At 53.5% G+C, this 280,923-nt stretch overlaps 6 protein-coding genes and 2 long non-coding RNA genes across 14 annotated transcripts in view; 5 read left to right on the top strand and 3 right to left on the bottom strand.

The window, feature by feature from the left end:
* Positions 1-35,433: 35,433 nt before the first annotated feature.
* On the top strand, positions 35,434-134,217 carry GSE1 (Gse1 coiled-coil protein). Of its 5 annotated transcripts, none has more exons than XM_065661491.1 (17): positions 35,434-37,407; positions 69,215-69,380; positions 117,353-117,571; positions 120,930-121,129; positions 122,817-122,998; positions 123,141-123,338; positions 123,528-123,719; positions 123,833-124,155; positions 124,575-124,899; positions 126,356-126,936; positions 127,529-127,641; positions 128,540-128,810; positions 128,957-129,079; positions 129,194-129,565; positions 130,348-130,623; positions 130,990-131,093; positions 131,802-134,217. In XM_065661491.1, exons 1-17 carry the CDS (start codon positions 35,485-35,487, stop codon positions 131,934-131,936), a joined length of 5,703 nt encoding a protein of 1,900 aa, XP_065517563.1. In that variant the 5' UTR covers positions 35,434-35,484; the 3' UTR covers positions 131,937-134,217. The 5 variants fall into 5 exon arrangements, with proteins under 5 accessions (XP_065517563.1, XP_065517564.1, XP_065517567.1 ...); XM_065661492.1 differs by having other exon boundaries at positions 36,348-37,407; positions 128,972-129,079; XM_065661495.1 differs by lacking the exon at positions 35,434-37,407 and adding an exon at positions 59,339-59,358.
* A 360-nt stretch (positions 134,218-134,577) lies between these two features.
* On the bottom strand, positions 134,578-139,471 carry GINS2 (GINS complex subunit 2). 2 transcript variants are annotated; one of them, XM_065661500.1, is made up of 6 exons: positions 138,759-139,471; positions 138,109-138,223; positions 136,962-137,061; positions 135,765-135,891; positions 135,243-135,380; positions 134,578-135,082 (listed from the first exon to the last, which is right to left on the bottom strand). In XM_065661500.1, exons 1-5 carry the CDS (start codon positions 138,846-138,848, stop codon positions 135,255-135,257), a joined length of 558 nt encoding a protein of 185 aa, XP_065517572.1. In that variant the 5' UTR covers positions 138,849-139,471; the 3' UTR covers positions 134,578-135,082; positions 135,243-135,254. The 2 variants fall into 2 exon arrangements, with proteins under 2 accessions (XP_065517572.1, XP_065517571.1); XM_065661499.1 differs by having other exon boundaries at positions 134,578-135,380; positions 138,759-139,470.
* A 794-nt stretch (positions 139,472-140,265) lies between these two features.
* LOC136004945 (uncharacterized) lies at positions 140,266-142,892 on the bottom strand. The gene is made up of 2 exons (XR_010608624.1): positions 142,243-142,892; positions 140,266-140,890 (listed from the first exon to the last, which is right to left on the bottom strand). It is a non-coding gene; the product is annotated as an uncharacterized LOC136004945 (long non-coding RNA).
* A 6,588-nt stretch (positions 142,893-149,480) lies between these two features.
* On the bottom strand, positions 149,481-160,278 carry EMC8 (ER membrane protein complex subunit 8). The gene is made up of 5 exons (XM_065661550.1): positions 159,966-160,278; positions 153,942-154,018; positions 152,490-152,559; positions 151,872-151,966; positions 149,481-151,594 (listed from the first exon to the last, which is right to left on the bottom strand). The coding sequence occupies exons 1-5, from the start codon at positions 160,173-160,175 to the stop codon at positions 151,435-151,437; spliced, it is 612 nt and encodes a 203-aa protein (XP_065517622.1). The 5' UTR covers positions 160,176-160,278; the 3' UTR covers positions 149,481-151,434.
* A 21-nt stretch (positions 160,279-160,299) lies between these two features.
* Positions 160,300-165,080, top strand: LOC136004744 (cytochrome c oxidase subunit 4 isoform 1, mitochondrial). Its single transcript, XM_065661551.1, has 5 exons — positions 160,300-160,403; positions 161,158-161,237; positions 162,687-162,854; positions 163,917-164,048; positions 164,816-165,080. The coding sequence occupies exons 2-5, from the start codon at positions 161,159-161,161 to the stop codon at positions 164,950-164,952; spliced, it is 516 nt and encodes a 171-aa protein (XP_065517623.1). The 5' UTR covers positions 160,300-160,403; position 161,158; the 3' UTR covers positions 164,953-165,080.
* A 1,686-nt stretch (positions 165,081-166,766) lies between these two features.
* LOC136004741 (dual specificity protein phosphatase 22-A-like) lies at positions 166,767-183,149 on the top strand. Its single transcript, XM_065661549.1, has 7 exons — positions 166,767-166,838; positions 168,706-168,739; positions 169,332-169,414; positions 173,687-173,736; positions 176,529-176,603; positions 177,550-177,721; positions 181,779-183,149. The coding sequence occupies exons 1-7, from the start codon at positions 166,818-166,820 to the stop codon at positions 181,983-181,985; spliced, it is 642 nt and encodes a 213-aa protein (XP_065517621.1). The 5' UTR covers positions 166,767-166,817; the 3' UTR covers positions 181,986-183,149.
* Positions 183,150-185,895: 2,746 nt separating this feature from the next.
* IRF8 (interferon regulatory factor 8) lies at positions 185,896-194,819 on the top strand. 2 transcript variants are annotated; one of them, XM_065662790.1, is made up of 9 exons: positions 185,896-185,979; positions 187,711-187,885; positions 188,871-189,054; positions 190,082-190,170; positions 190,627-190,738; positions 191,060-191,107; positions 191,788-192,174; positions 192,493-192,608; positions 193,689-194,819. In XM_065662790.1, the coding sequence occupies exons 2-9, from the start codon at positions 187,712-187,714 to the stop codon at positions 193,863-193,865; spliced, it is 1,287 nt and encodes a 428-aa protein (XP_065518862.1). In that variant the 5' UTR covers positions 185,896-185,979; position 187,711; the 3' UTR covers positions 193,866-194,819. The 2 variants fall into 2 exon arrangements, with proteins under 2 accessions (XP_065518862.1, XP_065518863.1); XM_065662791.1 differs by lacking the exon at positions 185,896-185,979 and adding an exon at positions 187,480-187,554.
* Positions 194,820-273,768: 78,949 nt separating this feature from the next.
* Positions 273,769-280,923, top strand: part of LOC136005558 (uncharacterized) — a 25,529-nt gene continuing 18,374 nt past the window's right edge. The window contains exon 1 of the long non-coding RNA XR_010608802.1: positions 273,769-273,806. This is a non-coding gene — a long non-coding RNA (uncharacterized LOC136005558). The remainder of the gene's footprint in view (positions 273,807-280,923) is intronic.

The following is a 280,923-nucleotide window of genomic DNA, read 5'->3' on the forward strand; positions in this document are numbered from 1 at the left end:
TCTGAGCGCTCCTCGTTTTAGTTGTTGTTATTATTTGAGGTTTAAAATCCATACACCTGCCTCGGTCTGGGTGTGCTTCATAATTGAAAACTCTCAGTTGCGCGCTTCTCCCATGCAAAGCGAAGGCTTCGAAGCAGCGGGGGGAAATTGAGCCGATGCCTCTGCAGCCGAAGTGAAAATTTGAATGGAAATTCAGTCTTCCCTCCTCAAAGCAGGGGAACAGGTTCCCAGGGCCCTGGATGAAAGCCCATCGTGACCTTGCCTTGCTGCGGCTGCGAGGCTATGGGAGATAGGGGCGACGCAGTGAAGGAAAAGGGCTTTCTGGAGCACATCTTGGCCATGGAGATTCAGATGCTGTAAAAGGGAAATGGGATTTCCCAGTGGGTTTATGGGTTGAAGAGAAGGGACTGGGCATCACCCAGGCTTTGAGCATCACCAGGGAGGCCCTGTCCTTTACTGTAATGGGGCTCAGCAGTCTCGGGACAAGGCATCAACACCACTGATGGTGTTGAGGTGTGCCGTATGCTCAGTGAGGTTTTGTTCTTCCTGATGTCCAGGTGTACTTTAGCCATGGATTTTCTGTGTCACCGAGTTGTCTTTGATCCTCTTTGGCACTCACTTCTTCACCACCATCAACCAGGACTTCATGCTGGCCATCACCGTCACCACCAGAAGATAATCATAGAATCATAGAATAGTTAGGGTTGGAGAGAACCTTAAGATCATCCAGTTCCAGCCCCACTGCCATGGGCAGGGACACCTCACACTAGACCATGTCACCCCAAAATGGTGATAACCCTTGTCACCCAATAATGTTGATTCTGGCATTGTGCAGAAGGTAGGACATTGCCGTGAGCGTCTACTCCTGGGCCAGGGTCTTTTGGGCACCCAAAGGCTCCCAGGGGGCTGCAAAGGGCTGGCTCCACAATTGAGGGTGCAGGGCGAGAGCTCCCCATCCCCTGCCCTCCCTTGGGGAGCACTTGGGGAGGCAGCCCGGAGGAACAGCAAGCGTGGAGAGAAGACAAGTGAGACCGCTGGTGGAGAGATGCCATCTAGAGCTGCGCGAAGGAGGAGCATCCCCTCGGGGGGGGGACCAGGGGCTTCGAGGGGGCGCAGGTCCCCCCGGGAGCCTGCTCTCGCATCCCATGTGGGTTTGATTTCTCATCCCGCAGATTCCTTTCGGCTGAGGGAAGCCCGCGGAGCCGCCGAGCGGCCGCAGCAGGCGGGTTCCTCCCGGGTATTGTCTTGTGTTTGGTTTTAATTGGAAGACAAAGGGCCGCGTGCTGGGGGGAGCCTCGCCTTTCCCAGCGCGGCTTTGTCTGCGCGTCTTCACGGGAAGAAGAGAAAGAAGCGAAGGGAGCGGGGCGATCCTCAGGCCAGCGAGCACCGCCCGGCCCTGGGGCCACCGTCCCCCTATTCCCATGGGAGAACCAGACCCTCCCGAGCGCCAGCTGCCCCTTTCCTAGGGAAACGGCTTGAGATAAGGGTGAAGGGGAGCAGCTGCGGGGCTGAGGTTATGCTGTAGGCAGGTGTGCCTATCGCTTGCGCTCTCCTGAGCTTTATTTCTCTCTTTTCTTTCCCTTTCTCCTTTTAATCCCCTCCAAACAAAGCACAAGGGCAGCTGCACCCCGCAGAGCATCGCTGCGGCCACTCAGGACCTCACTTATGGATCCCGGCTTTGCAGGTGATTCCTGCCGCATCCCTTTTGCCAAAGCAAACCCTCTCACTGGCTGATGGGGGGCTGTTTCCAGGCAGGTCGGGGTGTTTGCTGGAGCGGGGATGTTTGTGGGAGCAGTTTCCAAGGTGAGGGAAGCAGCCCACCCCGCAGCGCATGGGGCCGCTCAGCAAAGGGATGGCTATTTATGGGCTGAAAAAAGGGAAATTGTCCAACTGCTGAAATTGGCAGTGAATCCCATGACTATAATAAACAGCTTCCCGGCCAATGTCCCTGGCTATTTTCTGTTTTGGCTCTGAGAGGAAGATTTATTTTGTTTGCAACTTGGAAATCTTTTTCCCCTCAATCTTCCCTGGGGTTGTTCAAAGCCAACAAACCCAACCCCCCCACACCAAGACCAGGCTGGGGTTGCTGCTTTCCTGTATGTCTTTGTGTCCATGGGACTGTCAGTGCCTCCAGCTCCCATACATGAAGAAGAGACCTTTTGGGGTGAGTTAAAGCCCATCCCTTACAGATCTGCAGGGCATTTGTGCCCTCAGATAAGCCTTGATATGAAAAATACACAAAAATCAAGCAGACCCCTCCCCACCCCAGGTATCCAGGAAGAGCTTTCCTGGCTGTGGGACTGATCATTGGGGCAGGAAGGTGTATTCCATGTGCAGCCCTTTCCTTCCCCAGTCTCCCAAGGAAGATGTGCACCGCCAAAACCCAGTTTGAGAGCCCCTACGTTGCTGCGCTGTCACTGGGTGCCCCCTTCCTCATCCAACATAAACCCCCCAAGCCGCTGCATCTCATTCCCATGGGATGCTGAGGGCATCAAGCCAGAGAAGTCAGGCATAAGTGATGGGGGTGTGTGCAGCATCTTCGTGAGGTAATGGCTCCAGTGTTGCAGGGGACCAGCAGCATCCCAATCCCTGCACAGGGCTCTGCACACAGCCGGGGTGGGAGGACGCAGTTCACAGCTTGTCACGGAGGGGATTTGGCAGAGGCTGCTTCCCTCTGTTTATTGATTTAAAAGCTAGGTTTACTCTCTTGGAACGACTTTTCCCCCCCAGCTGATGGTTCCCGGCAGTTTTCCTGCAGCACTGCTCAGTTTGCTCTCCATCCCAGGGTGCAGGATAAGATCCAGATGTGGTTTACCTTGTACCAAGCCCTTGAGGTGCTGCCAGGGACAGATTCTCACTGGGGGAGCATGAGGGTGGTCACAGCCAAAGCAGGGACAGGCAAAAGCCAGCTCCAGTCCCACAAAGCCACCAATTGCAGCAAAGGGGACTGCCAAAAGAGGGATCCCATAGGATTTGCATGGGATATCTCTCTTTTCCCACAGGAGCCAAGGTGGCTGTTGTCACACCAAATGTGGGCATCTCCATGGCCTCTTCCTGATGGCATTTGCTCATTGATTCCACTGCTCTGGAGTTGTGCTGAATGGCAGGGATGTCTGAGCTGGTGCATCCTTGAATTACTAAGGATCAGTCCAGGTTGGAGGTGAAGGACAGGGCAGGATGGGGCAGTCGGGGTTGGCAGCAGGGACAGCAGCTCCCTGCAGAGAGCCCCATGGGGCATGAGGTTCTGTACACAGAGGGATGCACCAGCACAACCCTCATCTGGCCGGCATTCCTATGAGTGCTGGGAACCAGCTGGGACACAGGGAATGCTGCCGTCCTTAGCAAGCAGCTGTGTTCCCCATGCTGGGAATGGGGCCGGGATGAAGCTGTGTAGAGCATGTGCAATGAGGAGGCCAGGTCTCAGCACAGCAACGGGAAAGGCTCGCTGGAGCTGGTGTTGTGCTGAGCTGGCTGCGCTGGGAGCTCTGTTCCTGTCTCTGCTGCAAGCGGATGCGGTGCGTTTAACATGGGCAGCTCATCCCTCAGCACCCCAAAGGAGCATCTGCAGCCTCTGTAGCTGATGGCATTGAGAAGCGGATGGGATTTTGGAGTGATGGCAAACCAGGACCTCTTCCATGAAGGCAGGAGGATGAGAGATGGGGCTTGGATAAGCGCTCGCTGTATTTCCCTGACGAAAGGTGGGTGCAGCCCTTATTCTACAGCCCCAGGATCCATTGGACACAGGGAGCCGCAAGAGGAGCTGGAAGCTCTCACACAGCACATGCTGCACCCCAACCTTCACTGCACGATCAGCCCTTCCGTGGGGCTCCCCATCCCACAGCCATTCCCATCCCATGGGCTCTGCAGGGAGCCGGCACTGACAGGAGCCAGCTTTGGGAGCACGGCGCAGGAGGCTGGCAAGGGCTGGCCTTGGCAGAGCAGCAAGGGGAACAGCTTGCAGCAGCATCTCTCCTCCTCCGAACGCCTGCTGGGGTGCGTTCCCTAACCTTTCCTGCCTTCGTTCCACTCCTGTCTTTCCCTCTCTCTCCAGTTTTTCCCTTTCTTTTTTTTTTTTTTTCCTTTCCCCTAACTGTAAATGTGCCATAAAAATGGATCAAATTGCTTAAATCACTGTCATTAAATCAGTGTGAGTCCCCCCTCCGCCCCTGTGCTCGAAGCCTGGCAGAGAACATTTGTTCCAAAGGCTGAACAGCCGTCTTATTGCTCTGAAAGCATATTTGCTGCTTGATGGAAGGAGGAGAGGGGGAGAGAAACAGCCTGCAAGGGAAGGAGGAGGGGGGCGAAACCACCGGGGGCTGTTTCTCCATGGACACACTGGCTGTATCCTGCAGGCTGGGTCCTCCCTGCTCAGTGTCTATCACTGGCAGGTGATGGGATGGCAGGGACACCCTCAGGGCTTGGCTTTGATGATGGAGATGGGGGGTTCATGCTATAGGGGGTGCTGGAGTGGGTCATAGGGGCCAGCATAGACCCAACAGCCCCATCTGATGGGGAGCAGCCTGCAATCCTGCAAACACCAATGAAGCCATTCTGCATTCCCACTGGATTGAAACCCAACAGCAAGCCCCTTGGTTTTGGGGGGTATGTGTGGGGATATTCCAGGTCTGGATGTGCCGTTGTACAGTCTGGTGTTCCTGGTAAATGTGTTCCTGGTCAATGTATTCCTGGCAAACAAGGCAGGTGAGGCTGGTGAACCTTCCTGAACCACTGTGTTGATTAAGCCCTGCCAGCCCCTGCTAAAGAGCAGCTTTAGACCTGCTGATGTTCGCACATCGGGATAAAAAGCTTTTGCAATCCCTGCCCGTGGGCCCCGCTGGAGCCGGCAGCTTGGAAGAGCTGGGGAAAAGGGATTGCTCTGGAAACCCAGCTGATTTTAAGGGCCTGGTTTGGCATCGGACAGCAAGGCAGTGACGGAGGCAGAGACAAGGCTGGCTGCAGGAGCGGCTGCGGGTTCCCACGCCAGCACAGGGCTGCATGAGGGAATGCAGGAATGCTTCCACTCAGGTGGTCTGGAAAATCCCGACAGAGAAACCGGGGCAGGGAATGCCGCAGAGAGCCGGGAGCTGGAGGTGGATCAAAGGCTGGGGCTGGGGAAGGGGCTGCTACAGGTGGCAGGAGCCAGCAAGAAAAGCACATCCCAAAGGCACCATTACACCAAACCCTCCTGCTTTTACAGAGCCACAAACCAGCATCTTCCAGCACCTAGTGACCTTCTGGACCCATGCTTTGTCCCCAAAAGGGTCTCCTAGAGGATACATATTCCCTCGTGATCCTTTGTCCTCCACCCCACTGAACTGGGATGCTCTGGGTACTTCCTCCTGAGCAATAAGGATGGGACTGGGATTTTCCTCCAAGACTAAAATACTGCCCCGGGAAGGCTGAGGAATGGGGGGGGCTGCCCACAGACAATGGTGGGTTGTGGCCTCCTGATGATCTTTGCTCAGGAGCCCTAAGGGAAGCAAGGAGATGTGCTGGCAATGGGGCAGAGCCGGTGGGGACAGCAGCCGCGCTCCTGCCTCTGCCCTGGATGCAGTAGCTAAAAGCCAGCCGAGCCGAAATGCAAAACAGCTCAGAGGGCTGGAGAGGTGCCCAAGTATCTCCAGCACCAGATTACAAACACACCAGCTTGCAAAGGCTGGGGGGGGGACTCAGCCTTCCCAGGGCATGGCACGCTCTGGCTGCCCACCGAGGCACCAGCATGTGCTCAGCTTGCTCCGGGTGCTGCTTCTGCAGGGACACAGTGGTCCTCACCATGCCCTTGGAGACCAAGCAGGGACCCCCCTGCCGCTGGACAGGGATTTGCTTTCAAGGGTCCACATTGGAAGTGGGAGCGTGGAGAGGGCATCACAGCCGTTCCCTCCTCGAGGGCTTTGCAGATTAATTATTCCCAGGGTAAGGAGCTGCTTAATGGCTCTCCCCCTTCTCCCCCCCCCTTCCCATAGGAAACTGCAGAGACAGCTTCTCCTTGTCCCTCAGGGGTGATGCATGTCAGTCTTAATCCCTGAGCATCCTGCTGCTTGCTAGCGATGCTCAGAGCTGATGCTTGGCGCTGGTGTAGACCAGAAATAACTCCCTTAAAGGCAGTGGCAGGGAGTCAGCATCTCCCGGCACTGAGACACATGGATGCTCCATGTGGGAAAGCAGGGCTGATCGGAATAATCAGGTTTTGTTAAACTGCACAGAACTTTGGGGAGAGGGGCAACCCCCCTGTTCCCAGCTTTTGGGATCTGAATCCCTGCAGGCAGCAGCTCTGCCAAAAGTCCTAACAGAAAAACATGGATATTCATCCAGGGGAAGAGTTTTCAGGCAGGGACTCATCTCTGTAACCACCATTAAGGTACAGGAGCCATTCAGATCACCTCCTGGCTGCATCCTGGACCACAAGGGTGCTGAAGGATAAAGCCTATTTTAGGCCTGTCCCCCCTGACATGGTCTCATCCATGCTCTTCCCAGACCAGCTTTCCACCACATGGAGCTGGGTCTTAGCCAGGGCTGGGCAGAGCAGCCTTCTTGGGGCATACCTGGGTCTTCAGATGCGTGCCATGGCGCTTCAGGGGCCCAACGACCTTCACATCCAGCCTCTCCATGTACAAGGAAAGGGGATGTTGGTCTGCCAGGTAGACAGACACAGCAAACATGAACTGGAGCAGGCCAACAGCCAGCATGGTTGGACCAGATCCAGACCTGGAGGTCTCCCAGCTGGTGATGCCAACCAGAGCATCTGAAAGACCCGCTTCCCTCCAGGTACCACTTCCTGTAGGAAGGCAGCACAGAGGAGAAGATGTCATTTCCCCCTTTTCCACGCCAAAATGCTCTGAGGAGCAGAGCTGGGTCATGGTCCAACCCTTGGCAGATGGTGAGGGCAGGAGGGAGCACATCCCTCCTCAGCAAAGCCAGTGGCTATCACGCTGCGGAGTACTCACAGCTCACTTTATTGCAGGTGTGTGTTTATTGCTTCCTGATGGGGAGGCCCACATCTGGGACCTATTTGCTTAGGACCTTGTTAGGGGGTTGTGGTCTCAACCACCACTCTTTACCTCGGGCTGCCTGTAATCCTGCACTCTGACTAACTCCATAGCAAGCCCCTTTGCAGCACAAGGCTCTCGGTGTGGCATGGTCTGCAGGCTGCCTTTCCCAGAAGATCCATCTCATTGTGGAGACTGGCCACCTTCTGCGTGTAGGAAGCTGCTGGGATGCAGAACTGGCCAAGGACCGCTCTGTGTTGGCCACTATTCTCTCCATGAGCTGATCCTGGGGGATACGCATGGGTGCTGGATGGAATCGCTACTGACACTGGTCAGGGCTGGGAATTCGAGCCAGTTTTAAACTGATACAGGGGAAGTTTAGGTTAGATACAAGGAAAAAGTTCTTTACTGTGAGGGGGGTGAGGCACTGGAATGGGTTGTCCAAAGGAAGTTGTGAATGGTTTTATGAGGGGGAAGTCATGTATGACCAACCTTATAGCCTTCTATGAGGAAGTGACTAGGTGGAGGGATGATGGTAGAGCGGTAGATGTAGTTTTTCTTGATTTCAGTAAGGCATTTGATACTGTCTCCCACAGCATCCTCATAGATAAGCTAAGGAAGTGTGGGCTTGACGATCAAGTAGTGAGGTGGATCGAGAACTGGTTGAAAGGAAGAAGGCAGAGAGTTGTGGTCAATGGCGCAGAATCTAGCTGGAGGTCTGTGACTAGTGGAGTTCCTCAGGGGTCGGTGCTGGGACCGGTGCTGTTTAATATTTTCATCAATGACCTGGATGAGGGAACTGAGTGCACCCTCAGCAAGTTCGCTGATGACACAAAACTGGGAGGAGTGGCTGACACACCAGAGGACTGTGCTGCCATTCAGCGAGACCTGGACAGGCTGGAGAGTTGGGCGGGGAGAAACTTGATGAAATTTAACAAGGGCAAGTGTAGAGTCTTGCATCTGGGGAAGAACAACCCCATGTACCAGTACAGGTTGGGGGTTGACCTGCTGGAAAGTAGTGAAGGGGAAAGGGACCTGGGGGTCCTGGTGGATAGGAGGATGACCATGAGCCAGCAATGTGCTCTTGTGGCCAAGAAGGCAAATGGCATCTTAGGGTGCATTAGAAAGGGAGTGGTTAGTAGGTCAAGAGAGGTTCTCCTCCCCCTCTACTCAGCCTTGGTGAGGCCGCATCTGGAATATTGCGTCCAGTTCTGGGCCCCTCTGTTCAAGAAGGACAGGGAATTGCTTGAAGGAGTCCAGCGCAGAGCCACAAAGATGATTAAGGGAGTGGAACATCTCCCTTATGAGGAGAGGCTGAGGGAGCTGGGTCTCTTTAGCTTGCAAAAGAGGAGACTGAGGGGTGACCTCATCAATGTTTACAAATATGTGAAGGGTAGGTGTCAGGATGATGGAGCTAGGCTTTTTTCAGTGATATCCAGTGATAGGACAAGGGGCAATGGGTGTAAACTGGAACATAGGAAGTTCCACGTTAACATCAGGAAGAACTTCTTTACTGTAAGAGTGACAGAGCACTGGAACAGGTTGCCCAGGGGGGTTGTGGAGTCTCCTACACTGGAGATATTCAAGGCCCGCCTGGACAAGTTCCTGTGTGATGTACTGTAGGTTACCCTGCTCTTGCAGGAGGGTTGGACTAGATGATCTTTTGAGGTCCCTTCCAACCCTTGGGATTCTGTGAGTCTGTGATTCTGTGAATGCTCCATCCTTGGCAGTGTTCAAGGCCAGGTTGGACAGAGCCTTGGGTGACATGGTTTAGTGTGAGGTGTCCCTGCCCATGGCAGGGGGGCTGGAACTGGATGATCTTGAGGTCCTTTCCAACCCAAACCATTCTGTGATGTTCGTCAATGCAGGCAAAGAACCCTCTTTTCCACACCCCAATGGCAAAGCTGCATTCTCCTTGACCACTTGCTTCCCCAGCAGCAATGTCCATCCATCAGACGATGCTGAAGCTGCAAAGCCATGAGTTCAACCAATCCATGCCTGTCCATCTCACTCCTCCAGCCTCCCCATTGCCCTTCCCTAGTGCATGGTGCTGATGGGCTGTGGGTTGATAACTAGCAGGACCTGACATATCTCAGGTTCTGGAGTTCCATCAGTACCCAAGCCACTCAGTATCTTAATGCTACAACAAGAACGTCCCTCATCTCTGGAGACAAGAGCATCTCCCACATCTGCCCTCAGCTCTCCCAGCTTTCCCTCAGCTTTCACTTGCATTTCAGCTCTTCCTACCTCTCCCTTATTGTTCCCAGTTCTTTCTTCTCTCTGATCCCCAGCTCATCCAGGCGAACGGGCATGATCCCATATATCTTAGGGAACCACAGCCAGACCTAGCATCTCCCCACCATGCCACATAGCATGGTGGTGGGGCTGAAAAGAGCCTCTCTGCCAGGAGGAGGACCTGGGGAATGAAGGGGTCTGCATCCTGGTTGTAGCTGCCTGGGAATCTCTCAGGCTCTGGTGCTTTTTCCTGATGAGGCCTCGCAACTCCCACAGAGAGATCCTTGGCTCCAGTTGCACGGCACAGCGTATGGATCCAATATAGCACAAGCCACGTTTGTCAGAGCAGCCTCCGGGCTCCAGCAGATGCAAAGTTTCTAGGAAACTGTGGTTTCTGCATGTGTCTTGAAATGCCAAACCCAAAGAGGGTCTTTCTATTCCACCTCTCGCTCTTGCTGGGAGGTAGCAGGACAGCAGGCTGCGTTCCTCTCTGCTTTCCTCCCTTGGAAAGGGATGCAGGAGGGGTTTGTACATCCATATGCACGGTTTCCGTATGGGTGTGCTATCACTGACACTGGTGGGAGAAGAGAAAAGCTCTGTGTATGGGGAGTGAAGCTGTAGGCAGCCAGCTCACAACATCATCACCAGGTAGCCACGGATGGGTGTGATTGCTGTGCTCCTTTCCAATTAAAAGTTGATTTGCTAAAGACCTCTGCTGACCTTCAGCTCGGCAGGCTGCTGTTTTGCAGGGAGAAACAGCCCTGCTCTCCACCTCCCTCCTTTCCAGCCCTTGTTTCCTTTCACTGTGCCTAAGATAACACCCTGCCTCGCTCTGTCATCATGTCTTTATCTGAACCCTACAGATTTTGTCCCTCTCTAGTGAGCTGGATGCTTTCTTAATGCTTATTGACAGGGTTTTGCAAGCGTGATAGAGGAGCCAGGTGTAGGACATGCAGGAAGCTGTATGGTGGTCCTTGTTCCCATCTCAGGGAAGGTTATTTGGAGCATCTCCCTACAGGGTTGGCCCTGGGAGGGGGTGCTTCCCGGGGCTCAGCACAGCCCCATGCCCAGGGGACCGATGTCAGAAGGTACCAGACACACACAAGACCCTCACCTCATCCATGGATGTGCCCATCCCCAGCACCTACATCTGATGCTGCTGCCACATAACCAAGCTCCCGAGGGATTCCCTTTCCCTGTGGATCATGAGACCCTTCTCCTTCCCACCGCTCCCAAAGCATCCCTCTTCTCTGTGTGCTTTGGGCATTTCCAGGCCACGATTTGCAGGGCAGGGGTTGGCTCAGCATCCATGGTGCCAAGTGGGGACCTGCAGGCAGGGCAGCTTCAGCCAGGGCCTCCTCCAGTGCTGGGACTGCAGATACAGCTTTGAATTTAGCAAGCTGTGGACTTTGCCTTCTGGTCACCGGCCTCCAAGAGCCTCCTATTGATTAGTTCAAGAGAGGGAAAAATACTGAGCTTGGAGCAAGGGGAGAGAATTACCTGTTGGGATGGAGACCCGCTGCCTGGGGATGGATAGAGATGGGGTGGGAGGGAGGAGATACTGCAGTTCCCTGGGGATGGAGATTTGATCGATTTCATAGAGTCACATACTGGTTTGGGTTGGAAAGGACCTAGAGACCATCCAGTTTCACCCCCCTGCCATGGGCAGGGACACGTTCCACTAGAGCATGTTGCTCCAAGCCCTCTCCAGCCTGGCCTTGAACACTGCCAGGGATGGAGCATTTACCACTTCTTCGGATAACCTGTGTCAATGCCTCAGCACCCTCACAGTAAAGAACTTCTTTTATATCTGACCTGAACTTCCCCTGTTTAAAACACCCATTCCCCCTTGTCCTTTAGCTGATGAAGAGCCCCTCTTTGATTTATTTCCCACAAGGGACCTGTGCCCCAGCTCATCTGAATATCTCTGCAGGCTCAGTCCATAGTGGTGACTGCAAGAAAAAGCCTTAATGAAGAAACAGAACGGACTTTGGACTGGAAGGACCGGAAGATGAGGGGGATCGAACAGCGCGCACGCTGCCGATGTGATGGCAGCCGGGCTGAGCACGGGCGCATTCAGCGCACATATGGCAGCAAGGCACAGCAGGGATCTGGGGTGTAAGCCGGGCTGTCCCCGCTGTCCCTGGACCAGCAGAGGGCAACAGTGACCTTTGCAACCGGCGGTCCCCAAAACAACCACCCTCCCCGCACTGGGGCTGCGAGGCCAGCGCATCCCAGCTGCGGGGGATAGCGGGGTCCCATGGCCTGGGTGGGTGCACTGGTCCTTCCGCATGAAACACAGGCTTTGCACATCATCTGCTGTGGAACCTGGTGGGGGTCACGCTTGACGTGCCATGGTAACCCCATCTGTTGATGGGCTCCAAGGTGGGAGTCCTCACCCCATCAATGGACTCCAAGGTGGGAGTCTTACCCTGTTGATATGCTCCTAGGTGGGCTACAAAGCAGGGGGAGCTCATCTCTGCCTAAACACTGGTCCTAAGCAGGGCTGGTTCTGCTCCTGGCACTGCCTTGGGGGGGTGATGGTGTTGCTGTTAGCAGAGACACTGGGCTTCATGCATCACACATGGTCCAAATGGACATGATTTCAAGTAAATACCACTACAATACACATGAAAGAAGGTTGGGTGCTGCCTCGAAGCCCAGGTTGCCATCATGATGCTTTGGGAGGGCACGGCTTGTGGGTGTCCACATGTGCAGGGATGTGGTGAGCGGTGGAACAGTCCTAGCATGGGTGCTGGAGGATGGCTGGAATGTGAGAGGTGGTCATAGCCAGACCCACCTCAGCGGTATGCTGGATGCTGGAGCAGGATGAGTGCTGAGGAACCTGAAACCCAGACTGGATGTGAACCAGCATCTTCAGCTCTTAGTTGGCAGCCCCTCTGCAATTAGCCTCCTGAACCAGCCAGCAGGCTGAAACCTCGGTTTTCCTATGAAATAGCTCAGTACCTTCGTCCCCCTCGAATGTCAAACCAGGAATGGTCATTAGCCATGGAATCGACTTCCCATTAACACCCTTGAGCTGCTGGGAGAGGGAGTGTGTCAGCCGCAGCCCTGCCACCCTGACCAAGGGATGGTGGGCAGGGGGGGCCCTTCGATCTTCCCACACACGTGGGAGTCAATCCATTTGCTGAAATGAATGGGAAATGGTTGAAAGGCTAAACCTCAAATTAGGTATTGACTATCTGCCGAGCTGGGCAGCGCTACCTGCTGTAAGCAGCCATGCTCCCCATCACCGTGTGTGCGTGCAAGGGGTGGCTGGACCACACTGGTTGTGGCAAGGGGCTGCTGGCATCTCATCTCGTGGCACAGAGGGATGCTGGAGCAGGTATCAGTTTTTCCGTTGCCTTCTGGACCTGCTCGCTGGGGAGCCGGAGCTCTGTGTGAGACAGTTGGGCTGAGATCCTGCGGTCATGCTTCGGTTAATATTAAACCATTAAATGTGTTCAGCTCTTAATAGAGGGACCAGTTGGAGCTTTAACCCTGTGCTTGCTGGCAGTTGCTGATCATCTGCGTCTCCTCTCATAGGGATGGCAGTGCTGGCCCTGGACTGAGCATCCTTGCTGCTCAGTTGCATTCGCTCTGCAGGCAATTTTCACCTCCTGCCTCCTTCCCCAGCCACAAATCCAAGGCCACCCCTGCAAAATATGTTTTTAAAAGTCTATTCATTCAAAATCCTGTGACACTCTGCAAAAAAAAAAAAAAAAAAAAAATAGAAAACAGTGTTTGAACAAACTCTAAATTGTACTTTAAAGAAAACACAGCTGTTTAATTACAGCCTGGATGCAGAGCAGCCTCCATCATGTGAGTGGTAGGAGCTGGGTGCTGACTGTGTGTTTGGCCTCTGATCCCCTTTAATCTCTGCAGTCAAAGGATTTTGGTTTGATTTCCTTTTATTTCCCCACCCAGCTTGGAATCTGCAACCAATTTGTTGTTGTTGTTTGGGAAACAAACCCCAGGGACAAAGTCTGGATCCGGCGCAGCCGGGCTCGCACTGGCTCTTGCTGTGCCGCCTCCTGGTTACCCCAGCGCCAGGAATCTGTTTTCCCTTTGCCCATCCTGCTCTGCTTTTCTTGGCCTGTCTCTCCCGCACCCCAAAGGAGACGATGACTTTTGCATCTGCTGCCGCATCTGGTTTACCCATCGGGTCCGAGTGTGATGATAACTTCAGCAGGGAATGGGAGCCCACAGGCAACACAGGGCTGAGGCGGGGGGGTGGAACTTCCTCTGAGTGTGAGTTACTCTGTAAGGAATTAAGAGCAAAGAAATGTGGGGGTATGTGAGAGGCTGAGTGTCCCATTGGGGCTTGGAACCCTTTGGAGGTGATAAATCCATCCTGGGATTTTAGGCAGAGAGAGGAGGGGATATGACATGGTGTAGTGTGAGGCATCCCGGCCCATGGCAGGGGGTTGGAATTAAATGATCTTAAAGGTCCTTTCCAACCCTAGCTATTCTATGATTCTATAATATAGGGATGCTGATCACGCAGAGCCATGATCCCTCCAGAGCACCGCTTTGATTTGGATGTGGAGCACTTGGGAATGCTGCTGGGCTGTTTGGCTCAGGAGGATGCGGTGATGTTATCGCAGACTGCAGCCCCAGGTTCATCCCTGGTACAAATCCATCGCTTCCAGGCTCTGCCTCTGTGTGGATCTTTCCCGAGGGGGATGTATAACAGCTAGCAAAAAGGCAAATAAATCCCTGGGCCTGGATTAAAGCACAAAGCTCCCAGGCAAGTCCTGGATTCCTGTGGCTGGGGGCTGTTCTTGAGCTGCAGGGCTGGGAGCTGGTATCCCGAGGGATTGCTGGCTGTGGACCAGGACCTCGAGGCAGCAGGATAAGATCCCTTGTCTCCAATAGCTGGTTGATCAAGGCATGGTCAAGGGGGTAATGTCCCTTCTGGCTCTTTTGGCTCCCACATTAAGCCAGTGGTGGCCTTGGCCAGGCCCTCCTGTGGCTGCGATGCTCCAAGCAATACAAACCTTTCCCCATGCCTCTCCTTGTCCTGCTGAGCTTCACCTCGTGCCTCCAGCCTGGTCTGACACAACCTGTTCCTGCCTGGACCCCGCACCCTTCCATGGGCTCCAAGCCCTGCTCAGCTCCAGTCACCACCTTTGATTTCCCCTTGGAGGCTGTACCAGCCTTTCATTTCACTCCCCTTGGACTTGCAGTGGTTGTGCCATAAGCCTTTTCAGGCGAACATTAAAGCCTTTGTCTGGTTGGGAGCTCGGAGCAGACCATTTAGGAGGAATTAGTGGTTACATTGAAAGGGGAAAATAAGGGCTCCTGGGTTAAATGCACTTTAAATGTCTTAATAATTGCAATTGGCCGACTCGTTCCTCCCCGGAGCCAAAAGCCTGTAATATGGGAAGCTTTTCTCTAATCAAGAGCAGCACTGATACCTTATGTAGGAAGCCACATAGGATGGAGAGAATTATTTCTGGGAGCTCAGCAAGCAGAGCTGCCTGTCTGTCATTCCCTAGCTGCCATCCGGCCCCTCTGAACCCACTGGGTACCACTGAAGCTGGGACGCGGCTTGGGATGTCAGCGTGCCACCCTGCATCCCAAGTGATGTGTCCCTGATCAAACGAGGGTGGTCCTTCCCTCCTTGGTTCCTTGGGAAGTGAGACCCCAGGTTGATGTGTCCCCAAGGACACATCATGGACACACAGATCCGGGTTGTCCCCGTGCCTGGGAAGCACCATGGAGCCCCAGCAGCCACCACGCTGTTGGCGGGCAGCCTGTCAGTGCCATCCAGGTGGCTGGCTGAGCCCCTGCGTAGACACATCCCGGCTCCCTGGCTCCAGCCGCACGCAGCCACGTCATCCATCAGTGATGACAAGCTCCTTTTGCAAGGAGCCTTTGTTGGCACCCTGTGTCGAGCCAGGAAAGAAGGAGGGAGTGGGGGAAAACTAGGCTTGCTGGCTTGAGGCAGACCTCCAAAGCGAGAGCATTGGCCCCAGCGAAGGAGCAGCCCCCTTCTTGCCAGGAGCTGAAGGAGGGAGGTTAAAAGGTGCAGCTTGGAGGAGGTTAAAAGCGAAGCAGCTTTTAATTTATAACGTGGCCGAAAGAGGAATTATAGCCAAAAAAGATAAAGATGTTGGAATAGCTGGAATTCTCCAGCTGCCGCAAATCCAAAGGGTAAAGCCACTGGAATGTGTGTGTGTGTTGAGGCGGGGGCTCTGCTCTGTCCCCCTCTGAGGTCCTCCTGCAAGAGGAGGGGGCTGCTGGGGGAGCAGCAAGAGGCAGGAGGGATGGAGAGGTGATGCCTGAGGGTGCCTGTACACCTATGGCAGGGATGGAAGAGCTGGGGTGCAATCCTGCCCCTCTCTTCATCCGCTTGGCTGCTTGTGGTGCTGAAATGGAACCTGATGCCAGGGCAAGTGCAAGCTCAGAGGTGCTTCAGGGGAGGAACAGGGGCCAAAGTGCCTCTGTATTTGGGGTCAGAGCTTGGCTTTTTGCACAGGCAAAACTGAACCAAGGAGGATGTTCAGGGCTGCTCTTGCCCTTGAACGCATTGAGAGCAGGAGCTGCTGCCCTGCCTGCTCCCCACCAGCTCCTGGGACATGGCAGAAGTGGGTGGCAGAGGAGGATTGCAAAGCTCCTTTAGCAGAGGCGAGGGCTGGATCTGCCCTTTTGCAAGGTCCTTTGTATCTCAGGTTTCTCCGATGGAGGTAAGCTTCAAGCCAGGCTGGCCTTCAGCACCTTCAGCACCTTCAGCTCAGGGATGCTACTGGAGCAACCAGGACAAGGAGGCGCTGGCTCCCTATCTGCTCCCTTCCCTCTGCCCAGTCCAGTTACAATAGCCCATTCACAAAACCACCCCAGGTTGTGGATGACGGGAGGAAGGAGCCACCAAACCCCCTATAAATGGGGAAAACACCCATAAAAGAGGGCTGCAGCACTCCATGCCCTCACTGCCGCGCTTGCAGCGGTAGGCAAAGTGTATTCCCTGCTCCGGGGTTGAAATGCGTCCAGCTTGGGATGGAGCTGGTGCTGCTTGTGCTGCCTCTCTGTGCCATGCCATCTGCTCCATGATAGGAACGGCCTGCTGGAGCCTCTCCAGGGATTTAGGGGCCAAAAGAGGACAGATGCCCCCAGCACACTGTGTGCCTGCCAGTGTGCCCACAGCAGCGCTGCCCCAAGGATGCTTGGTGGCAACTGTTGTGTCTTGGCTCCATGCTGAAGTATCTGGGTCTTCCTGGTCCCAGCATCAAGAGCAGATGAGGGCCAGGAGAAGGAGATGGAGCTGTGCAAAGTGCAGGGCCTCTGTGGCGATGAATCAGAGACCCTTTTTCTGTGAGTGGCTCTGATTTGCTGTCCCAAAACCATGCCCAGGCTGGTGAACAAGGGCCTGAGCAGGTCCTCCTTCCCCAGCCTCCCCAGCTCTGCCTGCACGGATGGATGCTCTGACCCAGTTATTAGAGCTCTTTGCTATTCCAAATTCCATCCAGGCATGAAATCCAGAGCTGGGGCACATTGACAGAGACATGGGAGCTTTTGGGCTTTGTTTTCCATACAGACTGGAGCCAGGTCAGTCCTGGAGGCACAGCCAGTTCTCCCCAGCCTGTTCCACTCCTGATAGGGTACACAAGCACCCAGAGCATCACGGGTGGTGCCGACCTGCCCAGAGAAAGTCTGGGTTGCTGCCATTCATTTCAGCTCCCATGTTTCTCCTTTCCATGGTTCATTTCCCTTCCCTTCATCTGAGAGATAGGACTCGGAGCTTCCTTGATCTTTTTCCATGGCGTTTGTAACAGCAGATCTTGCACCTGCAGCCATGTAATGGGGATAGCGTTAAAACAATGGGGTTTGTTTGTTGTTGCACCTCCAGGCTGCCCAGTGGGGCTGGAGAACAAATCCAAGGTCAGCAGGCAAATTATCCATGCTACCCATTATCCCCTGGATACAGGGAGCAGCACTGGCAAAATAAGGCAGCCCCTTCCTTCTGTAGGTGCTTAGGGAGTCGAGATGCTGCTTAGAGCTTCTGGGTCCAGTGGCAGCCCCAAAAGGTACTTTTCCCCACTGGCTGCTCCAGTGGCTTGGATGGGGACCATGGTGGGCCTTGTGGTAGGGTCTGAGTGAGGTTTCACAACATGACAGAGCTCCTGGGGTGGAGGAACTGCGCTGCTGCATTCAGGGTGAAGGGACTGAGATTATATGCACATCTAGGGAGAACAGACACCTACTTTTCCAGTGCCTACAGGGGAATGTGAAAGAGGGAATATGCATTCCTCCCCTTCCCCACTGCACTAGCACAGATGCAGCTTACAGCATCATTCCAGCCTCTTCCCCTGCCTCTCCTCCACATCAAAGCTGAGGTCTGCCTGGGCTGTGCTCATCACAGGCCAGGCATTAAGACAAATAAGATCACTACCAGCAGCTAATGGGGCATGTGTGCCACAACTTCCCTGCTCCATTGTTGCATGCTCCTTATTTGCTTTGAGATGTTTAAGGTGAAAAAAAAGAAACAAATCAAGGGCTGAGCCCTCCACCCCTTGCCACTGCTGCATAATCAGTGTTACAGCAAAACCACTAATATCATCCCTGGAACAGGAACTCCTCCAGCCGCTGGCCTCGGAAACAAAAGGGATTCTTTTTCCCCCCATGGCTTTATTGTTGTGGGAATACCGAGTGCGCCGGCTCAAAGCCCTGTCAGGCAGATGTTGTCAGCCTGCTTAGGTTCCAGCTCCTGAAGTCCCCATCTCCCTTGCTCCCAGGCTTCCCTTCCTCTCTCCACGATGGAGGTTTGCCCCTGGTTGTCAGGATGAGGATGTGGCTTTTCCCCTTATATCCATCCCTGGTGCTGCTGGTCCTCAAAAGCTTGAATCAGAGCAGAAATCCCAGTGGATAAGGCAGGGAAGTGGTAACAGGGAAGGTTGCTTTCCCTGCTGGGGGCTTGTTTTGCTGCTGCTGAAAAAGCTGCATTATTCTACCCAAGGTAATACCTGAGAGCTTACCCACAGCAAGAACTCCGGCTATACCAAACCCAGCAGCTCCATCCCTGAGAGGGGGCCATGGCCCAGCGCTGGAAGTTATTTCATGACAAAATTAAAGCTAATTTCTGCTGTTTTCACCCCAAGACAGCTCGCAGACACCACTGAGCTTTCCCCAGCTCTTTAAGCTCAAGTCTAAGCTTTGAAATGACAGTGCTGTCCCTGTGCTGGGACACCGGGTAAAGATAATGCTGGGAGGATGAAAGAGGATTTGCCATTTTCAGTGTAACTGCTGGAAGTTCTGTTCTCTGGCATCTTGTCAGGGCACTGCAATGGGGGCAAGTCCCATTATTCCCCTTGGTGCAGGGTGTTTGCTTTGGCTTGGGGTGTGGGCATCATGCGCATGGAGCTGCCTTAGCAAAAGAGAGCGGTTCTGGCAGATGGGAAACGTGTCGTTTTGCAGCCCATGTTAAATAATTCCTAACTATAATCTGTTAACAAATAAGAGCTCTGTGGTACAGGGTAAGTCGATGCTCCAGGTGCCGCATCTGGAGCCGCATGGGCGCTGCTCTGCTGAGCACCGCTTGTGCATTGCAGTGTACCCGCAGGCTGCACAAACGTGCTTGAGCCTCCTCTTTTCTTATCAGATTGAGCAAACCTGCTGTTTTTCCAGTGGCTGGGCACCAGGATGGCAGCAGGGAAATTTAGCTTCAGATCTGACTGGGTTATGGCTCTACAGCCTGAGATTTCCTCTTATGTCCATGTTTTTTGTCACAATAAATGCACCCACAGATACCCTTACTGTCCATGTAACTGCCTAATGGATATCTATTTGTCGAAAAGGACTTAATCCATTACTTTAATCCCATTGAGCTTCTAGCTTTGCCATAGAGCTATAGGAGTTCCCCAGGTTAGCGCTGAGCTCTATTTAGGGGGCAAAAGGGAAGTAATTTTCTTTCCATAGGCTGCCTCCTCCTGCTTAATTGTTTCCTCTGCAGCTCTCCTGGTCCCTCCTCATCCCATTGCCCAGGGGTTTTTCCTCCTTTCCCTCTCTTCTGCTTGGTTTCACCGCAGGAAGGAGCAGCCCGCAGCACTGGGTGGAAGGGCTGCTCCAGCTCCGCCTCCTCCATCGCCTTTGCTTCCTTTCTGGTTGTGCCTCTCCCCGCTGGCACGCAGCGAGCCTAGCGGTTAGCATTGATCCGTCTGCCACCACGCTTGCATCTCCTTCCCAAGGGATTCCGGCCCGTTTCGAGCATGCAGGAATTGCTCGCTCCATCTTTCATGTCCCTTCCTCGCTGCCAAAACTCATCTCGCCCAAAGCCCTTCCCCAAACCCCCCCCCAAAACATGCTCGGCGCCGGCCCCATGGCCCCCTCCGGCATGCTGGATCAGGCCTCAATTCCTTCTCTCTGGAGCTGCTTGCATCCCTCCTGATGTTGCTGACCTCCGCGGAGGCTGTGGCAGCATCTGGCAGCGCTCTGCATCCTTCCGCCCGCTTCCCATGCAGTCTCCCACCCCCTGTGCCCCCCGCCATGCACCGGCTGTGGCGTCTCCCTCCATGCACGCATCCCGCTCGGCTCCTGGCGAGCTCCCGTGCCAGGAGCCGTTAGTGGGAACATCTTGGCTTGGCCAACATCCCTAACTCGGAGGTTCGCATCCAACGCGCCCGTGTTGGCGCCCAGCGCTGCGTCTGGGCTGCTCTGTGGGTGGTGGGGAGCAGGTTCAGATGGTTTCCCTTTATGGCAGAGGGGGAAAACAGGCTTTCCTGGGGATTTTTCAGCTATAAAGCTGCTATTTCTTTCACACTGATGCGCCACACAGAGCCTGGGACATCCCTGGGATAAGGCAGAATGGGGTACCCAGAGCATCTCCCTTTCTGCATCCACCCAAGCACCCTCTCCTAGCTGACAAGGGTGACTTGAGATGCCTAAACTGAGAGGCTGCTTTTATCCAGATGCTTCCGAGCCATGGAGGGGCTGCCTATGCACACCCTGGGTGTGCTGCTGCCTTTTCTTCCTTCTCTGGGACTCCCAGGCCTTGTGGGGATGCTGCATGCTCCCAGTGGAAGAGGTCTGGGTGTCCCAGTCGGGATGAATGAGGGTGGCTGGTGGGCGTCTAGGCTGATATTGATGGGAACTGGCTGTCTCAGCACTGGTTTGAAAAGCCCCACGTAGCTCCAGTCTGGATCCGTGTTCTCCGGGACTTTCCCTCCTGCATTTGTCAGTGTCAGCAGGAGTAATTCCATAAATATGCTGGGAGCAGGGGTGGGGACTTCACCCAGACTTTACGTCAATGTAAACAGCCCTAATTGGTGCTGGAGCCTCATAATTCCAGGATTTCCCCCCCCCCCTCCTTGCTTGTGTGCATCGAGGAAATCTGCAGTGCCAAAGTGAAGCGTGTTCTCATTCATAAATCCGGGGCGGGGGGGACGGACGGACGGGGAGACAACAGGAGGGATTAGGGGATTGCTGGCATTTCTTCCCTGGGGATGCTCTTATATCCATCACCCCCCGCTTCCAATCTGACTTATCACTTCAAGTGGCAGCAGGAACACATGCGTGTTTAATGGTGTGAGTGCTGGGAAGAGAATATAGCTATTTACTGCTCAAAGGCCACACTGGGGGCTGCCTTATGGCCCCTGGGATTCTTCCTGCCTGCTTGCAGTTAGTCATTTGATGGTGTAGGAGCCGGTTGTATGCCTGTAACCAGATGGTTGTTGTTGGGAGGATTGACTGTACCCAGCCTGGGGGCTGCAGGGCTTGGATTGCTGCAGGTTGGCCCTTGGGAGTGGGCAATGAGACCTGTTTACTGCCGTGCATCACTTGGGGCTTGCTTGTATTTGCAGTGAGGGGGCTTAATGCATCCTGTGCTGGGAAGCAGCTGGGATGGGGGAAGTTGAAGGCTGTGTCTAGCACGGGGTTGCAGAGCCAGCAGCATCTGCCTCTCACCCACATCCAAAACTCCCTGCCCTTGTATGAAGATGAAGCACCCAGGTCATATCCACCCATGCACAGGCTTGGAAAGTCAAGGCATGGCTCTGCATGGGCGTTTGCCTTGCAGGGCTCTGGCTGATGCTGCGTGGGAAGGTGCTGGGCTTACCGGTAAGGGCAGAGCCAAGGGCGATGCTGCTGTTCCCCTCCAAGCACCTTACAGTGTGTTGGAGCATCCAAGCACCAAAGCAGTCAAGAAGGGCAGGTCTTGGCACAAGCTCAAGCAGACATTGACTGCCCACTCCTCCTCTGTGTCTGGGAGGCCCTGGGTATGCGATTTGCCTGCATCCCTGTGGGATCCGGCTCTTTCCATGTGTGTGGGTTGTTGGGTTTCTTTTTTCCAGGGGGGTTGGAGAAGGAGCTGTTTGCCTGGGCGATCTCCCCACTTGCATTTCTCAGCCTCTGCCATGCAGGCTTTGCAACCTGGCTGAGCCTGCGGTGGCCAGATGGGGAGCTGAAGCAGAGAAAGGGGCTAGGGGATGCCAAGGAGGAGCATCCCCAACACAGGGGTACCCAGGAGCCAGCTGCCTGTCACCCACTTGCATTAAAAGCTCTTTCCCTCCTATGAAATTAGGCTCATAAAAGCAAGAAGACCCAAAACTTGGCAGCAGCCAGGGCAGAGCTATGCTTTGGTGCAATGGTGCCTCACTGCTCTGCTGACCTGAGGTGGGTGTGAAAACCTGTGTGGGTTTTGGGGGTCTCATGACTGGCAGCATCAATCCCCCTTCTCCTTTTGAGGCTGGGAGAATGGCTTGATGGGTGCAGTGCGGCTTGTGGGAGGATTGCGGTCCATTTTCTATGCTGCTGTTTCACTTCTGGTACCCAGAAATAGACTTAAACCCATCCTCCTGCTGCCCCACAAGGAGCTGAAGTGAAATCTAGAGGAAATCAGCCATGGCAGCCACATCTGTGGCCCAGAACTGGGGCTGCTGCCAAGACCCTCTGTGACCTGAGTCTGTTTCCACCATGACTGCCCTGCTGGCATGGGGGAAAGCAACAGGGATGCAGGGTGGGGTGCTGGAGCAGGGGAATACACCCCAGAAACCCCAATGGGGAGTTTGCTATGGATGCACACCCAGCTTTCAGCATCTTGTAAGATGGCAGAGACGGGATTTGCTCCCCATCCTTCCTTCATCCCAGGGAGAAGGAGCTGCCTGCTCATGGAGCAGGTGTGAGTGGGAGCAGATTGCCCTCTCCAGGGTCTCTTTTGGCTCATATAGCCATGCTCACATGTGCTGGGAGAGCTCTGGATCTTCTGCAGAACACCATAGGGTCACCTTTGCCCTGGGTGCCAAGATGCTGGCTCTACCAAGGAGTCACAGGATGAAGCTGAAGATGTCACCTCCAAGCAGAGTCACGGTGATGCTGCAGGGAGATCCCTCCTAACCTGGCAAGCTGCTGCTGTGGAGGCAGTTGGGTCCAAGCCATTTTGTTGAGGATGTGGAGGAGGGATGAAGCTCACTGCCTGGGATCAAGTGGGCATGATGGGAGCTGGCTGGTCTGTACTGTAGATCCCCCGGTTTCCTGGGCCCACATTTGTCCTTAGCCCTGCCCGCAGTGTGATGGGTCATGGGTGAGTGCGTGCTTGGGCTATAGCCATTTGTACAAGGTGTTTGCATGCACTGTTAACAATGGACAAACTGGGGTGTTTGCACAGCTGGCATTTGAGACCAAGACGTTGTCCCCAGCCTGGGACACAGGTGCCTTTGTTCTGGTACACTGCTTCTGGTGCTTTTCTGTTCTGCTTGAACAGAGAATTCCACTTCCATGGTGTGATTTGCTGTTTGCTCCCCAGAGTGGTTGCTGCCCTGGAGACACGGTTCTGTCCATTCCACAGCTCCATCGCTGGTGTGCAGCGATCCCATGTGTCTCCTGCATCCCACTCCCTGTGGACCACGATGGATGGAAAGCCATGCCACCAAGGGGCACCAGACCTCTCCATGAGCAGTACCTACCCAGTACCAACACCAAGAGGGTGTGGGTATAGCCAAGATGCTTCCAACCTGCTCTCAACATTTGGGCCACTGCTGTAGGTATGGCATTTGGCTGGGGCAGGAGGGCTCAGTGGAGCTGTAGCTATGAGACAGGCGCTCTAGGTACGCTCCCATCCATGCTCCAGCCTTGCCAGGGTAAATCCAGCATTAACCAGAGCTGTGCCACATCCTCCCTAGTGAGCTGTGGTGCAAATGGAAGCCTGCATCTTTAAAGCATGGTTTGGTATCTCTGGGCTGGAGGGGAAAGCGCTGCGATGGCAGCAGGCAGGATCTGGGCGTCCTCCCATGGGACGTGCTAGGACTCGTGTCGCCCTGCCCTGCAGCCTGTTTACGCCCTCATCCCTCTTTGGGATGACTTTGACGTATCGCAGATGTTTGCTGCTCAGGCCGGTCAGTGGAAGAGGAATGGCTTCGTATACATCGGAAGCGCTGTAAATCACTGCGATGGGCTTCTCAGAAGGGCTTCCAGCCAAGGCCATAAACATACTGCCTTGGGCCAATGTGACATCCGCGGAGCTCCCCGGCCGTCCACCCGGCCGGCATGGAGCTCAAAGCTGCTCTCGCATCCAGCTAGCACTCAACAGCTGATAACTTTTCCCTCCCCTCCCCTTTCCTTCCAAGAGTTGAGCTGTTCTTCGAGCTACAAAGCTCTCAAGGGCCTCCAGCCAACAGCTTAAAGCCCAAGATGTAGGTTTAGTGAGCTGGGTGGTTTAGCGGTTGCAAACCATATGAGCTGGTATCCAGGTTGCTCTGGGACCCCCAAGCAGAAGCATGGTCCCTCCCCCAGTGAGTGAAGGGTCTGCTAACTCTGGATGAGGTGATTTATTTCTACTGGCTGCAACACCTCCAACTTCTCTGGGGGAAAAAAGGTAAAAAACAATAAAAATCCTTGAGTGCAATTAGATTTTTTTAAGCCGTAGTCATCCCCCTCTGCTCTCCAGTGTTTTCCTACCAGCAATCATGTTTTACATCACTTTGGCTGATGATCCTTGTGAGGGATGCTGGATTTCAGACAAAAGAGCTGGAAAGGCTCTTCTGATCTCACCTCAGCACAGGGCAGGAGGAGTAGCTTCATAAAGAGGTTTAGTTAAGCAGCTTGATCTAAAGAAAATGGCATGGAAACCATTCCTGGGTGACGGATGCCCTCGTTGCTTTGTGGAATCTGAAGTGTTCTGCTGGGGAGAATCCATCCCTGTGGTGGCTGCTGTTCTGTGTTTCAGGGCCACTGGGTCCTTCAGGATCCTCAGGGAAGGGTCGCCCCTCCAAAAAGTTCACAATGTGGAAAAGAGCAAATAGGGGATTTTAAATCGAACTTGCCAATATTTAATCACTGCAAACCCATTGTTTTTGTCTACAGGTCACAGCAGCCTCAGCAGGATGGGGCTGGGACATTGTGGGATGGTTTTCCAGCCCCTTTATCTGCTTGTTTGAGCATTGATGGTTATTTGCAGCAGGGTCTGCCTGGGATTTTTCCTGCCTTTCCAGTGGGTCTTTCCGTATGTGTGTTTGCTTGGCATAAACCCCTGCACAGAGTGGAGTTGCCTGCCCTCTGGATGCTTCCAAGAGCTGTAGCTTGGCTCCTAGACAGGTATTTGCTGCCTTTTACTGGCAGGGTACTGCTTTGATGCTCTGTCCTCATTGCCTGCAGCTTCTCCATGCGTGTTTACCCTATAGGGTTTGGGGACCACTCTATGCCCCGGGGGGGTTTCCTGGTGGGTATCACACTCAGCATCCTCACTGCTGCTGGACCACCGCTGACGCAGGTGAGCTGCTGGCAACAGAGCAAGCCGGGAGCAGCTCCCCCCCCCCCCCCCCCTCTTCCATGCTCTCCCTCCCTCCTCCTCCTCTTCCCTGCGGAGAGCATTTGGACAAATAAAGTTCGGAAAAAATCCGAGCTGGAGCTGCTGACTCCTTGTGCAAGCGGTTTAAAATAGGCCACGCTGTTCCAGGCCGGCGGCAGCCAGCTGGCCCCGCGGCCTCCCCGCTGGAAAACAACCGGGAACAATAACACGGGAGCCCCACGCCGAGCCTGTCACCGCGGCGCAGGCAGCGCTGAGACGTGACCCGCTGCCACCCTGCACCACCTCCTGCCCAGACAAGGGGCTGGAGGGGGCAGAAGGGGTGCTTGTGGCACAAGGAGGGGTAACTCGGGGGCAATAAGGAGGTGTCTCCCTTTGCGGTGCAGGTGGGGTGTTGCGCTGTGGAGGCATCACTGTGAGGGCTTGGGAGGTAAGAGGCGATGGATGCTAACTCTGCTGGTATTGCCACCCAACAACCTAATGGGGTTGTCTGGATGATAGGAATTCACCTCTGAATACAGCAAGATCAATCTGATGTAGGGTCATTATAACATCAAAATAAACAAGTTAATGGCCAACTGAACAGAAGCAGGACTCCCCAGAGGACTGGCCATGTGGGAAAATCACATCTCAGTATCGCAAACTTTTGATGAGTCTATTTATGCCAGGAGGGGAAACAGAGGCACCAGCGCTGTGGGGCTGAGGCATGCAGAGGAGCATCCCCAGCACTACCATCTCCCTGCCCTGCACTGGCTGTGCCCATGTCTCTGCCTGGAGGAGGATGGAAGGGCTCCACAGCCAAAGAGATACCTGTGGAGCTGGGGAGGGGACTCTGGGGGCTGGTGATGCTCTTGATAGGCACAGTGGGAGAAGGGCTTGGTACAGGGGAGGGATGAGCTGGTTGTTATAGGAATGAGCAGTGAACCCTCAACTCCAGTTGTGTTTGTGTGGTTTTAATCCAAAGCAGCGCTGCTGGCCAGGAGCCCAGGGGGAAGCGGGCCCCAGGTGGGCTGGACAGCGAGGTGCCGTGGGGTAGGACCACATTCCCCCCGGGGCCAGCTGGTGCCGTCAGCCCGCGGTGCCTTTTCCGTGCTCGGCGGTCCTTCGGGGACAGGAAGGGCTGCATTGTAAGGCGGCCTTCCAGGATTTCCTCCGGCAACCCTTGGAGCAGGATGCGGCCGCGCATCGGCTGACAGGGGAACCTGCAGCCTGCAGGGATGCTGCGGTGGTGTGGGGACCCTCCGCTGCTCCTGTTCAAGCCAGACACAGGGTAATCCCAACGGGGCTTTGCAAAGCATGGGCCAGTCCCTATGGCAAAAGGGAGGGTTGAGAGCTGGCAAAGAGGTGGGAGCCCCATCAGCCTTGGCCTGATCCAGCACAGCCATCAGGCTCATTCACAACCCTGGCGCAAAACTGCTGCGTAAAGGGGGCAATGAGGTCCTCAGTGCAGACAGTTCACCTCTTATCTGCCCCTGAAGGTGATCCTTGGCAGTCCTATGGACCAGTGTGCCAGCAAGAGCTTGGCCGGACATGGGGCAGGAGGAGCATGGTCCCCCGAGATGATAGATCCTGAATCGCAGGCACTGCAATGAGGATGTGAGCTATGCACCGGGGCTCCCATGGGACCAGGACATCACCGCAGTCTGAGCCTGTGTGCAAACACGGGGAGTGCGCTATTGCTGTCCCTGGCTGGTTTCCTTGTCCCTGGCCACCACTGCTGGCATCTGCTTTGCTTCCCTTCATCACTGTCCTTGGATCATTTCTCATGTTCCTTCCAGTGCAGTCTGGGAAAGCAGGAGAGCAAAAGCATCCATCCAGTGGGACACAGCAGCCAGAGCCTTCTGCTCCAGCAGCATCACATCAGTCCAGAGCTGGGGCATCAACTGGAACCAGTCTGAGGGCTGCAGCATCCTCCCCTGTCACTCACTGATGCTGTCCATGCACGACATTGGTGCTTCTCCTTTGCGCCTGCTCCCTCTGTACTGGCTGCACCAAGAAGGGTGATTCCCTGTTGAGAGGATTAGTGGTTGTGTGCAACTTGCCTTGAAGAGCTCTGCACCTTGGCTGAGGAAAGGAGGAGGAGGATTTGGCAGCCAGGAGCAGGAAGATTAGCAGAGATTTGTTGGATCTCAAGGACAGAAGTGCCAAGTTTCATTTGCTGGAGTAGAAGTCCTGCAGCAGGGGACCCCGAAGGATGCTGTGTGCCTGTATCAGCTCGCTCCAGTGCCCAGGGCCTGCTGAGGGGGACCAGGGCTTTCTGCCTGGGTCAGTGCCACGGAGAGATGCCATGGAGGCAGCTATTGCCTTGCATGGTTTCGAATAGGTACCACAGGCTCCCTGCTGGCACAGCCAGGGCCATGGGGGTGTCCGTGTCCCTGCAGCCCTGGAGGATGGAGCTCTGTGGAGCAGTGTGAGATAGAACAAACGTGATGCTCCTTGAGATACACAGGAGAGCACAGCTTGGCTTTAAACCAAGCCCATATGATGCTGATGCTAAAATGCCCTTGGGAGCACAGCCCCTCACCACTGGGGAGCAGCAAAGGGGGTGAGCTGGTACCCAGGGCACTTCACCAGGCGGCAGGGTGAGCCTGGAACCTCTTGTGTAACAAGGAGCGAGAGCATCAAAGGGAAATGCCTGAGCGAAGCAATAGCCCACGCTAACAACAACAAAAAAAACCCCTCTCCCCTTTCATTTCCCTCCCTCCCCTCTTGACCTTGAGGAATGCTGGAAGGTGTCATGTCATCAGCATTTCCCAGCCGCTGGGAGCTGGGGGGGGGGGGGGGGGGGGGGATTTTTTTCTTCCTTCAGGGCTCCTTGCCAAGAATAACAGCCGACTCCAGCAGGTCGGCACAGGAAGGGAACGGCTGGAACCTGATTTGCAGTCAGACGCTCCGAGAGCCAGAATGCGTTTTATTGAAGAGGTCTCCAAGGAGGCATAAACCTTCCCCCCGAAAAAAAGAGAAAAGAAAAGCAGAAAAAATAAAAAAGCCTTTCCGATGGAGCTGTGATTTTTTTTTTATATATACATATTTTTTTTTTTTTTTTAAAAAAAGCCTTTAAGATAAACTTGCTTTTGGTTCATGCTGCTGGTGTTGATTTACAGCAGGGGCAAGGGTGGGGAGGAATGGGGAGAGGCCACGGATGGGGAATCCCTGGTGCACCCAGATTTGAGGCTGGGAGTGCAAAGAGTCCCCTCGGATGAAGGCACATTTGCCCAGTGGGATCAGGGTTCATCTCTGCTGATCGCAGTGAGTGCATCACTTGGGATGGATGCATTTAGCAGAAGTCACAGGGAGACATGCAGGAGCAATTCCTCATGGGAAGGGGACATTGCTTGACTGGGAGACAACCTGGACACAGGTCAAGAGGTTCAGTGGCACCATCGTAGCTGGTGCTCCTCACTCTGACCATGCTGCCCCCGTGGCTGGAGGCATGCGAAGGTTCCAGGGAGCACTGTGTCCTGACAGCATCCGCATGGCCGGAGGGGGCAAATCCCTCTGGAAACCCACGTTTGGTTGGGAAAGACATTAGGAGGACACAAGGACACAGTTTAACAGGGCAAACCAGACAGGAGCTAGCAGAGGAGGAAATGCCTGGCCCACATGGAAGCTGGAGCAGGATGAAGGGGTTCACGGCCACAGAGGTACCTGCAAAGCTGAGGACAGGGCTCTGGGGGCTTGTGATGCCTCTTTACAGGCACAGCAGGAGAGGGGCTTGGTACAGGGAAGGGATGAGCTGGTGGTTATAGGAATTCGGGAGGTCTAGGCTCACACTACCGCAGATTGGCCCCTTTGCCTCAGTAACCCCAGGCATGACATCCAAAGGGATGTGTCTGTCGCGGATGATGGGATCCAGTGCCATGCAGGGAAGCTGAGCCTGCAGCAGCGGGGATGAGTGCCTGCTTCTCCTGTATGGCCGGGACCTTCCTCATATATCAGTGCTTGCCAGAGTGGGGCTAGACCTTGCACGGCTGTAGGCTTCTGCCCTGTTATTGCCCACAAAAATCATTCCAATACAGAAGTTTCTCACCCTTTGGCTGCAGACGGGACAATTGATTCCTGATCCACTCCATCTTGCATTTTACCTTCGAAAAAGAGAGGAAACAAACCCTGTCCATCACTTGGCTACCTGAAAGCACAGGAGAGCCTCCCAAACAAGCATTTACACCAGTCCTTAGAGCAAAGACACTGATGGCAGCCCTTCATTTCCAGTTCTTGTGGTGAACCTGCTGAGCTCCCAGTCCTTGGTCTCCTAATCTCCTCCCACAGCTCACTAAGTCCTGCCAGACGATCCCAATAACAAGCATGGGCCTGGATCAGTTTGTTTGCAGAGCTTCATCCTTGGGGACATCTGGCACCCTTGGTTCACATAAGCTTCAGATACGCAGCAGTTGGCTTCAGGGTAGCAGAGACTGTGTGTGTTCGCACCCCATTGAGACATCACAGGGTTAGGGCAATGATGGGTTTGAGTCACAGCCACCATTGCCAGGACCCCAGGGTGCTGCTGGCTGGGTGCTGTGCTGACAGCTTGGATCCTCACGGCTGATCCGCATCCTGCTATTGGGAAGCACCAAGGAGGAGCATGGTCCTTGCTACCGGCTCACAGCCGGGGTTGTGGGATGTGGTGAAGCCGTGCAGCTCTCCAGCTCCCTTTTAATTCCTTTCCCAGCTGCGTTGCCTCATCGCCATGACCAGGCTGTAACCGGAGCGGGTCAGCGTTTTGCTGATGGAATGTTTTTCCATCGGGAAATACCAATTTCTGTGGGAACATCTCAATTTTGACCAAATTTTCGGGGGCGAGAATACTTAAAAAGCAGGCCTTTCAGGGAGGTTTGCCTTCCTCCTAACACTGGTTTGGAGATGAGCAGGAGGGCGTGGGTTGTGGAGCACACAGGGGTAGAAGTAAAATCAGGGCTAAGGAAAGACTGATGTGCGCTTCAAGTATAGTAAGCTAGAATAGCTTTGTGAAAGTCAAAATGGAATAAACTGGCATATCAACCTCAGGACAGATTTCAGTCTGGATTCCAGAGAAAGATTCAGCCTTTGGTTGTCTTTCCCTCTGTATTTATACAGCTAACTTTGCCTTTTCCCATGCCGTGCTACTTGAGCATTGCAGGCACTGCTGCATCCCGGGCTTGACATCCCGGGTACCAGGTATCGGCAGGGGCAATGCGATGCTGAGGGGGAGTTTTGCCTGAGCAGGAGCTCTTTGTGCCCAGGGGGATGATGGCACCTAACTCCCTTGGGCTCTATTGGAGCTCCACCAACTGCAGATCCAGCCCTGGCTCCCGTGGCTGCCTGGTGGGGCAGATGGCATCTTCCACTGGTGAATAACGGGCTTGGAATAGAACGCTGAAACCAGAGACCGTATCTTCCCGTTGCATCTTCAGCGTCATGTGAGAGGCTCCTTCCCTCCCATCCCACTCAGCAGCGGCCAGGCTTTGCCTAGAAATAGCTCCTGGCGCTCACAGGGCAGGACCTCAACCTGCCTCACCGCGTGCCATGGAGCCGATGCCACGCATAACCCTGCACAGGGGCTCGGTGGCCAAGCAGGAGCTGAGCGGGATGGGAAAACACTTTGAGCTTGGAAATCACTTTGTGCTGCCTCCGGGGGGGATGCCAAGGCCCTGGAATAGGTTTGTGCCCCAGGACCCCAGGAGGACACAGGGTGCAGAGTCCCTGCGTGGTGTGAGACCCTGAGGGCACTGCATGGTGCCCCTGAATACTTCCTTCTGTGCGAACTATCTGCACTGACAAACCTCTTCCTCCTTTCTTTCTCCCCACCTCCTTCTTGCTCTCCTCTCCACCCTTTTTTAATAGCAGCCTCTAACAGCCACTCTCATTCTTCTTTGTTGACACGGCCCTTTGGCACCAGCACTTGGCATTTGCAGAGCAGCTCGTTCTGGAAAGGAAAAGCAAAAAAAATAAAACCTCTTAAAAACACCCCAGCAACTCGGCCCTTGTGCCTCGCAGGGGATGTGGCTCCCTCCTGCCTCGCAGGGCACGGTGCCATAGGGTGAATCAGTGCCTGGGCCCGGCCAGAGTGAGACGGGAGGTACAGGATGGGGTTAACACCACCCGACGGCCAAGCAGGGACTCGGTGCTTGGTGTTCTATTCCATGTGTACTCATGCTCGTGTGCACCTCTGGGCTGGCCCTAAGGCTCTTGGTTGGACCCGGCCGCGGGGTCCAGGCACTGAGCACATCCCTGTAATGGCTTTATCCTCTGGCTGTCGCAGGAGCAGCAGTTTTGTTTGCTGCAGCATCTCCAAAAGCACTTGGTGGAGCAGAGCAGCTCAGGCTGCAGTGGCCATCAGTGACGCTCTCCTCTCCCCAGAATCACCTTTCTCCATGGGGACCGTCCCAGCAGCATCCCTCCCTCCCAGCCATGGACCACCCTCACTGCAGACCCTGTGCCCCAGTTGATGGCTATGCTTTTGGGGCAGGTTTTGGGGCTGTGTCCCCTTCCCATCCACTCCCCCCACAGCTCCTTGTCCCTGCGTGCAGCTTAATTTGGGTCTTTTTTGTTATTTCAGGCTCCAGCCCACACAGGGGCAGATGTTCCTGCTCACACCAGCGTGATCTTGGCTGACAGCATCCCTGACTCACCTGCATGGCCACGCAAAGGACGGGGGGAAATAAGAGCTTACAAGCAGGAGAAAACCTGGCTGGGCTTTTCCAAGCAGAAATGAATGGGAAAATAACAATCAATTAAGAAAGCTCCTAAGTTCAAAGGAAGGTTAAAGCAGTGGATAAAGGATGCATCCCAGCTATTTCCACGAGCCAGCCCTATCTTTTCCGTCTGAAAAATCAGCGCTGAGTGCAGAGATCAGCCTTTTAAAACGAAACAAAGACTAAAGTAAACTGGCAGAGAAAAATACAGCTGTGCAGTGCAGAGTTCAGGTTCCTGAACCCCAGGCCAATGCCCCAGTGTCCCGCAGGGACCACACAGTGGTCACAGTGTCATCCTCACCAGGTGACACTGTGACCCTCAGGCTGGCTGCCCTGTGCCTCAGTTTCCCCATGTGGCACAAAGGGCATCGTCACCCACGCCTGTATGTGGTGGCATTTATGTGTCCGCGCTGGGTTTAGAACAGGGATGGTGGTGAGTCACGGTGCCAGGGTTTGCTCTGCAGGATGCTGGGAGCCCATGGGCAGAGGTGGGAGCCTGGTCAGGCGCCATGGCGAGGCAGCGGCTGTTCTTCCTCCCTGTCCACGCACGGCTGGGAATTGCTTCCTTGGAGAAATATTCCCTTTTCAAACAGCAGACCTTGTGGAGGATTATCCGGAGGGGGCGGCGGGGGGAACAGTCACGCTGTCTCGAAGGCACTGTGTTGTTTGAAATGCTCTTTAAGGCACTTGATGACTCACAGCAACAGCTGGAAGGAATAAGCAGTTGGTAATTTCCATATTAACCTCCCGGTCCTGGGGATGGGGGGGGGGGGGGGGGGATCTGCAGCACGTGCCTGCTCCGGAGGGCGCAGTGGCACCTTGCTTGTGTGCTGTGAATGGGTGCTGCTGGGCACCGTCCTGCAGTGCTGGGGATCGAGGCTGGAGTGGGGATGGGGATGGGGAGAGTGGAGTAGAGATGACCACAGCACTGTGCAAGTTGCTTGTCAATCCATCCCTGCTCGATGCAAGCCAATGGAGCTCCGCACCATGAGGCCGCTCAGGGCTGTTTGTACAGCACCTTGCACAACCAGCACCATGTCCTGATGCAACACAATCACGCAGCTGCCGTCCAACCCCTGCCTTTAAGGGACGTCTGTCCCTGGGGCTTGACTTTGTGCAAGGGGACAATTGTGCGTGCCAAGCCAGCAAGGAGGTCTAGGATGGGCGCAGGGAGGATGTTTGCCTCCTGACCCTGGCCCGCAGCTTGAGAGCGCACCCATCCTGCACCGCATCCCGCTCCGTCTGCATCGCATCTCGCTGTCCCCACGGTGCTGGGCTTGGAAGAGGAGCCCGAGCTGTCACCATCCACAGCCCCGGGGTTGCTTTAAAACGGCGTCTCCGGCAGGAGGGCTGCGAGCCGGCGGGAGCCGCGGTGGAAAATCCTGTGCTAGGCTCGCCTGGATCCCCGCGAGCCCCAGGGGATGCGTTTGCCGCCAGGGCATATGTTTTCAGTTCTTGCCGAGGCTGACTTGAGAAATCTTCTCTCCCTCCCAGCTCCTCTGTTGCAAACAGCAACCGCAGGGCAGGGGCGGCAGAGGATGATAAATGAGCCGCTCTGTCCCTGCGCAGCCAAGGCCCGAGAAGCTGCTGCATCCCCCAGGGAGGGGGGAGCCGGGGGGCTCACGGCGCCTCCGGAGAGTGGCACGGAGGGTTGGTGTTGTGGGGAAGGGTAGGGAAAGGAGGGGTCTGGCCCTGCTGAGCTCCGGTCCTTGAATGCAGCGCGTTGTTTCCTCGCCCATCTGTGGAGCAGGCGGGAGAGCATCTGTCGGCTGCGCTTGAAGGGTGGGCTGAGCCGGTGGCCGCGTCTCCCCTGGGGAGCTCCGGATGGGCAGCCGAGCCCCCGTGCTCCAGGAAAACCCAAAGGAAACACAAGCATTCCCTGATCCGGTGGTGGTGCTGCTGCCTGGGGTCCAGGACCCCATCCCACCCGGATTGCCCCTTCCCATCCGGTCAAAGGGCGGGGGGGTGACACTGAGAGACCACGTGCACCTCTACAGAACATCTGAGTCATGGCCACCCCGCCACATGCCGCGCTCCCCGTGCCCTCGGTGCATAGAGCAGCCACCACATCAGGCCTATAAATAAAGGGAAAATAAACGAGGCCTTGCTGTCTTCTGGAAACCCCTGGAAAAAAGAACCCAGCCCCATCGAGTCCGTTCTCCCCAAGGTATCGTGTTCCCCGCTTTGTGTGTCGCCTCCCACCCCCCCCTTGCTTCTTTACTGCCGGAGCCATCTGCGTGGAAACTGGATCCGGGTCCCCGAAGAGCCCTCCTGGCCCCTGCCCGCGCTCCAGCTGATGTCACACAATCTGCTTGATCTCATGGCCAGTTGCCGGGGAGCGCCGGACGCCGTCACCCGTGGTCCGGGTGGGAGATGACATGAAGGGCTGGTCAACCCAAGACGGGGGTAGCTGGGGTGCCCCAAGGGTGAGAGTTGTGCTCACACTGGGGCTGATGAGGAAGAGGAATGGGGATGATGCTGCTTTTCTGCACCAGGATGTGCTGATGCGTGGCTTAGGCTCTCAGTCCCCTGTCCCTATGTCCCTGTGTCCTATTGCAACGACCAACCTTGCCTCCTTGGGTTTAACCCTGCACAGCACCTTCAGCAGGACAGGCTGTTGTGATTTAAGGTAACTCAGGAGGCAGGACACAGGCTCAGGGCTTTGCAAGGACAGGACAAGGGATGTTGCAGTGACTTTCCATGAACTCAGACTCAACAGTACTGCCGTGTGCAGGCTTCCTCCTAAAACGTCTGCTTAAATATATCCTTACAGCTACTAATATATTGTTTTTATTGGGAGAGCTGTGCCGAGACGGTGGGCATGCTGACTTAGATGCTCGGGTGGTTAATAAGTCAGGTTTAATTGTGGCTGGACCTCAGTACAGTTTGCACTTCCGTGGTGCCTATTGTCCAAGGACAGCAAAGTGCTTTACAAGCATTAAATCTTATCACAGGCTGCAAGGCAGGTAAGGATATACCGGGATTATTGCATGCGTCGCTGAAACGCAGCCAACTCCGGCTGGGAACACATCAGCTATTTACCAGTGAGTGGCAAAGCGATGCAGCATTTTAGGACCGAGCGGGAAATAGAATCTGGTATTGAACTGGAACAGCAGCAGGGCTTTTTAAACGCGAAATAAATCACCGGGCGGCTGGGACGCTGAGTTCAGGGCTGGTGGGCAGCGCTGTGAAGGGCAGAGTACTGCGGGCTCCGTCCTGCCCGTGCGGACGCGGTGCCGGAACACGCCGCCCAGGGGAGGGGGAGCCGCACAAAAGGCCGCGCAGTGCCGAAGGGACGGCGCTGATGGGGTGGGAGGGAGCAACGCGTGCGGGCCGCCCCCGATAAGCCCCCTCGGTGGGGTGGGCTGCTCAATGCCCCCCACCCCCTTTATCCCATTCCCCCCCATTGGGGTCCCTCCGCGCTGTCGGTGAGGGGGGTGTTGCTGCGGCTCGTTCCTCCCCCGGCGCCCCCCCCCCCCCCCCTTTTTGCAGGCAGGTCGCAGCGGGGGGGCCGGGGAGGAGCCGGGCCGGGGGCGCCGGGGCCGGGAGGCGGCCAGCAGCCGCCCTTCCTCCGCGCCGCCAGCGGCACCCAAACTTTCGCACCGAACTTTTTGTTGTTGTTGTTTGGGGGGAAGAGGTTTTGCGTTTCCCGTCGCTTTTTGGATCTTTTATTTGTGGTTTTTTTTTCTTTTTTTCCCTTTAATTTCTTTTTATTATTGCATTTTCTCCTTTCCCGTTGCCTTCCCTGCGGCGGGAGGAGGCGGGCGGTTGGTGGTGTCGGGGGGGGAGCGCTCCGGCAAACCCGCCCCCCGAGCCTGCGTGTCCGGCGGAGCCGCGGGATGAGCCGGGGGCGGCGATGAGCGCGGCGGGGCCGGGGGCGCCGGCGCCGCTCTCCCGCAAGCAGCGGCTGATGGCCGCGTTAACGAACGGCGAGGCGGCGGCGGGCGGCCCCGGGGCTCCGCAGCCCCCGGCGCCTCCGCTCTGCTGCTTCATCTGCGGCGGCGGCATCAGCCGCGGCAAAGAGCTGAAGCTTCAAGTGCGACCCCCCCGCGACCACCGACCCTTCTTTCCCTTCCTCCAGCACCAGGAACCGGCGCCCGGCGCCCGCGCCGTCTCGGCGGAGGGCTGCGCCTTGGTCTGCGCCGTCTGCCGCTGTTTCCTGGGCGAGCAGTGGGACTCCTTCGAGCGCAGCCGCACGCCGGTGGAGAAGCGCATGTACTGGCTCAAGCGGCCCCATCAGTGCGAGGCGGCGGCGGCGGCGGCAGCGGGGGGAGCCGGGCTGCGGCGGGGGGCGGCGGGCTGGGACCCCACCGCGCCGCCGCGCCGCCCCTCCGGCCAGGAGGAGGAGGAGGAGGAGGAAGAAGAAGAGGAGGAGGAGGGGGAGGAAGGGCCGGCAGCCGGCTCCGACCTCTCGGAGCTCTCCGACGCCGAGCCCCTCTCGGAGCCCGAAGGGGCGGGCGGCGCTGCGCGGACCCCCCCGGCGGCGGCTGCGGGCAAGAGGGGGCCGCCCTGCTGCTCCTCGGAGGACAGCGAGATCAACATCACCAGCGAGGAGGAGGAGGAGGAGGAGGAAGGCAGCGAGCGGCCCACTTGGGCATCGGGCACCGCCTGCTATATCTGCGGCAGCCCCTTGTCACCCACCACCCAGCACCGCGTCCACGTGCAGAAGCAGGAGAAGACTTCCCCAGCGCCCTTCTTCCCCTTCCTTTGGCTTCACAGCCCCCCGCCGGGCGCCCAGCCCCTCTCGCCTGCCGGCAGCACCCTCGTGTGTCCCTGCTGCTTCGCCTCCCTCATGCAGCAGTGGCAAAGCTTCGAGCTGGCCAACGTGCCCGTGCTGCAGCGGCTCTACGTGGTGCCCCTCAACGCCGGGGCCATGCCTGCCAAGGGCCGCCGAGTGCTGAAGGAGGATGGGGCAGGCGTCCCGCTGGTACCCGAGGCTTGCTACCTGTGCGGGGAGGAGTGCAGCAAGGAGGCAAGGCTGGTGGCGGCCAAGGTCATCAACGGCAATGCGAAGAACACCATGCATTTCCCCTTCATCAGCCTCCTGCCTTGCCCACCCAGTGCCAAGGGACTGAACAAGCACTGGGAGGTGAGCAGCTGCCGCAAGTGCTTCATCGTCTTGCAGGACCTCTGGGCCATGTACAGGGCCTGCCACAACGAGGAGCTCATCACCTCGGTGCAGAGCTTCCTGGGGAGGTACCACCAGGTCTTCTCCGCCGGTGACCCCAGTGGCTTAGCCGGCCACCCTGCCATCAAGCCTGGTCCCACCTCTGTCTGCTACATCTGCGGTGCCGAGCTGGGAGCCGGCAAAGAGTTCCAGCTCAATGTCAACCCACCGGGGCGATTTGGGGAGAAAGAGCCCTTTTTCCCCTTCCTGACAGTCTACCCACCCGCCCCAAGGGCCAGACCGGCCGACTCGACTGGACTGGTGTCCACTTGCATCCTGTGCTACCATGACCTGCTGGGGCAGTGGCTGCAGCACGAGGGCAGGAACTCGCACCACCCCAGCAGCGCCTGGTCCCGGCAGTACAAAGTGGAGACTTTCGTCTGCTTCTTCTGCCGGCAGGAGAAGAAGCGATGCCTTGGATTAAAAGCGGTTCAAGTGGCCAGGCTGCCGGTCTTCCTCTACACCCTCCGTGTGCCCAACAGCTTGCTGGTGGATGACGGGAAGCAGCTGACCATCGGTGCTTGTACCGAATGCGGTGCCGTGGTCCTGGCTGGCAAGAGCATGACCCCAGCGGAGCCACTGGTGGTGGTACCCCCGGCTCTCATCCCCAAGGTAAGGCGGTTGGCACAGACCCCATCCCTCCATCCCTCCCCAGCCAGCATTTCCCATCTCTGGCATGGAGGAGGAGGTGGAGCGCTGACATAGATGGATGCTCTCCTTTTGGGTCTTGTCCCTAGGGGCGAACGCTAATGGATGGCGTGCCTTTAGCAATGAACTTTTGGAGCTGTCAAGCTGTGAAAGAGCAGATAAAAATCCTTCCAGGAGGTGGGGAGAGCCAAGACCTGTCTTGTTGCAGAAGTATCTGTGTTACTGGCGCCTGCTCGCTTGCAGCCCTGCACGAGGGAGGAAATCCTGATCCCATAACACTGGCCATCAAGGGCGGTCAGAGGTGCCAGAGGTGTTGCCCTCCACAGCAGCATCCTTAGGAAGCTCAAAAGGAGCGCACGGCCTCCAGTGCTGTAGGAAACTTCCCAAGTTATCTCCAGTTTTATGGGCTTTAATCTAAGGGTTTCCCCTTGGAGAAACCCCAGCCCTTCTTGCAGCCCGGGAGCCGATGTGCAGGCTCAGGGCTGGGGTACCCCAACCTGTGCTGCTCTGGTTGTCCTCCAGCAAGGGACTCCCATGCAGCATCCCTGAGCCACCACGATGGAGCCCTGTGGCTCTGAAGGGTGTCCTGTGTTTCATCCGTAGCCCGGGTGCTGCCAGGTCCCCATGTTGCTCTTCCGGTGGGCATACACAGGGTGTTTTGGGGGTCATCAGCAGAGCAGAGGTTTACTACTCACAAGCTTGCCTTTCTCATGGGATGGGGAAACAACTACTTCTTCCCCCCACCCTCCAATTTCCATCTTGCACGAATGTGCTGGAGAGCCGCTGCTCTGTATCTGCAAACCAGGCCCCAGGCCAGGTTCTGTAAAATGCCAGCATCCTAAATCCCTGAGTTCATTTTCAAAGCCTTTCGGCTCCGTTTGTAGCCAGAACCCTGCGGCTCTCCGGAGCGCTGGCATTTTCTTTAGAAATGTAAACCAGCCCTTCCAAGACAGGCTCCTTTTCTCCCTGTTCACTCTCCCTTGGCTGCTTACAAATAGAGTTTTCCGTTCAGCCAGCTCTGGAGCTTGGGAAGCCACCGGGCAGGACCTGCACGCACCGGAGCAGTGCCGGTGTGGACAGTGCCAGCATGGCACGGGAGGATGGGTTGGCATCGGCGATGGGAATCCTCTGGATGCTGTTGCTTACGGGTGGTTTCCCCCAGTCTGTTGTCATCCCGGTCCGGACAGCCTCGGCATCATTGTAGGTCATTCCTGGATGCACGACTTGCTCTGAAGTGGTGGAGACTTTTATGGCTGTTGGAGATGGTGTGGGGCTGCATGGGTTGTGATGCCCATGTGGGTCATGCTGTCTGTCTGTCTGTCCCTTGGTCTTCGGGTACTTGAGAGGTGCTGGAACCCTTCATGGGTGGCTGCAGAAAGTTTGGGAGCCAGGTGAGCATCTTGTGGTGCTAACCCTGGGGGTGATGCTTTGGCAGAGCATGTCCACAGCTGGCATTTCACACCTCTGCCCTGTTGGTGTCCCTAGTCCATGTCACAGGGACATGCTGAACAGTACTTCTGTCCCAGCTTGGATGTCGGTGTTGGGTGCTTGGGGGGTTCTTCCCATGCTATTCCTTAGTGACCCCCCCTGGAACCTGCACTTCTCATCACACCAGTCCTCCTCCCATGCTCCCATTGGGACACAGAGGGTGTCCTGGGGAAGGGATGCTATTTAGTTCCTCCCTCTTGTTCTGGGCTTGGGAATGAGCAAACGAAGGGGCTGCTACAATGGGCAGAGCAAAGGAGGCAAGGCAGAGCTGCCTGGGGAGGGCACGGCTGATCCAGGGACCGTTTCCCTTTGATGGGCTCCTTTGTGTCCTGGTGGTGACTCTTCGGCTGGCCAGAAGGTCCTCTTACTTTTTCCCCTCCCTGTCTGCACATGCTTCCCATCGCAGATGTCAAGGTTATTTAAAACATGGCTTAATGCTTGGGTAGGGTGCCTGGCTAATTTAACTGTACCCTCTTTCAGCCACGCCTGCTGCTGAAAGTCACCCTGGGCAGGCCTTTCACTCTTGTGTGACACCCAGGACCCCTTTCAGATGGGACCAGGGGTTAAAGCCATCTCCTTGTTCCTCCTTGTGTCTCTGCAGCTTCGTTTATTGAACACAAGTGCTTTTTCCCATGCCCAGGGTTGACATCCCCCTGCACATAGGACTGGTGTTTTGCTACTGTCCTGAGGCAGCTCAAGTTTGAGGCACCTGATAAATGCACTGAATGCCACCAGGCAGTCCCATACCCCCTCTCGTAGCAGGGTGGCAAGAGCAGGATGGGGCTCAGGTCCTGCCTATAACAGCTTGGAGGTGCTAACAAGGGAACCTCACATCTGAGGGTCATCAGAGTGGAGATTTGGGCATTTTGGGTGGGATGGTGCCTCTGCTGCTGGCTTAGTGCTGGGGAACAGTGGGGCAGGAGATGCTCTGTGGTGTCTGTGATCCTACCTGCTGCAGGAGGGTCAGCCTGGCAGAGGGGCTGCTACAGAAACCCTGCTGTTGCTGGCTTGTGTGGGGTGGGACTGGGTTTTCCCATTGGTAGATAATGGTAACGCTGAGCTTTGGTAAGGGTACCTCACCAAATGGCTTGTCACCCTTGGTACCCTCCAAGGCATGCAGATGTGCACTGTGACAATGCATCTTTCCAGCTGTGCCCCTTGCAAGGGGGGCCTGTGCTGATCTATGAGTGCCAGGCTCCTGGCTTTGGGTTGGCTGCTGCCACCACTATGATGCCTCATCCTCCTGATCCGGACAAACTGCCTGGTGGTGGAACCCCCTTTGCCAGGTGGGAATTGCTTTTCCCGTGGTGCTGCAGGACAGGCAGTGGTTGTGAGCAGGGCAGGTGTTGAGGCTGGTTGCATTGAATAGGCCATAAAACAGCCAGGGTTGGCTGGTGCCCAGAGGTGATGCTGACCCATGCTCCTGGCCAGCGGTACCTGCTGAAGAGTTTCAGTCACCCATTAAGCTCTGCTGCCCTCTCGATAGGGGCACAGGTCTGTGTCACTGCTGTTCCAAGGTCAAGTGCTGATTGTGCTTGACCTGGCTCGTGTTTGTGCTTGCTCAATCCTTTTTCTCTCTGCCAGCACTTGGAAAAGCTTCCCTGCTTTTCTGACTCATCCCATCTTTGCCTGTCACTGCTCTTGCTGCAGTTACCTACCTGTAAAAGTGAGCTCCGTTGGTTTGTGGGGGTTTTGTTGGTATTTTTTCCCTCCATGCAACTTTCTGCAAATATATTCAGGTTGGAAAGCTCTCAAATCCCACCATAACTCGAGCAAAGCTGTTCGAGTTTGCTTTGGATGCATTTGCCATCCCACTTCTTGGGAGCACCCAGAGCTTGCTGCCATCTCTCCTGCTCCATCCTCAGGCTGGTGTCTGAGCATCCTCTGGTTTATCCCATGCCCCTTTCCTGCTTTATGGGGAATACCTGGGTCTTGTTGTGTGGGGCTGTGCCTGACCAAGGGAACAGACTCATGGGGTTTGGGCCAACATCGAAGAGTTCTTGTGTTCTTAACTAGACCTTGTCCCACCGATGCTGAGCAGCAGCTGAAACTCCTGGGCGCTGCGTAAAGCAAACCCAGGAGGTGGGAGGTGACATCTGACCCTCCTCCCGCATTGCACCAGGCTAAATTCCCAGTGGGAATATGGATACTGGGATGTGTCACAGCATGAGAGATCGTAAACCTGTGCAGGAAGGGTCCTGGGTTGTGGCTGGGCGGGCAGGACCTCTGGCTTGTTCTCATCTTCTGTTCATTTTGGAGCAAACCAAGACCCTTCTGGTGACTGGCAGTGTTTTGGGTGGTTGCTGATGGCCCCTCTGCATGTCCCCAGCCCAGGCTTCATGTATAGGCTCCAGAGGGATGGAATGGGCTGCACTGGGCTTCCGCTTATACCTTAAACCTAAGGGAGAAGCAGAACTGGTCTCGCTCATCCCAGTTTTTTTGGCTTCCAGCTTGGGTTGGCTTCTGTGGTTCTGTCTGTGCTCGTGCCCGTTTTTGCCATCGCTAATTCTAGCAGATACAGAGCAAAATCAGGCCAAGGTATTTTGAGCCAACTTTATTGGGATAAACCTGTTTTGGTTTGTAGCATATGTCTATGTAAAGATGTTTTTAGCGAGGCTTCCATTGCCTTTCAGCAAAGCAAGCTTCCTCCGCAGGCTAACACTGGCTGGGTCTGGCATTTTCGGATGAGATCTCAATCCCAGCACGGAGGTGGCAATATAATCATGATATGACTTCATGTCTCGGGGCACGGCCTCCTGCGGGATCGTGTTCCCAGATGGCAAACAAAGCAACAACACGAGGAAAATGTGCCGCTTGCTTTTTCCTGCCGATGAGGTCAGGGAGCGTTTGGTCTGTCCCCAACCGCGCTGCCTTCCTCCTCATCCTCACCCTTTGTTTCAGTGTCTCTCGTGGGGGGCTTTTCCCCTTTGGGGTCTCCAACCAGGGGTGTCCGTCCTTCAATCCCAGTGTGGGGGAACAGCAAAGGGGCCTTGTGCTTTGGCTGGGCTGACCTTGCTGTACCAGCTGTCTGAAATACCAGGGCTCCCTCGCTGCTGCCAGCCGCCGCGTTCTCCAGACCTTGTGCTGACTCCACAGCTCACCAGCTGGCTGCTATATATTTATTCTTCACCCACCCCTTGCCTTCTCCCTGCCTATCCCAAAGGCAGCCGCTCCGGCGCTGCTTCCCTTCTGCAGGCACCTGCCCAAGGATGCTGGCCTGAGACTGATGCTGCCCAGGAATCCCTGCTTTCACTCACCCCCCCCCGCCCCCAGAGTATCCACCCGCAACTCCTTGGGGAGAGGAACTGGCTCCGCTCTGGTCCCCTGCAGTGAGGATGCTTTCGCAACCACAGGAGCATCTTGGAGCAGGCTCCATGTCTGCGGAGCCAAGTTGGGAGATGGGGCAGAGGGACGGCCGGCTCTGGCTGTTGCGGATGGACAGATGTTCTATCCAGACACTTGGCCTTTCTCAGCCGTCCGGGACAGAGGGCAGCATGATGGGATGCTCTTCAGCTGCTTCCCGGCGAGGAGGAACCTCACCGCCATAGCACTGTGGATGCCTGGTGCTGCAGCTGCCCTGGTAATAGGAAGAGCTGCCTTTCACCACTCTGATGCCAGCTTGGTGCTGTGCCAGCATCCCCACTGTTGTCATCCCTGGGGCCTGAGCTGGAGCCAGGGAGTTGTCTCCTTCTATCCAAGCAGGTTCCGGGGACTTGTGAAGTTTCTGGGCACAACTGGTTTGCCAGGAGCCTGTTTGCACCTCACTCACTGCAATGGGCGCCTGCTGTGCCCTGGATCTGTTCCGGTGCTGGGTTTGGTGGCAGGGACTCAGTTAGCTCCCGGCATGTGCTGCTCGCAGCAGGATGCTCCCTGGCTCCCCAGGAAGGACTGTCAGCCAAAGAGCTCCTGCTGGTTCCATCCTGCTGGGCAGCTTCTGGCCAGATGCTGCCATCCCTCCCTGCAGCAAAAGGCAGTCTGGGCTTGAAGGGATGATGTGGGCATGTCCCTCTAGTGTGTGCTGGGGAGGTCACTGCCCTCTTTGGGGACTTGGGGCACATCTGGAATGATGGTGGGGCAGGAGCATCCCAGTGCATGAGGAGCAGGGTGGGAGCTGGAGGAGCAGCCACTGGAGCTCGGCAGTGGTAGGCTCCCAGCCATACCAGGCTGTGAGCAGCTGGTGATGGGAGCCCTTCCAGCGGCACAATCTTCCCTTGGGCCCCAGCCCAAGGGCTCCGGCAGCTCCCGGTGCCCCTGCTGCCAAGGTGGGCAGCAGCGGTGCCCCGAGCGTGCCTTGGCTCCTTGCAGAACCAGCGCCACGCGTCTGCAGGTGACAGGCGGCCTTTGGGATGCAGAACTGCTCCCTGCACGCACCCCTCTTTGCCAAAGGCATCGCTCCCGGCTGTCAGAGCCTGGTTCCCATCCCTGTGCCGCAGTGAGGATGCTGGAGCCCTGGTCAGGTTGTGGTTTGCTCCCCATCCACCCCGGCACGCGTGAGCCTTGCTGGATAAACAGCCTCATCCAGCTGGTCTGGCTGTAGCGTGACTCTTTCCCCTCCTTGGATCTTCAGTATCAGAGCGGGGAGGAATGGGTTTGATCCAGGAGGGAGTTTGGGTTGGGAGGAGGAGAAGGACATTACCTGTGTGCACTTTGCAGCTTGGTGTGAATATGCTGCTGCTTCTCTCTCTATTTTCCTCTGTTAGTGCAAGTGCTGCCGGGCTTTAGTAGCTCTCGGGAGACTGAAGTCATCTGTTTACCCATGCTCGAGCAGCAGCTGCCCTGGCTTTCCTTCTCTAACCTGCTGGTTGTGGTGAGGAGCCGGTGCCGAGCGTGCCGTGACCCACAGTGGGGCACCATGAACACTGCGCCTACACCAGGCTGGCTTGGATGCTGTCAGCACATGCAAAATGGGACTAAGGGTATCCATGCAGGAGCTTCTTCCAGCTAGAGAAGTGCTGAGATGCTGCACTTCGGTCCCTGTTTCGCACTTGCGATGGATGGGCCACTCCCGTTGCAATGAGGACCCATAGCAGGATTTATTGAGGGATGCCCATCCTGGTACCCAGGGAGAGGCCAGAGGTGCTGTGGCTGGCAGGGGTTGAGCAGCGGGGTGATGGGTCTTGGGGTTGCCTTCAACTGGGGTTGCATGGGGATGGTCCTGGTACCCCCATGAGGGATGCAGAGGGAACAGGAGGGTTCACAGGGACTGGTTTGCCCCCCGTGTTCTCTCCCTGCTCCTCCTGGTGATATTTTGGCTTCTGCTTTAGAGCTAAAACAAGGCTGAGACCCAGCTGGAATACCAGGGAAGGACATTAGGGGAGACAGGTGGTGGTGATCCTGCAGCCAGGAGCATCCTCCCCTTTGCCATAGGAAAGGGCAGCTGCCTGCTGAGCCTGGAGGGCAGGAGCTGTGGTAGTTTCCAGCCAGGGACGCTTAGCACAGAGCCCAGGCTGTTTCCAGGGATGAGGAATGCTGGAATCCACAGTGTCCCTGGCACCTGCTGCTTGTGGGACTGGGGACTCCATTGTGGGTGCATCCTGCCCATCCAGGGCTCGGTCCTGTCCCTGCAGGACCCACCGCAGCCCTGTGCAGGGTGGTTTCCCATGGGTTTTGATTATCCCCCAATTCCTTTGCCCTCCTTGGAATTGTGGAGGGCTCCATGGCCAATGGCTCCATGGGGCCATTGGAAGCCACCTTGGTCCCCAGGGAGCTGGACACGAAGGTGCTGCATCACTGGCAGGATCACATCCAGGGCGTCAGCTTTGGTCCTTTGCATCTACAGCAGGATGGACAGACCTAGGGAGGGATGGATGGACAGACAGCTATCCAAGGCATCTCAGGGCCCGAGTGTGGGGTGAGCAGCAAATTGCCACCACCACCTCCCATCTGCTTCCAGCATGTTTCTGGAAGCGGGCTGACTTTTGTTGGCTGTGAAGCTTTTCATCGAGTGGGGATCAAGTGCTAGTGATTCCAGTCATTACCCTGGCTGGGAATATATATATATATGTGTGTGTGTATGTGTGTCTCCTGCCCTCCCTCCTTGTCTTCACTGCTAAACCAGCTGCATTCCCTTCTCTCCATCTCTCCCCTGACACTCAGAGCAGGCAGCATGAGTTATCCCGAAGTGAAAACATGGCAAAGACAAGGCCCTTCAGTTTCCCCGTGAGGAAACCGTGCCAAGGTCAACCCAGCACGGGGATAGAGCCCTGGCTGCCGCTGCTGCCCCAGGGTGGGCACCTCAAGGGGCTCCCCATGCTCTGGTGCTCAGGGCTCCATGGTGAGCCAGGGGGGGGAAGCCGCTTCTCCTGCCTGCAGACAGAGTCCAGATGCCCTGGCTGCGGCGTCTCTGGAGGGGGAGATGGATTCGCTTCTGCCGTCTTCTGTTTTCAGTCCAGAACATCTGCACAGTAACTGGGAAATCTGGGCTTTCTCCTGCGTCTCCGCCAGGTCCTGTCAGTCCTTTCCTCTTCCAAAAAGGAGTTCTGGTGGTTGGGCTTTTGGTCCCTTTTTTTCCTCCTTTTTCCCTTGTAACCTGCTCCCTGCTGTGTATCCTGCTGGGGCTGTGCCAGGATTTTACTCCATGCAGCCACTGTGAAGCAGGGATTGCTTTTGGGCCCCCCCCCGTCTCAGCCACCCTCTGTAATATGGTTGGGAATGTGGATTCCCCTGGGAGCAGATTATCCCATGGGACTGTCCCCAGAGTGGGTGGCCGATGGCACGGGGATGCACTGGAGTCTCACAAGCTGCTACGTCCCTTACTTATTCCACCCAGTTTTCCCTTGCTGATTCCTGCCTCCTCATGCTTTTGGGTCTGATCCTGAATTCCAGAGCCTGGGCACTTCTTGGAGTGTTCAACCCCTTTGCTGCCCATGGCTCCCTCCCAAGAGCTTGCATTGGGAAGCATGTGGGGCTGCGGCAGGCTGGGGGCCACCCTTATCCCAATCCCTCCCTCTTCGGATCCCCATTATTTCCAGCAGGGAACGGCTTGGCGGGCCTGTTTCTGGGCTGGCCAGGACAGCTCTTGGCTTGGCAGCATCCCGTGTGGGTGAGGTTTGTTCTGCATCCTGCGGCTGGCTCCGGCTCCTGGCAGGGCTGTGCCTGGGTGCTGGGTGTCCCAGCACCTCCTGTTCCTCACTGCTGCTTCCACAGTGCCATGGGCACCCTCCGCAGTGTGTGTCTGCAGAGCTTGAGGGGTAAATCCTGCTGTGTCTCGTGTCCTCCTCATCCTATGCGTTGGCAACCCTTGCTCTCAGCAGCCTGACCATCCTGCACCCGAGCTGCTGGGGTCCGGTGAGCCCTAACCCCGCTCCATCCTTCATCACACCCCTTTCTGCTTCATGTACAATATTCTCCTCCCTCTTTTGCTCTTTGTGCCTTTGCTGTGCTGCCCTGTTTCTGTCTGCACTGGCCCCATGCCCGGTGCCCTCTTCTCAGGGCGGAAGGAAGGGCTCCAAGGGAAGGAGGGCACAGCCTGGGTGATGCCAGCAGAGACTGGAGGCAGGACCAACCGATCAGAGCGCGTTCAGGGCCATGGATGTGCTGGGTGCTGTCTCCCTCATGGATCCCCAGGTGTGGAGCTGGTGTCTGGGTTGCAGCCAGGAGTTAGCTGGGGTCTTGCAGCACCCAAGAGATAATGGAAGAGGGAGATGCCACCCCTCTTTTGGCACTTCAGGGACCTTGGGGTGCTGCACTGCCTCCCATTGCGTTTCCTGCTCCTGTTGGATGTGGGGAACCCTCAGGATGGGGTGATTTTGGGTGGGCTCAAGGGCCAGAGTGGTGTCTGGAAGAGCTGGGCACCTGAAGGTGACGTGCTCCCGATGTCCTGCTCCTTTAGACAGCCACATGATGCTATTCACAGCTGCTATTTCTGGCCTCTGTGCTGCGGTCACCAGTGCAGGGTCTGGGATTGCTGCCCTCTTGGACCCATGCGATGGATGAGGACGGGATGAGGAATCCCCCCCAGTGTGGGCAGCAGTGGGGAATCTCAGAACCTTTGGAATCTCCCCCGTTACGCAGCACTGTTTCCCTCCCGTTTAAACCCGTCCTGTTTGGTGGGTGGCTGTAAAAGTAGCTCTTGGTTTGAATGCGGAGGGTGGCGAAGGGCCGGGGTGCAGGGAAGGGGGGGTGATGGTGATGCTGGTGGTGTTGGGTGTGTGGGGGGGGAGGTCCGGTTTCTCCCTTTCCTGGAGGAATTAAGGGGAGGCCACATGCTGCCAGGAGTGTTTGGCTGGTAGAGGCAAGCGGAGGCTCCGAGGAGGCGAGCAGGCGTCCGCACAGATGGAAACTTGATCACCCACGGCTCAACAGATTGTTTGATTTATTTTAAAATCAAGCAGATGGCTGCAACAGGAGTTTGTTTAAGTTCAGCTCCGAGCTGGGCCAACGGCCAGGATACTGGGAAAGGGGGGGGGGGGGGGGGGGAAGGGGAGGCGTGCCAAAAAATGCTCAATGACTTTGGTCATCACCCACCTCTCCTCCTCCTCCTCCTCCTCCTCTTTCCCTCGCTCCAGCACACACACACACACACACACACACACAGAGCCCGGCTCCCCCTCTTATCGCATCCTCGCCTTCATCTCTTGGCTCCAGCATCTCGCTTTGTCTCTCCCAGGCGGGTGTGCAGGCTTGCCCTCCGCTTTTCCTCCTCATCCACTCGCTGGGGTTTAACTCTTCCACATCCACCCTCTTTCCCCCCTGTATTGCAGGGATGAAGGCAGGGCTCCCCCTGAATGGAGCAGCCCCTTCCATGGGCTCCATCCTCTTGTCGGTGTGGTGTTTGGGCTATGGGTATGGAGGGGTTGAGGTCCTAGCTGGGGATGCCCTGACCTCCTTGAACATCCTTCCATAGTATGGATGAGTCCTGGCACAGAGAAGCTGTGGCTACCCCATCCCTGGCAGTGTTGGACAGGGCTTCGAGCAAGCTGCTCTAGTGGAAGGTGCCCCTGCTCATGGCAGGGGGGTTGGAACTGGATGAGCTTTAAGGTCCCTTCCAACCCAAACCAGTCTGGTGACCCCCCACCATGCCCTGAATTGGTGGTGTCCTGAATAGAGATGTGGTCCCAGCAGCATGTGATGCCAGATGGGGATGACATTAAGTGCTCAGCCTGAGGTGCGAAGGGTGATTTGAGGATGAAGAAGAGACCCTGATGCAGCATGTGTTGGCTCTGGATGTGTTTCTGGTCTTGTCAACATATGGCCAGCAGGGAAGGAGCTGGAGGAGCCAGTGGGAAGCAGCCTGGGATGTTGTAAACGGGATGGGGAGCCTGTGCTCAGGGCTTTCAATAGCTCCGTGCCACCAGGCTGCCTCTGTGGGGGGGTCTGGCCACACTGGGGTGATGTGGGGCTCGCAGCACACACAGCCATGTCCCTTTGCCCTACCAAGGGGCATCCTGGTTGCTCTCTGTATCAGGGGCAAAGACCTCTCTGCATCTCCTGGGGTGAGCAAGCAGGATGCTCCAGGAGCACTGGGTACCCTGTAGCTCTATGGTGGCCTTGGGATGTCCCTTTGCCCCATGCTGGGAGGGTCGGCACAGGTCAGTGCACCTTCTTCCTGCAGGCTTTCAATATGGGGAATTGCCCCTGATCCCATTTCCAGGAGCAGGGCAGCCGGGCGATGGGATGAGGCTTTATCCCAGCACCCAACCACTCTCCATAGCGGAAGCTGCGGGTCTCATTGGGAAAAGGGGCTGGGGCTGGAAGGGGTTAAAGCAGGCGAAGGAAAACAAGAGTGCTGCAGGGCCTGGGTGGCTGACAAGCCAAACAACTGTTTTTGACTCACTGTTGCTGCCTTGCCAAGTGCAATTGCTTCCACATTCCCATCCCCTGGCTGGAGGGGTGCGGGGAGATGTTGGCTTTCTGCGGTCAGGAGGGGAAGGGGGATGCCGGGGGGAGCGGCAGCAGGAAGGGCTGGCTCCAAAGAGCTTTTTCTCGGCTCTTCTTTCTTTTATTCCCTTCCCTGTCGAGCAGCAGGAAGGGGCAGGGGGTGATGCTGCAGGGGGAGGATGCTGCTGGTGAGGGTCGCTTGTGCCAGCTCCTGGTGGTGCATCCCTTCAGTGGGACCTAAAGGTGGGATAGGGAATATGGGGGGGGGGGGGGGGGGGGCTGAAATGCACCCCTATGGTTGGATTGCCCTGCCTTCTGTTGCTGTCTGTCCCCAGGGGGGACCATGAAGGGCAGCTCCTTCCCTGCCAATGGATGCTGATGGGTGCCCCGGGCAGCAGCATCTCTTTGCCCCCTCTCCAGCTCCTGTATCGCCTCCTGCAGCATCCTCCAGGTTGCAGCACCCCATAGGGATGGAGAGTGACCCTATTGCAACCCCACTCAGAGATGCAGAATCTCATGTGGGGCTGGGCCCCCCACGGTGCCTGGCAGTGAACTGAGCCTGTGGGGCGGGGGGGACGACGACACAAATCTGTCAGCAGGGTTCTGGGGGGGGCTCCTGCTAATAAAATCCCCAGGCCTCCAAGTGCTGGTGCCGTGGTGTTGCAGACAGCAAGAAATAAGCCCTTGGAGAAGAGGCTTGGTAGTTACAGCAGAGGTTTAAGCTGCTTTGTGGAGTTAATTATCTTCTGAGTCTGGGTTTTTGGTGGTGGGGGTTTTTTGGGGCTTTTTTCCTTGTTCCTTGGGATTATTTCTTGGCAAACGAGGCATCGTTTCAAAGCACGGAGCTCTGCTCCCTCTGAACTCCTGGCTGCTGTGTGGTACGTAGGGGATCCTGGCCTTGAGGAACAAACAACCACCAGTAACAAAACCAGCACCCTGAGAAACACACAGTCCAAAAAGCCCCGCTGCCTTTGCAGGGCAATTATGGGGAGCTCAGGGAGATTCTGTGTGTGCTCTGGGAGCTGTTTGCTTTGGGGAGCCAGAGCAGCAGCCTCCCGTCAGGGGCCCGGCTCACTGCACCCATCCTGCAGTGCAGGGTTGGAGCGTGGTGCTTCCCTGGCTGGGAATGACCACACTGCTAGGGGGGATGTTGGGGTCCCCTGGGACAGATGACTTGGTCCCCCCACCACGCTCCAGCCTGGATTGGGGTGCCTGGAGGGAAACCGCATCCTTTGGGAAGGTGTCTGTGAGGCAGCCCTTGGGTGAGGGGGTGGTTTATGGGCATCTTGGCCTCACTATTTCCTATGTTGGGATGCTGCAGAATAGGGCCGTTGCTCTGGTGTTACATCCCCTTTGCCCTCCAGCTCCTAGGGCTTTGGAACCACCTCTCCCTGCTTTGCAGAGCTCAATTCCCCCCCTTCCCAACTGTGGTGATGGTCCATGTGTGCCTGGGAGCTGGCCTGGATGCTGTCAGCCTCATGGGACAAACGTGGTCCCCTGGTGGGAGGGAAGGCGATGGGACGCGATATTCGGAGTGGCTCCTCTCGCTGCTGGTGCCTGTTTAATCTCAGCCTTGCGTGCTGGAACCCAGGGGAAAGGATGCAGCGGATCCTGGAGAGCAGGAGCTGGCAGAGATGGAGGCTGGGATGAAAATCCTTTCCCCTGTTAGCGCTGCAGGGAGGACTCACAGAGCTTTGCCCGAAGCATCTTGTGTCTGCCAGGGATGTGGGAGAGCCAGCCTGTGCTCTGGTCTAGTGTTATCCACTGGGATAGACACCGTCCATCATCATTGCACCGGGGAGGATGCTCGGCCCATAACCCCATGTGCATCCACACTGGGTTCATCCCTGCTGCGCCCATCACCCTGGCATCACACCACCCGCAGCAAAGCCTCCAAACCCCACGCTATGGGCTTTGCAAAGGAAGCAAAAGGCCCTGCCCAGCATCCTCCAACCACAGGGGATGCCCTTGTCCCCCCTTGTCCTACACCTTGTCAGCTCCTCATGTGGACACGAGGAGGCAATTAGGGGCTGGGGGATCCCCTTTCGGAGGCAGCAGCTGGGGCATGGGGCTGGGGAGCAGCTCTGCCTCCTGATGTGTTTGCAAATCCTCACCAGCTGAGGGGATTAAAGCCGGCATCTGGGTCGCTTTATAACGTTAAAACAAAGGGAGTCGTAGGCGCCATGATCGGGGGCAGCCGAGGGAGGGAGGGAGCAGAGGAGGGGGGGGGGTTCTGCTCTGCTTGCTATGCTGGGAAAGTCTGCAGGAACACCCCCCCCACACACACTCCCAAAGCCCTTTTCCATGAGGTTTTCCCTAGGGAATAAACCAACCCGCTTGCAGGAGGCGGCATCCCGGGGTGCAGGGGAGCACTGGAGGGGTCGGTTATATGGGGAGGGGGGCGGTTTGGGTGTTTATATCTGCTTTTTTCCACCCCGTTGTGCTGTTCTGGAAGCGGCAAGAATTCAGGAAGCCGGCGTGCGGCGAGTGCCAAGTCAGGCTGTACCGCAGCCAAGCCCCTGCTTGTTTTCTCGTCTTGCTGGAGCCAGTAAGTGACCTTATTAGCTTAGGGGGCAGCTGCCTTATTAACACACATCTGGCGGCGAGGAGGCCGCATAGGCACTATATTGTCTCCCTGCCTGCTCCTAAGCAGGCGGTGCGTTGCTGGGGGGGTTGGGGGGGGGGTCCCCCCATGGATGATCTCACCCCCTCCTCTGTCTCCCTGCTCCCCCCATCCAGGGTTTAAACACTGGAGGGGGTTATGATGGGGGGGGTCAGGATTAAGCAGATGGGGTTTGGATGTGTTCAAGATTGTAATTTAAGATTATGCTCTTGCAAAGTTATAACACGTGATGGGGGTGTGCCTTCCCCCCCCCAGTATTGGGGCTGTGCTGCTGGCATTCCCATGGATGCTACCCCATCTCCCTTTCTTCTTCTTTCCCATGGGGCACAGTCTGGTTTTTGGGGTGCAGCATCACCCCTTGGCACAGGGGGCTGCTCTGAGGGGCTGGACCACCCATGCAGCATCCTCGCATCCCTGCCAGCTGCCGGGGTGGGCACTGGGATTTCCCTCCGGCATGTGGCAGGGATCAGTGTTGGAGCATCCCACAGCAAGGAGAGCCTCCAGTGTGCTGCCTCTTGGGCTTTTCCAGCAGATTTGGCCCTGGAAGGGGGCAGATTCAAGAGCTGGAGGCTCCTGCTCTGCCAGGATGGAGAGCAGGGGGGAGCTTTGCCACGTGCTGCATCGCTCTGCTCCAGGCTTTCCCAATGGTTCACATCCCAAACTCAGCCACCCATGGTCCCAGTGCACGATCCGCCCTCACCCAGCACCATTGCACTTCCTCCTGGCTATATTTAGGGCTGAGCTGATGGGGGTACCCGCACCGCATGCCCCATTACTGCGTATCTCAGGGTACCTTGTTGGGAGATGGGATGCGATGGGATGCAATGGGATGTGGGGGAGCCAGGATGCTGGGTGCCTGCCCATCCCTCCACCACGCAGGGATGCCCTTTGTCCTTCTTGGCATGTGGAGGAACTCGGCAGCTCTTGGCTTCTCCCTCCTGTTTTGGAAACTGCAAACATTTACAGGGCGGCCCACTCGCGCCCTGCCTGCCACGGAGCGAGGCACTTGGCTGACTCCTCTGCTTTCCTTGGCTGCTTCTCCATCGCCTTCATGCTTGGGGGGAAGGGGCTTTTCTTTACCTTTTCCCCCTCTTTTTTCTTTATTCCTGATTTTTTTTCCTATGGTATAAGCTTGGAAAAACAGCACCATCCTGCAGAAAAGACCGAGGGGGACAGGAGGCAGATCCCAGATCAAGCGTGGTGATGCCAATGCCTGACAGCCCCTCATGTTGACCTTGCTCTCCGCCGGGAAGGGCGAGGAGCCGGAGCAGCCCTGTGTGCTGCACCAGTGCTAATGAGCTGTGCCTGATCAGAAGGATTAATTAGCTGCTAGGAGGAGGAGGAGGGCATCCTTCTGCGGTGATGCTGGGTGCAGCGGACGAGCTTGGCACGGCACGGTGCTGTGGTACCTGCGGTGCTTTGGCTCGGGGCTGAGGGACGAAGGGAGAGGATGCTCCAAAAGGAGCTGCAGTTCTTCCTGAAGCAAACACTGCCGTGGGGAGAGGAAATCCCTAAGCAAGCCAGCACCACGCTGGGAAGCTGTGAGAAAAAGCCTTGTGGGAGGTTTCTTGCTGCGCGGTTGTTCCTGTGCTGTTGTCCTCTTGGGAATGGGAGCTGAGGGTGTGACCTGGATGTGGTAGGAATGCTTAAATATATCCTGTGGGGTCTAAAATGACCCTAAAGGGGACAAGGTGGCAGCTGGCCTGGAGCTGTGCCCGGGCCAGATTCTGCTGTGGCCGGAATAAAATCCATAGGGTTCAAGGATGCGCAAGAGTGTTGTGCTGGGGACTGTCACTTTCCCATCCCTGCAGTTGGGAACTCAGACTGGCTTGGGGCTTTTGGCATCCCATTTATCTGGGGGGATTTGATGGGGAATGTGGGGATGCTTTGTGCCTTATATGTGGTACCCCTTTCCCTTCGTGCACGCAGGAGAGCAAGGCATGGGGTGTATGTGAAGGGACACTGGGGGGCTCCCTGGTGAGATGAGCAGGGACATGGTGTCAGGGCTGGGAAGGTCATGAGGACACGGAGCTTGAACTTGAATTAGATGGTAATTGCAATGTGCCTAATTACAGGGAAAGAGCAAATCACTCCGGTGCTTTATAAAGTGTCTGACACGGAATAACGAGGATAATTAGCAATCAGATGGGAAGCTGCTGCTCCCCACTCGTGCGCCATTCCCCGAAGCCCTGGGGGGGCTCTGTTCCCCCTCTGCCTCGCAGGACCCAGTCTCCAAGCATCTCCTCCTCAATGAGGTGGATGCATTGCTTTTATCCTCCCAGCATGGGATATCTGCCCCCCCACCCCTTCCCACTATGGGACATCAACCCTACAAAGCCACCCTTGTAGGGGTTATGCGCAGCTTGCGGCCGTGTCCCCCCTCCTCCGAGGGGTTCCCGGTGTCAGTGCCGAGTGTCTGTGTGCGTGTCCATCCGTGCTGCTGCGCGGCGCCGGCAATGCATTAATGCTGGCTGACGCTAGAGCGCACCACAAGCATGCTGTGGCATCCTCCTGGGGACACAGCAGCCATCGGGGCCACCTGCCCCGGCCACATGCCCACCGGCATCCCGGGGTGCCCCCGCCGGGGACCCCATCTGCCCTCGGTGGCCGCAGGGGACATCGTTAGTGGATGTCAGGGCTGTGATTGATGATGCTTAATTGTACTTGGGGGTTCGCCCTATGGAGGAGGCGGAGGGAGGGTGTGTGTGTGGAGGGATGCAGCATCCCAAGAAACATCCCTGCGCCTCTTTCCCACCAGCACCACCCGTGGGGGACCGGGAGAGGGGCGAGGAGCATCCGGCTCCCAATTAGCTGCATCTTTTAATGATGCTGTTGTTGGCTTAGGGGGGGCATCCCACCCTCAGGGTGACTGTGGTGTGCTGGGGGCCTCATCCCAAACCTTGTGTCCCCCTGTTACAGCACTGAACATGCACTGGACAGCATTGCCCCAGGCAGGGGCTGATCCCCCTCCTCAACATCCCCTGCTTAACCCCCATATGAGACCTATCCATTCCTGCCGCATGGGGAGGACTTGCTGTCCTTGGGTAGGTGACAAACACATGAAGGCTGAGGAATAACCTTCCTCGTAGGCACGAAGGAACCTTCCACCCCCAGTATGACCCCGGTCGGGGGGTGCCACGCTGCTTTGTTGGTTCTGCTCCATCTCCTGCTTATCCTGGAAGTCTGGGGTACCCCCAGGGACCATCCCTTTGCCCCTTTCCCTCCAGGCAAGTGGATCCCAGCATGGTTTTGGGACTGCAGAGAGGACCGGTCAGCCCTGTGGGGATGTGTGTGGGTGTCCTGGGTGCTGGGGCAGAGTGTAGGTCACGCTTCCCCTCCTACATGCCCGTCTCCTTGCCGTCTCTCCTCCTGTTGGTTTCTTTTTGTTCCCCCCTTCTTTTGAGCAGCTGTTCTCTAATAAGCTGTTAATGATGATACAGTAAGTAGAAGCGGAGAGTCCTGCGGGAGCTGCCACGATTTGTGTAATTGGCCTCGGAGGAGACAAAAGTATCTAATATTTACATGCCGGTATTAGTCCCCTGGGAGCGCTGTCTGGGCTGGCACAGGGAAGGCAGCTCCCAGCCTCAACCTGTCTGCTCCCAGCTGATGGATCATCAGATCCATAATGTATGGAAATTGCTGTGCTGCAGCACGGAGGGCAGCAGGGGGGGTCCCTGTGTTGTGCTGCCTGGACAAGCACGGAAAGGGACCCCTCCTTGAGAGCCTGGGGATGGCCGAGCATCCAGGATGGTTTGTGGGAGCAGCTGGGTTGAGGATGCTCTGGCGTGGGGAGCCCTGTGACAATGTGGGATGGAGGCAGGAGCTCCGCAGGGTGGGTTTCCAAAGGCTTTGGGAGGGTTCTTGAGGCACAAACAGGCCGGTTGGTGCCTGGAGCAAGGAGAGGGATGCCTGCATTCCAGTCACTGGGTGCCCTCTCCCCTGTGCCAGCGGATGGGGTGGGTTGCAGGAGCTGTGCCGGAGCTCCCGGATGGGCAGGTTTGGAAGCAGCACTGGCGTCTTGCTCCCGGCCAGGTGAGCCGTGGGGCTGGGTGTCTGCCAGGAAAACTGCCTGCAGCGTTCCTGCCTGCAGCCAGTAAAGCCTTCACGTCAGGGGAAACTGAGGCAGGATGGGGCGGGGAAGCAGCCTACCCTCCATCCTGCGCGGGGTCTTGCCCTGGGCCCCATCCTGCGCTATAACATGGATAGGGTGCCCAGTGAGGCTTCCCCTGGTGCCCCTAAACACAGCGTGTCCCCAAGGCTTTGGGGCTGTCCCCTCTTGTTGGGGTCAAACACTTGCCTTGGTGTCAGTGAGACCACACAAGCCATGTCAGGGTGGTGGGGTTATGCTTGTTCTGTTCCCATGTTCCTGCACCCCCAAACTTGCCAGCGACTCCTCAATGGGGGGGATGCCAGTGAGAGGAGGGTGACATAGAGGCACCCAGGTAATGGGGCCAGGCTGGGCACAGGGGTGGCTGCAACCTCATTCCCTGCAGAAGATGGGGGGTTGCTGCTACCCTGCATCCCATCTCCCATCTCACACCGGGGCTCTGGAGGGGGTGCCCCCGGCACTGTGCAATGCCCCTGCACCCTGCAGGGATCGCATTCCCCCCCCCTTTTCCACCCAGATTCCTGCTTTCCCATTGCCGTGGCAACCTCGGGCATGGCAACTCGGCGCCTTCTCAAGGGGATGTCTCGCATATGCCCTCCCCATCCTTGGGGTCCGTCCCCCCCCAAGGGGGAAGGAGGGGGCTGCGTGGGGCTGGTGCGGGTGGCCGGGGGGTGTTGTTTCGGCACTGCTGTTAGCCCCGAGCCGCCCGCAGAATCAAAGGCGCAGTGTTTTCCTGCAGCTTGAAAGGAGAGCGGGCAGGTTTGGCTTGGATGCTGCTGGCCTCATCCTGCCCGCTGGGCGCCGCCGGGATCCGGCGGCTGCGGCTGGGGTTATCCCGGGGCTCCAGGGGGCGGAGTGGGGAGGGGGGGTGGGATAGAGGGGGCCGCGGTGGGAAATGGGAATGTCGCTGAGCCCTGCCCAACTCGTGGCAGGGACGGAGGGTGAAGTCGTGAGGGTATGCGGTGGTTTTGCAGTGACGGGGAACTGTTTGCTCCATGCATCCATCCCTCCCTCCCTCCCTCCATCCCTTTTCGGTTGTCCTATGCTCCCGCCTCTCCATCCCTGGCCTCCTGCCAGTCTTTTCCCAACCTCCTTAATCCCAGGCTCCAGCCCCGGCTGTTGATGCCGCCTCCCAAGTGTTGGGAGCAGCTGCTTAAATATCTCGAGCCAGGGAAGCGGGACCTGGCCCCTGACCTCCCCAAGAAACCCGGGGGGGCAGTGGGTTTGGCAGCGGGACAGCATACCGCCTGGGTGTCCCCAAGCCCCTCGCCTTGTCTGCCACCCCATGTCCGTGGACATGGTATTTGCACATTGACCACATCCAGGATGCTCCGCACCCTTTGGCATTGCGGGTGTGCTGTGCACCCCCGGGTGCTCACAGGCTCAGTGCTGGGTGTTTATCGCCTCCCCTGTGCCCCTGCTGTGTGTGTTTTTGGGCGGAGGATCCCCCGCCTCCTTTCCTCCCTCCCTCCTTATCTGTTAAATCTGCTAAGCAGGGGAATCGGTGCAGTCGCCATCTGTGAGCCTGCCAATAATGGGATTAACTCCTTCCCCTGGCCGGGGACGAGCCTCGCGGCGTTTCTGGCACCCCCTTCCCAGGGTACCCCCTCCTCCTGCCTGCCCGGGGGTGGGGGGCCCAGCCCACCGGGACATGCCGAGGGTGATGGACTCCCTGCCTCAGTTTCCCCTCTTGCCAAACAGGGTGGGTTTCGGCATTGAGGATCTGGCAGCGCAGGACCCGCTTTGCCTACATCGCGGTGGGGGGGGACACACACACACACAGAGGGTTGTGGCGGTGGGGGAGCACGCTGATCCATGCCTCCATGCACCGCATCCCTGTGTGGCCGTGGGCTCTGGTCCTCGAGGTGATGGGGAGCAGGGATGCTTGCCCACCCCCCCGGGGACCACGGGAGTGGGGAGGGGGACACACAAGGGACACCACCCTCTGGTGATGCTGGGGCAGAGGAGGCACCACAGAGGGGGGGATAAAGAACACCCCCCCCCAGCCCTTCAGCTCCAGGCCTGTGTCCAGGGGGGTTGGGGGGGGTGCCCCCGCTAATCCTCTTAGGCGCTGGGGTCCGGCTGCAGCAGCTGGCGAGCCCGGCCCCTGCCCATCCTCCCCTCCCAACAGGTGCCCCCCCCAGTACCCCCCTCCCTTCCCAAGTGCCGGGGGGCCCTTCTTGTCGTCCGTCCGTCCGTCCCCCCCCCCCCCCGCTCTGCCCGCGGTGGCGATGCGCGCAGTGCGAAGGGCTCCCCGCAGCAGGCAGCCCCCTCCCCTTGAGGCCGGCCCGGGAGCGCTCATTAATTATCTAATCTTCCCTTTATGTTTAATTTACAGCCCCGCGCGGCTCTGGCCATATGCTGCTTTTGTTGTGTCTGGCTCTTTGTTGTGGCAGGCAGCGGGGGCTGGCGAGGACCCCCCCAGCCAACCTCCCTCCCCTTCCCCAATCCTCCGCCAGCCTTTGATCCCCCCCCCCCCCCCCCCAATCCTCCCCAGCGCCACCCTCCAGCCTCCCCCGCGGCACGGCGAGGGGGTAAGTGCCTTTTTCTCGGTTATTAATTTCCCTGACCCCCCCCCTCCTTTCCCTCCATCCTCTTCTCTGACCCCCCCCCCCCCCCCCCATATCGCTGCCTCTCGCTGTCGGCTCCGGGATTTGATGGTGCGTGAGCGCGGTGCTGCTCCTCCCGCCCGCGGGGTCACCGCTCCCGCCCGCACCCCGGCTCCGGTGCTGCCGCAAAGGTAGGTGCGGGGCAGCAGCATCATATCCCCCCCCCCCCCCCCCCCAACACCGCAACCATAGCGCTGCCAGGGGTATGGGGGGGGGGGCACCGCGGTGGCCCGATGGGGAGCGGGGTGCTGTATGGGGATGCGTGTGTCCCCTTGTTGCACGCACCCCATAAAGTGTGTGTGTGTGGGGGGGGTATGGCGTGGGGGAGGATGGAGATTGTAAGTGTTGTGGTGGGTGTGAGTGTATGGGGGGGGGGTATGGTGGGACTCCTGCGCACCCCGGTGTGTGGTGGGTACACGTTGGGGGGGCTCTGTGTAACTTGCTGCAAACTTCGGTGGTGGGGCCGGGCTCTTCCCCCACCCCCACCCCCCCCGGCTGAAGGAGTTTATTGGATTTGCCAAAAACCCCACAAAAAGAGTGGTAAAATTGGTTTGTGCACCCCCCCCCCCCAGCGGGCCTGTGCACTGCAATCCTGGGGTGCACACAGTGGGGTACCCCAACCTGAGGGGCTGCAGCGCATGCACTCATCCTTGGGGGGGTTTGGGTCTGGCTTTGTGGAGTGGGAAGGAGGGTGATGCTTGGGATTGGGGTGAAGGGGTTTGCTCCATGTGGCCGCTGTAGTGTGAGGCTCTGTTTGTGGATGAGCTCCCCTTGGGTGCTCAGCTTTGTGGGTGAGGACCCCTTGGGTGCTCAGCTGAGGTTGGAGCTGTTTTCCCAAAGGATGCTTGGGCTGGGCGGCCCGGGGAGCGCGCAGCATCCCTGTGGGTCTGCCCTGTTCTTCTGCAGCCTCCTTATCCCAGGCTTTGCCAGGTCCTGATGTGGGCAGGGGCTGCCCAAACCTGCACCCCGGGGCTTGGGGCAGCGGTCACAGGGGTCTGTGTCCTTGCTCTCATGTCTGTCTATCTGCACCTCCTCAGCCCCGTGCCAGCGCGGGGCAGAGGGGTGGGATGCGCAGTGGGCAGGCAGGATGGGTGCCAAGCCACAGGGGCAGTGCGCCCGGCCAAGCGCTGTGCTGGCAGCAGCACACAGGCTCTGCCCGCAGCAACACGTAAGGTCACCGCGACCGCCGGGGACGTGACATTGCCAAGGGCTGTGCTGGCTCCGGCGTGCCGGGAGCTGGCCATGGGGGCCACCACGGCGCTCACCAGGTGAACAGGCCCCCTTTCATTGCCTGGCTCTGCGTGGGTCCTTGGCATGGACGAGAGTTCCATCATCCCCAGGGGCTGTGGGGGGATGCAGTGGCTGGTGGGACACGGCATTGGGGTGCAGTGGCACAGGGACTGTGCTGGGTGACCCACACACGTGCGCTGGCAGTGATGCAATGTCCCTGTTGCAGACAGCATGGACACTGCCAGCACCCAGTGTCCTTGCATGTGGGGCTGGCTGTCCCCTGTGCCGTGGTGACCAGCGTGTCCCATTTGGGGTTGTTTTCCACCCGCCAGCTATGGGGAGCAGAGGAGGGGCCCCATGGCCGCAGTGGCTCGCTGCAGGTGGCCTCTGCCACTGTCTCGCTGGGGCCTGTCCCCATACAAAGCCCTGTTCCTGTCCCTCCCTCTGGGCCCCATGCCGCGGGGCTGCTTGCCAAGCTCTGTGTGTCACAAGAAGCAGCCAGAACATGGGGCTGGGCTCCCCGCTATGGCTGTACCCCCATGTCCCTGCCAGCTCTGGGGTGCTAGGGAAACTGAGGCAGGAGGCGGCTTTCCCAGGGGAATCAGCGCTAGGGATGGGGAGAGAAAACAGGATTCTTGGCATCGCCTGTAGGCAAGGGTTGTTGTTAGAGGCTGGCTCTGCTTCACCCCTGTTTCTGCACAGGGATAGGGGACCGTGGCTCTGTCCCCATAGGTGGCACCCCCAGCTCGGCGCTGGTGAAAGGGGCGATTGTTCCCCCCGGCGCTGTGTGTGGCGGGGCTGGCGCAGGCAGCGCGTTGGCCTTGGCCCCCTGCCCGTTGCCGTGCCCTTTTCCACAGGCAGCTGCCTGTGGGCACGGCTTGGCACCCAGCACTGCCTGCGGGCTCAGCCAGGGCCAGGACCCACGCTCCACTGGGCTGCCGGGTCACCCCTGCATGGGTTATAGCAGCCGGGGTCGGTGCCACCGCTGTCATGAGTTGGCAGTTCTCAGCCCAGCGGGTGGCTTTTCCTGCTGGGTTTCTTTGCCAGCTCCATCCCTAAGGCAGATCTCTGGCTCAGAGGGAGCTGCTTCTCCCTTGCCCTGCTGTAAAGTCCCTCTGGAGAGGTGCCCGGAGCCTTCACCCCTATGGAAGTGATGTGTCAGCTCCAAAAGCCCCTGTTTTTCCACCCTGGTGCTAAGTGCTGGAGGGAGCTGTTCTTCCCCCCCACCATTCCCGAGTGCACTGGAGCCCCCAGGGGACCAGAGCTTCTCTCCTAGGGGATTTTGGGCCTGCCGGTGATGGGATCCCCCAACCCATGCTTGGTTCCCCCCCCCGCCACCGCTGAGCATCCCTCCCCTCCCAGCTTGCTTGTCAGCTAATGGCGCGGCTTATTCCTATGGCTTTTTAAGTGCTTAATGGCGCGCGGGGCTAATGATGCGGTTCCCTCTGTTCCTGCCGCCTGGATAGATGGATGGTGTCAGGGCTTGGCGCTGCATGAACCTGTGGGGATGAGGACAGGGATGAGAAGGGGCCCAGGCGGTGCCCTAAGGAGCTGGGGGCTGCAAGTGGGTGTCTGCCTGCTCTCCTTTCCTCCCTCCTCTGCACGGCTGCTCAAAGCAGGAATGTCACCGTAAACGATATTTATCACGAGGTGATAAAAATCTATTTCCAGCGACCTCTTGGAAATGGCCCTCATAAAACCAGGCAGCAGACGGAGGCAGGAGGCAGACAGCAGGGAGGGGGAACAGGCAGGGAAATGGCTGTAATCAGCTGCAGAGCAGGGGCCGGTTCTTCAGGGCAGCCAGCCTTGCCATTCCCAACCCCAGGAAATTGATGGGCAGCCATGAAGGCCAGAGGGTTGCCTGGGTATGGCTGGGCAGATGTTCAGGCATCCCGTGGATTGAGCATCTTGGGATGCATCTTGGGATGGCCAGCATCCAGGCCATGAGGGGAGGACCAGAGCGATGTTCCTGGTTAAGCGAGCAGAATGGGGGGCTCTTGTGTGCCAGTGCTGCATCCTGGGGTGTTCCCAAAGTGAGTCCTCAAGAGACCAACTCCAAGATTCTCATCCCAGCACAGCATGTCAGGGATGGGATGCCTGGCTTTCCCCAGTGCTCACAGCCATAGGGATGACCCCTACTGGCACACACTACTGAGTTGCCCATTGCACCCTGTATCACAGGGGCGTGCTGTGGCTCCCACAGCCATTCCAGCTCCATCTCTTCAGCACCGATTGCTGGGTTCTAATTCAGCCATCTCCCTCCCGGCACTAATTACTCAGCCCGTCGTGGAGTCCTGGCTGTAAATTCTCCATTGGGAGCAAGCTGGGAAGCAGAAAGCTTCCTTGGCTCCTTTCCCTGCTGACCTGAGCAGGGACCTCTAACCCAGTGTAATTCATCGGGGTGCTGAGTCGGCAGAAGAATGCCTCGTCCTCCCCTATGTGCTTTGGGGTGCACTGTCCCCTGGCAGCATCCCTCCTCCCTGCCTAGTGGTACCTGGCATCCCTCCTGCCTCTGCATGACCCTCATCCTACCTCTGTCCCCACCTCATTAGAAACAGCCTGGATGATGCTGCTGGCCTGCGTGTCACTGGGGCTTTGTTGAGCTGGGGAGACCCTGGCCACCTTTGTGGGGTTGGAGAGATGGGATTTGCTCCTAAAAACGGAGACAAGGCAGAGCCCCTTGGGGAAAGAAGGATGTGGGGGAATTAGACCCGGCTGCAGGGTTTAATCCATCCTGATGAAGAGCTGTAATCACTTAATCAACCAGGAGGGGTGATGGCTGTTCTGCCCCAAGTGCCTGGGTGTCCCCTGCCTGGGGGTGCCAGACATGGGTCTTTGTGGGTACGTGCTAGGAAGGGACAGCAGGAGCGATGGGGACATCCAGTGTGGGTATGCAAAGCCCTCGGAATCCCTGCTGGAAGTCCTGGTGCCACGCAGGGGCTCGGTGACACCACGGGGCTTTGTCTTTGCCCGGGGTGCATGGTGACACGGCAGAGCGTGTGCTGCAGGTATCACCCTGCATTAAAGTTTCCCCTTGCAGATGGTGTGTGTTTAATCTGCGGCTTAACGAAGCGCTGGACTTGGCGGTAAGTCCGTCTTTAGATGGCAGGAGGGAGCTGAGAACCGGCGCTAAGCTGCCCGCTGGATGAGGAAAGGGGGGGGGACACACGGTGAGGATTGAGGCTTTAATGCCTCAGCACTAGCTGATTGCCTGGATGGTGTGTGGCCCTCGCCAAGGCAGGCATGTGATTGCTGTGATGTGCACCCCTTGAGTTGGATGGGGTCCTGCATCCCCATCCGGCTGCTTCTCCCTGCCTCAGTTTGCCTTCAGGAGTGCTGTTGGGTTTTGCGCGTGTGGGAATGCCCCGAAAACACGAGCTGCTTTGGGGAGGCTGGGATTTTCCAGAGGGAAAAGCCCCCTGGGGCAGCCGCCTCTCCCCATGGCAGGTATTTAGGGTAATGGGGAGGAGGGGGCAGTGGCCACTGACTACCTGGCAGCACCGGAGCTGGAGGCAGGTGAGCTGGGTGCTGTGGAGTACCTGGGACGGGGAGTGCAGGGGGACAGGGAGCAGGGTCCCAGGGCTGAGAAGCAGTGTGTCCCATGGGGTGTCTGCACCCCACAGCGAGCTGTACTCCTCCCTTCCCATCCTAGCACGCCATGGTCCCAGCAGGACACAGGTAGTGCTGGTGCGGAGCTGGGGCTGTGGTGTGGTGGGAGCTGCAGGGACGATAGAGGCCAGGAGGGTCTCCGGTCTGGCCAGGATAGTCTGTCTCGGTGCAGATGGCACCATTTCAGCTGTTCTCTCTGGAGTCCAGTGATGACAGTGAAGGCTCTGTGCTGCACAGCCTTGGGGGTATCCTGGTGGATTTGAGAGGGCTGGTTGTTCCCTGCAGAGCTTTTCAGTGCCAGGAGCTGTCTGTGCACGGATGGGATGCTCGCATCCTCCCCTGCCTCAGTTTCCCTGCCTTCAAAGCAGGGGGGGACACACCATTTCCCAGCCTGGCAGGGGTCAGCAGTCATAAGAAAGGGCTGTGTGTCCCCACAATAGGACAGAAGCTGCTTTGGCACCGAGCGGAGCGTGGGTTCCATCCTGACCATCCAGCCTGCGGTGATGGTGTGGCAAGCATGGGGGGCTCTCGGTGTGGAATTGGGGTGATGTGGGACCCCGCACAGCGCAGGCAGTGGCGTGTAGAGGTGCTGGCATCCCCCAGAGCTTCATGCACGGCTCACCCCACCGCACGGGTAGAGCAGTGCATGCGATCAATCGCCGGTCCCCTGCGCTCCGAGCCCCCGAGGAGCCGCAGGGAAGCCGGGATCGAGCGCCTGCGTTGCCCCCCGCCTCCCCCTCCATCACCTCCCTGTTCGCCGGCGAACAAATGTCTGTTCTTGCAAAAAAAAGAAGTGACAGGGGTCGGCGCAGCGCTTTCCACATGACCTGCCCGGGAACAGAGGACGTCTTTGTTAATCCAGCGAGCTGTCAGTTCAGCCTCTTCACAAAAGGCATAAACCACTTATTGCTGCTCTCACCCCTGACCCCAGATCCGCCTGCGCGCCCTCCATTGTGCCGTCTCGAGGAAGCTGGCAAACAATTCGGGCTCCGGCTCCCCTCCCCGACGGCGGGGGGGACGCCTCTCGCCCTGCCGCGGCGTGGGGAGCCGCTGCGGGGGACCCCCCCCCCCGGAAAACACCATCACACGACGCATACACAGGCACACACACACACGCACCACGGCTGCATCTGCGCGCCCGTCGCCTCGCCTGGCAGCTGCTGCGAGGGGACGGCGCTGCCACAAAGGGCTGGGGGCCGGTGGCAGGACCAACCCATCCCTCCTTCCATCCAGCCCTTTCTCCCGGGGATGCCGGAGCAGCTGGTTGGAGCCTGCGGGATGTGGAAAGGGGTGCTGGGTGCTGCACCCGCTCCCCCCCCCCCCCCCGGGACAAAACCTATTAATGAGAGGGGACAAAAGCTCCTTAGGGTCCCTGGCTGGGACGGGTTGGGACGGCGGCTTTAGGCAAAGCCGCTTATGGTGCGGCACAAAGCTGTTGAGAGCAGCGCTGCTGCTTGGGGCTGGCATGGGATGGAGCGGTGCTCGCACCGCAACAGCTCCTGGGGAGTCACAGGGGGTGTGCGGGAGGGGTGAGCCTGTACCACCCGCCCCGGCCCCCTGTGCCCATCACCCGGACCCCGCGGCGTGGCCGGTGTGTGCTGGAGCAATTAGATGCAGTCACTTTGGGGCTATATATAACCCAAATTGCTGCCTGCAGCTCGTTAGCTGGCTGTCAGAGCCACTGCGGCCGCGGTGGGTGAGATGATGTCGCCGAGGGGGGGTGGGTTGTGCAGCGGGAAGGCAACGCAGAACCCGCTGCTCTCCAGGGATAGGGGCACAAGGAAAGGGAATATGGATCAGGCCCTTGCTGGGGACGGGCTCCAGGGGGCTGCCACACTCCATCCCTAAAGCAGCGTTGAGCGGCGCGGTGTAGGGTGGGCTGCGGTGATATGGGGGTCCCCTGCCTTGTGTTCCCCAGGCTCGGGAATGGGGGTGAGTGGGAGCAACCAGCTCATCCCACCCCAGTGCCGGCGGTGGCCTCCCCATGTGGCACCGGGTCTGACCACAGTCTCCGCTGCCTGTTCAGCCCCCTCCGCCGCTGCCGGTGCCCGCCTGCTTGCCTGGGCTCGCCGCGGCAATGCCGGCACAGCGCGGCCCCCGCGCCGGGGAGGAGCGCAGCACCTCGGGCTGTCTGGGGGCAGCTGCGAGATGAGTGCGAACATATTGTGTGGGCTCCTGCAGCAGGCGTCACGGTGTCGCTGCTGGAGAGCCAGCAGCAACCGCAGCCCCGCCGTGACAAACGGCCCCGGCACCGCCGCAGCCGTGCCCACGCGGGCGCCGACGGCACCAGGACCCGGGGCATGGAGCCGGACGGGCAGTGATTCCCCGTGGGCTGACATGGATGGGCGCATGGGGTCACCGCCATCCCCGCTGCGAAGCATCCTTGGTGCCGTTACCAGTTTTGCATGGGGCCACCTGCGTTGGGCACATCCCCAGTTTAGGAAGGGTTAACGGCACCGTGTGCGTGTGTGTCTCCGGAGGCTTTTGTTTCTTTCCCATTTTTGCTCTCCCCCCCCCCCCTCCTGTTTTTAATGAGGGGTTAGCACAGCTGTAATTGCAGGTTCCAACTTTCCGCCTGCAAACACGGCTGAGAAACTTTTAAACACGGTGGCAGCGGTGGGGATGCGCAGATCCAGCCACCACCCCTCCTGTGGGCTCACATTGCGGTGCCAGAGACCCCCGCTGTGCCAGGTCTCTGGGAACAGCCTGCTTTTTGGGGGAAAACCCTCTGGATTCAGGCCACCTGGAGGAGGAGGAGGAGGAAAGCAAAGGATTCCTGAAGGGAAGAGCAGCTGAAAGCACTTGGGTGAACACACAGCAGGCGCTGTGCCTGCGGTGGTGGTGATAAAGCCCCAGCGGGAGCCAGGGGGCTCGGTGGCCTCAGCAACAAAGGGAGCCGGGGGGAGCCTGCTCCCTGCAGCCCAAAGCACTCCAAAACCACCTTTTATTTCAAGTGCTGCCTCAGAGGCCTGGGGAATGCTGGGGTTGGAAGGCAGGGATGGTTCATCCCCGCACAAGCCTTGCAGCTGGGTGCTGGAGTGTGCTTCTGCCCTCGTACTGAGGCTCTCTGCATGCCCCTGAGGTGCAGGATGCGGCCCCTCTGTGCTGAACACCCTCCCCACCTCATCCCTTGCTTGTGTATGGGAGGTGTGGCTGTGCCAAAACCCATCGCTTGGTGCAGCTGTGCCGGTGCTTGCTGGGGTGATGCCAGCCAAGAGGTGAAGAACCATGACCGCATCCATTTCAGTGCCTGGCTGCCGGCAGCTTGGGGGTTTTCCAGGGTGCTGCCGCCTGGAAGGGTGGAGGTTTGGGCTGCACGCGCATGATGCTGCTGGAGCAGAGGGGGCTTTGTCACTGGCAACATCCCTGTGGGCAGCATCCCTGTGGGCAGCATCCCCATGGGCAGCACCTCTGCTGCGCACGCTGCAGCCTGCCCCAGCGTCAGGCGAAGCGCAGGGGAGGTGGAATGGGGAAGCGTGTTTTCTGGTGTCCCGAAGGCACAGGAAACATGCTGGTGTGGCTGCCTGCGTGCCGGATCCCTCACCAGAGAGCTGCCACAGCCCTTTGCTTTCCTGCTCCGTCACCACCGTCCCAAAGCCAGGGCCAGGGGGGAGAGCCAAGCTGAGTTCCACAGCAGGTATTCTCCCAGTGATGGGAGCAGAAGGAATGTGCCCTTGGCAGGAAAGGACACACCTGGGGACACCGTTCCCTGCCCTTGCTGCCATCGTGTCCCCTGACTGCAAGCTGCTGCCCTGGGCACCGAGCCGAGGGCACATGGGGCGCCGTGGTGTTGCTGTGCCAGTGACAGGGGGCACGGGTGACACACGGTCTGGCAGCGCCTCTATGCCTGTCCCTTAAGGCCGCCATCTGTGTCCTGACCCAGCTCGAGCTTTACATCCTTCATACTAAGGGCCTGATGGGGTAGACAGAGGCAGATGCCACACAGTGGGGTTGGAGGGAACGCCATGCTGTGGGGCAGCTCTGGTTGGATCCTTTTCTCCCTTGTTTTTGTCACCTCTGGAGCTGCCCTGCCCTCCCTGCTCATCTCCCCTGTGTTGCCATCCTGACCTGCATGCCAGCTCATTTTCCCCTGTTAATAACAGCACAGAGCGATGTCACATTGATGTCACCTTGCTGCACCCTGGATGCTGCCCGGGGCTGTGCCCTGTGGCCCTGGTCCCTGCCAAGGCTGTGCATGCCGATGTGTGCTGTGAGCTGTTGTAGGCTTGTCCTTCTGCCTACAGTGCTTCTGCCTGTGTGCAGGCTCCCTGTGTGTGTCTCTGCAGGCAGGCAGCCACCATGCAATGAGCAGGATGGCCTCAGCTCAGTGCCATTCCCAGGCACATTTCCTTGTCCCCTCTCTCCATCCATGGGGATGCATCAGCCCGGGATGGGCTGAGCATCACCACAGTGGGACACTGGGGTGCTGCTGTCCCTCCCATTCAATTCCAGTGCTTGGTGGCAGAGCACCCTTCCCTCCTGGCCTCTGCCCGAGCCCTTCGGGTTGCTGCTTAGCAAATTAGCACCCAAATCAACCCACTCACCTCTAATTGGGGGTGAGTCTTTGAGGACGAGGTTGGGGAAGAAGACACCCCCCCCCGGCTCTGAGAGGCTGCTGCGATGCTTTATCTGGGTGGACAGATCCCTCTTAATTGAGCAGATATTCCGTGTTCGCAAACAGATGGCTCCTTTGCATCAATTATTCCTTATCTGTGTAACCGGGGATGATTTGCTGACAGATAGCGCGGGATGAAGTTAAAGCAAGGAGGTGGCCGGTGCTCAGTGCTGGCTCCGGCTGCTGCCTGGGGGGTTCCTGGTGGATACAAACACGGAGGGGGGATGGATCCTGGCTGCTCCTTGGGCCGGTAGGACCCATCTCAGCATCCCCCAGAAGGAAAACAGGGGGCCACCGCCATGGGGCTGACGGGTGGGTTGGGGCCTGGGGCGCTGTGGGTCTCCATGGGGAGCCAAAATCCACCTTCCCCACCACAACCCCATTGCTTGCTGACTTGCCCAATGCTGCCGTGGTGCATGACGGGGGATGATTAGCGCTAATTAATGATTAGCTGCTCTGGGTATCAAAGTGTGCCCCAGCCCTTTCCCATGCCCACAGGTAGGGGATTGCTGCCTGCTGCTGCAGGTGGCATCACTCTTGGAGGAGGAGCGCTGGCATGGCATTCCCACTGGGACCCTGCCATCTCCAAGGATGCCACGCTAAGCATTTGGGGATGGGGACTGGTCCCTTTGCTCGTCCCCTGCTTGCTGTCCCCTTGTGTTAATCACTGAGGAAGAGAAGAGCATCCTGCCATGTCCGGGGCAGCTGGTGGCACCTCGCCAGTTGGAGCTGGGACCTGGTGGCACTCGAGGACTCGCGGGATGTGCTGAGCGCTCGCGGTTGTGCGGCGCTGCCATATGGACTCCATAAATTAAACCTTTCCAGGAAGCAAATGGCAAATTTATACGTCCGCTCTTGTGCGTGGCTCATTGAGTCTAAAGGGCTTCCCAGCACAAAACGCACCTACCATCCATCTCGCCTCGGCTCTCCGCATTTAGAGGACTAATCCCAAAGGAAAACGGGATCAACATAAAATCCTTACCGTGCTGCAGCCCTGGTGCTAATGCCCTGCAATCAGGAGCGTGGCATATCCTATCGATGTCCCCTGTGGTAGGAGGGGAGGTCACCCTCTTCCTGCTATGCCTGGGGCAGGCTTCTCCCTGTGCCTGTCCCAGAGCAGCACCGTGATGCTGGGATGCTGATTGTTGGTTTATTAAAGGTGACAGCCCACGCTGTGTACCTGTGCGGTGACAGCTACAGCTAAACACAAAACCACAGCAGCACCCGGGGGGTCAGGGCGCTGGGGACCGTCCCTAACCCGACCTCAAAGCGGTGCCAACATCATCCCCATCCCTGCGGCACGTTTTTCCTCCCCTCTCCCAGCAGGGAAGGCAATGGAAGGGGGGGTGGTGTTGATCTGGAGTATAAACACTGCCCAGTTGAGTAATCAGGAGCTGCCTAACCGGCCAGCTGCTGCCGGCGAGCGAGGGGACGCCGCTTTGATTCATGTCCTCTCCCTTCCCTGCTCCAGCCTTTCTTGTCTGGGAGCCACCGGCCGGATCCAGCTGTAGCCCTGCGGCGCGGGCTGGCGTGCGGCTCCCTGCGCTGGCCACGTGCACCGGCCGGCAGCAAAACAAAAGCATCTTGTGTCTGTGCTCCACGGTCCCCCCGTCCCCGTGCCCCCCAAGGGAAGGGAAAGGCGCTCAGTCTCTGTCTTGCTTCTGTTCCAGGCATCCTCATCGTCCCTTGAGACAGTCACCATCAAACCTGTGTCTGGTGAGCCCCGGCACCGGGTGAGCAGCGCTGGGGAGAGCCCAGGGACCGGTGGTGGCACTGCCCTGGACATCGGCCAGCGGACGGCTTTGGATGCGGAGGGCATCGACGTCGGAACCACAAGTAGGTGATGCTGGGGGTTGCGGGGATGTCATTCCTGAGGGCTGTCCCTTGGTGCACATCATTCCCGCTGTGCAGTGCCATGGTTCGGGGCTCCAAAACCCCTATGAGGGAGGTGACCCTGACAGCACCTCCGTCCTTGCCCATCACCCCCGGGGCTGTGAGTCAGGCCATGGGTACTGGGGACAGCCGCGGTGCTGGGCTGGCCACAGTGGGGAGCTGGGGGGGTGGCCCCAAGGCTGGGCTGTGCCGCGGCTCCCGGGACTCGGCCGCCCCGTCCGTCAGGAGCGGCAGCATTTTTTGGGAGAGGTATCATGCGTGCTTCCCGCCTGCTGCCTCCCCGGACCGGCTTGTTTGCCAGCCCTTCCCGGCGGGCGCGCCGTGCCGTGCCGTGCCACGCCAGGCTGCTTTGATCCGGCACCAACCGCCGCGGCCAGATCTGGCGTTGGGCTGGGGAGAGCCGGAACCGCAAGGTGCAGCGGGCAGGGAGCTGGGGCGTGCAGGGAACCAGGGCGTGCAAGGAACTGGGGCGTGCATGAGTGGGGTGATCTGTGACTCCCTGTGTCCATAAGGAAGGGCGCTACTTGGGGACACGGTGCCTTGTGATGACCATGGATCAGCCCCACAGGGTTTGGGACCCCGCTGTGTGTCCCGTACCCCCCTCCTGCAGGGGAGATGGGGGTCAGGGGGCCGGGATGCATTTGCAAGCTGCTCACAGAGTCGCGGAGGCAAGCTGGGAGCCGTGGCCTGGAACGGGCCTGCCGGAGTCAGCTCGGGATTTATTACCCTGCCAGTGGCTGCCGGGCAAAGGTGACAGTGACTAATGGCTTGTTACACGCCTGCCACATCTCATCTGCGCACCGCGGCCGGCTGCCGGCGCTCCCAGCCCTGGTGTGCAAGCAGCCTGTGCCTGCCCTTCCTTCCCTGGGAGGGGGGACGGGGGTGAAACCCTCCTTGTCCCCCATAGGGACCTCATCGGAGCGGGTGATGGTGATGGTTTGGGCGCAGGAATCCATCCCCATGCTGAGGATGGAGACCCGCTCTTGCATCGCCCCTTCCTCACTTCCTGCCTGTGCTATGGCCAGGCAGAGCAGGGCAGTCATCCCTTGGGTACCACTCTATATTGGGTGCACATCCCAGGGTGTCCCTGCGAGCCTTGCGTGACACACAAGGATGAACCGGCCCACAAACGCCTTCGTGGTTGCAAAAACCATGAGCCACGCTTACCATGCACGGCGGCGGTCCCATGCCGGGGTCAGCGGGCTGGGATGCGGAGGGGAAGCGTGCGTGCGGATGCTGACAAAGCCACAAATGCATTCACTAGGAAAATTAAAAAATTAACAGGCATTGGCTCGCTCTAGATTAGTAAAGGCAGGGAGATAAAAGCGTCTCTTTATACCTTGTGAGAATTGCTGATAAGGGCATTTGTTCCTCCGTATTCCTTAAAAAGAATGCAATAAAAATTTAAAATAGAACGGGAAAAGGGAGATGGAGTGGGGGGGAGAAAACACGCTGACGGCAGGGAGGGCTGCGGGAGGCTGTTGGAGGAAGAGGAGGAGGAAGATGGAGAGGTGAGGGTGAGCTGGGAAGGGGCTGGGACGGGTGGGTTTGTGTGTTGATGTGAGTGGCAGCTTGCTTGGGAATGCCTGGGTGTCCCTGTTGTGGCTGCATCTCCTCCCACGGAGATGCAAGTTCATGGCCAGCAGCGCCAGGATCACATTCCTCCCCTCTGCCTGGGGATGGTTGGGGTCCAGCGTGTTGGAGCCTGTCCGGCACATGGGATGGATTCTTATGGCCACCTTATGGCCTTATGGTTGGCAACCTCCTCTGCTTGCAGCTGGGCTGAGCCCTACCCTGCTTGTTTCACTGGTGGATCCAAACCCGGAGCCCATTGGGTGATGGTGGGGTGACACAGGGGTGACCACCACATTCCACACCGGATGGGACATTCCTGACCATTCCCCGTGCAGGGGGTGCGTGGGGCATTGAGGTGCATGGAGAGGACTGTCCCCCCTTAATCTCCTCAGGGTCTGGACTAAGGATTGGGGTTCAGACACCAGGACCCTGTGTCCCAAACCCTATTTGGAGTGTCAAGGATGTTTGGGGTGGGCATCAAAGGGCCAGATGCCACCATAGTCTCTTAACCCCCCACGGCGGGGGGCGCCTGACACAGACACCCCCACCTCTTCACTGTGAAGGGATTCCTGTGTGTTGTGGTCAGCGCTGTCACCCCATCGCCCCAGTTCTTGGCAACACTTTCCCTTGCTCCATTGCTTCACCCCCACCCCGTAGGGAGGGGTTCCCCCACTCTCGGTGCACCACAACCCCCACTCTGGTGGGGTCCTCCCTTTCCTTCCCCATCATCCCTTATAGGTCCCGTCCCCCCCCTTGCTCCCTCCCATTATGGGGACGGTACCAACCGCCCGTCCCCCCCACTCCCGCCCCGTCGGGGCCCTGCCCTGCCCGGCCCGGCCCCCGGTGAGTCACGCTCCAGCCGTGCGGCTCCCGGGGCGGCGGGCGGGCGCCGAGGGAAGCAGGAAGCGGCGGGGTTAGGCTCGGCTCGGCTCGGCTCCGCGCCCTGCACCGCTCTGCCCATGGACGAGCGCAGCCCCCGCTGGACGGCGCGGCCCGCGGGTGAGTGCTGACCCCCCCCCCCCCATCACCGGTACCCCCATCCCGGGAGAGGAGGAGAAGGGGGGGGGGGGGCAGCGGGGGTCGCCCCCCGGTTGCGGGGGCTGCGGTGGTGGGGCTGTGCTTGGGGGGTGCGATGGGGCTGATGGGCTGCCCGCAGGCTCCAGCTCAGCGCCTTTGCTTCTGTTGCTGGTTGGGAGGGTTTTATATGGGGGGCAGAGGTCACCCCCCCGGGGCTTGGGGACTCCGTGGTGGAGGGATGGAGGTGACCCTGGAGGTGAGGGCCCCCATGGTGTAGTGGATGGAGGTCGTGCTGGGTTTGGGAGACCCCATGGTGTGGGGATGGAGGTCACCCTGGAATTGGGGTGTCCTGTTGTGTGTGGGGCAGAGATCACCCTGGGCACGGAGCTGGGGGGGGGAGGCTATGGTGTAAGGGACAAGGTCACCCTGGGCCTGGGGATCTCATTGTCTGGGGGACTGAGGTCACCCTGAAGTTGGGGCTCCCCTTGGCTTAGGGGGCTGAGGTCACCCCGGGCTTGAGCAACGCTGTTGTTTAGGAGATGGAGGTCACCCTGAGCTTGGGGGACCCTGCAGTGTGTGCTATGGGGGTAGCCTTTGGTTTGGGGGACCCATTGTGGGAAGGGTGAAGGTCGCCCTGGGGTTGGGGGACACGGTTGTGTGGGGATAGAGGTCACCTTAGGATGGGGTTCCTCATTGTGTGGTGGTTGTGGGGCCCCACGGTGTGAGGATGGTGGTTCCTCTGGAGCTGGGATCCAGCAGTGGGAGATGAGACCCACTGGGTACTGCAGACTTAGGGTCTGGTGTTGAGCTGCTTGATCCCTGTGTTCCACACTGCCACCAGCACCCTCTGGGTTGTGATATGGAGGGGAGCCCATCCCATGGGCTGGCAGGGCACTGGGGCACGGGGGGCTCAGCAGTGCCCTTGGCATGGTACACATCCCAAGCCAAGCCCCGCCGGGCTGTGCCTCAGTTTACCCACACACCGCTCCCCCTGAGCAGGCAGCTTTTGTATTAACCCATGCTCCTGGATACCCAGAAGGGTCCGTGTTGCTCCCCAAGCCCAGAGATGCATCCCCCTGGCACCGCATCAGGGTGATGCCGCAGCCTCGGCGTCTCTCCCGGCCCATCGTCTGCCGCCGTGTTTATTGCTGTGCCCCATCCCGGCTCTTCCACCCCTGCCTGCACTGCCTGCCTTGCCCTTCGCCCTGGGGCCTGCTGGTTCACCTTGTCCAACGCACTACTTTGCATGGTGGAGCCTTTGGCAGCGCCCTGCTGCTGTCCCCAAACCCTTGGGGACAACCCATCGCCAGCCCTTGGAGCAGCGAGGGCGAGTGCCCTGCTCTCTTCCTCCTCCTCCAACCACTGATCCAGGGCGAAGGGGCGCAGGGGTGGGTGCCGGGGTGCCACGTGCGTGCCCGTTGGGATCCACGGAGGGAGTTAATGGAGGGAAAAGGCAGCGGGAAGCCCATGTCTCTTCCTGCGAGCGCGCGCGTGCGCACCGGGGCGAGCCCGTGTGGTTTGCGGGTGTGCGAGCGTGCGCCGGGCTGCGTGTGCGCTTGGCACCGGTGAGGAGGTGCTGGGTGTGACGGCGGCACCGGGGTGTGTGCGTGTGTGTATGGGGGGGGCCCCATCCGCCTGTGTTGCACAACCCAAGCGGGCGCTGACCATGCTCATCCCCCTTGCAGGGTGCACATGCGTGTGCACGTCCCCGTGGGCCCTGTGCACGTGTGTGCGTGCACGAGCGTGCATGCCCGGGGCATGTGTGCAGGGGGGAGCCGGGTGCGAGCGCACGCGTGTGTGTGTCTGTGTGTTGGCTGCAGGGCAAGGGAGCATTACAGTGGAGACAGTGGCTTTGGAAGGGGGCCAGGCTGCCGGGGGGGGGGGTGTGTGGGGGGGGTGTTGCTGTGGGGCGCAGGGTGGTTGATGGCTTCCTGACAGAGCAGGGCTGCAGGTTGGGGGCAGCTGGAGGGAAGGGGGAAGCGTTAGGTTTAATCTGCGCTCTGCTGTTCCTTCCTCTGGCTCCCCTCTGGGGTGCTGCCCCTCACCCTGGCGTCTGGTCGCAGCCAGGAGGTTGGGAAGGTGATGCTCTATTGGGGTGCAAGGTGCTGGTGCTCCCACCCCACTCTATAGGGTACGGTGCCATAGGTCACACCTCCGTCCCCAAGCCCTGGCACTGATGCCAGTCCTGGGTGCAAGGTTTGTGGTCACAGTGTGGGCAGGGGAAAACAGCCATTGCCTGCCCTTCCCTTCACATCCTTGTGGGAATACCCATCCTAGACCCCCATACACCAGCATTACTCAAGCGCATCATGATGGGGTGCCCCGGGGGGGTCCTATCCTTAGCTCCCATCCAGGAAGGGGCCGCCGGGACAGTGTTTGGCGCTGCGCAGCCACCCGGGCAGGCTGCCAGTGGGATTGCCCTTGAAATAGCCCTTGCCGTGCCTCGTGCTTTGGCTGCTGGGCCCCGGGGCCGCCCCATGTGTGTGTGTCTCCGTGTCCCCCATGGTGTCCCCATGTCCCCCCAGCCCGGTGCCGCTGGCGGTTACCGCGCTGTGCAGGAGGAAGCGCGCCCCAGCCCTGTGATAACAGCAACCGCCTTATCACAGGGCCTTCTGCAGGGGAGGGCAGGCAGCACGGCCCCCATCGCCCTTATCTGCATTAGCCGTTGGGCTCACAGCCCCCCCCCAGAACCCGGGGTCGGCCCCTGGAGGGGGGGGGGGGGCAGCCGCTTGGCAGCCTGCCCCCTCTGTGCTTTTTGAAGTTTGAAATCCATTTAAGTCAAGAGGAGGGAAAGTTATTGCCTCCAAAGCCCCTTGTGCTGAGCAGTAAATCCTCTTTGCTGTGCCGGCGCTGCCTCTTAGTGCCTGCAGGGCCAACGGGTGACTCCTGGGGTGGTGGGGCCAGGCTGCATGGATGTGTGTGTGCCCCCCATCCCAGCATCCTCCTGCGGGTGCTTTTGTGGCTGGGAGAGATTGGAGACCCCCCCAAAAGCATGGGGTCAGGGTCCCTTTGAAGCCCCCCCCCATCCGCACTGAGCTGAAAGCATCGTTGCTTGCTTACCACTTGTTTGCTGCTTGCTCACCACTGATGTGGCCCAGAAGAAGGGGTTCTCCTCATCGCATCGATACCCCAGTGTCCCAAATGGTGCGTGCACAGCACACGACCCCCCTTCTGCAGCGAGGTTTGAGGCTGCTGGAGCAGGACCTTAACACCGGCACACCGGCGTTTCTGTTTGATTTCCCTTCTCCAGAGCCAGCAATCCTTAAATATTAATGCCTGCCTCTAATTGCTGTGTCAGAGGGAGTGGGTCAGCACGGGAGCGGGCGCTAGTTCTGTTGTCCCTGGACTGTTTGTGCACGCACATGTGTGTGTTTGTACTCCGTCGGGATTCGCTCATCGCACCGCGATGCCGCCGGGGATGGGGCGTCCTTGAACCCCTCACCCTGTCCCACGTTCCATCCCGGGGTCCCCCTCCTGCGCTGCGTTGAGGGTTAATGTCAAGCGCGTGTGTTTCTGGAGGCGCAGCGGCGTCAGATGCTTGCGTGCTCGCTTCCTGTAATAACGCGACCGCCGGCGCGCTTGTCACCTGCTCTCTGTTGTGCTGCCAAGCTGCAGACATGCCGCTTCTTGCTGCGGGCCCTGGCGTGCTCCCCGCTGCCGCCGCCGCTCCTCCTGCTCGCCGCGGGCGCTCGCACGGTGCCAGCGCGGCGTTAGCAGGTGTTTCGGGCAGGGAGCGATGCTGCCTGTTGCTGCATGTTGAATCCATCCCCTCTGTGCCTCCCCCTGGGGTGTAGCGGTGATGCCAGGGCTTGGCGCTGCCCTAGGACACGCAGCCGGGGTGCTGCGTCCTCCCCCGTGCGGGGTTTGGGGTGCACAGCCAGCGCAGTGCGGTGCCTGTGGTTGTCCCATGGTTGTGGGTGCGCTGTTGGCGAGCCATGCACTGTGTGCCGTGCGTGGAGTGATGAATGCTCCATCCCTGCCGGTGTTCAAGGCCAGGTTGGACAGAGCCTTGGCTGACATGGTTTAGGGCGAAGCGTCCTTACCCATGGCAGGGGGTTGGATCTGGGTGATGCGAAGGTCTTTTCCAACCCAAACCATGCTGTGATTCTATGGGCTGTGCAAGCTGCTCGTCACTGCTGCCTGTGCTGTGCGGCTCCTTTGGATGCACATGGCATTTCCTGCTGTTCTATGCAGCCCTCTCGGATGCATATGGTGTTTCCCACTGTGCCATGCAGCCCTCTTGTAGGCACATGGTGTTTCCCTCTCTGCCATCCAACCCCCTTGGATGCACAGCCTGTTCCCAGGTTTTCCAGCGCTGTTAGGGGGGTTTTCCACATCGAGGGTTATCTCTGCTCACCCTCTTGGCTCCTGCAGACATTGCTCCCTGCCTGCTCCCGCCCTGGCTGTGCAATCTCCTTCCTCCTGCGCTGCTCGGCACAGCCATCTCCATTAACCCAGTGTTGCGGTGGCATTTAGTGGGGTCCTGCTCCCGTTAACCCTGGCTACAGGAATCCTGCACCACTGTAACCTGGCAGGGAGGCTCTTTGGAAGGGGCTAACACGGGTCTGCTCCCAAAGGACAGCCAGGGCCTCTTCCTATCAGGCTGTAGCATGGTAGATGCGGGGTGCAGGGAGGGCTGAATCGCACCCGAATATCCCTCCTGGACAAGGCAGGATGGGTTTTCCTCCTTCCCACCCGCATCCTGCCCCTTCCAGCCCTGGCTCCCGGCACTGGCTTTGTTTCCGCCGTATAACAAGATGATGGGTTAGGGTCAAGCTGCGGGTTCATAACTTGTTGGAAGCCTTTGCCGAACAATAAAGGTGTCTGGCTTTATATCTGCTCGTATTTTATCCGCTCCACGGCCTTTCCCCAGCGCCGGCCGGGATTTATGGTGGGGGATATTTGAACGTGTCGAGGCGAGCTGGGGAAGACGAGGCCGACCCCCCCCCTCCCCACGCCTTTGCATTCAGTGCCTGTGCACTGAAATATTTACCTTCCAGCTCCTCTGACAGTTCAAGCCGTCTCGTGAAGCAAAGGTTATTGAACTGCGAATGTTATGACATTACATTTTTGTGTCTGCACTTTCTGGATGCGTGATGCAGCCTGAATGATAACTGATCTCGGGGTTAAGGGTGGGGGTTTTGTCTTCTTTCTCTTCCTTTCCCTCCCTCCTGCTCACCGCGCAGGCTGCCGGCTCTGCTGGGGCTTGATAACGCTCCCTTTTATTGCCCTGCCTTTGCATTCCTGCTGCCGGCCTCCCTGCAGTCAGTGTGGGTGCTGGGGAGGTGGGAGAGGGGTATTCCCAGCATGGAATCTGGCCGTAGTGGTGTGTGCCTCAGTTTCCCTAACCCTGGGCTCACCTGTGGTGGCACCCAGGCCAGCAGTCCCTCTTGAAGGATGCTGATTCCGACCTGCATCCCAGTGTGGATGGAAACGTGGCATCCCATATCCCACCAGGGCCGTGCTGCAGGGCAGGAGGTGATGTGTGGTGCTCACTGATGCCGGTCTGTGTCCTGGTGCTGATCCTGCAGCCCCATTGTCAGGGTTTTAGGGATCTGGTCGAGCTCCAGGCAGGGGTGATGCTCTCTGGTACCCTGGTTGTCTTAGCTCTGAGCTCTTAGCAGCCATCCCCACTTGAGACAGAGCATCCTCCGTGGCCGAGTAGCCTATGGGACACGAGCGGGTGACAAGTGACAGAGGGGTCTGGCTTGTCCCATACACACTAGAGGGCAGCAGCAAACTGGAGCCTCGGAGCTGCATTTGGTACTTTGAGGGGTCTCACCCCCAAATCTGCCCCGGCGCATTGGGTTTGCAGCAGGGGCTGTGCAATGGAGCATCATAGTGAGAACCCTCAAACCAGCCCGACCCATGGTGTCACATCGGAAGCCCGTTAATTAAGTCATTCCATAGCTTTGGCCGCTGGTGAATTGCATCTGCCCCCGCTTCTCCTGCGGGCTCCCCGCTCCATCTCTAGAGTCAACATCTCATCTCTGGAGATTTCCATCGGCTCGGGGCCGTCCGAGCATCCTGAGCATCCCGGGTCGGGGCCGGCTGCCAGCGCTAACAGAAACCAGCTGTGCGGGCAGGGGGGCCGCAGGGAAAAGAGGGGGGGAAAAAAGAGGTCAGGGCCCGGGAAATTAAATGTTCATAAATGTAGGCCCGAGCGCTTAAAAAGTAGGGCAGTGCCATTAAATCTCATTAAAGTTTAATACCTATCAGTGCCACTTCAGGCAGCCCTTGGACATTGCTTTAATTTGATGGGTGTTAAGGGAGAATTATCAAATAATTGTGCTGGCTGGGGACTTGCTTTTATCATGTTACATGGAAAGCTCTCCCGGCTTTGTGCCGCACATCAAAACAGCGGTGGATAGGTATTGTTCTGGGGAGGTGATGGGGGGGAATGCTGCAGGGGGGTCCCCGCCATCTCCATCACCCTCAGCGTGGCAGGAGGGATGAGAGACACCGGATCAGGTTGTTACAGGGATTAGCTGCTCCAGTGATCTGGGTTTTCTGCCTAAATTTAACCCATCTGCCCTTTGATGGCCCAAGACGGCGGCGCAGGGGTGGCATGGGGACAGCGAGCATCCTGCCTGTATCCCTGGTGGGTCCTGCCTGCATCCCTATGGGTCCTGCCTGCTTCCCTGTAGATCTCATTGATGCCCCCAGGTCCCAGCAGGGTTGTGCCACCCCTGGAGCAGCCAGGATGCCAGCACAGAGCTGCAGGCAATGCTAATGAATACCAATTTTTGGAGGGCTGTAGGGAATTACTAGTGGGAGTTGCCAAACGCGCCGGGGATCACCGGCTCCGTGCGGAGGCGCGCACATGGGCCCATGCATCTTTTATAGGGTGCACCCAGGGTTATTTTTATTCCTTTCTATTTCCCTCCCTCCTCCCCTCGCTGTGGAAGCGCTGGTTGATAAAGAATTAGTGCCAGGTCGTTAGTCCTGGGGTTTATGAGATAAACCCGGGCGCAAGGTGCTGTCGTGTAAACGCCAGGGCCAGGGGAGCGCAGGGGACGGGGAGAGCGGAGCTGCTGCCATGAATTATTCAGCAGCGCCTGATTTCGCATTATTCTCACTGATACTTTTACAACCTGTCAGTAAATAAAAAGATTCTACATTATTTATAGAAATGGACCCGAATTGGTTAGGAGAATTTACTGTTGCTATTATTAGGGGCTGCTCAGCACCACGTTAATGAGAGATGGGTGATGGCAGACGCTGCTTCCCGTGGGCTCGGTATCCCTGCGCCCTCCCTGGCTGCCACCTCGCTCCCCATGGGTGGCTGTGTCTTTTGGCTGGGGTCCCTTCATGAACATGGAGGGGTGAGGATCCCGCTGGCTTTGCGCTGCTTGGAAGAGGGATACCTCCTTCCCGGGAACATCTTCGTCCCTGGGATACCTCCCTGTGGATGACACCTTCGCAGGGACATCTCCTTCATGGGGATGACATCCTCCCAGGGATCTCTTCTTCCCGGGAGCATCTCCTTCCCAAAGATATCTGCTTGCTGGGACATCTTCCTGGAGGCATCTCCTTCCCAGGGCAACATCTTCCCAGGGACATAATCCTGGGTGTCAGCTCTGGGACACACATCTCTGCCAGAGGGGGATGCTTTCCATAGTGCATTTAGTCTTTCCCCACCCAGCAGTGATGCATCCCCTCCATGTACCCACTTGGTTCCTGATCCCAGCACAGCAGTGGATCAGAGGGAGCTAGCTCTGCTTCCAGCCTGTCCTCCATCCTCCCACCGTTTGCCTGTCACCCGAGCAGGAGCCATCCCACCTACATGCCCGCCAGCCCCCCGGATCCCATCTGGGCTTCCCGCATCCCTGATGTGACAGCTCCGGGGAGGTGGAAGAGCATCACACGGGGTTGGCTGCGTGTAAACCAAGGCACGGTGGCGATGTGCCGCATGGACCGAGGGATGGAGAAACCAAGAGGAAACCCAGGAGCGTAATGGTTTGTCTGCGGTGTCCTAAGGTGGCTGCTCCCAAGCTGCCGGTGACAGGTTTATTGGCAGGCAGGCCGGGCTGGAAGGATTGTCGGCTATTTACAGTGCTGGGGCCGTGACTTTGCGAGCAGACAGTTAACATAAATTCACATGATGGATCAGTTATCACTTCATTGAACTTGTGGCGGATCCATTGAAGGCTGTGCAGTAACATACTGTTTCCTGGCTCTGCGCAGCGCTGGGATACATTAAATACACTTTATTTATAGCTTACCATTGCTGCACTGTGGGCAGGAGAATGCAGCTTTTGCAACTATCATCTAATTTTATGATGAGCATTAAAGCAAGGCCTATAATTTGCACCTTTTTATTCATTAGACACTGGTGCAGCCATAAGTCAAGAATGCCCAGGGATTTAGATGCAGATCCAGAAGATAAACTATTGACAAGCCAGATGTATTTTTACATTAGTGTGCCTTTACAATAGTTTATGTTGAGAGTGGAATATAAATTGCATTATTAAATACAAACCACTCTTGTAACCGCTGCTCTGCCTGTTTCTGTGTAGGCAGGGCGGGATTCAGAGCCGCAGAGCAAGGAGGCTTTGCCTAATGGCTCGAGGCTGGGGGTCGGGGATTGCTATTTTGACTGTGTTTGAGCCCTGGATGTGCCAACGCAGTGGGGATTGTCCTGAAGCTGGTCCATGGACAAGGTGGTGGCCCTATGGGATGTCCCCATTTGGAGCAGAGTCATCCCAGCCACGTGCCCCCTTTGGAGACCTATGCTCGGCCGCTGCCACCCGGCCATCAGCGAGTTAAATCCTTTTGTTTCCGAGGCAATACAGTTTATATTATGAGCATGAATAAAAGATGGTTGTGCTAGGGGTAGCTGTCAGGATCTTCGCCGCCTATAAAGGCTTCTACTGTAGCTTGACAGTAAAAGACTGTGTTTGGGGACTGATGCGGTTTCTCAAAGGAGCTAAATAAATAAGGGACGCTTATTTTTACACCAGTAAAGGCTGCTGGAAATTTAAAGCATTGTTTATCTCGCTGAAATCACGGTGTTTATTGTTATCTCATGTAGGGGCAATTTGCATGTTCGCTAATAATTAACCGAACCCGGAGCTTCTCCCTCCTGTACGTGCCGTGGCCCCACTGGTACCTGCGGGGAGGAAACGCTTGCAAATCAAATGCAAATATTGACCATGCCTGGGCTGGGCTCTGCGATGGCCCCGTGCTCCCCAGCACGCTGTCCCATGGCTGCTTTGGGGGCAGGATGAGGGCTGGGTGCTTGTATGCTCACGAGAGGCATGATGGGAGCTGTCCCCATGGCCACCCTGTCTCCATTGCCACCCCATCCTTATTTCTACCCCGTCCCCATTGCCACCCCATCCTTACTTCTACACTGTCTCCATTGCCACTCCATCTCCATGGCCACCCTCTACCCATTACCATCCCATCCTTATTTCCTGATAGTATGGCAATAAGGATGGGGTGGCCCCATGGTCACCCTATCACTATTTTCACCCCATTCCTATGGCCACCCTATTCCCATTGCCATCCTGTCCCTGTTGCCACCCTATCCTTACTTCCATCCTGGCCCTATTGCCACCCCATCTTTATTTCCACCCTGTCCCCATGGCCATCTTGTCCCCATTGCCACCCCATCATTATTTCCACCGCATCCCCATGGCCACCCCATTCACATTGCCATCCTGCCTCTATTGCCACCCCATTCCCATTGCCATCTTGTTCCTATTGCCACCCCATCCTTATTACCACCCCATTCCTATTGCCATCCTGTCCCTATTGCCACCCCATCCCCTTTTCCACCCCATCCCCATGGCCACCCCTTTGTGCCCGTTGCTAACAGGCATCCCGTCCCGGTTGTGGGTCCCTGCGCCACCAGCTGCCGCCGCTCTGTGTCACACCATCATGTCGCTATCGGAGTGTAACGGGGGAGAGCAGTCGGTGCCTTTGTTTCTTGTGCTCTCCGCACAGCTGTCACTTCCAGTGATCAGTAGAAAAATCATCACCCCACCGGATCATACATATGGAACGGTGTCTGTGCGGAATATTTATTGTAACATGTGTTGGGGCCGCGCCGGTCACAAGCCCCGGGCTTGGCTCGCACCGTGTCAGCCCCGCAAGGATGCTCTGGTCCCCTGGGCTCTGCCTTTTGGGATGGTGTCACGTCCCCAACAGCGGTGTCCCCATCCTGGCTGGACGCAGGGCTAATTGCGCTTGGTGGCCTCGGGCTGTGCAGCATCCCTGGGGACTGGGAAAGCCTTCCCTTTCCTATCCTGTCCTCAATGGTGTTCCCAAAGGATGTCCCCCTTGGTGGGGTCACCCATGGGGTGGCCTTTGGGGTCTCCAAGGGGCAGGAGGTGGAGGCGCTCAGATGGCCTCGGCCTCATCAGTGTCTCTGGGAGCTCTCTCCCGTCTCCGGAGCTGTCAGCGCGGCACCTTTCATGTGTGATGGGTAAACAGCGTGGCGCGCCTGCCGGGAAAGGCTGTTGGATCCCTGCTGGTGCTAAAGCGGCGTCTGGCAGGGATGGGGAACGTGCCGTCGCCTGCGCGAGGCACGGCGGACGTGACGCCCCGCTGGGGCTCCTTGTGGCATTCCCGATGGATCAGAGAGACCTAGCCACCCTGGTGCCCGGCACGGGGTGAAGCCATACCTATGGCGTCCATGGTGATGCCCTGCAGGCATGGGTAGCGGTGTGGCATCCCCAGCACAGCCGCCTCCATCACCTCCTGTCACCAAAACCTGGTACCCGTGTCCCCATCCCATCCCCTGGGCGACGCAGAGCTCCTGTATCCCTTCACTGTGTGTTTTCCCTTGCTGGGGTGGACAGATGCCATGCGGGGAGCACAGGGTCACCGTGTCCCCCCCCAGCACATGGCTGGGGGAAGGTGTTGCCAGCGCCTTTTGGCACCCGCCGCCACACGAGCGCGCTCCTCTGACAGCTTTATCAAGCCTCCAGACTTCCCAATTCCATTGTTCCTGACATCTGTTTCGGTAAGTGATTAATTGCAATTAGTGAACGGTTTGAAAGCCTGTGGAAGAATATTCAGCAGAAAACTCGTCAAGATTAATGAGTGGTGGCAGTTGTCAGAAGGGCTGCTGCCTCGGCGGGATGCGGTGGCGGTGGGGAGGTGCAGGAGGCTGGGTGAGCGGGGTACCCCCCTTGCCATGCCTGTGAGCCCCCCCCCAACACCGTGTTCCCCCCTGCTAGAGAGTAACACAGGCTGATTTTTCATCCGAATGCATGAATTATCCACTAATGCGCTATTAATAAAGCGCTGTGGAGTTTCACCGAGATTAGGTCCTAAATCATGCAGAATGAATTCTAATCAGTCCGAAAGACACCGGTGATAGCCATTCCCAGAGACCTGCAGGAAGCCAGCCTGGATCCAACCGGGATCTACAGCCGGAGAGGCAGCTCCAGCACCTTTCCTCCTGTGTTATGCTATGTGCATGTGGCAGCGGAGCCAGGCTGCCTTTGTGCAGTGCTCCATAGGCTGGGAATTGGGTGCAGGCAGTTATCCCAGATCCCAGCAGCACCCAGGGATGGCAGCAGGCTCAAGTGGCTGCGGTGCCCAGAATGCCGGGAAGGACTAGGGAGCCTCTCCATCCCTGAATCCCCAAAGGAGCCCCATCCTTTTTGGGTGCCACTCCTGCAGTGAGTTTTCCAGGTCTTTGCAACGCACCACTGCTCTCATCCAGGTTTTGTCCCCAGCTCGGAGTTAGGGACTCAGGGACTTGCAGTGGTGCTGAGCCTGGGATAGGGAGGGATGGACGCACACGGGTGGCCCTGGGGGGAGGAAGGGTGCGACATCTGCTCCTGCAAACTGTTTGCCATGTTGAGGTCAGGGCAGCTCGACAGCTCCCGGTCCTGCGAGCAGATGGCTCCGGCACGCTCCCGGCCAGGCTCCGCCATTCCGCACCCATGAAATTCCTCATTAACAGGCTGTGACCGCAGGGAGAAGCATCCTTCACCCCCCCCCCCCCCCCCGCCCTGCTTGCGAGCAAGCACAGGCTGCGTGCCTATCCCTAAGGGCATCAGGGGAGCGGGATGCACCCCTTATGCTTTGCTATCCAAGTAGGGGGGGGTCAATGCCTGGGTGCAGGGCCACATGCTGGTGGCAAAGGGAGTCCCCATCCCCGCCTGTCCCCATCCATCCCTTTGATTTATTGCTCTTTTGGTGGAGGGGCTGGCGGAGGGCAGGGGTCAGCAGGGGCTGGCAGGGGTCAGGAGGTCCCGCCGGCGGCTGCCCTTTGTTGGTGTCCCTCACAATGACCCGGCGCAGGCTGTTTGCTCGGTGCAGTGGGTAATTACCGTGCCCGGGGAAGGAGGTGGTGGTGTGGGGGGGTCAGGGGCGATGGAACCGGTGTGACCCACCGCCGTCAAGGCCCTGCGTGGCAGCGGCTTGTCCTTCCCCTGTCACCATCTGCTCGGAGGCGGCGGCGCTCAGACGGACGGGCAGATGGTGGTGGGTTTGAAGAGGTAGAGTGTGTACTTTGTTCTGGAGAGCGTCGAGAGAAGGGGGAAAAACAGGAGAGAAAGGCAGGGAGAGAAGAGGGGAAGGGAGGGGATGTCCTCTGGTACACACCCCCCCCCCCCCGTGCATCCCCCCCCCACCTGCAGCCGTGGTGCTGCTTTGTAGTGGAGAGCTGAGATTGTCGCAGTGCAAAGGATGGGGATGTGGATACTGGAATGTGGAGCATGTCGGGGAGGTTGGATGGGTGCTGGTAGCTGCGCCTGTGGGGTCACTGGATGCTCTGAGCATCTCCTGTGCCACCATTCCTGGGGGATGTGGTGCCAGGGGTGCCTTTATCCCCGCAGCATCGCTCCTAGTGTCATAGAATCACAGAATCACAGACTGGTTTGGGTTGGAAAAGACCTTAAAATCATATAGTTCCAAGTCCCCTGTCATGGGCAGGAACGCTTCACCCTACACCATGTTGCCTGTGGCTCTGTCCAACCTGGCCTTGAACAGTGCCAGGGATGGAGCATTTACCACTTCCTTTGGACAACCCATTCCAGCACCTCACCACCCTCACAGTAAAGAACTTCCTTATATCTAACCTGAACTTCCCCTGTTTAAGTCTGAACCCATCTCCCCTTGTCCTGTCACTACAGCCCCTAATGAAGAGTCCCTCCCCAGCATCCCTATAGCCCCCTTTCAGGTACTGGAAGCTGCTATGAGGTCTCCACGCAGCCTTCTCTTCTCCAGGCTGAACAGCCCCAACTTCCTCAGCCTGTCTTCATACGGGAGGTGCTCCAGTCCCCTGATCATCCTCGTGGCCTCTGGCCTTGCCCAACAGCTCCGTGTCCTTCTCCTGTTGAGGACACCAGCACTGCACCCAGCGAGGTCTGACCCCGGCGTGCCTGCCGGCGCTGCACGTACCTGCCTGCGAGCGGTGCCAGCTGGGATGGAGCTGATGCAAGCGGCGTTCCTGGGCAAGCCCGGCCGCTTCCCAACCGGCTGGAGCAGCCGGACCAGGGAGCGGGGTACAGAGACGCAGGCGTGGGGTCCCTGCAGCGGTGCTGCGGACGCGGGCAGGACGCCGCGGCGCTCAGCGTCACCCCAAGGCGCTGTGGACCCGCCGGACCCGCTTGGGGAGCGCTGGCGTGGGTTGTTGGCTTTGGCTCCGGTGCAAGAGGTGTGTCTGGCCACCCCCGCCGCCCCGCAGACGCCTTTTCCAGCGGCGCCTGCCCTCCGTGTCCCGGCATCGCCTCTCTCCGCTCAGCGGATCTCCATTGACGCCCATGCAACGGTGCCTTGCCGGCGCCCGCGGATAGGGCAGGGTGTGCCGGTAGCGTGCCCCAAGCACCCAGGTCAGCCACAGGCTGTGCCGGCGTCATGCCGGTACCACACAGGTTGCAAAAGGGTGTTTGATGCAAGCAGGTTGCATGGGACGATGCTGCGGAACTGGGATGTGACTGCCATGTTTTAGGGGCTTGCCAAGGGGGGGTTCTCAAGTGAGTGTGTTTGGGTACCCCCAGCAGCATTGTAGGGTGGTTTGGCTTGGAAGGGACCTTAAAGCTCATCCAGTTCTGACCTCTGCCACGGGCAGGGACCCCTTCCACTGGAGCAGCTTGCTCCAAGCCCCTGTGTCCAACCTGGCCTTGAGCACTGCCAGGGATGGGGCAGCCACAGCTTCTCTGGGCACCCTGTGCCAGCGCCTCAGCACCCTCACAGGGAAGAGCTTCTGCCTTAGATCCAACCTGAACTTCCCCTGTTGAAGTTTGAACCCATCACCCCTTGTCCTGTCGCTATGAAGAGTCCCCCTCCAGCATCCTTGTAGCCCCCTTTAGACTCTGAGGTCTCCATGTAGCTTCTCTTCTCCAGCCCCAAGTTTCTCACCCTGTCTTCACATGGGACCCGCGGCCGTTGCCATCCCGGCTTTGCCGTCTCCTAATTACCACCCGCGCCAGGCCTGGCCCCGCGTTCCACTTCATTACATGATTGCAATCGTGCCGCTCCTCCCTGGCTGGATAATTAGGTGTGTTTTCTCCCGCGTGCAGACAGACACTTAATACAGCTTTAATCACGGGCTCCTCCAGCTCCCACCCATTGCCCTGCGCCCGCTGTTGCTGCTACCTACAGACCCCGGGGCTGGAGTAATTACAGGATGCAGATGCCCCATGCAACATACCCAATGCAAATGCATGGCGCAAACACCCCGCACCAATGCCTGGTGCTCATCCACGATGCCCACGGAGCAAACACCAATCCAGGCTGGGACCTGTCTTGTGGATGGGGTGTTTGTGGTGCTGGCAAGCGCCGGTGCCCAGCTCACCAAGCGCGGTGGCTCCTCGCAGGTGTAAGCACAGACTCTGCGTCGCTCGAGCTTCTGTGCGGCGAGGCGCGTGCCAGCACACTGCTGTGCCTTGCGAAGGTAGCAGCCATCTGCACTGTGATAAAAAGCCCTGAGGATGATAAATAGACAAGTAGCACTTTTATTGGATTGCCGTTTCGAAGCAGCCACTTTGGGTTTGGCACCGCGCTAACGACAGACTCGCCACACGCTGCACCCAGCCGCCCCGGCCGGGGGAAAGGGGCTGCCCGGTGGCGATGCCAGCATCTTGGATGCATCCCATAGCGCACCCGGATGCCTCTTTTCCCCCCCCTGTTATTTAAGGGTGACATCTCTATGTGACCCAGAGCAAGCGATTTGGGGCGCAGCGGATGGGAGGTGATGGGGACAAGGGGGGCTGAGTGGGACGGGCCAGCTGGCACGGCACGGGGCTGGTGCACGGTGGTGCCACAGCTGCCGCGCTGGCCTCGCCGTCACCTGCGCCAAGCAGCTTGTTTGTCAATAATGGAGCAGAGAAAATTGCAGCCCAAATGCCTCTCGGCTCTGCTTTGTGTTGCCTTAATGCATCCACCCCGGAGGTGCCGGCTCGAAGGCAGCACAAAGGCTGCCGGAAGGGAGGAAAGGACTGTGGCGGGGGGGCTTGGTGAGGCTCCACAGGGGCTTTGCTCTCCCCCCTGCCCCTGGAGAGACCCCATGGTTGGCACCGTTGTGATCCTGCATCTTGGCCATGCCTGGTGCTTAGGACGCCATTCCAGTGGGATCGTCCCAGAGGGATGGAGGTGATGCTCGTTTTGAGGGTGGCACAATAAGGATGGTGATGCCCCGTGCTCACTGGTTTGGGCTGGGGGGCGTTGGAGTGGCTCTTGTGGGTGAGCACTGGGGTGGTTGTGAACATCAGTGTCCCTCTCTGTGTCCCCCCATGGCAGCAGTTTGTGTCCAGCACAGGGGTGGTACTGGATGGGGCAGGTTGGGGACATTGATTCAGGGGTGTTCTAGGATGGGGCAGGTTGGGGACACCAGTTCAAGGGTGCTGCAGGATGGAGCAGGTTGAGGACAATGTTTCAGAGGTGCTATGGTATGGAGCAGGTTGGGGACATGAGTTAAAGGGTGCTGTGGGATGGAGCAGGTTGGGGACATCAATTTGGGGCTGCTGTGGGATGAAGCAGGTTGGGGACATCAGTTTGGGGGTGCTGTGGGATGAAGCAGGTTGGGGACATCAGTTTGGGGGTGCTGTGGGATGAAGCAGGTTGGGGACATCAGTTTGGGGGTGCTGTGGGATGGAGCAGGTTGGGGACATCAATTTGGGGGTGCTGTGGGATGGAGCAGGTTGGGGACAATGTTTCAGATGTGCTACGGTATGCAGCAGGTTGGGGACATCGGTGTGGGGGTGCTGTGGGATGGAGCAGGTTGGGGACATCAGTTTGGGGGTGCTGTGGGATGAAGCAGGTTGGGGACATCAGTTTGGGGGTGCTGTGGGATGGAGCAGGTTGGGGACATCGGTGTGGGGGTGCTGTGGGATGGAGCAGGTTGGGGACATCAGTTCGGGGGTGCTGTGGGATGGAGCAGGTTGGGGACATCAATTTGGGGGTGCTGTGGGATGGAGCAGGTTGGGGACATCAATTTGGGGGTGCTGTGGGATGGAGCAGGTTGGGGCACCATTTCAGGGGTGCTGTGGGATGGAGCAGGTCGGGTACATCAGTGTGGGGATGCTGTAGGATGGGGCAGGCCGGTGACACCTTTTCAAGGATCATCCCCACGGCAGGCGTTGACAAGGGGGTGCTGTTCGTCACTGCGGTCGCTCCGGGTACCGGGGGTCTGTCCCCATACCCTGCCACCCCCCCACCTGCGGGGCAGGGGCCGTGCACAGCTGCCTGCCCGGGCGCGCATCCCAGGAATTCGGGAGCGGAGGGGCCCCCGCTGCCCTCTGACCCGCCGGGATGATACAAGCCCTCTTCTGTTTCTCCTCACCCGCCGGCGGGGTCAGCACCACGGCTGGCGCTGGCTCCCTCGCCGCGATAAAGCAGCTCGTCTGTCACGACACAATGGATCCGTCAGGCTGCTGGCACGGATGTCACGCCGTGGAGGAGGGTGCGCACAGAGCCCTGCGGCTGGGAGGGTGCTGGGGTCACCCTGGTGTGGCCGTGCTGCGGCTTATGGGGTGCACACAAGCGTTGTGATGTTTGCAGGGTCTCAGCAGTGGGGTAGGGAGGGATGGGGATAGAACCCAGATGTCCCGGATGATATCTCTGTGTGATATCCCATACCCACGCTGGAGCCAGACCCTGCTCTGCTGCAGGGAGATACGGACCCATGTTGTGGCTCCCTGCTGCCTGCGCTCCTCTTCACCATCCAAAAACACAGCATGAGGTGCCCCGCACCCTTCCCAAGGGAATCGCTCACGTCCTTCCTCCCCTTTCCCACTTTCCTCCTGACTTCAGGGTCTTTATAACCCAGTTCTACACCAACCATTGCAATAATTCCTGCCCACACATGGGGAGCTTGATGCCTTGGGTGCCGATGGGTGCAGGCAGGGATGCTGCATCCATGCCCCCTTGCACCAACACCACCTGGGATGGGTGCAAGCCCCCCCGGTCTCTGCATCCCTGACACAGCGTCTCCAATTAGAAGCAGCGGTGCTGCAAACTGGCGGCGAGGCACTTGAACTGTCACTGTGCAGCCTTAATTAGCAGCGCAGGGGCAGGGGTCAGCAGCAACTCAGCAGTCTTGACAAGGCTGCTATCAAGTGCAAGGAGGGAGGAGGAGGGAAGGGAGGGGAAAGCAAAAGCTCCCCGAACTCAGGACCAGCCCTGGGCTATGGGGAGGGGGAGGATGAGTGCACTGGAGACACGCAGGCACAGTTAAAAGGGAATAAAATGGTCGCTATCTCCTGCCGGCAGCGCGTCACCGGTGCCGTGCATCCCGCTGCTGGAGCATGCAGATGGTGCCGGGCTCCATCAGCAGCCTGAGCACCGGGATAGGGGAAGGGGGGCCACGGGACCCCCGTGGTGCTGGAGATGAAGAGCTGGTCGTCTTTGCTGCAGAGCCTCAGTAAGTGATGGGGACCCCCCCATGGGGTCCCCACCGCTCACCCCCTCCCCGGTCCCACCGTGCGGGGTGGGTGGCATGGCCGGGGCGAGGGTCCTGTGCCCCTCCATCCCCATGTGCCGCCCCATCTCCATCCCCAGCATCCCCCTCCTCGGGGTCAGTGCCCGGCCATGGCCAGGCTTAACCTCTGCCCTCTGCTTGCTGACCTCCAGCCCTGTTAAAAAGGGTTTAAATGCAAAGTTATTTGATAGCTAATCCGGGCCCAGGGCCCGGGGGCAGCCATGGGCTGTGGCGCTGGGAATGGCCAGGAGCCGGGACCCTCCGGCGTCACCGCCGGCACAAACGTGGTCTCGCCGGGGTGGAGGTCAGGCAAACGCAGTGATTAAAGTCCGGTGGGTGAAAAGAGCTTAGACAAATCCCAAGTCCCTCGGATGCCAGATGAGGCTGTTGGAAGCTTGCCCAGGAGATGCCATGGGGAGGGGAGGGATGCTGGATGCTGGAGCCCCGGGAGCATTGGGGGGCATTGGGCAGGGGGCTGCAGTGATGCTACAGGGGCCAGGTTAGCATAGGGGTGGCCTTCCTGCTCTACATCTCTTTGCTGCTTGATCAGGAGCAACCAGCATCAGGGAACTCTTCTTAAGCCACTTCTCATCCTAAATGCCAGTTTTGGGGTGCCAAGGGGAGGCACACTTGGGTGTCCTCACAGCCAAGCAGTCTCATTCCCCAGGCTGCTTGCTTGGGAGCAGAAAGGCTTGATTCTTCCCCCTTCCAGGCTGATTTTGTCCCTTCCAGGCATCACGCTGCAGAGATGCTCGCTTGCCCCTGAGGCCATGCCACATAGCAGGTTATGATCCCTCAGCTCACCCTGTCCCCTCGCCTTGACTGAAGGATGCACCCAGTGTCCTGGCTCGTGTGTATGGAGATGCTGAGGGGTGCTGGGGTACAGCATCACTCCAGTGCCAGCAGGATGGGGACCAAACATGGAGCCAGACCCTGCCGTCCCTGTTGCTGGGATGCCTACATGGATTCTGTCCCCTTGGACCTTGCCTGTCCTCCTTGGTAACAAGTCCCCAGATGACCATCCAGGCAAGCTGAACCCCAGCCTGGGGACAGGGAGGAGAGGCAGAGGTGTGGGTCATAGATGCTGTGGCTGCAAGTAGCTGCCCAGGCCCCCAGGCACATTAGCCCCTTTTAACAGGGGAGGATGGATGGGCTGCAGGACCTGCTGCCTTCCCTGCCTTGCTCTCCCTTGCCAGCCTCTGCCACATGTGTGCGCACTCCATTGTCATGCACGTGCCATTGTGCAAGCTCCATCATTGTGCTCACGCAGTCTTCATGTCTTCATGCATCCTCCATCAACTTGCTTGCTCCATCTTGGTACGAGCTCCATCGCTGTGCGCACTCCATCACCTCACACACTCCATCTTCATGTGAGCTCTATCTCTGGAGGCATTTCATTGTCATGCATGCTCCATCACTGTGCACGCTGGCTTCATGTGTGCTGCATCTTGCACAGTTCATCATCACACACTCCGTTATCACACATGTTCCATCACTGTGCGCTCTGTCTTCATATGTGCTCTGTTTTACATGCTTCATCATACATCCTCCATCGTATGTGCACTCCATCATGCACTCTCCTTTATCACACCCACTTGTGGCCACTGAGGACAACCCCAAATTAGGGGGTGGCAGGGTGGACCCTGCACAGGGACCCATCCCCGTGGCCACTGCATCCAGCACATCCCGGCCAGCAAGGGTTAACACCGGAGGGGAAGGATGCCTGCAAGCCCTCGTGCCAGTCCAGAAATGAATGTTGCCTTTAATATACCATCCTTCAATCCTTATCTCTCCTAATTTATTGGACATAACTGGTTTGCGCTGATGGATTCGTGGCTTAGACCTTGGCTTCTAAATTTCAGCATTAATAATCTGCCCCTTCATTCTGCTCTCCAGATGTCTTTCATTTATCTGCTTATTCAGGAGGGGTGCAACCCCATGTCCTCGGTGCCAGTGCTAATGTGGCCCGGTGACAATAAATTTGGACTTGCAATAACATGGCCACATGAACGAATTGACCTCTTGGTGACTATCACTCCCAGCCTCCCCCTTCGTTAGGTGCCAGTGGGAATGAACCAGCCCCTAATATCAGATGCTGGTGTCACCCCCTTCCTCCCCACCTCCTTTTTGCTCTCTTTTCCTCCTTTTTCCAAAGGGAAAACCTGTCGGAAAGCGTGGATGAGGGGATTGCTTAATCTTTAATCAGCTTTGGAGTGCAGGGTGAGAGCAGCCATCCCCATCCCCAGGGAGAGCTCGGGTCCTAATAACAACCCCATAAGCCCCCTGCCCAGGGACCCCTTGGCAAGGTGGGAATGCGGCAGGGATACAGGGATGCACCGCGGCATCGCCGGGGCAGGTTGCACACCTGAGAGCGTGTGTAGGAATGTGTTTGCTTAATTAATTGGCGTCGGGAGCGCGCCGGGGGTGTAAATCTAACGTGGGCCTTGGCAGCCTGCAGTGCTGCGCACGCAAGACTAGACTTTAAATAAGGGTGCAATTATTGTTTGAATAATTGACGAACAACGGGCGCGCATCGGCGCTCAGCCTAATGGGCTTTGATCACTCGCCAGGGCCCTCCGGCGCGCCGGCATCCCACCAGAGAAGGATGCTCAGGGTCCAGCGAAGGGCATGGGTTGGGTCAGTGGTGGATACTGGGGTGCTGTGGTGGATATTGGGGTGTCATTCGCTGCCCGTCTGACCCCAAGGCGCCGTGGAGGCCTCATCTGCGGCGCCGCAGGGTCGAGCGGGGAAGGGGAATGGACCCTGCACGTAGCAATTGATTTAAATCATTTTAGAGAGGACCTATGGAAAATAAAAAGCCTTTAATCACATTTGTATCCATTTCCAGCCTCGGTAAATCAATTTGGATTGAGCTGGGTGCCACGGTTACAGCTGATTAGCGCGCAGCGGATGGGGTCAAATTAATGCTAGCTGGGTTCACTTAATGGGGTCACTGTCGCTGGCTTCTTGGTAGCATCCCTCCTTGGGGCAGCATTAGGGGGGTGACTGTTTCAGGTCTGTCCATACCATGAAGTGTTTTTCCAGCGAGGAAGCACCAGGAACTGGGTTCCTGGGTACCCAGTGGTGGTACCCAGGGATGCTGGCGGTGGTACCCAGGGATGCTGGCAGTGGTACCTAGGGATGCTGGCAGTAATATCCAGGGATGCTGGGTGTCATCCAGCAAGGAAGAACCAGTTTGGGCATGCTGCTGTGTACCTCAGTTTCCCTTTTTGCCAGCCATGACCATTGCAGAAGGGATGGTGAGCAACATTTGGGCTGTCCCACCTTCGTTGTCCTGATCCCATGCTGGTCCTTGCTGGCATCACTCACATGTCCTCCCTGCAGTGGAGCTGTAAACAAGTCCGTGCGCCCCAGTGCTGGTTAATTTGTTTTCAGTACATTCCAATCAATTAAGCATGGTCCCGGCAAGGGAAAAGTGCCCTGGTAATTGGTGAAAATAAATCACTCATCACAGCCCCGGCAGAGCCGCGGTGGCGGCTGGGAGCCGGGGCTATGGCACTGTGGGGATGAGGACACTGGGAACAGACCCCACTTTGCTTGGTGGGCATTCATGTGCTTGTGAGCTCCTGCCTTGCATCCTTAGCATCTCCCTCCTTGCACTCAATACCTGCCTGCACCCTGGGCAGGGTGATGCCTCCCATAGTGGGGAGCATCCCCTTGCATCCCTCCACTCGGGCACCTCCGCCTATCCCAGCCCTGCCCAAGCCCGGGCTGTAATTACCGCACGCGGTGCTTTGATTGCTCCATTCCAATTAATTAAACCCGGCGGTGACCCAAATTATGATCCCTTGTCTTGTCGAGCACCGTATTTTTAACCTTAACTGGCTGGGTTGTGTTTAGATTTCCAATCCGGGCAGAAATGTCACCCGGGGAGAGTGACTGGCGTTGAACCCAGCCTTCCCGTGACGAACCCCGTAATTAGAAACCCTCGTGTCCCCGAGACGGGTCTTTAAAGCTGTCAGAAGCCAAGATCCAGCCATTTGATACAAGACTATCATTAGCTGCGCCCAGCCTATTAGCTGCAGGTAAATAACAGGCTGTACCGGAGCTGGAGAACAGGCGGGTTGGGGAATTGGTTGGTTCTTAATTAGGAGAAGCGGCGCAAGGGATGCTTTCACCTCTAATTGCCTTCGTTACAAGCCTGGGTATGTGTCCCCTTGCCCGTATCTCCTTTCCCACTGTGGTGATGGCTCCTGTTGCCCTGTCTTCCCACCGCGGTGCCCATCCCACGCGCTGTTCTGGCATTGCAATGGGACAGGCACTGTGCGGTGTGGGAAGACGGGGCCGTTAAGCCATTTCTCAGGGATGGATAGGGATTGATAGTCTTTGGTCCAAGCGGAGGATAAAATTGGGCTAGCTGTGGCTTTCCGAGGGCTTGTCTGGGTGACATATTCGGTTGGTTTGAAAGTCTGGATGGAAAATCAATCACTGGGGCCGTTTCCGTCCCCCCTTTCATGCTGTGTTTTAATTTGCCAGGCTCCGGGGTCCGTACATTGAGGATCCATCTATATTTGTGTCAAGCGCCGGCGTCTTTGTCTCCTTAGAGCAGCATCATCCTTCCCACCCTGGCACACTGCGCCCTAGGCACGGTGTTGTGGTGGAGGTGGGCACTGGAGGGGTCTCCATCCCTTGGAGCTGCCCTCCTTCCCTAGGGAAAGTGTGAAGCGGGTGCCTTGTACGGGGAAACTGAGGCACAGCACGGTGCAGTCTGCTCTGAGCTCTGCTTTTCCCACTGTCTGCACGGGGATCCCATTCTGTTCTGTCCCCCATGGCAGTGGGAAGACCCCCATATCCACGGTGTGGGGCCAGCCAGCACCGTGGTGGGGACAGGAAAGACGTGGCAGTGCCGTGGCCCTCTCCGGCCTGCCCCCGCCTGATCCCTCTCCTGCAGACGCTCTCCCTGACACCGGCTGACAAGAGCCATTTCCAAGATGGATTGATTCAATTTAGCACCGATTTTTTGCCGGGGCCGGTGACGTACGGCTCCCCAGCCGGCGCTGGGCAGCACGTGACTCCCCAGCGCCCGCCGTCATTAGAGCAGCTCAGCACCGGCTGCTGCAGCCCTAATCAGCTCCACACATGCTGCTGGCGTGGGAGGGGTCCGCATCCTGCCCTGGCACGGCTCCACCAGCCTGCACACCCCCAGCACCCTGGCAGGATTCAGGCCTGGAGGTGATGGGGTGGCAGTGGTACCCAGTGGTGGTACCCAGGGATGCTGGCAGTGATACCCAGGGATGCTGGCGGTGGTACTCGGGGATGCTGGCAGTAATACCCAGGGATGCTGGCAGTAATACCCAGGGATGCTGGTGGTGGTACCCAGGGATGCTGACATTGGTACCCAGCGGTGCTGGAGCTGCTGGCAAAGCTGCACAAGAGGGGGTTTTGTTTTGTTCCTTCACTTTCTGGGTTTTTCTCCAGGCTTGATGAGTATGTCTGGTTCTCTCTCGCTGTCTGTCTTCGCCTCTCTCCTTCCTTTCGAGGCAAATGGCTGACTGATTGCTTTTCATCTCCCGCTCTGAGGAGCTGTAAGAGCTACTTTATACAAACATCAATTACAGGCACGTAATAAATTAAGGCTCCCTTACACCGAACCCATTAGAGTCCACTCTCATATCAAAGCGCTCCCATCACACACGGATTGGGGTGGAGTGGGGGGGAGGAGGGAGAGGGAGGAAAATGTCTTATTAGCTGGCAGATTGTTAGCAGAACACTGATTTAATTGTATCCCCGCGCCCGAGCGCGGGAGGAGGAAGGAGGGGAGCAGAGGGGGGGCACCCGGGGCCTGCCAAAACAGAAATGCCCGGGGATTGTTCCCTTCCCCGAGGTGCTGGGGGGCAGCCTGCCTCCCGGGCTTGTCCCTGTGCCAGCACTGGCTGCCAGCGCTTCTCCTGGTAACGGCCAAGGGGGCCATGTTTTGGAGATGCCCCCCATCCTGCCTGGAATGGTGCCGAGCGGCAAAGCTCAGTGTTGGGTGTGCGCCCTCCGCCTGCCCTCAGCCACCTTTGGGTACCACCTCCAGACCCTTGGGTGATGCTGGGGCCTTGTGACAAGTCCTGCCATGGCACAGCGAGCTTTGGAGCTGGGATCCCCGCAGTGCTTCCCTGCGTTTGGAGGGTGGCATTGGGATGTGAAGGCAGAAAGCGAGGTTGGAGGAGATCGCGGGCAGCCTGGGAGGCAGGGAGCAAACTTCCCTACAGGACAAAGGCGCCTGCATCCGCCAGCAGCTCCCGCTGCCTCTGCTTGCGAATAAATAGCCTCCAGGCTGTCAGTCTGGCACTACCCCCGGGGCTGGAGGCTCTCGTTGAGGAACAGAGCCCAGGAACAGCAGGCATGGCTGGAGCGCTGCCCGACGGGGCTTTGCAGGCGCTGGCACGCCGCGCTTCGCCCCGGCACGGCTTCCTCCCAAACCAGCAGCACCCGCCGCGGCCCATGGCCTCGCCGGGGCAGGCAGGGAGCCGGGGTGGGTGCTGCGAGGGGTGGTGGGCATCGTCATGGATGTGCGTGCACCCGCGTCTTGTGTGGTTGGTGCGTGGCCATCAGTGTGCTGATGGTGATGCGTGTGTGCATCGCGCTGTGCGGAGGGGATGTGTGGTGTATCTGCGTGTGTGCACATGTGTGCATCCCGCTCTGCAGGTGTGTATCATGTTTTCGGGTGCGTGTGTGTGCACACATGTGTGCATCCCACTGTGCAGAGGGGAAGTATTGCGTATCTGCATATATGTGTGTACACACGTGTGCATCATGCTGTGCAGAGGGTGTGTATCATGCACTTGGGTGCATGTGTGTGCACACATGTGCATCCCACTGTGCAGAGGGTATCATGTGCTCAAGTGCATGTGTGTGCACATGTGTATGCATCCTGCTGTGCAGAAGGTATATGTTGTGTTCTTGGGTGCATGTGTTTGCAAACACATGTGCTCGAGTGCATGTGTGTGCGCACGCATGAACATCCCACTGTGTAGAGGGTATCGTGTGCTCAAGTGCATGTGTGTGCATACACATGCATCCTGCTGTGCAGAGCGTATCATGTGTTCAAGTGCATGTGTGTGCACACATGTGTATGCCCCTGTGCAGAAGGGATATCTCGTGCACAGCTGTGTGCGTGCTCACATACGCACCCTGCTCTGCAGAACATGCGCTGTGCACCCACATGTATGAGCACACACGCGTGCATCCCTCTTTGCAGAGGCTGTATGTTGCACACACATGTCCACACACACATGCATCCCACTCTGCAGAGACCATGTGCATCTCATCCCAGGTGAGCATGCGTGCGCACACATGTGTGCCATTGCCTTCCCCCTTTGCTGCGCCCCACTGTACGGGGTGGGGGTCCCTCACCCCCCCTCTGAGGGCAGGTTTTATCTCCCCTCGGCTCCCGCAGCCGCCGTTCCCCCGCTGCCCTCCCGAGCCTGACATTTACATATTAATATTTTCCAAGGGAGGCAATGCGTTGCGGTGCAAGTGTCTGCATTGTGGTTGCACATAATGTAAAGTGAGATAAAGCGCTCCGGCTCCGCTATGAATAACTGCAAATGAAAACCCATGTGGCCATAAAAGCCTTCACATTTGCCCTGTCAGCATGTGGTACATCGGCTAAACAACTGATTTAGCTTTTCTTTTTTTTTCCCAAGGTTTATCGCCACTTACAGAGGACATGCTCTTTGTGTACTGCCTGTCGCTTTCTGCTCAGCTTCCTTGTCACTTCCCCTTGGCGTCCTCCCAGCCGGGCCCCGAAACGATGCTCTGCTCCTCTAAACCGCCCTGACAGCCCCTATTAGCTTCTGGCCGAGTACAGCTTGGCGCTGCTGGGGCTATTTATCTCGCCAGCACAGAGGGCTGTTATCTATCACCCTCGCTCCTTACGGCCCTGCTCCTTCTGCTGATGGCAGGGGATTTGGGATGGGGTCCTGATGAGGTCTGAGGGGGAGAAAGGAGGCCTGGTAGTGCTTATCCCTCCTCCCAAAGGGGGCAGATCTGGCCTTCAGGCTTTGCTTTTGGCTGCAGTGGTTCCTTGTCCTGGTGCTGTGCTGGGGTGGGGGGGTGCAGCCAAAACCGCTCGGGATAACCATGGATTGGTGGGAATTACTGCTGCTCCTACGCGATGCAGCCGGTGCCGGCGGTGGCCCCGGGTTGGGGTGATGTCCCTCCCGAAGGCGCCGGCTTGGGTACCAGACCTGAAATACTGGGTGTGGAGCCCGGTGTGGGGTGGTGACGCCGGGGAGCGGGACGAGCAGCTCCATGTGTGCCTGTGGGGAACAGGGCAGGACGAGGGGTCCCCGCTCCATCCCTGCGGAGCTGCTTGGTCCACAGCCAAGGGCCCTGGCACCCAGCCGGCCTCCGGCACTGCCGGTAACCGAAGCTGCCTCCCCTCGCTGTTATTTCAGCAGCCAGGGGCAGATCAGTTTACGGGGCCAGGCAGATGCCTATCGCTCCCCTCGCGCCACATCGTCCCCATGCACCACCGCGCCGCCACCGCGGTACCAGGGCTGGGCATCACTGGTGATGGCGATTGCCACCGGGTCTCCTCGCCCTATGGAGTGCACCCATCCCTGCACTGGCTCATGCTGGCAGAGGGACCGCAGTGTCACCACTGCAGCGGCTTGTCCCCTTGAGTCACACCGGCACCCTTGGTGGCGTGGCGGGTGCCGGTGAGGTGTTGTCCCATGGCGCTGGTGCAAGCTCTGCGTCACCCCACACCCTGCCCTCAGTGCCAGCGTCCCCAGGGCTCGGCCATGGGCTGGGGGGGGGGTGTGCTGTCCCTTCGCCAGGGCTTGCGTCAGGGTGTTTCACAAGAGCTTTCCTGTCTCAACCTGCCCCTGGCCAGTGCCCTGGGGGCCCATAGGGGGCTGTGGGTGGGAAATGGGGGGTCGGGGGGGGGGGGGGGTGTTTACATCCACAGAGCTTGTTTCCTTCCACCTGCCTCGGGGGAAGCAGTTAGTGATTTGTTAGTCAAACCAGACGAGCCTTCCTGGAGCAGCTTCCTGCCGGGCTCAGTATCAGCATCACTCCTCTGCTGCACTGGTGGGGTCCCCCCGCATCCCCCAGCTCTGGGGTGCAGGGACCCTCCATGCGGTTTCTCACCAGTGGCTTCCAAGCGTTGCCGGTTGGTGTGGGCATCCCATGAGCTGTCTGGGAGGGAGCAACTCTTGGAAAGCACAGGATGGTGCTTGTTTTTGGTGGCCTTTCTCTAAATACCCATAGGAATGTTGTAGGCAGCATGGCGAGGTTAGAGGGGTGCTCGGGTGATGCTTTCGTGCTGCGCTCAGTGTGATGCACTGAGCACCGTGCACCACGGAGCATGCATCATGCACCATGCGCCGAGCCCCATGCATCACGCACACATGCAGCACCGTTGCCCGAGGAGCACAAGCACCACCCCTGCAGAAACGGGGCCCACGCATGGACAAGGAAGTGCCAGCCCCGAGTGGCGCCGGGTGATAAATAAGGAAGTTAACACCCAACCCGGGCTGCTAATTAGCTTTTAACCTGTACTAGCAGTTAACTACAAAAGGCAGTCATTTGTTCCGGGGAGCTGGTAGCGTAGAAAGAACGAAACACGGCCAATTTTGTTCAGGATGAATTAAGACTTGCAAATGTAAAATGAGTTCATCTATTTAATTAAGTAGCGGCAATATGGATGTTAAATTAAGTTAATGGCAGGCATGCCAAAACAAGGTTATAAAAATCTTGTCCTGGCGGGGTGGGTTCCGGATCTGGCCCTTGGATGGGGTGGGATGAGCCTGCGGGTGGCCCTGGGGTGGGCTGGTGGGGACACCAGGGATGGTTGCGGGGGGACATGGAGAAGGAAAGGAGGAAAGGCAAAGCGTTGTCTCACCCAGCGCCGCAATCTTATCGGGGCTGAACTTTACTCTCCCGTTAAAGATATAGGATACTTTAGGGACATCGGAAAGAAATAATAACCCTCTGATTTGTAGCTCTGGGGCCCTGGCAGCCGAGGGGGAAGGCAGACTGTCTTCTGCCATTACCATTTTTTGTATGAACTATTCCCCAAAGAAATCAAACCCTTGTACAAGCCCTCCCGCGCGGCAGCCCCTGCTCCGGCGCTGACCCGAGCCGTGCGGATTATCACCGCGCATCGCAGCCGGAGAGACAGGAACATTCATTAAAATTTGAAACACAAATGGAAAATTGCTACTTGAAGCCTCCTTGCCAGAGCGCCAGCCGCTTGATCAGAGACCTCATTAATGTATCTAATGTGTAAGGAACAATTAGACTTTTCAAAGACATCCTTTTCCCAGCCAGGGAGGATAGACAAGGGGAGATGCGGGGGGGGGGGAAATATACATAGCGAGGAGATTGAACCCCTGCCATCCAAATCTGCCTCGAGGGAGCGGGGTGCGCAACCCCGCAGGGTGCCTACGAGCCACCAGAGAGTCTCGGCTCCATCCCGGCACCCAAAATGCCCGTTTCTCCTTAACTCAGATGGGGAGGAAAGTGGGCTGATTAAAAAGCTGATTTCTTTTCCCAGCGACCGGCGGGGCTTTGCCATCCTCCCGTAATTAGCCGGTTACGCGGCCGTATGTTTTATTTATGAGCCGAGGGCGGAGGGAAGGGGAAGCGGAGGAACGACCGTGCCCTATATATCTGCGAATAAAACACTTCATTTCCCTCCTGGGGAATGTCACCTCGAGAAACCATCGCTTTCCTGCTCACTGCCCCGTCCAAATCGCAGGCTGTAAATGGCTTTGTGGGCCTGGCTGGCGCTCAGATGGGTTTAAAATATGGATTTATGTCTTTATTCTGCATAGTCAAAGGTCAACAAGAGCAGGAAATCATCGCTGAGCCGCTTATTTACGGCGAGAGGCAGCCGCTCGCTCCTCTTCTTGATTGTGCATCCCCCAACTGCGGATGCTTGCAGGGTGCGGTGGACCCCGATGGAACCATGCCTTAGTTTCCCTAGGGCGCGCTTACTTAGGGGTGTGCATCCCATTGGGTACCACATGGCTGCATCCCTTTCTGTGGGGATACCCGCGGGGAAGCCGAGCATCCCCATCCCCGAGGAGGCTGGGTTGGGGTCAGTTATGGCCCGGAGCACCCCATACCCACGTCCCCGTCTCTCGCTAGGCCGGCATGGGCAGGGCTGTGTGCGCGCTTGCCCGTCCGGCCCCACGAGCTGTGCTCTCATGCTTTGCTAATCCTGCCTGGCACCTGCCCCAGCTCCCGGCGGCTTCGCGCGAGCAAGGAACCAATTAATCCTCCCGGCGCTCGGGGAAGTGGGTCAGGCTCGTCAGGCTCTCCCGCTAACGAGGGGTGAGGCAGAGCCGGCTGCTGGGTGGCCGGGCCGGTGTCTGCGCCGCTGCCCTGCGTCCCGGCTCTCCCCCGGCGGCGTGGTAAGTGGGTAAACTGAGGCAGGGCACGGTGATGCTGGTGCGCAGCAAGCGGGGACAACCGAGGAGGGGTGGTGGGTAATACGGTTGGGGTTGATGTCGCAAAGGGTTGGTTTCCCAATGGGGCTGCCTGGCCGCTGCGCCTCCGTTTCCCCATCCCAACGGTGGGTCCCGGTGTGGGGTGCTGGGTTTGCTTGGCAAAGGCGTCCTTGGCAAGGGTGGGGAGCGCAGGCAAGCGAGCCCCTTTGAAGTGGAGCCCAACTTCCAGGAGTGAAGCAATTCTCGTTTGCATAATGAACAAAGGGAGCAAAGGAGGGGGGGGGGGGGGGGAAGGCGAAACCCCAAAGCCGGAGCTGGCAGCCCTGCCTGCCCTCCCTGCCTGCCCTCCCCTCCCCTCCCTGCCTGCCCGCTCCCCCAGCCGCCTGTAATTACAGGTTTATTGCCTGTACAGCTATTGTGTAATGACATGTTTGCAAATTAATTTTTACGGCTCATGCTATGGAGGGGGAAGGGGGGAGCAAAAGGGGGGTTCCCCCCCCCCCCCAATCCAGCAAATCCAACCCCTGTAGAAGCTTGGAATTGGTGGGGTGCTGCAATTGGGTGACCCCAGTGCCTTTCTAGCGCAGGGTGTGTGGGGGTCTGTCTTGCACCCCACGCTATGGGTGCATTTTGGAGCACCCCATCGGTGACATTTCCTCATGCACCATTCCTGATGTCCAGGGGAACTTTGGCCAGGGAAAGGGGGAAGCAGCATCCGGCACCCTGCACTGGGAGCACAGTGGCGCAGGGGAGCTGCCTCAGAGGGAGCGGGACGCGAGTGATGATGACTCAGGGGACAGGCCAGAAATACTCCCAGCGCCGATCTTGACAGATGTAGGTTAGGAAGGAAGAAAAGACATAATAATAATCCCCCGACCTGGAATGAGAAAAGCAGTATTTAATGGGGGGGAAGAGGAGGGTGCAGCTTCTCACCGGCTCCCTCTTTGCCAAATGGGCTGAAAGGGTGCGTGTGTGCACATGTGTGCGTGCGCACACGTATGTGTGAGTGCGTGCATGCATGCATGTGCGCATGGACTCACATGAATGCATAAACTTGCATGCACGCACACACACCTACATGTGAATGCACGCACATGTGCGTGCAGGCGTGTGTAAGTGTGTGCTTGCATCCAAGACCCTCAAGCTCATTTGCAGCACCCACCATACCCAACCTCCCCACCAAGGGGCCGGATGGGTTTGGGGATGACACCACGACCCCTAACCCCCCACACCCCATAACCCCTCGGGCCCCACAGTGAGAAGCAAGCAGCGTGAGCCTGGGAATGGGCTGTATCTTTAAGCTGTTTGAAGGGCTGGTCATTATCATACAGGATGTGGCTTCTCTTGCAGGGGCGAGATATCACACGTCGCCTTCGTGAACTTTGGTGTTAAAAGCAGACGGCAGTTTGGGAAGAGAAGGGACGGAGATGGGGGGCACACACACACATGCAGAGGAAGGGGGGCAGCACACATGCACCCCGATACGTTCGTGCCCATAGGCGCGCAGCCGTGCAAGCGTGCGCCCATGCAAGCGCGCCCATGCGTGCCTGGAGCGAGCAACATTCCCCCCCCCTTCCCCTTCACCCTCCTTTTCCACCCCGCCTTGGCTGATCGTTTGCTTAAAGCAAATTAAGCCGGGCCCTCGTTACTATGGTGCAGCCAGGATCTCCAGCCTCCCTCGCTCTCCCCCGTAATAGCATTTATTAGCCCTATTTGCCTGCAAGCATGTCTTCCCGGATCTGCTAATGCATCAGCGGAGAGGGAATGGGGGAGATCCTATCGGGAGGCTGATTGCAGCCCCCGCCGGGCGAGTAGGGCCGGGCAGGGGGGATTTGGAGGTGCAAGGTGTGTGTGTGGGGGGGTCCCCCATGCAGGGAATGGGGCAGGCAGCCTGCCTTTTGTGAAGCAGCGGGCAGCTCCCTGCAGGCAGGAAAGTTGGGTTATTTATTGCTTTATTTCCTAATTTTGCTCCTGAAGCGAGTGGGGGGTTTGATTTTTTTGTTTATTTTATTCTCATTTTATACACCCCCCCCCCCTTTTCCTTTCCCTCACCTCCCATTGGCAGCTGTTTGAAAACAGCATCCTGGAAAAGACCGGGGAGGAAAGGGGGGGGGGGGGGGAGTAAGAAGGGAAAAATAGAGATGATTCTGCCTGTAGGCGAGGAGGAGGAGCGGGGTTTGAGGGGGAAGGCGGCTTCTCCTGCCCTCCCGTCCCCGCCTGGCGCGGCACCCCGGGGCTCGCCGCCCCGAAGACACGGAGGAGGGGCGGGGGGGAATGATGGAAGGTTGAATCCCATGGGAAGCGGGGCGGCGTGGTGCGGGGAGGAGGGTGCTGGTGCGAGCAGCTGCCTGCCGCTCTGCTGCCCGCTCCCCTTCATTAGGGGAGACAAATCTGCTGTCAAGGAGCCAGATTTCCAATTTACCGACAATGATTATTGCATGAAAATTGATCGAGGGGCAAGTCCGCCTCTCCCTCCCTCCCTCCCTCCCTTAGCGCAGCGAGACCGGCCTTTATGGGACAGACCCGCGCCCGTTCTCCAGGGCGGGCAGCGAACCCCACCGCACCGTCCAGCCTGGGGGGTGCGTTCCCGCACCGCCTCCTCTTCCTCCTCGTAGCGCGGTGCGGTTCGCGGCTCAAGCGGCAGGACGAGCCCCGCAAGCCCCCCGCACTATGGCAGCCAGGCTGCTGCCCTGGCCCCGCGGGTGACAGCCACCACCGCCACCCCTCCGCCGGCGCCCTGCGCTCGCTGCTATTTCAATTCCTATTTTTCCTCCTCCCCCCCGCGCACTTGATTCCCCCCCGCTCCTCCTCCTCCTCCTTCCCCACCTCCTCCTCCTCCTCCTCCTCCTCCTCCCTCCCCGCTCCACCGTATTTTTTCGCCTCTGGTTTATTTTTCCAACCCCCTCCGTGTGGTTTGGTGCTAATTTTTGGGTTATTTTTTTAATTTTTTCTTATTTTTTTTATCTTTTTTTTTGCCTCTTCCTGACACATCCTTCTGGGTTTGTTTTAGTTTTATTTTTAATTTTATTTTTTTTTCCCCCTGGCCGCAATGGAACTGTAACATAAATCATGTTTGGGTTGAAACCACCTCTCTATTACTTACCAGGTAAGGCACCGAGCTATGCTGCTGCCGGTCCCTCTTCCCTCCCCTCCTGGTTTTCCCCCCACTAGGTTGGGGACACCCCTTTGTCGTCCCCCACAGCCAGCGGCAGCCGAGGGCTATTTGGGGGTTGAGTTACTTTCTCCCAGCACCTAATAGGGGTTTTGGGGTCCGGAGAGCTTTAAGAGCGGGGAGCAGGCGGCCCCGGCAAGGCTCTGCAGGGGTTTGGAGTGCTTGGATCCCCCCCTCTTCTCCTGCTGCCACTCCCTCACCCTGGGGGTTTCTCACCTCCCAAAGGAGCCGGGAAGTGGGGAGGGGGGGGGGGGGTCTGGCAGAGGAGGGATGGGGACATACACCGGGTGTGCTGTGTTTTGGGGTGGGGGGTCCCCATTCGCAGCCCCGCCGCTGCTGGGGCGCGGGGACTTGGGGCACCAAAGTTTGCTGTGCCACCCCAGCCAGCAGCGCCGGCCCTGATAGAGGGGGACCCCCCCGGAAAGGGCGGTTTTGGGGTGTTCCGAGAGCATCGGTGGCGGCAGTGCATGCTCAGGGGGCGCGCTCAGGGTGCCTGTATGGGGGTGCACGTTTGGGGTGCCTGTTCCGGGGTGCACACTTGGGGTGCACGCTTCAGATGCGTACTGAGGGCATGAGCTTTGGGTGCGAGCGCAAGGGTGCGAGAGGGGTGCTCTGGCGGGGATGCAGGCTCCGGCTGCGGTCTCGGGGCGCAGGGTGGTGGTGCTGGGGGGGGGCCCCCGCTGTTGGGGGTCCGTGTCCCCCCACGTCGGCTCCCCTGCGGGTGGCTGTTTGTTTCAGGAAATGGCTTTTGCATGTGGCAGTTGTTAGAGGAACGAGCGGCTCTGCCCAAGCGCGCCTGCGCCAGAGCATGCGAGGGCGAGCCGGGAAGGGCGGCGGAGGGGCGCCGGGGTTCAACTTGGGGTGTCCTTTCCCTATGGGAAGGATTGGGGTGCTCATCCCCTGCGGGGCTGTGCCACGGCTGGGATGGGGGTGACCTGCTCATCCATAGCATCCCGGCGCGCTGCCACCCTGTGCCCTCCTCCCTGCCATCCACGGGGGTCCAGCTCCCCATCCCCTTCCACAAACCCCTTCCCTTCCTTTCATGGTCCCTAGCATTGCCCGGGCAATGCCTGCTTGGCTTTGGTGCCATCCCCATCCGTAGGCTGCAGGTGCAAGGGAGATGGGTTGGGGTTGGGGTTTTTTCTTTTCCCTCTTAAATTCCATATTTAGCACGCTCCGATCGAGCGGGGGTTCCTGGCGGCAGCTCCTGTTGCGTGAAACTTCTGGCTTTGTTGCTAATGTACTAATTCCTGTGCCCTGGAAAACCCTGCTCCGGCTGGCTCTTGGCTTTGCAGCTAGCTCGGAGGGGAAATCGAAAAGCTGGAGGGGAAAAAGCGAGACGGAGAGGAGCATGGAGGTGTCAGGCTGCGAGATTTAAAGCTATTAAGGGTGGGGGGGAAATGATGCTGGAGGTGCTGGCAAGTGGAGAAATCGCCGGCGGCAGCACTGGGAGATGCTGGTGGGCCAGGTCGTGCGGGAGCAGATGGAGACGTGAACCTTCCCCCTGCCGAGGGCTCGGTGGCAGTGACTCAGCGGCTCGAGTCCTGCTGGGGACTGTCACCGCCTCAGGGACTGCCTGGCCATGCACCGTGTCACACACTCCCCTCCTCAGTGGCTTGATCGCCCGGCTCTGCTGGCACGGGATGCAGCAGGCTGTTCGTGTTCCTCTGGTCACTGATGCTCCTGTCCCCTGTGTCCCTGTGGTCACCAGTGTTGTGTCCCCTGTGTCCTTCTGGTCACTGATATTCCTGTCCCCTGTATCCCTCTGGTCACCAATGCTCCTGTCCCATCTTACCCTCTGGGCACTGATGCTCCTTCCCCCTGCATCCCTCTGGTCATTGATGCTCCTGTCGCCTCTGTTCCTCTGATCGCCGATGCTCGTGTCCCCTGCAGCCCTCTGGTCACCAATGTTCCTGTTGCTGCTAGCCTCTGGTCACTGATGCTCCTGTCCCCTGCATCCCTCTGATCACCAATGTTATGTTCCCTGTGTCCTTCTGGTCACTGATGTTCTTGTCCCCTCTACCCTCTGGTCACCAGTGTTCTGTCCCCTGCGTCCTTCTGGTCACTGATGCTTCCGGACTGTCCCCTATACCCCACTGGTCATGGAGCTGGAGATAGACAGCACTGTTCAGCTGGCTGTGAGGGGACACTGGGCACAGTGGTGACCCAGCATCAAGCATCACTGAGAATGGGGGGCCAGGGAGGGGACTCCATTCCCTGCCGGTACATATGTTGGCTTGCTTTGAGATACATGGGTGCAGTTGTCACCTTGTGTCCAGTGCCAGTGTCCCTTGGGGACAGCGGCATCCTCTGGGGACAGCAGCATCCTTTGGGGACAGCAGCACCCCTTGGGGACGCACGGCATCCGGGGAGAGCCTGGCACGCAGCCTTTTGGGGTCCCATCTTTCCCTATCACCTGCAGCCCCCGGGTGCCAGAGGGACCCTGGGGGTCCCTGTCGCATCCCCCACAGGGTGGTACTGGGGCCCTTGTGTGCCTCAGCGTGCCGGGAGGGTGGCGGATGCTGCTGACTCAGGAGCTTCCCAAATGGTTCCTATTTTTATGCCAGGGCCGGTAATATTTAGCCCCTGGATCAAAGCAGATGGAGGAGCTGGTGATGCCGCGTAAACACCCGCCCGGCGGGTGCCGCGGGCGCAGCCGTGAGTCACCGGCTGCTTTTGGCACCGCCGCGAGGGGACAGGCACCCCCGGGGTGGGTTTGGGGTGCTGGGGGCTGAGCCCCCTCCTTGGCAGCCCCGCACATTGCTGCGTGCTGGGGTTTTCTCCGTCCTCATCCTCACCCTGTGTGTGGCGGAGGGTGATGCTTATCGGGTGTAAAGGGGGTGCCACATGATGCCAGAGGGGTCTGGAGTGTTGGGGTGCCGGGAAGCCCTCCTGCTTTTTCCTTCCTTTCCCACGCCACCATCCTCCTCCTCCTCTTGCCAGTCCTAAATTCGGTCACCATGGCAACCATGTCAACCACTTTCCAGCTTCCCTGCGATGGTTTGAGGAGGGGAGGGAAGCAGGGAGCCAGGGGAAGGGGGGTGGCAGGCAAGGGCTGCATGCCGGCGTGGGGGGGACCGGGAGCATCACCCTGGGATCAGGGGCTTGGGGTGACGCTTCCCAGATGGTTTCTCCCCACTGGGTCCCGTCTGGTGAGCAGGGGCCGGTGCCAGCCCCATCAGTGAGTGCCAAGGGGACAGGGCTGGGGGTCCTGCCATGGGGAGGGGGCTCAGTTGGAGCCCCCCATCTCCAAGTGGGTTGGTGGGCACCCCAAAATGCCTGCCTGTAACCATCCTGCTCATGCCAGGCACTGGGACATCAGTAGCCACACGGCTTGGAGAGGGGTGAATTATCCCCAAACACCCATTTTTTCTTCCTCTTTTTTTCCCCCCATCCAATAATCTCTTTATTCCCGAGCTAAACCCAATTCCCTATGGTTTTAAAGGCAGATTTGCCTGTAGCTATAAGAACAGGGTGCAAAGCTGGGTAAAGCAACAGCATCACCCCATGGCGGGTGGGCACCCGGCTGTACCGCAGGACCCCCGCACCGGGGCAGAGCAGGAGAGATGAGTGTGAGTCTGGCCCGTGATGCGCGCAGGGTACCACAGGCATCCCCAGCATCCCTCATCCTGCACCCAGTGGTACCCAGGATGCTGCTGCATCGCTCAACCTCCAAACCCACCCTGGGGCTTTGCTTGGTGGCAAAGGGGGGAGCAGGTGCTTCCTTGTGTCCCCCCCTTTCCCTGTCCTTGGCACATGCTCATGGCACCTGCTGGGGACGCTCCTCCTTGGCACGGCACCGTGGCACGTGCACGGGCACTGCTGGTGGCTATAGGAGGGGGAATGGGGCCAGCCCTGCCCCGAGCCTGGCAATGGGGTGCATATATACACCCCCCCCCCCTTTTATTATTAACTTTATTTCCCTGTGCTTAATTGATCGCAGCCGCCTCTTGCCGCGAGCCAACACGGGGTATTTATTGCACCTAATGTCGACGGGAAGCATGTTCCCCCACCACAACACCCCCTTGATAGACTATTTCATCAGCATTAAAAAGAGGGAGGGGGTGACACCCCAACCCACCGCTATAAGGGTTTTTTTGGGGGGTGTGAGTAGAGCGGCTGCGTTCCTGCATCACCAAGCTTCCTCTTTCCTCCCCCTCTTCTTTTAATGAAAATGCTTTAAAGATGTTTGACATCTGTAACAAACAGCTGGCACCCTGTTATGGAAGAATGTCCTTTTATTTCCGAGCAGGTTGAACTGTCATTAATAGTATAATTAGGTGATTATCGGCGTACAGCAGAAAACTGCTTAATTGCACAGCCAGCTTTGCGAGGATCCCCGGCTCCTTTATTGCTGGGTTTGTTTTAGCCGCCTGGATTCTTTCGCGCTGTGCTGTTGGGGGTTGTTTTATCCACGTTGATTATGATTTTTTAATGCAGGCGGCAGCTGGGGGAGCGCGGAGGCACCCGGGGGGGACGCACGCACACACTAGCAATGGTCCCCCCCTTTATATGTGCTTCCCCCCCCTTCCCATATCCCTAGGGAATTCATGTTTAACTCCATATGTGCTGAAGTTGGAGAAAGGGGGTTTGGTGCGTGAAGCACCCATGGGTATCTGGCAGGCTCCAAGGGGATAAAGGAGACCTTGTCTTTGTTATCAGCAATAAGACGATGGTGGGAGCAGAGCCATGGCACCGCTTGTGATGGGGCATGAGGGCACCCATCACTGCCATTGAGCCTTCACCCTCCGTCCCTGCATGGTGAAACCCTCCTCTTGGTTCCTCTCCATCCCCACACGCGTGGGGCACGCACGTGGCTCACCGGGGCGCTCGGGCAGCTGCGATGGAGCTGGTCCATCCCCATCCCCATCCCGTATCTGCGGGATTCGCTGCGTTTTGGGGGCAGAGCAGATTTTTTGGCGCCCGCCAGACAATAGCGCTTTGTATGTCTCCCCCGGTGCCGCCAAACACACTTGTTAGCGCCACAGCTTTGTGCTGTAAATTTCCATGGAGTAATTACGTCTTAATTTATGATAATCCCGGGCGGGCGGCAGAGGGGGGCGAGCGCCAGTCAAGTTTGGAAGTTGTCTGCTGGGCCCAGGATCCCCGTGGCTCAAAACAGCCATGAACTTCTCCCCATCTCCATGCTGAAAGGGGCTGGGGAGAGCATCCCCGTGGGATGGGGAGCGAGGCCATGTAGGAGCTGGGTCTTAGCCCCATTGTGGAGTGGGACTGTCCTGGTGATGCTGCGCATCCCAGAGCCCATCCAGCAGCTCAGGAGCCTATGGATGCATGGGTTGAGGTCATTGCAGGATGAATGTCGCAGTGCTGGCTCCCCCAAGCAGGAGGGAATTCTCCCTTCCTGCAAGCCCCCAGCACCGCTCAGGCATGGGGCTGGACCCTTCCCCCTTCCCACCACTGAATGGCTCATTCCACCTTTGTCTGGAGGGCTTGTTATGGCAAAATAGAGGCTCTTTTCCCTTGGCTTTCCCAGAGGGCAAATTAGGGCCACTTTGGCAATTTTCAGTGAGGATGATGGTGGGGGGAGGAAGGCTCCTGCCAGCAGCAGGCGGGGTGCTGGCACTCTCCACTATGGCTATGGGGTGGAAAGTAAAGGGCTCTCCATGTCCCCTCCAAAGCCATCAAGGCACCTCTGAGACCTGCCATAGGAATCCAAAGGGCTGTGGGGAGTGCTTATTAACTCAGTTGGAGGGAGGCAGGCTTGGGAGCCACATCCCCAGTGCCATCGAGCATCCCCCATATAGCTGGGAGGGTGCTGACACCCATTCATTCCAGCACCCAGTCCCAACAGGAGCTGTGGGTGCTGTGGGCTCCATGTCCCATGATGGGTTTTGTCCCTAGAGAGCTGGTAAAAGCCTGGGGTTGCGCCCATTGCACCTGCAGCCGGGTCCCCGTTGGGAGGCAGCATGCACCCACTGACATTTACCAAGCGTAAAAATTCAATTAATTCCAGCAGGCAGATTAAATATAAGTGAATTTTAATAATTTGCTCGAAAGGCTGAGGATTACTGTAGGCGAAAAGGGAAGATGCTGTGCGCGCGGGGGCCACCGGCCAGCCTGCTCAGCACCGGCACATGGGATCACCACTGCTAATCGCCCTGAATCCCTATGGTGCCAAGCCCCTGGACATGGGTATTGGTTGATGCTCGCCCATGATGAATAGCGTGTCAGATATGTCCCATTGGTGTGGCTCCAGTCTCCATGGGCATCACTCCTGCTTCAGACCCTCATCGCTGATGCCCATTTCATGGGGGGCTTCATGAAGAGGATGAAACCCATGAAGGCGGTGGTGGGACCCTGGTTTGTCCCCATGGGATGCTGCAATGGGATGCAGAGCTCACAGGTGATGAGCACACCAAGGTCTCACCAACACCTCTGCAACATCTTTTAACTAAAAGCAGGTGAGACAGGGTATGGATTGCTAGCAGATGGCAGTGGTATTAGGAAAATGAAAATACATGGAGTACATTTCCCATTTGCCAGTATTAATTTCTTATCCCAAGGTAAAACCTTTCCTGTGGCCTGTACGGGGCCATCTGCACAGTCATAAACCACAGTGCATGCAGGGTCATCCCGGGAGCACAGCAGAGACCCCTATTCCCACCCGGACCCGCGGCTTTGCCAGTGGCACAGTGGGATTGATGGAGATTGCCCATGACCTTTGCTAGGACACGAGGTATTACCATTAATACTTATGTATTTCCGGAGTTTGTGCCGTGTATAAACCTCATATCAAGCCGGGCAGGCAGAGTAATCTGCCAGGTGGTGTTATTAATACTCGCTATTAATACCTGTTAGTATATCCTCCCTGTGGATGGAGTGAGGGATGGGAGGCTGCGTTGTGTAACCCCACCACCACCTTTTTGGGGTGCAGCACTGGGCAACCCTTGGTGCTGGTGGGAGTCACCAAGATGCTTTCCTCCCCTGCAGGATGATGTGGGGCACCTTTTGGCTATGGGACCCGCTTGGCTTTGCCTGCAGCACCTCAAAGGCATCACCCTGGCCCCTCCTGACCCTGCCTGCATCCCCCCTGCCCCGCTAGGACCTGCCCCGTGCAAGCTCCAGCCTGCGTGAAACTCTAATCTCCCAATTCTATTCGCCAGGCTCCAGCCGATTTGCATAATCCACATAATCACCCTGGTTTTAATTGCCTACAACTCTGCAGAAAGATCATGTGGTTAAGTGGTAAATCATAATTAGATAAATAATTGGCTTGGCCGCAGCAAGCTGCTTTGTTATACCTGCCATCTGCTGGGCAAGGGCTCCTCGCACCGAGAACAATGCGCTGCTGACGGCAAAGCCTGCGCTGCCCACGGCGTGGGGACAAGGGACATGGGTACCGGGGCAGCCCCACCGCACCGGGCACGGCACGGTGACACCGAGCAAGGGTTGGCAGCACCGGGCGCTGCCTGGCTCTGGCCCACGGTGCGTTACCCAATGGCACCGCGCGGTGCCAAGTCCTGTCCCACACAATTCCCAGTGGCACCGTTGGATGCCTGGCGGCACTGCGCGGTGCCTGGCAGCACCGTGTAATGCCTGGCAGCACCGTGCGATGCCTAGCGGCACCGAACAATGCCTGGCGGCACCGTGCAGGGCATGGCAGCACCATGCAGTGCCCCACAGCACCGTGCAGTGCCCATCTGTGTGATGCCTGGCACCCGCGCGTGCACCTCATGTAGCCATTAAGCCCTCAGATCATGCAAAGGGAAGGGGTAAGGGTTGTACCCTACTTCTCCCAAAGCAGGGGTAAGGGATCAAGAGATGTCTGGCACCCAGACTGGGTATCAGGAGCTAAGAGATGCCTTCCCAACCCCGATGCTGCGGAATGGGGCTTGGGGGTCGGCAGCATCCTTTGAGCACTGGTACTTTACGCTGGAAGTCCCCTGCTTGTTCTATCAGGGCAGAAATGGGGAAGAAAGTTGCTTTGAAGCAAATCTTTTACTGGGCTCGTTTCCTATGGTCTTAAACATAGGAACATAGGGCTGGTTATGCTGGGCAAAGGAAGGCAAGGAAGGGAGAGAAATAACCCCCATCACGGCGGCCCTGGCCCCTCCCCAGTGCTGCACCCTCCAAACGAGCTCTTATTAGTTTGCTTGTTGTCATTTGCCAGATCAATGGTCCATGGAGGAGCGATCGATGGAGACGCAGCCGGCTAATAGCGCCATGCGCTTGGCGCTCGGTGCCAGGCTCCCTGGGGACCCCCAAATCCCATCACTGCACCACAGGGTGTTCCTCACCCGGGGAGACCCATCCAGATCCCTCCGAGGGTGCTGGGGAGCCAGCCAAGGTGGGCAGTGCTCATGGGATGGGTCCTGGAGGATCTAAGAGTGGCCATAGGCTGTGCGGGCATCTCTCCATCCCTCCTGGGGACACCAAGCCTTTTGTGCTGCCTGCATGCAGGGCGATGGGGAGGGAGGGCAGAAGTGGGGCTCCCATCGATCAATTAATTAATTAATGGAGGGTGTTGTAGGCAGAGCTGCGCTAATGAGGGGTGACATCACTGGTGGAGGAGGTGGTCCCCAGCGCCTGTCCCCTGCCTCTCAATGGGGTGACACAGGGACCATGGGCACACGCTGCCCTTGGCCTCCTGCCTTCCGTCCTTACCCGCACACCGGGGCCCTGCCTGCTGCATTCAGGCAGCACAAGGGAGAAGGGAATGGAGGGGGGGGCTCCACAATGTGGGGCCATTAGCATTGGAAATCCATGCAAAGCAGCTGTTCCCGCTTGGAGCGTGCAGCTGGATCCGGCTGTGGAGTGGGAGTCGAGGCGCTGAGACAGGAGGGAACCTCACGGTGTGGAGCATCATCCCTAATTCCTTTAGGGCCCCATCCAGAGCGAGCCTGGAGGATCCTTGCCAAGGGGTTGGCCAAGTGGGCTCTGTCTGAGTTGAGGTCCTGTGTGGTGGGTGCGCATCCGTCCCGGGGAGGGATGCAGGATGCTCTTCTCCCCCTTTCTCCCCTCGGCCTCCCGCTGCGCTGGGTTTTTTTCCGCTCCATTTGCCAGGGGCTGGAGCTGCTGCCTGATCGTATTTGGTAATAAATTATTAGTTCCAGCGCTCGGGAGCCCGGGAGCTCAAAATAGCTGCTTTTAAAGCGGGCAGCTGGTGCAGGTTGAGTTCAATGGCAATCTGCTCTGAAGGGCACTTCATGCTCATTAGGGGCCTTTCAAGGTGCTGTGGGGGAGAGGATGCTGAAACCAAGGTGCTAGACCTGCATTTCCCAGCAGCTGCCTGCAGTGGGAATGGGGATGCAGGAAGGGCAGCGGTGCCGAGGGGAAGGATCCTGGGGTTTTGGGGTGCTGGGAGCCCATCCCTGCCCCAGTGCGGCTGCTGGCGTGTCTTATTTGTCTCCTTCCCCACCAGGCAGCCAGACTGGTTCTGCTCTCGCTGCCGGAGGAGGCACCCGCTGCCAAAAAACCCGCCAGCATCATCAGGAGCAGATGGAGAGGAGATGGCACGTTCCCAGCTCCCAGCCCTGCGCCGGGGATGCGGGGGGACAGCGGGTGCTGGGGTACAGGGGGACAGGGACATCCCCCCCCACCACCGTCAGCACACAGGGGCTTGGGGTTGTGCTCTGTTAGGGATGCCAATGCCATGGTACCACAGGAAGGGGTGCCAGGATGCAGGGTGGCATAAGGAAGGGCGGAAGGGGACACGGTGATGGCATTGCTGTACCCTTCTCCTCTTGCTGCCAGGCAGGGACATGCCTGCTCCTGTGGGCAGGCAGCCAGCAAGGCACTGGGAATGCCAGACACTCCCTGCCCCGGCACATGCCTCAGGAAGGGGACAAGGACATGGTGACACATTGCCTGGTCCCCGATCCCAAACCCTCCCCATGGCCTCGGCAGGGGATCCAGGCACCCTGCGGCATCCTGCCTTGGCTTGGTGCTGGATGTACAGGCAGCTGCCTGCATGCAGGGGCAAAGGCAGCAGGTGATGCCCGAGGGCACGAATATGGGGGGGTGCCAGCCCCTCTCCCTGCACCTCCATAGGGCCCCATTTCAGGGTTCATCACCCCACCCTGGTGAGGCATCCGCTGGCTGCAGACTTGACCTGTTTTTCCGCATGGATCTGCCTGTCGGGAGAAGCAGCCAGGGAGGGACAGGAGAGGGAAGAAGCCCCACCTCGCTGTGGGGTGGCACCGCGTCCCCAGCCACCACAGGGACAGCGGCAGCCGCAGAGGTGAGTGGCACCCATGCCGCACCGGTGACGGCATGCCGGCGGGATGGATGCATGGATGGAGGGGCACCGCGTGGTCCCGCATCCCCATCCCTATGCTGAGTGCCTCAGTTTCCTCATCTGGCAGCTGTCCCATGGAGCGGCACAGGGACGCCCGGACAGACGGACGCCAGCTCCGTCGGGGCAAGGCGGGTGAGCGGCGCTGCTCGGGCCCCAGCCAGGGCGGAGGCACTGATTTTATCACGGGGCAGGAGCGGCAGAACTGGTTTGGGGCAGCGGCAGAGCTCACGTTAGCGAGCCAGGCCTGGGGAAAGGAGACGGGGTTGGGGGGGGGGGGGGTGAGTTCCCCGTATGGTTTCCAATGAGCTGCTGGCTTGGAGCTTGCCCTGTGCTCGCCTGGCAAATCCCGGTGGGATCATGAGTTAGCTGGGAGGCGTCTGGGGCTGCCGGGATCAGCTGAGCATCACACGGGTGACGCTGTGCCGCCAGCCCTTGTGCCCCGGTGAGCGTGTGCGAGCGTGATAATCCCCGCGGGCTGCTTATAGCAGAGGGGGTCCAGCCTTGGGTTGGGGCTTGGGGGGGGGTTAATGGCTGGGGAGAAGGTGGGGGGTATGGGGAAGTGTCCTATGGGGGTGCAGGGCTGTGCCATGGGGATGCAGGGCAGTGCCGTGGGGATGCAGGGCTGTGCCATGGGGGTGCGGGGTTGTGCCATGGGGGTGCAGGGTTGTGCCATGGGGTGCAGGGCAGTGCCGTGGGGGTACAGGGCTGTGCCATGGGGATTCAGGACAGTGCCATAGGGGTGTGGGGCTGTGCCGTAAGGATTCAGGTCTGTGTTAAGGGCATACAGGGCTGTGCGAAGGGGATACAGAGCAGTGCCAAGGGGATGTAGGACAGTAGCATGGGGATGTGGGGCTGTGCCATGGGGATTCGGGGCTGTGTTAAGGAGATACAGGGCAGTGCCATGAACATGCTGTGCTATGGGGGTAGAGTGCAGTCCTATAGAGATGCAGGGCTGTGTTAAGGGAATACAGGGCAGTGCCCAGGGGATGCACGGCAGTGTCAAGGGGATGCAGGGCTGTACCCAAGGGCTGCAGGGCAGTGCCCTGGGACAACACATAGGTGCGCAGTGCATGCAGATCCCAACATCCCACTCTGTGTTGGACACCCACTCACTCCTATGGGGGTCCCCATGCCAGTGCAATGCTCGGGGGGTGGGAGGGGGGTGCCCGTTCCAAGGCCGTCCGTGTTCGCGTTGGCTTCCCCAGCTGTTCTGGTAATGAATTTACATGAGCCGAGCGTGTCGACAAGGCGGCAGTCAATGGCTGAGAGCACCGGAGTTAATAAATGCTTGTATAATGAGGGCAGAGGGGAGCGCACGCCGCAGCGCCGGCCGCCTCTCCTGGGGCCGGGGGGCAAAGATTAATCAATGCTGAGTGGCACTGCTGGCCCCCCCCATCCCCGCTGCTCTGCACGGCCAGCCCTCTGCCATGGGATGCTCCGGGGTCTCCACCATTGGGAGCTGGGATGGGGGGGGGGGGGCTGCCCCTTGGCACCCCGTTGTTCTCTGCTCCCCACCTGGGAGCAGGGCTAATTTTAGGCTGGTGCTAATGAAGCTGCTCGTTTGGAAGTCTATTTTAAGGGCCCTGACATCAGCAGTTGCTGTTTTGGGAGGTGGAGAGCCCTGGAGCAGCCCGGTTGTGACAGCCTGGGGGGCACCCCCTGTTCAGCAGCACACAAACCCTCACGCTTAGGGACCACTGTGCCCTATAGCACCCCTATGCTATGGGGTGCGCCGATGGGGACCTGGGGGTGCCATGGTGAGCGTTTGAAGGTGAATTGATGGGGAGCCTGGCAGTGCTGGGGTGGGGGGGGGGGGTGTTGGCAGTGGTGGGGGTTTGGAGTTGCAATGGGGCTGCAATGGTGAGGATTTGGAGGTGCAGTGGTGGGGGCTTGGGAATGAAGTGGGGCGAACTGTGGGTGTGATATGAGGGCCTTGGGGATGTGCCGGTGGTGATTTGAAGGTGACACGGTGGGGATTGAAGGTGCCATGGTGGGGGTTTGGAAGAGCAGTGGTGGGGATAGAGGGATGCAGTATTGGGAGTTTGAGGGAGCAGTGGTGAGGACTTGGGGGTGCAGTGGTGGGGACCCAGGGGTGCAGTATTGGAGACCTGAGGGCGCCGTGGCAGGGATTTGGGGTGCAATGGTGGCAATTAGGGGTGCAGCTGTGATGCTTCTGGTTTCGGCAGCACCATGCAAGTCAGGAGGCTACCTACCCGTTTCCCCATCGCCTCCATCAGGATGCTGATATCCCAGTGTCCCCCCAAAACACCTTCCCCCTTCCCATGGGGCTCTTCTGAGTCCCCCTGTGCTGTTTCCTGGGAGTCTTTGGGATTGGTGGGGCTGTGGGATGCTGATGGCAGCTCCTGTCCCCCACGTCACCTTGTTTTCCATGGGCATGCTTACTTCATTAGGGAAGCTGCTGCCCCATAAGCAGTGCTTGTGCCTGCCTGCTTGCATCCCACCCACTGCATGAGGTGGTAAACCGGACGGAAGGTCTCGCTTATCCTGCTCATTGCTCCAGCTTCAAGGGGGATTTGGGACCCGCTTTCCCTGCTCCCATCCCTGTATCCCGCTCTAACACACTGCTCCCATCCGCAGGCATGAGCCATGAGCCGAAGTCGCCGTCCCTAGGAATGCTCTCCACCGCCACCCGCACCACCGCCACCGTCAGCCCGCTCACCCCATCGCCTCTCAACGGCTCCATCGTCCCCAATGGCAGCCCTGCAGCCAGCAGCACTTTGTCCGTCCAGGCAGCACCTTCCTCCAGCTTCGCCGCCGCGCTCCGCAAGCTCGCCAAGCAAGCTGAGGAGCCCAGAGGTAGGGGATGAGGATGGGGATGGGGATGCAGGGGATGCTGAGCATCGCTGCTGCCACCCGCAGTGCCGTTTCCCCCCCATTTCCCAAGCTAATGTCTTTCCCTAGCATTGTGTCTCGAGGGAGCAGTTAAGGAACTCAATTCAGCTGCAGTAATCCTAATGCTGTATCACTTGTTATACCCCGGGAGAAAGCCTGGGAGAGCATGGCGTGGGGGGACCTGTCCCTCTCTGCCCCTCCAGCCTTGTTCTTTCCTCCTATGCTTCACTTCAATGCTGTTTTATCCAGAGGCGCCTCAAATCTGTTCCTTTTCCAGCTGAATATCCCAGCTAAACAGCCAATTTGGGCACCCCCAGGAGGCCCCCAGCCCTCATCGCAGTGTGATGGCGTGGTTGATGGCCTCCATCGCATACCCCCCCTGCTTGGATGTGGGGCGCAGTTTGCAATGTCAGATGCTGCTGATCCCGAGTTCCGTGCTGCTGCAGGGAGTGTGTCCTATGGGAATAGCCAGGGCTGTCCCACATGCACAGAAGGAGGTAGCATGTCCCCAGAGTGCCAAGTGTTTCACCAGGAGCCTCCTGGCATCATCAGTTTGCGATGAAATCATATTTATCCCTGTTGTTAACCATTGGTGGGTGCTCCCTGTTGGGTTGTTGCCTACCTCCCAGGCACTTTGGGACATGGGGAGGATGCTGACCCTTTGCAAGGTACTTTATGGATGTTCCCTTTTTGCAAACACCATCTCCAGAACCCTCCTGACAGCCCCCCCATCAGATTGAAATGTCCCAGCACAGCCATGACCCAAAGCCTCTGGCATTAGCTGCTCCCGATGGGGATGCCAGGTCCCTGTGATGCCAATGGGACCTGGTCTTGGTGATGCTTCATCCTGGCTGCCTCCTCCAGAGCCCATCTGGTTTCTGTGGGGTGGTCAGATGTGGTTAGGGGATTGTTTTGCCTTTCCTTCCCCCCATGCCCCACAGCTCCTGTCCCCTCCTCTCTGCTCAGCCCATCTGAAGGGACATCAGCAGGCTTTGGCATGGATTTCATGGTGCTGAAGGGAAGCAGCTGCGTTCCCTTTGGATTTCCTCATAACGACTTGCCCATCTGGGTGCCCGAAGTGGGTTTTTAATAGGCATGAGTGTGGGCGTGTGTCAGGAAGGGTGTTTCTTTCCGCACCGTGGCTTTTAGCCCTAGGAAATGCATTGCTTTGCCCCCAAATCCTCACCCTGCTTCCCACAGTGGGAGATGCTCTGCTGTGGCAGATGCAGCTGATGGGGTGATGCCAAATGGGTCCATCCAGCTTTTCTACTGGGTTTATGGGTTTATGGGACATCTGTAGGGATGTTCTGCTCCCACAGAGCGTCCCCAGCTGCAGGAGCTCATCCCGACCCATTCCATCCCAGCAAATCCATTGAAGCTGTCGCCTGGCTGGGGGCTCCTGCCTCTCATCCTACCCCAGGCTGTCAGCAGGGTGGGTTTTATTCCCTCCCTCTTTCCTTTCTTCCCCCCCTTCTCCTCCTTCAGGGTCTCAGCTGTTAATTACATTTGCCTGTCAGCCTGGGCTGCTAATCTGCTATCGCGGAGCGGAAAGCGGGAGGTCAGAAAACAAAGGTGACACCATCACACTGTGCCTCTTGTCATCTCCAATCCAGATTAGTTTCATTGACTAACTCCTGGCTGAATACCACCAGTTAATTATAACGATCACAAACCCTCCCGTTTAAAGCCACACAGCGAGAATTAAGGTTCTGAAGTAAGACTTTAGCTTCATTAATTGCCGGGCTCATTGTAATGGTATTGATTGTTAACGCTATCGCGTGGTGAGTAATGGCTTCCCAGCTCAGAGGGGATTAGGCTGCTAATTGTTGTTGGCCTTGCGCTGACAAGATAGACTTCAGTGGGTGTCAAATCCGTATCGGCGGCCTCCTTTGTCACGGGCAGCCTTTCTCTTGCCCTGAGTCTCGCTGCTCTTGAAATGAAAGCGATTCGGAGCGACTCGGGAATAATTAATAGGACAGGACGGATGGCAGCAGGCTGCTCCGCTTGGCCTCGCTGCTCCGAGCATCCTTCCCAGCGCATGGGGATGATGGGTTTTCCTGTGGCATTCCCAGCCCTGCCACATCCAGGCTCCCTCATGGTGTTATGCTGAGTGTGGTGAGGAGAGCGTGGGGCTTTTGGATGGGGATGGAGATGGGTTGTTGGCTTATGCAGGGGGTCTGGCTTATCATCTATGGGGTAGAAAGGACCTTAAAGCTCATCCAGGTCCATCCCCCTGCCATGGACAGGGACACTTTCCACTAGAGCAGGTTGCTCCAAGCCCCATCCAACATGGCCAGGGATGGAGCATCCACAGCTTCCTTGGGCAAAGACTTGCACACTTGAAGGGCAAGGAGACACCTTATACCCTATGGGGAGCTGGTGTGCATGCTTGCAGGGCAAGGAGCCAGGTTGCACACTTGGGGTAGAGAAGGCCACTCTCAGTGCCAACTCAGTGCTGGAACGGGGAGCATCCTCACCTCTTGGCTGGCATCCTCTGGTGACCACAGGCCAGCCCTTGGTGACCAGTATCTGGTCCCTAATGGCGTGGGGGAAACCTTCCCTTAGGCCATATTTCAGGATGCTAAGAGCAGGGTTTGGAGGGTAGGAGTCCCCAAACTGCCCATCTGGCTCTTTGGACCAGCCCATGTGCCTATGCCCTAATTCACATTGAATTTGTATTCCTGCTCCAGCTCTGCTCTCCGCTTTAATTCCATTTTTGTGTTTTCCCTTGGAAACACGGCCAGCATCCCTGGGGTGGTTTATAATTTAAAATACAGATGTATTATGCAAATAAAGCCAAAGCTTTGCCCAAGGGTTATGGGGAGTGACTCCTTCCTCCATCCCAGCGCCTCCGAGTGCCCTGGCACGGAAGCACACGGCAACTTTCACAGACGGATTAAGGAATCTGTGGGTTCGGCTGGAAAAGATACTGCTGCCCGGGGTTGGCATCGCATCAGTGCTGCTCATGCCAAGGCGAGCTGCGCAGGCAGGACTTCCTGCACCCATGTAGGGCTTTACAGCCCCTATTAGGGTGCCCGTCCCACCGTGTGGGGCAAAGCTTTTTAGCACTGCAGGGACAGTGCTAAATCCCTTAGGATTTAGGGATCCCTTAGGACAGGGATCCTTGGGGATGGGAGGATGGGGGTCCAACTTGGTGGGCAGGAAGGATGCTTACCACACTGTATGCGTCCCTGTACCTCATCCCTGGTCCCTGCAGCGGGGCATCCCACCAAGAATAGCTTCAGCTTGTCGGGAGAGTGGTTTTAGCTGGTTAAAAACTGTCTTTTATCCCCATTTATGTTAACTTTTGATTCAATTCCAGGGTCTTCAATAAGCAGCGAGTCATCCCCGGTCTCCTCACCAGCCACCAACCACAGCTCCCCTGCCAGCACGCCTAAACGTGGGCCCATGGGCCCCATCATTGTGCCCCCAGGGGGGCACAGCGTGCCCAGCACGCCACCTGTTGTCACCATTGCACCCACAAAGACTGTCAATGGGGTCTGGAGGAGCGAGGGCAGACAGGTATGGATGGATGCGTTTGAGGGGTGCATGAACCCCCCAAAGAATGGAGGATGTGGGATGATAGTGCTAACTGTGGTCCCCCCCAGAGGATGGAGGATGCAGGATGATAGTGCTAACTGTGGTCCCCCCCAAAGGGTGTGGGATGCGGGATGATAGTGCTAACTGTGGTCCCCCCCAAAGGATGGAGGATGCGGGATGATAGTGCTAACTGTGGTCCCCCCCAAAGGACGGAGGATGCGGTGTGATAGTGCTAACTGTGGTCCCCCCCAAAGGACGGAGGATGCGGGGTGATAGTGCTAACTGTGGTCCCCCCCAAAGGATGGAGGATGCGGGATGATAGTGCTAACTGTGGTCCCCCCTCCTCAAAGGATGGAGGATGTGGGATGCACGGCACTGATAGTGCCAACTGTGGTCCAAAGTGCCAGGATCCACATTGCCATGGGGGTGCCCCCCCCCCCCCCCCCCCCCGCCTTTTTATCCCTTCTCCATCATCCCCAGGCTGCCATCCGGAGGGAAGGAGCATGAGGAAGAGGGGAGTGGGGGGAGAGCGGCTAATTAAGAAGCATCGTTAGTGGTTCTCCTCTCCTCCACACGCTACAAGCAGATTCCCGGGGGGATTATGCCACTTGGAAAGACTAATTAAACCACAAAGCAGAGAGGCGATGGGAGGGGATGAGAAACGCCGAGGGCGGGGAGCGGGGGGAAGCAAATGGAATCGTGATCCCTGGATGCTCAGGGGGGTATCCAGGTGCTCCCCATCGCCATGTCCGTCCCCCCCCCCTCGCTGTGTCACCCCCTCCACTGTGACCCCGCGGCACGGGGGTTAACCGAGCGTGGGTTATTGTCTGGCAGCGCCTCGCTCGCAGCGTGACGCCCCGAGACAGGGAGGTAATTAGAGCAGAGCCTGGCACGCACAATGAGCCTTAATGCAGGCGGCAGAGGTGGCGGGGACGGGGTGGGGGGGAATGACAACACCCTTTGTGCAGGCTGCGGTGACCTTGGGACTGTCCCCCACAGCCAGGGACTGGGACTGGATGGGGAAGGGATGCAGGGTGATAAGGGATGCTGCCTTCCTGCTCCTATAGCCGCTAAACAGAGAAGATGCAATGGAAAAGGATCGCTTTTAAACCCAACTTGACTTGATGGAGGTCACACCCCCAATTGTCAGACCCTGTGGGGTTTCTCGTCACCCTTGCCATGGGGTTCATCCCCAGCCGATGTGGGTGATGGAAGGGAGCAAGCTTCATCCCGGTGCCGGGATGGGGGGCTGATGGAAGATGGATGAGAGCCTGCGGGGAGGCTGGGATGCTCATGAGCTGACCTCTGGTTTATGGCTGTTATCAAAGGCCTGTTGGATTTCCATGGGCTGTGTCTGCATCCTCCATGGGTAATTAATAGGTAACCTATTAGCACTGCTCCAGCTTCAGCACCCTCTCTGTTGGTGCCCCCCCCGCATAACCCCTACAGACCCTCACTCTTTCCAGCCCATCTTTGGACGCGCTGGGTGCAGGAAGATGCTCCGGTGGATGCGTCCTCCTGCATGTACTGGTGCCATCTGGGACCCTGCAGGCACAGTGGTACCCACTAAGGGTCTTGGGGTGGGGAGACAGCAGGGACCCCTGCATCCTCTGTGGGCTCCCTGCCATTGCCTAATGCCTGTCTTGGTGTTTGTCTCTTTGCCTTCCAGCAAGAAGCAGGGTCTCGGGGCAGCAGCAGCAGCAGCGGCCGCGAGCGCCTCATCTCGGAGCCCCCCCTCTCGCAGGAGAAAGCGGGGGGCCCCACCGTCCCTTCCCATCTCCTGGGGACCCCCTACTCCTTCGGGCTGCCCCCCAGCTCCGTGGTCCAGGACTCCCGCTTCCCACCTCTCAAGTGAGTCCAGCGTCAATGAATGGGGAAGGGGTTGCGGGATGCAGGTATCCCCTGCGAGCTCTGGTCCTGTTGAGCATCCTGAAGGGGTGACATCCCCATGGGGGACAGGCTGGGATGTGACCATCTCCCTGCTCCCCCCCAGCCTGCAGCGGCCGGTCCACCACGTGGTGCCTCCGAGCGCGGTCACCGAGGATTACCTGCGCAGCTTCCGTCCCTACCACACCGCCGAGGACCTCCGCATGTCCTCCCTGCCGCCCCTCGGCCTGGACCCGGCTGCTGCTGCTGCTTACTACCACCCCAGCTACCTGACGCATCACCCCTTCCCGCACCCTGCCTTCAGGTGGGCATCACCACAAGGGTTGGAGCCAGCTCCGGGAAGGATGGTTGGGCTGCACCTAAGGGCATCTTGGGGCTCTCCAGACCCATCTCCGAGCACAAGGCAGCCCACATCCAGCTTGATGGGAAGGGAATTGGGGGTTTCTTCCTAACCCTGTGTGATGCATCCCTCTGAGCGTTCCTGTCTCCCCAGGATGGACGAGTCGTACTGCCTGTCAGCGCTGCGGTCCCCCTTCTACCCGCTGCCAGCGCCGGGCTCGCTGCCACCCCTGCACCCCTCAGCCATGCACCTGCACCTCTCGGGGGTACGGTACCCCCCTGAGCTCTCGCACTCTTCCCTCTCTGCCCTGCAGTCCGAGCGCATCTCCAGCCTCGCCGCAGAGAGGTACGGAGGGGCGATGCGTGGGACAGTGGATGGATAGGGCGCTCCAAGGGATGCCGACATCCACCCGGGGGGTGTTTGGGGTTGGGATTTTCCTGTTGCGCTTCTCTTGGCAGGCTGCAAATGGATGAGGAGCTGCGGCAGAGGGAGCGTGAGCGCGAGCGGGAGCGGGAGAAGGAGCGGGAGCGAGAAGCCGACCGAGAGCGGGAGAAGGAGCGCGAACGGGAGCGCGAACGGGAGAAGGAGCTGGAGAGGGAGCGGGAGAAGGAGCGCGAACGGGAGCTGGAGAGGCAGCGGGAGCGCGCCCGGGAGAAGGAGCTGAGCATGGTGAAAGCCATGGAAGGGCCGTTCCTCCCCGTGGCCGAGCTGCACGGGCTGCGGGGACACCCGGCCGAGGAGCGGGGCAAGCCAGCAGAACCACTGGTACCCATCAGACCAGGTACAGCATCCCTATGGGTGACACTGGGGGGGGATGCTGCCATCGGCACAGCTCGCCACGGTCCCTTTCCCCCTCCAGATGGCAAAGCCGAGGGGGTCGGTAGCCCCGGGAGGTGGCTGGGGATGGAGCCGGGCTGCCAGCTCGCTGTGCCAACAGCCCAGCTGCCGCGGCTCTTGGGGAGGCGGCGCGGTGCCGGTGCCATCTGACTCGGTCCGGTGTGGATGTGAGCCCAGTGCCTGGCATGCCCGGCAGCAGGGATGGCAGGGAGGGAGTACCGGGCTTTGGCTGGCGGCTGCCCCCCAGCTCTGCCCATATTGACGCTTGGGGGATGCGCTACACACTCCATAGTACCATGATAACCGAGAGTGCGGTCCCCCCTTTCCATGCCCTGACTCTCCGGCACCTCCTTTCCAACGCAGAGAAACTGAAGGACTCGGTGTTGCCGACACCAAAGCCTATCCAGCACCCGCTGCACCCACCACCGGCCTCACACCACCCTGTGCCCAGCCTCATCCCCAACCACAACGTGTTCCCGCTGCCAGGAAGCAGCGCGGCCACGGCGCTCCTCATCCACCGCACCAATGAGGAGGAGAAGTGGCTGGCGCGGCAGCGCCGGCTGCGCCAAGAGAAGGAGGATCGGCAATCCCAAGTCTCAGAGTTCCGGCAACAAGTGCTGGAGCAGCACCTCGACATGGGGCGCGCGCCGAGCCAGCCTGAGCCCGAGCATCGCCCCGAGCACCCCAGGTAGGGATGCTGCATCAGGGATGAAGCCTCCGTCCCCAAACCGTAGCTGTTTTCCCACCTCACAGCAATCCCTGTATAAAACCTATACATCTACAAACATATCTATATAACACCTATAGGGGTTTTTGCTGTTACCCCATTGCTCTGCCTGCCCCATTACCCAGCTCTCCCCCCCCATTAGGTACCCATTAGGTACCCAGCATCCATCGCCGTGCCCCCCGCACATCCCCGCTGCGCTCAGCCGGTGCCAGCAGGTCCCCGCCACGCGGTGCCAGCCAGGCCGGCTGTGCTGGCAGCGCCGGGCATCACCGGTGCCCGACATCTGCGCGGCGGCAGGCAGCGAGCCCGGGAGGTGGCCACGGGCCAGCAGCAAGTGGCCAGGAGCTGCCCAGGCACCGTCACCGCTAATTGCAGCTCCCCACTGTGTGGTGTACCCAGGCAATGGGATGCCCTGGTTTTTTTTTGGGGGGGGCACATGTCCCAAAGCCATGTGGTGTTGTTGGGGGGCAGAGCAGTGTGGCTGCACCCCCTGGTTGGCTTGCTGGGCTGTTAAGCAGTGCAGACGCATCCAGCCAGCTCTGCCGCCGGCTCCTTTTGTTATTTTTGGGTATCCAGGGGATTAGCGCGGCTCATGGAGGATAATAAGGAGCGGATCATGGGGCGGCACAAAGGCGAGTGCCTGTCACAGCATCCCTTCCCCATACACTCCTTCCATCCCAGATGGGAGAGGAGAGGGTGAGGTCACCCCAAAACACCTGCAGATGGGGTTACTGCATCCTTATCCTCATCCTCATCACCATCCCCATCCGCATCCTCATGAGGACATCCCCACCCCATTCCTATCCTCATTCTCATCCTCATCCTTGTCCTCCTCCCCATTCTCATCCCCATCCCCACATCCCCATCCCCATCCCCACCCTGAGGCTGATGAGGACCATTCCCAGCAGGGCAGGCGATGCTTCCCACTCGCAGTGACAAGGTGCCGGATGGCAGCACGGAGCTGATCCCGCTGCTCCCTGCACAGAGGTCCGGGGCGCTGGAGCGGAAAAGCGTTAAATGCACAGCTTGGGCACATGAAATATTTATCCTGCTAACGGGCTGGCTCCATCCTGGCTGTCGGAGGAGGGCTGCACCAGGGAGCTGCCATTGCACAGCAGGGCTGTGCTGGCCCCAGTGGCTCTCCTGTCCCCATGGTGGGCAGCCCTGCAGCCCCTTGCTCAGCATCCTAGGGATGCAGCCGCATCCCTGCTCAACCCACACAGCTGTAACTCTGTCCCGCATCCCTCTGGGAGCTGGCACAGGAGGGGGATGTGTGTGGCAGCCCAGATGCACAAACCCCTCTTGGGTGGCCCTAAGTTATATTTCCCCCCCAAAAGCAGCTCAGTGTTGGTGTGTGGCTGGCTCTCCAGCAGCGCTACCAGCCCATCACCTCTCTCGTCCTCTCCTCTCCCCACAGGTCAGGATCCAGCCGCCATGAGCCAAGCAGCCGGGAGCCAGGGCAGCACTTCGGTGGGCCCCCACCACTCATCTCGCCTAAGCCCCAGCACCACCCGGTCACCACATCCCTCTGGAATCCCGTCTCGCTGATGGAGAGTCCCCCTGATCCACCCCGGCGCCTCCCAGAGCCTCACACTCTCCATGGCCACCCGGCCCCCTTCGAGCCCAGCCGTCAGGGCATCCCCCTGGTGAAGGTGGAGAGGGTCTTCTGCCCGGATAAGCTGGAGGAGGCGACGAGGAAGAGGGATGCTCTGGAGAAATACCCTCCAGGACGGGAGCCCGTCGCTGCGGAGCACGGGAGCTTCACCCATGCCCCTTTCCTAGCCGAGCTGGAGAAGTCCACACAGAGCATCCTGAGCCAGCAAAGACCCCCGGCCACCCCCTTCACCGATGCCACCAAGCCCAGCTCGCCCTACAGACCCCCCCAGCCCCGCGCTCAGGACCCCATGTACATCTATGACGAGTTCGTGCAGCAGCACCGCAGGCTGGTCAGCAAACTGGACCTGGAGGAGCGCCGGCGGCGGGAGGCCAGGGAGAAAGGTGAGGTGCCGGGTTGGAATTGTGCCGGGGGTCCCCCCTCCACCAGCACCGGGACCTGGTGGTGGTGATGGGGCAGCCGGTGGGTCTCCCGGGAATGCCGTCATCCCGCAGTGTGAATGCTCCGGCAAGCCGTGCGGCGCGGTAAATCCTCCACTGTAGACATACCCAATTAATAAATGATGAACTGAGGCTAATAAGCGGCCTTTAAATATTAATGGGAATGTGTGAGCAGGGATAAGAACAGCGGTGAGGAAGAGATGGAAGGCTTGGGGAGGCTCAGCCGCAGCATACCCCCGGCTGTGCCCCATTAACCTGCCTGTTGAGCACCCCAGCAGCCTTCCCAAAGCGATGCTGAGCGGGGATACAGGAGTGGGTGATGCTCTCCAGGGTACCACAGCTGATGGAGGCGGGGGACAGGGTTGTGTTGGGTTACACCCCCTGCCCTGTGGGACCCACACTGGAACCCATTAACCTGCATTGCTGCACCACCAGCAGGGTCCCACTGTGTTCCTATGGTCCCAGCAGCTTCCCCGGGGTCCCGGCAGGATGCCTTGGTCTCCCCAGTCTCACGCCAGCCTCTGCCCATCCCCAGGTTACTACTATGATCTGGACGACTCCTGTGATGACAGTGACGAGGAGGAGGTGCGGGCCCATCTCCGCTGCGTGGCCGAGCAGCCCCCATTGAAGCTGGACACGTCCTCCGAGGTACTGATGGCACTCGCTGTCCCCCGTCCCCGCTGTCCCCCATGGGGGCAGCTCCTCCTTGGGCATCAGCGACCAGGGCTGTGGTGCTGCCACCATCCCCAGCTGGCTGCAGAGGCAGCAGGGGGTTATGGATGAGGATGGGGACAGGGATGGGAGTGGGGATGGAAGTGGAGGTGGCGATGGGGACAGGGATGAAGATGGAGGTGAAGATCGGGATGAGGATGGGGATAAGGGTGGGGATGGAGACGGGAATGGGGACAGGAATGGAGACAGGGATGAGGATGGAGATGAGGATGGCAATGAGGACAGGGATGAGGATGGAGACAGGAATGTAGGTGGGGACAAGATTGGGGATGAAGATGAGGATGGAGATGAGGATGCGGGTGGAGTTGGGAATGCATATGTGGAAGGGGACAGGGATGAGGATGGGGAAGAGGGCAGAAATAGAGGTGGGGATGGGAACAGGAATGGGGATGGGAATAAGGATGAAGATGAGGATGGCAACTGGGACAGGGATGAGAATGCGAAAGGGGACAGGAATGAGGATGGGTACAGAAATGGAGGTGGGGATAAGGATGAGGATGGGAACGGAGACAGGAATGGAGATGGGAGAGCGGACAGGAATGGGGATGGGCAGAGGAATGGAGGTGGGGATAAGGATAGGGATGAAGATGAGGATGGGAATGGAGACAGGAATGGAGATGGGGGTGGGGACAGGAATGAGGATGGGGAAGGGGACAGGAATGGGGACAATGATAAGGATGGGGACGAGGATGGGGACAGGAACAGGGATGAGGATGGGGATGGAGATGAGCATGGGCACAGGGATGGAGGTGGGGATGAGGCTGGGTACCACTCCAGTGGTGACCCTGCTCTGCTCTCCCCCTCTGCGCCCCAGAAGCTGGAGTTCCTGCAGCTCTTCGGGCTGACCACGCAGCAGCAGAAGGAGGAATTGCTGAGCCAGAAGCGGCGCAAACGCCGGCGGATGCTGCGGGAGAGGAGCCCCTCGCCTCCTACAGTGCAGAACAAGCGCCGCACGCCCTCCCCGCGCCTCCCGCTCTCCACCCGGTACAGCCCCGACGAGATGAACAACAGCCCCAACTTCGAGGAGAAGAAGCGCTTCCTCACCATCTTCAACCTCACGCACATCAGTGCCGAGAAGAGGAAAGGTAACAGCCATGCCCCGCGCACGCTGGGGGCCAACACTGGCTGGGGGGGGGGGGGTCCCCATTCCCTGGTTTGGGGGGTGCTGCAGAGGGGTCCTACCTGGGGCTTTGAGCTTGCTCTGCTGAGCAGAGGCTACACTAAACCTCAGCTTCCCATGCCGCAGACAAAGAGAAGCTGGTGGAGATGCTCCAGGCCATGAAGCAGAAGACCACGCCGGCTGCTGTGGTGGTGAAGAGCTCCCCACGGGACAGCCCCAGCGGCCCCGCCACTGGTGAGCATCCTTGGTGTTATTCCCTGGGTCTGGGCTGGATGGGAGCATCCCTGCGGGTATGGCTTTGCCTTGTTGAGGGACGCGAAGCCCTTACTGCTCCTTCTCTACCCAAAGAGCCACCGGTGCCGCCGCTCCTGCTGGATCCGGATAAACCCATGGGCATCACCGTGTCCATGCTGGAGGGGCAGAAGACAGCAGAGCCGGGCAGGTTAGACCAGCTGAGACCACAGGAGCCACCAAGGGCTAAGGAGATGGGTGCCACGCTGGCAGAGAAGCCGCGGCTGAGTGATGGGCACCCTGGGAAGAAGGGACTGAGCATCCTCAGCTACGTCAGGGGTCCGCTCCCCAAGGACATCCCGGTGCCATTGTCCCACAGCATGAATGGCAAGAGCAAGCCCTGGGAGCCATTCATTGCTGAGGAGTTTGCCCATCAGTTCCATGAATCCGTGCTGCAGTCCACCCAGAAGGCGTTGCAGAAGCACAAAGGTAAGGGCAGGGGTCCGGGGAGCTGGTTGGGTACCACTGGGGTGACATCCGTATAGGGTGGGAGATCTGCTTTTTCCCCCTCCACTGGGGTTCGGCACCACTGAGGGCACAAAACCCACTGGGAGCCTCATTGCTGGAGCATCCCTACAGCTCATTGATGAAACTAAGGATAAGGCAATGGGATCCCAGCAGTATGCTTCCAGCGCCTGAAGGGGGCCTGCAGGAAAGCTGAAGGGGGACTTTATACTAGGGAGAGGCCAAGGGGAATGGCTTTAACCTGCCCGAGAGGAGACTGAGATGAGCTCTTAGGCAGAAGCTCTTCCCTGTGAGGGTGCTGAGGCGCTGGCACAGGGTGCCCAGAGAAGCTGTGGCTGCCCCATCCCTGGCAGTGCTCAAGGCCAGGTTGGACACAGGGGCTTGGAGCAAGCTGCTCCAGTGGAAGGGGTCCCTGCCCGTGGCTGGAGCTGGAACCGGATGAGCTTTAAGGTCCCTTCCAACTCAGACAAGTCAATGGTTCTATAATACAGCTCCATTCCCCAAATTCATGCATTTTGGTGGGTGAGGAAAACAAAGTTATTCCAGTGTGCAGGGGGTGATGAAAACCCATGGAAGATGCTGCAACACCCCCCCACACACACCCCTAAAGGGCCTGGGAGAAAGAAAATAAATACCTTGAGGGTAGCGTCTTTCTCAGTGAAGGGCAGCTCTGGGATGGGGCACACACACAGGGAGCAGGTTGGGAATACCGGGAATGGGCTGGAGCTGACACTTGGTACCCACAGGGGGGACAGCGGAGCAGAACCACAAGCTCGATGCCTCCATCCACTACAACATCCCTGAGCTGCAGGCCTCCAGCCGCCTGGCTGCCCCCTCGCACAATGGCACAGCCGAGGGGCCGCTGCCCCACCGGGCATTGCCCCCGCTGCCCCATGACTCAGCATCCGAGGAAGAGGAGGATGAGGAGGAGGAGGAACAGGAAGAAGAGGAGGAAGAGTACCCCAGGCCCAAGTGGCAAGGGATCGAGGCAATTTTTGAAGCTTACCAGGAACATATAGAAGGTAGGGGATGGGAATAGGGGGTAAACCCCACTTTATGCCTCAGTTTCCCCTTAGGTGAAATCACCCCATGCCTATAGCAGGCAGATCCGGCTCCTGCTGGGATGGGCTGGGAAGCACTGGTGGCTCCCAGCAGTGCAGGAGCAGCATGAGAACATGAGGCACTGTTGAAATTTGATGTATATGTGAAAAATTCATGTATTCACACTACCCAGTGTCCTCCCAGCAGGACCTGGAGGCTCCCTGTGGGCAGTGTGAGGACCAGGGATGCTCTGGGATGCTGGAGGCATCCTCCGCGGTACCCTGGTCCTGCGCTGTGCATGGAGCCAGAGGAATCAGCGCTCACCCCTTGTCCTTTGGGTTTTGCAGAACAAAACCTGGAGCGCCAAGTGCTGCAGACCCAGTGCCGGCGGCTGGAAGCCCAGCACTACAGCCTGAGCCTGACGGCAGAGCAGCTTTCGCACAGCATGGCGGTGAGTGGAGCTCCCATAGCACAACGGTACCCTCCAGTGCCACCATTCTTTCCCCCCATAGAGACACCCAGCATCCCCCTGCAGGCACCCTGCATCCACATACAGGCACCCAGCATCCTCACATAGGCACCCTACATCCACATATAGGTACCCAGCATCCTCATGCAGGCACCCAGCATCCCCATACAGGCACCCTTCATCCCCATACAGGTACCCAGCATCCCCATACAGGTACCCAGCATCCCCATACAGGTGCCCAGCATCCCCATACAGGCACTCAGCATCCCCATACAGGTACCCAGCATTCCCATACAGGCACCCTTCATCCCCATACAGGCACCCTTCATCCCCATACAGGTACCCAGCATCCCCATACAGCCGCCCAGCATCCCCATACAGGTAGCCAGCATCTCCATACAGGTGCCCAGCATCCCCATGCAGGCGCCCAGCATCCCCATGCAGGCACCCTTCATCCCCATACAGGCGCCTAGCATCCCCATACAGGTACCTAGCATCCCCATACAGGCACCTGGCATTCCCATACAGGTACCGTGCATCCTCATATAGACACCCTACATCCACATACAGGCACCCAGCATCCCTATACAGGCACCCAGCATCCCCATGGGGCAGCCAGGCGAGCCCAGCACCCCATGAATGATCCCGTTCCAGTGCCTTCCTGCCCTGACTCCTTCTTAATTCCTGCAGGAATTAAGGACCCAGAAGCAGAAGATGGTCTCGGAGCGCGAGCGCCTGCAAGCTGAGCTGGATCACCTGCGGAAGTGCCTTGCCTTGCCTGCAATGCAGTGGTCTAGGGGTTATTTCAAGGGGTATCCCAGGTGACGCTCCTTTGGGGATAAACCGAACATATAGTCTAGAAATAATAATCTATTTTATTACCTTGAATATTTAATATTTTTCACTGGGAGGTTTGAAGCTAAAAAAAAAAAAAGAAAAAAAATTAAAAAAAATTAAAAAAAAAAAAAAGAACAATAAAAAAAGAACTAAAATGGAGAATGTGCCATGCATGAAGCAAAGGAGCACGGGGAGCCCACCCGATGCAGAGCAGATCCCATCCCATCCCTTGCCCTCTGCAAGAACCGGGCTCTCCTCTTGGGGGCCAGGGCACTGCAGCCCCCCCCTTTATTTTTCCACCCACCCCACATTTTATAGCGCTCATTTTTTGTTGTTTCCTTTTCTAAATGACAATTCCAAGACTCCACCGACAACACTAAAGCCGGAGGAGCCCCATGGGGCCGAGTGCGGGATGGCCCCCCCCCATTCCCCAGAGCCCCCCCTTTCCTGGGGCTTCCCATTGGAAATGCACTTGGCTATAAAACATTAAAGTCAATAAACTGGTTGAAGGTACCTTTCTGTTCCTGTTTGGTGGGGAATGGGGCACTGAGGTGGGGTTAAACCTTGTCCGAGCCATCACCCCCCCTGAGTTTAGAAGCCGAGGAAAAAGGTGCTTCAGCCTCGTACTGTGTATATATATTAAAGAAAAGTTTTGTATGTTTTTATTACTTTAATTATTGTTATAAAAAGCTTGCCTTTTTTTTTTTTTTTTTTTTAATGCTTTTGCCTTTTTTTTTTTTCCTTTTTGCTTTTTTCCTTGCCCCTTTTTATTATCTTTCTATTTTGGCAAAAGGATTGAACCGCTTTTAGTGTTTGTACTGCTGCTGGTCAGGACAGAAAAGATGCTGAAGTGTTTTAAAAGCATTTAAAAAGCAGGCAAAACAAATCACCTTTTCCAGTGGGGGCAGATTCTGTCCCTCTGGAATCAGAGCTGAGCCCTTCCAATGCCTTCTCCCACCTGATTTTGGGGATATTTTTACCTTTTTTTGTTTAGCTTCTTTGTCTTTTTACCCATTTTGTTTCCTGGGTCTGTTTCTGGTCATAGCTCCATTGTGGGTATCACAGCTCCGGGTGCAGGCTCCATTTATCAAACCAATAACACAAATCAATTGCGCCAAGAGGATTGTTGGGGATAGGTGATACTGGGGTGTCTTTATCCCCCCCAGAACACCAAGACAATCAGTAGGCAGTTTGGCCGTGGGGAGATGGGGTTTGCCCATAGGGGCTTATGGCTTGCCATGGTGTTGGTGGCACCACCAACCTCCTCAGGCTGGGGCAGCAGGTTCAGCCTTGTCACCATTTGCAGCCACTTGCTCATCATCGCATGCCCCAGCTCCCCAAGGAGGCTTTTTTGTAAGATATAATAATAGTTATTTATTATTTTTCTCTTAATTCACCACGAGACAAGCTCACGTCTACGGGAAAAGGTGACCTCTGCTTTCTGCTTTAAATTCCCTTGTTGCACTCGCAAAGAAAGCATTAAAACACCCCCCGCTTTTATTCCCCTGTCCCTGCTCCCTGGTCTGCCATTGGCTTCACCAAATAAAAGAAAGCTGTGCGAGATTAAAAAGCAAAAAGCCCTTGTGACAGAAATTAGTTTAATCTTTCTTAAACCCCCGATTGCGTCGCCAGCCTCTGGCCTCGCTGCTGCCAACTCCGGGCTTCACAATGAATTTTAACACAGCAAAATAACGCTGCTGCTCGACTCGCTTCTTCCCTTTCCCCTGCGCTGTGATGGGGAGGAAGCCAGGGATGGGAAATCATCAGCGATTTATCCCTCTCCTCCACTGAGCTGTGGTGGAGGAGCCTGGCTGGGCTGTAGCATCACTTCATAGCAGCTCCTGTATTCGTAGCAGCTCCCATACTGAGGCTTTTCCCCCCCATTTACCAGCCCAAAAATCACGTTTTTTGGAGCAGTTCCTCAGTATTACTCCCCCAGGGCCATGGTGAGCGGTCGTGTTTGTACCTACCCTATGCAGAATTGATCTCAAGCAGATGTGCCAGAGCCCAGGAGGGCTGCGAGGAGGGAAAGGCAAGGCAGAGCCCGCTGGGGGCAGTTTAGATGCTGTGAAATAAAAACCCAAAAAAGGAGGAAAAAAAAAAGAAACAACCCCTAAACATGTTTCTAAGTGTACTTGTTTGACTTAATTGTAATGTAATATATTATTTGTTGAATGTAGTAATTAGGTATTTATGAATATATTGCTGTAATTTCTGAAAACATCCAAAAGAAACAAAGAAAATAAACTCTTCCACAACAACGGCAAAAGGATTCTTTCTCCCTCACTCACAGAGACACTATGGGGAAGCTCTGAGCATCCTCACCTTGTCATCATAGCCCTTTGCTGGCAGCCCTGGCTGCAGGCAGGGCACAGATGGCAGGCAGGAGCTGCCCAGATGCTCAGGGAAGGGCAGCGCTCGCCACCCTTTGGGTTGGAGCCGGCATTTCCCCTTCGTCCGGAATAATTACATCTGCCATCAACACAGCCCGACGCCAGGGAGGATCCTGCCCTTGCCTGTCGGTCTGCCGCAGGGGGAATGGGGCTGGAGCCAAAGGAGGAGAGACGTGGGTTTTTCCATGGTTTAACCCATGGATGCTCTGTGCGCAGAATGATGGCATTCAGGCGGCTGAAACCACTGCTTTTATTCCTTGTTTCACACACACACACACATGGTTTCAGGTTGAAACAGCAAGTCAGACGTGATGTTACAAGACAGCCTGGTATGGAGAGGGGAAAACCCTTTTCTTTTGTCCTCCTCCAAAGAGCAGCTGGATCTGCTTCCCAGCTGATCTCCCCAGCAGACACCTCTCATTGCCCACACATCAGTTCTCCTTTCCAAGGCTCTCAGAAAGATCCATGGCAAAGCAACGCCTGGAAATTTACTGCTTTCAAGCCAGTGTGTGGCCTTTGCTGCCCTCAGAAGTTCCCTCTATGAAGTACACCCACTCTTGAGGGCGCAGAGATCCGCCCGGCCCCATTAGGCAGCAGCAGGGTAGCGCTGGCAAGCCAGCACCTGCATTAAAGCAGATCTCTTAGCCCCAAGAGGCCCACCTCTGAAGCGAGGAGCAACTGCAGGGATGCTACCGTTCTATCGGCAGCTCTGGAGCCATTCCCAGCCGGCTGGAAGGCTGCCTGCAAAGAGAGGGTTTAGGCTGCTGAGGAGATGCTGTATGGAGATGGGTGGCTTCGGATGTGTATAGGGAGATGGAGGCTTGGCCAGATGAAGGACCAGGGGCAAGATGTGGAGCCTGCTCTCTTCCACTGCCCTCTCCTGTAGGGTTTGGGGGCTGACCTGGCTGGAACCTCAGAAATCCTGGGAATGGGCAGCCTCGCCAGGCTGAAGGTTAGTTCGGAGCTTGTACATGCGATCTAAGGCTTGTGTGAGGAAAGTACCGGTTGTGTTGATCTCCATCAAGGTTAAGTTGTCCAGCTAGAAGAGAAGAATAGCGGTATCTGTGGCAACAAGGGAGGACGAGGAACTCGGAACGCAGCTCCGCAGCCCATGCTTTCCCTTCGGTTACTTGGGTTATTCCCAGCTGCCACCCCCCAACCCATCAAACACAAGCACACGAGGTACAAGAGCGCCGTTTCCATACGGCACCGCGAGCTGCAACCAGCCCATAAAGCGAGGTTTCAGCATATGGCTTGAGCTCCCAACTGCCGTACCCACAGCCCAGGGAAAAGGAAAAACATGCCCCAACCAGCGTTTCCAGGAGCAGCTCTCATCAGTCACAAGCCCACACAATCGCACGGCATCTGGAACGCTCCCAAGCACCGCGCTTGGCAAAGCCTTCGCCGCGCGTCCCCGCCGCACCTTGGCATGAACCTCCTGCTGCCTGACGAAGCTGTCTGCAGACAGCCGCAGCTTGGCTATCCGGGTGTCCCAGGTATCCTTCACCAGCGTGCGGATCTCGTCGGCCTTGGGGATGTTGTCTGAGGCACTAAAGGAAGAGAAGGAAAGCATCAGAACAGGCGAGGGACTCGTATGTTATGTCACCGGTATAAGACATGTTGGCAGCTCTTCAGCCCTCTGAGGCATAAGCAGAACAGTTTGCTATGGGGGGGGGGGGGGGTTGGAAACACACCACCCTGCAAGTCAACACTCAAATCCAGCCTGGTGCTTCTGCTGCTGGGATTTCTGGGATGGTTTATTTACCCGGGAATGCTCAGCTCTAACGCAGCATCTGGTTCTCGCTAGAATCCTTCTGCTCTTTAATTGCCCAGCTGGTACGAGGTGCAAGGAGGGCCAATAACCCGGCCAAAGTCACCAGCAGCCAGGGAATTGGAAGGACTCAGCTGTGATTAGAGCCCCGGCTCTGTGCTCTCGTGGCTCTATCAGAAAGTATTAAGTTGAAAGGGCTCTACGAGTTGTGCCACATCCTCCCACCGAGGCAATTCAGCGCCGCCATAAGGACCTTGAGAGATCAGCTCAACTCGCACGGGCAGAGCTGTCAGGGTTATTGTAGCGTGAGTGAAGGAGCTGCGTGCCAAGAGTGTCATCTCCAGAGGAAAAGCCAGTGCTTAAATGACCACCCCGCCATAATCGAGGGCTTAAAGTCAGAAGAGCCCGCGCTGAGCGAATACGAGCCAGCACATTTCACAAGTGAAATGCCTCAGCAGGCAGGAGTGCAGGCTCTGAATAGCCCTCGGTCTCCTGCTTCCGAGGCTGAGGAAAAGAGGAGCTTTCCTCCCGCAGGAGAGCCAAGCAAGAAGCCTGTGCGCTTTAGGCTGCCGAACAGATTGCAGCCATGGAACGTGTTGCTGATCCTCAAGGCCTCTATGCTCAGCTGCCGCTCAATAGCGCGGCACAGCCCCAATTATCAGGCCAGGGAACAAGCAAATCCATGAGGCGCAAAGTTACCACGGGAGGGAACTGCTGCAGCGAGATCTTGGCACACCATGGAATGAAACCCCATTAACTCTCACTTCCCCACCGCCCTCTGGGGCTGCTGCCAACCAAAGCCTGCGCTGAGTGTGTGCTCGGGTGGAAACCGTGACGTTTCCTACTCACTAGTTCAACAGCAGCTTTGTGAGCTCCATGTAGTAGGGGCTGGGCATCTGAGTGAAGGTGTCCTCTTTGCGCTCCTGGTCCCGGATTTCCTCCAGTTTCCCTAACAATACAAGCAGGAACGGTTGGGCACTGACACAGCTTCAACACTCATTTTTACCCCCATCAAGAAAACCCATGTACTGTTTCTGCAGGACTCTGAGGACAGGAAAAGGCTTCTGGAATGAAGCACACAGGGATGCTGACACGGATATTGAAGCTGTGCGTAGCGCACACCATGCCGGAAGGCTGGATCTGCCTCAGCTCCATCCCCAAGCCTGTCAGGAGATGTTCCCTGCAGCCACAAGGCGCTGTCAGCAATGTTTCTGCCCTTGAATGAATACAGCAGGAGCGCTTGATGCAAGTCTCCCTCTTCCTGCAGCTCTGTTGAGTGTTTACTTCTCCTGCTTCTCAGTTTCCCTCGAGACTACAAAAGGGAAGGTGTCATCATTCTCACTTTTAAGAGTGAGAACCTCCCATTTCCGATGAAGATCATTTCATGGAGTGAATGAGCTGGTGATTAACACGCAAGTGCGCTCTCTTAGGTCTCCCTCCTCACACAGGGTCATCTGAGGTTCCCGAAGCTCTGTGAGATCTGTAAGTGCTGCTCAGAACACCCAGTCACCACTGGGGAATGCAAGTGTCAGGGCTGGGGATTCAATCTGTTCTTCCTCCTCACCAGAGGAACAGAAGGTAAATACATGAGGGAAGATTAAATCTCCTGTCAATATAAAGAACTCCAGCAGTGGGAAATCAGATCCTCCCTCAGACTTACTTTGTGTTTGTGGAATTAAGCTTCCCACTGAAACAGGGGAAGTTCAGGTTGGATATAAGGAAGTAGATCTTTACTGTGAGGGTGCTGAGGCGCTGGCACAGGGTGCCCAGAGGAGCTGTGGCTGCCCCATCCCTGGTAGTGTTGGACGGGGCTTGGGGCAACCTGCTCTAGTGTGAGGCATCCCTGCCCATGGCAGGGGATGGAACTGGGTGATCTTAAGGCCCTTTCCAACCCAAACCATTCCATGATTCTATAATGGTGCAAAACAGAGATTCTCATTGAACTTCTTCTTTCCGCTGCACCCACTGGAGCCCAGTCCCAAAGCCTCATCCTTACCAACATCCATCCATTCCGGAGCAATCACCCGGCACTTCTGCCTCTGCTTCAGGTTGATGGCGAGCCAGACGGGCACTTCCACTGGCAAGCCAGGATTGAAAGGGCCCAGATCTCCCTGGAAGATGAACCAAAGACAACGGTGAGGGCTCGGACACGGCAGAACTCACCTGATAACGTGGCCTTGGCCACGACTACCCTGGACACACAGCCCCTGGGCTCAGGCTGAGCACCCAGTGCCAGAGCTCCGCACCCAAGGATGCCAGTGACCCCCCAGCCCTCAGACAACGCTCAGGGGCTGCTGCCCCCCACCAGAGACATGTGCACAGCGCATCATCCCTCTCCTCCTCCCCTCTGCCCTTCATCCCAACCCTCAATCCCTCCATCCCATCACAGCAGACCCCCAACCCCTGCCCCCAAACACCCCAACCTCCTGCCCCTCAATCCCAACCCCCCAAACCCTATCCCACACCTAATCCCTGTCCATCAGCGCCCCAAACCCTGCCCCAAGCTGCATCCCCCCATCCCCGACCCCCAAGTCCTGTCCTCAAGCCCCTCAGCCCCCAATGCCCATGGAGCCCCCCAACCAGCCCCACGGCCCTGTCTCCAGCCCCACAGCCCCTGCCCGCGCCCCCCTCCGCGGCCCCACAGACCCCAATGAGATGGATCCGGTCAAGGCTGAAGTTGGGCACGATCGTCACCAGCTCCTTCTCGGCCAGGAACTCGACCTCCGCCGGCTCCATGGAGGCGGCAGCGGGGACCGGATCGGGATCGGGATGGGGACCAGGACCGGGACCGGGACCGGGACGGGGACGGGGACGGGGACGGGGACGGGGATGGGGATGGGGACTGGGATCGGGATCACGATCGCGGTCGGGATCGGGACCGAACCGGCGCTGGGACCAGGACCTGACCGTCTTACGCGCCCGCTTTCCCTATTGGCTGAGCGCCGGTGAGGCCCCGCCCACAAAACGCCGTTTCCCGCCGCGCGACGCGTTTCGCGGTTTCAGCGTGGGGGCGGAGCTCGGAGCACGCTGATTGGTCTCTCCCAGACGGCAGTTGGCCGGCGATTGGTTAACACAGACACCGCGCGGGCACGCGCCCCGCTCTGCAGCTCCGCCGGGGGGGGGCGGGGGGAGCGCTGGGTCGGTCGCAGTTGGACCAATCCCGGTGGCCCCCGGGTGGCGCTCGGCCAATCAGCGCTTAGCACTTGTTGCCAGAGCGCTGCGGGGCCTGCCGAGGCCCTGCCCTCGTCCTCTGAGCGGGTGCGCGGCTCCAGCCACTGCCGCCCCCTGGCGGCCGGGAGGAGCAGCGCCCCGCGGGGACACGCGTGGGGCCGGTTACCGTGGGGTACCGGGGCGGGCGTTACCGGGGGGGGGGGGGGGGGTCCTCCTGCGCACCCACCAGCCTCCATCAGACCCGTTCATTCATCAGCCCACCCACCCCTCCATGCCCACCTCCATCCATCCTCCCGTGCACCCACCCATCCAGTCCCCATCCATCCATCATCCATCCATCCATCCATCCGTCCGTCCGTCCGTTCGTCCATCCATCCGTCCATCCTCTATTCACTCATCCATATCTCAGAACAGCAATCAGCCCTCTTCTTGCTCTCTGTCCATGCACCACATTGCCCATCCCTCCCTCCCTTCCTCCCCTCATCCTTCCCCCCTATTCCTCCATCTAACCATTCCTCCATCCCTCCCCGCCTCCATTCAACCATCCATCCACCTCCCTCTATCCCCCCATTCATCCCTCCATCCACCCCCCCATCCCTTCACCCATTCCTCCCCCCATCCTTCCCTCCATCCATCCCCTCCTCCCTCCCTCCATCTGCCCTGCAGGTCGCCATGGAAACCGAACACCACCCCCACCCCCCCCCCCCAAATGCTGACAGCTCCCCCCAGTCCCCCTCCCCAGCTGCCTTAGGCTCAGCCTTAGGACACCCAAGGGCTCAACCCCAGCCCTTGGGGTGAGGATCACCTCGGGGGTACCCCCAGGCTGGGCTACGGGGCTAAACCTCGGTGCTGCCCCACACCGGGGGGCTGAAGGAAGGGGTTTGGGGGGGGGGGGGGTTGGTCCCTCCGCCCCCCGTTAACGGAGCAGCCCCCGCGGCGCCGCAGCTCCACCGGGCGCGCTGTAACCGGCTCCACTCGCGTGTCTTTTGCCATCTGCTGCTGTCATTAAAGAACGAGATTTCCATCTGCTTTCACACTCCCGCCGCTCCCCGGGAACCAGCGCCCCCGGCTCCCTCTCGGGATGCGGCCGATGCTGCGGGACCACCGGGGGCGGGATGCAGGCGGTGTCCGAGCTCATTTGCAACCGGTTCCTTCGATCCGCTTGGACAAGGCAAGGAGGGGGGGATCCCTTTGTGCTGACACGGGTGATGCTGACAAGGGGTGGTTTTGGGGGTGCGGAGCCTCAGGGGCTTTATTCACCACGGGGGCCCCGCACGGTGCCACCCCCTTCCCTGTGTTTTTAGAAGAGACGAACCCCAGTCACCGGTGTCCAAAGTCACCCCTGCAATGCACGCCCCGTGTGTCCCTAAGGAGCTGGACCTGGACAACGCGCAGGATGGAGCAGGGATGGTATCCCCAGAATGCTCATGGTCAGCACTGGCTGCACGATGGTGTCCCCCCGCCCCGTCGGGCCTCTCGGGCCAGCATGGTCCCCGTCGGTGTTGGTGGCGTGACGATGATGGAGGGCACATGCAAGTGCTTCTCTCCTGGGGATGCTGCTCCTGCCTGGTCGCTGCCATTCCCGTTGCTCACACACATCTTCAAGCCTGAAGGGGCAACCAAGGGGGAAAATCAGGTGTAGGGGATGCGGTTCCCTCACCTCCCTCCCTATCTCCATGGCTCAACCCCCTTACGAGAACCCACTAGAGAACCCACCACCAGCAGCCAGGTTCGGCCTCGCACCTCCTGGTTTTGGGGTGCTCCATAGAGGTGAACACAGCAGCCAGCCCCTACACCGATCTCCTGCCGCTGGGTAAAGGATCACTTTAATCTGCCTTTTTAATCATGAGAAAAGCCCCGTGTGGTGCAGGCAGAGACCGGGGAGGTTTCAGCTCTTCCCAAGCAGGAAAATGCCCGGAGGGGACAGACACTGATATTTTAAATCTCTTTTTAATTAAGGATAAAGCCCTGCCTTACATAAGGCAGCTGGAGAAGGGGGGTGTCTTGTCTCTTACTGCAGACTCCAAGCTCACCACAGGGACCTAGAGGCACAGGGGGATGGTTTTGAGGCTCTGCCCTGGATTTGGGGATTTGGAGAGGGACTCCCTGAGCACCTCAGTTTTCCCTCTTCAGTCACTCATATTGGGCTGAGGGAGGGTCTGTGGGACCCCCAGATCCCTTAACCTCAAGCGGCAGCACCCTCAACACGGGGAGAGTGTGTATGGGTGCAGAGCGCAGTTTTGGGCGGTGCATCCCATCACAGCCGGCATCACACACTGGGTTTGAGCTTGGGAAGAAGCAGCTCCATTCCTTAGAGAGGGATGCTCATTAGCTCCCATCCCTAACCACGCAAAGGATGATTAATACGAGTGGCTCAGGGGTCAGCACTGGGATGCAGTGCTAATGGGAGATACAATATCCAGCCTTTACTCTGCTCACCCAGTGCAGCGAGGCTGGAAGCACTAAAAGCTCCCACTTCCCTCTCTCTGCAGACATCGCTTCTGCCATCCCCAGCCTAACTCCATTAAGAGAATTAAAGTTAGGGGGAAAGCAGATGGGTAGAAAGCTCCTGGGGTGGAATATCCCTGGGGAGAGCGGAGCAATGAAGGATGCTCCGGGCTGACCTCGAGCATCACATCCATACCCAGAGCATCCCACCCATGCTGGCTTTTTTCCACCTCTAGGGAAACCCACTGTGGGATGCCATCAGCCCAAGGATGCTCCAGAGTAAAGGATGCAGGATGGAGCACAGAGCCAGACCTTTATATTGTTACAGGGCTGGGACAGGGAATGGGGACATCCGAGTGATGCCTGAGCGTCATGTCACCCATGGGACTCCTTAAAAGCCACCAGTGCACTAAACCACACCAGTCCTGCCCACTTAAAGCCCCATCCATGTATAACCATCCCCAGATGCCTTCATGGAGCAGGAGAGACCCCAGCACCTTCCCAAACCTACCTTTGAGGCAGGATAACTTGAGCCCCATGTTTTCATCCTCTCAGCAGGACCCAGCTCTCCAGCCCCACCGCCGGTCCTCGCTGCTGGAGCTGCAAGAGAGATCCGGGAAGTGATGCTGGGAGGAAGGAGTGAACTGGGTTGCTCTCTAAAAGCATGCACCTATGTGTGTGGGTATATGTATATGTATGCATCTATAGGTGCCTGGGCAGAACAGGAAGCATGGGTGCATGGCAGCAAAACCACCAGTGATGTCACAGCGACTCCGTGACTCAATCTCAGCCGCTGAGTTTTGGGAGGAACTTTTGGGAGGGCAGAGAGGAGCCTGTTTCCAGGGAGGGGGGGATCCCATCCGGTCCCATCCTGGCTTTTCCACTCCTTGGGATGAATGCTGCAAACATCTGCAGGTGAGAAGGTGGTGAATGAAGGAACCAGGTTGTTATTTGTGAAGGTAACTGCTGCAGAGGATGCTGGTCTGTGGCATTGCATCCCCTGGGGCCGAGCCAGAGCAATGGGCACCAGCTGGGGATGCACTGACAAGGAGAGCTCCACCCTGCTCTATTTGGGCATCACTGATGCTCCAAGAGCTTTCAAGTGGGTAATTCCCATTGTGGGACATCTCTTTAAGATGCTGAAACCTATTCTGTGCAAAAAACTCCTTTAATGGGAAATCTTCATCCTCCTGCCCACAGCTGCCGGGAAAAGCTCCTTGGGATGAGGGTCAGCCACTCATTTTGATTCTTCCAAGCCCCGCGGCCTGCATAGGGCCAAGCAAACCCTCTGCTCCCCCTGCCCGACCTACACCGCAGCTTCACTTCACCTTTCCAAGCAGCCTGAGGTTGCCCAGCCACAGCCAGCAAGGGGAAGTGGGAACCTGCATTGCTGGGCTTAATTCTGCTTCCTTTATCAGCTCCCCACAATCACACTGAGCCTTGGCACCCCTTTGGCCAAGGAGCTGTGCCAGGGCTGGGAGTAGACCCCCCCATGGGCCTCCCACTTTGCAACTATAGCCCAAGTATCAACAAACCTGTTTTGAGGTGAATTCTCTGGTTTTTGGCACTATCAAAACCAGCCATCCCCATCTGCTCAGGGCTGGAGGAGGGTTGTGCTGTGGAGACCCAGCCCCATCTCCTCTTGGACCAGATCCCACAGCTAAGCCCTTGCACGACAAAGCAGCCCCTTCCCCACGCCACTGGCTCTTAGCCCTGCATCCGCACCATGGCACTGGGAGAGATGCTTGGATAAAGAAACCCACCCCGCCAGCATTCCAGCAGGATTGCTGGTGGCTGATGGCTTCAGCATCGCTCTCTTGTTGGCATCAGGCCAAGGAGTATTTGCTTTCCCGATGAGTTCACGCTCCAAAAACCCCCAGACACTCATCACAAGCATCACTGAGCTGTGGCCGCGCTGCTCAGGCATGGATGCGGGATGCTCACCCAGCATGTGGGGTTGGGGATGCACTGGGAAGAGGAGTGGGACCAAAACCAGCCATGGTGCTCCAAGGGGATGACACTTACCTTGTCCTGGGAGCTGGAAGCACGATGCCCACCGTTGCATCCCACCTCCCACAGCATCCGGCTGCTCTGGGGTGCAGGAGTGTGAGGCTGGGCGAGGGGGTTCCCACTCAGGACCAGTGAGGCAGGAGCAGGTTGCAGCGAGACAGCTTAGGGTTGTTGTAAGGTTGGTTTCTAACCTGGTTAATCAGGTTAGCAGAGCCCCGGCTCCTCCCATTCATCCCCTGCTCCAGCCCCATCCAAGCCCAGCAAAGCCCTTGGGTGATGAGGAAACACTGCTTTACTCTCACCCCACTGCACAAGCCAGCCTGGTGCCAAGAGAAAGAGAAGCAGAAGTGCCCCTTGCCTGCAGCTGAACTGCCTGGACCACTGAGCAACCCTACAGTCAGAGGGGCAACTAAGTGCTTAGAAAGGCAAGTGCCAGTTTGGTGGGAGGGTGCTCTGGCATCCCTGAGATCCCGATGTCAAGAGAGGAGTGATGCTCCAGCCTCTGGGAGCATCCTCACCTCCTCCAGTTTCAAGTGCCTGTCCCCCTTCCTGTCCAACCTGCCATCCCCAAAACCAGCCCAGCAGTGGGACCAGCATCAAGGGGTTGGGTACCAGCCTGCTGCGAGGGTGCCCGGGCAAAGGCTCTGCCTCCAGAGCAGCCGCCTTTGCCTGCATTAAAAGGAGCCAGAGGCTTTTTCATGTTCACCTCCTCCGCAATTAAGAGGCGAGGCCCCGAGACGGCTCCTTTTCAGACAGAGCTGAAAAGCAGCGGTTCACATCCAGGGCGCCGGCGTGCGGGGAATGCCAGCGCGCATTAAACACCCAGAGCCTGCGGGCACAGGAACCGAGGGGAAAGCTTTGAACTTCACCCGGAGATCGGAGCAAACTGATCCCAGGAGCTTGGGAGGTCTCCGCGAGATCAGAGCATCATGGATGAGACCAAGCCCTGCTGGGATGGGCATAGAGGGGAGCAGGGAGGGGAAGCGAGTGGTTTTGCTCCAGTTTCTGCTGGTCTGGTGCTGTTATGTTCAGTGGAAAACACACAGAGGGAAAGGGCTGATTTCCTTCCTGGTCTGGCTCCTCTGACTGACCAAATGACTGAGTATCGCAAAGCTTCAGTGTGGAGAGCTGGGCAAACAGCGCAGGGGAAAGGCTCCAGCCGCAGGCCCTAGATGCAGAGACACTTGCAACCTGAGGCTACAAGTTTTGCCCCAGAAAACAGACAAATTGGTTCAAGTGTTGCTTTGTTTTGCCTGTTCAGCTGCAAAGAGCTAAAGGACAAAGTCTGAGACAGAGCCTGGTCCTCCCAGATCCCATCCCAACAGCATGCAGCATCCCATGGGGCCAGGGACCCCTCAGCAGCAGCACAAATCCAGCCTGAGCAGCAGAAATCCCCCCTCCGCATGAGCTATTTCGATGCATCTCTCCAAAACAACCTGTTTACTGCTTTTGGGTGAGAACAAAAGGCTCCAAAACACAGGAGGGCTAGAATTAGCCTGACCTGGAGGAGCAGTTGTTGCTGAAACCATTAGCAACCAAAAGCGATGTCTTGCTGCAGCAGGGGAGGTAAACACAAACATCAGCCTGCTAAAATAACTGTGGTTAGCTCTGCGGGCTGCAACACAGTGTGGTGACACTGATAGGCACAAACACAGCATCACACACCCCTTCCCGTCCTCCCCATGGGCTGGGAAGTGAAGACATCCTTGGGCAGGTTCACAGCATGAGGTTTGGACACCTCAAGGTGACAAGTTATGGCCCAGGGCCCCTCCACTGTGGAGCCCTGTTTGCTAGCAGTTGACCAGCACCAGGCAGATCCGAGCCGCAAGCACAGGCGCAGCACAATGGGTCAGACATCTCCTTCCTATGGGTGCAGCCCTGCCTCTGATTCACATCCTTACCAGGAGGTGATTGCTGAGCATCACATCGGGGTCACTGGCCAAACACCACGAAGAGCCAGCTGGCCACAGGGAGGATGAGGATGGGTTCATAAAGCTCCCTTGGAGGGTCAGTATGGAGCCACCTTCACTCTGGGCAAGGCTTGTTCCTTCAGCCCTGCACTGTCTTTTGGTGACTGGTTCCCAGTTCTTCCCCCAGGGTCAGTGCTCCCCAGCCCCCCAGCCCCTTCCTGCCCTGGTGTATGAGGCTGAAGCAGTGGTGATGAAGTGAGGACGGAGGGCGGCTCGTGACTTCACTGGAAGGGGAAGGGTGAGCTCACGGCTTCCCAGACGCCAGCAGAACCACAGGGAGAGGGATGTGTTTTGCAAACACTGGCCACAAGACAAGCTTCGGCTGGAGAGCACCGGAGCTGCTCTGTTGGCTGCCTCCAAAGGAGCTGCTCCTGCAAACACCAGCTGGGCTTGTGTTAGAAAGGAGGGAGGGGAAGCAGCTTTCTGGGTCACAGAGTCCCAGGGTCTGCTCACGCAGGTGACACGTCAGCCTGTCTGCGTGCTAACAGCACAATGAGGCCACCGCTCCCCACTTCTGCACTGGGTGTTTTCCAGTCCCATCCTGGCTTAGAAATCACCCTGAAAAGGGGGCTGCAGAGCCACTGATGGGCCTTGTGGAAACCAGAGGTGGCAACAAGGCAGTGGGTGCTTGGAGAGGCAAAGGAACTCCCTCCCATCCCTGCATGGAGCCCCACTGCCATCCAGGACAGGCAAGTGGTACCCGGAGGGGCTGCCAGGCGTGGGAAGGGAGGAGGATGTCACGAGGAAGCAGCTGAAGATGCAGGCTGTGGGGAAACTGGAGCAGCTCCAGCATTTCCCAAGCACAGGCTCTTGGCAGGATCGGGAGAGTGAAAACCAGCAGGAACTGTGCTGGAAAACACCCCCAAAGAGAATCCATCGGGCTGTGTCAGCAGCCCCGCAAGCGAGGCAGGAGTTGCTGTGGCAGGGAGTAGGAAGCAAAGCGGGAAGCGAGCACATACCTGAAGCACAAAACCAGAGCGTGCCGGGCTCTCCTGCCAGACCTGCATCCAGAGAAAACCACCTCCCTGCCGGGCATGGATCTGGGAGGCTGTGGCTGGGAATTGGCTTAGGGACCTGGCCGTGGCTGCTGTGCTTCTCAGCTCACTGAGCTCCAGGTTAATCTCAGCCCAGCTTTCCCCTTTTATCCCCTGGTACAACCTCAGTACAGTTTTTCAATTAGGTGCATCTTTTAAGCTCCAGAGCGCATTTCTAGGAAGGGATGCGCTGTTTCTCTTGGCCCTCGTGGGCTGATGCTGCGCAGAGCGGGACATGCCTGGCACCGATCCTGCCCGCATCCAGCTAAAGTGCCGCCACGCTGCAGCCGGTGCGGCGCTGCCTGGAAGCACTCACGGAGCTACCCGTTACCCCCAGCCCACCTACCGGGTGTTCTTAAGAGCAGCATTCCCTGTCTCCCTCAGCATGGCTCCAGCAGGCTGCCTGGATCACAGACCGCTTTCACCGGTCCCGTTATGGGACCAGCAAACTGACTCCGTCCTCTGCGGATCTGTGTCTGCTGCCCAGCTGAAACCCAAAGGGATATATGCAGCCAGGGTGCACTTTGGGATGAGGAGGCTGGGTGAAAATGTGGTCTAGAAGCGACAGGAAGGAGAATAGATCGATCAAGACTTCAGCAGATACTTGGGCTCAGTGAGGTTGCTTCCTCATGCAGGAGAACCGGCTGCAGGGCGATTGGTGAAGCAAAAGAGGAGTTTGCAGCGCAGGAGTGTGATGTGTGGAGATGTTTACCTCAAGATGGGAAATAGCAGAGACTGGGATGGATGGAAAGGAAGCAGCTTGCCCAGCCTGGTCAGCCCAACACAGCCCAGCTCCTACCGGACACAGTGGGCGACTGAGCTCCGCTCCAGGAGCTGAATTAAAACACAATGGAGAAGCAGACCTCACAAATGCACGCTGAGCACATTTCCCCTTGAGGCCAGTTTCCAAGCTGCAGTCAACCGCAAGTCCACCCCATTAACAGCCTCCTCCATTAGCATTCACGTGCTCTTTCCTATCAGCAATGCCCTCCACCAAGGAGCATCTCGAGACGTTTTACAAATAGCAGCAGCACTGGAGTGCAGCGATTAGGCCTCGAGCCAGGGAGCAGAGAGACCCGGGATTACTTCCTGCATCTGTCACTGTCACCTCTCCTCCACTTCAGTGAGGAATTCTTGGGGGCAGGGGGCTGTCTCACAGGGCCTATCATCCATATGCTGGAGATGGGCTCTGCACATCTGTCTGCCCCCTGCTCTAGCTGTGCTGGGTGAAGAGGTGGTGGCTCCTTCATCCTGCTTGTCTGCTTCCCACACCCACACAGAATCATAGAATGGTTTGGGTTGGAAAGAACCTTAGTATCACCCAGTTCCATGCTCCCATGAGCTCTAATGAGCTGGAGGAGGTTAAGTGGTAGGTCTTTGCTTGTTTCACACTGACATAGACTAGGGAACATCCTGTGAACAGCTCAGCTGGCAGATGGGAGGGACAAGGGAGAAAAACCTCAGCAGCACACAGCTTCACTTCCTGAATGCAGGAAAAACCCCCTAAAATCCTCATTCATATACACATCAATGAGCCCAGAGAGAAAATTATACCAGTGCATTCCCTGGGAACAGGTACCTTGCTTGTGAGCACCCCTAAGGACAGCAGAGCAGACACCCCTTGGCTCTTGCCACCCATCTGCTCTTCCCACTCAGGATGCTGCACAAGCCAGAAGGAGCAGAAACCACTTCCCCCATGCATCTACCCCTAATTCTCCAAACAATTTTAGGGTCGTCCCACTTCTTGGTGAAAACAACCCCTACAGCCTCTCCCAAACTCTCTGCTCCCTTCTGTGTTTCTGAAGCTGGATGGGTATATGGAGTTTCTGGCACGGTTGGAAGTGCCACGGGTTACTTGTGGCTTGCTGGGTCTCAGGTCATTCTGGTCCTCGATTTCAAACAGAATGGATGTTTGAGCAATGTAAACTCAAGGGCTCTTTGTTCTCCCCCTCGTGACTAAAGGATTCAAGGCAAGCACTCACGTGGGTCCAGCAAAGAGTAGTGTGTCCTCCCACTTGAACCCAAGCAGTTTGAACTGGTATCTTCAGATACTTGTGGGGTCTCTTTATCACTGTTTTTTGAAATATTAGGGTTGAGAGAGGAAAGAAAAGAATCCCACATTTTGCATTTCCAAGTGCTTAAAGTCCTGCGGATGAGGTAAAATGCTGGGATTTACATGTCTGGGCAGGCAAATGCCAAATTTAAAAATCTTGGTGAGTGAGGGGGAAAAAACAATTAGTGCTTCATGTCATTAATTGCTAACAAACACAAAAAAAGCGTAGGACACCCGTTCTCCGTGCTGTCTTCCCAGGTATCACAAGGGCTCCGGCAATGGAGACACAGATGCCTGCCCCAAGATTTCTTCCCCCCCTGAAGGTTTAAAGGGAGTTACCTTGAGCTCTGATGAATCCAATTGATCGGGTGGCAAGGAAACCAGCATTTGCTCCTGCAGGTAGGTTTGGTACATCAGCAGGAAAGGGGAACATGACCTGCAGCTTCCTCATTCTTTCACAAGAGCCATGGTTGCTGCAGGCTGCCTGGCTTTATGAAACTGCTGCCTTTTGTCCTGCCTTCAATGCAAATAGGACAGGTGAGATAAGATCTGAGCATAGCAGAGCTTGTCCTTTTTCCTTAAAGCCAGCCTGGGCTTCTACTGGTGGCAAAACACTCAAAGGACCTCATTGAAAAGCAAACAGAAGATAAAGAAAGAGAAAAGACAAAGCACTAAAAACTGCTCCTCTTCCAGAAACGTGTCTCATTGTTAGTCACAGGGAGTGTTTCCATCAGGTTACACAGTGATGATATACATTTTGGTGGAGAATGGCAAGACTTAAACTGTATTAGCATATATATGATCAAAGACAGAATATGACATGGAATTACAAAGAAATACATTTCCTGTGGCTCAGGAGACATAACAGGTTATATAGCAGTGCTGACTGACAATCTTCCGTAACTAAGGTACGGCACCTACCTAAGATAACATCTGCCTCTGGAACAATAGGTTAGATTTCAGGAGGTGTTTGTACAAAGTAAGCCAACAGTCCTCTGCCTGCAGAGCCAGATCCAAACATACATTTTAGAGCATTCTTATTCCCAGGGTATCTTTTCATACAGCCATGGATGTGCAGTGAAAACAGCCACTGGAATGTGTTTATCTCACTGTTTGTGAGCTAGATATATGTCCTTGTTCAACAGGTGAAAACATTTTCCTTTCCCACAACCATATCTGACTTACGCTTAGGACAAGCTGTTGATTAAGTGTCAACCCCTTTTGTTAACACACCTTAGGGAGACAAACCCAACTGTTCAAGTCTTCACTTCCTCCTTGGATATGGAGCTGAACCTCACATCTCACGTCCCAGTTTTATAGAATCAGAACTGCAGGGAACACCACAGCAGAACCTAAATGGAAGCATCCTGATTCTATTCACTGCTTCTGAACAGGATTTTAGCCTTACACCTTACCTCTCACTAAGACCAAGAGTAAAACTTGTGCTTATTTAAGTAGAAGCAGAAGTAGACCAAGAGGTTTTGACAATCCCACCCCTCACGTTTCAAAATCAGAACACTAAGGAAAAGGCAGGAATTTGGAGAGAAGCAGATCATTTGGATCTTCCACTTTTGGCTAGGAAGAGAAGGAAACACAGAGAAACTGATGCAGGTTGAACTTATGTTTAACTAGTTTGACAGACAACGATGAAGAGTAAGGCAACAAGAACTGTGCCAGTCTTATATAAAGCTTCATTAAACCTTTTCGTATAAAACAAGCATTAATTAGAGAGACAGACAGAAGCTGAACAAGACTGTATCTAGGCTCCTTGATTCAATGTATTTAGATCACTTGCCTTCAACTTGGAGGGACACAATTTAGACCTACTTAAATGGATAACAAATTAACCAGCTGAAAATGAGATCTGCTTATAAACCCCAGCAAGACTGCATATAATTAATAAGGTATTTCACTCTTCTTTTGTAGGTTCAAACTGGTTCAGAACTCATTAGTGCTCTTCCAGTAGTTTTTACACATCACTAGGTGAATATTTGGTTTCTACCTTGGGTTTAACATACTAAAGCAATATCTGTGGCTGTATGCCCACGGAGAGCAGGAATCACCATAGAGTCTGGGAATGCTGCTTTAACACGTTCTTGGTAGTAGCTGTGTCACGCTAAACCACTGCAAAACAGTTAACACACGAGCATGGTACATTGTCCTCAGCAGTTTGCATTTTACTGTGTCAAAAAGAACTACATTTCCAATTGTTAACCTTACATATCTGACCTTAAATTCTCCCATCTGAGGACAGGACTAATTTTCCTTGGAAGGTATTTCCATAAATCATTGAAAAGTAACCTCTATACAGATTAGAAAAGCTTAGTCAAAACTCTGTATTATGAACAGTAGGGACAAGCAGTAGTAGCTTGGTTTTGAAGGAATAGCAACATTCACTACAACTGGGAAGGCATCCATAAGGACAGCAGTAACTGACAGTTTGCAGTTCTTCAACGAATCTTGCAAAAAGGATTCAACAGCTTATGGACACATCACCCTGCAACGTGACATGCCACTGCTTTTTAATCAGGTTCCACACAGGGTACTGAGTATTATTCTATTTACATTTAAAAATAGCATTTTTCTCTCTTCAGTACAGAGTGGAAACGCCTGCAAGTTAGTCAGTAGAAACCCCTCTAGCACAGGTGGAGGACAGCTTTGTTGATCTCTGGGTTTGTCCAGTCATTCCGGATATCATCCAGATGATTATCGAAATCTACCAGTGTCTCGTAGGACTTGCTGTCCAAGAGAGATGCAGCAATTCTCTGGGCTTCGGTCCAATCTTCACAAAAATCACTAGGATGTAAAATAACCAGGAATAAATAGTAATCACCAGGAAAATCTCCACTCTGGAAATTAAGCCACACTCTCTGCAGTGCGGTCATGGTGGTCATTCTGCCTGGCTGCAGAAGCCAGTTCTCTGTCACTACAACAAAAACAGCTTTAAAATTCACTGTCAGCTACACCCACCGCCCTTACAGTGTCTCTCAGCTACAATCAACGCTTTGCCCTTAACTGGGCAACCTGTTCTTCCTTACTACCCAAACACAAATAAACTCTGAAGTTTACTCACACATGTGGGTCCTTGCACCTCCACTTGTTCTCGTGAAGCTCGTACACGTGAATGGCAGGCTCTACACACTCCATCGTAAACTTGGTGTTATCGACCTGTTGTGCACAGTAAAACACCACTTTAGTCTCCTCCTCAAGATCTCAAGTAAAAAGATGAAATAAAACCCAGTCAGTTTTTACTAACAGAGCACCTTACACCAACCCACCCAGTCTGTTGCCTTCAAATGAGCTGAATTTTACACTTAAACTGCCAACATCCTTTGTCGCTGCAGCAAGGAGGCAAAGCATTTGGAGTCTTACAAGAGTTAAGTAAGAGCTTAAGTCACAGAAGGGGGTCCGAATTAATGAACACACTGTCTTCACTCTAGCCTTGCAAGCAGAGAAAGCCTCCACTTCCTTTTAGATGGCAGCAAGGTAACCATAGTTTCTTTGTAGACATACTGAGAACTGCACTGGCTACAGGTCACTGCATCTCCTCCCCAGAGCATTTGGAGGGAAAGAGAAAATTAGTTACTTCACTATTAAAAGACTCAGAGACTAGTGTTTAAATGGTTAGTCCAACACCACAGTCATAACATTAACCACACAGAAAGAGGTGGGAGGGAATGAAATAATTTACCATTATGAGTGCTGTATCATTAAAGCCCTCTGCAATTCTGGAGGCCACCTTTTCTGCAACCTGGTTTGGGCTGCAACAGAACGTACAAGCAACTGTGTTAGGTGAAGCAAGACATTTCAGCTGAAACCAGCAGGAAATATGCTTAAAAAGATGTGAAAATTACACCATGTGCTTACAAACAGGAACCAGATATTAAGCTAACGCTACACTTGAGTGAAGTCAGAAAGCCAAGAAAGCCCCAGCTCCCCTCTTCAGCACTTGATCTGGATCTCAGCTACACTTAGGCAATGGAATGGCAAAATAATCACTGAATCAATGTTTTGTGGCCCCCTACTTTCCTCCACCAGACCAAAGACTGCAGCCACCTTTGTCCAGGCAGGTACTTAAAAAAGAAACCAAGTTTGCTCCCCAGTCTGCATTTCAACCCACGCGCTGCCCAGCTTCTCTACTAAAATCAGATAATCTTTTAAAGAAAAACCTTTATCCTGTTTCAAAGAATGTCAATCTCTACGTGGTGCCAGTTATCTTCAGAAGTGAAATCAGAATTCAAAGAAAACCCCAACCAAGCCTGTGATATTCTTTCAAACCTCAAATAGAACACACAAACTGTATCTTCTCCTTAAAAATATCCCCAGCAGAATTATTTCCCTTGTAAGGAAAGGATAAATAATGCTCTTATCCCTGTTAGATACCTTAGCAGTCACAAGGATTACTTAAATAACGTACTTGAGACTGAAGGATATACATTAACAACATAGTATAACACTTTAAACAAGCTGTTTACATTTATTTTAAATGCAAGTGTGATGTGGTCTCATTAGTCCTGAAACTAGATTTGTCTAATAGATAGAGGGGAAAATATTTGACACACATGTACAAAACTACTGTGGCTCCACAGAAAGGCCCCTTTATTGCTTATTGAGTAATCTGCATTAGTATTAGGAGGGGAAAAAAATGACTAATTGTGGGGAAAATAAGTGAAAAGAGATACTCCTGCGTAACTGACATCACCTTCCATTTTGAGAGCGTCCTGTCACCATGTAAGAAAATGCTTCAATAAAACTTGGAGACTATTAGTTTAGCAAGAATTAGGTCACTTCTGAAAGACTTTCAAAGATACTTGGAGTCATTCGAGTCTACAAGATCTGTACTGAACAAGCAAACATGCCTGCAAAATTTGGCTATTTCCCTGACAACTGCAATTAAACTGGCTGGCAGTCATTCAAAGACTGGCCTTTTTTAGTATCCACTGAAGAGGAGTGGTTCTGGAAAGACTGGGGTTTCTGCACCTGAACAAAGGCCATACCCACCAGGCTCCAAGAAGACAATGTGAAAGCAGATGACAGTTGTCAAAGTTAATCAACACGCATGATTTATGTCGATGATTTTTGCTGGCAGAGTACAAAGTACAACATAAAAGAGCAAACAGAAGGAAATATTGCACCAACACACCTGGCATCTTTCACGCGTTCGTTTGCCTGGTAATATCCAGCTATCACGTAGCTATTCTCTTTGCACCAAGAGTCAATCTGAAAAAGTAATTGGAACAAGTAAGACAAGGAGAAATAAAGAGGAAAACCCCCACAGAACTAAGGAAATCTCATGTTTGCCCTGCAAATGGAATAGTAATTGAAGCATTGTGATATCTTTGCCAATTGCTTCTTTAAATATATACATATTTATATGTATTTATGTGTACACTCACACAGTTTGGCTAATTTAACTAGAACAGAGAAATGAAGCTGAACATTTAAGAGAATTGTGGAAAACATTAACCAAATGGAGCAAAAGAAAAAGAAGTTACCTCAGTTGAAGCCTGGCCTAAATTTTAATGACAGGAGTATTAACTTCAGCAATACTGCCTAGGAAAGGAGCGTTGGTCTTACCTATTGCCCTTGGTGGCTGTTTCCTGTTAGTGTTAATTCTGTAGACTCTAGAAAATGTTCACCATGTGGATGTGTGACTGTACAGTCATCCAAAAAGAGATTGCTGATTTTATTTCTATGTAATATTATAGTATAATACATAGTATAATAATGTAGTATTTCTAGGGTATATGTAACCTTTTTTACCTTCATTAGAAAACAAAGCTTGAAGTGAAAGGTGGGAGGCAGAAAAAGTTTAGCCCATTTACCATTTTTTCAACCCACTCCATTACGAAAAAGGCTTTTGTGATAAAAATGTTTTTCTTTTGAGAGTTCCTCCTTATTTAACACCTGCATGTAAATGCTTAAATGTAAGCATTTCTTTGCACACAACTGATGTAACTTTTGATTTACACAAGTACAAAACTTCATGTAGTTCTGGGGCTTTATTAAGTGCAGGCTCAGCATGCACACACTGCTGCTCTTTCTGGTTCTTGCTGGATCCGAATTCTTCCTGCTGAGTCTGTCTTTCTTTAAAATACTTATATATATGATGTTTCTCCTTATAACTGAGGATATCAAGTCAGCATAATACAAAGCCCTGAAAGACAGAAGTAGAGAAAGCACCTAGAATTTTCTTTTGCAGTCCCTAGAGAGCATGCATCAAGAGAACCTCAACAGCTATATTAAAATGGAGTCCAAAAATAACTGATGCTGACCTGTGGCATCCTGTAAACCTCATTTTTAGCAGTAATTATAGTATTAGACTGCATAAACAAACAAACAAAGCCATGTGAAATAATCCTGCCTCTACAAAGGGATGACATGGATTTACATGATAAAAGAGGAGCTGTGTAGCCCTCCTATACCTGAAGGCCAACTGCTGTTTCAATTACAAACCCATTTTGAGGGCTTAGGACTATGGTTTTAATTGTTAGTGGCTTGAAAGCTTGGCATTAAAGCCAGAAGCTCAGACACTGAAATTAATAATAAAAAAAAAAGAATCAATTTAAAAATTAAAAACCTTAGTTCTAAATCAATTTTTGTTGTGTACTGAAAAATGACTTAAAACAATGAGGATTGTTTTAAGAGAGAGATGATTTTTAAGTTCTCTGTTCCCCAAGTGGTAATTAAAAACTGCCTCTGTTAAAAAAAACTAAGGAAAAACCCATCTTTTTGGAATTCAAGCAGTTTCCCCATGCACTTTCCAAACACTCTCTAACCACGGCCCTGCCACCACATGTAGCCTCAGCAGCAATTACCCCCTGATATTTTTAGTCATGTCCAGCCCTGCCAAGGACAAGCCAGCGGAGACAAACTGTATCTCGCTTCCATACGGCATGTGTCAAAAGCAGCCTGACCCTGGGTTTCCTGCAGCCAGTAAAGTGTGTGTAAGAGGGCCTGGAGAGCCCAGGGAGGGGAAAGGCTGTAACCTACCACCCCTCTGACCATGGGTCCAAGCACTGGGAAGCTGGCCACAGGAAGTGCTGCTCGGTGTGGTGCTGTTTGTGCTCTTTTTGAGAAGAATGTGGCTGCAAAACCCACATCAATTAGCTGAGAAATTCAAAAGCACAAAAAGAAGAACAACTCCCCAACCCCCCCCCCCCCCCCCGCGATGTAAAACTTAATTCACTTTTTCTTTAATGACTCTGTTTTCAAAAGGCATTTCAAACTGATGAGCCAAAGTGCAAATTAAATGCACACGCTTCTGCTCTCCTCTTCAGAGCTACAAACCTTCAGGTGATGCTGTGTGTTTAACAACATCTAATTTTGTGGATTCCTTGTACTGAAGTGCTGCTCACAATTTTTAGGAGTTACCACGTGGACAAGCCTATTTTCGGGCTAAATCTGGAGACTACTGCTCCCACTTAATGTTCTGGGATAATTCAGGTGAGATGAGGAGGTGCAACTTGAGGGGCTGGTTCTATAAAACCCTCACACAGACAGCAGGCTGACCAGGAATCAGCAGTAATTGAACTGAGGAGAGACAGATCACATCAAAACCTGCCAAAGCCGTAAAATCCTTTAGAAACAGAAGTGCTTTGTTACAAACTCTCAGTTTCAATGCTAATCTCACTGATTTATTCAGTAACCATGTGTTATGTGGTACAGAACACTCTCCTCTTCAACCTTACAACAATAAAACCCAATTCTCTTAGCTGCCGAGCCAGTATTTACTGACACCTTTGCCTCTGTTTAAACAAAGAATGGGAGCAAAAGGCCCAAGGCTCTTGTTGAGCAGAGAGTTTTAAAGCTGCCAAGCATCACAGGAGTCATCAAATGTGATTGTAAAGCCCTCTGCAAATCCTAATTAATGTGGGAAATGCCAGGGGTTTCCCATCTTTGGCTTTTTGTATCAAACCCCAAGAGCAAATACATAAGCCACTGGCGTTTCTTTGGTTCCATAATGATCTGCTTACTGTAGATATGGTAAGATACTTCAGATATTGCAAGAAAGAGGATTTATTTCCTACCAATCTGATCCTGGAGCAAGATCCACACTAGAAAACTAAACCAAAAACCCAAAATTCATGAAAATTCACTGCAACTAACCATGCAGAAAAACATCCCGATTTAAAGACAAATCCTACACATACTTTATTATACATGTTATTTTATACTTCACTAGCAACTTCCACTCATTCCCACAGGAAAAACAAATTACTGCTGTTCCAAAAGGTAAAGTCAAGCCCTGCTTACATTAAAGCAATTCTAAACAGGATTATTACATTTTCCCAGGCTGCACCATGAAGAAAACCATAAGCAGGAAATGATTACATTCACAGTGTTACTCCTACACTGTTACACTGGTGTAAATGTGTTTAAGACTGACAAATACTGTGTGCTTCACAAGGGCACAGGCCAGGGCTTGGGCTCAGCTCCTGTTCCTACGCCTCTGGCTGCACATCGTCGTTTCCAGGCTTTGGAAAGATCTCAACATTCCCATGGCACCATCTCAACTACAGAAAACTGGAATTTATTTATGAGCAAATATGTTTTCTTCATTAAGCTATCTATTAAACCTGAGGGGAACATTCAGGACAAGAAGTCTAGAAGGATCAGGAATTAGTTATTTTTAAAGGTATAAAAAAGGGACAGATTTTCTTCGGATAAGAATGACAAGTCTCAAAATGGATAGAAAAGTTCAGAGCTCAAATCACACCCAGATCTCACTTTATGCCTATAATGAAGGTGCCAAAGCACTTCTTTGCCTCCAGATGTGGCCCAGGCCACGCCGACTCCCTATTACAATATAACCAAGCATGTTTTGCTCCCCATTCCTTCTGGCTTGAGGACTCTCCCCAAATGCCTGGTGGAATGGAGCTGTGGCCCAGCGCAGGGTGGCTCCTGCTCTTACTGAACAGGAAGTTAAGATGGGAAAGTGCTGGTCCTGCATTCCTGACATCACTCTCATCCTGCTTGTATGATGTTGAGAGGGGGGAAACAGATTATCCCATGATGACTTACTGTAAGGTCCTTTCACAGCAGTGGGCAAGGTGTGGGATATAAACCAGGAGCGCTTGGCTGCCCCTAGCTACCCCATGGTTAATAGACTGACAGTGAGCTGGCAAGATACCAACTGAGATTTCACACACAAATAAGACCTGCAGTATGAAGAGACATCATTCTTTCTTTCTAATTAGGCTAACGGCTTCCATAAATGGGGAAAGTACAACAAAATGAATTATGAAATACATACTTATCATTGAATGGTTTGGGTTGGAAGAGAACTTAAGGCTCACCCAGCTCCAACCCCTGCCATGGGCAGGGACCCCTTCCACTGGAGCAGCTTGCTCCAAGCCCCTGTGTCCAACCTGGCCTTGGGCACTGCCAGGGATGGGGCAGCCACAGCTTCTCTGGGCACCCTGTGCCAGCGCCTCAGCACCCTCACAGGGAAGAGCTTCTGCCTAAGAGCTCAGCTCAGTCTCCCCTCTGGCAGGTTAAAGCCATTCCCCTTGGCCTGTCCCTACAGGCCCTTGTCCAAAGCTCCTCTCCATGTTTCTCCTCTTTTTAGGCACTAAAGCTGCTCTAAGGTCTCCCCTTAAGGAGCCTTCTCTTCTCCAGGCTGAACCAGCCCAGTTCTCTCAGCCTGGCTCCAGAGCAGAGGTGCTCCAATCCTCGCAGCATCTCTGTGGCCTCTTCTGGACTTGCTCCAACAGCTCCACGTCCCTCTTCTGCTGTTGCCCTAGAGCTGGATCAGGACTACAGGCAGTGTCTACCCAGAGTGCAGCAGAGGGGGAGAATCCCCTTCCTCAGCTGCTGCTCACGCTCTGGGGGTGAAGCCCAGCACACGGTTGGCTTTTTGGGCTGTAAGTGCACACTGCTGGCTCATGTTGAGCTTCTCATCAACCAACACCCTCAAGTCCTTCTCCTCAGGGCTGCTCACAACCCATTCTGCATCTGTATTTGTACTTGGGATCACCATGACCCAGGTGTAGGACCTTGCACTTGGTCTTATTGAACTTCATGAGGCTGGCATTGGCCCACCTCTCGAGCCTGTCCAGGTCCCTCTGGATGGCATCCCTTCCCTCCAGTGTCCTGACTGCACCAAGCAGCTTGGTGTTGGTAAACTTGCTGAGGGTGTCCTCAATTCCACTGTCCATGTCACTTACAACAAGAGCTACTCAGATGCAAGAGACACTTGTCTCTGTACTCAGAGTACCCTTTTCCAGTCAAAGAGTGCCCTTTTCCAACCAGCTGACACTGCTTTGAGGTGCCTTAAACTGGGATACGCTCTTTCTGCTGCAGAACAAGGACATTCCCTCTGGGATTCACTCAGGGATAATAACACCAATATAAATAGCAGCTTCCCTGCACTTAAAAGGAAATTAGACAAAACTAAAGGGCTCTGTAACTGCTATTTCCCCAGTGGATAGGTGTCGTGGTTTAAACCGATCCACATAGCTTGTCCACTCATCCCCCCAACTTCTTTACCTCCCTCTACTCCTGGAGGGATGGAGAGGAGAATCGAAAAGAACGCAACTCCCATGGGTTGAGATAAGAACAGTTTAGTAACTAAGGTATAACACAAATCACCCCTGCTACCACCAATTATAATAATGATAAAGGAAATAACAAGAGGAAAGAATACAACACCTCAACACCAGCCGACTGATAACTCGCCCCACTCCCCCAGCGGGCACCGACCCATCCCTTGTCCAACCCTGCAGTCCTCCTAGTCCTTCCGGGTAACTCTCCGTTACATCCTGGGCAAGATGTGCTGTGGTATGGAATACCTCTTTGGTCAGTTTGGGTCAGGTGTCCTGTCTCTGCTTCCTCCCAGCTTCCCCTCCTCCCTGGCAGAGCATGAGGCTCAGAAAGTCCTTGGCCAGACCAAACATTTGAGCAGCAACTGAAAACATCGGTGTTATCAGCACTGTTCCCAGGCCAAAAAAAAAATCAAAACACATCAAAACCAGCTACTAAGAAGGAGAAAAAAAGACTGCTACTGCTGAACCCAGGACAACAGGCCTCGGGGTTTCCCCACTTCAGGAACACTCTGCTCCCTATACCAGAACCACCTCAGGCTCCTCACCCCAAGCTCAGCCAGGCGCTGGCGGCCATCCCTTCCCTGTCCACCACCCCACAGCCCGCAAGCTTGGCCCCTTACCAGCGTGAGGGCCACCTCCAACATGGGCGCCAGCGCCAGGGTGCCGTGGAAGAGCGGGATGCAGTCCACGAAGAGCGAAGGGGGCCCGGCCTGGTCTCGGCGCGGGGCTCCCGAGGGCCGCTCGGCCACCAGCAGCCCATTCACGGCGCAGTGCGGGTACTTGGCGCTGTGCAGCACCATCTTACAGTAGGCCTGCGTGGTCAGCTTCATCCTGCCGTGACACCGGCCCCGGTACCGACCCCGGCACCGCCGTCTCCCCTCAGGCCGCTAGCCTGCCGCAAAGCGTCGCCAAACACCGCCAGGCACCGTCGTAAAAGCGAGGCCAGACAGTCCGCCGCTATCCCATCAGCCCCTCAGAAGGGGCTGCGCCTGCCGCTCTGCACCGCACTTCCGGCCGGGGGCTCTTCCGTCGCAGCGCGGCGTAGAGGACGGTGTCAGGTCGTCGGGCCGCGGCGGGCACCGGGGCCGGGGGGGGGGCACCGGGGCCGAGGGGGGGGCACCGGGACACAGCGGGGACGCCCCGCGGCTGCCCCTCGTCCCGGGGATTGGGGTTATGGTGGGATGGGGGATGTGGGGGGAGCGCGGAGCGCTGCGGTCTCCTCCCCGGGCTGAAGGCCCCTCAGCGCGGCCCCGCTGTCGCGTTGTGTCGGGCGTTACCGTGATAGCGTTGGGGGTGAGGCCGGCGGCAAGGTCAGGCTGCGGGCTCCGCGCTAGGCTGGCAGCGGGGTGGGGTGATAGAACCGTGTGCTGCAGCGCCGGTGCCGGTCGGCGGCGTACACCGTTAGCGGGGCTCGTGTCCTTGTGCTGGGCGTGCCAACGTTGGGTGTTGCTGAGGCGTTTAATGGGTGCAGGATGAGTTTAGTGAACGCGAAATACGTTTATATCGTCGTTTCGAGCTCCTGGGTTGTGCCAAATAACGATTTGTTACCGAGTGGAAGCGTTTAGAGAGGCCGACTTAAGGAAGGAAATGCCTTTGAGTTCAAGTACGGGGGGGCTGGCACTGGAACAGGGAGAGGAAGGTTTAATCCCAGTCACTCTGGTAAGGGAATGACCCTGAAAACCGAGTACTGGAAGGACAGGAAGCCTCTGGTCTGGCTGTTTCATAGTCTTGTGAAAAACGGCGTTATTTCACCTTTGTGCATTTGATGTCTTTCCTCACCTTGACTTACCTACTGCTGTTTTGTGCTGACAGGATGTTGGCTTCCAGGGCATTCAGCCTCATTGGGAAGAGAGCCCTTTCCACCTCCATCTGCCTGAGAGCTCATGGACATGGTAGGTGGTATTTTATAAACACCGAATACTGCTTTGGTATTTTAGTGAGGATGATAGGAGGAGCAGTTTAGAGGAAGAACACAAAAAGCTGCTGCTTGGTGTTTGGATAAGAGAAGGGTTGGGATACAGGAGGGGTGGTGGGGCTAGTGGTGGCAGAGCTGAGCAAGCTGTGCCAGCAGATGGCATTGTGGAGGCGCAGGCAGGGCTGAGGGCTGGGCAGAAACCAGGATGGGAAACGGAAACAGGCTGAGAGACTGGGCTAGTTCAGCCTGGAGAAGGCTCTGGGGAGATGTTAGAGTAGCAGCCAGTGCCTGAAGGGAGAAAATCTGGAGAGTGTCTTGGGAGAGGGGATATAGGGACAGGCCAAGGGGAATGGCTTGAACCTGCCAGAGGGGAGACTGAGCTGAGCTCTTAGGCAGAAGCTCTTCCCGGTGAGGGTGCTGAGGCGCTGGCACAGAGTGCCCAGAGAAGCTGTGGCTGCCCCATCCCTGGCAGTGTTCAAGGAAAGATGGACACAGGGGCTTGGAGCAAGCGGCTCTAGTGGAAGGGGTCCCTGCCCATGGCCCAGGTGGTTTGTCATGATTTAAGCCCAACTGGTAACTCACAACCACACAGCTGCTTCCTCCCCAGCTTCTTCCTCCCCTCACTCCTGGAGGGATGGGGAGGAGAATTGGAAGAGTGTAACTCCCACGTGTTGAGATAAGAACAGTCCAGTAACTAAGGTATAGCACAAACCACTACTGCTGCCATCAATAATGATAAAGGTAATAACAAGGGAAGAAAATATAAAACTGAAAGGGGAAAAGGAAAACAAACACAAGTGATGCACAACACAATTGCTCACCATCCACTGATCAATACCCAGCCTGACCTGAGCAGTGATCTGGGCCTCCCGGATAACTCCCTCCGGTTTCCATACTGGGCATGACGTGCTGTGGTATGGAATACCTCTTTGGTTATTTTGGGTCAGGTGTCCTGGCTCTGCTTCCTCCCAGCTTCTTGTGCCCCTCCTCACTGGCAGAGCATGAGACTGAAAAGTCTTTGATCTGGGTAAGCAGTACATAGCAACAACTAAACCATCGGTGTTACCAGTGTTGTTCTCAGGCTAAAGCCAAAACACAGCCAAAACACTGCACCAGCTACTTAGAAGGAGAAAAATGTCTGCTTTTGCTGAACCCAGGACAGGGTTGGAACTGGATGAACTTTAATGTCACTTACAACCCAAACAAGTCTGTGATTCTATTTTATATATATCCTCCTTCTGCTTTATTCTTTCACTGTTAAAATAGCACTCATTTTAAATGCTTCACCTGGAAGTCTTCTCCTTCTTGGATTCTTTAGCTGTCATCACTTTTTCGACTGAGCTGTTGGGTTTTTTTGTATTGTAACCAGTAAGAGATGCTTGTGCAGGAGTCAGAAACTGTGTGTCTCTTCTGTTCCCCTGTGCAGCTGGTGTTGTCAAAGCGGATGATTTCAGCCTCCCAGCCTATGTTGACCGCCGTGATGTTCCCCTGCCTGAAGTGGCCTTTGTGAGGGATCTCTCTGCTCAGCAGCAGGCTCTAAAAGAGAAGGAGAAGGCATCTTGGACTGCTCTGTCTGCTGATGAGAAAGTTGAACGTGAGTAGTGGGGGCTTTAAGTCACCTTACCAACAGAGTGATCTAACCTGTTGTGTGTTAATTATTGACACCTGGTAGCGCAGCTACTAACCCCTGTGCCTGCTGATGGCTCTGCCATGAGGAGCTTTGTTAATTCCAGTGGACCTGCTTGTGCTTACACATGCAGAGGTCAGTGCTTGGTGTTCCTGGGATTCTTGGTGCTGTTTCAAAGTCAGACATTCCTGCTGTGGTGTCTGTTATGTGCCTGAGGTCAAGTCCAGCAATTTCTTCTTTTTCTAGAAAATAATAAGTATATTTGTTTCTTGATTCCTGTCTACTTTCAACAAACCAGATCTCCTCATTACAACAATATGCAGTAGTTAGTCCAGCTGAGTAAAAATGACCCCTGTGGATTGGAATGTTAATGACCACTGACCTCAGCATTGCCAGATTTTGGCTGATTAAAGTGCCAGGCAGGTGTTTTGACTTGCAAATAAAACTGAATTGTCTTTTCAAACTAACATCATGGTATGCCAGTGAGAACCCGCTCTGAGAACATGCTGTGTCTGCCCCTGTCAAAGGTGGAAGGCTTAAAACTCCTTTGAGAATGGCTCTAATATGCATAAGCACGCTCCAAGTGTGATGTTCTGAATGTCAAATTCATTTGGACCTTGGTGACAAAGGTGAGAGAAACCTTCTGAGGTACAAGTGCTTCTGTTGAAGTGATATGTGCTCAGAAGGTTTGGTTGCAGTAACTGCTGGGAGTTGGAGGGGAGGAAGAAGAGCTCTGTTTCTCCTCTTTTTTTGGACTGATAATGCAGCCTTACAGTAATCTCTAAAATAGAGGTAAATATCAACCTGCTGGGGGGGAGGCACATGGTGATGGTGAAACAACTCATTTACCGTGGCATGAGGGCCTTGGTCTTGGTGCAGGAGAGTCCAGCTAATTCAGAAGCTCTTTAACATCACTTTCGGTTCCCTTTAAGCTTTGGTAACCTCTTTCTGGATCATGGCATGTGGCCTGCAAGTCACAGCAAAAGGGAAAAGAATAGTTTGATGCTTTTGACTTGTATTTTTTTGCAGTGTATCGTATCAAATTTAATGAGACCTACGCAGAAATGAAGAAAGGAACAAATGAATGGAAGACTGTTGTCGGTGGAGTGCTGTTCTTTCTCGGTTTAACTGGTTTGATCCTCATTTGGCAGAAACACTTCAGTAAGTAAACACCATACGCTGTTAACTCTTGAATGAAGAGCAAGATCAGTTGATATCTGATGGGGAAAACAGTGATGGGAAATGAGAGATTCGCTGTGAGCCGCTCCAGGGAGTCTGTGGTGTGTGCATCAGCCGCGCTGGTGCCCTCCTGGCACTAGCTGTTTATTAGCCTCTGAAAACTCAGTTCTGGAGCTTCTTCATGGAGATCAGCAGGGGTGTAGTGTGAGTACTCAGGAAGCACACTCACTGAGAGGTGAAGGTGGTGGAGAGAGCTTTGATGGGAGGAAAAGAAGGTGAGCGGAAAGAGCAGTGATACCACTGATCCCAGAGCTTCCCCTCTCTGAAACCTGCTGTTGCAAAAGCTTCTTGCTGCTTTGGTAGTAAACATTTGGGTTTCTGCCACGTTTGGCTTCATTCCCAGCCAACGTTGCTCCCCCAGGGGAGCCTTCCAGCTGCCGCAAGGCAGAGCATGCAGTTAAATGAGCTGTTCTGTGTCCCGAGGCTTCATCTACTTGCAGTGAAAGTAGAGGGTTGTTGTCTTGGTAAAAGCCTTTAGAGACGAACGGAAACGGCTAGGGAATCGATGTGGGAATCTGGCCTGAGCTGAGTGCTTCAGGACTCGGATGTAGGGAATGCAGGTTTGAAGAGATGATGGTGCGTGGGTGATTGGCACCTATGGCTTTGGGGGGGACAAAAGCTTTTTATTAGTGGAACTTCAGTTCCCAGCCTCATATTGTGATGTGATTCCACCTGCCTTTGAATTGCAGTGTACGGCCCTATTCCGCACACCTTCTCTGATGAGTGGGTGTCGGCGCAGACGAAGAGAATGTTGGACATGCGGGTTAATCCCGTGGAAGGCATCTCTTCCCAGTGGGATTTTGAGAAGAACGAATGGAAGAAATAAAGCAACTCAGTACAGCCTGTTCTGCTTGAATATGAAATGATTCCATCACCTGCGTGTGACCTCGTTGTTGTGTACTGGAACAACCTCTCCACCTACATAGAGGCTAATAAATGTCTGGTTAACTTCAAGGTGTCCTTTTATTTGTGCATGGATGTGTGTGGTGTGATGGGAATCTGAGGGGCAGAGCTTTCATGGGTAATCTTGTCATAGATGGTGTGTGTTCACGGGAGTGTCTTTGGGGCACAGCCAGCCATCCTGCTGTGCAGAGGTCAGAGCTACATGTAAGGTAAGCAGATCCCAGCCCCAGCAGAGCCTCTGCATCCCGTAACCGCTCCAAAAATAGCATGTCAGTACTCCAAAAGGCCAAGTCGAAGGGAGCTGGGTGTGTGGTGGAGGGTAGCTCTGCTGTCTGTCCTTGTGAAGGGAATGTGAGGAAGAGGGAATTACTGCATCTAGTTAAGCCAAGAGTAGGTTTAGACCCCACACCTTGCCTTACGTGTGAGGTGATGGTGCTTGGAGGGGATGACTACAAAGTGGGGAGGGAAAAATATCTCTGTGTTTAGTGGGAGCATATGGGATTTTATTAAACACAGTGGGCTGGGCACGTTCTGGTTCGTGGCTTAATGTTTCTTAGGGCCTGACCTAATAAAGGTGGCGCCTTTGCTTTGCTCTGTCTGTAGCTGTTGACTTTCTCCCTTTGGCTAGTCTTTCTGCAGGCAAACTTCTGCCTTCAGCTTAAAAACACCCCTCTGAAGACTAAAACAAGCTTCAGCTTCAGTTTGCTGTCTTCCTGCATTGGGTTTAAATCCATGCGCATGTTGAGCAGCTGTGGTAGAAACCCTGGGGTGGCCTCAGCCGCATGTGGTGACCTGCTGTGCTGGGGCTGGCCAGCCTTTCCCTTCCAGAGAGATGGAGGTTTTTAAGATGAGATGATTTGATGGGAATTAAGCCATGAGCTCCCTTTCCTACATCTGAAACATCCCTTAGGTGAAGTGCTTATCTCTGGGGCGCTGAGGAGGATGTAACAAGGATGACACAATCACAGCCTGGTGATGGCTGCAGGGTTTTTGCTACACTTGTGGTTTGCTTTCCTCTGCTCTTCATATAGCTGGTGCCTCTGGCAGGCTGCTGGCGCTGAGCTGGGAAGGGGCCAGCAAGCTGCTAGGCAGATCTGCTTTGGAAATGGGTGTTCTGAAGCATGTGCTGGAATAGCAGTGCTGCTTTACAGCTCCTCTTAGCTCCATTCCTGCAGGGAGGGGGAGATGGATTTATCCCCAGTGCTCCATTAGCTGCCGGTTATTTGTGCCACGCTCTGGTTTTTGAGGTAAGTTCCCTATTCTGCATTCTGCTCTCATTCCTGTGGCTGGGATGAATTAGCATGAATGGGAGAGATACCCCATGGAGTGCAGGTCTTGTACCAGCCTGTCGCATGCCAGAATGACGCCCAGAAGCATCTCTGGGACAAGGGAGTTATTCCTGCCGGGAACAACCTCCCCTTCACTCTCCCTAAAGGGCTGTGAAAGCCTCATCAAGCCCAGGATAGAAACCTGAGCCCCACCATGGCCCTGGATCCTTATTTCCTCCTCCCCTGCCTGGCACCAGCCACTCTCCTCCAACCCTTTCATCCTAGAGCACGGCACAGGGACCTGCTGGAGCAGCCTATGGCCTGTGAGTGAGCTGAGTTTGCCAGGGCTCTGCATGCTCCGCTCCTGGCACATGTTCCTCTTCCTCCTGCTCTTGGCAGAGAGATGCGCTGTTGGGAGGTGATGGATCTCACCGTCCTGACTGATTTTGGGGTGTTTGTTTCCAGATAGCCTTGGATACTGAGGAGCCACCTGAATCCTGATCCTGGGGACAGGAAAACCATGGGAAGTGGAATGACCAAGGTACTGGGGGCCAGTGGGATGGTGGCCAGCTTGTCTTTAGGCAGGACCTTCTGTAGCACAGGGGGATGCTTGTTCAGAGCCACCATGATCATAGAATGGTTTGGGTTGGAAAAAACCTTAAAGCTCATTCAGTTCCAGCTCCCTGCCCACCTTCCACTTAGACCGTGTCATCCGTGATGCTCTAAATAAAACCCTTTGAATATTCCCTTTCTCATTCCCATTTGAAGCTCCAAGCACTTAAGAAAGGGAATTAAGAAAGCAAACAATGATCGCTGGGTTTATATCTGAAGTGATGAGCTAAGTCCCTGTGGGTGCTGGAGGTGCAAAGGATGCTACAGAGGATGAAGGGGACTTTTGGGATCCATCCTCCTGGGATGCTGCAGAGGATGAAGGGGGCAGTTGGGATCCATCCTCCTGGGATGCTGCAGAGGATGAAGGGGGCTGTTGGGATCCATCATCCTGGGATGCTGCAGAGGGTGAAGGGGACTGGTGCAGCTACAGCTGTACCAGACTGGTACAGCTTTATATGCTTGTCCCTTGGGTGGTAAGGCAGTGGCATTAGCATCCCCAGGGCTAATGGGGGTCCCTGCAGGGGAATTTCCTCTGCCTGCCACCCCTGGGACACATTTGTGCCCAGCAGCTACACACAGCAAAGGGGAATGCGGTGTTTTGCTGCTGCTTGTTGCTCAGCTGAGATCCAGGGCTGACAGAGGGGATTGATTTCTGCTGCTGTCCTTAAATAACCGCTCGGTATGTGCGTTATTTGGTTTAAAATTAGACCCTGAGACAACAACAGCGAGACCAGATCAGGGCAAACTCTCTCTGCATGGCTCTGGTGTGGTTTAACACCGGGGTTTCATGCCCCGTGCTTGCAGCCTCACCTACAGAGTGGCTTTTATAGCCCCCCCGGTGCCACTGACCCTGCTTGGGGAGCCCAGTCTGCCTTTGCCAGGGGCTGGGCTGGCTCAGATGTGTTTGTACTGCTCTGATTTGAAGAGCTGAAGGGTTCAGTGTCCCCCTTCTACTGGCAACAGCTTGTGTCATGCTGGGCACAGGCGTTTGCTGAATCCAACTGTTTGCACCCCATGGGTGGGCTGGGGTTCAGATGAATTAGAGGGGGGTCTGGATGTGACCCAGTGCCATTCCTACAGCCTCTCAAACCAAGGGTCTTCTGCCAGATGGGTGCAAACAGGTCAGCTCTTCCTTTCTATGCCTCGGTAAATGGCTCTGGTGGGCTCTTAGAGCCCAAAAATACTCTGAGCTGCCCCTTTTTCTCCTCCATAACGCTGCCGCAGTGAGTCATTGCCCAGCTCCACATACTTGATGGCACTTACTGCAGCATCCTGCCCAGAGAGGTGTTATAAATAGCCTGTGCCTTTGCCTATTTATCCCTCGCTGACAGAGGCAACCTTTGAAACTGTTTGCAAGAGGTGGTTGCTATAGAATAGATAAATAAATCCCAGCTGCAGCAGGGCTGGTTTGCCTGCAGGAGATGGGGAGGGGGGGTCCCTGCTGGACCCCCACCTTGCAGGAGGAACTGGGATAGGCTGAGCTGTTTGGTTCAGCCCGTTTCTGATAGGAAAACAGGACCCTGCGCAAGCCCCTTCCATTGATGTGCTGAGTTTTCCTGAGCTCTGTGCTCCTAAAGGGGGTTGGGATGGTGGTTTCAGTGGGCTGAGCTTTGCAGTTCATTAACGAAGGTGGTTCATTAATTAGGTGCTTGGTTTATCGCTGCCTGGGGGGGGGTGTTGGTGCCAGATGCTCTGGTCCTGCTGGTACCACACGTGCAGTTCGATGCTCCCACCACATCTGATGCATGTTGTGCCTGGCACTGCCTTAAATCTCTCTCCTTTCTGTCACCTCCCAGGTTGTCAAAGGCCTTTATCTTGGGAACATCCGTGGTGAGTGCTTTTCCCTGTGTTTCCCTGTGTCCTCACCTCTGTGTTGCTGTGAGATCCATGGGGCTGCAGGAATCCCTCTGCGCCTGCTCCCTGTTGAGGACCTCAGCACTATCCAGAGATCCTAATCCCCCATATAGCTCCATCCCCATCACAAGTGGCCCTGTGCAGCTCTAGCTCAGGAAATGGATATCCATAGGGAGTGCCGGAGCACTGGGAAGCCTCGGCATGCCTGGAAACCTCCCCTGTGTTTGCTGAGACAATATTTACAGTGGGACAGCGCCTGGCTTTCTTGCTGGGACCTCTGGGCCCTGCAGGGAGCAGGAAGCTTGTGTTTCCTCCAACAGCAGGGATACAACAGCCTTTTCCAAGAGCATAATTTCTGGTTTGGGGGGGAGTCTGCTGAATATCTAGTTCATCCAAGGGGAATTTTGCTCTGAAGGAGGTGCATTGTGATGCCTGGTCTGCTTCCCATGCAGAGTGAAAAGCAGTGGGAATGGGGGACAAAGGGGCTTGGGATAATGGATGTGGGGTGCTGGTGGCTGCTTGGTCCCTCAGATCTCCCAGGTAACTGATGTGCTTCTCCCACTTCCAGACTCTGAGGACCATGAGAGCCTGCGGAGGAACGGGGTGACACACATCCTCTCCATCCACAACAGTGCCAAGCCAGTGCTGGAGGTCAGTGCCGAGGCTGGGGGGTCTGTGGGGCCATTCCAGAGGGGTTAGGGACTGGGAGGGTGCAATTGGGACGCACAGAGTGTTCTGGCATGGGGCAGAGAAGCAGCGCTGGACTTGCCCTGACTTGCACTGACTTTAGTGATTTGCACTGATTTGCACTGATTCTCACTGATTCGCACCGACTTGCACTGATTCGCACCATGCGATGCTGAATTGCACTCAAAGGGGCTCAGCCTTCTCTTTAAGCGGGGGCACCCGGGTGTTTTGGGGGGCACTGCCCCCCTCTCGCTGCGTTTTAGGGGCCGCAGCGCTGCAGGGGCGAGGAGCCGGGAGCACCGCGAGAGGGCGGCGGCGCCCCGCGGATGGCGGCACCGGGACCGCCAATGGCCCCGACGGGGAGGAGTAGGGGGGCACAGCGGGACCGGAGCAGCGCAGCCGCCCCCCCAGGACAGGGGTCCCGGTCCTTGTGTCCCCACTCAAACCTCTTTGAGCCCGGAGCCCTGCGGAGCCCTCGGGATACGGGTGGGGAAACTGAGGCGGGAGGTGCAAAGGATGCTGCAGAGGATGAAGGGTGCTGTTGGGATCCATCATGCTGGGGTGCTGCAGAGGATGAAGGGGGCTGTTGGGATCCATCATGCTGGGGTGCTGCAGAGGATGAAGGGGGCTGTTGGGATCCATCATCCTGGGGTGCTGCAGAGGATGAAGGGTGCTGTTGGGATCCATCATCCTGGGATGCTGAAGAGGATGAAAGGGGCTGGTACAGCTACAGATTAGGCAGAGAAGTGATTCAGAGCAGCAGAAGGCCTCGGGGGTGTTGGTCGACGAGAAAATGAACATGGGCCGTCAGTGTGCGCTCGCAGCCCAGAAAGCCAACCGTATCCTGGGCTACATCAAAAGGAACGCGACCAGCAGGTCGAAGGAGGTGATCCTGCCCCTCTACTCTGCTCTTGTGAGACCTCACCTGGAGCACTGTGTGCAGTTCTGGTGTCCTCAACACAAAAAGGACATGGAACTGCTGGAACAAGTCCAGAGGAGGCCACGAGGATGATCAGGGGACTAGAGCACCTCCCGTATGAAGACAGGCTGAGGAAGTTGGGGCTGTTCAGCCTGGAGAAGAGAAGGCTGCGTGGAGACCTCAGAGCAGCCTTCCAGTACCTGAAGGGGGCCTATAGGGATGCTGGGGAGGGACTCTTCATTAGGGACTGTAGTGAGAGGACAAGGGGTAATGGGTTAAAACTTAAACAGGGGAAGTTTAGATTGGATCTAAGGAGGAAATTCTTTCCTGTTAGGGTGGTGAGGCACTGGAATGGGTTGCCCAGGGAGGTTGTGAGAGATCCATCCCTGGCGGTGTTCAAGGCCAGGTTGGATGAAGCCTTGGGTGGGATGGTTTAGTGTGAGGTGTCCCTGCCCATGGCAGGGGGGTTGGAACTGGATGATCTTGAGGTCCTTTCCAACTGTAACCGTTCTATGGCTATATGATCCTGGGATGCTGCAGAGGGTAAAAGTGACTGCTGTGATCCAACATCCTGGGACGCTGTAGAGGGTGAAGGTGACTGCAGGTACCCCTCATCCTTTGGGACCACAATGGGTAGGTAGCCCCATCCAAACATCAGCTTGAGCCCTTTCCTCACTAAGGCATTGTGTAAGGTGCAATGGGGCAGAGAGAGGAGGAAGGAGGCTGCATGAAATGGGTGCAGAGAAACGGCTTGAGGCTGGCGAAGGGGCAGCAGCTGGTGCTCAGGGCACGGCCAGATGGGTGGCAAACCACACGGTGACTTACAACACGGAGCAAGGCGGGAGGAGGCAGGAGGAAAGGGGAACCGGAAAGGCATGGTGGGTTGAGCAATGTGTCAATCACAGCCCCGGCTCCGCAACCGCAAACCCCAGCACTGTTCCCACGAGTGGCCCCGCTCCCCGAGGCGGGATAGGGGCACCACGGGGAAGGGGAAGCCACTGGGAGACCGGCAGTTATTAAAGGGTAGGGGTACAGGGAAGAGTGGGATTGCCTTGGCTGCGGTACCGGGTTGGTGCAGTGGCTTGGACAATGTGGTGGCTCTTCTTGCTGTGGGGAGGTTTGGTTAGTACCAGGCATGGTTTTGGGAACCCACGGCCAGGATTGGTGGATTTCCAGGTTTTGGGAATCTACAGCCAGGATTGATGGATTCCCAGGTTTTGGGGACCCATGGCCAGGATTGGTGGATTTCCAGGTTTTGGGAATCTACAGCCAGGATTGATGGATTCCCAGGTTTTGGGAACCCACGGCCAGGATTGGTGGATTTCCAGGTTTTGGGAATCTACAGCCAGGATTGATGGATTCCCAGGTTTTGGGGACCCATGGCCAGGATTGGTGGATTTCCAGGTTTTGGGAATCTACAGCCAGGATTGATGGATTCCCAGGTTTTGGGGATCCATGTCCAGGATTGGTGGATTCCCAGGTTTTGGGGATCCATGTCCAGGACTGGTGGATTTCCAGGTTTTGGGAATCCTCAGAGAGAACTGATGGATTCCCAGGTTTGGGGATCCACAGCCAAGATTGGTGGATTTCCAGGTTTTGAGGATCCACGGTCAGGATTGATGGATTCCCAGGTTTTGGGAATCCACAGCCAGGATTCGTGGATTTCCACGTTTTGGGGATCCATCATCCCACAAAACCTGCTGCTGTTTGCTTGTTGGTACTCATGCCCTTGCCTGCTCCGTGGTCCCCTTCTACCTGCCAAGCTCCTGCCTGCATCCGCCATCCGCTGTGTGCTGAGGAGCCGCAGTTCGGCTGGGGCATGGATGAGGAGCCCACCGGCTCTATTTCTCCCCCTGTCCCGGCCTTTCCAACTGTTTTTCCAGGCAGGAAGCAGCAAGCTGGCATCCCATGGGGAGCTGGCAAGTGCCACCTTGTCTGCATCACATGAGAGGCTGCAGGGTCACAGGGATGAGCATGGGACTGGGCTAGGGAGGGTGGATAGGAGGGACATATGATGCATGGGAATGCCTGCCCATGCTTGTGCTTGCAGCATGGGTCTTTCCAGCACGGACATACCCCCTTGCTCATCCCGTGCTGCCCCTTTCCTCATTAAATAATCCCGGTTTTCCAGCCTCCCAATTTACCCTGGGCTTGAGGGTGTCCCATGGGGTTGGTCAGCCTAAGGGGGACCTCTCCATAGCGATGCCCATGGCAGGGGGTTGGAACTGGATGATCTTAAGTTCCTTTCCAACCCAAACCAATCTATGATGCCACTGGAGATGGGGCAATCCCTGTGCTCGGCTGTTTCATAGAATCAGAGAATCATAGAATAGTTAGGGTTGGAAAGGACCTCAAGATCATCCAGTTCCAACCCCCCTGCCATGGGCAGGGACACCTCACACTGAACCATCCCACCCAAGGCTTCATCCAACCTGGCCTTGACACTGCCAGGGATGGAGCACTCACAACCTCCCTGGGCAACCCATTCCAGTGCCTCACCACCTTCATAGTAAAGAACTTCTTCCTTATATCCAACCTAAACTTCCCCTGTTTCAGTTTGAACCCATTACCCCTTGTCCTGTCACTACAGTCCCTGATGAAGAGTCCCTCCCCAGCATCCCTATAGGCCCCCTTCAGGTACTGGAAGGCTGCTATGAGGTCCCTACGCAGCCTTCTCTTCTCCAGGCTGAACAGCCCCAACTTCCTCAGCCTATCGGCAGTTTCGGTTCTGTCTGTCAGGATTTCCATCTATTTTGCTAAGAAAAGGGAATAAAAATCATGAAAAGGGAAAAAAAAGAAAAGCCAGAACCTCGGATGAAAAGGATCTAATTTTAGCTCGGAACAGGGAGGCTCGAGGAAGTGATGTTATAAAGAAAGGAAAGTAATCTGACCTACGCCAACATGCGGCAGGATGATTTATTGTGTATTAGAAAGGGCTGGGAGGAAATAACTCATTGATGAGAGCGGCTTCGTCAGTGCATGTTCATACACGTCTTCCTCATGGGGCTCACTGGTTGGGGCCCCAGGAGAGGGGTGGCTCAGATTTGAGGGGCTCCTACAGGAGCAGTTTCCCATGGCCTGGATTCTCCTATGGGATGAAATGGGGCGGAAGACCCTGGGGTGGATTGGATGTGACCTGTTGTGGTTCTCTCTGTCCATAGGGAGCAGGGTGGTGGTATCCAACAGCTCATTGTGGCTTCCTCCTCACCTAAGGGTCATATGGGGAGAGGGAAAATAGAGAAATTAAGGCTTTTTTTTGTGTTTATTGCAAATATTTTATTACTTATCCTATTACTTCAACCCTCTTTGTATTGCAGGACATGACCTATCTCTGTATCTCAGCCTCAGATTCTTCCAGTCAAAACCTGTAAGTCATTTGCCATCCTTTTGCCTCAATATTGACCTTTTTGATCAATGAAAGCTCAGATGCTGCAGGATGAAGGTTCAGTTTGTGCTGTAAAAGCTGTGCATTGTTGCAGAGCTTGACAGAAGCAGTGGTTCATTCTCAGGTTAAATAGCATTTGTAGGGCTTAAAATGTGTTTCTGTGTGTGTTTGCGTTCAATTTTCCATGAGATCTGGGATTTTTTCTACTGGGCAGGTTAAGAATTGGAGCGTTAGAAATACAGTGATTTGTGTTGTTCTTCCATACATTTTCCTTGGGAAAAGAAGTAAAATATTTGTTTAAACCATCATTTTCACCCACTCTACAAAGCACAGATACTCCTAATGTTCTGAGAATGAAGCTGGTGGGAAGTGCTGCAAGGAAGCCCCAGGCTTTCATGGGATGCGGTGCTGGGGTGTGATGGCACCGGGGCTCGCAGCACCATGATGCTGCTTTAGCATCCATAAACCACACACTGCAACCAGAAAATGGGCACTTTTTTTTCTCTTCAAAAACTAAAAAGCATCGAAACTTAATGCAAAGTGACTGGACAGAGCCCCATTGTGGAGATACTGGTTTTCCAGCATCCTTGTGAGCAGCTTTGTGCTGGGATGGGATTCTGCTTGCTCATGCTCCCGCTGAGCGGAAAGAGGAGCTTTACAAGAAAACCCTGCCTCAGCAAGAAATGGGGTTTTTTAGGTGTTATTTTTTTCTCTCATTTCATTGCGTTTGAGGCACAACTACCAAAAGGGAAAGAGAAAAAAAGGGAGAAGGAAAAAAAAAAGATAAGAGTGGCTGCCGGAAGGAAGACTTATTCAAGGAACTATTTTCTGCTTGTCAGTTTATGCCTTGGATTTCACAATCCTGGTGAACTTTGTGTCCTGCAGAGGAGATGCTTGTGACTCAGGATCACTACGGCTCTCAGCACTGCTGGCTTCATGCCCCAATTCCATGCTTTGAGGCTGGAAAAGCATAGAGAGAGCTTTTCTATGCCTGGGGGGAAAAGCCCCTGTGGGGTGGGTGAGGATGGATGGGGTGGATGAAGTGCTCATCTCCCTCCAGGATGGGGTGGGAGAGTGATGCTGCGTTCATGGAGTGGGCTGGAGGATGGCAGGGGGAGCTGGAGGTGAAAGCATCACATCCGTGCAAGCACTGTGCATCCCTGCTGGTCCAAGCCAAGGATGCAGGACTGGGATCCAGAGAGCTTGGATCTGTGTAGGCACCACATGCAGCAGCCCTGGGGGATGTTCTGCAGGGCAGGATGAGCTGAAATGCTCTGGGACAAGCTTTAGGCAGGGAAAGGCACCTAGATGGTGATGCTGGATTTGCTGTAGTGGTCGAGGAGGTCATGATTAGCAATAGACTGACATCATCCAGGGCTGAAAAGCTCCGTGTTTTTTAGTATGACCACAGCTTGGGAGACTTCCACCCCAGCAGAGCCCCCTCCTGTTACTGAATACGTCCTTGGCTGGTTTCTTAAGCTGTCGAACACGGGGAAGAGCTTACACTTTGATGGGCTAGCAGGGATGGAGGAGGTTTAGGAGGGTTCTGCCTTGTCTCTGAGCCCCATTGGGAGCGAGCCCTGGGCTCTGTGCTAGCTCATGCCTTGGCTTCTGAGAAATCAGGAAGGCTGCGCAGGAGGACACCCACCCCATCACGCGGAGCCAGAGGAAGTCCGGCGCTGGGGCAGAGTGCTGTTTGCTCCTGCACTCCCTGCCAGGCGTCAAAGGGACCCTCTTCTCCCCCCCATAAAGCTGGGGCTATGGGGCCGGGCAGTCACCATTGCCCGAGTTACTCAGAATCAGGTTTTCTGCCTCAAAACTGGCCCAGGGCTCAGTGTGGCTGCGAAGGGGAGCAGGTTATGGCAAACACACACTGAGGAGATAAGGACCTGACTCAGTGTGGGTTCTTGGAGATGCTCGCTGCCTTTGGGAAGGGCTGGCAGCAGCTTCCAGCATCCCATCCAGTGATGAGCAGGAGGGATGCGTCTCACCAGACCCTGCATAACCCTCCCACAAGCATCCACCTCTATCTCATCAAGACATGTGGAGTTGTTTATCCTGTTTTCTATGTCTCCACATCTTCAAAGAGATGGGTGATGCCCATAGGGCCAAGCATCCAGGTCAGAAGCAGAGAAGCACCATAGGGTGCTGGCTCCCTGCCTTGTTTTGCTGTGAAACTCTCTGGTTTGGGTTAATGTGCTGGTCCTGCCTTGCTGGGGTGCCGGTTGTGCTTTCAGGGATGCTGGCAGCCCTACATCCTGCATCCCTGGAATGGGTGGGAAGGGGCTGGATGTGCTCTTTGGGTGAGAAGAAAAAGCGAATTGCACTGTTCTGGGATCCGCAGGCAATACACCTTGGGAGCCACCTTTTCCTGCCGTCTTCCCTACCAGCATCTTCCCCTTGGAGGGAACTGGGTGTTTTGGCATCATTTGGGAATTGGGGGTGAGCCAATGGCTCAGGGCAGCCTCTGACATGGGGATGCAAATGTCCTGTGCGCACAAGGTGATGGCATTCCCTGGAGGCTGTCTCCCTGCCCTGCCTTGGCTGACAGCATCTCACTGTTCCCAAGCCCTCAGGAAGCAGGAAATCCCCTGGAAAGCCTCCCAGGTCACTTCCTTCCTTGCATATGACCATCACCCTCTTTGCCTTCGCTTGGCAGAGGGAAGATCCCTGCTCCCATCCCATGCCATGGCCCCATGCTGGGGGACACGCAACGGCTGTGGCTGGGGTGGTTTGGTGCCTCCCATCCTCACCTCCTGCCTCTCTCCTTGCAGGCTGCAGCATTTCAGGGAGTGCATCCGGTTCATCCATGAAAGCCGGCTCGGCGGGGGAGCCTGCCTTGTCCATTGGTGAGAGCTGCCGGAACCCCATCGCTTTCCCTTGGCATCGGTTCTCTGGGAGGTGGGAATGGGGTCCCAGAAAGTGTCCTCAGCGTCAAATATCACTTGTGGTGGGGAGGAAGATGAGAAGGAACAGTGGGAGGGTGATAGAGGAAGGTTTCTGCTGCTGAGATCCATGGGGATCACAGAATCATGGAATCAGCCAGGTCGGAAAAGACCTTTAAGGTCACCAAGTCCAACCTTTACCCCAGCACTGCCAAGGCCACCACTAACCCATGGCACTGAGGGCCTCGTCTGCATGCATGTGAACACTTCCAGTATGGTGACACCACCACTGCCCTAGGACGCCTGTTCCAGTGCCAGACCACCCTCTCTGTGAAGAGATTATTCCTATGCCAGCTGCCTCTCACAGTTACAGCCTATATTTAACAAGGCAACAGCAAGCCATGCTTACTTTCACAGTGAAAATGCCGTCTCCACTACGGTACTTGGATAGCAGCAACGAGATGAGTTGGTAGAAAAGTCTTAGATTTGACTCAGATTAGATTGGAGAGTTATTAGATAAGAGAGTTAATATCCAATCTAAACCTCCCTTGGCACAGCTTGAGTCCATTTCCTCTTGTCCTACCACTCATCTGGGAGAAGAGACCAGCCCCACTTCCCTACATCCTCCTTTCAGGTAGTTGTAGGGAGTGATGGATGCTCCTTGCACAGAAAACCAGAGCATCCGAAGAGGCGGGATGGGGGAATCCATCTACCCACAGACACCAGCAGCACTCTATGTCCATACAGCTCCTTACCCTCACCATAGCCCTGCTAGCATCCCGTTGAGACAGGGCGTCCGTAGGGAGATGCAACCCTATGTTGCGTGCATCCCTATGCATTCCAAATGACGTGTGTTAATTGTTATGATGGGAACACCTCTCCCTGACGATGCTCCCTCTCTCCGTGCCAGCCTGGCCGGGGTATCCCGCAGCACCACTGTCCTGGTGGCTTATCTCATGACGGTGACCGACCTGGGCTGGGAGCGCTGCCTGGCTGCTACCAGGGCCGTGAGGTCCTATGTGAGCCCCAACTTCGGCTTCCAGCAGCAGCTGCAGGAGTACGAGGTGACGTTGCTGCAGGAGGTACGTCCCGCATCCATGTCCCCTTATGCGTGTGTCTGCAATGTCCGCTTATACTTGTGTCTGCAGGGTTTGCAAGCAGGGATGGCTTTTTTGCATGCAGCTCTATGCAGGGCCAGCTGTTTGCCCGAGCTGGCCTTTGTGTGTGCTATTTATTACCTGGGGATTTTGGGGTTTTGCATGCAAAAACAACAAAAAAACCTTAAAAAATAAGCGAGTGCCTTGACATTGTGTGAATGCACTTAGAAAAGCTCTTTAACACCCAGTGCTTTTTCTGAGGGCTCAGCTAGGATGCAGCAGGAGGGATGGGTGAGCAGCATGTCCCCTGGGAACCATGGCTGGGCTGGTTCCCTGGAATGCAGCACAGTGAGAGGTAGAAAAGGGGGAAAGGGGAGGGAGGGATGCTCTTGTGAACAGCTTTGGGATGTGCTTGGTGTGCTTGGGCTCCCCATACACCAAATCCACTGCTTTTAGAGGCAGGCAAGCGACAAGTGTTGATGGAGAAGTCATCTTTGCTCAACCAAATGATGAGGAGCAGCAGGGTTTAGGAGAGCAGGATCCCTGGTTGGGTGCATCCCCCATCCAGTGTGAGGGAGGCATGATGTAGCTGGGCTGAGCTGCATGCTGGCAGCTAGGGGTGACAGTGGCATGTTTAATCACAACAGCACTAATTGCAGGGCTCAGGGATGCACTGTTGGCCCGGAAAGCCATTGAAAGCAAAGGGAAAGGCACTTAAAAGCAGAGCTCCCACACTGGATCCTGCTCCTCCATCCACCCTCAGGCTCTGAGGAGGACCAGGGTCCAAAACTACACATGATGGACTTCTGCAAGGACAGATTAACCCACAGCGTGACATCTCACAGCTCACATCAGCTCTAGGCTTGATCCCATCACTGAAGTCAAAGCCCACCCCATCCACAGCAGCCATGAGCATCACACAGTGGTGGTCCTCTGGCCACTCTGAGTGGGTCAAGGGGGTTTCTGTCCCCCTGGCTATAGGCAGGGACAGCATGTGACATGGTCACAAATGTCACTCATTCCTTTGGCGCTGTCACGTGCAGGACACAGCCATGACCCGTTCTTGCTGGCTTGCAAAAACACCCGTGGAGGAGGGCAGAGAATGGTCCAAGGGATTACAAAACACCCACGGCGCTGGAGATTCCCTATGGGGCTTCCCCCGTCCGGTCCCCAGCCCTTCCCACACTCTGGCTGTGTCCCAGATAGGCTGCGGTGTGGGGTTTGCTGTCTCCTGCTCCCCAAAGGCCAGGCTGGGCTCAGCAGGCACCAGATTCCCCTCCCTTTTCCTTGGATACTGCTTTTCCATCTCCTCGAGGTTTTGCCCAGAGCTTTGCAAGCATTTCCCTGAGGACACCAAAGGCAGAGCCAGGGGTCGAGGCACTCAGATGGGGTTTAGGAAGAGCTGCCTTTTCCTTGGAACACCATGAATTCCCTGTGGTCCCAGCAGTGGGAGGGAAGCTGCGACAGCCCTGTTGGGGGGTTGCTGCTGGATGCTGGAGCAGGGAATGCTGCTCACCCTCAGCTGCATTTGGAGAAGGGGAAGAGCCAGGATGGATGCTCCAGCTGCTCCCAGCTCATCCCTGCATCCTCTCTCTTTGCAAGAGGAAGATCAGCTGAGGCAGATGCTGAGGGTCCCAAGGGGTGGTGGATGCTGTAGGCATTCACTTGCATGGCCAGGAGCCCATAGGACCTGATGCCACATGGGTCCTGCCCCTTTCTTCATGCTAAGCAGCATTTGGCTTGCTTGTATTGGCTGTGGAAGGGTTGCACCTTGTTCCTGTGGCTTTGGGGCTATTTTCTGTGTGTAGGTAGGATGCAAGAGCAAGGGTATCGTGACCAGAGCTTCAGATCTTGATGAGGGTAGAAAAGAGGCTGGAATTCCCCATTTAGCCCAGCTGCCATCCCAGCAGGCATCAGTTTGGAAACACAGTGCATGGGAGCAGCCATGGATAAGGGCTGGGCAGGCTGCTCAGGAGGAAAAGTCTCATTTCTTGTTGGTTAAAACCCATGAGGAATTGGTTGATCCTCATGGGACCTTGCTCCATAGGGCTCTGGACAAGTATCCCTCAGTGCCTCAGCTTCCTTGATGCGGAGCAGGGACCTCAGATGGGACCCTGGGAAGTAGAAATGGGGAAGATGCTCTTTGTGACTGGCCGGAAAGTGTGCATGGAGCATGCAGCTGTGGTTTCAAGCTGGCAAATGGTGCTTATCGGGATGGATAAAGAAGGAAGGAAGAGACCAAGAGCAGCAGCACCATGATGGGTAAGGTTAGAAAAGGAAGTAAGTGAACACAGAGAGGACAGCATGAATGTGAGAGAGGGCGCAGATGGGCATTTGGGTGATGGGCCTGTTCCCTGTGGTGCTGGCACACCATGGCCAGGCTGCCTTCCCACCCTGGGCTGTCCCACATGGGATGGATGCTCCTGGCTCCAGGGAGAAGAGGAGGGCAGCAGGTAAGTGGTCAGCACTGGAGGAAATAGGCTGTAACCGGTCCTTGCTCTCACTTTAAAGGGAAATGCCTGACAGCAGCAGCAGGGTGTTTTCCCCATCCTCCTAATGATTCCTTCCCTCCTTTTGCTGGATGGCAGGAGCCAGCTCCCATTGGGCGCATGATGTGTGCTGAGTCCTTGTGGGTGCTGAGCTTTGGTGGCCAGCCTGGTCTCCCCATGGAGCTTCATCCCTCTGGATGGTTTCAACAGGAGGAATGTTTCAAATCCTGTCCCAAATCCTTTGGGACTGACTTCCCAAAGAAATCAGGTCTGGCTCTCGAGATCCCCCCCAAACAAGGGGTCTGTCTGCTTGCAGGAGGCAAGCGTGTAGCAGCCGTGGTGAATCCCACTATCCGAGGGAGTGGATTTTGGAAATCCCGACATTCCTGGTGGAAATCCCCTCTGTCTGAGCTGACTTCCCCTGGCTGCAGGAGGTGCAGATGCCACCAGGGTCAGTCTCAGCTCATGGTCCTGCAGCAGTGCTGGCAGGATGGGGTTGAACCAACCATCCCATTCTCCTGGATCCCAGACCTTTGGCATGAGCTCCATGGCTCCTGGCCATGGGGTGCTGCCATGGCACCCCAGGAAGCTGGAACCACTGCAGGGACATCTCACCCTGGGGGTGCTGAGGCTCAGGGGGCAGCCTGCCCCCTCCCTCTGGTTCCCCTGTGCCTGTCCTAGTGCTACCCCGGCTCCAAGGGTTTGTCCCTCTCTTGACCCTTTGCATCCACAGGTTTCGCATTCCCGACTCCATGTCTTCCATCCTTAAGGGGCTTTCTGGATATATTCCTACCACTCATCCCAGTAACTCCTGCTCACTGAAGCAGCTGGTTTCCAGCTCCTTAGGAAGATGACAAAGCCCTGGTGGGGTCCACCAGAGCTGCCCCTTCCTGCCCATGCTCCCATGTGGTGCAGTCTGAGCCCATTGGATTCCCCTCGGAAGCAGGAAGCATTTCCAAGGACCATCTCTCACTTCCCAGCCACCTCTGGACCTCATCCTGCTGCCAGCTCATCCCCAGACACTGGGATGCTCCTGCAGCCTTCACAGATGGATGCAGGGATAAAGGGAGGACAGGAGGCACCCCTCAACCAATGCAGGGAACAAGGCACTCTGCAAACAAACCTGCCTCTGCATGCAGGAGCTGACTTGGCCATGCAGCTTGTAGCAGCGAGTCCAGCCCGTGGAGGCTGTTCCTGTAAGCTTTCCTTACAGGAATTCAGGCGCACAAGGGAACAGCAGCAGCTTCTTGGCAATGTAAAGTAAATAAAGCTGCAGCCGGCGTGAGGATGCTGCCAGCTTCCCGGGTCTGCCTGTGCCGGGCTGGGGATGCGGGAAGCACTCATTGAGGGGGGAACTGTTGCGTCTCATACGATGTGGTTGTGGTGTGTGAGCTCCTGAGAAACTGGGGCCTTTCTGCTTGCTGGTTGTGGCTGGGGATGCCCCGGCCTCACGGGGATGCTGTGGGCATCGCTGTTGCAAGCCCCATCTCTCAGCCTGGGGGTGTCTCACCCCCCAATGGCTCTAACAACCTCTCTTGGCTTTTCCCTGGCAGTACCGTGCTTGGATCCGCCGTGACTATGGCAGGAACCCATTTAAGGACCAGGAGGAGCTGCAGAGCTTGCTGGCCCAGCAGGAGCAGAGGCAGAAGGAGCAGCAGCTGGGGAGCAGGGATTGCTCCTGGCTCCACTCTCCAGCTCCCACCTACCCGCTCCCCTACCATGCAGGTGGCACCAGCAGAAGCAGATGGATGAACAGATAAGCATCCGGCTGCTCCAAGGCAGACGTTGGCCCCGGGGCTTGGAAAACCCAGTCTTCCCTTTGCCAAGTGCCTTCGGGGGTTCATGTCTAGGGCAGAAAGCAGCCAGCGCCAACCTCAGCTGTGGTTTGAGGGTTGGAGCGGGGGGGGTCAGGGCTCACAGACCATCCCCTTGGCTGCCAGCTCTGCATGTACGCCATGGCAAGGCAGTAAATTAATGGCAGTGTTTTGCCCTGACCCGTTCCCCCATTCCCAGTGGATCGCAGCCCCTTTCCCATCACCCAGAGCAGCAGCAAACCCCATCTACCTCTCCAGCAGCATGGTACCCACGGCTCCTTGGGCAGCGCACAAGGATGCCAATGCAGACCTTGGAAAGCCAAGGTGGGATGAGATGGGGAGATGTAATAGAATCATAGAGTCATAGAATAGGTCACCTTGTACCCTGCTTTGCAGAGGAGCTGGGAGCTGATACAGCCCTGGGAGGGACGGGTGCTGGGATGTGGAAGTGCTGCTGAGCCCTGACTGTCACCCGAGGGATGGGGATAAGGGGCTGGAGGCTCTTTGTGCTGCTGATGTCCCTCCTGGTTCAGCCTGTCCTCGGCATCTTGTCCATCTGGCACCTTTCTTAACCCACCTCCCCAGGGAAGGGGGAAATCCTGAGGTGTTGGAGGCCTCCAGCCCCCACTGCCTCCATCCCTGCAGCCAGAGCAGGTTTGGGCTTCCCCTGCTGCCCAATCTGAATGTCCCTGGTTGCAAAAGAAGCCGGTTGCTCCATTGGACTCAGTTGACCCCCAGCCCAATTTAAGGCTGTCCTTATCCAACTGCCTGTTTAATATTGGAAGATGGTGACTTTGTCCCTTTTTCATCCCAAACTCGTCATTTTCCGAAACGTGGGCTTCATTTGCCAGGGTCTTCATATCTGCCCTACAAGGAGGGTCCTAATCTGTAGACGCAGCCCTTCTACATTTAAACCTTTAACTCTTCTTTACCTTTTACTGTAAATACCTTGCTTGCCTTCTCAAAAATATCCATTCTGAGGAAAAAAAAAAAAAAAAGGGCATTTAAAAGAATTTCCAGGAATTCCCTCATTTCTAGGTACTTAAGTATGAGAGTGCCAGGGGTGACTTGACCAGCTCCTAATAAAGGGGAGAGTGATTAAATCCATAAGGATGGTTGCTTTGATTTGTGGTGCTCCTGGTGGGAATGGAGAGATGGACTGACATGGCCATGCTGCTGTGTCCTGTTTCCTATTTTCTTGATGAGAACCACCAGCAAGATAAAACGTTTTAAGGACTCAGTGTTTAGCCATAACATAGGATTCCAGGAAAAGAAAAAGGACTATGGATGCTATTCCCTGTCTTTTTCGGCTGAGAAAGGGTCCCTTTGGCTACAGTTCTACATGGAAGAACACAGTGGATTGTGCCTGCAGCACACATGGTAAAGCAAAGCAACTAATGCGATCAAGGACCATAAATGGATAAATGCTGCCGGTGGAGTGGACTGAAAGGAAGTTGAGCACACTGGGTCAATATTGGATTTAATGCCTATGTTATCATTTTAGGAAGCAGAAAAATGGAACTTGCACATAGGAGAAAAAAAAAAAAGAGGAAAAGAGAAGAAATTGGGTTTCTGGTGTAAATAGGAAGTCATTGGAGATCTGTGATAAACTGGGATTAGATATGCAGTAGGTGTGATAAACTCCATGCAGTGCTGCCGTCCTATCACCTGACCCTTCCCATCCCACCACTGGCTATCCTGGGGCTCAAACATTCCCAAAAGGAACTGCAGCCCCAAAGCAGTTGTTATCCCTGGGAAAATGCCCTGATTTGGGGAATCACAAGGGATGCTCTCCATAAACTGCAGCATCACCCGTGCCCGCATCACAGCAGCACCTATTGCCTAAACAGCCTCTCCTAAACCCAATTTCCCCTGAATTTTGAGGGTGTCTCAGGCAAATATATGTATTTTTACACTGTGGCCTACATCATCGGGACCTGTGTTGGCTTTAGGGTTTTGGGCACTGGAAGGCAAGCCCCGAAGGAAGTAAACCCCACCGATTTCTCTTTGCCAGGTGCCTCTGTTGCAGGGGAAACCGCTCTGTTCAAGTGTAAATGAGCTTCCCAAGGTGCTGCTCACACACAGGGAAGTGGTTTCCAAGAAATTCCTGGCTCTGCCGCCTGCCCCAGGGCGTGTTTCTCTTTTCCCTTTGCCATCCTGCTCCATTCCAGCCGGCCGGCACCAGGAGCGGCCAAAACCCCGGTTCTAAGGGGGTTGTTGTTTTATCCTCCTCCCACTGGGACTCCACTCACCCCAGAGAGCTGAGATTTTGCCTTTCCAGGCTGCCCATGAAGTTGTGAACCCAGAATGAAGGCAAAGGCGATGGAATCACCCAGCTGGCAGCAGGGTCCCATTTAGTCAATGGAGAAGCTGGATTATACAGTTCCCCTCGGAAATATCCCGGATTTCTCACTGCTTCTGCAAAATAAACCATTTTTAACTGGGGGTGTCTCTGTCCCGTATAGAACTGGTGCGATGGGGGGGCAGAGATGCAGCTCCCCCTGCAAAGCTGAACTTCTTTCTCAGTAAACCCTCCCCAAAATAACCCTCCCAACCATGCCTGATTGCAAGAGAAGTTTTTGGCTCCCCTCAAATCTCATGGGTGGGGGTGTGGGGGATCTGATTAGGATCAGTCGAGTGTTTAAAAACAAGGGTTATTACAGATGTTATTTGTTAGGAATGACAGTAAAGGTTGTGTACCTTAGATCATTATTTTTATTGTAGCAGCTGTGCAGCTCCATACATTTCCCATTTCTCTCTATTACCCACATGGGAGTAATTACGATTTTCTTCCAAGAAATGTGTGTGTAATCTGGTAATCCCAAAAAAACCCCCTCTGAGGTCAGGCTGCAAAGGATCCTTTATGCTCCATCACAGCCAGCAGCCCCGGCTGGGTATGATGGGGATGGCCTGGGGCTGCCGGGCTCTGCCAGGGCTCTGATCCCAGCTGGAGCAGTGAGGGAGGGATTGATCTGGACCTGGAGCTGATCCAGGACCTGGGGATGATCCAGGAGGGAACTGTGAATTGCTGGGATTTGGACTGATCAAGGACTGGGGAGACTGCTCTGAGACTGGGGGTGAATCAAACAGGGACTGGGGATACTGGTCTGAGATTGGGGATAATCTGATCTGGGACTTGGGATGGACTGATCTAGGACTGGGGAGACAGGTCTAGAACTGCAGATGAACCAGTTGGGGACTGGGGATGGATTGATTGGGCACTGGGAGACTGGTCTGTGACTGGGGATGGACTGAACTTGGACTGGGGTTGAAACGATCTAGGACTGGGGATGAATCGGTTGGGGACTGGGGTGGACTGAGCTGAGACTGGGGAGACTGGTTGGGAACTCTGGGACTGGGGAAACTGGTCTAGCACTGGGGATGGATCAATCAGAGACTGGACTGAGACTGGGGAAGGACCAGTCTGCGGCTGGGGATGGATCAGTCAGGGACCGGGGAGTCTGGTCTGGAACTGGTCTGAGACTGGGAAGGGATCGGTGGGGGCGTGCGGAGCCGGGGCTGTGTCTATGGTCGGGCAGGCTGCACTCAGCGGGCACAGCCGGGACACGAGGGACCCCCGATACCCACCGCGAGGCCCCGCCCCTTCGATGACCACGCCCCATGTAAGCACCGCCCATTCGGGCCACGCCCACTCCAGGCCACGCCCCCCCCCCCCAATCCGTGGTTGATTTCTCGGAAAGGCTCGCTCTTCGGAGAACGCGGCGCCATCCGCGCATGCCCAGCCGGGCGGCTCCCCATTGGACAGCCGAAGGCGGAGGCAGCTCCCCATTGGGTGGGGCGGGCGCTGTGAGAGATATGGGGTAAGGCTGGCTATTGGCTGGGCTGCGCGCGGGGGTGGGCGCTGGCGGCCACGCCCCCTTCCGGGCGGCTTAAAAGCGCGGTGGAGCGGCTGAGGCGGGGGTGCGGCGGCGTGGAGCGGGTGAGGAGCGGGCAGGGGCCGGGGGGATGCTGAGGGCTGGAGCGGGTCCGCGCTGAGCCCGGCGGAGGGAGCGGGGCTGGGGCAGCCTGGGGAAGGGAAGGGCCCTGAAGGGGGGACCTGAGAGCAGCTCCAGTGCCTAAAGGGGCTGCAGGAAAGCTGGAGAGGGGCTTGGGACAGAGGCCTGTAGGGACAGGCCAAGGGGAATGGCTTGAACCTGCCCGAGGGGAGACTGAGCTGAGCTCTTAGGCAGAAGCTCTTCCCTGTGAGGGTGCTGAGGCGCTGGCACAGGGTGCCCAGAGAAGCTGTGGCTGCCCCATCCCTGGCAGTGCTCAAGGCCAGGTTGGACACAGGGGCTTGGAGCAAGCTGCTCCAGTGGAAGGGGTCCCTGCCCGTGGCAGGGGTTGGAGCTGGAGGAGCTTTAAGGTCCCTTCCGTCCCAACCCAGTTGGGATGAGCCTGTCCCCATGGCTGCCCTCTATTTTGCCTGATTGTCCTGGTGTGGGGCTGGTGCCCTGCTTGCTGCACGGAAGGCTCTTTGCCTGTATTGTGTGTGCTGATTTGTGTCACTGGGGCCAGCCTGGAGGGCTTGGGCAGCCTTCCATGGAGGGGAATGGAGCTCTGGCCTCTGCCAGTGAGGATGGGAACAAGCTCTTTAGAAATCAGGCGGGTCTAGAAGAGAGTCTCATTTCAACTGGTGTTGCTGAGGCTCTTCATCTCGGTACAACTCCAGAAGCATGCACAGAGGTTGTGTGCTCCCGTCTATGACATGTGCTTTGGGGTGTCCAGCTTTGGAGGGGCAGCCTGGATCCAGCATTGTTGGCTGGTGGTGTTAGTTCTCACCGTCCCCAAAACCAGGGTGTGCTGTTGATGGCAGGAGGGTCTGTGTGCCCTACTGAGTGGCAGGAGGGCAATGGGGAAGGGACAGAAGTTGGTGGCACTGAGCTGGTGTGAGCAAAGCAGGGACCACCAGTATGGGCTGTACTGGAAACTTCCTTGTTTTCACCCCAAAAACCTTCTTATGGGGCAGTAAAGAAAAGGAAATCGGGGAAAGGCAGTCCTGTAAAACTTGGAGCAGGACTTTGAGCCCAGAAGCTGATCCTGGGGCTGCTGATCCCTCCTGCCAGGCCACCAGCTCCTGAAGTCCATATAGGTCTTACCATGGAGGTGACGGAGGATGCCAGGAAGGCTGATCCTGGTGCTTTGCCTTCACTTGGGCAGGAGAAACTTTCTCATGGCTCCTCCATGAAGTTACTCAGTGATTTTGGCTCAAAATGACCAGCGGTCCCCAACAATGGGGGTGTGACTTCATCCCACATCTTGGCATCCATCCTCTGTTGGAGAGGGTCAGTAGTGCGGCCCCATCCCTGTCTCCTGTAGATACTAATGGGTGTCTGCCCTGGGATGACCTGCCCAGAGTCACTTGCTCAGTTGACAGCAGAACCGGGTGCTTTAGTCCCTTTCCATCTGCTTCCTATGTAACTTACTCCTTTTATTGCTGCAGGAGAGCACCAAATCACCTTGGTTTTGTGAGCATTGCCTTGATTGATAGAGCAGAAGGAAGATGTAATAACTCCAAGTAAATTGCCTTTATTCTTCCTTCGTTATGAAAGAAGCAGGGGGATGTTTTAATGTGCAGACATGGGACACGAGCACAACACAATCCCTTGTACCCCAGCTGTGCTGGGACAATCCTGGGGGAGCTAATGGGGCTTGGATCTCTCATTCCATGCAGGATGTGCGACCGCAACGGTGGCCGGCGGCTGCGGCAGTGGCTCATTGAGCAGATTGACAGCGAGCTCTACCCGGGGCTTATCTGGGAGAATGAGGAGAAAACCATGTTCCGCATCCCATGGAAACACGCTGGGAAGCAGGACTACAACCAGGAGGTGGATGCGTCTATTTTCAAGGTAAGGCCAGATGGTTAATGTGTTTTATCAACAGTCCATGAGCTCTATAGTGCCGTTTTTCCCCATGCTGATAGTGCTGCTGATGAGAGATATCCATGGTGTCTATAGCTTTGGCATCTCTAACCTTTGGAAGAGATGCTTCACACCACAATTGGTCTCCCAGGCTCTTTTGGGGGTATCTATTCCTTTTTGCCAAATGTTGATACCACTTTTAGGTTTGATGTGAGGAGGAGCTGGATGTGCTCCTTTTAACCTGCTCTAAACTTCTTACCAGGCTATTACTGATAAAAGGCTGGATTTACAAAAAAGACTTTGCAGGAGGGAAGTCTTGGATGTCACCGAAGGTAGGGGGTGGGGGGGGATTTCCAGTTTTGGGGAAAAACTGGAAAATTCCATTCTGAACCAAAAAGGTCAGGAATTGCCTTCCCTCTGCCCCCACATCCACATATCTGTACTGGTGAGCAAGTTCACTTTCAAGGCAGTGACCACTGGTTAGTGGTTGATTCAGGAACACTGAGTTAAGAGGATGGCATTGAATTCAGCTATCTGAAAATATAGAAATATCTATTAAAAGTAAATATGTGTAGAAAAACCCCAATTTTTCAGTCTCCTTTCAATGATAAAATGTATTCTCCCACCAAAAGCATGTTCTGATCTTAAAAAGAAAGCAGCTCTCCTTTATTAGCCAGAAGCTGGAAAATTAGGTTTATATTGATTTTAATTGAGGTGTTTTCACTACTTCTGCAGTGATTCCTCAAATCCCCAGCAGCTCCTGACCTGTAGGTGCAGAGATGAAGCCACATTTGGTGTTCTTGACTTCTGCTTTCTAAAGCCTGGGTGCTGCAGCCCTTTGCACACCTGGGAGCATCACTGGGCAGGTGGTGCTGCTCCGCACCCAGATGCTTGTCCCCGTGTGCGCACGTGTCTGCAGTCTAGGAGCTCACACGGAGGGGGTCATTCTGTGGTGGTGGTTGCTTTGTTTTAGGCCTGGGCTGTTTTCAAAGGCAAGTTCAAAGAAGGTGACAAAGCGGAACCGGCCACGTGGAAGACGCGGCTGCGCTGCGCTTTGAACAAGAGCCCTGACTTTGAGGAGGTGACAGACAGGTCCCAGCTCGACATCTCTGAGCCCTACAAGGTCTACAGGATCGTGCCAGAGGAGGAACAGAAAAGTGAGTGATCTGCTAAATGACCAACCCTTGTTGGTGCTGTGAGCAGCCAGACTCCTGCTGCTGATCTGTATCTGAGCCATGTGCTTCTTGGCCAGCCTCTGCTCTTGTGCTGTGATGCTTTGCTGGTTCTGCTTTGCACATGTCCCCTGTGTCACTATGGTAGCAAGGAAGGGCAGGCTTTTTTTCTACCCCCCTACATAGCTGCTTAGGAAATCAGGGATAACTGCAGCATCATAGAATCATAGAATAGTTAGGGTTGGAAAGGACCTTAGGATCATCTAGTTCCAAACCCCTTGCTGTGAGCATCCATCCTGTAAAGATGGTGCAGAGGCAAATCCAACATCATTCCCACCTTGATGAGGGTACATGAGCCCCATCCTTTTGTCCTCCCAATGCCTGCCGTAGGTGGATGTCAAGGAGCTGCAGTCAATCCCATCTCTTGACAGCAGTGGTAAGCAGCAGAGAGCAGTTGCTGCTGTGCTGTCTGGTGCAGCACAGGTCGCACTAAGTATATCTCGTTGTGGTTGTGGTGTGTGTGCTTTTCCTTTTAAGTGTAAAATACTTAAGAAGTGTTGCTGTCAGGAAATCTGCCTTTAGCCTCTTGGTCCCCTTCAGCCACATTCACATAGGGGACGTGCTGCTGCTATGCAAATGGCACTGCAGGTTCCCACCAGCAGCATGACTGCGCTTGGTACAAAAAGGAGAAGCAGCAGCCCCAGTCTCTGGGGTGCTCAGAAAAGCCCCATCCCTCTCCTCTGCTCTAGCTCTTGGTCTGCTACTGGCCAGACTTGATTTGCCTTGCTGTTGGTCACTGTGCAGTGGGGCAATGGGCTGCAAGCTGGGCTTTGCAAATGCAGCTCTGGGAGGGGCTGTGAGCCCCCTGAGGTGCTGTTACGTGGCTCTGCTGTCCTGTGGTTCTCAGTTTCATAACTTCCATGGGGCGAAGGGATTTTGAAGCCCAGTAGTGATAAAAGCTGTAGCTGTGGGGGTGTGTGTGTCCTCACTGCATCCTGGCCTCCCTTTCCAGGCAAAGCAGGCATTGCCAATGGGAGCAGCCTGAATGATGTCACGGAGATGGACTGCAATTCCTCTGCAATCGATGATCTCATGAAAGAGGTAAGCCTTCACTGTGGGTGACTTGCTGCACATGCTCTCATGTCCAATTGCCTGACTGTGTTTTTCACCTTGCTAAAGTTCAGTCTGCAGAGCAGTGGGGAGCAGCACTGCGTATTGCAGCTCATTCATGTGAGCCAGCTCATGGTTGTGGTGAACACCTCGTGCTTTATTTGCATCCGGGCAAGTGAGACCTTTGCTGGGGGATGGAGGATGGTTTGCAGCTCTGATCCCCTTCTTGGCCATGTTGCATTGGGCTGCTTCTGCTCAGTAGCCCTGGAGGGTGTTATTTGAGTGTACAGCCTTGGGAAGGCCAAATTTGATCTTTCTAACCACTCATTGGCATCCTGTTGGTGTTGCTGTTTGGACCCTCCCTGAGCACTGCAAGTGTTTCAGTGTAGGCCAGTGGCTGCCCGAGGTATTGAACGTGCTCTGATCTCAGTGCCTGCTGTCTCACAGCCCACCTGTGTAGATGAATACCTGGGAATCATCAAGAGAAGCCCCTCACCACCCCAGGAGACCTGCAGAAACCCCCCAATACCTGACTGGTGGGTGCAGCAGCCCAGCCCTGGTAAGTAGCTGTTATCTGATGTCTGATGGGACTGAGATTTATGGCTGAGGGAGGAGATGATGTGTAATGGACAACAGTTGTATTTTATCTTTCTTATTAGTGCTTAAAGTACTAATTATGAGCACTGTGCTTGGTACCAGGCTATCAACCAGGTACTGCACAAGATTAAATCCACTTTGAAGTGTTTACTGGCGTCTCCTGTGTGGGAGCTGGGAAGCCTAATATGCCTGGCACAGAAAACCAGGAGGCTGGTGGAGAGGAGGGGACTGGGATTTGGGAACTGGGCATGTAGGCTCAGTTTGGCTTTCTCTTTACCCGCAGCATTACCATTGATGAATGGATACTCCAGCTATGAGCAGCAGCATTCAGGTAAGGCAGGTCCTCAGCCTGGCTGTAGACTGTGGCCATCAGATGCCTCTTTGGGGCTTGGCCTCATGTGTGTTGTAGTAGAAGGTGACTGGTCCCTGCCTTTGGGGGGGAAGCTTTGCTTTGGGGTGCTGCAGCCTCCTGAGTATCCACAGGCTTTGCATGCAGAGTAGGGTCACATCCTGCTTTGTGTCCTGTGGCCATGGTGCTGGCACGGGGAATTGCCCTGGGATCAACCATGTCTTTGGCATGGAGAGATCTGCCCACAGTAAGGGAAGTGTGGAGCAAAGGCAGGAGGAAGGAGTTTGGTATCGGGAGCTCTTGCTTGATCAGCACTGCTACCAGCCTGAGTGATGGAGAAGTCCTCTAACAAGGCCATCAGGGACTGGAACAGGCTTCTCAGGGAAGTGATGGAATCACCATCCCTGGAAGTGTTCCCAAACCATGTAGCTGAGGCCCTCAGTGACATGGCTTAGTGGTGACCTTGGCAGTGCTGGGGAACGATTGGGCTTGATCTTAAAGGTCTTTTCCAGCCTGGTTGATTCCATGATGGAGATCTCCTCCATCAAGTGAGACTCGCTCCTGTGAAATTCTGCTGCTCTCACAGGGTTTGTGCATTGCAGTGAAGAGCAGGCAGGGTTTGTCTTCCCCTGATGGTGTTTCCCATCCCCATCATTCCCCAGGCTATTCCCAGATGGTGATCAGCTTCTTCTACGGTGGGAGGCTGGTGGGGCGCATCACCACGTCGTGCAGCGAGGGCTGTCGGCTCTCCCTCAGCCAGCCCTCCAACCACGGGGAGAAGCTCTATGCCCCGGATGCCCTGGAGCACGTGCGGTTCCCCTCTGCTGATGCCATCCAGAATGACCGCCAGAAGCAGATCACCAAGAAGCTCTTTGGGCACTTGGAGAGAGGGGTCCTGCTGCACAGCAACAAGCAGGGCATCTTCATCAAGAGGCTCTGCCAGGGCAGAGTCTTCTGGAGCGGGAACACCATGGTCTACAAGGACAGGCCCAACAAGCTGGACCGGGATGAGGTGGTGAAGATATTTGATACCAACTCATTCTTTAGAGGTTTGTAGGAGCATTCCCATCTTTATCCACTCAGTGGGATTGGAAGGGTAGAGCTTTTTTGCCTTAGAGCACTTTGAAGTTGTCCCTGCCCATCACTGGTGGGTTACCCAAGTGTTCTGCATGAGTAGCTGATGCTACCAGATCTAGGGAGGAATAACCTGGCGTTTCATGTCACTTGGCAAATGCATCCCAATTGGAGGCTTTGCACAACAAAGCAGCTTCTCTTGAGCCCACAGCTTTCCTCTATGGCAGGGTGCTTGGTCCCAGACCTGCGTAGCAAAGGCTGGCAGGAAGCTTCCAACTGTTCTCTCCTTGCAGAGCTGCAGCAGTATTACAACAACCAGGGCCGCTTCCCAGAGAGCAGAGTCATGCTGTGCTTCGGAGAGGAGTTCCCAGATGCAGTGCCGCTGCGGTGTAAGCTCATCCTTGTGCAGGTATGGAGGGCTGCCCTTTGGAGCAATAATGCTGGATTTCCCACTTTGCCTGGACCATATTTGCTCTTTTTTCGCCTCAAGTAGGGCTTTAGCTTCATCCTCCAGAACTGTGGTCATTTGGGTGCCTGAATTTATGGGGTAGCGTGGCATGGGTACCTGCTTATCCACAGCCTCCTGAGAGGTGCTTTAGGCTGTTGCTTGTCAGAGACTGCTTGATCTGGGTAGATCATCTTTGCAAACAAAGCTCCCAAATGGAAAAAGCGTTCTCTAAAGTGCTAGAAATCTGCTGTCTTCCTTCTGTTTGTTCCTTTTGGCACTGGGACCGGTGCCCTCCCTTTTAGGAAACGGTGGAATAAATCCCTGGAATGGTTAAGTGAAAGCTTCAAGCTGAACAGCCAGTAGGTGTGGTAAACAACCATGGAAGACAACAGTGGGGTTGGGAAACCTTCAGGAGAGTGAAGGAGGAGATGGGATGAGAGGGGCAGACCCCACGGCCCTGGCCAGATAATTCTCCCTGGAGGAGCTGGAACAATTCTGAGATCTCAGAGCCTTGGGGCAATAACCAGGGTGTTTCTGAAGCCTGCACGCAGTGCGGGACCCCCTTGGGCTGACAAGGCTGTGGAAGCAGGGATATGGCAGGAGGACACAGGTTGGGTGCTGCATCTGCCCTTGAGCAAACAGACCCACCAAGTCTGTGAGGTCCTGATTTCACAAGTTCAGAGACCGGTCCTTTGCCTCCTGTGCATCTTTCTGCCCTGGTCACCTCCTCCTGCTTTTTGTGTCTGCACCAGCCCTTTGCATGTGCTGTCTCCTACCTCCCTATGGCTCTGCTGGGAGAGGAGCTCTTATTCTAGAGGTATTTGTGCCAAGGTGACTTGTGCAGTTGGACCTGTTGGCCTGGCTGGATCCGGCCACCCATGTCTGGTGGCACAATGGCTCTTCTGTGTCTCTCCCACCCTATTCCCTACTGCTTGTGCTGATGCGGGTGGATGCCATCAGTGGGAGATGCCCAGATAGGTTCCTCTTCATTCAGTGTCTCCATGACTCTTTTTGTGGTCTTCATGACTTCTTCTTGTGCAGGTGGAGCAGCTGTGTGTGAGGCAGGTGGTGGAGGACGCTGGGAAGACCTGCAGCAGCAGCCCCATGCTCCCCATAGCCGATGAGACGCAGCATGACCAAGTGTACAGGATCTTCCAGGACATCTGTGCAACGCACCAGCGGCCGCTCTTCAGGGAAAACCAGCAGATTGCTGTCTGAGCCTCCTTCTCCGCAGTCATAGCGCAGTGGTTTGGGGAGATCTAGACCCAGTTTGGTCCTCTTAGTGCCTGAATTCCTCTTCTGGAAAGTTGGCTTTTGTTCTTTGCTGTTTCCAGCCCAGAGTCTATAAATACAACAGTAAAAATTGCTGTAGGTTGGGTGCTCAGCATCCATCCTGCCAACATGATCTTTGCTGATAGAAATAACTTGTACCCAGTAGGGTAGTCCCAGTACCATTGTCTGTAGCTAATGGCAGGGGGAGGAGGGAGTGTCTGGGCTGGGGTTGGCTTTGCTTTGTGTTGTCTTTGTTCTTGGCCAGTCAAGCAGATCCAGAGCTCAACAGCTATAACGCCCTGCTCTAGTGGTTTGCAGCTCAGGCCTTGCTGAGAGTAGCAATTTTTTAGGGGATAACTCTTCAGAAGGCCTTAAGATGCTCAAATATAGGAAATGCTTTCTGTAAATCAGCTTTTTCCCTGCAAAGACTCCTGCTGATGGAAGCCAGGGCATGCCTTCCAAGCAGGACCTTCTCAAATCCCTCTATTTTTGCTATCTGTTATACTGAAGTATTTTGAAATTTGGAAATGCAGAGATTATATATGTGAATGTTGAATATAAGAATTTAGGAATCTTAATTTTTCCTAACCAGAGACAGAGTTTATATAAATATTAAATATCTTTTATTTTCAAGATCGCAGCGTAGTTGAATAGTTTGGCTTCACCCTCCCAAACGCATGTGTTGGTCTCTCCCAAGCATGACCAGGCAGTGGCATCCATGTGTAAATCCTCATTAACATGCTTTGTGGGTTGACACAAAGCATGTTCATGCAGCTGACACAAACCAGGACTGCACATGTGTGTGTGCTCCTAAGCTGCCTATTTATTTTATGCCTGAGGTTTATGAACTCTTGTATTTTTTTTTTTATCCTCCCTGCAATTAAAGTGCTATGTTTTGTATTTCTCTTGCAATGTTGTTCTTGGTTGTGATGAGTGGGAGCTCAGACCTGATGGGGGAGTCTGGTATCTCTGACTTGCTCCTGCGCTGGTCTTCACTGCAGTGGGGTCTGTGTTAATCTGCTGTCACCTCCCTCCTGCTCCATCTCTGGGATGGAGCCAAAATGCTGTCATGCAATGGAAGAAGGAAAGGATGTCGTTTGTAGAGCCTTAATTCCAGGGGATGTGAAGGGAGATCCCTGCTCATCTTCCACAGCACTGAGCTGGGTCATGGGGTGGAGGCAGTTATTTATGGTCCTCTTCCTATTATTACCTGCTTGAGCATGTCCCACTGTTCCTTCCATCCAGCTCCGAGGGCCTCGTTTAGTGGTGGTGGTGTTTGTTCAAAACCAAGAGCAAAAAGGGGGTCACACCACTGTAGAATGAGGTCAGTGGTGCAGCAGGGGAGGCAGAGCATCTGCACCCTCACCTGCCTTCATGTCAAGGCTGTGTTTGGGGCAATGCATCAAGAGGCTCTGGAAGGGGTGCGAGGACCCCGTTTGATCGGTCTCTTGCCCACTGTGAAGGACAAACATGAACTCTGGCTCCATCTCCATAGCAGGCTGTACCATCTGCTCTGGGTCAGCCCTGCTGTTGGGTGCAGACAGGGAAGTACCAGTCCTCATGGCGTGACCCTGGTACCCACCGTACCAGGGGGATGTAGGCACTTGCGAAGGGGATGCCTGTAGGTCCAAGCAGCTGGAGCATTATCCATCCTTAGGAGGTGGATGCAAAGCTGTCTTCCTTGCTTGGGTGAGACGTTTCCAAGCATGAGTGTGTGAGGAGGGCACATTTAAGGTGACTTACACACCTTGGCTTGGGGTGAGTTGACCACAGCTCACATCTGCCAGGAGGCTGTTCTATCTGCAGGATTCCCAAGTGGTTTGGATGAGCAACTTGGTCTTCCCAATGAAGCATCCCTGAAAGAATTAAGTGCTCAGCTCTTCTGGGACTTGAAGCTGACTCCCCTGCACCTCTCCAGGGCAAGCCCCTGAGGTTACAGTCCCAAGGAGCAATAGGTGCACAACACGACACACATACAGCAACTTAAAGGTGCTCTGAGATGGGAGACCCAGCTGGAATTTTATGTTTATACTTTAGGATTAAGGGGGGACCCTGCATTCCAAGGTATTTATAAAATGAGCAGCCTTCTCTATGGCTAATATGTGCTCTGTGCCCCAGCCGTGTTGGTGGGATGCTTTTAGTCCTGCCTCTTCCCCTGTGCACATCCCTTTCTGGCATTACAGCCTGTGGCTTTGGTGCTTGTGAGTGGAGATGGTGAAGACCAAGATTTCTGAGGATGCACCATGACACTAAGGGCAGTAAGTGCCCAAATCCTTTAAGCTCTTATGGGATGCTTGGCCACAGACATGGAGATGGCATCTTGTAGGTACACCGTCACCATTCCCACCCACCCTTTCCCTGCTCCTGAGGACCATCAAAGTATCCCCATGGGGTTTAATCCTGTCCCAGTCCTTGTTGCTCCCTCAGAGCATGAGGAAGACTCACCCCACCATGGGTGAGGTGGCAGCAAGGACCTGCTATGGTCTGTGCCCCGTTGTGAAGCGCATGATGGGCTCAGGCTGGGGCACCGTAAATGCCACTTGCGGTTTCCCTACATGTGCTGGTGTGAGTCCTTCCTCAGAAACCACCACCCCGAGCTGCCTGGAGCCACGTGCTGCATCCTCAGGGCTCTTTCAATTTCCACCCCAAGACCACGGAGAAGTAACAGGGAGTGGAGGCGCCTTCTGTTGGATGAGGCTGCACCGCTTGTTTTTTAGTGCTACCATCAGAGCCCAGAGCTCAGTCTGGGTCCCTTCTGTGCCTCTCTCCACAAAACCAGCAGCACTATTCCCATCCCAAGCAGCTTCCAAGCCATGTCCAAGAGGAGAAAACTAGTGGGTGTAGAGGGAATGTGAAAGAAACTGTGGCACAGCATCATGTGGCAGAGGTGGGATGCAGGAAGGATAATGCGTTGGGGTGCATTACTGTGGGCAGGGGTCCCCTTGTTTGCTCAGGGCTCAGGTAGCACTTGCAGTGTTGGGTATTACCTGACCCAAGCTGCATTTCCAATATGGGAGAAGCCTTCAAGGCTGATGCTTACTCATAAAGGACCAGACACTCCATCAGATAGGAGCAGGTTTGGGGCAACTGTGCCAGATGGCACAGAGGGATGCTCTGGCCAAGACTTCGTCAAAGCCAGGAGGAATTCCTCCATCTCTCCTGCTTTTCCCTGGCCAGGCAAGCAGGATACTGCTTATCCCATCACCTTGGCTGGGAACCTGGTGCTGGCGGTCTCCAGGAGCATCCTCACCCCATCCCTGCGCCTTGCCTGGCCCTGGGTGAGCTGCGCAGTGCATCTGCCTCAGGTCTCAGTGGTTTTGGGTGACTAGGACTCAAATACTTTCATTGGTTTCTGTTCACTTGGGTTCTTCTCTATCACTTCACTGAAGTGAAACCTTGTGCCTGGTGTCGGTGCTTCTTCATCAATGGCTTATCTGTTGGCAAGTCCTAACAGTGTCCCGCGTCTGCATCTGAGGGTCCTGCCTCCAAGTCCTGGGGATGCACATAGCATCTGTGGCACAGGCTGCATCCTCTATGCTTTATTATCCTGGGTAGCAGGAATGAGAAGGTCAAAGGCTGTCCTCCCCAGAATGCGTGCTGCTTGCCCAAATGTGGTCTCCTACACCTTGAGCATGTATTCGGGTTGGAGCAGCGATACCATGGAACTCCTGCCTGATGTAGAGATACTTCCTTGCTTCCTGTGGAGGCCAAACCAGGTACCAGGTCCTGCTGCTCCTCTGGGGAGGGCTGCAATCCCTGGACATGGGAAGGTACTTTCTGGGACATGCCCATAGGAAACTCCTGCCTTCAGGAGCAGAAGGGCAGAGCAGAAGTCTCTCATGGGAAGGAGGGAGGATCTTGGCTTCCATGGAGGAAGAGTGACCTTTACTTGCAGGAGGTACATGGTTCTCCTCAAGCATGTTTGGGAAGGAGCAGTGTGCTTACCCAATCCTTGTATCAGCCTTCAGAGAAGGACGGACCAGGGCAGACAACAAGGGTGAATTTCCTATTGATCCCTTCTCTAAGGTCTTCCAGCACAAAGACATCTACTCCATGGTGTTAATGGAACGCTTTGATTTCCAGGTGCTGCAAATGACTTGGTAAACACTGCAGCCCCCACCTGATGTTTGACTTGGGGTGTTATTTGGGTTCAAAGCCAAGCTTCTGAGATTCATCATGACTTAAGGCATGAAGCATTGTCCTTGTGAGAAAACAAGCCTGGTTATACCCTGCTGTGTTATCAGTGTTCCTAACGTGCTTCAGTAGTTTCCCATGACATGCCCTTCAACAAACACAGAAAGGATCACTGAGTGTGGCTTCAGGAGCAGAATTCATTGTCTATGAATACAACCAGCTTCTACCCATTCCTCCTACATGCTTGAAGTGCAGTGTGAGGAGTTCACTGGTGACAAATGTGCATGGAGAACAGGCTTGCTGAGCTGGGGAGAAGGAAAGTGAAGTTTGGTCCAGCTAAAACTAGTAAGATGTAGCCCATTTCCACCTGGAAAAGCAGAGTGGCTTTGCAGATACCTCCATCCATCTCTGGGGGGCCAAGCGCTCTGCACCCAGAGATGATCACAGGTCCCAGCTCACAGTTGAACTGCTGGGGAATACAGCATAAACCAGCTACAGCTGCTTCCTCCAACCTGCTGCTGCTTGGCCCCCATAGGCGTTAGAAAATGAACAGTCGCTTTTTATTTCTAGACACCAGGGTTTCCAGCACTGATTGCTCAATGCCCCGTTTCAGCACAGCAGCCTGTCCATGGCGGGCATCTCTGGGCTCTTCCTGTGAGCGTGTTGTAATATGGGAAGCAACCTCCTTCGCATGGTCACCACCGGCGGGACATCTCCCCCCTTGCCTTTGGGAAGGCAAGAGAGAGGTACAGGGGCTTATCTCCAAAGTGTTTGTGTCCCCTTTGGTGGTCTTAACACCAAGGATACCTCTGGGATGCCATGGGAAGGAAGAGTGCAAGGATAACACACCCAGAGCTGTCTTTAGTGGACCTCAAGGACTGTGCACCGTTGTGTGAGTGCTCAGTGAGCAGTTACGTGGCACTTCCAATTCACACTTGCTTTGGATGGCCACCTACGTGGCCATGACTTGGCTCATGTGTCAAACCACAGCTCTCAGAGTCAGACCTGAGCAGGCAATGGGAGGAGAGGGATGGTTCAAAGGCACTTCATCAGCTCTGGGCATCCCAGCTCCACCAGGGTTGTCCAAAAAGAGAAAGAGCAGTGGGAAGAGCCGAGGATGAGGATGCTGAAGCTGCAGGGTCTGAGCCTGGGGATGCAGCCAGCCTGTGTTTCCTCAAGCTATACTTGGCTGCAGAAAGGTCTCACGCAGAGGAAAAGGAGATCCCAAGCTCCAGCAAACGTGACAGCCACTTATTTCCTTGCATCCATTTTGACGGATGGCCCCTTCCTCCTGCGAGTCTTTGCCATAGCAGAAGGCACAAGGTCATGAAAACAGGCTCCACCCAAGCCACAGCTGCAAAAATACACTGAGAAGAGAAGAAATTCAGTGATGCTTGTATTGGTTTGTCAGAGCTTTGGGTTTATGATGAGACCAAGCCTGTGAAACCGAGGTCCAGGCTGAAATCCCCTCCCTTCCCCTCCAGTTTGCATGCACCTAGATGGTGTGTCCTGCTCCGAGCCTGGTTTTAGTGCGTGTGATTTGCTTGTAATAACACTAACACCCTGATGCATCAAAGTGTCTGGAACCATAAAATAGAGTCAGACAGTTTGTGTGTACCAGGTAATCTGGGCCTTTGCTGCTCCTTGGAAGGGTATCATGGAAGAACTTTGACCCAGCCCTAGAACTAATGGGAAGTTCTACTGATGGGAAGAAGATGGGAAGAAGCAAAAGGGCTTTTCAGGCTGATGCACAAAGAGAGTTTTGCAATGTGGCAATTAAAAACCCAGTCCAAGGTGGAGGATCGTTCCCTTTCCTCCTTTTTTTCCCATCCCCATTGTGTGAGAGTAGCTGGGTGCTCCAAAAAGTTGCTCCAGCTCTTTTGAGAGCGTAATTCACGTGGCTTAGTGTCCTGGTTTGAGCAGCACACTTAGGTAAACCTTCCTTTACCTGTGCTGGATGTATTACAGAGAACCACAAATCACAGAATCCCAGATTGGTTTGGGTTGGAAGGGACCTTAAAGCTCATCCAGCTCCAACCCCTGCCACGGACAGGGGCCCCTTCCACTGGAGCAGCTTGCTCCAAGCCCCTGTGTCCAACCTGGCCTTGAGCACTGCCAGGGATGGGGCAGCCACAGCTTCTCTGGGCACCCTGTGCCAGTGCATTACAATGGATGATTTTGAGTATGAATGATGGAGTAAGTAGGCTATGGATTTCAATAATATCAGCGTCCTCTGTGCTGCAGTTTGTGGTTCTTCTTCTGATGCTCTTCAAAGGGAGTTTTGTGATTCATCTCCTGCATCTCCACTGCAGTGAGCCAAGAAGTGATGGAGACAATGCCTGGGTGTGGGAGCTGCTGCTGTGAATCCAGCTGTGCTTTGCTGCTGACTGGGTTCCTGCTGAGCCAAAATGTGAGCTCAGCTACCATAAGACCCCCATAGTCTGTAACTCAAGGCTGAGGGAGAGCAGACGGCAGGGACTGCATAACACTGGAGAGCAAAGCACGTGGATGGGACTTCTGTTTGCAAGCCGAGTGCTGCAGGAGGTGACTGTGCCATGCAGATGTTTGCAGGAGCTAGGGAGTGGTGATGGGTTTAAACTTAAACAAAGGAGATTCAAGTCAGATATAAGGAAAAAGTTCTTTACTCTGAGGTGCTGAGGCACAAACAGGCTGCCCAAAGAAGTGGTAAATGCTCCATCCCTGGCAGTGTTCAAGGCCAGGTTGGACAGGGCTTGGAGCAACCTGCTCTAGTGGAAGGGGTCCCTGCCCGTGGCAGGGGGTTGGAACTAATTGAGCTCTGGGGTCTCTTCCAACCCAAACCATTCTATGAGTCTATGATTTGGACAAAGAGAGGTGTGTGAAGCAGACCTGGATGGGGAGGTCAGTGATGTCCCTTAAACAGCAGTTCTGGCCTCCAGCTGATCTGAATATGGTGCTTGGATCTGGCTGTGATTGGGGATTGCATCTACCTCTTAGTGTGGTGCTGAGCTCCAGCTCAGACACTGGAGCTGTAATTGAGTGATAACCTATTTGCTCACTGAGACCATAAAGAAAAAACACATTTCCATGAAATCAGATGCCTTGGTGCGCTGGAGCTCTGTCTCCATCCATGCCACACTGCAGTGGCCATGTCCAGAAGCCGTAAAACATCACCTTGGTTGCTCCGTGCCAAAAGTCACCTCCACTGGGTAAACCAAGGGTGCCCTTCTCCTCATTCAACCCTGGTCTCTTCCCACACCCATTCCCTGTTTAGCCTTGCACCTTAGGAAAACACTGTGCAAACCCACCCTGGGACCCGAAACTTCTTGAGGCTCCTGGCGAGGTTCCTACCAAAATCAGCATTTCCCCATTTTTGTGCAGAGCAGGTCCCCATGAGCTGGGTGCTGCAGCTCCTGGGGGAGGCCTGGGGTGGGGGGACCAAGGTATGTGGAACCAGCACGGTGGTTCGAAACAAGTGATTCCCTCGCCTGGATCTTTCTGTTCTGTATTTCTCTTGAGAAGTAACCACTTCTCCCCGAGATAAATCTGGCCCATGGACACGTCTGCAGGGTGTGGAAGGCAGCTCGCCTTCCCAACGAGAAAATAGAGAGAGCCATTGGGCTGGGGAATCAATGAAATGATAAGCTTCTATCTTTATTAGTTTTGCCTTTGAAGTTAAGGGATGTAAATGCATAGGATGGAATAAAAGCTGGTAGGGTTTAAGCCAAGCTTCCAGGAGATGCTTGAATGGGGCTTTGAGCGCGCTGGTCTACTGGAAGGTGTCAGGGGAGCTGGAACCAGATGATCTCTAAGGTCCCTTCCAATCCAAACCATTCTATGTTTTTCCACCTCTGCCCAAGTAAAGATAGTTTGGTTTCATTTTATTCTTTCACAAAAAAAAAAAAAAAATCCCAAATATTTAGAATTTGCCATTTTGTTTTGCTGCTTCTACCCAAGTTCCTGCTCTGGGGTCTTCTCTGCTGTAATTGCCCATCACCTTAAACACAACCTCCTTCCCCAGGGCGCTGCTGAGATCCGGACCCACTCCACAAAGAGATGGGCAAAGCCTCACAGCTCTGTCTCCTGGGGTGCTTTTGGGTGGAGAAAGGACAATTTGATAGCACTTAAGGAAGGAAAAAGCAGTGGGAAATGTGTCCTTGTGGTGTCACCAGCAAGGGTAAGGGGAGCCCGAAGGAAGGAGCTTTGTGGTAGGAAAGGTGGGGAAGCTGGGGAAGGTGGGCTGTGGTGTTCACCACCAAACAGCAGATCGAAAAGGTGAGGGATGAGGATGGATGGAGGAAAAGAGTCTTTACTGGCGGAGCAAAGGAGGAGCTGATGGAAGTCAATAGAGAATGGTGAACATGTGCCATACCAAGGCCTGCTGAACATCCACCCAGCCCAGGTCTTACACCCAACATCAGTCAATAGATCCCTGTGAGAGGAAGGAGCAAACCTGGCAGGTGAATCTTGGGTTCTGAACCCCAGAAAACAGTGGCTGAGGGGCAGCCTGGTTGCGCCTTCAACGTGGTGCCTCTTAACCTGCTGAACGTCTTCAATGCTCTTAACCTGCTCAAGGGTCTGTTGTGCAACCCTTATGAAATGACGGCCAAGAGGTTGACTACGGAGAAGGGAGGTTAGAGGAGAGAGAAGGGTATCCCCATTGGGCAGAAGACACCGCTGGTGACTCCTGGGAAGGGGGAATCTCCTGATGAGCCTGAGAGCATCTCTATTGCACGGCGCTGTATTGGTTCCTCTTTCCTGGCCACAGCAAGTGACGGTGTTGAGTCTCCTTTTGTGGAGGCAGGAGGCCAAGCAAGGCAGGGGAAAACGAACCTGTTGTGCCCAGCCTTGGGGTGCCCTTGGGGTGGATTGTGGGAAACTCTCGGTCTCTACAAGAGACTGGAAATTCTGGTGTAATTATAGCCCTGCTGTGGGTTGTGAGAAACCAAGGGGCTTTACAGGTTGCTGTGCTGGGCAGTCAAAGTCACGGTGTGCAACTCCCCCAGGAGAAACATCGAGCCCCAACTGAGCCATGGGGTGAACCGGGGCAGGATCAGTGCAAGCCCTCAGCCATCCCCTTGGAATCCCCTTCTTCTCGCTCTGCAGAGCCAGGGATACATCACCATACAGTGGTGATGGCTCAGAGGAAATGGGTTTTGGAGGAGGGCAATGGTTTGGGGTGTATAGAAAAAGCACTGGAGGATGTGCTCCAAGGCTGTTGTGAATGGTAGAGCTCATCTGCTTGGTTTCCCCTCAATCAGCCTTCCTGGGTGAAGCTTCTCACACCAAGGATGAGCCAGAAAGCATAGAGAAGTCATTGAAGGAGGGTTTTGAGTAATAGGCACGTGTCCGCCTGGGCTGGTTTGCTAGTGCCCGTCCTAGCTTAGAGCTCTTAATGCCAGGAGTCTGAAACTGCCTTTCAATGTCGCGGTCTAATACTGCAGGTCTGCAGTCTTTGGTGTGAAAACAGAAGCATGAAAACAAAACCTTGCCTTGGTTTTGCCTTGTTCACAAATCATTTCATGTTTCTAGTTAAGCTACATCAGTTAGAGAAGCTGGACAAAAGGGGTTGCTGTGCTGGTCATGGCTGTGTCTTTTCTGGCCCTTTGTCTTCATTTTGGCTTTTGAGTGGAAAACTGAGGATTTCACCCTAATTTTTTATGAAACTGGTAGAGTTTAGAGCAGTCTAAAGATAGAAACCATGACTGCAGCCTGCAGAGCATTTCTGCACAGCAACATCATAGGATCATAGAACAACTAGGTTGGAAAAGACCTTTAAGGTCATAAAGTCCAACCTTTACTCCAGGACTGCCAAGGCCACCAGTAACCCATGCCACTGTGGGCCTCATCTGCATGGATTTTGAACACTTCCAGTGATGGTGATTCAACTCTGAGTCCAGGACCAACAAAAACCTTGCCTGGGCATGAAGGTTTATTTGCTGAAGGCTGAATCACCCAGGGCCAGCACTGGTTATCACCTTGCGCCATCACGATTTCATTCATCTCCAGGAGTCTGGAACTGACACATCACAACCCTTGTGTGCCTTATCATCCCAGGGGAGATCGATGGAGGTAAGGCTGGAAATGAGCCCATGGTATTGAATAATTCACTCTTGATTTTGCATGGATGGATGCTGAGTTCTTGCCAAAGAGGTGATCTCTGTTCAGGGCAGGGCCAGATCTTAAAACAGCAGATGGGAATGAAGGGTGACGTTCCTTTTCTCTTTTATTGACATACTGTGAATGTTCGCATCCATCCTGAGCCATCAGATGGGCACGGTGCGGTAATCCTGGCTTTCTGGGAATCATGCCTGTGGTAACCCATGGACCCATTGCTTTGCATATGAATCCAATCTGAGCTGACTTAAGCACACCTCTGGTTTTAATTGAGATGAGAAATAGTCATCAGTCTATCGTTTCTCTCCTATTCTCTACTTTCCTGCAATTTTAGCCATTTTATATATATCTATATTCTTGGCCAAAGGAGGAGGCTGGCAGAGCCAGAGCTGCTTTCAGCCGGCTCCGCTGCTGTTTCACATCCAAACCCAACATCTTTCCATCACACCCTTCAGCTTCTGATGCTGCAGGTGCTGGAAATATTCCTCTGGCCCTGAAATACCCCTGCTGCCTATGAAAAACAAGTGCCCAAGCTTTGAAAATCCACAAAGCTACAAAGAACGTAGAAATCCTCCCACACCAAGAGCTGCTCTCAGTTTGATACGGTGCCAAAACCTGGAGTTTCACTGAAATGAGCTAAGAAAATGCCTCCCCGTCCTGTAACCCCTGCCCTTTGTGCAGCTATTTAATGTGTGTGTTTGTTACTGCATCTAGACTGGAAGAGGGATTCTGGCTTGAGACCAGATTCTGAAAAGCAAATAGATAGAAATTAAACAAAACCCGTGTGCGCAGAAAAGCAAAATCCACCAAATAAATATTTAGTTTGCTCCACCGAAGCTCCCTGAAGAGGCAAGAAGGAATTTTCCTGCTGGGATCAGCCACATTGCTGGGATGAGATCCGTTCCTTCTGATGGCAAACAGAGCTTTGCGTCTGAGCTTGGACTTTGGCCTCTGCCAGGAATGAATTCACCTGCACCAAGCTGCTCTTATCGAGGTATCAGCTCTTTGGTTTCCTGCTGTGGGGTGCTGAGCACGGGGCTGCCCCTGCTTTAAAACATCAGAAATTCAGGCAGAAAAGGTGACTCGATGGGACCTGGTGACTGATGGCACCAGGACTGTGCTGGGTGCCTCGGGGCTCATTTACATCTCTGAGCAAGAAGTCAGGCGTGAGCTGCTTTCCTGTCAGCGCCGGCCTCGACCCAAATCCCCCCCCGCCATTTGCTTCATCTTTCTCAGGGTTGGCAGTGAGAACGCAGAGGGCAAAAAGCCCTGCGAGCTGTCAAGCCTCGTCTCCTTGTGAGTGGAGTCGCTGCTGTCTAGTAACGGGCTTGAGCATATGCCTTGGCCTCTCCTTCGTCATCTCTATTGTTAGGGTTGCTATTTAATAGAATCATAGAATGATTTGGGTTGGAAAGGACCTGAAGATCATCCAGTTAGAACCCCCTGCCATGGGCAGGGACATCTCACCCTAGACCGTGTCACTCAAGGCTCTGCCCAATCTGGCCTTGAACACTGCCAGGGATGGAGCATTTACCACTTCTTTTGGACAACCCATTCGAGTGCCTCGCCACCTTCACAGTAAAGAACTTCTTCCTTATATCCAACCTGAATTCCCCCTGTTTCAGTTTGAACCCATCACCCCTTGTCCTGTCACTGCAGTCCCTGATAAGAGTCCCTCTCCAGCATCCTTATAGCCCCCCTTCAGATCCTGGAAGCTGCTATGAGGTCTCCATGCAGCTTCTCTGAACAACAGGGTTGCAGGAATTGAGCATTTCTGAGGCTGCTGAAACCAGGTAGAGCCAAGGCACGGAGGCAAATGCCATTGCCAATGATAACGGCATCCCTGGGACCTCCAGGAGCAATGGGGATGGCTGCAGGACCACCAGAACAAATTATCCCTGCTCAGTTAGGTTGGTGCAACACATTGTCCGTGCCAAGCTGCACTAGTTGCTGTGTCCCATTGCAGGTCCCTCTCCTCCAAGGGAGTCAGAGGAGCTGTGGAAAGAGGGATCAGGGTGCACTGACTTGCTGCAAAACTCCTTAGTGTGTGGCTCCATAGGTCCCCAGTTCTGAGGGACTGTTGTAGCCATTACACACAGTGGGGCAGCCCGCAAAACAATGGCTTTGCACCCCAAGAATGCTGGTTGTCTAACACTGCTGGGGTTAGGGCTGCTTTTTTGTCATTGTCTCTGGGCTGGATTGCTCACAAGAGGCAAAACTGTAGCTGGAGAGGAAATGGAGTGTTTGCAGCCTCATCCTCTGCGTGCATAGCATGGGTGAGACGGGAGGTGAAGGAGGTAGGAAAAAGGGAAACTGTAGGTATCAGCTCCAGGATGTACCTTCCCGTCGGATGCACGCTAGAAGTGATCAAAGGGTTCGTTTGTCCACATTGAACTTCAGAATGGAAAGTGAAGATAATGTTCTTCTCTCATTTATCTTCAATTCTGCAATTTTCAAGCTCTGCCCATCCCCAGCAGAACTCAAAACAGGCATTTTGACCAAATGTTTGGGCCTGAAGGAAATAGAAGTGTTCTGATGGAGGGGAGCTATCATTCCAGCTGCTATGCTGGTTGCTGGGAGCATGGATTCCCTTGGCCTGACAATGGGATGCTCCGAGTGGCTGTGTCCAATGTTCCTGCAGCCCCAACTTGCTGAGCATGAGTGTGGGACTTGAGGTTTGGGACAGCAGGACCCATCCCTATGCAGAGGGACACATTTGATGCAGTTATCCGTGAACAAGGGAGCTTCTCTTCCATCACACACTTTGTTTATTCGATAAATACAGTCCCAGACACGCTGCAGGGTTGGGAAGGAGAGTTTTTATGCCCTATTGAGTAGGCCAGTGAATAAGAGATTTCCTTTTTGCTGCTGTTATTAATGCCATTGTGCTACTCATCCTTTTTTTTCCCCACTAGTTTTTGGTGCTGGAGGTGGCAGGGTGTGATGGCACATTAACGCTTGTGCTCCTGCCCCATTCTTGTACCTGCACTGGGGTGGTGAGGCACAGCAAGACTTCCCCTTAGGGTAAAAGGGTGTTTTACAGGGATAAACAATAGAAAGAGGGAGAAAAACAGGTCAGAGATGAATCCAGGCCTTGGGAGGTTTGCAAAATAGCTGGAAATCTCACAAGGCCAAGCTGTGCCTCATGAGATTTCTGATACTTCCCACTTCTGGCTGGGCCAGAAATACCGCAAGAACAACGCTGCATCATCATTCTCAGCGCTGGCTTCGCTCTTCCCACACTCCCGGCAGGGATTATCCTCCCAGGCATCCTCCAGGCTATGGATCTGTTGGTGCTGGCTGCAGCTCCAAGGGCAGCATCACTGAATGGTGCCTGATGCAGATGGTGTCCTGCTCTTCCTTTGGACACACGTGTTGAGAAGGAAGGTATTTTTGGTCAAGAAATCAAACAACTCATTTTGTGGATCTAAAGAACTCTACTGGGACAAAGCCTGTGCCTCCTCGGCAGTCCCATGCCGATGCTTGCAGCCGATGGGGGTCTTAAACCACGCCGGGTAGGTGGATGCAGAAGGGACATTGCACCCCAAGCCTCCCAGATTATGGGATTGTGAACCCCAAAGGCTGCCGGTGGCCAGGGATGTTGTGCAATCCCACTCCACACATTTCAGTTCGGTCCTTACCCTTTCCGCCCTCTGGCCGGGTTTGTTATACAGAGGAAGCTTGTTAAGAGCCTCGACAAACAGACAGGAAACCGAGTCTTTCACTGTGCGTACACATTGTCTGCCTGGGGCTAATTTTGAACATAAAAAGACTGTATTTATTTCTTTTATTTATAAATCCCGAGCTTTGCGCTTTGAAGAGCAGCACACACTCTTGTTGGGCTAGGAAGTGTGCAGGGGAGGACAAAGGGAAGAGCAGCCGTCGTGGCAAGGAAAGCCTGGCCCCGATGTGTGTGTCAGGGTCAGGGCAGGCTTGGATGCTGTGAGATAACAGGGTGATGAGATACCAGCAGTGACACTGAGAATGATGGGGTTTGGGCTGAGCAGCTCTGTGCGACTGCTCTTTGGGTTGAGACTCCATCAAGGACCTCGTGGGCATCCCCTGGGTTGATGATGGTGAAGGTGATGCCAGGCTGCAACCCACACCATCTGGTTGGGGCTGAAGTTCTGGTGGCTCTATGTCCCCATGGAGGTTTGGGTCATGGGGAAGCGGTACTGGTGAGGTCAGATGGACGATGCTCATGTCCTATGGGCATCACTGGCCTTGGCCACCACCTCTGGAGAAGATGCTCAGCATCAGAGGCAGGGTAAAGGTGGCCTCCCACTCCCACCATAGGTTCCTGGGCCCCAACAACCCCTGGGGACTCTCATGAGATCTTCAGGGAAATCAGAGGCTCCTTGGGAGATGGTTTTTCATCATTTTCCATGTACTGGTGGGTATTTCCAGGGCAAGGTAATGTGATAAGGGCAGGCAGATATTAGTCACTGCAGCAGACTTTAAAAGTGAAAACACGAAGTCGAAAGCTACCAAACCTGCGGCAACTTCCCAAATTCCACCTGCAAAGCAGCAAAACTCACCTAAAAAAGGGACAAAAAAAGTAAAAGTTCCAGCATTGCTTTTTTTGGGGAGGGTCTGTTTTCTGTTGTTGCTGTTTGTTTTCGGAGAAGCATCGTGCTGTATTCTGAGAAAGGGGAAGCTATGGGGCCATCGGCTCTGCAGGGTTATGCATCCACATATGGGTACCCCTCAGAAGAGCAAAGTTGGGGGGGAATGAGCCCCAGAACCCATGGTTTCATCAGGGCTTGGGCAATCATAGAATCAGAATGGTTTGGGTTGGGAAGGACCTTAAAATCGTCCAGTTCCAACCCACTGCTATGGGCAGGGATGCTTCACACTAGACCATGACACCATGTCACCACGTTACCACGGCAAGGCAACAGCAATGCTGGGGTTTCTGTGGCAGAACCAGGAGGTGCAGAATGAGACACACGAGTGATGCAGAAGAGGAGAAACCTCCCAATATCCTCCCCATCTGTCCCCTTAGGGCTTTGCACTGATGAGTTTGGGCACGGGGCCGCTCCATTGTTCCTCCTTCTGCACAGCCACATCCCACCGGTGAGCTCGTTCTCAGCTGCACCCAAAAAGACACACCGGCCATAGCGGCTCTTTTCTTTATTTAACCCTCCCCGAGCCCAGGATCGATGAGCCACTTCCACATTTTGTGCCAGCCATGGCCCAAAAAGCCTTGGAGCCGTTTCTCCTCCTTGATGCAGATGCTCAAACCACACGCGCCTTCACCCAGCCTGGCCCATCGCAGATGGACATGGCTATAAATACCTAAAAACACAGCCTGGCCGCAGGCATCTTGCGAGGGTCTCACAGCCAGAGCAGCTGGGGCTGAAAAAATGGGCTAAAAATAGGGGCATGGTGTTTCAGAAGATCCCGAAACGCAAGGTGAAACTGGGTCCGGGTTAACGGAAGAGCTGAGCGTGCTGAAGGGCTTATTTCTGCTCAGGGAGGCTCAGCAGGGCTAATGTGGGAGCATGGTAGCTTTTGTGTGATGATTTAGTAGAATATCATCTCTGAGCATCACCCATGTTTGCTCTTTGGGGTCACCTTGGTGCAAGAGGCTGCCTTCTTGGGGACCAGAGGATCTAAGCCTATGCTGTAGGCACAGATTTCCTTTTGGGGATGAAAACCTGGGTGTTTGGGTCCCTTGCATCATCCAATGGATCCATGCTTATTTCCAGCTCAGCATCCTCCCGCAGTTGTACACATGCCTGATAGAACCCATACAAATTGGCTGAGCCCCATCCTACCCAAAAGGATGCTCAACCCTTCTAGTCTTTTATAAGGATGCCAGCTGGAGATTATCTCTACTTCCAGCCATGAACCACGAGCCAGTGGCCTGCATGAAGGTGTGTGGTCCTGTTCAGGTCCCCTTAACCCACCACCAAGCCTAGGGCAGCCCATCATGGCCCCGTCCTCCCCCCCTACCTTGCACAATCCTCTGGTCCTTCTCCTTCCTCGCGCTGGGTGAAATCAGAGCTGTTATTTCAAAGAGCAGCTTGTGATTTATCGCTGTAATCTCAACCACAAGTTGAGCTGGCAGTAGTTAGGGGAGCCACGAGGAATAAGAGAAGGGTTAGCTATTAATTTCTGCATCCTCTATGCTCTTGAGGTTTTTATTTCTTCAGTACAACAGCGAGGAAATATGGGTTTCTGCTGAGTAAAGAGGAGAAAATGAAAAGGACAAAAAATTGCCCAGGATTTGTGCTAGACTAGCTCGTGTTGGGCCATTTCTTTGCATACTGTAAAAAAAAACAGCAGCTTTCTGAACCTTGAGAACTGAGGTCATTGCAGAAACAGCCCTTTCTCTGCAAGGATAACACCCTGGGAAGGACACTGGGGTTGTGCTGGTCCACGGGCAGAGCTGAGTGGGGTTTCTTCTCTCTTCCTCCCTTTTCTCCTTCTCCATAAGTCACTTTTACAGCTCTCAACAGTCACTTTGGAAAGCACAGCTTTGCACTGATGTTAATGAGCCTTTAAATCAAAGGGCAAGCTGAAGGGTTGTGTTGGCCAACTCAGACGTTGTGTCTCCTTCCAGGCTGGGGAAGCACAGCCCAGGGATGCAGAAAACTCCTAATACAGACTGTCTGTGAATAACAGCACCTTTATCTTTATTGCTTGATTTTTTCCCTATTTTAATCTCATTTATCTATGTTTCCACAGTTTATTTAAGGCTCTAAATTCTATCTTCACAAGCTTGGCTTTGCTTTGGAAGCATATTTTTTGCTAAATATCACTGAGTTGGACATTATCTTATGTAATTCCAGACTCTGGAGATCCAATAAACACCTCCAGATCTACCGGAGCCTGGTAGAACCCTTTGCATCCAGTACCCTGAGCTCCCAATGTGCTCAATAGAAACCCATCAGTTTTATACTTCTATTCCTTGTCTTACAGAAGTAAAGTCTATTTTCCAGCCTTGCTGCAGACCGTGGAGGAGTCAGACAGCATTTTAACCCAGTCTGAGGAAATGACAAAGCATTAACTCCCCTGCAAGGTACTGGAATAGTTTGCACTAAATACAATCTTTGCAAGAAACCCCGCAGTTATTTTCCAAGCCAAGAAAAGAATAAATGTTGCTCTTTCTTGGCCTCTCTGGTTTGCTAATCTACTTCAACATTTATTAGCAATTATTTATTTCCTTCCCTGTTGGCTGTTTATGGTGCAATTTTTCAACAAAATAGGCATTACTCAATAATAAACCTCTGCAAAAAGGCAATTAGGAAATGTGAGGGGGGTTGTGGGGATGGCTGACAGAGATTCTGGCTTTTGCCCATGTACAAAACATCATTTTATGGCCCATATGGAGCTGGAGATGCTGCTCTGGGCTGCAGACCCTGACTGGGACAGCCTTCACCCCATCCTTTCTACAGAGGACACAGGGGCTTGTGCCTGCTGTTTGTAGCCTTTGCAAGGGGCAGCAAGCTGAGAAACACGTGTTTAGGAAGACCTGTTTTCACTGTCCCTTGGGTTATAATTTGCTTTCTTCCCTTTGGGTTTTGGCGATGAGGAAGATGTGTAAGAAAACAGGATTCTTGTTCCTTAATGAAAATGCTCCGCGCCCAAAGACTCCCGTGAGTTCCCATAAAGCCATGAAGCAGTGCAAAACCGAAAAGAAAATCAAACAACCTAAGAGAAAAAATAGCTCAGCCTTTCAGGGCAGCATCTCAGGAATGTTTCCCCATTCCCTTCCTCTGTGGGGAGAGCTCTGCACTGGCCTCTTGCTCTGCAAAATCCCCCCCCAGAGCCACGTCTTTACTGAGAAAGGGCTTTGCCACTGCTTCTTACACGCAAGAAGCCACAGCAGGGGAAAGAAAAAGATTCACATTGAAGTAATGGAGCCCTTTTCTAGCTGTATGCGCATGGAGCACCTTGTTCCGATCACCCTCATCCCTCTTGCTGGGTGCTGATGGGGAGTTGGGGCATGGTGTTGGGTGCTGGCAGAGGGTTTGGGCATGGTGTTGGCCGCTTTCTCATCCCATGGGATGGGATAAAGCTGGGGATTAATTGCAAAAACCATCCCAGGATTCACCAGTGCTGGGCGAGGGCAGGAAACACGCTAGAGAGAGGTGAGAGAACAGCGGGTGCTGCTCGAAGGCGGGGGACAGCCCAGTTGTGGTTCTGCTTGACTGGAGCTATCACCTAAAATTACCATCCTTGCTGCAGCAGTTTTGCTGGTTAGGGAAACTTCATTTTCATTTTCCGACCGGTTTTCCGGCCAGGACATAGCACAAGATGCTCAACGCCATGGGGCTGTGTTTCAGGTTTGATTTGCCGCGTCTTTTTGCTTAACCCCTGGCACCAAGGAGGATGGCATGAGAGCTGGACTGCTGTGCAGTAGGGCCATATATCCAGTGATAGCACAGCATCAATCATGTAATAACACCTCCCCCAGGTTATGATAAGCTTGTTAAATCTTCTGCTCTCTAACAGGCAATATACATAAACTTTCCATAGGCACCAAACACTCCTTGAGACAAGATTAAGCTTACCAATAACAAATCCAGCGGAGCCTCATCTATTTATATGAGCCATTAAGGCACAGGGACAATCCGCTGTGTATTCCTTTACGCCTGCCATGAATCGTGAGTTCCCCTGTGCCGTGCACTTACCCAGCCAAACCGCTCCCTCTGCTTATGTTCAATATTTCCTCTGCACTTCAAGGGGCTGAAAACATTTCTCTTTGTGGATTCTTTTCAATTCCACCCCCAAAACAACCCTCTGAATCATTCAAAGTGTGGATGTTTGTACCGAGGATTCTATAGGGAGACTGGGAATTATTTCACTGCTACAAACGTTTCTCATGTCTTATAAAAATTCAGATGTCCCAATCCCAATGTAACTAACAGACAGAGCTAAGATAAAAGTGGCTTGTTTAGTGTACGGATTTCTTTTTAGCTGCTTATTCTTGGTTGCTGCCATTGAAAAACATGGTTTTCTGTTCATTATATATATAGCAGCGTGGCTCGTGAAAAGAAAAGATGACTTTCAAGAAAGCAAAGGCAGTCTCTGAAATCAGGAGTTTCAAATCCTTCTGGAAAATGCATATGAGGATCATGGGGGAAAATATCTCGCTAGAAATAACAAGCACAGACTGGAAAGTGAACAGTGGAAATATTCTTATGTATGAACAGGAAGACTCTACAGCCACTGAAAACCATTACAGTCAGCATTAATTAGGGCTGATTGACTAAAACCAGAGTCTGACATGAGCTCAGCTCTGCTCACAGGGCTGCTCAGAGCCTGTACTGAGTCACCGTGAAAACCACATATGAAGTTGTTAGAGGAAGAAAAATAAATACATATATATATATGTATACATATACATGAGCAGGTGGGATTTTCCATGGCCATGAGTGATGGAGGAGCCCAGAACTGGGCAGTAGTCCCAATTAATGGAGATGGTGCTGCCTGCTCCGCAGCGCCAGCCACATTGGGAAGCCTGGGAGAGGGATGGTAGATGGTCTTCATAGTGGGAGTGAGTGAGACCTCGCATCCCTGCTAGGGATGTGCATCCCAGGAAATGTAAAGGCAGGAACACGGTTGGAGAAGTGGCACTGCCTGTGGAGGAGGAGGGCTTCTAAACCCCATGATTTCCACCTCAAAAGGTGGAAAAACACTTTTTCAAGGTTTTTTTTTTTTTTTAATAATAGAAAACAGGGAATTTGGAAGCCTTCCTGCTCCATCCTGCTGCAGGCAGGATGTTGCACTTCCTGTGCAGGCAGAATGATGCACTCCTTGCTGCAGCCAGGATGCTGCACGCCCTGTGGAGGAGAAGGGCTTCTAAAATCCCAGTTTTCCACCTTAAAAGGTGAACCCCATGGAATTTAGAAGCTCTTCTCTTCCATTCTCTGCAGGCAGGGTACCCAAGGCTGGATCCAGCCTTACGGGCAGTGTATGGGTGCCAGCCATCAGTCCTGCCTCAGGGTGCTCCTCTGTCCAGAGAAAGTTTTAGGGCCATGAAAAACCACTTCCTCAAAAGCATCGCTGCTCTTTCACCATTGGAAGGGCTGAAGGCCTTGCAAAGGCCAGGCAGGTTCATTGTGTGTTACTGGGGGGAGAAAACAGAGCCGAAGCCTAGAGAAGGAGGGTTCTGACCATCCTGGGATGCAGCTCTGCTTGGCTTTTGGGATATGCTTACAGCATGCTCAGGGGATGGAGAGCCTTGAGGACTCAGTGCAACCCCTACTCTGCAAGCAGGGACTGGTTCTTCAAGACCCATTTCCCCGCCCCTTGCTCCAAACCCCAAAACTGATGATTTTGTGACTTTTCCGTGAGGTTTTTTGCTGTCAGAAATTCACATGGCTCTAACAGCCTGGTTAGTGAGATAAGTGCACGATCCTGGTTGGGGCTTGTGGTGTCTTCTGCCTTCTGCAGAAACACAGAGCTGGAGCATGCATTGTGCAAGAGCACCTCCATCACCAGCTCCTATGTTTGAATTTGGGGCTGGGAGATGGATCAAAACAAGCCCCATCACCTTTTATTGCATGGGCTTTTTCATTCAGGGCTTATCTGTCTCTCTCCCTGCTTTCTCCCTCCTCCCTGCAAACCTCAATGCCCTTCCCCATGTGCTCCAGCCATTAAAGCAATGGCACGGTCGGCGTCTCACTGCTATTTGTCATTATTAACTGAGCAACCTGCCTGCCCGTTTGACTCACCGGCTGTTCCCTGCAGGCAGGGATTGCAGCAGGATCTATGCAGTGAATCAATGTGCTTCATTCAGAAACCAGTCCCTGGCATGAACAATTTAAGCTGTTCTCTGGAGCTGGGACCCACCGATGCTGGCAGCCTCAGAGAAAGCACCTGAGCACACATCCAAGCTCAGCAGCTCCAAGCAGAACACTGATAGGCATTGGTGCCGCACACCCATCCCAATGAGCTGCCTAATTGACTGCTTAATGGCTCGTTTTACAGCAATGCCTCTGTCCTCACACTGGGTTTTGGAGCTCTTTATACAAGCCTGGCTCTAGGTATGCTCCTTGGAGCAATGAGCAGGGGACGTAGGTGCTGTCCGTTCTGTCCCCACCTTGGTGTGTGCTGGAGCAGCTCCGTGTCCACCCTGCAGTCCCCGGAATCAGGGGTGTATTCATTTGGCTGGGTGGCTGTGTCCAGACATGGGTTAAGCAGGGCTGCAGCTCGCTTTGCTGGCCAAGCCCTTGAGCAAACCCGGTCCCATGTATGAATGATGCTTTATTGCATCCAAACAACAGGGAGTTGGAACTCAGTCGTGATGAAGCAGCTAAAGGAGACCCCGGAGCTGTGTGGGAAAGCTTTATCTTTATACATGACCTTTCTCTTCATGCTGAGTGTGTTCAGGGGATGTACCCTAGAAAGAAGATCCCTTTTCTCTGCCTTCACACAGCTTTTTTGGGTCCTAGAGCCAGAGTCGCTCCCAATTCATTTCCAAGGTAGAGCAACAGAGAGCGCTCCACATTTAGGAAGTTAAAGAGGGACCGAGTTTGATGAAGGAACAGACCAAGAGTGGGAAGGATGGCAAAGCACCCAGCCGCTGGAGCCAGAGGGACCTCTGTCCCCACTGTCCCCTCCATGCATGGGGGGCACCCGGAGCTGCCGGCGCCCGTCTTTGCTGCGTCCAGGTCACACCGAGCCACATGATCTGCGGGGTCGGAGCAGCAACAACAACAGGAACAATCTGTGGGAGAGGAACTTAGGATGAGCCCAACTTCTCTAAAAGTATAAAAAGACCCCGGGGGCCGCAAAAGGCACCAACTCGCACGTCCTCCCCTCCAGCCCTGACGGTTGGGAGCCGGCGCTGTCCTGGTGTTGTGCAATACCAGTTCTGCGCACTCGGCATCAGCTCGCCTGCCCTCCCAGGAAAGGAAACGCAAGCTCCACCGGTGTGTGAAGGTCCTTCGCAAGAGAGCAAACGGCTCTGATCAGCATCCGTCCTGCTCCGGGGCTGATGCTCCCGTGGAGGGAGTGATTGAGCCTGCAAAATCCCACCCCAAATCCAATTAAAGAGTATCAGGGAAGGAAATTGTAAGCTGTGTGTCTGCATCCTACCAAAGGATGCTTGTGCAGCTAGAATCAGGAGCAGGGACAATTAATCCAAAGGGAAACAGATTTTCAGCATCTTGATGGATAGCCATTTGCTAAACACAGCTACACCAAAGTGTGTGAATCTTCTGGGTTCCTATTCCCATTGATTTCTTATTTTCCCCTCAATTTATTATCATTTCTACTTGCCAGCTTGAGCCAGTCATAGGAGGATGTATCCTTAGTACACCATGGCTTTTGCAGCACCAATCTGCATGCACCCTGAAGTAAGGCATTTAGACAAGGACATTTTAAAACCTAGTTTTGGCTTCAGGAAACATTAGCTCTGTCTGAAACCTTTCAAATGGCAGAAAGAGACTCACTGAAAATGAAGGCAAAGCCCTCATAGACAGACAGGCACATCTCTCACACAAGCCTATCTCCAAAACAGACCTGGTGGTACCCCCCAGGAGATAGGTCAGATGCTGTGATCACCATCAGGCACACCTATAGGTGCTCATGGGTTATGAGCTGGGAAGAAATACCACCCCATATATAAAACCTTGCTTCAGCTGCATCCTTTTGCCGCCATTGCCTGCAAGGCAGTGATAGGAGCCATGTACGGTGCCACATTTTCTCCTACTGTAGAGAAAAACATTTTCTGATTGGAGAGAGGGGAATAACAGAGGGGAAAATTTGATTTAAATTCTGAGTACTTGTGGCTGCTTGGAAACTGGTCTTTAATATTAGGGCAAATTGATGAGACCAGTGATGAGGAAAACTCAAAACATGATGAGATTTAAAACTGTAGCCCCATGGCCACTTGCAAGGCAGCTGTGGTTTATGTGTTCAGCATTTATTCCAGTGAACCAGGACCTAGAATTCCAGGAATTTTCTCTTTTTTTAGCCTATAGGAAAGGAGGAAGAAACAGATTGAGACGCTGCTTCTGATCTAAAAAAAAAAAAAACTGTTTAGAGAAGGACATCTGCAGTGCAGCTTTGAATGTCAAGGTCTTCAGTGTTTGGGCTGTTCTGCTTCAAATGTCACCTCCTGATGCTGGGAGAGGTAGGAAGACTGGGAAGGAACGTGACAGACTGCAGCCAGCCCCTTATTCCCTTAGACATGCTTGTTCACCTGGAGGGGCTGCAATGAAATGGAAAGGAAATCTCATCTTCAATGGGGACACCCCTGAGCTGCCAATCCCAGTCTGGGATCCCCATGCGATGGATCTGGACTGGTCGCAGATGCTCGAGGCCCTTTGGGGACGTGGGAGCTGCCGAGAAGCCTGATGATCCATTCATAAAACTTCTGGGAGAGTATTTGTGAAAGCCAAGCACATTCCACCACCCCCCAGCATCAAATAAGTGACCTTTGTCTTGTCTTTTATTTTCGCTTTCGAGCTCTTGCTTTCCAGAGGTCAAGCAGTTTAAGAACCTTGGCAGAATTAAAGAGGCATGATTAATCCTCCCAGCTATTTTATCTTGCTGCCCACCAGGTCATCTTGCTTTGGACAGGGTCGGTAATTATGCACAAAATCGAAATGTCCCAAAACGCCACAGGTCAGCCAGGAAACTCGCGTTCAAAAACACAGTCTTTGCAAAAAAAAATTACCCTTTTGTGTCTCAGTCTCCCCGTTCGGAGAGTCTTCGCAGTTCTTGTTTTTCAAAAAAAGGAAGAACAATTCTGTTGTAACAACAGGGCTCCAGGAGATGGAGATTCGTGGGGGGAAAAACCCCAAGTATTGTACAGCTCATCCTAAAGCGGTGAGAAACCACCTGCGCTTCCCTCTGGTTTTGTTAAACCAGCTCTGCAATGAGGTGCCTTCGCTTTGCTTCTTGGATATGGTTCGTTGCGTAAGATTATATCCACCTGGGGTAAAGAGTGTGCAAGTCAGCCCATAAACCTCCATTAGCTATAGGGTGTCGCTGTTATTTAATCCTTGATTATTTAATCCTTATTGTAGGATGTGGTATCTCTTATCGGGGCTCAGTGGGAACATCGCCTCCTCTGCACACTGATAGCAGCAACCCCCCAGTCTGGAGTTAAACATTAATGAGCTGCCATGATGCTGGATTACCAGAAATCTGTTGAGCCAAGGTCATTCTTAGGGTGCAATGATTAGGTTTACTTTCAATATCTCCGGGATATGGTGAGTGAAGGCTTGGAGGGAAGACTCCTGTGGATGTCAACATGGTTGAGGTCTCTCTTAGTTAATATCAAGACTTCACCAAACTTCTTGCTTCAGTCTTGTGGTCCAGTGGCTGCTTCCCTCCAGATGTTTGAAGGAAAATAGCAAGAGAGGCAGGGAGAATGCTCAGTTTCTGAAAGCCCTTCCAGTGCTGCTTCTATTACTGTTAATAACATAGCACATGGTATTCTTGTCATTCACATGAACCACTTCAGATGGTGGCTTCATCTGAAGGGATGTGTGGCAGTGAGCTACTCACTCTAATTACCTCTGCCAAGCAAAAGTCCTGCCCACAGCAGGGGGGATTTAATCTCCCATCTACTCCTTTCATCTAATGGCTCCTTGTGCTTGGAGCATAAGCCATGAAAACAGCTCTTAATCTGTCTCCTTCCTCCCACCAATTATTTAATACCTGGATTTTATTCCTTCTCATTTGTCTTTCTAACTACCTTAATTTTTCCAGTTTCTCTCATCAGCGTTTTCCCAAGCTCTTTATTGTTTTCTGATTGCTGCAATTCTGCAATATCTTTTGGCACTAAAGCAAAGCTCCCCAGAGGAAGAGGCTCATGAATTTATACAGCGACATTACACAGGTTTTTCAGATGAGTCTCAGGGCTGATTCGGATGCCCAGAAATGCTCCTTCTGTTCCTACCTCTCCTGTCACTGCATCTCTTTAATGAGCAGATACGTAGAAATTAGAAAGTAGAAACTGCATAAGTGGTTTGCTCTGGAACTCTTGGTGTAAAGAGTCATGAAAGCATGCTTTGAGCATTTTGGAGCTTGATCTGCTCCATCCTCCTGCATTCTCTACACCTCTGAGTCGGCAGGGCATTTCTCTCTTCATTTGTCAAGACAAGAGTTTCAGCCTGGGAGGAAATTTTCCCCATGGTACTAATTTCTTCTTCTTGCTTCTGAAGCACATTTGTTCCTGAAACTTCCCATGTTCTAATTTTACATGACGGGGCTGTCAGAAGCAGCGCATGAGAGAAACAAGATCTCCTCCACAGCTTTGGGGTGACAGTGTTGCCTTTGAAGAGGTGATGAAACTCAAAGGCTCATTAATACCAAATTTCTTACCTTGTTCGGAGTGTTCTATATAATAAAGAGTTAACGTGGGCCCAACGTGTTATTCCTTCAATCCTCTTTAAGCGGCACTACTTGTTTTTTCTTGCTTGGCCAAGGAATCTGCCTTCTAACCAAATACCTGAACGTCCTCATGTGAGGAGATATGTCTTAAGTATGATTATTGTGAGTAAATACATTGGGGTGCTGGAATAAACACGTTCCCTGGGAGCTCATTTATCTTACAGGGCTGCCCCATACTAAGGTTTGGGTGAGACAGGAGCCAAATGTTGCTCTAAGTTTGCTTCAAGCAGCTTTTTTTTTATCTCTTCCAGTAACTCGCTTCTCTTTGTGCTAAGAATGGTATTAAAAGAGTCACAAATCACGACGAGAGAGTCCGCTTGTGAAATATTCCGCGCCATTTGAAGGGCAAGAACACGCAGCTGCATGGTAAGTACCGGTGGGCGGATTGGGATGTATGTATCCACGTCAGGATCCGGTGCAGTTGCAGAGATCAGAGATCAGGGTTTGGGTCCTTGATTCCTCATGACAGCTTCTGCTAGCTCATCCTACTCAAAAAGACACAATAATTGCAAATCCTGTCGCTGGTGGGAACAAAAGCTGGTGCTCCCTAAAGGTCCCCCAGGAAGGATGCTCAAGGTCAGAGTCAGAAAGTGGTTTCCTTTATGGCTTCTTAGTTATGTGTCTTATCTGCCTCCTTTCAATTGCAGGATAAGATGGGCAAAGACTGATGTTTATTTCAGTATCTGAAGGGGGCCTATAAGGATGCTGGGGATGGACTCTTCATGAGGGACTGTAGTGACAGGACAAGGGGTAATGGGTTCGAACTTAAACAGGGGAAGTTTAGATTGGATATAAGGAAGAAGTTCTTTCCTGTGAGGGTGGTGAGGCACTGGAATGGGTTGCCCAGGGAGGTTGCGAATGCTCCATCCCTGACTGGTGTTTAAGGCCAGGTTGAACAGAACCTTGAGTGGGATGGTTTAGTGTGAGGTGTCCCTGCCCATGGCAGGGGGGTTGGAACTGGATGATCTTGAGGTCCTTTCCAACCCTAACTCTTCTATGATTCTATGATTTACATGGTTTGGAAACAGGAGAAAGAAGCTAAAAAAACCCATCTGAAAATCCAAACATCTTCAGTTCTGGGAAGGTTTGGGTTCACACCTAGAGGTGGGATTTGACCTCTGGGGTATGTCAGCCAGGACCTGCAATGTGAATTTGCAAACGAACCTCAGATCAGGGTTTGATCATGAACTGATCGATGTGGGTATGAGGTGTTTCAGTCCCAAATCACCTCAAAGGCTGAAGACTGTAAATGTTGTCTACTACCCATGAACAGAAATCAGTGTCAATCTGCTCCCATGATTAGGGGTGGGAAGACAAGGACCTTGCCTCGGTTGAACTGAGTTCTCTCTGTCAGCATCTCTCTCCCTGTCAGTTGGAGAACAAGAGCAATATGGGTCCAACTCAAGGCCAAGCCTCTGAAGTCTTCCCAGAGCCACAACCAGTATTGGTCATGATGCTCAATACTCTTTTCCTGAGCCTCAATTAGTTGGCTTTCATTAGCGCTGACGGTAGGGGTATCTGAAAGCACGTCCACTGATGCTCTCTGTATCTCATCATCTCAGATGCCTGATAGAACTCTGTTTCTTTGAGCCCACAAACATCATCATCTTCTGTCCGATCATTATTTTCCCCTTTTCTGACCCTGTGGTGTGCTGACGGGAGCAGATCACAGGACAATCCGTCATGTGGAACCAACCAACCGCATCTCGATGGGCCCATTCTCACCTCGTTTTTGACTTTGGAGAGGCCAGATTATGACCATAAAAGGGAAGAATGGAATATTTGGTGAGGAGCTTAGCTCCGATTGGCTCAGCACCGATTCACAACGGTTTCGGGGGAAATAACAAGATCAAAGTAATTTTGAGGCCGAGAATAAAAACAATACAACAAAACCGTGTGGTTCACCATTGAAACCAAGGCAGGACTTTCGGTGTTGGTGTCTCCAGTTGTTCTTGGTTCCACCTGCGTGAAACTGAAGCAGGGCCCATCACTTCCACATGGGCACAGTGGCTCAGCCACACGTTGCTCCTGGTTCCCATCTCTGCAGCCACAACCAGCTGATGCCGCTTAGGGTAGCATTGCCTGCAGGTGAACTGGAAGGGTCTAGTAGCCAGGTTGGCTGGGGCCCAGAACTGCAGCCACCTCCTGTCAACCCACCTCTGTAGCCACGACAAGCTGATGCCAGTTAGGGTACCACCTGGATGCAAACTGGAAGAATCTGGTGTGCGTGTTGGCCAAAAACCAGAACTGCAACCACCTCTTGTCAACTGCAATCCTTAGGTTAGGTGTGCCCAAAGACCAGCTTCTTGTCACTGGGTATCTGTACATCCATGCCTGAAAACCAGCAGAACAGAATCCCTTCATGCCTGAACATCTCTTCTGCCCAACCCTTAGGCTGTCTGCATGGTTAAACCCAAGGCTTTAATACCCTAAGACAGTCACCCAAAAAGTGCCACCAGCACGGAGTTACAGCGCTTAATAAATGCTATAAAAGAGGCTGAGAGGGTTTCCTGGAATCTTTGGCAGATGCTGGTGGCAATCAAAGTTTCTGTAAGCTATAAAGGCATTTTCCTATTTAATGGTTAGCCTGAGGAATCCAACAGCTGAAGCAGGGTGTTTGTGTGCAGCAGCTGAGGAATCAGCTTCACCCTTTCTGGGAAGGCCGCACCCAGGTAAATTCTTCCCTCATTGTCCTCATCCAATAAGAACAGGATGATTTTATGGCTAATGTTGTTCTTGGAGTCGGAAATGAGCTCTTGTCACCAAGCCGATGGCAATCTTCTGCCTTGCATTGTGTGCTCAGGGTGGCAAGGCAGTGGGAGGGTGAACCCAACTGCCTGTAAAATGAGGCAGCAGCCTGGCCTCTGTGCTGGAGGATGTTTACACTAATCATCTCCCTGAAGAAGCAAGTCTGGCAGCCTTTGGTTCCTTCTAAAGTGGGGTGTCAGTCCCCCCTCAATGGCAACATCACGTTGATCTCCTGCTCCTTTGGTGAGTCCATCCAAGTCCAGGGGAGATGCACCTTACACAGATGCCACATCCTGCTCTTTTCACCCCTTTCCTCAACTTTCCACCCCATTCCTCTTTGCATCCACCCTTCCCTCCCAGTGTCCCCACCTCCTTGCAAGCAACTCAACTTGGATGAGCACTGGCGACATTGGTCCTGCACCATCACCCCACCTCTCCCTCTCCATGAGGCCCGTTTCTCTGCTCTCGCCCCAGTCCCTGGTACCTTTTGCTCTCCCGTGGTAGCAGTGCCCTGGTTCTCCTCACTCCACCGCCCGCTACAGCTTCTCTGCCTGTTACCGCTGCAGCTATTTCTTCAGCAGTTGACCGCAGTGGTGAGCCCCGGGACCTATCGCAGCATCGCAAGCCATGGAGCTTGGCTCCACAAAACCAGAGGGGAACCACAGTGCCTTACTCATTGGCACCAGAGTGATGCTCTCCCATCACCTCCTTCCCAGTGGGCAGTGGTTTGGGGAGAGGGGGAAGAGGTGGCTGTGCTCATATCAGCGTAGAATGCCTGTGCCAGGGGGTTGGCTTCCTCCATGGCCATCAACCCAGCATCTTGGGGCTCTCCAAAACAAGCCTGGGCTGCAAGAGCCATGGGCTGGGTAAAGCCCATTTTGCAAGGCAGGGATGAAGGTGGTGGTTGAAGGTTATCAGTGTGCTTCGAGATAATGCTGGTGGCAAAGTAGCTCTGCAAACTGCAGAGGGGACCTGAGTAGAGCCAACCTGACCAAAGGTCTGTGCAGTGGTTTGGTGCTTGCTGCAGTTCAGGACGTAGATTGAATCATCAGGTCTTTGGGTCTAAACTGTGGTCTTCTGCAATCTGCATGAAAAACGTTGCTGGAAATTCAGCTTATGCCCTGTGGGTATTTCAGATACACGCTTGTTCTCATAATGCCTCCCCAGAGCAGAGTTCTGCTGATGTCCCCATTGCACAGTGAACAGAGGCCATGCAACACGGGAGCATTTACCAAGGCTGCAAAGGAACCTGTGGCAGAAGCACAGTGAACGTGCTTCCAGCTCCCATCCTAAGCAGGCTCTAGTCTCCCAGACCACAGGTTTCCTTCCCACCGCTTTGGTCCTAACCTCAAACCAGCCTGCAAGAGAGGAAGAGGGAATTGCACAAACACCTTGACTGCACTTCAGAGAACCCCCATGAGCACTGCTGGGTGCCGCTGGGATGCTGGCAAGCCCGAGTACCAGGCGCAGCCTGGATCCTGAGCTCAAAGCAGCCAGGGAGAATAAACCAGAGGCTTTTAAGGGTAATTAAGACCTTTCAAAGGACAGTATCCCTTATCAAAGAGCCGCTTCTCCGAAGCAGGATGGGGCACTGACGCCATGCCGGGCCACACACTGCAGACAGGCAATAAAGCCGAGCACGATGCAGCAGGGAGAACTACAACAGGCAAATGAGCATTGAAAAAAAGAATAATTAAAAAAAATAGAAGCTTTAACTACATGACAGCTTGGCTGAGACAGTGTTCCTGTATTTGCTTAGCTGAGGGCTATCTTTATAAGTCCTTGCTACCAGATGTTCCCGCATTTGCATGCGGGGTGATGGGAAGGATGCTCAGCGGGTCCCAGGGGTGCTGGCTCGGTGTTCCAGCCAGATGGCGATTGCCACCCAGTGGCTGCACTCACTGTGCTGCCTTCCTGCCTTGCAAACTTCCTAAAAATAAAGCCTTGCTTCTGCAAGCGCTGATCTGGCAGCTGAAGCTGATGCTTTTCCCCTCTTTAGCAATGGTGAGCCCTGCGGCACAGCGGTTCTGTGCTCCTCTTCCCCAGCCAGGATGGTCTGACTGTGTATGGGGGATACAAACCAGCTTTCTTTAGTGCTAACCCGCCACTGTAGCTGAGTTTGCTGAGCCTGGCACTCACTGAAGCTCTGCATAGCTTTCTGGTACACCTCAAGTCCACACACTGACCAAGGCAGTACAGAGGGTGGCAGACCCCATCCTCAACCCCTCACCATCAGCACAGACCTGAGAGAAACATCTCCAGAACCCTTTCCCCTCCCCAAGCTTCTTCCTCGGGTCATAACAAGCAGTAAATCTGGAGGCAGTTTCCAAATCTCTGGTTGCTGTAACTTTCCATCACAGCACACACAAAGACACCCCAGCCATGAGGGTCCTGCAGGGGTCTGGGCTTAGATGGCTTTCCAGCTAATCCCTCCTAGGCTGGGACACATTTTCTGCTCTCACTATTTTTCTGCTCACAGTATAAACAGCAAAACCCCCTCCAGCCATTGCATTCCTCTGCCTAAGCAATCCTAGTGATCCTTTCCAGGTACATTTCATACTTTTGCATTAACATTACCTATAGTGAGCAAAAAGAATTCTACCTCTTGCCTACAGTTCTACCTCCAAAGCAAGCTTTCTTAACCTTATTTCCATTGCTTACATAGCAAACAAGCCTCACCTTTATATAGCCACCTCCCTAACATACTTATTTGACCGCAGTCCCTATAAACTTAGGGCACACCCTGCTATGGCTAATGAGACTAATTAGGAGTAGGGGGAAAGGAAGTGCTTTTACTGCGGCGTGAGTTTTGGGTTTTTTTCTGATGTTTCAGCAGTTGCAGCAGGCTTGCAAGCTGTGTGACCTTTATGCTTGGGCTGTATGTGTTTGTGAAGGGAGATGAAGGGGCTGAGCCACTTGATTGTTCCGTTTTGCTTATAGTGCTGCTGGAGCTGTGAGACCAGCGTATTCCTTGAATTTCATTCTCACTGCATCCCTTAGAAATGCTTTGAGTAGGTTGTTCCTAAGCTATAGCTGCCTGAGCCTGGGGAGAGCTCCATCAGAGTTAATGGCTGCCAGCCGATTTTCTTTAAGGCTTGCTATTGAGCATAAATTACCTGATCCCAAAGATGCAGGGCAATAATTATGTCTGCAGAAGCCCTTTTAGCAAGCTTAGGCAATGGCTGGTGGGGATGCTGCCAGTGCTGAGCTGCTGCCCATCTCCCTTATTAGCTGTGGAGGTAGCAGTGCTGCTCCCCTTGCCTTGCAAGTTCCTCTCCATACTGGGGGAATGGGTGTCCGCTCTCCTTTGTTCTGTTCCCTTCCTTCATAGTTTTCTGCTTAGAAAATCCCACATGGCAGATCTACAAGGAAAGCAACACCTGTGTTTGTGGATAAATCCAGCTGCAGTGTGTTTGTGTCCCAGCAGATGGGGGAGATGGGTGCTGCAATGAGCTCCCTTCCCTGCTCCATCACCAGGGAATGAGAATCCCAGAATAGTTAGTGTTGGAAAGGACCTCAGGACCATCCAGTTCCAACCTCCCTGCCATGGGCAGGGACATCTCCCACTGGACCATGTCATCCAAAGCTCTGTCCAACCTGGCCTTGAACACTGCCAGGGATGGAGCATTCAGCACTTGTCTGGGCACCCTCTTCCAGTGCCTCACCACCCTCACAGTAAAGAATTTCTTCCTTATATCCAACCTAAACTTCCCCTGTTTCAGTTTTAACCCGTTACCCCTTGTCCTGTCACTACAGTCCCTGACGAAGGGACCCTCCCCAGCATCCCTATAGGCCTCCTTCAGGTACTGGAAGGCTGCTCTGAGGTCTCCACGCAGCCTTCTCTTCTCCAGCCTGAACAGCCCCAACTTCCTCAGCCTAATCTTTGTATGGGAGGTGCTCCAGGCCCCATGCCTGCTGCTCAGCCACCACCTCAAGGTGCTGCTTCTCACTGACCTCCTCCTTTGCCAAAGCAAACTTTGGCACGTGAAGAGGAGAATTCCTTTCCTAGGGGTAATCTGGGAGCACCCATGTGCTCTGTGTGGGTTTGTACCGGGAGTTCAGGGCCAGAAGCCTCAGATCTGCTCTAAGCACCAGATCAAAACCTGATGTCAGTACCAGTTCTAAGGGAGGGGGGCCCTGAGCAAGCCTCTGGTTAAGAAGCTGTTGTTTTCTCCATCACGCTCCCAAGGCACAGGGCTTAACCTAAAACCTCAGCCTCCTGCTTGCAGGAATTACCTGGTGCTTTTGCAAGGGGAAAAATCCCAGTACTGGTTGTTCCAGTGTTGATTGCAGGCTAATCCCCATACTAGCTGTTCCAGCACTAATTGCTGCCTGGCTTTGAAGCTGCTTGGGCACCTGAAGGCAACACTGCAGAAGTATTTAATCCACAAAGCCCTGTGTCTTGCAGCACAGCTGATCCCCTCCTCAAGAAGAGAGCTCGTGGGAACTGCTAAACTTTCTCTTGATGCAAAACTCCTTCCCTGTTGCTCCTTCATGTCAGCATTTACTTTACACTCGGTTCATCTGAGGGGACAGAAAAGCAGCAGCCTCCAAACCATTTCCTCTTTCTGAGAGATGCGCTGGGGAGCCAGGAGACAAACACAGCTTGTGGGGTTTGGCACGGCTCTGACCACGCGTCTCCTTCTGGTTTGGTTTAATTTAGCTGCAGGGAGGTGGTGGGGTGGTGAAATCTGCCCTTTTGTTATCTAATAGCCTGGGGCTGTGCTGAAAGCCAGAGCATTGGCATGGAAGGGGAAATCTGCCCTGCAACCCTCTCATGTGGGCTTGGTTATCCATAGATGTGAATGCTCTTTGGAGGGAGCTCACCTATGGGTGCTGTGGGGCAGGTAGGACAAATCGCGGCTGCTGTGCAAGTTGCTTGGGGAGATGGAGGTGAGGTTGTAGCAGAGGGAGGCTTAGACCAGCTGATAGGTGTCTGATAGCTAGTCTGACTAGCTAAACTGGACCAAAGCAGGCAACGACTGAGCTGTGCACACGTGCAGGTAGTCCTTGGTGGAGCCCTTCATCTGCAGAAGGGTTTGATCACACTGGGACCCAACCCATGTTTGTTGCATCCCATGAGATGCTCCTTTTCATCTCCATGAGATCCCAAGAGAGCTCCTTCATGAAACCTCTGTGCCAAAGCTAACACATAGCAGTGCTTAAAACAGACAACGAGTTGTGGCCAAAACTGGGTGAAAAAGGGCAGAAAAGTGGAGGGAGAAGATCATGAAAGAATCAAACTCACCTTGGGTACGTATTCTGAGGCATAGCTTCCAAAAAGGGCTGCCAAAAGCTTTCTGGGCACAGTGCTGGCTGAAAACAGGATGGACCACATATTTCACACTATCTTTTCTGATGCTCATGTGCAGGAAGGCAACCTTGCACCCTTGTGTATGCAAGAGGGTAAGAATGCAGTATCCTAGCTCCATCACTAGATTTTCCTTCTCAGAGGGACAACATCCCACTCCTAATAAGTACTAGGACCAGTGCATGCGTGATGCCAACCTTCATGATTGCTCCTTTGCCCAGCAGCCTGGGAAGGAATCTCTCCTGGGTTCTGTGTGCAAGTTACAAGCCGCATGTAAGCTTGTTAGGTTAATACACATATGATTGCTGCTGATGCAGCAGAGGCCTCAACACAGGCATCCTCAGCCTGATAGGGCAAGACTTAGACTATAAGAAGCAAAGGAGAAGGGGCTGAGATGCAGAGGGGGAGTCCTGAAGGTGGACCAGGCTCTACAAGGAGGAGTTTGGGGCAGGGTCATCGTTAGGGAGCCCCCCTCTGTGCAGGCAGGGAGAGAACCCATTGAGGCCAAGGCTGCCCTCCCGATAGCCCCAGGGGTCACAAGGGAAAGCTGCAGTGGGAGGAAATGAGCGCAGCCATGGGTTCGCATCAGGAGTCCCGACCCATCCTTTCTCCCTGGAGACATGGCTCCTGCAGGCTCTGATGCTCCAGAGACCGGGACACTTGGGTTCAAGGAGCTGATCCTGCCAAAAATAACCTTTCTGAAGAGACCAATGACTCTTTCTGGCGAGATCAACTCCCCAGGGGGGCTCAGAGCAGGCACAGGGTGGGAATGTGCTGCAGAAGGGCTCTGCCTCAACCCAAATTCAACTGCGGTGCCTTCAACTGCCAAGAAACTGGTCCAGTGCCTTAGAGCTGGATAGAGACCGACCATCTTTAGGTGGGAAGGCAAGGGTCTACACACAAGCAGGGAGCAAGCCCTGCTCGAGCTTCCCTTGGAACAATCTGCTTTTAGACCCCAGATTAAAGTGGGCCTTCATTCAGACTGATGAATCCCTTCACAATTGAGACACTTGGAATCCCGTTTGAATTGTCCGAGCCAGAATATTGAGCAGTGCTTGTAACAGATGGATGCTTAAACACAGTGATTTAGGTGATTATTTCATTTGCCTTGGAAGGCAAAAACCCACAGTTTCTATGGGAGTTCCTTGTTGAGATTAAATCACATTTTTCTCACTTATTTTGCCCATTAGATGCACGATATTTAGGATGCTAAATAAGCACCAAATGATGCCGTTTGCAGCCATCACGTTTGAGGGAAGGAGCAGCAAGGCTGTGCCATTTGCCTGAAGTTAAGCTTTGGGTGATCTCCTGTCTCATTAGATATATAGCTGTCATGAAACAAGGTCAGCTCCTAATGACCTCTCTCAGGGCTGCACTCGTTCAGCTATTTCTGCACTCATCTGGGAGTGTATTTTAGTATATCTCAGTTCTTCAGCAAAACACAGCCACCAAAGCACATGGAGCACACCAGGAGCCGTTTGAAGGCACTGGGCATTGCAAATGGCCCCCCCAAATTAGCAGCCTGCACCAGGCAGCTGTGCTGGGAGGGATTTTGCACAGATCTCAGCTGGAGAAGACACTGCCCCAGCAGCTGAGCAGCAGAAATGTCACCCTGAGTGCTAATGAGAAAGCAGAAACTCAGCTTTTCCCCCTAAATCAGCCTAGAGAAGGCACTCTTGGGTTTCAAAATCTAACCTTTTATCAAACTTCCTTAAAAATTTAACTTATTCCTTCACTGGGCTCTTCCTTTCTCTAAGGCAAGAGAGAAGTGGAACCATCTACACGTATTGATTTTAAACTATCTGGTTTTATTCCAGAATGCTTTGTAGAGCTTGAGAAAAGCACCGTATTTAGATGTGAAGCTGAATGTTCAAGAAATGGCTTTTGCGTCAATATTTTATACTTTTTCTCTGGCTGATCTATAATCCATCTATCTATCTATCTATCTATCAATCATCTATCTATCTATCATCATCTATCTACCATCTATCTATCATCTATCTATCTATCTATCTATCTATCTAATCTATGTCATCTATCTCTCTATCTATGTATGTCGTCTATCTATCTATCTATCTATAAATCAATCAATCACAGAATCACAGAATCACAGAATCCCAAGGGTTGGAAGGGACCTAAAAAGATCATCTAGTCCAACCCCCCTGCAAGAGCAGGGTAACCTACAGTACATCACACAGGAACTTGTCCAGGCGGGCCTTGAATATCTCCAGTGTAGGAGACTCCACAACCCCCCTGGGCAACCTGTTCCAGTGCTCTGTCACTCTTACAGTAAAGAAGTTCTTCCTGATGTTAACGTGGAAGTATGATCTATATATCTACCATATGATAGATAGATAGAATCATAGAATAGTTAGGGTTGGAAAGGACCTTAAGATCATCTAGTTCCAACCCCCCTGCCATCAGCAGGGATGCCTCACACTACACCATGTCACCCATCTATTGAATATGAACATATTGAACATATGAACATATTGAATGGCTAAGTAACAAGTTGTCCGGCCTAACAGGTATTCTTCTAGATACCTTAATGCAGTGATTACACTGTCTTTTAAAATGTGATTCCTTGTTCTTGAAAGCCTATTAAGAATGGTGGTATTTAGATTTCGTTTCTAGACACAGTTACACTGTATTTTGTATATGCATGCCTCAACATAAAACCGGCACATTTATATTGTAGGTATGAATAATGCTCTTTATAAATATATAAGGCTTTGAAAAATTAATGCCCCAGCTAGAAACCATCCCAAACTAAACTTATTTGGGGAATAAATGAAGGCAAAAGTCTGAATTTTCCTTTTTATTGCCCATTGTGCCCTCTTTTAATGGTCACTTACACACTTCTCAGCAGATCCAGAGTAAGTATTTCCCTACAGAAAGATGCATTTCTCAATGCTATTCTTCCATTCCTGCCTGCCCTGGCTCAATATCAGCAAAGGGACTTGCCATTTTACCACTTGGCTGTAATAAGTGCATCACTTTATAATGAATTTAGGAGAGCTGCTATTTTCTGTGCTGGTATAAACCACACCTGAGCAATGCTTAGTGTGACCTGGACCTCAAAGCACTTTCCCCTCCTGCTTTAATTCATGCAGGGCCAATTCTCAGTGACTTTTCTCTGAGCAATAAGGAACAGAAGGAAACAGTGGCATGAGATGGGGCCAAGGTGGGGCTCAGCTATACCTGGCGTTCTCCATAGAGGGTCTGCAGCAACCTCAGGATGGTCCCTGGGTGAGTAATGTCTTTGGGGGCAGATGGAATTAGGAGAAGAGATTTGAGGAGGCAAAGGCAGCTGAGCCCAAATACATCAAACAGTGCCAGACCAAGTCCAGCTCTCCTTTAGAGTCTACACAGCTCATGCCAAAGCTTCTCTCTATCCATTTAGCATCAGAAAGATTCCAATCCAGACTGATCCGAGAGAAATGTCTTACACAGGGGTACTAGCACAGATTCCCCATAGCACAGCCTGCTTCAGACTGGAAAGCTCCAGCTGCTCAGAGAGATGCTCGTCCAGCTTCTCTTGGAGACTGCCTCCCTCTAGTGAGAGCGAGAGAGACCCACATGCTGGGCCCTGGCTTTCCTCTTGGGTGCTGTTCTGCATGCGTTAACGCTGCACACATCGAGGGAGCTGTGCACGTTTCAGATGCTGTGCTTTGTGCACTCAGGGTGCTGCACTACGTGTGTTAAGGGTGCTGTGTGTATCCTGGGTGCTGTGAATGTCGTGGATGCTGTGCTGCACACATCCCAGGCGCTGTGCATGTGTCTCGGGTGCATATGCTTGGATATTGCATAGGCTTTGTGTGCTGTGCATAACGTGAGTGATAGATTACTGCAAGAGGGGAGACTGAGCTGAGCTTTTAGGCAGAAGCTCTTCCCTGTGAGGGTGCTGAGGCGCTGGCACAGGGTGCCCAGAGAAGCTGTGGCTGCCCCATCCCTGGCAGTGCTCAAGGCCAGGTTGGACACAGGGGCTTGGAGCAAGCTGCTCCAGCGGAAGGGGTCCCTGCCTGTGGCAGGGGTTGGAGCTGGATGAGCTTTGAGGTCTCTTCAACCCAAACCAGTCTGGGATTAACCAGATCCCTGAGCTGAGTTTGTGGCAGCTTCCTGCTGGACAGTGCTGCGTGGAGAGCAGTGGTGATGCCTGAGGCAGAAGGATGGAGCAGGGCAGGCAGTTCCTGCTCTGTCACGGGATCTGCAAATACACAGATGAACGGGCAGCTGTGAACCGGTAGCCTGAATTTACACCGAATTGGCGCTCTGCGTCAAGTGGCTGCTGTGTTTCTAATCTGATCCTACAGCCCCGGGCAGGGCTTGTTGTGCTGTTGGGTTCTTCCTTTGCCAGCGAGAGTACAATTTCATCAAACAAGCTGTGTAATTTCACCACCTCCTCAAGGGCTTGCCTGCAGCTCAGCTCCTCCAGGCTGCTCTTAGCAACCAGGCAAAATGGAGCTACCCCATCACCACTGCCACCAAAGCGTTTTCCCTTCCTACAGGAGCATCTCCCTAGCAGGGCACAGGCAATGCATGTCACACTGCTGGCCTTTGCCCTCTCCTGACATAGCCATAGCTATTGGCTCCGAAGGATTTGGATGCCATCCTAAATCAGTACCAGGAAACGGCTCTCACTGGGGATGTGCAGGAGAAATGCTGTGATTTGCAGGCAAGCAGGACAGTGTTGTACAAGCATCCTCTGCTTCTCCATCCTGACCCGTAGGCTCTTGACCCTGCTGTGCAGATGAATGGAGGGCAATATATTTATTGCCCCAGCAGCCAGGATCATGGCTTATGCTTTTTCCAGCCAGAGGAGTTAAGGCTGCTGCAATGAGGCATGTTGCATAGCCAGAGGGAGAGAACAAGATCAGCGCTTCCCTCGCTCATCCTTAAATAGGTTAATTCCCTTCCCACACAACCAGCGACCCCTCGGGCATGCAATGTGCTGCAAATCACAGCAGCAGTGGGGGCTCGGTCAGGAGCTGCAGCCGGGTCAGTGCCGCTGACATGAGAACTGCAAATATCCAGCTGGGAAACATATGCAAGGGCAGCCAGCGAGAGCAGAGAGGGGTTATTTGCAATCCCTTCTGCCTTGGCAGCTGATGGGGCTTCGGAAGGGAAACGCTCATTTCAATGCCTCAAGTGAAAAGGTGTCAGGGTTATGTCAGGGATGAGCGTGGCAACGGCTGGCAGCTGTAGAGGGTCCCTGGGTGATAGAAGAGTGAGAGATCACCCCGTGGGTGAGAAATGCAGGGAACGGCAGCAGGATGCAGTGTCTGTTTTGATCACACTTCGCGAAGGAGCAGGATTTATTGCTTGGAAGGCAAAAACTATAAATGAGCTGAATGTGCTAGAAAAAATGGGGTCTGGAGAGAAATATGTGCCAAGCAGTAATGTTGCAGGGTATATGTGTGTCGTTTGGCCAGTTAGTGAACAAATCAATACTGTGGGCCAAGACCAGAACACAGCTTTGATCTTTTCTGCATTTTGAAGCATGAGATGCTCTCCCCCTCCCTCTAGATTTGGTCCTGTTTCTGCTGTGTGTTGATAAAGGCTGAAAGTCGATGCTTTTGGGTCTAAGCAGAAGAGCTCACAGGCACCGGGGCCAAATTGATTTTCCTTAAGGAGATTTGCTCGGAAGTCACCAGCACAGGCCATTCTGGCTCTGCTGGGGCACAAGAGCCAGACTTGATTTCTGAGCACACCCCACAAATAAGCTGTGTTAATAATAACCACATCCACAACCCAGGGGTAGTTTTCGCTCCCAGCCCGCCTCTCCCTGCGCATCCCTTCCAGCCCTGGGAAGGGATCAGCCAGGGCTTTGTTTTCAAAGCCTGTTCCCCCCCTCCCCGCCCTCTTTTTTCCTTCCCCTTCTTTTTCTTCTTGTTTTACTTCACCCTCTTGCTAAATTTCCTCCCTCCTTGAAGATACATATCTCCTCTCCCTGCTCTTGGGCTTTTATATAGCACCTATTAGCCTGCTACCCACGCGTCCATGAGGGGGAGCACAGAAGTGCTGCAGCTCCAGGCCTCCCTCTGACTTTCCCCCCTCCCCATATCCTCTAAATCCCTCAGGACTCCAGAGGTCTGGAAAGCCGATAGTTACAGTCCCCCTGGGTGCCATATAACAGCAAGGGGGCTGTTTTCACCAAAGGGTCCCTGACACAGGGCCCGGCCCATACATCAACTGGGGGACTTTGATTCAGATAGTGATCTGCACAGGACTCGCCTTCAGTTAAAGGTGAGGGCTGGGGTTTATGACTCCAGTTTCCCCCAGACTATTACTGCCCATCGGCATCAGAGAGAACGGCATCGGCTCTTATCAGGACCCTCAGCAGCGCTATGGAGTAAATGGGGTCTCCTCCTGGGAGGGGGAGATGACGGGTGCAGGGAAATTGGGGCAGGTTTCTCTTTTCTTCTTCTCCCCCCTCCAATAAAATGAGTGGTGGTAATTGAGCATGACCTGCCCCTAGACCAAGAGAGGAGATTCCCTGTGACACATTTCATTTGAAGTTACAGATAGTTGGGGAAATGGGAGTGGAAATATGTGTAAAGGCTCTATTTGGACCTGCTCCTCTCTTCTGTATTTGAGTATACAGAAGTACTCCTCTTACCATCCATCCCCTGCCTTTGGACCAGGCAGACTCCAGCATCCATGCCCAGTGGCTGTGCTTATGTCTGCAGGGCAAAATTGCAGTAAGGGATAAACAGGGAGAAATTGCCCATTTTCTGACAAAAGGCAGCATTATGCCATGCAGCGACGCAAATATCTGCAGTGCTACTCTGTACACTGCACCTACTAAAGGATTAATGGGGCTGGAGGCTGGGAGGCTCTGTTTGCCATGTCTTATAGTGCCCACTGCCTCTCCCCAAGGTGCTCCCTTAGTGCCAAGGCTAGCTTCAGCCCGGTTTTGAGGTGTGCAGCCAAAAACGCACCCTCAGCACAGGGTCTGGCTCTATCTATTCCCCTGCTGCATACCCAAACCCCTCTGGGTCCATTAGAAAGCAATTAGAGAGATCTTGGATATTTTCCTATTGGAGATAAACCTTCATCCAAATCCATGATCAGCTTTACAGGGTGGTGGAAGATGCAGTGGTCCAGGCATAGGACAGAGTGTCTTCAAAGGAGCTGCTGCTCATTCCTACGAGTAGCATCAAACCCTCCTCCGTTGAGTGGTAGCCAGCCACGTTCCCAAACAGTATCTGCTGTTATTGCGTTAATTACAGTAATCTAATGGGAAATGTAAACAGGAAAGCTCCGGGAGGAGATAAGGGATGCGTGGATGCGAGGCAGGGCTGACAAGCTCCCTCTGGCGCAAGGAATGGGGTTCAGAGGAAAGTTCATTTTGCAGCTAGCGGCTGGCTGCAGCTCAAAGGTGTTAATTGGAGAGGACAGATAGCAACGGGGACAGCGTCCCCAGCCCTTTCCCCTTTCCCTGGCAATCGCATTCCTGGGGCTTGGAAGTTCAGCTGCGGAGGCTTAACGCCTTCAGTACATGAAGGGGCCGGGGCACTGCATTGCTGTGCAAGGGGTTATTATTTAGTCATCCAGGTTTTAATCCCACCCGAGCCGTGCTGCCAGGCAGCAGGGAAAAGGTGGAAGTGGATGGAAATGGCTCTTAGTGCAAGGCATCAGAGGTGGATGCGTTGGATCGGCAGCAGCGAGCTCTGTTGGGGCTTTAAGCCTCTCACTCTGCTTCTTTCAGAGCAGGAACCAGCCCATAGAGCTGCGTGTCTTGCTGAATGGAAGTGCCTGGTGAAGCAGGGTGTGCCTGGGTGCCCACCTCCTGCCTGCTGTTCTGCCCTTGCTTCTGTCAGCCCCACCAGTACTTATGAGCATCTTCTGGTTCTGCCTTTTGAGTCTGAATCCAGGGAAAGATCTTGGCTTGGGGTGGGGGAGTGGGAAACAGAACATCAGAGAAGTGGCTCCTTTCACTCCAGATTTTGTTTTATTTTACTTTATTTTATTCTATGTTATTTTATTTTATTTATTATTTTATTTTCCTTTAATTCTCATTTTCATGTCCACAGATGGGATTTGTTGGTGCTTCCCTCTTTCAAGGCTCCAGCTTCTACTTCTCCCTCTCTGCACTCGCTAATGTTGGGCCAGAGGGAGAGGTGTGCTTTAGGGGCCTTATTTTCACTTTTGGAATGGGTGTTATCATCGAGCATCTGAAGAAGCCCTTTCTTAGACGTGGTTTCCCCAGCATGGCAATGATTTCAGAGCTCTGATCCTGCCTGGAAAGCAGAGGCTGCCTACAGTGAAAGTGGAGCTGGAAAACCCCAGGAGCCATTTCTCCATGGGGAAAGTGTGAAGGCAGACACCCAGCTCATGGCCAGGAGCTCCTGATGCTGCACCAACCCCTTTGCATTGCTGGGGATGTTTAGCCCCTATAGCCATACATCAGGACAGGGTACCTCAGTACTCACCTACTAACTCACCTCTCAGCATAGACCTCTCTTGGCCATTTCAAACTGGAAAGAGACAGATCCGAGGTTCCAGACCTTTCTGTGTTCCTAGGGTTTTTTCCTCTTGGAGAAATCAGAAGGAAACCCAGGTTTTTGATCTGAGCCCCTTTCTTAGCAATGAGTTTTTTCATTCCCTGTCTGCTTTAAGCCTGGGTAGGGGGGTGTGTGTGTGTGGAAGGGAGACAGATGAAATTGCTGTTTATGCCACCTCCTTTGGCGTTAAAGCAGCGAGTGGGGAATGTTTGAGCTGCCAAAGCCGTTTATTTTTATTAAACCCAATTTCCACAATAAGAAATGCTCTCCATCATGCTCCTCACTCCTGCTGCCGGATACTCATTGCATGCAGTTCCCAGGAAGATCTGACCCTTAAAAAGCAGGAATCCAGCTCTAAAGTCCTTCCAAAATACCTGCGGCAGGACACTGATGACCCGAAACACTGCAAAACCTGGAGAAAGCTTTCACTCACCTTTGCATTCAGCTTGCACAAAGCTTGCGTTCAGTGGATTTGCATTGCGAGCTTGTGATTGGAGCAAGGATGCTGCGGTTTGGGATGCTGTGTTGGTCCCCATGTGTTCAATCCAGTGTTCCTGCTGGGTCTGTGCAAGCAGGCCTGGCTGCCCCGCGGCTCTGCTTCTCTGTTCTTGCTCCAGGAACAACGACCTGAATATGAAACAGGGCAAATCATGCCTGATTTCGGACAGAAAATGAAGCCAGCCTGAGAGGGAGCACGCCCCAGCTTGCCAGCACTCACCAGGCATGCTGTGATCCCAGTTTTAGATGAACAAAATGAAACCCAACAAGCAGATGATGCCCCAGAAGATGGTATTAGCCTTATTTGGTCTTTAACTTACTGTGATGAGCTCAGGGGAGATGTTCTCCACACGAACTGATGGGTGGGAGGGGGATACAGGACAATGTTGGTGGAGGGGATTCTACTTACTGCAGAGCTGTTATTGCTGAGCTGCTGGCTAACGCCCAAACTCCCTTATGTGAACACAAAAGATGCTGCAAAGGCAAGAAAAATTGCAGTTCCACCACCAACTCACTCAATTTGGGTGCAAATCCTCTCTCTTTGCAAACCTTGATGTATTCTTCTTGCAGCCCCTCCATCAAAAGCATCCATGAGCCGGGCGGCAATAGGCACAGGGGTGTAGGTAGAGCTGGAAACCCTCCATGGCAAAGCAGCCCCACTACCTGTGTGTGTGGGTGACTTGGGTGAGGTGCTGTTTAGCAGAGGTTGCATGCCAGGCGCTGGAGAGCCTGCCAAAGTAAATGGCCATGCTTCCTACAAAGAGAACTCCTTCTGAGTGGCCAAGCAATCCGTAGACTTGCTCTGGGACACGTCTCGCTTTTACAGGAGTGTTTTGAGGAGGAGGAACTAGAAGCGACAGAGTGGGTTTTGTGAGATGCTGTGGTGCTGCAGGCAGCCCCTCTGAAAACATGAGTTTTGGGGAGGGCATCCTGGGTCTGCTCCAAAATACAGCTTTGCTATTGAAAGGAAACACAAACACGCACCCGTGTATAAGCATATGTGTTACGTGTGCCAACCACACGAAGAGGTGTGGTCGTATTGCATTTCTCCAGAATTTGGCAAAATAAAGCAGAATTGAGAACATGACTCTAAGAATGTGTGTTTGCAAATGAGGTTTTAGTTTGCCTCAGGGAGGAGAGGTTTGCTGGGGCTCAGTGAGGATGTGTGAGGCCAAAGGGCTATGGGCACATACATGGGGTCCTGGCTGGCCAGAGCAACCTCCTGTCTCCTTCCCAATCATCACTTCATGGGGCAGCCCGCCTTGTCATGTTATATGTGGTGGTGGTTGCACCAGCTTAGCATCACCACCTCATCCCACCCTGGTAATCATATTATCAGAGCAAATAAATGAAAGCAGAGCCCTTGGTATAGGTGTAATAGGACCAGCTTGGCCCAGCTCTGCTAGAGGGTAAAGAGCAGCCCTTGATGGTTAAAATTAGTGGGAGCATAACTAAAACATGTATGGTCCCAGTTCTGGCTTTTCTGCTTGCCCAGAAGACAGATGATTTATTTGAATAGGAGCTCTTGCAACTGGAGATCTCTTGTAATTGATATTTAGGATTATTTGTAGGGGGAGAATTAAATACAGAGAAGAAATGGTTGGAAATGGGCTGTGCACGCTCTGGGGGAAATGAGTCATGCTCAGAGGCAAAAACCCCTTCCCTGGAATCTGTGAATGCCCTCGTATCTCTCAGAGAGCCTCGTTACATCCTCCCTTGATTTGAATACCAAGCAAGTGTCATGACTGGAGTGTGCTGTAATTTAGTGACTTTGTCGGAAGGAAATTATTTTGCTCAAACCAAGATAAATTTAGATTCTTCTTCTCAGCCATTTTTCCTTTCAGGCGGGTTTTATTTCTCTTTCTGAGCATGTCTTTGTGCTTTCAATCGGAAAGGGAGGGAAAAAAGTCCCCCTGGTTCTCTTGGCAAACCATTCTCCTTTTGCTGCCCCCTCCATGAGCCTGGCTGCAATGCAGAAATGCCGCACGTCTCTTGTCAAAGCCTAAATGGAATCTATTTTATGGATTTAAAAGACATTGGAAGTGTTGAGAATCTGCCCCTGCCCTTTGTGGAAGCCCACAGTGCCTCTCCTGCTAAGCCTGTTGCTTTGACTTCATCTGGATTTATCTCTGTGTCATTGCGAGCATAATGTGTCTCTGAACCCCTTTGAACTCTGTTGTCTAGAGGACAAGGAGAGCGTGTAAATCCGGCTATTAAAAAGCCTCTCTTCTAGTGCTGGTCAATTTAAAATACATCTGGAACAATAAAAGGAGCAACCGTGCCAGCGCCGCGCTAGCTGAGCCATCACCGCATCACCCCGCAGCCGCTGCTTCTGCCCCGTTTTCCTTGCTTTCAAGTCGTCCTCTTTATAACCAGAGAAAAGCGACGCGTTTGCCAGTCTGCTCTGAAATGCGAGGTTCCCAGAAGGTGGATTTGTGAATGGCTCCTGGTCATTATGTGCCTCGGGGGCCATCATCTCATTTTTTGAGGGAGGAAGTTTGCAGGATGTTATCAGCATCCTGTTGCTGTGACCTGCTGAGCAATAGCATGTAAATATGTCTCCCCTTCACCACACCCCAGAGTCAACCTTTTGGCTCCTGTCTGCTGGCCATGTTCTGCAAGATTAATGTGTTTTTCTCAACAGTGGGCAGAACCACATGGTTAAAAGGGATGGATTTTTATGTCTTCTTGGGTGTCTTTTACCAATTTCCTGATATTTAGTGCTATAAGACATTTCTGGCTGCGTTTCTGGAGTGTGTTCATGAGAATGCTCCTGGCACAGAGCAGGCATCTCACCATACAAACACAGGCAACGTGTACCTGTACTTTGCAAGAGAGGTGGAGAGGGATTTTGGCTTTCTGGTTAAAAAGAACCAAAAAACCCCAGCAAAACAATAGAAGAAATTAAACCCGTGAATTATTCTCTTTGTCTGGAGTGAGGACAAAAGCTTCCTTTCTACCTATTTGAGGGGTTTCCTCTGGAGCCATCAGTAATGCGCAGCTTGGGCAGGCCATGTCTCGTGTTTTCACCAGCAGTCATGTTACTGGCGTTTATCCATCTAATCCCGCATTCCCTGTCACTGGATCTAGCCAGGCACAGCAGCTTTCCATTGGAAATAGCTTTGCTGCAATCAAATCCTTTGCAGGAAATGCCTTCATTTCACTGAAAAATGTTGAGAGAAGAATATGAAAGAGAGACCCATTTGAGCTGACTTTTTTCCTATTGATGTTCATGTAATCCTATAATCACACGGTACCTCTAATATTAGCATAATATTTCAATTGCCCTGGAACAAAACATTCCAATGGTTCCAAATATATATATCTAGGCATTCTTGTCCAAGAGAAAAAGGGAAGAACGTCAAGTGCCAACTCTTTAGACTGCCTCAGGGTGAAAACAAGACCCAGGAACTCCTCTCAGAAGATGTTTTTTGCTCTTCCCACATCCCATAACCCAGCCCATCACTCCAGACTGCTGGCCTCAGAGCATCATCATCAAAGGGTTGGACCCACAAGCTTGTTTCTCCTCCAGAAGCATCCCTTGGGGATGTGCAGCACCAGGGTTTGGACAGCCTGGGCTTGGAAAGAAGTTCATTGCTATGGTACATCGCTGTTGTCCAGGCTTGACTCCATCCCACCTTCCCTCACTGCTTCCAGATCTCGTACCCAGTTTGAGTGGGGTTTACTCAGAGGTTTTGAAGGTTCTTGCTCATTTTTGAGGGGGTTGAGTGGGTAGAAGAAAGCATGACCTTTACCTCCTACATGGGGTGCCAGGCTGAGCAGAATCTCCTTGAGACAGCAAAGACCCTGCAGGGAAAGGAGACACTGAGGGTCCCTCGAAGAAGCCAGAGTCAGCTTCTATCACCCCAAGGATGCTCAGTGACACTGATGCCCTGAGGCAGTGACATTGTTTGCTCAGGGCCCTTTCTATTCCCAGAAGAGCAAGCTTGTGCTTGTTGTAGGGAGAAAAAGCAGCCTCCAGCAGGAATAATTCTGATTTAAGGTGCTGAAGCTGGTCCTCTCTTAGGGCTCATCATGGAAAGGACACTTCTCTTTTCTATGCAGTGGCATAGTTTTCATTGAGTGGATGATAAAGATGCCTCGGCTGGTTCTCGCTGCCAAGTGGTCATGGCTATGCAGCCCTTTGCAGGAGCTGCCAAGTAACGTCAACTGTCCCTTTGCACCCTGTGCCTGGGGGACAGTAAATCTGTAGACAAACATTAGGCCTTCCTGAAGAGCCTGACGTTGTGGGGAGAAAATAAAAAGCTGGAGGGTTTTATTATCTTTCTCCTTATTGTCTTTTTTATTGCCTTTCGGAGTCACCCTGGAGAGCAATCTCCATCCCACATCATGGCCCTGCCAGACTTCCTCTGCTATTGCTGTGACCTAAGAAATACAGCCCAATGTCTTCCTCTGCTCAGAGTGTTAATGAACCCAGCCCATTGTTAAAGCTCTAAACTCAATGAAACCCTTTTTCTGCATGGTCCAGAGCTTTTCCCCCTAAACCATCACCCTTTCCCCTTGCAAATAGGGGTGAGAAGCTGCACTTGGATTTGGGAGGTGCAGAGGGTGCAGGTTCCCTGTCTGCACAGCTGGTGCCGCATTGGGAAGTCTCAGAAATCCCTGGATAATTCAGGGCTGGCTCCAAGGGCGGTCTGTGTGTGGGAGAGGCTCAGCATCTGGCAGGAACCCGGAGAGATGCTTCTTGCAGGGAAACTATGCGCTCTGCTAATTCATTAGGCACTTATCTCCTGCTCCTGCTCTTAAGAAAGGCAGAGTTGGAGTGAAGGAGGTACGGGGCAGACCAGATGGCCAGTTGCAACAGGCATATATCCTTTAAAGACAAGGTATAAGTGAGACATCGCTGCTGAGGTCAGCACGAGATTAGAGGGAACCCTTTTTGCCCTTATCTCTCTCAAGTATGCAGCCCAGCCTTTGCTTTCCTGGGAAGTCGGGAGGTGAATAAAAAACGTGTATGGAAATGCTGGGGAAAACACACTGATACTACAGCTCTCTTGCAGCAATATTCCCGGCTGCATCCTCAGATGGAGACTTGCTTCATCCTTTCATATTAAGCCCTCCATGTCTATTCCAACTTGATACACTTGATGTTTTATTCCAACATCTCTGTAGTCAGTAGGGTTTTCCAGCAATAAGTCACACTCCATCATGTGGTTAGGGAACTGCTGAACATCAGATGCAAAGATGATGATTTCTAAGGTACATCCATAATATAATTTCATGGTGTTGGCCAAGGTTTGACTGGGATGTATCATCTGGGTTTTCCCCATATCAACCAAATAAACATGTAAGGAGAAAAAAATCACTGCAATCTCCTCCCAATTCTTGCTTGCTCCAAGCCCCTCGTTCTTTCTATCCCTTCCAAGAAAGCAGGGGATTGTTCAGTCTAAAAGGAAGGAAGGGTAATCTGCAGTCAACGGGTCATTGGCCTCTAAACCTGAAGGAAACTTGTACCCAACCAACCCATATGCCAATAACTGGGCTCACTGTGGGTAGCGACTTGGGATGCATTTTTGCAGGATCTGGCCTTTCTCTCACAACCATGACTAAGGTCCACCTTCCTTTCCTACTTATCTTCTCCCTTTGTCAACAACGCTGATATAGATTCATAAATATGGGGACTTGGTCAAAAAATTGAGCTCTGTTTTGCCAGGACATTTTTCTGAGAAACTTTTTCTGGCCAAAAAATGACCAATTGGATTTTTTTTTTCTCTATTTCCTTTAAAGCATGGAGTTTCAGGTTATCTTCCCCAAAACACTGACAAATTCTGCTTAAAATGGGAATACTCCCCTAAAATATTCACCCAATCTGCTCCTTATCCATCCCTGTGGATGCTGGGATTGATGAGCTGCTTTCACACAGGTTGCAACCACTGAGGAACTGTTTTTCTTGGCTGCACCTTTCTGCTGGAAAACAGCAGTCTCATACCAGAGCCACCAACGCTCTATTAGCCTCATGGTTGGACCTTTGTGCTCCTGGCTCATTGCGCTGCTCTGTGCTGCAGCTGCGATGATTCCGTGCTCCTTTTACATCCGACGACATTCCCAGCGTACTTCCAAGGTCACCGTTTTGGCTGACTCACTCAGGGCCAACCCAGGGATTTCCAGAAGCAAAAGCTGCAGCATGAATATTCCTTTTTGCTTTGTTTATTTAATGTATTTATTATTCATGTGTGTGAACCCTCTGAAAACCCGATTCTGCACAGCCTGGCTGCATTCAGCTGAGATGTTACTGATCCTTCTGGGGAAGGTTAGAGGAGATCCAGGTTCCTCATGGGCACCTATGGTGCCTTCTTGTACTTCCAGTAAGGGAAATAGGGGAGACTCAATAGGTGTGCTGTTGAACAGAGCTTAAAAAACCCTAACAACATGCACTGGGATATTTTTCAGATGACTCTTGAAGTTGGGGCTTCAAGGGAAATGTGACCTGAAAAATCTACACAAAATACACAAAATTACCTACTGAAATATCTACATTTGTGAGCAGACACCGGTCTGAGATCAACAGCGCAGGACCCTCGTATAAATGCAAAGGTCTTCCTTATTAATCCTAATCTATAATGACTCTGCCTCTTCCTCTGTTCAAGCATCCAGGACAGGGTCTCATGAGGGTATCATGCCTACAGGAGTGGTTATGGTCATATCGAAGTTTCAGTTGCCTTTGCACATCTCCCCCCAAACCTGGAGAAGTTCTTTAAGCTCGGAAAAAAAATTAAAAATCCAAGTTTTCTCCCCATAATTAAGCCTATTGTGATAGTTCAGTGGAAAAACATTTTCTGTTACTCGTCTTATCATGATGTAAACACTTCTCAATGTCTAGTAATAGCTAATAATATGAACTTGCTGCGTTGCATTAGAAGTTCTACCATCCTGCCCATGGCAGGAGTTGAAACCAGATGATCTTTAAGGTCCCTTCCAACCCAAACCATTCTGTGATTCCATGATTGTGATACCTGGCTTGCAGTTTCCAATGTGCAATATCACTCTCTGGCTGCAAATCCTATAGTTCAAATACCCTCCAAAGGGTCTAAAGCAGAGTCAGCACTTGGAAATGTGGGGTTATTCCAGGGGCTATTCCCTGCACTGACCGATGCCCCTCCGTCACTGAAGGGAGCTGACGGAGCATTAAAAAGGGACAGGAAAAAAACATTCAGCTGTGGCATTCACTGGTTGCGTGCAGCCTCAGGCAGGAACTGCTTCCTCTGTTTGCAGGCTTTTAGGGAAAGGAGAGCTCAAAATGGGAGTTGCTAAATTAGAAAGAAGTGAAAAAATATTTCTGTGAACAACAGAATGTTTAGCTGGTGGGTTGTTTTTTTTCTCTCTTTTTTTTTTTTAACAAAAACACAAAACCTTGGAGTGATTTACATGGGAAAGGGGAGCCGGAAACAATTTTAGAGGCTGTTTTCCAAAATTGATGAATAACAGAAGATACAATGGTTAAAGCAAATGGCCTGAATTTCCTGCTCTTTTAAGCAGCTGAATAGATACTAAAAACAAGGGTACCCTGTTTTTCTCCTTATGGAGCTGGCAGAGAGGGTTTTTTTCTGAGTTATTTTGGTTTTGGAGGGATTTGATACTCTATCAGAGGCAGAAGCAAGGTGGGTACCAGGGGTCTGCGCTGCATAAGTGCTCCATTAGGCAGGGTGCATGGGGATTCCAGAGATGGGGAAGAGTGGTGTGGGCCAGAAGTCATTTTGAATAATTTCTGGTGAATAGTGTTGCCGGCATGAGTCATGAGGAGGGATCTGGAACTTCCTTTTGTTTTTTTTATTACTTCAGCAGGTAGACATTTGATTTCTCCTCTTTCTCAGGCTTCTTTTCCTCCAGAACTAAGTGTGTTTCCCTTCTAATCCTTTCTCCATCACCAGCCCTCACTGGATGAAGGCACAGGTTTGGCTCCAACCAAAGACAGGTTGGGAATCTTTATTTCTCCTTGCAAAAGTCTTTGATGTTTCCAGAAAATACTCTTTTTGCTTTGATTAAAAAACAAACCTTGGATGAGGTCCATGCAAAGCTGTTGATCACAAGGAGGGTGGAGAGGGACTCCATCACGGACTGTAGTGATAAGACAAGGGGTGATGGGTTTAAACTTAGACAAGGGAAGTCCAGGTTAGATATGAGGAAGAAGTTCTCTACTGTGAGGGTGCTGTGGCTGTCCCATCCCTTGTGCTGTGTCCATCCCTGGCAGTGTTCAAGGCCAGGTTGGACATAGGGACTTGGAGCAGCCTGTTCTAGTGGAAGGTGTCCCTGCCCATGGCAGGGATTGGTGCTGGATGATCTTAAGGTCCTTTCCAACACAAATCATTCTATGATTCTATGACTTCCAGGAGCTACACCACTTGTCTGAGACACCACAAAGAATGTCCATGTGTCTGACCTCTCACCAGCGATAGAACAACCCAGGGAAGCCTCCAAGTGAGCCTCTTTGCCGTGTTCTCTTGCAGTCGTTCTGCTGCACGTGCACAAAGTCACGGAGCAGGGAAGTCATCTTTGATGGTAAAATGGACAAACTACAACCTTTTAATTTTTAGTAGGTTTGGAAGCACGATGTTTGTGTTTAACGGGTGTGCAAAAGACTGAGGTTCAAGGGAACGATGAAAAGTAGGAGATTCCTGGTGAGCTTCCACTGTTCTGGGCAGGGGAAGGTCTCTCCAACCTTTCCAACTGGTGCATGGGCATCACTGGAAGAGTATCCCCAGTTTTTGCACTTGGCTAAGAGTTTTCCACCAACTTCTGTCGTGAATCATTTCCTCTGAGTGGATGTTTTCTGCTTTCAAAGCAATTTCATGCAGGAAACCTGAGGAGCATCTTAGACACTGCTGAGACGCTTGATTCTATCCTCTGTTGGATGTACCTTACGACCGTGTCTTTTGGCCTCCTGCACTGCTCTGTGAAACAGGGCTTCTCCAGGTTCCTTTTGGCTTTGAACATATTTGAGATAATAAATCTGTTCCTTTCTCCCATCTTTCCAACATCTCTTCCTCCTAAAAATCTGGGAACTCCGTCAGGCAGTTGCACCCACTTAATCAAATACACGTAACCACAGACAGCAGTTAAGTTGCTAATTGCACTCAAAAAGTTATCTTGCTTTTCACTGCTGGGACAAATGATCACCTCTGTCTGAACACCTCCTCTTCCTCAGGCTTATGAATTGGACAGAACATACATTAAATGCGTAACGCAAAGCCACAATTACAAAATCCCTTTCTTGGGTTGTTTCCCATGTTAACCAAAGCCTGATAAATCATGTCATGTATTTATGGACTCTGCAAGCAAATTGTCATTCAAAACGCCACTTGTAGCTTTCAAGCCCAAATGAATTACTGCGTATGTGATACACACCTCTTCCTTAACAACACATTCAGATGTCAGGACGCTGAGAAGCACTTTCCTCTCGAAGGTTCATTCAGGCCTCAGAGGAAAAATGATTCAAACCAGTTTGGTATTTTTAACCGGTTCTTTTCCAGTGGCTGGAAAGAGGTTTAGATGTTCTGCTGAGACATCATCCCTGTAGGTGTTCTGGTCTGCAACCCAACATGAAATGAAAGGTCTTGGGTACTGAGCCCCTGCAATCACCCACAAAATTCACTCAATTGTATAAAGTCAATGAGAACTTCCAGGAACTGTGTGGCCTCATCTGTGCTTGCATTCCCTACTCCACACAGGGATCAAGCCTTGACCATCTCATGGGCTTCCCACAGAGCATAGAATCATGGAATGGTTTGTGTTGGAAAAGACCTTAAGATCATCCAGTTCCAACCCCCTGGCATGGGCAGGGACACCTCACACCAGACCACGTAGCCCAAGGGTCTGTCCAACCTGGCCTTGAATGCAGCCAGGGATGGAGCACTCACAACTTCCTTGGGCAGCTTGTCCCAGTGCCTCACCACCCTTACAGGCGTGTGCCCATCAGCAGTGGTGGTGAAGCTGAGATGAAGGCAAGGTGAGGCATGACTATGGCAAAGCAGAATGAGTCCTGAGGTGGAAATCAACCCTCCCCAGGAAATGTGTCCTGGATGGTTGTTGAGAAGAGCTGTGAAGGCATGAAGAAAGTCTGTGGTGAGGCAGTCACTGCATTATTGTGGTCTCTTTATGACAGTCTCTGTCTTGATGCTTGCAGCCAAGCTGAGTAAGATCTTGCCATTCACATTACTACACACCAGCACTACTCACTGCTGCGCGTGGACTGGGTCCCAGCCATAAGGATGAGAGGGTGACATGACTTGCGTTGACAGCTAGTTCTTTAAGAGGTCTTTAGCTCTGAAACAACATCAACTGCCCCAGGAAAACATGGTCTGTATTGTACCCTAAGCTGCTCAAGGCATAACATTGGTTCTGTTTAGTAGAAACCTGGTGTCTGGGATTGACATGGGACTGCGACTGCTGAAACCCACCATTTATTGTAGACTAGGCTTTGGTATCATGAGTGATTTACCACGAACCACTTCAGGATGTGAACTCAAGCCTGAAAGATGTAAAAAGACATTTCAGATCTGGTTTTATGAGGAACAGTGACGTCTGGGAGGAGGGTGAGTGCCTTGCATTGTACAAGCCCCCAGGGAGGATGTCTACGACATGAGGCTGATGCTGTGCTCAGCACTGGTACACACTGTTCTGAACCATGCGGTCCTAATCACTAATTATATATCTCCACTTAATGTCATTTGCAGAGCTCATTGTGGGTGTGGGGTTGCATATCCAGACAGCCCTTTGATCCAAGGGCCACTGAGCAGATGGAGACCAGTTCTGGCCCCAAGCTCAGGATGCCCAGGAGTTTCATGCGTACCCAAGGACAAAGGCTGGCAAGCGATGAAAGGACTCCAGCACTCATTTACTGCTCCGGTGTCTATATGCATTACGTCAGTGTGGATGGAGGCTGTTGTCATCAGATGAGATGGACACAACACTCCTGATGTGGTGGGGTTACTCTTCCAGCGCTGGGTGACATGGTCTTGGGAGAGAAGAGCATTTACCTGGGGAGAGTGATGGGTTTGAATGTTGATGGGGTCTTGCATGAATCTGTGCATGATGCACAGTGTTTTGGTTGCCTACAGCGAGTCCATACCAAGGGTGGCTGATAATCAGAAAACCAGGGGCAGCGTGAGAGTCTGCTGGGAAGGGGGAGGGAAAATGAGGCGCCGAAGGCAGCTTGCTGAGGAAGCCCCATCGTAAGCATTTTCCTGCCCTAGGATGACCAACGTACATCCTGAGAAAAGGGCACTTGCATTGTGCGGCCTGCTGCTCTGCCCATCCTGCCAGGAACAATGAGGAGGCTCTTAAAAAGGACAAAAAAAGGCATTTTCAGGGTTGTGGGAGAGAAAAGCAAGGGGCATTGGGGAGGATGGGCGAGCAAGGGGGAGATGACGCAGAAGGAGCAGCGATGCGCTTTGGCTGCATTAGTAGCTAGAGATGCAGACCATGCTCTGAACATCCCAGCTTTGTCAACAGGCTTGGTCCAGGCAGTTTGCTGAAGGGAAAGTGGGGAGGTATGAAATCAGGGGCATTGGTTGAAACCAGCCTTCAAACCATCCCACAGGGGTTGTTCGTAGCTTTTCCTCTAGGCCTTTAGGATGCTGCTTTGAAGCACATGAGTGTGTGATGAGGATGTTGGTGGCATCTCCTCATTTCTCCCTGTTAGGGTCGAAAAGCCTGTGGCATGTTGGGAATAGGTAAAGAGGTGGGTGCCAGTAAGGTGATACCAAACCCAGTGTTGAAGACAGAGGTGGCAGCTGTGTCAAGCATCTTTTCCTAGCTGAATCCTGTCCTTTCTGCTGTGTAAGTGCCTTTTCTTCCCATCAGCTGGATTCAAATGCTTTTGGGCTGTGTCTCTGACAGGTCTGAGGCTGTTCATGGGCTCCCTGGCAGTCTGCAAGGGATGTTTTTTCCACCAGGGTGGTTTGGATTGCAAGCTTTCCAGCAGCTGGGTCTGCATTTACTCCAGTTACAAAACCCACATCTGACTCCGCACGCTACAGAGGTACGATCCAGGAGAAGATGGCTCCACATACAAAATACTTTGATTTTTCCCCAAAACCAAGTGGGGACAGACTCCTACCTGTCAAGCAGCCTCAATATATACAAATTATGACCCGTTCTTTTCTGTCCCAGTGCAGCATTGCAATATGAAAGACACCCACATAAGGATGGGGGTAAAGATGCTGGCAGGGATAAAGTTGTGTCCCCTATGCTGAGAACCACCCTGCCCTCTGCATCCCATCAGCCATAGCTTCAACAGAGGGAGATCCTCCTCAGCATTTCAGTGATCCCTAATTCACAGGGAGAATTTGAAAGGATACCATCAAATTTTGCTGTCATTGTCGATTAGTCTTTAAAGCTGGTGCGGCATTCCCAGCTTCTGGCAATTCCCTGCAGCCTGAAGACTTAATGTCTTCTTTGGTTGATTGTGGTAGGGATTGATTCATCTGGGTTGTGGTTTTTCACAGAGATCTGGCTGTGTTATTTCTGCCTTAGTGGCAGAAGGAGTCATTTTTGTGCTCTCTGTGTGCTTCTTTCAGCCCACTGGCTGCAAACCCTCCATGTACCTGTGAGTTTGAATTTTGGCCTTGCTTTTACTCTTAAAATCAGAGCTGCTGCAGGCAGCAGAAGGCATTAAAGATTAATTTTCACAAGCACACATGAAATTCAAAGCAGCTGGTATCAGAACTGCCTCCCTGTGCAAGAGATTTGTGCTGCATCTCCCATTAACTCTGTTGCATTGTCACATCGGTTGGTGGCGATGGCACAGCCTTGAGCTGGGCTGACAGCAGCATCCTTGGTCATGGCCTAGGATGCTTGTCACTGAGGTGATGTGCAGCCATGCCCTTGCAGTGCTAAAGCAGCGAGGCAGCATTTCCCATAGAGGAACGTCAAGCACTTTACACAAGGTTAAATGTCAGCTCTGCCTTTTACACCCAGGGAAACCAGGTCATGGAGCAGCAGGGCGATGTTGCCCCAGGGTCATCTGGCATCCAAAGGATGCCACCGTTCAGGGCCAGGTCAGCACTCTGGCCATTAGTTGCCTCTGATGCAGAAAGAGCATCCTCTGAGGCCCTGAGTGTGCCCTGGGGGCTCTTTGGGCAGAGCTGGTTCTTCCCTGGCCCTCTCAAACACTTCTGCTGTGGCTAAGAGCTTTCTGGGGCTGCTGGTGGGTACTGGTGGCCCCTGGGGATGTGGTGGAGGTGAGGGAGGGCTTCGAGGACACTGCTGTGCACAGAGCACAGCAATCTGTGCTGCTAACATCATGCTGGCTGCCTATAGCAGAGGCAAATAATCCTCCAAATTTGGAAGGGCTGTGAGCAAAGCAGGTCCTGTTCCAAGGATACTGACACAGGGGTTATTTGAACTACCTGAGGATTTTTTGTTTCCAATTTTATTTTTGCCTTTTTTTGTGCCTTTTTTTTTTTTTTTTTTTCTTAAACCCTAAACTATGTGGAACTCAGACTAAACAGAAAATACAGCTAAGAAAACATCTTGGTATAATGCTGAGAGTCAGGCTGTTGCAGCGTGCTGCTGAAATCCAATTGTGGTTGTAAGGTGATCCCAGAAACCAAAAGATTACAACTGGGAGACAGTTCACAAATACCAGACCGGTAACGAAAGCAATTTGGTTACTGAGGCCCAAATGATTTTCAGGGACCATTTGGGGCTGAGGTGGGCACCAGGCATTTAGCATCTCAGTGTGCACTGAAGTGTGAGCCATGCGCATGGAATGCCAGCCCAGTGTTCTGGAAACGTGGGTCTTGGTGTACCTTGGGAAACTGGGAATTTCTGTTCTGTAACCCATCATGGTCTGTCCAGACTGGTGCAACTGCTCAAAATGAAGGCTCCTCCACTCTATATTCTATATATATTCTTCCATTCTCTCTCTATATATATATAAAATACACATATAATATTTATTTCTATATTTCTATTATATTTCTAGTATACTTATATATAATATATATAAATATTATAGATTATTACATATTCTCTCTAGATTATATGCCTACAATATTGTACATCTAGAGATAGATAAGTTATCTCTAAATATTATATATCTATGTTAAGATGTAGATCTAGATATCTTAAATTATCTCTAAATATTATATATCTCTGTTAAATTACATCAAACATTCTGACAACTTACTGGTTTGCCTCCTTTAGGCTGTATCTCTTATTCTGCTTCCCCTTGTTAGCTAAATCTCATTCTTTTATCATAATCATTATTCTCATAATCTTTTAATTTCATTGACCATCCCTTTATGTGTTCAGCACATTTAAGTGATAAATCCTTCTTAATGCTAGCAATCCGCTAGCAAAGGGATCAGATTGAGAGGGAGAAAGCCTCTGTTGTGTCCACAGAAGTATTCCGCTCCTGTTTAGAGAGAAGCTCATGGTAACACATCTGCCAGTGCAGTGGCTTTGACTTAAATGACTTTCGCAAGCTAAATGCAAAGGGGATTAATCAGTTCCTTATTGCATTAATAGGTGCCATCATTGAGTCTGGGGTTTGTATACTTCTGCATCTGGCACTTCTGCCTTTGGAGTTTTCTCCGTTTCTGGAATATTTTTGGGATTCCACCCGAAATCAGATGAACAGTAGTAAGCAAATATAAAATGTTAATGAAATCCTTTCCACTGCCTAAGACTGGACATATCCCAAAGTGCATGGAAGACTGGACATGGAAAAAATGGAGTCATGAGCATACAGCAAGCCAAGTAATGTCCTTGGGGGTACCTACCAGCCAAAATGCCCCACTGCTGGATTTACATTACATCTCCAAGTTCAGTTACTATTTCCATCCCACACCTCTGAGAAAGGTGCGCTGATTTGGCACAGGTTTACGTTACAGTATTTTTGCCCTGTGTTGAGTGCTACAATTTCCTGGTTTTGAAGATCTGCGTTTTAGAACAAAAGTCTTGGTTACATCGAAGATAATGGCAAAACTCCCACAGACTCCCTAGAATGCCTCCCTGGAGTGTGATCTTTCTCCAGAGTGATGAATAGTCACAACTCAGCATCAAATTAACAGGAGCTAGAAGTCCTTGACATATTCAGAAATGAAGTTCAGGGTGTCCTGAACAAGAAACCCAGTAAACCAACAGCTAAAAGCAGAGGATGCTTTTCACCCTTCAAGCTCATTTAATCTCTGTTTCCAGCCTGATGGAGTTAAGCCTGGGAAATGAGGGGTCCTGCCTCTGCCTTGGTGAAACGTGGTTTCTATTTATATTTTCTGATGAGAATGAATCACAGAGATGCTTGTTTGGCTTCTCAAGTTGGTCTTCAGTGTTTCAGAGGTCATGAAACATCCAGGATTACAGGGCAAGAAATCATTTGATGCATCTTAAATGCATCACACTGGCTTAGCCTGGGGGTTTAGCTTGGACATCTGATCCATCCATTCCATATTGTTGTGGGTGAGGAAAAGTGTCTTTGTGCTTTGCAAAGCCTGTGTCACCCATTTTGGTCCCCGCACCATGGTGAGCATCTGTGAGCTCTAGCTTCTTCACGTGAGTCCTGTGGACTTGGAGAGGACGATGCTGCAGAGTCAAGCTGTGAATGTGGTTTGCGTTACTATGCAACATGGCAGGACTGCTCTCAACCTGCCCAGCATAAGTGAAAGGTTTATATAAGTTTTGGCTCTGCTGGGAGACAGATCCTGGTTCGCAAGATGTTTTCCAGACTCAGTTAATCTGCCTTCCAAATGCACAGTGTGTTTCCACAGGACAACCAGCCTTCGCTGTAATAGGCTGGACCAAATAGCTAATGATTTGAAATCATTTCACTACGGATGGTTTTAAAGGTGGTGTTCGGTTCATTTCCAGGCAGCTGCACATTGTTGTAATTTGCTAACACTGTCCCAAATGCTTCTTTTCCCTTTCCTTGTAACAGCTCCTCTGAATTACAACAACGCCTTCAATTTCTGAACAAGCCCTCCCTCTCGCAGCCCTTACCACCTCAAAGAGCAGCAGCAGCACCTCCCCTTCGTAATTTCCCTTTCCCTCTTAACCTTGACCTGTAATATGCTGAAAGTTGTTACTGAAAACTACCTTGATCAGAAATGACATTATAAAAACTTGCTCAACCAGATGCAGCAAAAATCCAGCCATGATAAAGATTCCCAGAGCCAACAATTTTGAGTCACAGACCTACCCTGCTTTGGAATATGGAGTTGACTTCTTCAAGGTAGCAGCTATTAAGTTTTGTTTGCTTTCTTTCTGAGTGACTGTGCTTTGTAAAGAAGAGGTTTGGCTAAGTATTGCTGTATATAAAAGTACTGAGCACAGAGATGCTTCCTGAGCTGGGCTGGGGAAGCAGCAGTGGGGAGGCTGGTCTCTGCCAAAGGCACATTTGCAAGGTCTTAGTGATTTCAGTTTTGCTTTGCAGTTATATGCCTGAGAGGAGGAGCTTAGCCCAGAGCCCTTAGGTCCTTCAGAGATTGGGGTTTGTGGTTTGAACTCAGTTCACACCTGAAAACACACCTTATGTGAAACCAGCTCCTAACAGCACGGCTTTGTGGATTGAGATGCAAAAGGAACCTAGGCTCAAGGCTGAGCATCGGTTCCTGTTGTGCAAAAATTCAGCAGAATACGGACACCATGATCTGTCAAAGTTCATGAAAAGTTTTCTGCATTTTTGCGTTTATGTTTTTGCTTGTTTGGGCTTTCCCCCCCCCCCCCCTTAAAATCTTTATTACCTCTGGAAATGCTTTGCTTAAGCCTTTTCCAGACTGGGTGGCAAATTCACAGACCCCATTAGAGAGAAATCCTTGACCCAGAAGGTTAAGATGAACATCTGATGATTCAAATTCTTCCCCTACCCAGCCAAAGAGCGTTTGTGTATATTGAATTTTAGAACAGTTAACTTCTGGAGGAACTGGAGCCTAGAAATCAAAACAGCTTTAACGGGTTCTGCTTGAAGCTCTTATTTACTGCAAAATTGAGTAGAGAAATCAAGGCCTAAAGTTGTTCCTACTGCAGCCAGTGGAAACAATCTATTTACTGCAGTGGGTAGAGAGTCCAACCCTTAGCTTATGTTCAACCTGAACTCCGCTGGCCTGCCTGTGTTGGCAGTGAATGAACTGCTCTCGGTTTCTGGTCTTTGAGCTCTGGAATTCTTTTCGATCCTGGAGATAAGAAAAACGTCTTCTAAACAGATGCGTCATGCCTGCTTAGTTTTCCATTAAGAACAGAGCAGATATTTAACTCTCTCCTATCGGGGTGTGCGTGTGTGAAAAAGCCATGTTTTCTTGGCGCCAAAATCCATCCTATTAGTGGAGATACTCTGGAGACCTTGGCGTATCCATCCCTGTAAACATCATTAGTTGTGGAAAAGCCATTCATTAGTAACAGGCAATATGTTCTTCTATCCTCTCCTCTGAAGAATAGGCAGTGCTATCTAAATAAGCTGTTTCCTGAGAAGTTACTCAAAGTTACTGCTGTAGCTGTAGGCCAACTCTCCTCCCCCCGGAGCCGGACAGAAACAAAGCTCTCAGGGAAGAAAGAGCTGCCCCTTAGTCCAGCAGACTGTGCTGTTCCTCTGAAGTTCTTCCTTTCTCCTCAGCCTCCTGGTTAATGCTCACCCTGTTTGTTAATTCCCCTCCTGTTCATCTGCGAAACCAGCCATTTCCATACCTACACCCAAGCTGAAGGCACCGGAGGTCTGACACCCCCTCTGTGCTCTCAGTTTGTCCAAAAGCAGCTGCAAAAATCCTCCCTGACATCCCATCTGACCCTCTTTGGATTCCCCTCGCGGGCTTCCCATGACCTCCTGCAATAATTCTGCATTCCTTGTCCTCCTCCTTCAGCATCCTCCATAGTACCCTTGACTTCCCCAGCCGAGAAACCATGACCAGGCATCTTTTCACAGGCTTTGTCCTGGACCACCCCGGCAGCGAGGATCTGGTACTGGAGGGGGAAAATCAGGAACAGCCTCTCAAATGCCTGAGTGACAGCATTGCCATGGAAAAATCCTTCCTGTTCCCTTCTTGGCAAGGAGGGACATGTTTGTGGAATGCCGTCTCAAGTGGGCTGGTGGAAACCTGCTCTGGTGGTGCTGGAGGGTGCACTTGGAGGAAGGAGTCTGTGATTTTTTGAGTTGTGCCCTCTGCTATGTGTTACCAGCACTTAATTACACCTTATACATTAGAAACGCTCCCTTGCCCTCAACAGCCCACTTCAGGAGGTGTTTTGGACAGCACGTCAAAGCAGGAAAGACTCTTAGAGGAGAGGGCAGACATAAGGATGCAGATGTGTGTTCCTGTGCTCTTTTTCAGGCCAGACCCATAGCCAGGATTTTAATTTCTTATACTTGCTCGTTATCCCTACTATAAAAAACAAGCATCCTGGCCCCTGCATGGTCATATTCCAATGGGAGTGAGTTGTTTGGTTTTCCCTAAATGCCACCTGTGATCTCAGCCAGCTATCACAGCATCTCCTTCCTTCCCCTCCAGCTGCTGTCAGATCTCCAGCAGCTTTCTACTGAGAGCTTTGGGCTGTCAGAGTGGCATTCCCCGCTTCTGCTAGTTAGTATTTCTAACATGGCCAGGTTTTCTAATAGTGCAGAATATCATAGTGCTGAGTGGATTCCCACCACATGATGATAGGAAACAATCACTCTTGGTGCAATGCATGGTTTTTTAACACCTAACCAGCATTTGCTATAAAGGTATTAAATGGATCCATGATACAAATCCAAGCAGAAGAGGAGTAGAATGTATTAGGTATACCCTTGGACCACCAAGTGAAGAGGATTTAGTGTGTATAATAAACCGCCTGTGTATCATTTATCATTGGCTCCACAGTGATTGCCTGGGGGTGATGATGGACACCATAAGTTGCAATAATATAATGATGTGTGGTGTAACAGACCGCAGGTGTCCATGCGGGGAGCCGGGAGGAAATCAACGTGACAGCCTTAAGAAAACGGCTTGCGCTGGCATCCGCATGGACCCCCAGGCACCCCGGCTCATCCTGTGCCTGCTGCATCGCTCTCCCGGTTTCCTGGTGGGAGGGCTCTGCTGAAAGGCTTCTTTCTTCCTTCCCGATCCAGATGATCCCACCTCTTCGGGCAGCCTCTGTTTTCCTTTGGGAAGGAGAACAGCTGGGGCAGATCTCTCCTGCTTTCAAGGGGAACAGGCTGCAGCCAAGGCCCCCCTGCCCTTCCTTGCACCTTGCTCCTGGATGGGAAGGAGCAGAAAAGCCGGACAGGAGCTTTGCATTTTACTTCAAAAGGCCGTGGGGATCACGCGCATCCCCATGGGGGTAACCCCATCCAAAGGGCTTGAGGGATGAGCATGTCAGCAGAGCCTCTGTTTCATGGCTCCATCCATGAGCATCTCAGTTATTGGAGAGCCCCTGACCTCCCCTGACAGGTTTCTCCATTGTCTGCCTGACCTTAACATTATAAAGCATTTCCTACTATTTAGCCCGATGTTTTTCTTTCTTAATTTTAGGCCATTAGTGCTTGTTCGTCCCAAAATTTACTACTGAAAATGACTCTGCCTCCTCCCTTCCTCTCCTTTGACAGATGGCTACAGAGTGACCCTCCAGGATTTATATCTCCAGTGGTGAGGCAGGACTCCTCTCCTATCTTAATCCCCTCAAGGCCATAGGAAAATAAAGTTGCTGTCTTTAAATCTGAATCTGTTACAACCTCTGCCTCAAGGCAGTCATTTGCTTTCACAGCTCTATCCCAGAAAGCCCAGGAATGAACTTCCAAAGATGCCTCGTATTTCATCAGGGATCTTAGAAACTTGTTCTATTGCCTTATGGTACGCTAGCTAGAGACATATTTATCTTTAATTCTTAATTTTTCTTAATTCTTATTTTTTTAATTACCTTTATTAGTTTTTCTTGTATTTTTTTTCTATGCGTATAATACTAAACCATTCACTTCTTAATCAGATAAAGGGGGAAAGTTTCTCTTTCTCCTCTTTAATTTAGACTTTATATGAATAATTTGGAGTTTGTTGCTTGAGCGAAAATAATGGGGAAAGAAAAAGAAAAGGAATAGTTTGGCGAGCAGAACACCTATTGTGTTAGGGCTCTTTTAACTTTTTGGATTATCAATACTTTTAACTCTTTGGCTGTTAAATTTGAGAAAAACTCCAAAATAATAGGAAAACCCCCATTATCATTCAATGTGAGAGGTAAACGATCTTCTCTTCCACTGGTGTGAAACTAAAACCAACATGAACAGAAACCTCCCAGCCCCAAATTCCAACACATGGTTGTTTAGTGGATGAAATACCCTGACAAACAGCTTCTCCTGGCTGCACATGAGAGTTTACACTTGAAGGGGTGGCAGTTGTTAGGTACTTCCATTTGGCATATGTGACTGAGGAAGACCGTGGTCCAGCGATGAAGAGGTTGTGCGGTGGAGGAACCCACCTAGAAGGTGTTGTTAATATTAGAAGGCATGCTTAAGCATGGAGAAAATGAATGTGAATGTGAGTTTGGGGTGTTTTCTTTCGAGCACTGCTTCTGCGTGGTGTGGAGCTTCCAGGGCTGTCGGACACAGCGGCATGAGTGGCTGTTTCCTAGCTTCTTACTGCTTGGAGAGTTTATTTCTGGGTTGTTTCAGCCATTCACCTCCAAGAGACGTTTCCTCCCCTTTCCTTTATGCAGAGCAAGAAGGGAGTGAGGAGAGGCAGCAATGGGCTTCAGGAGCCTGCTTGAGAGGTTGGAAATCAGAGCACTGACTCTGGTCACCAAACGTACACTTGCTGCCAAGTTATGTTTTCACCTTAAACATAGATGCTGAAGATTTAATGGAAAGAGAGGTCAGGCTTTGACTGAGGGGGTGACAGAGATGGCTCCTTCGTGTCCTCTCGAGGGGTTTGTTAGTCTAAAATTTAGTCCCAGCATCAGATGATGCATTTTCCAGGGAAGCTAATGGATTCACTTGCACCGCAACAGAGTGTTTGGCAGGGGTGGGACAGTGACTCTTTCATGAGAGACAAATGACTTCCTCTGGACAAGCAGCTCTGTTTTAACTAGCAAAGTGATGGATGAGTCCCAGGCAAAGACTTGAACAGGCAAAGTAACATGCAAACTTCACATTGTCAGAGGTCCAGAAAGACAACAGTCCAAGCCACCAATGAAGAACTGGAGCCTCACAATGGTGGGCAGAGATATGAAGTGGTGCATAGGGTCAAACCAACCACGACACCCACCATGGACTGACACCAAAGGGGGATGCTTGAGCTTTAGAGGCCTTCACAGAAGCAGGGTTAAGGGTTTGTCTCTAAAAGATCCCCGCTCAAGTTAAACCAAAGCCTTCCTGTGGCACAGGGAACTGCAGCCTTATCCTTCCGCCCCTGCCATTGTCCCTCCCAGACTATTGTTTTGATCTTCCTTGGCACCCTCCAGCGCAGCAGCAGAACTTGGCCACCATGTTTCACCAAGCGTTTCCCTCACATTTTTCTCCTGCGCTTACCTTTACAAAAGAAAAGTGTCGTTGGTTATTTTTTAATATGTAGATACAAATACTTGGCAAGTGCTGGGTACAGGGGCTGCATCCAAGTTCCTGTTGTTAGCTCGGGACGCTTGTGTATCCCGCTGTTGCGTCTGGGACCCCAAATCCAGACTCTGGACTCTGCTCCGCTGGGTGTGGTGCAACTGTGGATGTTAAAAATGGAGTGAAAAGCAGTGATTAAAGTCCAAAGGTCCTCCATGGGGGGGATGCTAGGGCAAAAGGTGACTGCAGGCTCTTCTCCTCCCTATCAATGTAAGATGCTAAATGGGAATGACCTTAAGAGCTACTGGAGTGTGAACTTGTGGGTATCCATCCCAGGGTGGGAAAGACGAAGGCGTGATGAGCTGCAGGAAAGGAAGGTCCTACCCACCAGAACTGGTGATTCCCATCCAGCCAAAGATGGAGAAACATCACTGAAAAGAGGGGTTTGCTTGTTCCTGGACAATTCTGTTGCCTGTGTAAAACTCCAGCTGAAAAAAGCATCTGTGTACAAAGGCAAAATCTTATCTTGGGATGCTGTGCAATGCCACAGCAAGCAGTGAGTGCAGGAGGAGGCTGTTCCCAAAAGGAACAAGAACGTTCCCTTGCCATGGGCACGGAGCATCCTGACAAAAGCAATTGCTGCATATGGTTCCCTCAGTCCTTTCCCCCGCGTTCCCCTCCACAGTTCCAGATAAAGCCTGGGATGTTTATAGACCTTAATACAATAGTTCCCACAGCAGCCAGGCAATAAGTGAAGATGTAAGCCATCTGACTGGCTCTTCTTGGATACTGGAAACCTTCCACAGCTCAGGTCCCATTGTCAGCAGCACTGCTCCTTATCATTTCACGTCCAAACTATTTCTACTGATGGTTTTATTTATGCCTGCAATGGGAGGGGAAGTACATAAGTATGTCACCTTCTGCGCCTGAGTTGAGGCTCATTTTGTTGTTTAATGCTGGACAGCCTCTCACCTGCCTCCTTCAAGGGTAGTTATGCCCATTCATTTCCAGAATTAATTGCTGATCTTATTGATTGCAAGCAGGATGGATGAGGTTGCAAGTTATTATGTGACTTTTAAGTGTCATCTTTGCAAGGGAGAGGCAGATGGAAGTGCTGAGGCTGGAGACTTGATTTGTAGATAATAAACATTTTATAGCAATTTTTTATTGCTTTCATTCCTCTCTGTTCCTCCTTCAGATACTGGCTGAGCTGAAATAAGAGGGGTGGGAAGGGAGATAGTGGACTTCAAGCTGCTATAGCCCTTGGAGAAAGACAGGTTGGGGAAACCTGAGTTTTAGAGAGCTTTGCCTTTTCTCCCTGTCAAAAGGGTGTCAGCAGCTTATCTGCCCCCTGCCAATCTGCTCCCAAGCCTGCATCCCTGCTCCGAGTGGGGAAGCTCTGTGTGCAGATGCCTCTTGTTAGGTGTTATCTACAGGCCAGGTACGGTCGAGCCAGTCATGTCCATTCTGCTGCCCTCCCAACGACCTGCAAGGACCACCCTGTGACCAGCCCACCTCCATCATCTCCTTGCAGCAGCAGCCAGCCCCTTTACCCGAAATATGCTGAGCATCCCTCCACCAACCCCCCTTCCCACAGCCACCTGCACGCTCAGCAAGGCTTCTCCCCAGCACATTTCTCTTTAAAAGCCCAGATTAGCCTAAAGTTCTGTTTGAGATAAAACCCATCCCTTTATCAGCAAACGCATCCAGCCCCCACGCACTGCCGGCGCTCCGCAGGCTCCATTGCCGGTTACCAAGGGAGCGTTGCTGCTTTCCCATCAGCACACCGAATCCATCATTGCCGGGGCATTGAGGAGTGGAGCGATAAATCCCAACGGGGCGAGTGGCAGGTGAGACATGAATTCTTCTCCACCACACACTGGCCAGGGAATGCGTTGCCTCTTCCAGGTGGCATTGCTCTTTCTCAAGGGATTTCTGGTCTTTCTGACCATCGTTTAATCTTTTTTACTCCTTTTTTTTTTTTTTTTGTCTCTTTTTTTGCTTTACATATCATAGAATCTTAGAATAGTTAGGGTTGGATATCGACATGCCTATTATGGTTTTGAGTGCTTCTCTCCCCTCTCCTGCTAAGCCAGGCAAGCAAAGCTGCAGTTTAGTAACCAAGCTGGATCCCAAATGACTGACAGTTTTACAGGGCAGGAATCAGACTGCTAGGGTTCTAGTTTTCTTTAGCAATACATAAAAGAAGGCATCATTTCAAGAAGCTTTGGCTAACAGGGGGAACGAGCACAGCAAGCTCTCCCAGTGCAGAAGACAGTGATGGCTCTGCTTGGAAAAGTCAAGTTTGCTTTGAGCTAGTAGAAAAAGAAATATATATGAGATAGAGACTGGTTCCTTCATTAAGAAATAGAGATTCTTAAATCCCAGCCTGGCAAAATCCAGTGTATGCGCTGGGACTGATAGTGTGAGGTGTCGGTAGCCCTGGTAGGAGCATTGGAACTTGATGATCTTAGGGCCCTTTCCAATCCAAACCATTCTATGATTCTATGTTGTGGTTTGGGAAAGGATTTTATAGCATGGGAATACTTTTAGAGAAAACTCTGTGCTGTTTTAAAAGCCTCACTTAACAAGACAGTATAGGAGGAACAGCAGCAGTGTTTCTCTGGGGATAACCTTTACATCCGCTGTGGTGAGCTGGGATTTGTGGATCTCTCCAAACGGAATGCTTTCAAGGCCAAAAAGGCAATGAAAATCTCGCACAAGGTTTAGATACAGTATATTGCATGGGCGCTCATTTCTAGCTGTTAACATGACCTGCTGATTCCTCATCTTTATCAATAAACACCAGCAGAAGATACTAAACCCATCTGAGTTATGTCACGGGGGTTATCAGAGGACAGACAGTAGTTCCTTTAGCCAGAACAGTGAAGGTCTTGGGGTTAAAAGCCGAGGGTCAGCACCACCACTGCCTCATGTGGCATGGATTGAATCAAGAATTATCTTTGAATGGCATTACTGAAAACTGGCTAAGAACACCCATCTGAAAACTCAGCCACCTCGAGCATAAATCACCTTGCCTGGAGGCTTGGTTGGGGTCCAGGGGCTCACTTTCCTTTTCCAGCACTGCTCCTCAGTTACTTATGTTGTAAATCCATTACAGAAAATACAAGTGAAATTCACTGATTTATTTCTCTTTTCTGGACTGAGGTTTTCAGGGACCTCTCTGACTGCAACTGGATGCAAGGCTTTAAACACCCAGAAACCTCTTGCTCAGGTCCATGAAAAGCAATTTCAGCCTCTGCCATCCCCAGCCATATTGCTGACCGCTCTCAAACTCACAGCTCTTCCTTTTCAACCAATGGAAGACACAGCCCTACGTTTTATTTAACCTATTTCTCCAGGCCTGATTTTCTTTTATTTGTAAATTATGGATAGAAGCAAATTCTTCAGGCCATTTTTGACTCTCTAAACTCCCCCTTGCACCTGTTTTAACTTGCCAAGTATTTGTATCTACATATTAACTAAATCCGCTAATCCATTCTGCTAAACCATTCTGGTAATCCATTCTGTTTTAACTGATAATCCATTCTGGCTGAGAATGGATTTCATTTAACTTCCAGCTAAATTACTGACACTGAAGGATCAAGCTCAAGCAAAATTCATCAGATTCTGCATAATTTTATTCTGTGCTTCTAAGAAACAAGCTGGGTTTAAGTTTGTTTGCAGTTAACTGCGATGAGCAGGAATAAAAAGTACGAGCGACTGTGGGAAGTTTTTAATGCTATTTCCAAAAAGCTCCAGCTGGTGGCAGCAGCAATTTTTATTTCCACCAGAAGTAAACCAGAAAACTAAAAGGGGGAAAAAAAAAATAAAATAAAAATCCTTAGAAATAATTCCTACAAGCAATGTCCTGGAAATCTCAGGTGTGTTGCTCAAAAATGAGATAAAAATGATTTACTGCTTCCTTAAAATGGGGGCATTTAAGCAAACAGCAGATAGACCTGATGACAGAGTGCACTGCGGATGGATGTGTCTGTGGAGAGGTGTGCTGAAAGGGCACTTGAAAGCTTCCTTGGCGCTATCAGGTGCCATTAGGGATGTAATGACCCCCAAGGGAACCTGATTTCCACAGCAGCTCACATCTTCACAGCTTTCCCTCCCTTCTAGTACCCCAAAACCTTTCTGTTGTAGAAAAAGACCTATATTTTCCCCAGGATAAGTAAGACATAAAGAAGTGCAAGCCCATGTTGATGGACTGTCAAGATGCCAGCTCCATGGTGGGGGGGCATTTCCCAACAAGGATGCCTGAACGTGTACACCAGCATCCCAGGGTAAGCCTTGCTCTGCCAAAAGCCTGGAGGTTATTGAGAGTGGTCTCTGGGCACCTGCTTTGCTTCCCACCTGGATATCCTTAAAGATTTTCGGTCTTTCTTTTAGTTTTCTGTTTAGGCTGCGTTGACAATGGCACTGATTTGCTAATGCCTAACTCCCAAAGAAATCACTGCTGCCTTTCTGCACTTCTGCAGAGTGCAGCTTAGCTCCTTTTAGGCTGAAAAGCCTCTCTGAGCAGGACGATGTCTTTTTTGCCCTTTTTGGTGAATTTTGCAAGTGGCCCCGAGCAAACAGTAATGAGTTATGTAATTGAAATGATATTGTTGTGGGGAGCGTGCAATCCCGCCTCGCAATCCTCACCAAACCGCACAGCTCAACGCGCTCATGATTCATGTGCTGGTAGCAGAGACCAGCTTCCTCCCAGGCTATTGGCCGCGGTTGAAGGAGACATGTGCCCTGTGAGCCCCTTTGGAGGTGGCAGACCTCCAGAAAGGCCAAAGGCATGGAATAAAATGATGTACAAAGAACCCAGAGAGGGAGCAGTGCCATGGTTAGTGAGACCCGGCAAAGCAGAGAGTGCAGGAGAAAGGATTCACTGAAGGCTGGATGCACGCCAAAGCAGAAGGTTGGCTATCCCCTCTGAAATCATCTCTGTTTATGAGAGCGCCTTTGGATGTACTTGATATCTGTGTAAATATCCCATCTCTGTTCTTGGCTGCAGCTGGGGGGGTACTCATTGCATTTCCAAAGGCATGACAGCCTTGACAGAACCACTGATGCTTGTCGCTGTTGGAGGATGAGGCCCAGGGTGGCTGAGATGACAGCTGATGAAATCCTCCACTGCAGCGCAGGAGTATGGCAGTGTCCGGAAGGGGTGGAAGTGATGGGGGTTAATGAAAACAATCAGGTATTTAAATAGCGTGAGGGAAACCCGCAAATGTCAGACTGGCGCTGAAAGGTTTGGAGCTGTTGTCCTCCTTCATAAATCAGAGCATCACCTCTGAGTGTATGCCAGGCCTGAAAGAAAGGAGCATCATAGGCAGAATATTCAAACCATTTTCCCTCTTTCCTTTTCCTTATTCTAGGTGTTTCTCAAAAGTTTGTGCCTTCCTCTAAACCCTCCTATTCTCTATAATATAGAATCATAGAATGGTTACGGTAGAAAAGGACCTTAAGATCATCCAGTTCCAACCCATTGCCATGGGCAGGAATGCCTCACACTAGACCCTGTCACCCAAACCCTGTCCAACCTGGCCTTGAATATTGCCAGGGATGGAGCTTCTTTGGGCACCCTGTGCCAATGCCTCACCACCCTCACTGTAAGGAACTTCTTTCTTATATCTAACCTGAACTTCTCTTGTTTTAGTTTGAACCCATTACCCACCATCCCCTTTGCAGGATATCTTGCCCTCTGCAGTCACCTGCCAGACGCTTTGTTGTCCAGAAGCTTAGGGGGGAGAACTTCACTTTTCCATTGCCCATTTTTCACTGTAAGTTGTAAGACTGACCCAAAAGAAAAAATAAAACTCCCACAACTCTAATATAAAGCAAATCTGCCTCCTCTTAAAGCTTCAAAATTCAAATTAAAGATTCAAAACTAAAGATTTAATTAAAAAATTAAAGCTTCAAAATGGAAGGACCATTCCTGAATGGAAGCAACCATGTCTGGTTCATCAAGCCTCTGGTGATACTGGTTTGTCAGTGCCAGGCTGGGGAGGACCTCCAGTCTTGGCCAAGAGGTAGTAGCTCGGTCCCTGGGAACTTGCTTTGGCCATGCTTTGCCTTGGGTGCTTGAGAGCGTCTCTGAAAGGGGTTTGTGGAGCTTGTGAGGAGTCGTTGGGATGCTGGACTCTTTCAGATGCATGACAAAGAGATCAACAGGTTTGCCACTAGCCTAGGGCAGCTCAAAGAAGGATTATAAAGATGGTGGAGACAAGCCTATCTGAGAAATAGCAGAATAACAAAGGACAGCGGCCACTGTTTCAGGATGGGCTTTAGAGATAAATTCTTCACCATGAAGGTGATGTAGACTTGGAAGAGACTCCTGAGAGGTCAAGAAAGCCCTGTCCTCAGTGGTGGACATAGAATCATAGAATAGTGAGGGTTGGAAAGGACCTTAACATCACCTAGTTCAGACCCCCTGATATGACCTCATTCAGGTGATAGTTTGACTTTGGATTAGAGATCCCCAGAGGGTCCTTCCAAGCAACATCTCTGAGTCTGTAACTCCTTCAAACCAATTGTCTCTCTTCCCTTTTTCCTCTGCCTCACCTGTTAATATCCCAACTTCTTCGGCAGGATATCTCCATGTGATTGAATTATGGTACTACCACAACAGAGTGTTGTTCTCAGCCTCCAGTTACACCCAGACCACTAAATAATACGTCTTCCCATGCAGCCAGGCTGTCTGGGAAGGACATATTCCTGATGGGTTTACTTTAATGTTTGATTCCTTTAGGGAATACCTCTGTGGAAAATGAACATTGCTGTATCGTTGGCCCTGTTTACCTCTCAGAGGAGAATGGGGGGGATTCTGAAGCTCTCTTAACATGCAGTCACAATCACAGCTCCTGTGATTGAGTCATTTCTCTCTAAGTAAGTAAATTAACTCTAATACCCTTATTTGCTATCAACGTTATAAAACATAATAAAAGCCAGATGTCTCTTCCTTAACCTGATGTACTATGGAAGTTCAATGGATTATTTTTTCCAGACTTTATGAAAGTGATTTTGCACTCTCTTTGTTTCCTTTGGTGAATTTATTGCAGAACCTGATGAGAAAACATTTGGAAATGTATTAAAATGGAAAAACCTGGTGTCATATGGAAACAGGTCTCAGTATGAGGAGAATCAGCCTCTCCATGTCTCCCTCCATGTCTCGTTCTGTGCTGTGAGCTAGTGGCTTTGAAGCAGGGAAGGTTTCCTTGGACTCAAGGGGATGGCAATGATTGAGTGATTCCAGTTCAAAAGAGTGCAGAAGGATTCTCCAAAGCTGCTAAATAAGAGCCCTCATACCCAGGAACCTCCTAACCAGCCTGTCTCTTCCAGTTTCCCTGGCTGCATTGGAGAAGTAGCTATCCAGGACTGGAACCATGGAGAGGATTTGGTTCCTGACGCTCGTTGATTGATTTCAGTGATGGTTTGGTGCTTCAATATCTTTGTGGTTTGGAGGCTGGGGCGCTTGGTAAGGCTGGAGCTAAAAGGGTGAAAAAATAGCAGTTCTGTTATCTTCTGTAATCGCCTTCTCCTTTGGTTGAGTTCAGCTCAACAGCAAGATGGACTTCGTGTGAAGGAGAACTGAAGGCCACACAATGCTTTGTCTTTAGCCCCTTAGTGCTCAAATGCAACTGATGATCTCCATTCAGCTCCCTGCAAAACAAGCATATTTTCTCTCTGCCATGCTAAGCTGTTACAAGCCTGAAACATATACCTGGATACCTTGCTGCTCCACTGTAATCAGGCAAGTGGTAAGCATGCAGAAAGTTGTAATCATGCATAAAAACACTGCTTGGGATTAAGTTAAACCAAGCCTGCTGCTGACAGGGCAGGGCAGACAGACACAGGGGACAGCAAAGCCACATCCATGGTCTACAGAAATGGGCTGGCAATTGTAGTGCGTGGATCTCTCTTCTCATCAGCAACCCCATGACAGGAGAAGCCATGGTGAGAGAGGACGCCCTTGAGATAATCATCATGTCACAGAATCATAGAATAGTTAGGGTTGGAAAGGACCTCAAGATCATCCAGTTCCAACCCCCCTGCCATGGGCAGGGATACCCCATGCTAAACCATGTCACCCAAGGCTCTGTCCAACCTGGCCTTGAACACAGCCAGGGATGTGAGCACTCACAACCTCCCTGGGCAACCCATTCCAGTGCCTCACCACCCTCACAGTAAAGAACTTCCTCCTTATATCCAATCTAAACTTCCCTTGTTTAAGTTTGAACCCGTTATCCCTTGTCCTATCACTACAGTCCCTAATGAAGAGTCCCTCCCCAACCATGTCCATAGGGATGGTGTTAGCACAAGGATGTGAGTGGTGGGTGTGATGGAGAAGTGGGGCTCAGGTCTGCAGAGTCCACCCAGCACTGTAATGGGTAGGTATGGGAGAGGACAGAGAGGGGCTGGAACATTTCCTATTTATTTTATTGGCCTTCATTCAAAATGTCTGAGAAATGAAAGGACCCTGTTCTGCAGCTGTACCCCTCCGGGTTATGGGACTTGTCCATTGAGTAATTTTGACTTCCAATTAAACTAAATATTGTTTTTACGGAAATAGCTTTTTCCCCAGCTGGGGTGATAACACAGTTGTGATGTATGGATGAGGTTTCTCCTGAAGCAATTTGGGGTTTCATGTCATTTACTGAGAGTCAGGCTAGTTCCTCCTCTAAAATCATAATAAACAGGCAATGCATACCACATAGCTGTTCTTCTGAGCTCAAGCAACCTTCATTCAGGCACTCTTCTTCAATAACTCATCCATACATTACTGCTAGGTCAGTCGCCTTAGCTGTATCTCCTACATAATACTCCAATTCATATGGCCATGGGCATTCTGCAGAATGCACAACAAAGCCACCAAGATTCATGAGTTAGTGCTGCCATTTCTCCCTGTGATTATACTGTGAATGTCCCCACAAAATATGGTGAAATTGCTTTATCTTATGGCATTAACATCCCATTTTAGCAACATTGAGACTGGCAAAAGGCAATGCTGAGTCAAACTGGTGCTGAAACGCCTATGGTCCAGCAAGACATTTTTCTTCTTAATTTCCATCTGATAAAACCAGGTAGAGACCAGCAAACTGACCTGGCAGTGATCCGAGTAACCACTTCCAGCTTTGCTTAGTCAATACTCTAAGACAATTTTATAGCCACATCAACATAAATTCCCTCCCTCCTCATCTTTTTGCTCCAAGAGCACAAACGAGGCTTCCGGTAGAGTTTCATACTCATGATTTGTACAAATCATGTAAAGCTTATGAGTGTGTCAGATGGCATTATGGTAAACCCCTTTGCCTATCTGATTTTTCTGCATGATGCTGATTTCCCTATATCCCTAATTCCAGACGTGAAATGCCAATTCAACAAGCAAACCCCCTGCCTTTTAAATTAGAACAAGGCATTAAAACTATAGGTATCTCCCTGGTATTACACAGGCATTAAGGGCTTAATCCAGTGAAGAAAAGTAGAGTCCAAAAGCCTGCTGTGCAAAACTGTGTGAGATGTCAAAGCAATTTGTACCAAAACCCCAGCGCGGGTCCTGCTGGAGGATGCACAGTCCTTCCTCTAAAGGAGAATTAGTGGGAATCAGTTGTTTAAAGCTATGACCCTTTCTCTCAGCACATGCTACTGTCTTACTTGAACCATGTGAAGCTCCATCCATGCCCGTGGCTTTCAAACACAACATTTATTATCCTTCGCCCCTCAGATCAGGGGGATCCCATCCGATGGACAGCCCAGAGCAAGGCACACACATGGCATCTGGTTTTCATGTTCAATCTCATCTTTTTTACTCCGCCGTGAGGGAAGGCTCAAGTGACAACAGAACAATGCTCGCCCTGCAGACTGACTAATTAGGCTGCATCTGGAGCTAATTAAATGTGGAGTCGCCCGCAAGGAGAGTACTCTCCTTATCATACCAGCAGCAGGGGCGAGACAGAAGAAAAATCACTGATGATATGCCTTGGTTTTTCTTGCAATCAATTTAAACGAGGCAACAGGGATCAGGGTGGACAGGCATTATTCCCTTAGCAGGAACAAGAGCAGGATTGATCCCAGGATGACGAAGCAAAGTGGGGCTTTTTTTGGAAGGGCTAAAGGTGGGAGCCGGAGATATTTCAAACATCAGAACAAGTAAATGAGATTGTGTTTGAACTGTTGCTTCTGTGCATAATGTATGGCTGTGGAGATACCTCTTCAGCATTAGTATCATTTAATATTCTAGTTTCTGATACACAGTAGCACATGTAATTAAAGCGAGCTGACCTTTACTGGATGAAATATGCTCAGATTTCTTTTTTTCAAATGACTGTAAAAAGGAATTTTTATTATGAAATGTTTTAATTTTAGTTTTGTTTGACCAAAAGCTGGGAGAAATGTGGTTTACATTGCTTTATCAGCCACTAATTAGTACGAGACTGCACATTTTTAATTGCTGGGCAGTTTTATTCTGTGACCTTGGGAAGTGAAAGAGCTCTTCCAAAGGACCAGGAAGTCCATATGGGTTTAAACATAAAGGAGCAGGGTTCATTTTTTATGCCTATGCTTTTCATTGTAACATATGAAATGGCAATAAAGGGAGAGAAATCCTCTCAACTTTAGAGATCAATTTTTCCAGACTTGGTTCAAAACCTTTAGCTCTTTTCTGGCCTTGAAACATTACATTTCCAGGATGGACAATGGTTTAATAACAGATTCTTATCACACAGGGATTTTTTACTTTTTTTTTTTTTTTTTTTTTCTTTTTGATGTTTTTTTGTCTAGGAGCTGCCATCAAGAGTCCATGCATGCCAGGAAGTGCCCAGGAGCATCTGGCCCCACACATGGATCCATCCAGTGAGCCCCTGCTGCACCCTGGGGCTTGTTGCTCTTACCCAACCTGCACTGTTTCAGTCCATTCTGATGAGATGGGCATCCAGGTTTCTGCCAGAACTCACTGAAGATCTAGACCCATGAATGACTTTTTGTGCCTCTTCCAACTTCTCCTTTCCATGCTGGCAGTGTCTGCCTCTGAACATTACACCTATCACACCGATGGAAAAGTGCCAAAGCCAGAGAAATTCCCCAAAATGGGCAATTTATGTATTTTATTTAACATTTTATACATCAAACTTGTTTAATCCCACAGGGTTTTGACCCACCATAAAGCCATAAATAAAGAGCTCCAGAAGCCCTCTGCTCCCAGCCCACTGAGACCAAGCCTGGGCACCAAAGCTACTGCTGGGCTCTTGGCTTGTTCTCTACGTTCTTCCGTCCTTTTGCCCCTCTTTTCTTCCTTACGATCCAGGCATTTCTTTCTCTTCCCTGCATTAAGTGTTATCCTCAGCACATCCCAGCCACCCACCCAGACCCTTACATTGATCTGGGGGCATTTGGCAGGGGCAGGAGGTCACAGGCAACCAGAGGAGGCAGGAGATTGCCTTGGAAGTGAACAAAACATCTTCAGTCTATCAAAGTTTCCTAAAGGAATTTATTAGCCAGCCTGTGCTCTTGGCATCTGCAAGAGGTGGATGCAGGGGAAAAAGAAGGGTCTTTTACGACTGTAATGCAAGGCTGGGGTTGGGGGGTTAGGTTCAGCTGAGCATCCAGATGCTCTTGCTCAAGGAGAGCAGATGCTTGGTGCCTTTCACTGCTTGACTCAGGAATAAAACCAGGAGGCTCCTTTCCCATGGGATTTCAAGCAGTCTCATGTCCAGCTCCACCTTGCAGTGGGGAAGGGAAAAATAGTAACTTGGATGCTTTGCATCCATGCAAAATTATCTGTTATTTCCTGAATTCGAAGGTTTTGGGATGTCTCTTTTCTTTAAGAGCAAAGGAGGGAAAGGGGAGAGGAGCTGGGACATCCGGAGCTGCTTTTCTAGTCCTTGGCCTTTGTCTTGAAACAGAGGATTGACATGTAGGAGCAAAATGATGACTTGATTTGTGGTCTGTGTGGTTTAACAAAGAGCTTATGTGGATTGCTATTGCATAAGTGGGGAGCAGAGGCTGGAGTTCAGACTCGGTGACTTTCTTTGCGATCCCAGACCCTGTCAGGCTCAAAATCTAAGGATTCTGGCAAAATTTGCCACATTAAATTATGGAATTTTGTCAACACAGGACTTGAGGATCAGATGGTTCAATTTTTAGGTGAATGGTGTGTGTGTGTGGCAGTGAAAGGTCATCTCAAGCTTATCTCTAAATAAACCCAGGAAACTCAAAATCAGCTCCTTTTTCTCCATCCCGTGCAGGCTGGCAAATGGGCAAACCAGTGTGGAGAGCTTGTATTTTTTCAATTTACAAATGTTCCCCACTGAAGCATGAATTCAAATATTAGCTTTCCACCTAGCAAGACCAGACAAGGAGCAGGGAAAAGGCACGTCTGTTTCTTATCCTTGATGCAGGGAAACTATTTAAATCTGCTAATTTTTGTATAGATTTCTCTTTTTTTTCCAGCTCCACATAGGAGTGTTTACTTTATTTGAGGGGGGGGATAGGACGACATTCAGGGGGCTGATGAATGCAGGCTTTAGTGAAACCCACCTCATTGTAATTTTCACAAACTCCATCAAAACATCCCTTTCTCTCTCTGCCTTTTCAAAAAGAGCCCCTTTTTTTTTTTTCTTCCCCTCCCTCCCCCATGTTTCTGCATGTTGTGATTTCACTGAGGCTTCCAATGGTCTTCAACAGTTCATTTATGCCGGGAGCCTTCTATAAACTGTACAGCCATGGTCTCCTCGCCCGGCCACCCACCGAACCAGCCTGTCTAAACAGCATCTGTCTACATCCCAGACACATCGAGCGAGTTAAAAATGGATCGAGTCCAGCTTTTTTCTCCCCCTTACCCCCCTTTCTGCCCTCCTGTAAAGCCAGGGTGGGAGTCAAGAAGGGGGCAATGTGCGCTGCCCTGGATCCGGTGGGGTTGGGGTACCCGTCTTGTGCTCCTGATGCTGCCTCCCCTCCTGGGTTTGTTTGGAGAGCCGTGCAAGACCTCCATCCCTCAACGCCGGCGTTAGTCCTACCAAATCTCTCCATCGCTAGCAGATGCATTATTAGTGACGGGAGCCTATTTAAACTTAATCCCAAATGCATTACCTAGTGAGTTTTACTTAGCTTTTTGACTTAAGGTATTGGGGGTTATTACCTCTGGTATGCAGGCATTTCTCTGAAGAATCTCCCCAGCGAGCAGCTCCATTTGGTGAAGAGGGCAGGGATGGATGGGGTTTTCCTTGCTCCTGCAATTTGGATGCATTTTTGAGAGATTAAGTCAGATCAGACACTTGAAGGTCTTGGTTGCCCCTCGAGTGTGACAGCACAAAACCCATTCCCCCTCCAAAGATATTTGCTCCACTCAGAGGGCTGGGGGAGAGCCTAAAAATATTAAGAAAGGGGTTAATTTTCCTTGACAGCTTGGAGAGGGTTTGTGTTTGCCAAAATGCTGCTTTTCCACCCCTTTTTTCCTGCACATTGTCAGAAAATACGCATCTCCGGTGAAGGAAACTGCCTGCCACGATCACCATTTGAATGTCAACACAGCAGATGCAGCAGAAAAGAGACTGTCAAGGGCTTGTTTAGGCTTCAGTCATGGAAAGGTGTCATCTCTCTTAATTAGGGAAGCAGTTTCTACAGGTAGGTGGTATTTTAGGAAGAAAAGGTCATATTTCTTGGCTGCCAAAGGCTGGAATCAAAAATAGTAATTGGGTAATGAAACGCAAGGTTTAGATCTGTTGGAGTCATACTGCCCCTGGGTTCCTCAGAGCAGGGATGTTGCACTGCATTTGTGAATATAGCCTAGAAGAGCTTTGATTTCCTTTAATATTGAGTTTTCAAGAGAAAATGTGGACTTCTGGGATGAGGCACACAACAGGATTGCCCTTTGGCATCTGTCAGATGCCAACCCCGTCTGAAATAAAGCAAAACTGCAGTCAATACATTTCCGTGCTATTTGACCTTAAAGTGAAAATGAAATGGGAGGGAATGCCTCAGAGTGAAAATGTTATTCTTAAAATGAAGAAGGAAAATAAAGCAGAAATGAGCGGATTTTTTTTTAACACAGAGAGAGAGAAAGATAAAAAAAAAGTCAAAAAGGAAAGAAACACCTAAATGCAAATCAGAAGAGGATGAATATGTAAACTCCTCACTTTATAGGGTGGGATCTCTGAGACCTTAGGAGCTGCTTTATGGATCAGCCCTGCTCTTTTCACATTAACTCCATCCATAACATACTGTGTTTCAAATTTAACCTCTATAACTTCTGCTCAGATGAGACCATACAGGCAGCTCCAATGGGCTGTTTATGCCTATGTAAAATTGAAACACTGCTGCTGAATTCCCTGCATAGCACGGAGATGATTTATTTCAGATTTCAGGTGCCTAACGAGATGTATGTTTTGCTCTCAAACCTATCACTTGTTTCAGCATCAAGGGGAATAGGTTATAGAGTGATGCATGGCTTTAAAAATAAAAGGACGGGATGTGCTCCCCCGTGCTGCTAACGCGGCTTCATTGTTCTTGTGCCTTCTTTAAGCCTAATTCAGATTAGATTCACTATCATTCATGATTATGTAAAAGAAGTGATAAAACGTGGCTTTCAAAAAAATCATGTTTGTACAAGAATTTGCTGACATATTGTAGAGTGATAACACAATAGTGAAAATAGCCAGACCCTGCCTGGCCTGGCGTCTGGAATCAGTAAAAGAAGGCAGTCAGGCATATTGCAAGCTAACTTCTGTTCCCTTTCCAGCACAAAATCGGCACCTTTTATTATTTTTCTGTAAACTGACCTATATGATTTTCATTGAAAACTTGCCATATTTCCTGGATCTTGGCTCCAGCCTGAACTGCATTGTAATAGTTTCACACTGAAGTTAAGGGAGGGGAGTTTCTGAGCATATAAAAGGGGAAAACATCAGTGCTACAGCAGAAACGGGGAGCCAGGCTTTCCAATACAAACCGGAGCATCAACAGCTGATGCTAGAGGAATTCAGTTGGTGTGTGGAGAAGGACAGCAGCATCACCCTAAAACCGGCTGGATTTAGGTTGGGATTTGCTCCATGTTAGGTCTTAGAAATTGATGCTAATAGTGATGTAAGGTGCTACCTCCCCACTTACTCTGCTGCAGGGTCTCTGGGATAATGGGGTGTATATCTTTCACTTCTGAGCCCAGCAACCCCTTTTGGCAAAGCCTGATAGACACACAGGAGCCCCAGAGGTAACCAAGGTCCTACAAATTGGGTGAAAATAGGTGTCTAGGGGGGAAAAATGACACAACTGGGAAAGCTGCAGAGCCTTTGCTGGTCATGGTCAATCTCACCAGGCCAAAGCATCACCATATTCCCAAGACCATGTTTCCTCATCACGAAAAGACTCCTGCTTGAAGTTACTTTGTCATCAGTTGTACATTACACACAAAGAGGGAACACCCTTAAGACCTGGACCAGCAATCTGGTTGTTCCAGGAGTATTTGCGTTCGGACTCATGGTGGAATAAGGAAAAAGGTGATGAAGTTGAACAGAAATGGAGGCATGGTTTTAATAACAGCAGTGAGGAAAGGGAGCGAATGCACAAAATATGCTAGAGGTCTATTTTATACACACTGAAAGTCTCCAGTGTATTTGGACTGTGTGTCCTTGGGTCTACCAGTAACCACAGAAGTTATTCATTAAGCCCTTTGCCCCTTTTGCCAATGTCATGATTAGTAGTATATTAGATATCTTTAGTAATAAGGTTCCAACCCCTTCTCTTCAGAGGCTGGACAAGCTTGGACAGGCTCTGCCGTAAGAAACGGATTTTCTTTTGCTTAATTCCACCCCATTACTCTCCATTTAATCCATTTTTATCACTCTCAGCAATTACCTCCCCTCCACAGGACGCTGCTTCTCTGCGCGTTGAATGGCCGGCTCCGCGTTTGCTTTGTAACATCTTATTTGAGTACACAAATATAGAGATATTTGATAATTAGGGTAAGAGGAGAAGGGAGGGAACAGCCACTAAGGAGCGGGTGTGTGTTTTCCATAAAATGCTATTTCTGTAGTTTTATGGCTGATGAGGCAGAGCGTGTCTAAAACAGGATTCTTTTGTATAAGGTGAAAATGCCATGAAATGACTGGGATCCTTTTGCATCTGGAGGAATGTCCATGTTGCAATAGGTCTCTGTAAATATTTATACCTGATGACTTAGCAGCTGGCTATTAAGTGCCCTGATTGTTCCTGTAATGCTGCTAGCAAATGGAGATCTGGCATTTAAAGGATGCAGCACAAATTGTTCTGTTGGTCTTAACTTTTGGTCAGAGAATTTACTCAGTGCTGGTGATATCACTGGTGAAGCATCCCTCTCGCTCTTTCTCCTTTCCATCCGTGCAGACCGAGCAGTGCTCTCCCTTGTCTTGAAAGGAAAGCAGAAGTAGGGAAAACACACAAAAAATACCTATATGGGGGCTCCAAAGAAAACACAGGGTGGGTGGTGGCTCAGTGGACCTGGCTGGGGCCACCTCCTCCTTGGAGGGGTTTGGTGATACCTTCATGGGGCATTGCAGCCCCTTTTACTCTCTTCCTCTGGTGCTGGACACTGGCCAGGCTACTGCGCCGGTGTGACCTTCAAGCCAGAACCGATGACTCACTTTTGCCATGGATCTGCTCATGACAAAGCCTTTCCTGCTGGATTGGAGTGATAATGTTAACCCCTTTCTGGTCAGATGGGGCCAGATAGGTTGTTATGGCTTAGGGGAGCCAAAGCCCTTTGTAGAGTGGATAAGGACATGATGGCTCAAAGCAGCTCCAGTGAGGATTGGGACTTCTGGGAGAGGAAATATACACTGGGGCAACAAGATCTTTTCTTATGGATCTGGGAGCTGGACCAATGCTCCAGGGCTAGGTTAGGGCATGAGGAAGACATTCACATCCCCATATTGACCATCCTTACTGTGAGGTCAATTAGACCCCTGGCATGTAAGAATGCCACTTTATAATTGCTGGCTAATGCCACTGTTAAGGAGACCTTTGTGGTCTCCTGTTTTACATTAATTAATAGTTCAGCTGCATTTTCAGTTTGATTAATCGCGAGTTTGCTCTAAGCAGCCAAAGGACTTCAGCAAAGGGAGAGAAATCATTAAGAAACCAAACAAACCACAAAGGGTTTCATTCTGCCTTTCTTCTGAAAGTAACCGCTTTCAAACTTCTCCCTTCAAAAAGTTGTCTCATCATTGGGCTAATTCTGAACTCGTATGATGCTGAAAAACAAATCAGCCCCCTCCAGGCCCACCAACAGAATCCTGTGTTTCATTCAACTGGAAATGAATAATATAACCAAATCAATCTTCGAAAGGGGTCCGTGTGCCGCGCTGCCTGCGGATGGGGTTTTGCAGGCAGGAGAAGCAAGTGATTCTCACCCTGCAAAGCCATGCCTATAGAAAAACTGCCCAATGAGTTTTTTTACTTACTTGGTCACTCAGAAATGGTGCAGGTATCATTTAAAGATGCTCCATTGCCTTTGTTTTACCAGGCTGCTTCCTCAAATTGTCTGGATTAACTATTTTATGCACCCATGGGTGGCATCCTCCTAGCATTGTACCCATGCTGTATTAATATCTACCTTGCAGCTCTATAATAAATCATATATAAAATATATAATTGTATATATAAAATATACAATAATATATATACAATATACAATAATATATATAAAATAGATAATTATAGCCTTCTGACCCATCATGAAAGTCAACAAAATAGTTTTTCCCAAGAATATATTCCAGAAGTCCCTCCTTTCCTCTTTTCCTGTCTCTATTTAGGCTCAGTTACTGCATGCTTTCAAGGTGACTCTTCCCTTCCCTGGTTATTATTTGTCTATGGGTGTTGATACTGCAACCAGCTGAGCTGGAAGGGGATCCCTCGGGTGGGCCAGCGTGCAGGCTGGGCTCAGGCTAACATTCTTGATGTTAGGATACTCGTGGGTTTATCTTTTGGACCTTTCAACTTGGAAAGGAAACAAATTTATGTAAAACATTGCGGGTTGGATTTTAAACAAAGAGGATGTACTGTGCTCTGTGTAAGTAGAATATTTACAGTTATAAGGCAGAATGATATATGCCCCTTACAAATAATAAATAAAGGTTGAGTGTTGGGAATAGGATTCATAAGGCTAAAACTAATAATGTAATAGTCTTTATTGAGGAAAATGAAATACTCTTATGACTGGGATGAAATCCCAAAATGAATTTACTGTTTACTGGGCCACTATGGAGCGATTTAGATGTCGTTGTAAAATCATTTTTATCATCTGTGCCAAAGATGTGGGTCAGTGGGGCTGTTCCAGGTTTCCTAGAAAACTTAAACTCAGTCTTAATAGGCACAGAGAGGTCCAGGCAGCTCAGGAAGGCTGAGGGGAATCCAGATTCCCACAAAACACAGAGAATGATGGAAACCGGAGCTGATGAACTGGGCTGGCATTGCCAGGTTTGAATTCATGTCTCTAGAGATGCCTTACAATATGTCCCAGTTCAGACTAAACCAGCCTGCACATCTGGAGCTGTTAAATGAGGGATAGCGAGGGGCAGCGAGTGCATCTTGTGCAGGCAGAGATATTCCTCAGGTTTCCCAGTGTGTTCCCAGGCTTAGGAGGTCATAGCCTTAAATCCTCACTGGTGAGCCGGAGTACACGCTCCCAATTAATAGCACGACCACTAACATAACTGTTTGTACCAGCTCCAGCCGCTGAAAAATACAATTATCCCTGCCCTGTGGTGTTTCATACTTCTATGGTAAGGCAAAATAATGCTTTACATTCAAATTCAGTGAAGGGTACAGAAGGCAAAATGTTTTGTCTTTGTGTGAGTCTTCAGGAAAGGAAGAAATACTTAAACGCTGAGCTATCTACAAAGATTCTGTAGGTTATTGATTATGGAATCTATGTACTAGGAAGTAATGCAAAAAAGATACTAAAAGCTGTGTGGGAAAATAAGATAATACGTGTGCAAGCGTATCAGTCAGTGCAACCACACAGCAATAAGGGATGCCGCAGCTCTGGAGGAATTAGGGTTTTCTATTTCTAGAATGCAGCTTTTTCTGGAAGAAAAGGGAGACCTCCACATTTGCCATAGGTTAATGCCAGTTTAGGTAACTGCCTGACTACTCAACAAGTGTTTTTCTCATTTTGGAACATCCCTGATGCTCTTCCTGCAGAGGAGACGTGGGGCAGATGTGTAAGTCCAGGTTCAGGGCTGGACCAGAAGCTGTGGTCCCACTCCTTACCTTGGGGTTCAGCGTGGTCTCAGCAGCAGATGGAAGTGCTGGAGGAGGCATTACAGGGAGCAATGCTATGGTGAGCAGGGTAGGGGTGTGGGATGGGGGAAAGACGAGTGACATCCCCAGCCCCACTTCTGACAGATCGGTGTTGATATTTGAGGCTTGAGCAGCTCCACATATCACCTGGGGGGTTCTTCTTGTGCTTTAGCAGATCCCAAACCCAGTGCATGAGACCACTTGGGAAGCAATCTTGGTGTTGGAGAATTTATTGCTGCCTCCAGTATAGGATTCAGTATACTATACAGAAACCCCAAAATGGAAAATTAAAGCCAGTCCCTGTCTTAGCGAAAAGACACAGACAAATGGATGCAAAGAATAAGAGGGGTATGGACAGGGAATGAGCAACTTAAACCATTTCTGATGTCATGCTGGTCCTGTGACACTCTTTATTTACAAAGGCCCTCTTTGTCAAGCTGAATATTTAGGTGGAGATGCCTGCAGAGAGAAGAGCTGCTCTGCAGGAAGGACAAGCAGGGCATTGTCTATCACTAACACACCACCGAGCCCCATACTCCTGTCTCAGGGATGAGTTACTGGTGGAATCTCATCATTTGTGCTTATGTGTAGACCACTGGTTTGAAGTAAAAGAGCCCTTTTCTCCCATCTTGTCTGCCTCAAAATTTCACCATTCAATACAGAAGAAGGAGAAAATACAGCTTCTTTATCTGCCGAAGCTTACATGTCTGCAGAAATGGTCATGAGCATGATGGGAAGCCATGCTGGTGGTTTCCATGAGTGAGCAAAGAGAGGACAGGACGGCAAAGCTTAGCAGGTACCAAAGCAGAGCAGCAGGTCCACAGTGAAAGGGAATCCTCTCAAGGGAAAGGTTATCTTTCAGCTGAAGAATAAGGCTGCAAGGTGGCAGAAGCAGGGCACCAGCTTTATTTTAGCTGCAGACTTCTGTGATCTTGGGAAGGTCAAGGAAGGAGCTCAGCTCCTTGGTCACTGTGCCAGTGTGTTACTTTAACCTTTTTGTCTTATTAAGCCCAAAATTCATCAGTGTCCTGGAGCTGCAGAAATCATGGCATTATTATGGAGTATACGGCTGCGCTTGACACACAATCAAAAGTGAAGATGCAAAGACCCTGGAAAGTTGTGAAGGGAAATTTATACATAGATCATACCCTCCCTGTTCTTTGTGGGGGTATATCAGTAGGTATGGATATGCACGTGTGCAGAATATCCTACCTCTATTTCTCAAGTTGAGTCCTGAATCTGGAACCAGACTCAGTGCTTCAGAGTTTATCCCATTTGCAGATGAATGTGTAATATCTAGGAGAAATATTTCCTTTGGCTTCAGTGTTTGGGCTGGGCACTGCAGGGCAAGAGATATCTTCAGTCGCCAGGATGAATCCTACATCCCTTGCAAGGTCCAGGTAAACTCCCTGTAGGCCTTGACACCTACTTTGGAAATGCAGAGGGGTGATTTTTGCCCTTGGTGCACAATGCAAATCAGCACAACATGTACAAATGAGAAAGAGATATGGCAGTCTTCCTTCTGCTGATGTTACGTTACACACAGCCTCACTGCTAAAAGCATGGCTTAGGTTGTTAGCCACCACAAGAAACCTGATGCCTGTTTTGGAAAGTGTTTTTATTCTCTAGGATGCCTGGAAAGACTTATGCACAGCGAGAGAATCAACCTGGTGACCGCAGATGCTCACAGCCCAAGTTTGGAGGGAGGAAGGGGATCAGGTATGACCAGAAACAGCATTAGCACTGCAGGCATGCTTTGCAGTCCTGCCCTCTAAATATTGCTGCTGTCAGCCAAGAAAATGAAGCCTGGATGCATCAGAAAGTGATCTGGAGTGCCAGATACGTGCAGAATAAAGCCAGGCTTTCAGCAGGAGGACAGACGGACACAGAGCAGGTTCACCCTTGGTATGCACGGGGGGTTGCTAGCAGCACAATGCCACAAACCTGCAGTCCTGTGACAAAACAATGGTGAGATTTGCTATTGCGACGTGAAGAGAGGACTTAAAATATCCTGGCTGGTGTGGGGAGAATTCTCCTCTTGCCTTTTTAACATTGTTCCATTGTTTTTCCCAGTCTTCTCTTTGGGTCTTTCCATACAAAACTCCCTGTTCTCTTAAAATCCTCTTTGCACAAAGAGGTGCTAGTGGGATCACCGACTCTCGCAATTGTCTTGTGAGGTCCATAATACATGGCTGAAGGTGCTCCATGTGTAGGAAAGCCCAGGACTTGGGTCTAGCTGAGGAATCTCTGTCTTCCACTAGGAAAAAAGTCCAAAAAAAGCAAGGCTATAATATAAATACATATTTAATGTCTTGTTTTTAATATAATATTTTATATTATATAATATAAAGCCAGAATATTCTCTTTTGTTGCTGTTGTTGTTTGTGTTCCTAATCCTTGCTAGAGACTGTTTCTCAAGGCTCTTATGCCTTATGCATTTAACTGAGCAAGTCCCAGGGCTTGAATCTCATGGCTTATGCTTTCATAACACATGGGTGGCTTTCCCACAGTGATCTGCACAGATTTTCTTGTGTGTAATGCTATTCTACAAGTTCCTATGTAAGTTACCCTACCAGGACTGGCTAGAGCCCCACGGATGTGGGTGACCGATTTATTGTGCCTTTGCTGGAGAAATAGGGAATTTTCTGAAACCTGTCTCCCTTATTCATTTGCATCATGGTTTCCCCTGTAAGAACATTTCTCTAGCATCAAAATTAGTAGCAGCAGCCTAGGAACAGACAAAGACTTTCTGTGGTGAAAAACAGATAATGGACCCAGTAGGAAGGGCAGAGCGGGGAGAAAAGACAAATATTTTCGGGGCCGCAAGTCTCAAAGTACTCATAAAACTTCTGCTTCTGATGTACTACAGGGGTCTGCCCAAGTGGTTGGGGCACAGTGCTAAATCCCAGGTCATGGGTGTTTTAGGTAATCATTATTTATTGTCATATTTTGCAACTAAGTAAAAAAAAAAAACCTGAAAGCTTTATCATTTGCTGGAACTGTGCTATTTCCTCCCTTTAAACCTTTGAGCAATAGAGATAAAAAGTGAGTGTTACTTGTGATACTGGGAGAAAGAATGCAATATTATATCTGTTACTGTCTGGAAGAGTCCCTATCATCTGGAGTTGCTTTCTCCCCTCTCAGCCCCAGGCATGGAGACACACGCATGCACACATCCACTTCAGAGGTGGAGGCCACTCATTTTTAAACATAAAATCATAGAATCATAGAATAGTTGGGGTTGGAGAAGACCTTAGGCTCCTATTTTTTGACTTTCTCTTTCAGGTTGGACAGGTTTCTATGGAGTTGTGAAAGTGACCATCATTTGCCACAACTGCTCCTCCCAAATCTCTGCTAAGCATGGAAACCCATCAGAGGAAATAAGACAAGCAAGAAGATGCAGTGCTTTCCTTTTGGTCTCTTTCTGCTAAATCACCAACTTATGGTGAACGTTTCCCCTCTGCCCCTTGAGTGCTAAGACTCTTCTTCCTTTGGTGGGGCAGTTACACTGGAGACCCTGTGAGAGAAGATAAAAGCGGATCTGTCTTTTGTGAGGCCAAAGATGCACAGCCAGCATCCCTGCTAGGATGCCAGGATTAGGAGAATACGTAGAAT

This window comes from Lathamus discolor, chromosome Z (assembly GCF_037157495.1).
Source record: "Lathamus discolor isolate bLatDis1 chromosome Z, bLatDis1.hap1, whole genome shotgun sequence".
Classification (NCBI taxonomy): Eukaryota; Metazoa; Chordata; class Aves; order Psittaciformes; family Psittacidae; genus Lathamus; species Lathamus discolor.

Excerpts from the sequence above, each read along its gene's own strand:
- GSE1 (XM_065661491.1), top strand. The coding sequence starts at position 35,485 with ATGAGCGCGGCGGGGCCGGGGGCGCCGGCGCCGCTCTCCCGCAAGCAG. Across the intron at positions 123,339-123,527 it reads TTCCCGCACCCTGCCTTCAG|GATGGACGAGTCGTACTGCC; the intron begins GTGGGCATCACC and ends CTGTCTCCCCAG. Across the intron at positions 123,720-123,832 it reads TCCAGCCTCGCCGCAGAGAG|GCTGCAAATGGATGAGGAGC; the intron begins GTACGGAGGGGC and ends TTCTCTTGGCAG.
- GINS2 (XM_065661500.1), bottom strand. The coding sequence starts at position 138,848 with ATGGAGCCGGCGGAGGTCGAGTTCCTGGCCGAGAAGGAGCTGGTGACG. Across the intron at positions 138,224-138,758 it reads ACCGGATCCATCTCATTGGG|GGAGATCTGGGCCCTTTCAA; the intron begins GTCTGTGGGGCC and ends TTCATCTTCCAG. Across the intron at positions 135,381-135,764 it reads AGCAGGAGGTTCATGCCAAG|CTGGACAACTTAACCTTGAT; the intron begins GTGCGGCGGGGA and ends CTTCTCTTCTAG.
- EMC8 (XM_065661550.1), bottom strand. The coding sequence starts at position 160,175 with ATGAAGCTGACCACGCAGGCCTACTGTAAGATGGTGCTGCACAGCGCC. Across the intron at positions 152,560-153,941 it reads GAACGCGTGAAAGATGCCAG|CCCAAACCAGGTTGCAGAAA; the intron begins GTGTGTTGGTGC and ends GTTCTGTTGCAG. Across the intron at positions 151,595-151,871 it reads AGGTGCAAGGACCCACATGT|TGATTTTTGTGAAGATTGGA; the intron begins GTGAGTAAACTT and ends TTTACATCCTAG.
- LOC136004744 (XM_065661551.1), top strand. The coding sequence starts at position 161,159 with ATGTTGGCTTCCAGGGCATTCAGCCTCATTGGGAAGAGAGCCCTTTCC. Across the intron at positions 162,855-163,916 it reads TGCTGATGAGAAAGTTGAAC|TGTATCGTATCAAATTTAAT; the intron begins GTGAGTAGTGGG and ends ATTTTTTTGCAG. Across the intron at positions 164,049-164,815 it reads CATTTGGCAGAAACACTTCA|TGTACGGCCCTATTCCGCAC; the intron begins GTAAGTAAACAC and ends TTTGAATTGCAG.
- LOC136004741 (XM_065661549.1), top strand. The coding sequence starts at position 166,818 with ATGGGAAGTGGAATGACCAAG. Across the intron at positions 166,839-168,705 it reads TGGGAAGTGGAATGACCAAG|GTTGTCAAAGGCCTTTATCT; the intron begins GTACTGGGGGCC and ends GTCACCTCCCAG. Across the intron at positions 168,740-169,331 it reads TTATCTTGGGAACATCCGTG|ACTCTGAGGACCATGAGAGC; the intron begins GTGAGTGCTTTT and ends TCCCACTTCCAG.
- IRF8 (XM_065662790.1), top strand. The coding sequence starts at position 187,712 with ATGTGCGACCGCAACGGTGGCCGGCGGCTGCGGCAGTGGCTCATTGAG. Across the intron at positions 191,108-191,787 it reads CTATGAGCAGCAGCATTCAG|GCTATTCCCAGATGGTGATC; the intron begins GTAAGGCAGGTC and ends ATCATTCCCCAG. Across the intron at positions 192,609-193,688 it reads GTAAGCTCATCCTTGTGCAG|GTGGAGCAGCTGTGTGTGAG; the intron begins GTATGGAGGGCT and ends CTTCTTGTGCAG.